General features: G+C 47.0%; 1 protein-coding gene and 1 pseudogene across 2 annotated transcripts; one reads left to right on the top strand and one right to left on the bottom strand.

The window, feature by feature from the left end:
• Positions 1 to 59,871: 59,871 nt before the first annotated feature.
• Positions 59,872 to 279,504, top strand: ROR2 (receptor tyrosine kinase like orphan receptor 2). 2 transcript variants are annotated; one of them, XM_050761247.1, is made up of 9 exons: positions 59,872 to 60,237; positions 232,702 to 232,779; positions 248,379 to 248,666; positions 249,787 to 249,817; positions 264,854 to 264,981; positions 268,861 to 269,175; positions 271,149 to 271,394; positions 275,514 to 275,716; positions 277,002 to 279,504. In XM_050761247.1, exons 1-9 carry the CDS (start codon positions 60,141 to 60,143, stop codon positions 278,442 to 278,444), a joined length of 2,829 nt encoding a protein of 942 aa, XP_050617204.1. In that variant the 5' UTR covers positions 59,872 to 60,140; the 3' UTR covers positions 278,445 to 279,504. The 2 variants fall into 2 exon arrangements, with proteins under 2 accessions (XP_050617204.1, XP_050617205.1); XM_050761248.1 differs by lacking the exon at positions 277,002 to 279,504 and having other exon boundaries at positions 271,149 to 271,360; positions 275,514 to 275,808.
• LOC126937675 (60S ribosomal protein L3-like) lies at positions 160,790 to 162,894 on the bottom strand (annotated as a pseudogene).
• Positions 279,505 to 288,358: the final 8,854 nt, after the last annotated feature.

Genomic DNA, 288,358 nt, shown 5'->3' with positions numbered 1-288,358 from the left:
CCTGTAATCCCAACACTTTCGGAGGCCGAGGCAGGTGAATCACAAGAGATCAAGACCATCCTGGACAACATGGTGAAACCCCGTCTCTACTAAAAATACAAAAATTAGCTGGGTGTGGTGGCGGGTGCCTGTAATCCCAGCTACTCGAGAGGCTGAGGCAGGAGAATCGCTTGAACCCGGGAGGTGGAGGTTACAGTGAGCCAAGATCACGCCACTGCACTCCAGCCTGGTGACAGAGCAAGACTCTGTCTCAAAAAAAAAGAAGGATATTTGCTATTCAATATCCAGTTATACTGAGCACAGTAAGTTAGGACTGGAAACCACCCCCTTAGCTGGAATCTTTCTTCAGAAAAGATGCCAGTATAACATATCAAAATGACAAAATTTTTTAGGTTTTACTTCTAATAGTGCTGGATCAACATGACAGAATGTAAGCATTTTTTAAAGACTTAAATGTCTAGATTTCTACTAAATTTCCTTCATCTCACATTCCTTTTTCCCTGTAAATATTATGATGATTCTCAGATGTGGCTTTTTAAATGAAAGCATCTTAATTATGCAATAAATAACTCGTACAGTAAGAGACCAACTGCATGGGGATGCGTTTCACATAGCATCACACCCGCTAGGTTTTGTTTCTTACATCTAAATTTTACTCCCCAACAGATACCCAACTTTTTGTATCAAGAGATGAAATGCATAAGGAATTCATTAAGAAATCGGGCTTTGGTGGGACAGCTTTGATTTGACACTTTTGAAATACGATCCAGGTCATGGCAGTGAATGATGCAGACCTCTTTTTTGGCAAGAGCATCTGGACTTTATTATTGTAAATCAGGTTGTGGGGTGCTGGTATCCACTCCTCTAAGAAGCTGCTACTGTAGCAGACCTTATATCCTGAGATTATTTGGGAAATTAATATGGGTTCTAAATATTTATAAATAAATTTTACATTTATTCTTGATTTTGTTGTTTTTACCTCACTTCATAAATCTTTAGAATTCCAAGGTAACAACCTTTTATGGTTTATTTATAACGGTGGCCTTCATGCCACAGATAAATCTGTGTCATTTGATTATTTAATTTCTTCCCTCAGAAGCATAAGTAACACTGAATAGATTATTTATGAATATTTGTTAAATGAATGGAAAATTACTCCAAAATAACCTATCATTAAAAACATGTTAGTGGGCCTGGCACAGTGGCTCATGTAATCCCAGCACTTTGGGAGGCCCAGGTGGGTGGATCATTTGAGGTCAGGAGTTTGAAACCAGCCTGGGCAACATGGTGAAACCCGGTCTCTACTAAAAATACAGAAATTAGCTGGGCATGGTGGTGGGCACCTGTGATCCCAGCTACTCGGGAAGCTGGCGGGGGGAGAATTGCTTGAGCTCAGGAAGTGGAGGTTGCAGTGAGCCAAGATCGCACCATTGCACTCCAGCCTGGACGACAGAGCGATATTCTGTCTCTCAAAAAAGCAAAACAAAACAAAAGAAACGTGAGTGTGCTTTGGGAGGTGAATTAGGTGGATTTTTGGCTACCTGCGCACTTCACTCCCTTTTATTTCCAGTGGTCAAGAGTTTAAAACAAAACTATCTCTTTCATTCCATCCCTAACCGAAGTTAAACAAGACAGGGTAAAATTGGGTTCAACCTCAGTTTTCAGCAGCTAATATGTACTGTTTTCTGATTTGGGGGATGTTTATTTTTCAGGATCAGAGTCTGGTTAAAAGAAAAAGAAGAAGAAAAGAAAAACCACTTTCACATCTAAAGAGTTTACCAGCTGTTTCTATTCTTTCTTTTATATTGTTTCTGAAATACTGTCACACAGTCACTTGTCAATTTCATAGAAACAAAATTCCAGGTTTCAAAGTTGAACAGGATATTTCCATGAGCTTTCATATTCGTAAAAGACTTTGTAAAAAAATATTTTGAGAAGAAATTCTGCATAGGAACTGTTCTGGGCCGGACGCAGTGGCTCACGCCTGTAATCCCAGCACTTTGGGAGGCCGAGGCAGGCGGATCACGAGGTCAGGAGATTGAGACCATCCTGGCTAACACAGTGAAACCCGTCTCTACTAAAAATACAAAAAATTAGCCAGGCGTGGTGTCGGGCGCCTGCAGTCCCAGCTACTCGGGAGGCTGAGGCAGGAGAATGGCGTGAACCCGGGAGGCCGAGCTTGTAGTGAGCCAAGATTGCGCCACTGCACTCCAGCCTGGGCGACAGAGCAAGACTCCGTTTCAAAAAAAAAAAAAAAAAGAAGAAGAAATCTGTGCCAGCTCTGTAGATCTAGGATGCAGATTCTCATTTATACACGGGTCAGGGGACCTAACTGGATCCTCCCCATTCTTCTCCCCAAGACTTATCGTAGTATTACTCAAGGTTGTAGAATATTTGTGTCTGCTGTATTATATCTCAAAGCTCTCTAACAAATTGTGTCTCATTTTAAACCCCACAAAATCCACTTATAGGTGAGAAAGCAGAGACAGAAAAACTAATTAACTTGCCTGTGATCTCACAGCCAGGACACAACCCAGACCCGCTCTTAACTCCTGTTCATTACCATACAGTACTTTTCTCTTTACCACACAGCAATCCAAAATGGGCTAAAAATAGCCCTGGAAGATAAAATCTTGGACAAACAATAAGTTCCAAAGGGCTCTTGGATCTCCACTGACTTCTCACAACCCCTTTGTTCCCCTAAGCTGTAAGATTCCACCTTCTACGTTTTTTTTTTTAAACGAACACACAGAAACAAACCACCACAAAAAATAAAAAAAAACACACACAACTCACACCAAAACAAACAACCAAGAAAAAACCAAAAAACAAAAACAACCAAAGCTTTCCAACCAAAAAAACAAAGAAAAAAAAACAAAACCCAAAAAACAAGACAACAAAAAAAAAATAAACCAAAAAACAAACCCCCAAAAAAAGACAAAAAAATACACCAGCTCCAACTCCCCAATCAAAAAAAACAAAACAAAAAAAAACACCACAATACCAACAACACCCCAACCACACAATCCCAACACTACCCCCACAAACCAACCACCCAAAAAACAGTCCAGAGGTCTTTTATTTTTTTAACACCTATTATGCCATGAATTCACAAGGAATAGGTACCAGCAGCTCAGGCTGCTTCCCATTGGTTCTCACAAAGTGTGCTTCTCTGGGTGGAAAAGGCTGGTGCTTCAGTTGAACCCAGGTACCTTTCTTCTTGGCTTCTTTCTTTTTCTGATCGTTTTCCTCACGCGTTTCAGGAAGCTATCTCGGCTCTTAGAGTGCTTAATGTACTTAATACACACGTTCTTAATGTACTTAATACACACGTTAATTCTCTTGGCAAGAATCTTGGCCTTGTTTACAACAGTGCCAACAGCATGCTGGGTAACATTGTAGACTTCCAGTTTTGCCATGGTAATACTTGTGGGCCATTCCTTTTTGAACAGTACCCATTCCCTTGATGTCTACAATATCACCTTTCTTATAGATTTGCATATATGTGACGAAAGGAACAACTCCATGTTTCCCAAAAGGCCTAGAGAATATATATCGGGTGCCTCTCCCTTTTCCCTTTGTGTTCGTCATTTTGGCCAAATACTGGAAGATGGTAGTTCCAGCCGAAAAGTCTACCTTCTACTTTTAAATGTAAAGTTTTTTCCCCTTCCAATTACAGTATCTGCTTTTTTCTCTTTTATGTCAAAAATGACTCTTAAAACAAGAAAGTGAGAGAAACTAATTTATTTCTTAGAGAGTAGATGTGTATTATAGTCTTGAGTACTTTGTTGATGAATATTCTTTTGTTGTTGTTGTTGTTTTTGAGATAGAGTCTTGTTCTGTCGCTAGGTTGGAGTGCGGTGGCAGGGTCTCGGCTCACTGCAGCCTCCACCTCCCAGGTTCAAGCGATTCTCCTGCCTCAGCCTCCCAGAGTAGCTGGGACTACAGGTGCATGCCACCATGCCCAGCTAAGTTTTGTATTTTTAGTAGAGACGGGGTTTCACCATGTTGACCAGAATGGTCTCGATCTCCTGACCTCGTGATCCGCCCGCCTCGACCTCCCAACTTTTGTTGTTTTTGAATTGCTCTTTATCTGATTTCTTTCCAGACAGAGCAGACTCTTCAATGTTAAGAACATAGGGCTTTCCGGCCCGGCGCGGTGGCTCAGGCCTGTAATCCCGGCACTTTGGGAGGCCGAGGTGGGTGGATCACCTGAGGTTAGGAGTTCGAGATCAGCCAATCAGCCTGGCCAACATGGCAAAACTCCGTCTCTACTAAAAATACTAAAAATTAGCCAGTGGGTGCCTGTAATCCCAGCTCCTAGGGAGGCTGAGGCAGGAGAACCCCTTGAACCCAGGAGGCGGAGGTTGCCGTGAGCCAAGATCGTGCCATTGCACCCCAGCCTGGGCAACAGAGCAAGACTCTGTCTCAAAAAGAAAAGAAAAGAAAAGGAAAAGATCATAGGGCTTTCCGCCGGGTGCAGTGACTCATGCCTGTAATCCTAGCACTTTGGGAGGCCAAGGTGGATCGCTTGAGGCCAGGAGTTCAAGACCAGCCATGGCCAACATGGCGAAACCCCCTCTCTACTAAAATACAAAAAAAAAAAAAAAAGGGCTGGGCGCGGTGGCCGCACCTGTAATCCCAGCAGCTTGGGAAGCTGACGCTTGGGAGGCTGGGGCGCCAAGAATCACTTGAACCCTGGAGGTGGAGGCTGTAGTGAGCTGAGACTGCGCCACTGCATTCCAGTCGGCGACAGAGCGAGATTCTGTCTCAAAACAAAAACAACAAAAACAAAAGCCTAGGGCTTCGGAGTCAGGAAGATGGAATTGGGAATTGGAATTTCAGTAATGGTCTCTCAGTTTCTTAGCCATGTGACCTCCGACAGCTCTCTGAGCCTGTTTCCTCCTCTGCGAAATAAGGTACTACAGTCGGCTCTACCACCTCACGCAGCAAGAGCAGGGGCGACATTTAGGGCAGTCATTAACGCCCTGGCAGGAGCGCGGATGGTTCGAGCCCAGGGCCCGGCAGAGAGGGTGTCTCGTAGCACACTGAGGTCTGACAGTGCGCGTCCCCCCATCTAATTGAATCTCTACTACGACGTGTGTGGGTTCCAGCTCCCTCAGAAGCAGACCCTGAGAGAAGGACTGAAGTGCAAGCAGCTATGTGGGAGCTGATCCCAGGAAGCGCCTGTAGGGGACAGGGGAAAGGAGCCGCCCAAGTCCCTGCAGGGACTTCACTGAGAAATAAATGACTGAGGCTTCCGCTGTGAACAACCGGGCTCAAGCCTGTAGGGACCTTCACATCGACTGGTCGGTAGGAAGGAAGCCTGGCTGGGGACCCACGGTTCCTGCCCTGGTTGAGGGAGGGCCGCGCCCCTCGCCAGGCTCCTGCAGCCCAAGGTAGAACTGCCTGCGCCCCCGGCGTGCTCCGCCCAGTAGTGAGTAGGGGCCCCGTTCCCTGCCGGGCCGTGCGGCCTCTCCCTGGTCTCTGTCTACACCGTGGCAGACCTACCCGGGCTGCTCCAGTAGACAGCAGGCTCGCCTCCATCAGGCACCCATGCGGGCGCCCAGAAAGGCTGTCCAGAGCTCCCTCCGAGGGAGGCGGGCCCGGCGGGAGCTGACAGCCGAGGGTGGCCTGCTGCCAGCTAGGACAACAGGGTCTGCCCGGGAGCCGTCTATGCACGGCGTCTGTGTCCAGCACATTTGCTCTCTTCCAGAACTCTGACAGGCAGAGTCTCACTGCCAGGTGCCACTCCTCTGAGAACCATTCCTGGAGAAAAGACCCGTAGGTGTGATCTGTGGAGCGGAGACTTAGCTTCCTGCCAAGCACGCTCTGGTGGGACCCCCCCGCCAAGCCTCAGGCTTCCTTCACACACACATGCAGCACAACCAGCGTCCTAGCGCCTTAGTCTTAAATAGGAGCAGATAGACAAGGATTACTAGGGCGGGAGGGGCAGACACAGCAGAACAAACAGAGACAATTCAGGTAGCAAAGTATTCACACATCATCCTGTGGTTAGATACCATCAGAACTGGAAGATAAAATCTGCACTCATGAATTGAGAATAATCAGGGACAGAGCTCTTGGAAATAGCCTATTATGTATTTATTTTTATTTTTTTTTGAGACGGAGTCTAGCTCTGTTGTCCAGGCTGGAGTGCAGTGGCGCAATCTTGGCTCACTGCAACCTCCACCTCCTGGGTTCAAGTGATTCTCCTGCATTAGTCTCCTGAGTAGTTGGGATTACAGGCATGCACCACCACACCCGGCTAATTTTTGTATTTTTAGTGGAGATGGGGTTTCACCATGTTGGCTTGGCTAGTCTCAAACTCCTGACCTCAGATGATCTGCCTGCCTCGGCCTCCCTGATTGCTGGAATTACAGGCATAAGCCAGTGTGCCCAGCTTTTTTTTTTTTAAACAAAGTTAAGTAGGTAGGTGGGAGACAAAATTAAAGAAATATCAGTGTAAGAGGGATAGAGAGATGGAAACTAGAAGAGAAAATATAAGAAATGTAGAGACTCATTCTCAGCAGTGCAATATCTAAAAAATTGGAGCTACTTGGGAGACTGAGAATCTCTTGAACCCAGGAGGCGGAGGTTGCAGTAAGCCAAGACTCCACCACTGCACTCCAGCTTGAGTGACAGAGTGAAACTCTGTCTCAAAAAAAAAAAAAGCTTTTTTTTTTTTTTTGACCAAATCTCGCGATTATCTATCAAGCAATTCTCCTGCCTCAGCCTCCTAAGTAGCTGGGACTACAGGTGCCTGCCACCATGCCTGGCTAATTTTTGTATTTTTTGTAGAGATGGGGTTTCACCATGTTGGCCAGAATGGTCTCGATCTATTGACCTGGTGATCTGCCCACCTCGGATTACAGGCGTGAGCCACCGTGCCCAGCCCTTTTATTTATTTACTTATTTATTTATTTATTTTTGAGACATTGTTTCGCTCTTGTTGCCCAGGCTGGAGTGCAATGGCGTGATCTCAACTCACTGCAAACTCCGTCTCCCAGATTCAAGCGATTCTCCTGCCTCAGCCTCCAGAGTAGCTGGGATTACAGGCATGCACCACCACGCCCAGCTATATATATATATATTTTTTTGTATTTTTAGTAGAGACAGAGTTTCTCCATGTTGGTCAGTCTGGTCTCAAACTCCCGATCTCAGGTGATTTGACCGCCTTGGCCTCCCAAAGTGCTGGGATTATAGGCATGAGCCACCGCACCTGGCTAAAAGTCAGTTTTTAATAAGAACAAACCCGGTCTATACTTGTCTATATCAAATAGTCTAAAAATTTGGACTATTTTGTGACAAACATAAGCAAGTCTCAAGGTTACAAGAAAACAGTTCTTGAAACTATTAACACAAGGCTAGCCCTTACACTTCTTAACAAAAAGATGTAGCCAGAAGCTTATTTTATGATGATAAGGTACAGAATAACTGTAGATTTAACAGATTTGTTACTAAACTGTTTCTTATCTATCTAAACAATATCTAATGTCTAGCTCAAGGTTGTTCTTTTAAAAGTATCTGTTTTAACAGATTCTTATTCTATCAAGGTTTTTCATCAAATGCTTCCACTTCAGCTAGATTTTCTAGCCAAGTCTGTCTGCAAGGAAATGAGGCTTAATTCCACCCAAAACACCAGAGAGAACTGATAATCCTAAACTTCCAGAGGGCGGGAAAAAACTTCCTCTACTGCAACAGACACTGCAGGTAGTCTGCCAAACAGCCATCTTCCCTTTCCTGCCTGTTAACAGAAGCCAGGTTTGGGGGCCTGTAGCGCGGCCCCCCGGAGGGAAGAATCATGATTGCACCAGGCACAGGGGGCCCCTTGGCCAGCTATTGAACTGTGCGGTATGGCACAGTCCTGACCAAGCAAATTCAGGGAGGTGTTTGCTGGGAATGGTGTACTTTTCTTGCTTCTCTCCTTGTGACTCAGGCTGTGACGTTTGGAGCTGGCACACTCATCTTATCTCTTTGACATGTGACATCATCAACATGCTGAGGATGGAGGAGCAGAGAGCGGAAAGGAGCCTGGGCCCTGGTGAGCACGGGGAGGTGCCAGTTCAGCCTTGGGATAGCTTACTTCCAGTCCTCCTACTAAGGAAGCAATCAATGTACCTATACTATTCTTAGACAGATATTATGTTCCGAAGGGAGTCACCCAAACTATGCCTCTTTAGCATAAGGATTATTTTGAGCTGAAGGCAATTGAAAAGCAGCAGACTCAAGAAAAACTCTCTAGGCCGGGCATGGTGGCTCAAGCCTGTAATCCCAGCACTTTGGGAGGCCGAGACGGGTGGATCACGAGGTCAGGAGATCGAGACCATCCTGGCTAACACGGTGAAACCCCGTCTCTACTAAAAAATACAAAAAAATAGCCGGGCGAGGTGGCAGGTGCCTGTAGTCCCAGCTACGCGGGAGGCTGAGGCAGGAGAATGGCCTAAACCCGGGAGGCGGAGCTTGCAGTGAGCTGAGATCCGGCCACTGCACTCCAGCCTGGGCGGCAGAGCGAGACTCCGTCTCAAAAAAAAAAAAAGAAAAAAAAAGAAAAGCTCTCTGCCTTTCTCTATCTGCTGACAAAACAAGGCATACGTTTCCCGCTGTGAAGGCATCCCCTGCTCTTATATCAGGAAGGGAAAGACAACCTTTATTACTGGAGTGGGGAAAGCGTGGAGATGAGTCTGCACAAACAGACCTATTAAATAACCCTTACCATCCATTGGTCTCCCCAGAAATTTACCTTCCTACAATTTACTGCTCCTAGAAGCACAAATCCTTTTCCTTTGTCCTGTCTCCACAATTCATCACTCTTTGTTAAAACGGCATACAGGCCTCTGGGTCTAGCTTCTCTTTGGGTCTTCACTTCTATTCTATGGAAGCTTCCATGTACATGTGAAAACATCAGATGACATTTGTATTCCTCTTCTACTGTTAATCTGTCTTTTGTCAGGTGGTTAATTAGCAGATCCCAGTGGCAGAACCTAAGACACTGGAGGAGAAGTTCTTCCTCTTCTACAGTTCCTTGCTGCCCAAGCCATCTTATTTGATAGACATACAAAGAATCAGAAATAAGAATACCATAAGAATTTCAACAGCAATATGGAGAGTTAGAAGATAGCAAAAGGATATCTTCAAAGCTCAAAGAGACTACCAATCACCAGCAGTGGGTAAGAGTCCCCATTTCCCTCTGTCTTCATCAGCACTTCTGGTAGCTATGCAGTGGTAGCTCATTCTTTTATTTGAATTTGCTTATACCCAGTGAGACTGAGCATTTTATCAGAGATACATGGACCTAGTAGATTTCTTCTAGAAACTGTCTATTCATTTGATTTGAATTTCTTGTCTCCTTTCTTAATATGCAAAGTTTCTCTTGTATTCTGATACTAATCCTTTGTTTTCTATGCTGCAAATAACTTCTCCCAGTGTGTGATTTCGACAGATGAGGGTTTAGATTCTGGACATATCATCTTTGAGAATGAACGCACCACTAATCTTAGGCAAGCTACTCAACCTTGTTCTCCACTGTGGACAATCAATTGATATAACCCAACTCACAGGATTGTTTGGGTCATTAAGTGAAATAAAGTGTGTCAACTCCCCATGAGTATCTGGGACATGGTAATTGATTAATGCATGGAGATAGGTTTAGTGTTATCAAGATGCATAGGCCAGGCTTTGTGGCTCATGCCTGTAATCCTAGCACTTTGGGAGGCCAAAGGAGCTGGATCACCTGAGGCCAGGAGTTCTAGACCAGCCTGGCCAACATGGTGAAGCCCCATCTCTGCTAAAAATACAAAAATTATCTGGGCATGGTGGCGGGCGCCTGTAATTCCAGCTACTCGGGAGGCTGAGGCAGGAGAATCACTTGAACATGGGAGGTGGAGGTTGCAGTGAGCTGAGATCACGCCACTGCACTCCAGCCTGGGTAACAAGAGCGAGACTCCATCTCAAAAAAAAAAAAAAAAAAAAGAAAAAGAAAAATTCACGGATTCTTAGAGCAAGAAGGAATCTAAGAAACCGTTGAATGTATTGATCATTGAATGATGATATTGAGACAGCACTTATCATGTTCTCAGAGCTGTTTTGGGAATTTTTAAATATATTATCCCGTTGTTATGAGCTCAGTACTCACAGCAATTCTATGTAATAGAAGAGGGAATTTACTATGGGAATTGGCTCATGTAATTATGGAAGCTGAGAAGTCCCACAGTCTGCTGTCTGTAAGCTGGAGAGCCAGGGAAATCAATAGTGTAATTCAGTCCAGGTCCACAGGCTTGAGGACCAGCAGACCTGAGGGTGTAACCCTCCATCTGAGGCTGGTATCCTGGGAAATCAGGGGGCTGCTGGTATAAGTCCTGGAGTCTAAAGGCAGGAGAACCTGGAGCTCTGATGTCCAAGGGCGGGAGAAGAAGGGTGTCCCAGCTTCAGAAGAGAGAGTGAGCTCACCTTTCTTCTGCCTTCTTCTACCTAGACCCTCAGCAGATTGGATAGGGTCCACCCACTTTGGGTGAGGGCATCTTCCTTACTCAGTTTGCGGATTCAAATGCCAATCTCTTCCAGAAACACCCTTAGAGACACACCCAGAAATAATGTTTTACCAGCTATCTGGACATCCCTTATCCCAGTCAAGTTGACACCTAAAATTAACCATCACATCTCCCAAAGATTGGCAAGAAAGTCTTTTGCAGACGATAAGGAGGAACCACCCACCCTACATCACACATCTGTGGACCTGCTTCTGGGAAGAGGGCCCATAGCTTCCCTCAGGCTCTCAAAGGCATCAAGCAAACTGCCAGTCTAAATCCTAGGCGCCCTTCAAAAACCTGACACATGCAACTTTTCTTTTTCCCTTTTGCAATGAGGAGAGCTCCCTGCACTGCAGGAGCGCCCTGCATGGGTCTTACTTGAGCGGATAAAGGAGAGGCAATAGATGGCAAGGGTCTCTGCATCTTTTCGCATCCCAACAGGGCACTCATTAAGCAAGTTAACAGCCTGGAGATTTTAACTGGAATGGGTATTCTCTGCAAACAATTGCTTTGAGGACTTAACTCTGCTGAGTCACCAGAATTTGTGTGAGGGTCTGGAATCTGGGCCCTTGTTAAGAACCTTCTTGGTGTTAGTCCTGCCCCTGCCCCTGGGCATGGACTTTATGTAAGCCATGGCTGATTTCTGAAGAACCTCGGGAAGAGACAGCCTGCAGCCACTCAGTTCACTTCATCTCAACTAGAATTAAGGCTGGATGGCCTTTTTTTTTTTTTTGAGACAAGAGTCTTGCTCTGTCACCCAGGCTGGAGTGCAGTGGTGTGATTTTGGCTCACTCCAACCTCCGCCTCCTGAGTTCAAGCGATTCTCCTGCCTCAGTAGCTGGGATTACAGACACGTGCCACCATGCCCGGGTAATTTTTTTTTTTTTTTTTTTTAAGTAGAAATGGGATTTCACCATGTTAGCCAGGCTGGTCTGGAACTCCCGACCTCAGGTGATCCACCCCGCTCAACCTCACAAAGTGCTGAGATTATAGGTGTGAGCCACTGTGCCTGGCCACTACCTTCTGTATTTTTAGTAGAGACGGGTTTTCACCATGTTGGTCAGGCTGGCCTCGAACTCCTGACCTCGTGATCTGCCCGCGCCTTGGCCTCCCAAAATGCTGGGATTACACACATGAGCTACCTTGCCCGGCCTTGAATAATGATGCTTTTAAGGTTTACTTCTGTAGAAAGACTTTTCTGAATTAAACCAATTTGGGTTAAAAGTCCATTCAAGGTTTTAACAAAGTATGGTGAACAAATGATGTTTTAATGCAGCACTAATACTCCTACACAGTTACGCTTAGGTAAGGAAATGCGACTTGTTTAATTTAATCTAGTACCTGGTCTACAGCACTGGAAGGTCTTAAGAGAGTTTGTTTAAGCAATCTTGTTTCTCAAAGCCAAAACATATGTAAATTAAAATTTTTTACTGTATTGGGAAAATTTTAACTGATCACATTTTCCTGGTATGTGTATTTTAAAATGCCAATAAAATAATCTACCTAACAGCATTTTAATGTATAAACAAGCAAGTATGTGTGCCCAAGAGGAAACAACTGTGCATTTAGATGCGAAGAATGGGAAAAAAGTATCATGTCTCCTCTACACAGTAAGATTTTCACTCCACTTTGAGCAGGGCTTAAGGGTTACATTATAAAATATGTAAGGAATACATGTTTATTACATAAAAACTTTAGAAACTCAGCAAAGTATTATATACAAAAAGTATCCTTAATTCTACCTCACAGAGATAATCAACAAATTGTTATTAAGACTTGAAAAAAAGTAGGCTAGTGCGGTGGCTCACACCTGTAATCCCAGCACTTTGGGGGGTCGAGGTGGGCGGATCACCTAAGGTCAGGAGTTTAAGATCAGCGTGGCCAAAATGGTGAAACCCCATCTCTACTAAAAATGCAAAACTTAGCTGGGCGTGGTGGTGTGCGCCTGTAGTCCCAGCTACTTGGGAGGCTGAGACACAAGAATTGCTTGAACACGGGAGGAGGAGGATGCAGTGAGCTGAGATGGTGCCACTGCACTTTAGCCTGGGTGACAGAGCAAGACTCCATCTCAAATTAAAAAAAAAAAAAAGTAGTATAATTAGTGACAAAGTTCATTCAGGAGGTAGGAGAGGAAGCGTTTAAGAACAAATGTTTGAAGAAGGTACACTTAACATTTCAAAAAATTATATATACATATGTTTTCACATATATTTCATTCTATAAAATAGATATTATTCCCACTCTTCAATGAGGAATTTCTTCTGAATGAATTTCTGCAGGCATCTTTATTAATTGTCCTATTTATAGCTATACTGCATGTGAGGGATAAGAACAATAGCAGACCAGGTGCAGTGGCTCACACCTATAATCCCAACATTTTGGGAGGCCGAGGCAGGCAGATCACTTGAGCCCAGGAGTTCGAGACCAGCCTGGCCCACATGACAAGACCCCGTCTCTACAAAAGACACAAAAAATATGTCAGGCATGGTGGTGCATGCCCATAGTCCCAGCTACTCAAGAGGCTGAGGTAGGAGAGTTGCTTGAACTCAGAAGGAGGAGGTTGCAGTGAACCAAGATTGCACCACTGCACTCCAGCCTGGGCAAGACCCTGTCTCAAAATAAATAAATAAATAATAAATAAATAAATAATAATGGTTAACATTTAATGAGCCCTGCAATTTGTCAGGTACTTATTTAACTCAAAAACGATTATTATTGTTATTCCTATTGTCATTGTTCTTATCACTCATATGCAGGATAGCTATAAATAGGACAATTCATAAAAATGCCTGTAGAAATTCCTGTATGAATATAAAACATTTTATGAATGATCAATAAATCCAGATAAAGTATTATTGTAGGCAAGACCCACCGATGGACGCTAATATTGGTGGGGAAAAGCTTGAGGAGAAACAGGATATTTACATTGTCTTGAAATACCTCCCTCATTAATAATCGCACTGTACCAGCGGAGAAACCCAGCGGGCAGCGCTTTACTGGGTGAAGGGAGTTCACATCACCAAGAAGAGGACGTATCGAATGACGAAGCCCCGTGGGGATGCATCGCACTGAGGGCACGGCGTTATTTATGCAGTATTCTTGCTAAAAGTATAGCCTCAATCAGATCATGAGAGAACATCAGACGGCCCCAGACCAACAGACATTCCACAGCAATAACTGACCAGGATTCTGCAGAGGTGTGTTCGGGTCACTGAGAGACAGTCCCAGATTGGAGGAGACTAAGAAGCTGCAACAACTTAATGCAAGGGGGCTCCTAGATGGGATCCTGGAAGAGACAAAGGGTATTAGTGGGGCAACTGACCAAATTCAATTTAGGTCTGTAGCTTATTTTGCATCATGTCACTGCTAATTTCCTGAGTTTGATCATTTTGCCCTGGCTATGAAAGATGTGAACGTTGGGAATGCTGGGTGAGGATATATAAGAACTCGCTGTCCTATCTGTCAAGTTTTCTCTAAGTCCAATATTATTTCAAAGTAAAAAAGTATAAAGGAAAGAAGCAATGGCTGCAAGCAGGATGGTTCTTTCCCACTTGAGCCCCAAATCAACCACATGCCCCCCAGACAGTCGTTCTCCAGTTACTGCCACCAATCTGCGACCTGGCTGCTTCTCACAGGGAAAACTGTCGCAGCCCCCAGAAGAACCGTGATAGGGACTGATTGATTGATTTGTAAATTAAGTTCTGGGCAAAATAGGAAAGTGCTGGTTATTAATGATAAAAGAACTGGCTGTTGCTTACCAACAACTGGCATATGATAAGCAGAAGCTTGAATTCAGGGATCTTCAAAGACATATAGGCAAACTGACCAAAATGTGCTCAGCACTGCAAATGCACGGCATCACAGGGCTCGCAGGCTCGTGGAGAGGCTGTGGGGGGCAGCAGGGAATAAACTGCACTCCTGTCTTCTCCTCCTTCGTTCTGAAGCAATTCACAGCACAGTCAGCCAGACAGCAAGATGGCAGTTTACCAGTGTTTAACCTCACTGGGGAAAAGGGTTTTTCCTCTGCTTTCCAATAGGCTTTTTCCTAATCTTACCCCAGTTTCACCCAATCATAGGCACGTGTGAGTAACCACAGCCCCTGAAATGACAGAAGAATACAATGACTATGTCTTAGATAGCCCGTTACTTCCCCAAATCATAAAAGAGCCAGAAACCCTCCGCTTCTCCTCTCCAGACACCCACCAAAAAGTTCCCGTCTTCCCTTCCACAGGCTGGAGTGAAGGGGAAGAGAGTAGAAATTCCTTATTCATAGGTGAAGGGATTCAGAATGTGCTGCTCCAAAATATACACTTTGACATCAGGATTAATTGGAATTGACAGCAACTGAGAAGATGCAGATGCAAGAAAAACTCTCTGCCCTCCAAACTGGCAAAGATATCCCCCTTCTCTCTGCTGGGAAGGACAGAAGCTAATCACCAGAGACATTTCTAGATGCTTATCCACAGGAGAAAACACTAGAGGATCCTACATAACAAACCTTACTAACCACCCTTATCTTCCACTCTACCCATAGATGACTTTCCTTCCCACAGTTTGCTGTAACTAGAAGCTCAAAGTCCTTGGCTTTTATCTCATCACTTCTCTACAAATGTATTGTTCTTTGATAAGGATAGAAGCCCACATGTTCACCCCCTCTTTGAGTTACTCATCTCTGAGTGCTCTCGTGTGTGCGTGTGTGTGTCTCTGTGTGTGTGTGTGCGCGCGCGCACGCGCGTGGTGCATGTGCTAATAAGCTTGTTTGTTTTTCTCTTGTTAATCTGTCTTCTGTCAGTCCAATTTACAGGGCCTCTGCCAATGAACCCAAGATAGGTGGAGAGAAGAGAAAATTTTCCTGTCCTACATGGGCTAAGCTCAGAATGCTGGGAAAAGAGGGAAAATGCATTTCCTGTAGCCCATACCTAAAAGTCTAGCAAAAGTACAGGAATTAAGATTTCCAGGGCCTGGGAGCTGGGTGTGGTAGTAAATGGGGTGTTAACGTTTGATGAGGACAGAGATTCCATTTTGCAAGATTGTAAGCGGTCTTGGAGCCAGGCATAGTGGCTCACGCCTGTAATTTCAGGAGTTCAAGACTAGCCTGGGCAACATGGTGAAACCCCATCTTTATAAAATACAAAAATCAGGTGGGGGGTATGGTGTTTTGGGGATGGATGGTGGTGATGGTAGCACAACAGTATGTTTATTTTGTCTTTTTGTTTGTTTGTTTGTTTTTAGAGATGAGGTCTTGTTCTGTCACCCAAGCTAGAGTGCAGTGGTGTAATCACAGCTCACTGTAACCTCAAACTCCTGGGCTCAAGAGATCCTCCTGCTTCAGCCTCTCCAAGCTGGGGACTACATGCGTGTGGCACCATGCCAGGCTAACTTTTTTTTTTTCACTCTTTCGTAGAGACAGGGCCTTGCCATCTTGCCCAAGCTAGTCTCGAACTCCTGGGCTCAAATAATCCTCCCGTCTTGGCCTCCCAAAGTGCTCGGATTAGAGGCGTGAGCCACTGTATGAATGTACTTAATGCCACTGAACTGTATGCTTGAAAATGGTCACGATGGTACATTTTATATAATGTATGGTTTATCATAATTTAAGTTTTAAAAAAAATTTTTTTTTTTTTTTTTTGAGACGGAGTCTTGCTCTGTCTCCCAGGCTGGAGTGCAGTGGCACGATCTTGGCTCACTGCCACCTCCGCCTCCCAGGTTCAAGTGATTCTCCTGCCTCGGCCTCCTGAGTAGCTGGGATTACAGGTGTCGGCCACCAGGCCTGGCTAATATTTGTGTTTTTAGTAGAGATGGGGTTTTACCATGTTGGCCAGGCTCATCTCGAACTCCTGACCTCAGGTGATCCACCCACCTCTGCTTCCCAAAGTGCTGAGATTACAGGCGTGAGCTACCGCACTTGGCACAATTTAAGTTTTTAATTAAGAAATGAAAGGAAATAGTACATGAATTATTAGCATGGCTGCAAATCCATTATGACTATACTGTATCAATACTATTTGGAAGCCAAATCAAATAGCATCACTAAGTCTAGATTTATATCCACTCTGGTGAAGAAGTAGAAAATGGTCTCAGAAACTTTCTTTTAGTTATTCTCTCTCCGAGGAGTACAGCATAGAGATGGTAAGAAAATATTCCTATAAACATTCCTACTTGCTTCAGGAGTAAATGAGAGGATGGTTTGTGTTTCTCAATCATGAACAAGGGAAGAAGCTCATTTGTGGATCTTATCAAAGAAGAAGTCGGTGGAGACAGAAGATGCAGGGAAACAATCTCTGACATTGTTTTGTTCTGAGTCAAAGGCAACATTGCTAGACTCAGATAAGTGAATGGGCATTGGCCAAGATGGTGGTGGTTAGGGTGAGAAGGCACCGTGTCTTCTCCCTGCAGGCGGTCATGTTTTCTGCCCCAGATCTCATCTTTATTTGTTGGATACGAAGTGTCTCTGAGATGGCTCCAGATGGAACCTGAACCCGTGACCTCCCCACATAAAGACATGCGTGACACCCATTACACCATCTGGGGCTCATAAAACCACATGCTCTGTCTTTTCCTGGCTCTCAAGCTGTTCGAAAGCTGAACGGCAATATTTGGGACCGCTCTGGTTTATTCGTGGACTTTAATTCAAAACACATTTCCACAAAGAGAGGCAGAACAAAGCACAATAGCACTAAAGTTCAATTTACATTCTCAGTCAGTGAAACAAAATGGAAATAGAAAACAGTTGTGGGAGAGTCGTTTATAACCAAACTAAGGCTCCAAAAGCGCCTTTCCTGTAATGTCATGGAGTAAAGGCATTTTAGAAACTGCCAGCAAACACTTAAGTGACCAAAAAAGGAGAGGTGAAGGCTTTCTATTAAAAAAAAAAATTATTAAAGAGCTGATGGTGTCGTCTGATCTCTCCCTCCCAAATTGGCAGATACAAGGTTACTTCCGTATTTCCTGATTTAAAACACTTTCCTTCTCTTGACGGTTGTTTGGATGCTGCCGGTCACTGGGAAGCCAGTGCTGTCACGGAAATCCCTGCACACGACACACAGGTCTCCTTCGGTTTGGCGAGACATTCCCAGATGACCGCAGAGCTTGTCTGCCATCACATCTCCGTGATTTCCAGGTACAAATTTGCCATAGTAAGTTATGTCTGGCTTGTTCTGCAAAAAAATATACCAAGTGCTAGCAGATGGACACAATTGCAGCCACTATGTCAGCGACATGGTTAAGAAACAGTGTGCAGAGCATGTGCCCTCCTTACGTGATTAGAAACGCTGCAGAGTCGCGGTGATAAAGCAAGGGGCTCCCTGACTTCAATTTCAAACTGGATCTCACACAGTTAATCAGCAGCAGAACTAGAAGAAGATGTGTGATTCCAAGTCTTAGGCATTTTCTACAAGGCTGAAAAATGGAAATTCCTCTGGTAACTAGTACAAACCCCTCATCCTGGCGGCCACAGGAAACGCTGGCAGCCCTGTGGAAGGGGCGGGTGGGGGGCAGGCTGGCCTCATCCCTGGGTCTGTGCTTGCGCTGTTTTCTTCTCTTCCAACTGATGAAATCAGAGCTTCTCTAAAACAGCTCTGAGTCCCCAGGCCAGGTTCTCTTTGCCCACTTAGCGTTCCTTTCTTTCTTTTTTCTTTTTCTTCTTTATTTTTTCTTTCTTTCTTTTTTTTGAGATGGAGTTTTGCTCTTGTTGCCCAGGCTGGAGTGCAATGGCGGATCTCTGCTCACTGCAGCCTCCGCCTCCCGGGTTCAAGTGATTCCCCTGCCTCAGCCTCCCGAGTCGTTGGGATTACAGGTGCCTGCCACCATGCCCAGCTAGTTTTGGTATTTTTATTTTTATTATTTTATTTTATTTTATTTTATTTTATTTTATTTTATTTTTTTTGAGACGGAGCCTTGCTCTGTGCCCCAGGCTGGAGTGCAGTAGCGCGATCTCGGCTCACTGCAAGCTCCGCCTCCCGGGTTCACGCCATTCTCCTGCCTCAGCCTCCCGAGTAGCTGGGACTACAGTCGCCCGCCACCTCGCCCGGCTAATTTTCTTGTATTTTTAGTAGAGACGGGGTTTCACCGTGTTAGCCAGGATGGTCTCGATCTCCTGACCTCGTGATCCGCCCGTCTCGGCCTCCCAAAGTGCTGGGATTACAGGCTTGAGCCACCGCGCCCGGCCTAGTTTTGGTATTTTTAATAGAGGCGGGGTTTCACCAGGTTGGCCAGGCTGGTCTTGAACTCCTGACCTCAGGTGATCTACCCACCTCGGCCTCCCAAAGTGCTGGGATTACAGGCATAAGCCATCGCGCCAGGCCACTTAGCATTTCTTTTGCTGGCTCTTTCTCATAACTACTTATCTGCAGGCATTCTTCTACTGCCCAGTTGTCAGCTTTCTAAGGATGTGGAGCAGTCCTTATTCATCTTTGCCTCCTGGATTTTTGCTCAATGCTTGGTGTATAGTCAGTGGCTTGTTAGGTGTTTTTTGGAATGAACTGATGCTCTATCCTTATTAAATTCAATGACTTTTCAAATCAAATTTTTTCAACTTTTTATTTTACTTTAATTTTTATAGAGATAATTGCCAAGGAAATCTACTTCGAATACATTTAGGTTTTCTAGGAAATGGTTGGAGGCAAAACTTGTTAGCTCCTCCAGAACCCAATTCATAACCCTCAAATCCCTTTCTCACACTTAGAAGACGTTAGGATATGAAATCCTGGCTTCCCAGGCTCCCTTGCAGCTCAGTTTGCCATGTGATTCAGGCGTGGCCAAAGATACATCAGTGAGAGTCCCTCGGGAGGCTTCTTGATAAGGAAAGGGCCCTGTGGCCCTTCTCTTCCACTGACGGTTGCTGCAGCCACCAGCAGCCACAAGGCAGCACATATGAATCTGAAATCCATCCCACCAAGGACAGAGGAGCAAGAAGATAGAAAAGATCAGGATTCCTGAAGGCATTATGGAGCAGCTGAACCTCTGGTAACAAATGCTGCCTCCAGACTTCTTGTTATTTAAGAAAAATATGCCCTTCATTATGTAAACCACTTTTAGGCAGGAGGAGGCCTAACGTCTTCGAATCCTTCCAGCTCAAAGAAATCATGGAGCAATTGCTCTAAGCAAGCACTGTGCTAGTTAGAAGGGAAATACACAGCTTAACTAAGACTAAGCAAGAATGAAGATGCCTTTTAGAATTTAGACGAAAACCTCCTTAAGAGTATTATCACGTTCCCAAGTCTTAGTATATACGTATATACATATATTTGTTTTTCTGTTATGATCTCCCAACATAAAACTATGTAAAGTGGACCCTTGAACAACATGGGTTTGAACTGCGTGGGTTCACTTATACAAGGATTTTCTTCCATCTCTGCCACCTCCGAGACAGCAAGACCAACCCCTCCTCTTCCTCCTCCTCCTCAGCCTATTCAATGTGAAGACAATGAGGAGGAAGAGCTTTATGATGGTCCACTTTCACTTGATGAGTAGTAAATATGTTTCCTCTTCCTCATGATTTTCTTAATAACATTTCTTTTCTCTGGCTTACTGTATTATGAGAACACAGCATATGGTACATATAACATACAGAATATGTGTTAATTGCTGCTTATGTTATCAGTAAGCCTTCCAGTCAAAAGTCTATTCATGGCTAAGTTTGGGTTAAGTCAAATGTTATTTTGGATTTTCAACTTTACAAAGGAATGGGTATCAGCACCCCTAACTCCCACATGGTTCCAGGGTCAACTGTATGTATTTTTCTGAACAATGATTTTAAAAAGATTACAGCTTTCCTGACACTTTATCCCTGAGTACTTCCTCCTACATTTCCAAAAAATGAGGAACTTCTACAACCAATATCATACTTCACAAAGTTAGTAATCCCCAAAGATCATCTAATGCTCAATCCATATTCAAATTTTCCTAATAATCCAACTGCAAATTTCTATTTGCTTTTTTAAAAACCAGGATCCAATCACTGCATTATGCTTTAATCTACACTAGGCCCCACACCCCCTGATTTCTTCATGATTTTGGCTTCTCAAAGAGACCAGGCTAGTTAGCATGAAGTGTGTGGCTTTAAGGATTTTGTCAAACTGTTTCTTTCTTATGTCCTTTTACCTGTTCCTCTGTTCCTGTATTGTCTGTCAACTGGAAGTTAGGTCTAAAGGTTTGGAGAGATTTAACTTAAAAATAGTTTTGGCCACCAGGCGCCATGACTCATGCCTGTACTCCCAGCACTTTGGGAGGCCAAGGCGGGTGGATCATGAGGTCAAGAAATCGAGACCATCCTGGCCAACATAATGAGACCCCGCCTCTACTAAAAAATACAAAAATTAGCTGGGTCTGGTGGTGCGCGCCTGTAATCCCAGCTACCTAGGGCTGAAGAATCTCTTGAACCCAGGAGGTGGAGGTTGCATTGAGCAGAGATCGCGCCACTGCACTCCAGCCTGGCGACAGAGAGACTCCGTCTTAAAAAAAAAAAAAAAAAGGCAATAACATGGCGGAGATCCATGTGTGTATTTCTTCCTTTTTTTTTTTTTTTTTTTTTTCTTGAGACGGAGTCTCGCTCTGTCGCCCAGGCTGGAGTGCAGTGGCCGGATCTCGGCTCACTGCAAGCTCCGCCTCCCGGGTTCACGCCATTCTCCTGCCTCAGCCTCCCGAGTAGCTGGGACTACAGGAGCCCGCCACCTCGCCCGACTAATTTTTTGTATTTTTTAGTAGAGACAGGGTTTCACCGTGTTAGCCAGGAAGGTGCTGATCTCCTGACCTTGTGATCCGCCCATCTCGGCCTCCCAAAGTGCTGGGATTACAGGCATGAGCCACCGTGCCAGGCCCCATGTGTGTATTTCTTACGGTGTCTGCTCATCACATGGAGTTGTGTGGAGCTTCACACATCCAAGCGGAGTTGAGCTTCTTGGTCACTGATGTTGTGCCTCTGCTCTCTGTCCACAAATGCTCATGACTCCCTAGCACACTGTCCTTGTGCCTGGTCTGATATGACTAGTCATGGTCCCACGCCTCCATGTCTGTTTGTGCTGTGCCCTGTACGGAAGTAATCTTCCTCCTGTAAGCATGGCCTACAGTCATAGAAACAATAGACAAGACTGTTGTGATAATAAAACGAGATGCCCTAAGGGATCTCCTGTATGCTGGACACTCGCTTCCTTACCTCCGTTGTGGAATAGTTGTCCAATTTCCGCTTGGTAATCAAGATCAATCACCCCAGCCAGCACTAGCTCTTTTTGCAGCGTATTGATTCAGAGGCATGAGGAACCCAAAGTGGCCAGGTTGCAGTCAACTACCAGTTCAATCGAACCATTGTTTTTGTCCTCCCACTGAAACTGAGACTTCTAGGCCAGTGGAGCATAAAGGCACAGAACCAGGAAGCAGAACTTTTGCTAGTGGGTCACTAGGGGTGATGGTGGGTGGTGCCTCTCCCATTTCCACCCCTTTATGTCTGGACCTATGAATTCTGGCTATGGGAGAAACAGCGCCATAGATTACATGCTGATTTGGAGAATATCCAACCTCCTGGGAAACCTTGCCGTAGCCCTGCAAGGTACGGCTACCTAACTGGCACTGTAACTGAGTCTTCAAAAGGCCGTTGCACTCTCCTAGCAAAATTGCTGCTTTAGGATGATAGAGAATATGGTAAAACCAGTGAATTCTACGAGCACGGACCTATTGCCATACTTCTTTCACTGTAAAGTGAGTTTCTTGATCAGAAGCAAGGCAGTGCGGCTGATGGTGGATAAGGCATGCGGTGACTCCACAAATGGTAGTTTTGGCAGAAGCACTGTGAGCAGGGAAGGCAAATTTGTATCTAGAGTAAGCGTCTATTCCAGTAAGGACAAAACTCTGTCCCTTCCATGATGGAAGTGGTCTGATGTAATCAATCTGCCATCAGATAGCTGGTTGAGCCCTTGGGTGATCATACTGGGGGCTCGGTGTTGCTGTCCGCTCCGGGTAGACTGGGCACTCAGTGGAGGCCGTACTCAGGACTTCCACTCTGTGCTGCTGAGCCCGTGCATAATCTCCATCCCTGCCACCATGGCCACTTCGTTCACAAGCCCACTGGGCCATGACACTGGGAGAAGAGACTGACTGATATCCACAGAATGGATGATCCTATTCACTCGATTTTAAAGTCCTTTTTGCTGAGGTCACCCTTTGGTAAGCATTCACATGAAGCACAAATATCTTTATGTTCTTTTCCCAGAGAGGTCTATACACATAGAGCTTCCCTAAATTTTCATGTCATCAATTTTCCAATCATGTGCCTTTCAAGTATCTGATCATCCAGCCAAACCACCGGCTACAGCCCATGAATCAGTTTATAATCGCACATCATGCCATTTCTTCTTCCAGGCAAAGTGGACAACCAGGGTAAACTGCTCAAGTTTGGCTCACTGGGAGGATTTCTCTTCACCACTGTCCTCTGGGGCTGTCCTGGAAAGGCGCTGCAGTGCTGCAGCTGTCCGCTTCAGAGTGGGGGCTGCATATCCCACAGAACCCTCTGTAGTCCAGGAATGAGTGGTTTCTTCCTCTGACAATGATTGTCAGGAACTTACTTGTGAGACCATCAGTGCAGGCTAGGAGAGAGGAGGCAGTGTAGCAAGGCCACTTCGTGTAACGTACTTGTGCCTTCAGGGCCTACTTGGGTCTGATCATGTATATACCACTTCCATCTGATGATGGAGTGCTGCTGTGCACACTCAACTTCATGGATTGGTGGGTGATATACCACCCGGTTTATGAAGGGCAGTGCAGGTGGCCTGGTAACTTGATGGTCCATGCTTGAGTGTTCAGCCTCTAAGACCCAGTAGCAGGCCAAGAGCTGTTTTTCAAAAGGAGGGTGGTTATCTGTTGAGGACGCAGGGCTTTGCTCTAAAATGTAAAGGCCTGTGCTGCCATTCACCCATACAGGCCTGCCGAGGGTTCTAACAGCATCCCTATCTGCCACTGGCATTTCAAACACCATTGGATCTGCTGAGTCATATGCTGAGCAGCAAAGCAACTTGAGCAGCAGCCTAGATCTGTTGCAGAGCCTTCTCCTGTCATGGGCTTTATGCAAAACTAGCAGCTTCTCTGGTCACTTGGTAAATGGACTGGAGTAACACATCCAAATGAGGAATATGTTGCCTCCAAAATTCAGAGGCCTATTAGGCACTGTGCCTCTTTCTTAGTTATAGGAGAGGCTAGATGCAACAGCTTACCCTTCATATGAATACCTTAACATGCGTCCACATCACTAGACCCCCTAGAAATTTCACTGACATAGAAAGCCACTGAGATTTAAAAAAAACTTATTTCCCATTCTCTGATATGCAAATGTCTTACCAATAAATCTAGCGTATTTACTACTTCTTGTTCTTAGGTCTGTCAGCGTAATGTCATCAATGTAACGGATGGATGTTTATGTCTTCTGGAAGGGGAAGGCAATCAAACTCTCTGTGAACTGATTGTGACATAAAACTGGAGAGCTGACACACTCCTATCAGTGCAGGTGTATTGCTTGCCTTGCCAGCTAAAGTAAACTACTTCTGGAAGTCTTCACTAACAGAGATGGAGAAAAAAGCATTTGCTGGACCAATAGCTGCACACCAGGTACCAGGGTTTGTGCTAATTTCCTCAAGCAATGAAACGACATCTGCTACAGTTGAAGTCGCCACGTGATTAAGTTCACAATAATCCATCCACTGTCATTCTCCAAGATCCTTCTGTCTTCTGCACAGTCCAAATAGGTGAGCTGAATAGGTTTATGGGGCATCCTTAAGTCCTTGATGGTGACACTAATCTCTGCAAGCTTTCCGGAAATGTGGTGTTGCTTTTGGTTTACTATTTTCCTAGTCAAAGTAGTTCTAGTGGCTTCTACTTGGCCATTCCCATCATAATAGCCCTTACTCCATTCTACTGGTCAGGGAACAAATGTGGGGATCCAACCAGCTGCTGAGTACATCCATTCCAATCGTGCGTCCTCAAACTAGGAAATCACAACGGGGTGAATTCAGGGACCCACGGCATGGGGAGTGAATGATTATCAGGAGATTTTCTTTTAAGGGACACAAATTTTGTTTTTGTTTTTGTTTTTTGAGACAGGGTCTCATTCTGTTGTCCAGCTGGAGTGCAGTGGCGTAATCTCAGCTCACTGCAACCTCTTTCTCCCAGGTGCAAGCGATTCTCCTGCCTCAGCCTCTCTAGTAGCTGGGATACAGGTACGTGACACCATGCCTGCCTAATTTTTGTATTTTTAGTAGAGACAGGGTTTCATCACGTTGCCAGGCTGGTCTTGAACTCCTGACCTCAAATGGTCCGGCTGCCTTGGCCTCCTAAAGTACTGGGATTACAGAGGCGAGCCACTGTAACCATTCACAAACGTTTAAAATTAGATTTCGATGATGGTATATTCATAACCTTGTGAATATATTGAAAAACATTAAATTGTATACTTTAAATGAGTTTTGCATATGTTAATTATATCATCAAGCTGGTTTTTTTTTGTTAAATTTCAGCGAGTTGTTTTCCTCCAATTCACACTTAACTCCATGTGTACATTTCCCTTCGAGACCTCTACGTTTTTTTCTCTGATTTTATTTTCCTTTTTACTCACCTAATCAAGAGGGGGCATTTAAAAGATTCTGCAAAGTCATGGGCTAGAAAGAAAGAGCTGTTAACTTTGCATAATGATGATGTTAAATGTGATTTTTATTTGGCGGTTATAAAAATTTTCTATAATTAGTTTTTTCTTTTGTAACTATAAACATACTGATTTTTTTTTTCTTTCTTTCTTTTTTTTGAGATGGAGTCTTGCTCTGTCGCCCAGCTGGAGTGCAGTGGCACGATCTCTGCTCACTGCAACCTCTGCCACCTGTGTTCAAGCAATTCTCCTGCCTCAGCCTCCCAAGTAGCTGAGATTACAGGTGTAATCTCTCACTACCACACCTGCCTAATTTTTTTTTTTTTTTTTTTTTTTTTTTTTGTATTTTTGGTAGAAATGGAGTTTCACCATGTTGGCCAGGCTGGTCTTAAACTCCTGACCTCTGGTGATCCACCCACCTCAGTCTATCATAAAATAGCCTTCCAGCATCACTTTCACTTTTTAGCTTTCTTACTATTTCTGCTTTGCCTACCCATATAGGGGAGGAAACACTTATTTCTACCCTCTCAGGTTTTGTGGCTGGCCTAAGAATTCAACTGACATAGATTAACAGGAGACAAGCATACACACTGGTTTAATATTTTAACATGTGCACAGGAGTCTTCAGAAGGAAAACAACGACTTGGAGAAACCATTAGGCTCAAAAGTATAGACACCATTTTACACAAAGAATGGTAAATTACGGTGTGACAAGACAAAGGGCTTGGGTTAGGGACAGTAAATTGTGGGATGGTGACTGGGAAATATGCGGGGAAAACCAGTAGGGGATTAACATTATTTTTGTAGGCTTGTTTGCGCAGGTCCATTCTGCATTGACTCCCAGTCTCTGGTGACATGAATGTTCTCTTCCTGGTACAGGAAGGGCACCTTTCTCATGGGGAATTCTATGACCTGGTTTTAGGTAGAAAGGGGCAGGGCAGAGAACCCCGTCTGCATCTGTTTCTGATGTGCTTTCAGTTCAACTAAATCAATATGCCGAAGCCACATATGTCGGGGTGGCCAGTTCTCCATCCCTTCACCCAGCATCCCCACATCCTCATGATGGCTGAGCTGCTCCTCATCGTGGGCTTGGTGGCACTTACCTATATGTAATTTTCTTGATTTTATGTATGACTGAGACATGAGTTTTCTAGGAATATCGGATAGATGATACCATATCCATTAGAATACTCTTGGCTCGTCTAAGCGACGAAGGTAACTGTAAGTGGAAGGCAGGTTAGGTTCCAGGTGTGACTGATGAGTGGCTCAGCTATGCCATCAGTGACTGGGGAACTTTCTCTCCTTGTGCTGTGGCAGTTTGGGTACTGGCTTTTCTCTGGCAAGCACAGCGGGGGCAGCAGGGCAAGGCCTCACATTCGGCCATAACAACATCTAGAAAGACATATTCCAGAATTCCTCACTTCCCAGCAGATTCTTCCTTCACCACTTAAGGGAATGGAGTTCCACTGAGGGGCGGGGCAGGGGGAGCATGGACATGGGGGTGGGTCACTTCTCCCTGGCTTCAGTCTGTAGGAAAGAAGACCTGAAAAGCAAACACAGAAACAAACCAAGGTACTGAAGAAAGACAGAAGGTCAGATGGATGCTGGGTGGACAACCAGTTATGCCCAGCAGAGCTGCCCTCGCATGGTTGCCAGGACTTGGGTCCAGCAGTCAGTGAGCTTTCCACCTTCTCTCTGCCTCCCGAGGCCCCCTCTTGTACACACACACATTCATGTAGTTCTATATTCCAGGGGGCACTTGTTGAAAGTGATTGACTGATGTAACCCCTCATGCTTCTGAGCTTTCAAGATAAAAGAGACATTTGCGGCTGGGTGCAGTAGCTCTTACCTGTAATCCCAACACTTTGGGAGGCTGAGGCAGGTGGATCAACTGAGGCCAAGAGTTCAAGACCAGCCTGGCCAACATGGTGAAACCCTGTCTTTACTAAAAATACAAAATTAGTTGGGTGTGGTGGCGCACACCTGTAATCCCAGGTACTTGGGAGGCTGAGGCAGGAGAATCACTTGAACCCAAGAGGCGGAGGTTGCAGTGAGCCAAGCTCACACCACTGCACTCCAACCTGGGCAACAAGAGTGAAACTCCATCTCAAAAAAAATAAATAAACAGAGACATTTGCACTGTGGCTAGACACAGAGTAAGCCCAGGTGAGTGCGTATCTTAAAGCAGTCTATGGTCTGTGACTATCAGGGCAACTGTCAGGCATGACGTGATAGGTTGCATACATCATTTTTTTTTTTTTTTTTTTTTTTTTTTTTTGAGACGGAGTCTCGCTCTGTCGCCCAGGCTGGAGTACAGTGGCCGGATCTCAGCTCACTGCAAGCTCCGCCTCCCGGGTTCACGCCATTCTCCTGCCTAAGCCTCCTGAGTAGCTGGGACTACAGGCGCCCGCCACCTCACCCGGCTAGTTTTTTGTGTTTTTTTAGTAGAGACGGGGTTTCACGGTGTTAGCCAGGATGGTCTCGATCTCCTGACATCGTGATCCGCCCGTCTCGGCCTCCCAAAGTGCTGGGATTACAGGCTTGAGCCACCGCGCCCGGCCTGCATAGATCATTTTTAAAATTTTTAAATTGTAGTAAAATATACCTAACATAAAACTTACCGTCTTGGCTGGGCACAGTGCCTCACACCTGTAATCCCAGCACTTTGGGAGGCTGAGGCGGGTGGATCACTTGAGGTCAGGAGTTTCAGACTAGCCTGGACAACATGGTGAAACCCCATCTCTACTAAAAATACAAAAATGAGCCTGGTGTGGTGGCGCATGCCTGTAATCCCAGCTACTTGGGAGTCTGAGGTAGGAGAATCACTTGAACCTGGGAGGGTGAGGCTGCAGTGAGCTGAGATCGCACCACTGCACTCCAGTCTGGGGGACAGAGTGAGACCATGTCTCAAAAAAAAAATAAAAAAATAAACAAACAATAAACAAACAAAACCTTACCATCTTAATCATGTTTTGTTTGTTTGTTTGTTTGTTTTTGCAGTTGCAAGATTTAATAGAGTGAAAACAGAGCTCCCATACAAAGGGAGGGGACCCAAAGAGGGTAGCCGTTGCCAGCTGGAATACCTGGGTTTATATCCTGATCATTGTCCCTCCTGCTGTGCTCTCAGGCAATAGATGATTGGCTATTTCTTTACCTCCTGTTTTTGCCTAATTAGCATTTTAGTGAGCTTTCTTTACTACCTGATTGGTCAGGTGTGAGCTAAGTTGCAAGCCCCATGTTTAAAGGTGGATGCAGTCACCTTCCCAGCTAGGCTTAGAGATTCTCAGTCGGCCTAGGAAATCCAGCTAGTCCTCTCTCAGTCCCCCCTCTCAACAGGAAAACCCAAGTGCTGTTGGGGAGGTTGGTTGATGACCACTCTAACTGCTTCCTGCTGAACTGGGGCATAGTAGGGGTTGTGCAGTTGAGATTTCCTCTGGAGGGGTGCCTTTGATGTCATCAACATTGGAGCATGGGCTAGCAGCCCGGTCCAGGGGTCCATGGTAGATCTTAGTCATGGACTGCACCTGGGGCTCCATTTGAAAAACAATTTGTAATTTTACAGCTTTGATTCTGGAAGAGACAAACTTAACAAGGAGGTTAAAGATACAGGGTCCAAAGAGGAGTGACAGTATTATAGCTGCTAGAGGTCCTAAGAAGGGGAGAATCCAGGGCACCCATTGGCTGAGAAGGCCCCAGGGTCTGGTGTTTTGAAGCTCCTCTGCTCTAAGTTGTATTCAATCTCAAATTTATTTAACTTTCTCGGTGACGATTCCGGATTGATTAACATAATAACAGCATTCTTCCCATAAAAAGAAACAGGTTCTTTCAGCGGTTAGCAAGTCTAAAGCTCTTCGATTTTGAAGGTCTACTGCTGCTAGGGAGTTAAGTTGACCTTGCAAGGTGACCAGGGAGTCAGCGACTTGTTCCATGTCACCATTTAGTTATTGAGGTAGTTTGCAGTAGAACTGAGTAGAGGTTGTAATACTGCTGATGCCAGTACTTAGTCCACCTAGTACTCCTGCTCCAATAACAAAAGGAAGAATGGGTACTCTTATGTTGTGGGGCTTAGGTACGACATAATTGTATAAATCTTGTTCAGTGTAGATGGTCATAGGGGGCACTAAGAATGAAAGGAAGCACATAGATTCTGAAGAGCCATTCAAACAATGATAGGCTGGATATGTTCCTCACTGAGGGCCCTGGTGCCTTTGGACAATTTTAGCCCTAAGTATTTAACCTGCTGTGAGCAGAGCTGAGCCTTCGGTTTGGAAACCTTGTAGCCACAGGTGGTGAGGAAATTTAAGAGGGCTTAGGTGGCTTGATGGCACAAGGTTTCTGAACAGGCGGCTAAAAGTAAATCATCCACATATCAAAGGACAAGAGTGTCCAGGTATGAGAACTGGCTCAAGTCTTGGGCTAATGCCTGGCGAAATAGATGGGGGCTATCCCTGAACCCTTGGGGTAAAACAGTCCAGGTGAGTTGAGACATTGGGTTCTAAGGATCTTCAAAGCATCTTAACCATTTTTAAAAGAACAACTCAGTAGTAGTAATAATATTCACGTTGTAGGCTGAGGCGGGCAGATCATGAGGTCAGGAGATGCAGTCCATCCTGGCTAACATGGTGAAACCCTGTATCAACTAAAAAAAATACAAAAAACTAGCCAGGCGTGGTGGTGGGCTCCTGTAGTCCCAGCTATTCGGAAGGCTGAGGCAGGAGAATGGCGTGAACCCAGGAGGCGGAGCTTGCAGTGAGCTGAGATCATGCCACTGCACTCCAGCCTGGGCGACAGAGTGAGACTCTGCCCCCCACAGCCAAAAAATAAAAAGGAAGAATATTCACATTGTTGTGTAACCATCACCACCATTGCTCTCCAGACTCTTTTCATCTTGTAAAATGGAAACTCCATTCCCATTAATCACCAACTCCCCAGTCCCCTTCCTCTAGCCCCTGGAACCCATCAGTCTACTTTCTGTCTCTATGATTTTGTCTGAGTACCTCATATGAGTAAAATCATACAGTATTTGTCCTTTCGTGACTGTCTTACTGCGCTCAGCATGATGTCTTCAAGGTTCATCTGTGTTGTAGCGTGTGTCAGAGTTCTCTTCTTTTAAGGCTGAACAATGTTGCATTGCATGGATAGATCACATGTTGCTTATCCCTTCATGCACTGATAGACACTTGGGTTGCTTCCAGTGTTTGGGTCTTTAACTAGCCGACTGGCCCTGCTAAGGATCCATGCTCCAAATTCTCTGTCAAGACTGATGGTTAGCTGTCTTACTTTTTTTTTTTTTTTTTTTTTGAGACGAAGTCTTGCTGTTGTCTCCCAGGCTGGAGTACAAAGGCATAATCTTGGCTCACTGCAACCTCCGTCCCTCGGGTTCAAGCAATTCTCCTGCCTCAGCTGCCCGAGAAGCTGGGATTACAGGTGCCTGCCACCACATCTGGCTAATTTTTGCATTTTTAGTAGAGATGGAGTTTCACCATGTTGGCCAGGCTGGTCTCAAACTCCCAACCTCTGGTGATCTGCCCGCCTCGGCCTCCCAAAGTGCTGGGATCACAGATGTGAGCCACTGTGCCTGGACTGCTGTGTTACATTTAAAGACTACCAGAAAGGTAGGTCTCAGACTTTCCAAAGGCAGTGTTTTGAATTTAACACTTGTTTTGAATTTAACACTAATTTCCAGATAAATTACCTTTTCTTTTTTTTTTTGGAATTTGTTCCATTTTTCCCCCTGGCTTGTCATTCTGGAAGTAAAGAAAAACACTTCTGCACACTTCCCACAACAAACCTTCGTGCTGCAAGAATGAGTCATCACATTTCTGGATGGAGCAAAGACAGTGAAAGTATGCATTTAATCCTCCAGTGAGTGATCCTGACCCTGTGACTCAGCAGCTAACTTCAAGTGAGCTTTGAGGGTCAGGACTCGGTCAAGGCAATGAAGCCTCATTTTTTGCTAGAGAGGGTGGGATCTGCTCTTGGTATCTGTGGAGACTGTCAGCCATGAGGAATCACATCTCCTTGTGTCTAGGCTCCTCTGACAAGTGGCAGCAAGCTCTCTGTTTTGAGGTTTGGAGTCTATTTCTCCATCCCATGAATCTGGGCTGGCCATGCAATTTGCTTTTACCAACAGAAGGTGGCAGAAGGGACAGAGTGCTGGCTCCAGGGCAAGAGGCTTTGCAGTTCTTGCTCTCTCCCTGGTGGAACCAAGAAACCACCATGTCTATAGCTTGTGTTGGATGGAGGAGGACTCAGATGTTCCCACCCCAGAGCTAGAAGCTGAGAGTGAGGCTGTCGGGGACGTACTCGCCCAGCTGACCCTCTATCTAAATATGACCTTGTGGGTGAGCCCAGGAAAAACCAGCAGAGGACCCACCCAGCCAACCCACAGAATCATGAAAAATAAATAATCATTGCTCTTATAGGCCACTCCATTTTGGGATGCTTTGTTTAATAGAAATAGATAACTGATCCAGTATTTGAGAACATAAAATGAGTTTCTGGCTCTGAGGGAAGATGGGGAGAACAGCAGTCCCAGTGCTGCCAGGCTTTGTGTCTGAGAGGTGGTGGACCTCCAGTTCCAGCATGGGTACCAGTCCTGGGAGGTGCAAGATTCTGCGTGGCAAGACGACGCTGCTGGCTGGCATCGCACAAGGGTCTAAGACTAGGGGACCAGCAGGTGCAGTAGCTTATGCCTGTAATCCCGGCACTTTGGGAGGCTGAGGCAGGCGGATCACCTGAGGTCAGGAGTTCGAGATGAACTTGGCCAACACAGTGAAACTCCGTCTCTGCTAAAAAATACAAAAAAAATTAGCCAGGTCTGGTGGTGGGCGCCTGTAGTCCCAGCTACTCGGGAGGCTGAGGGGGAGAATAGCTTGAACCCAGGAGGTGGAGGTTGCAGTGAGCCGAGATCGCGCCACTGCACTCCAGCCTGGGCAACAGAGCAAGACTTTGTCTCAAAAACAAAACAGGCCAGGCGCGGTGGCTCAAGCCTGTAATCCCAGCACTTTGGGAGGCTGAGGTGGAAGGATCACAAGGTGAGGAGATCGAGACCATCCTGGCTAACATGGTGGAACCCCATCTCTACTAAAAATACCAAAAAAAATTAGCCAGGCATGGTGGCGGGCCCCTATAGTCCCAGCTACTCAGGAGGATGAGGCAGGAGAATGGCGTGAACCTGGGAGGTGGAGCTTGCAGTGAGCCGAGACTGTGCCACTGCACTCCTGCCTGGGCGACAGAGCGAGACTCCATCTCAAAAACAAAACAAAACAAACAAACAAACAAAACAGACTAGGGGACCATCCCAGCACTGCAGCCCCTACACAGCCCCCACCTACTCATCCTTCTTTAATTGAGTTAGTTGGACTCAAGCAGTTGTACTATGGACATGCCACAAGGAACTTCCCATCAAGTCACTAAAATTTTAGCAAACCAGCAACATCCTTGGACATGGCAGGGAACAATGCTGGACTCACCCTGGAGGGTCCTAGGACCTCTAATGGGTGGGGGCACTAATCTTGATATTGTGCAGTCACCGGCCAGGAGCTGGGGAGCTCAGGGGCCACCTTTGCATGCATGGTCTGGAGCCCATTGGAGTCCTCAGGGTAGAGAACCAGTAGTGTCCTGGTCCATACCTCCTGTGATAACAAAATACCTGAGACTGACTAATTTACAAAGAACAGAAATTTATTTCTCACAATGCTGGAGCCTGTGAAGTCCAAGATCAGGGTGCCAGAAAGTTTGGTTTTTGTGAAGGCCAGGCCTCTCCTTTCCAGACGGCAGCTTAAACACTGTGTCCCCAGAGGGGAGGAGCACTGCGTTCTCACTTAGTGGGAGGGACAGAACGGCAAAAAGGGCCTACATAGTTCCCTACAGACTTTTGATAGGTGGCGAATCGCATTCACAAGAGCTCCACCCTCATGACTTAATCAATTCCTTATGTATGTATGTATGTATGTATGTATGTATGTATGTATGTATGTATTTTTGAGACAGAGTCTTGCTCTGTTGCCCTGGCTGGAGTGCACTGGTGCGATCTCGGCTCACTGCGACCTCTGCTTCCCGGTCTTCTGGCTCAGCCTTCTGAATAGCTGGGACTACAGGTGCATGCCACCACACCAGGCTAATTCTTGTATTTTTAGTGGAGCTGGGGTTTCATCATGTTGGCCAGGCTGATCTATAACTCCTGACCTCAAGTGATCCACCTGCCTTGGCCTCCCAAAGTGCTGGGATTACAGGTGTGAGCCACCGCGCCCAGCCATGACTTACTCACTTCCTAAAGACCCCACCTCTTCATACTTTCACACTGATGATTAATTTTCAACGTATGAATTTGAAGGTGACACATTTAGACCATGGTAAGGAGTAAACACCCCTCTTAAAACCTGACTTCATTCCAGTATAGATTGAACGCACATTTACAGTTTCTCCACTGCCTACCTTACCTACACTATGACCTAGAGCTCAGTTTAGCTGTCACTCCACCTACTTTATAGTAGTCCCCCATTATCCAGTTTTGCATCCCACAGTTTCAGTTACTCCTGGTCAACCACCATCTGAAAATATTGTTAAATAGAGAAATCCAGGACTAAAAATTCATACTTTTAAACTGCATGCCATTCTGAGTAGTGTGAAAGTTCATCACACGCTACTTTTTTTTTTTTTTCTTTTTTCTTTTTTTTTTCCAGACACAGTCTCACTCTGTTACCCAGGCCGGAGTGCAATGGCACGATCTCGGCTCACCACAACCTCTGCCTCCCAGGTTCAAGCGATTCTCCTGCCTCAGCCTCCCGAGTACCTGGGACTCCAGGCGCACACCACCATGCCCTGCTAATTTTTGTATTTTTAGTAGAGATGGGGTTTAACCTTGTTGGTCAGGCTGGTCTTGAACTCCTGACCTCAGGTGGTCCTCCCACCTCGGCCTCCTAAAGTGCTGGGATTACAGGTATGAGCCACTGCACCTGGCTGGGGACAATATTTTTGTTACTGTATTCTCAAGTATCTAGAAGATAATAAAGAATTATTAAATAAATGAGTGCCTGTGTGGAAGGTCTTAAGAAAGACTGAAATACCCTGAGAAGGAAGGAATTCTGTCTCCAGACTCCCTCTGGACTTGCTCTGCAACTCTGACTCTTCCCTGGGGCTCCTGCCTGCCAACCTCATCTACAGACTTTGAACCTACCAGGTCCCACAATCCTGTCCAATTTTTTAAAAAATGAATATTTATCTCTGTCTCTCTCTGTATACACACACACACACACACATCCTGTGGTGCTTCTCTGGAGAACCCTGACTGACACAGCTGCTCTAACAAACTGCCACACCCTGGGTGGTTTAAACAAGACAAGTTTGTTGTCTTGCAGTTGTGGAGGCCAGAAGTCCAAGATAAAGGTGTTGGCAGGGTAGGTTCCTTCTGAGGGCTGTGAAAGAGAATCTGTTACAGGCCACTCTCCCAGCTTCTGGTGGCTTGCTGGCAGTTTTATATCCTTGGCTTGTAGAATAGCCACCCGGATATCTGTCTTCATCTTTATATGAAGTGAATTTATGAACAGTTTATAATATATAATATATAAGCGATTATATATTATATATAAGTGATTATATATTATATATTATATATAAGTGATTATAGATTTTATATATAAGTGATTATAGATTTTTTATATTATATAATATATAAGTGATTATATATTATATATTATATATAAGTGATTATAATATATTATATATGTGATTATATATTATATGTTATATATAATATATAAGTGATTATAGATTTTATATTATATATTATATATAAGTGATTATATATTATATAATATATACATGATTATATATGATATATAAGTGATTATATAATATATAAGTGATTATTAGATATAAGTGATTATAAATATATAATATACAAGTGAATTTATGAACTGTTTATAATATATTATGAACTGAATGTTTTTGTGCCCCCAAAATTCATGTGTTGAAGCCCTAAGCCCCAATGTGATGGTATTTGGAGGTGTGGCCTCTGGGAGGTAATCAGATAGATGAGGTCACGGGCGGTGGGGGTGGGGGGGTACCCCATGATGGGATTCATGCCCTTTTCTTTTTTCCTTCAACTTTTATTTCAAGTTCAGGGGTACATGTACAGGATGTGCAGGTTTGTTACACAGGTAAACGTGTGCCATGGTGGTTTCCCATCACCTTGGTATTAAGCCTTGTATGCATGAGCTATTCTTCCTGATGCTGTCCCTTCTCTCTCCCCAGCCTCCAAAAGGCCCCAGTATGTGTTGTTCCCCTCCCTGCATCCTTGTGTTCTCATCATTCAGCTCCCACTTATAAGTGAGAATAGGCGGAGTTTTCTGTTCGTGTGTTAGTTTGCTGAGGATAATGGCTTCCAACCACACCCATGTCCCTGCAAAGGGACATGGTCCTTTTTATGGCTGCATAGTATTCCATGATGTATATATACCACATTTTCTTTATCCAGTCTATCACTGGTGGGTATTTAGGTTGATTCCATGTCTTTGCTATTGTGAATAGGGCTGCAATGAGCATACCTGTGCATGTATCTTTATAATAGAATTATTTATAGTCCTTTGGGTATATACCCAGTAATGGGATTGCTGGGTCAAATGGTAGTTCTGTTTTTAGGTCTTTGAGACATCACCACACTGTCTTCCCCAGTGGTTGTACTAATAATTTACACTCCACCAACAGTGTGAAAGCATTCCTTATTCTCCACAACCTCACCAGCATCTGTTGTTTTTTTACTTTTTAATAATTGCCATTCTGACTGGCGTGTGATGGTATCTCATTGTGATTTTGATTTGCATTTCTCTAATAATCAGTGATGTTGAGCTTTTTTACATATGTTTGTTGGACACATGCGTCTTCTTTTGAGAAGTGTCTGTTCATATTCTTTGCCCACTTTTTAATGTGGTTATTTGCTTTTTTCTTGTAAATTCGTTTAAGTCCTTGCAGTCTCTGGATATTAGACCTTTGTCAGATGGATACATTGCAAAATTTTTCTCCCATTCTGTAGGTTGTCTGTTCATTCTGATGATAGTTTCCTTTGCAGTGCAGAAACTCTTTAATTTAATTAGATCCCATTTGTCAATTTTTGCTTTTGTTGCAATTGCTTTTGGTGTTTTCATCATGAAATCTTTGCCTGTGCTTATGTCCTGAATGGTATTAACTAGATATTCTTCTAGGGTTGTTATACTTTGGGGATTTACATTTAAGTCCTGAATCCATCTTGAGTTAATTTTTGTACATGGAGTAAGGAAGGGGTCCAGTTTCAATTTTCTGCCTATGGCTAGCCAGTTCTCCCAGCACCATTTATTAAATAGAGAATCCATTCCCCATTGCTTGTTTTTGTCAGGTTTGTTGAAGATCAGATGGTTGTAGGTGCGTGGTCTTATTTCTGAGTTCTTTATTCTGTTCCACTAGTCTATATGTCTATTCCCCTGTAGCAGTACCATGCTGTTTTGGTTACTGTAGCCTTGTAGTATAGTTTGAAGTTGGGTGGTGTGATGCCTCCAGCTTTGTTCTTTATTCTTAGGATTGTCATGGTTACACGTGCTCTTTTTTGGTTCCATATGATTTTTTTTTTTTTTTTTTTTTTTTGAGACAGTTTTACTCTTGTTGCCCAGGCTGGAGTGCAATGGTGCAATCTTGGGTCACCACAACCTCCGCCTCCCGGGTTCAAGTGATTCTCCTGCCTCAGCCTCCTGAGTAGCTGGGATTACAGGCATGCACCACCACGCCTGGCTAATTTTGTATTTTTAGTAGAGATGAGACTTCTCCATGTTGATCAGGCTGGTCTTGAACTCCTGACCTCAGATGATCTGCCCTTCTTGGCCTCCCAAAGTGATGGGATGTGTGAGCCACTGCACCCAGCCCATATGAATTTTTAAATAGTTTTTTCTAATTCCGTGAAGAATGTCAGTGGTAGTTTAATGGGAATAGCATTGAATCTATAAATTACTTTGGGCGATGTGGCCATTTTCACAATATTGATTCTTCTGATCCATGAGCACGGAATGTTTTTACATTTGTTTGTGTACTTTCTGATTTCTTTGAGCAGTGGTTTCTAGTTCTTGAAAAGGTCCTTCACTTCCTTTTTAGTTGATTCCTAGGTATTATATTATTTTTGTAGCAATTGTGAATGGAGTTAATTCATGATTCAGTTCTCCTCTTGCCTATTGTTGATGTATAGGAATGCTAGCGATTTTTGCACATTGATATTGTATCCTGAGACTTTGTTGAAGTTGCTTATCAGCTTAAGAAGCTTTAGGGCTGAGATGATGGGGTTTTCTGGATATACAATTATGTCATCTGCAAACAAAGATAATTTCACTTTATCTCTTCCTATTTGAATGCCCTCTATTTCTTTCTCTTGCCTCATTGCCCTGGCCAGAACTTCCTATACTATGTTGAATAGGAGCAAGGAGAGAAGACATCCTTGTCTAGTGCCAGTTTTCAAGGGGAATGCTTCCAGCTTTTGCCCATTCAGCATGATACTGGCTGTGGGTTTGTCATAGATGGCTCTTATTATTTTGAGGAATGTTCCTTCAATACGTAGTTTATTTAGAGTTTTTAACATTTTGGATATTGAATTTTATTGAAATTCTTTTCTGCATCTATTGAGATAATCATGTGGTCACGTGGATTTTGTCTTTAGTTCTGTTTACCTGATGAATTATATTTATTGATTTGCATATGTTGAACCAGCCTTGCATCCTGGGGATGAAGACAACTTGATTGTGGTGGATAAGCTTTTTGATGTGCTGCTGGATTCGGTTTGCCAGTATTTTATTGAGGATTTTTGTATTAATGTTCATCAGGGGTATTTCTGCCAGGTTTTGGTATCAGGATGATGCTGGCCTCACAGAATGCGTTAGGGAGAAGTCCATTCTTTTCAATTTTTTGGAATAGTTTCAGTAGGAATGGTACCAACTCTTCTTTGTACCTACAGATTCATCTGTGAATCTTTCTGGTCCTGGGCTTTCTTTGGTTGGTAGGCTATTTATTACTGCCTCAATTTCAGAGCTCATTATTGGTCTATTCAGGGATCCAATTTCTTCCTGGTTCAATCTTGGGAGGGTGTATGTGTCCAGGAATTTATCAGTTTCTTCTAGATTTTCTAGTTTATGTGCATAGAAGTGTTCATAGTATTCTGTGATGGTTGCTTGTATTTCTATGAGGTGAGTGGTGATAACCCCCTTATCATTTCTGATTGTGTTTATTTGATACTTCTCTCTTTTCTTCTTTATTAATCCAGCTAGCAGTCTATCTATTTTATTAACTTTTTTTGGAACACCAGCTCCTGGATTCACTGATTTTTTGAAGGGTTTTTCTTGTCTCTATCTCCTTCAGTTCTGCTCTGATCTTGACTATTTCTTGTCTTCTGCTAGCTTTGGGGTTTGTTTGCTTTTGGTTCTCTAGTTCTTTTAGTTAAAATATTAGGTTGTTAACCTGAGATCTTTCTAGTTTTTTGATGTGGCACTTAGTGCTATAAATTTCCCTCTTAATACTGCTTTAGCTGCATCCCAGAGATTCTGGTACATTGTCTCTCTTTTCTCATTAGTTTCACATAACTTCTTGGTTTCTGCCTTAATTTCATTATTTACCCAAGAATCATTCAGGAGCAGGTTGTTCAATTTCCTTGTAGTTGTGTGGTTTTGAGTGAATTTCTTTTTTCTATTTTTTTTTTTTTTTTGAGATGAAATTTCCCTCTGTCGCTCAGGCTGAAGTGCAGTGGCGCTATCTTGGCTCACTGCAAGCTCCATCTCCCAGGTTCATGCCATTCTCCTGCCTCAGCCTCCTGAGTAGCTGGGACTATAGGCGCCTGCCACCACGCCCGGCTAGTTTTTTTGTATTTTTAGTAGAGACAGGGTTTCACTGTGTTAGCCAGGATGGTCTCAATCTCCTGACCTCGTGATCTGCCCACCTTGGCCTCCCAAAGTGCTGGGATTACAGGTGTGAGCCACTGCACCCGCCCTTGAGTGAATTTCTTAATCTTGAGTTCTAATTTGATTGTGCTGTGGTCTGAGAGACTGTTTGTTACGATTTCAGTTCTTTTGCATTTGCTGAGGAGTGGTTTATTTCTGATTATGTTATCAATTTTAGAGTAAGTGCCGTGTCGCAATGAGAAGAACGTATATTCTGTTGTTTTGGGGTGGAGTGTTCTGTAGATATCTATCAGGTCCAGTTGATCTAGAACTGAGTTCAGATCCTGAATATCTTTGTTAATTCTCTGTCTCCATTATCTGTCTAATATTGACAACGGGGTGTTGAAGTCTCCTACTATTATTGTGTGGGAGTCTGAGTCTCTTTGTAGGTCTCTAAGAACTTGCTTTATAAATCTGGGTGCTCCTGTATTAGGTGCACATATATTTAGGATAGTTAGCTCTTCTTATTGAATATAACTCTTTACTGTTATGTAATACCTACTTTGATCTTTGTTGGTTTAAAGTCTGTTTCATCAGAAAACCAGGATTGCAACACCTGCTTTTTTCTGTTTTCCATTTGGTTGGTAAATTTCCCCCCACTTTTTTATTTTGAGCCTCTGTAAGTCGTTGAACATGAGACAGGTCTCTTAAAGACAGTATACCAATGGGTCTTGGCTCTTGATCCAGCTTGCCATTCTGTGTTTTGAATTGGGATATTTAGCCCATTTACATTTAAGGTTAGTATTGTTATGTGTGAATTTGATCCTGTCATCATGATGCTAGCTGGTTATTTTCCAGACTTTTTTATGTGGTTGCTTCGTAGTGTCACTGATCTGTGTACATCAGTGTGTTTTTGTAGTGCTGGTACTGGTTTTTCCTTTCCATATTTAGTGCTTCCTTCAGGGGCTCTTGCAAGGCAGGCCTGGTGGTGACAAATTCCCTCAGCATTTGCCTCTCTGAAAAAGGATCTTATTTCTCCTTCACTTATGAAGTTTAGTTTGGCTGGATATGAAATTCTGGGTTGGAAAACTTTTCTTTGAGAATGTTGAATATTGGCCCCCAATCTCTGCTCACTTGTAGGGTTTCCTCTGAGAGGTCTGCTGTTAATCTTATGGGTTTCTCTTTGTAGGTGACCTGGCCTTTCTCTCTGTCTATCCTTAACATATTTTCTTTCATTTCAACCTTAGAGAATCTGATGATTATGTATCTTGGGGTTGATCTTCTTATGGAGTATCTTACTGGGGTTCTCTGCATTTCTTGAATTTGAATGCTGGCCTGCCTTGCTAGGTTAGGAAAGTTCTCCTGGATGATATGTTGAAGTATATTTTCTAACTTGCTTCTGTTCTCCCTGTCTCTTTCAGGTATCCCAATCAGTTGTGGGTTTGGTCTCTTTACATAATCCCATATTTCTCAGAGGTTTTGTTCATTCTTTTTTGTTCTTCTTTCTCTATTCTTGTCTGCCTGTCTTATTTCAAAAAGATAGTCTTTAAGCTCTGAGATTCTTTCCTCCCCTTGGTCTGTTCTGCTAGGGCTACTTATGATTGCATTGTGAAATTCCCATGTTGCATTTTTCAGCTCTATCAGGTCACTTATATTCCTCTCGAAACTGACTATTCTATCAGCTCCTGGCTTGTTTTATCATGATTCTTAGCCTCTTTGCATTGGACAGCAACATGCTCCTTTAGCTCAGTAAAGTGTGTTATTACCAACCTTCGGAGTCCTACTTCTGTCAATTCAGCCGTCTCAGCCTCAGCCCAGTTCAATGCCCTTGCTGGAGAGGTGATCATTTGGAGAGGAAGAGGCACTCTGGCTTTTTGAGTTTTTAGCATTTTTGTGTTGATTCTTTCTCATCTTTGTGGACTTATCTACCTTCGACCTTTGAGGTTGCTGAGCTTCAAATGAGGTTTTTGTGGGGTCTTCTTTGTTGTTGTTGTTGTTGTTTTGTGTTTGTTTGTCTTTCCTTCAACCATTGAGCCTCTCTTCCATAGAGCTACTGTGGTTTGCTGGGGGTCTGCTCCAGACCCTAGTTACTTCTGTTTTTCCTGTACCTGGAAGTATCACCAGTGAAGCCTGTGAAACAGCAAAGATGGCAGTCAGCTCCTTCCTCTGGAAGCTCCGTCCCAGGGAAATACTCACCTGTTGCTGGCCTGTACGCACCTAGGAGGTGTCTGGAGACTCCTGTTGGGAGGTCTCACCCAGGTAGGAGGAATGGGATCAGGGACCCACTTAAAGAAGCAGTCTGGCTGCTTTTTGGTCGAGCAGGTGTGCTCTTAGGGGGGACCCTTCCTAGTCCAGACCATTTGTATTCTTCAAAGCAGCCAGGCTGGTATGGCTGAGTCAACCAAACCACAGAGATGGCAGCTATCCCTCCTCCTAGGAGCTCTGTCCCAGGGAGAGATCAGAACTCTGCCGTAGAACCCAAGCTGGAGTCACTAAAGCCCCCACAGGGAGGTCTTGCCCAGTGAGGAGGAATGAATCGGTCCCACTTAAAGCTATCTGGCCACAATCTGGCAAGGCACCTGTGCTGCATTCCTGGGGGCCCTTCCTCATCTGGACCATTTGTATTCTCCAAAATCGACAGGCTGGAATTGCTCAGTCTACCCAACCACAGAGATGGCAGCCACCCCTTCTTCTGGGAACTGAGTCCTTTCTCAGACTGACTTCGCCTGTTGCTGTTGGCTGTAGCTGGAATTCCAAGCCATTGGGTCTTAACTTGTAAGGTGCCATGGAAGTGGGGTCTGCAGAATGACACTGCCCGGCTCCCTCCATTCAGCCCCCTTCCTAGGGATATGTATGGACAGATCTCCTGCCTTGCCGGGGATCCTGGGGCTGGAGTATCTCAAACTCCTGGGACTCTGTGAATGCCTGAGCTGCTGCTCTGCCAAGACTCCACACAACTTGTGTGTTGGACCTAAGGCCCTGGTGGCATGGGCTGCCAAGGGATCTTCTGATTCGTGAGTTGCAAAGATCTGTGGGAGAAGTGTTGCTTTTTCGGGTGGTGTCACACAATCACTCACCGCTTCCCCTGGCTGGAAGTGGAGGTTTCTTTGACTCCGTGCCACTCCTGGGTGGGCTGTCACCCCACCCTGCTTTTCTTCATTCTCCAAGGGTTGAGTTGTTTGCCTAGTCAGTCCCAACACGAGAACCTGGATATTTCAATTGAGGGTGCTGATTTCACTCGCTGCTTTCATTCATTTCTGTGAGTGCCACAGACTGCAGCTGCTTCTAACCAACCATCTTGGTCCCTCTCTCTCATGGCCTTTTCTATGACACTCTCTCCACACACACAAACAGAGGAAAAGCCACATGAGTGAGAAGTCTGTGGTCTCCAAGCCAAAAAACAAGCCATGATGAGGAACCAATTCTACCGTCACCTTGATCTTGAACTTCTCAGTTTCCAGAACTGTGAGAAATAATTGTCTGGTGCTTAAGCCACCCAGTCTATAGTATTCTGTTATAGAAGCCCAAACTAAGACACATGGCATTCTATTGTGTCTATGTCTGTCTGCAGATTTCACCTTTTCATAAACACACAACTGTAGTGAATTACAGCCCACTCTAATCACCTCATCTGAACTTGATTGCCTCTATGAAGATCTTGTCTCTAAACAAGGTCACATTCTGAGGCACTGGGAGTTAGGACTTCAGTATATGAACTTTTTTTTTTTTTTTTTTTTTTTTTGAGACACAGTCTTGCTCTGTCATCCAGGCTAGAGGGCAGTGGCATGATCTCGGCTCACTGCAAGCTCCACCTCCCGGGTTCACGCCATTCTCCTGCCTCAGCCTCCCGAGTACCTGGGACTACAGGTGCCTGCCACCACACCTGGCTAATTTTTTTTTTTAGTGGACAGGGTTTCTCCGTGTTAGCCAGGATGGTCTCGATCTCCTGACCTTGTGATCCGCCCGCCTTAGCTTCCCAAAGTGCTGGGATTACAGGTGTGAGCCACCACGCCCAGCCAATATATGAATTTTTTGAGAGGATGCAATTCAACCCATAACACTTGGCCATCATGTATGAATCATTTCAACTTTCCTCCCACAAATTTTAACTTTCTATAATTTTATTCATCCTTCCTACCTATAGTGGACATTTGGAATTTGCTTGCTCAATAAACTCTCCTCATCACTAACGGTTGCTAATATCCTTTTGGAGAATCCCTTCCCTATTGTGTGCTGGCGTAGGCTCATTCAAATACACCACTGGCTACTCTTGAAGTCATAGCAGATGATTCTCCCCATGGCCAACGCCAGCACAGCTGTGGGGAGAGAGACACCTGTGCACTAAGTTCATCCAAATGAGTGCTCTCTCCTGGAACTTGAAACTTGATGGCAGGAACAGGGATTGGAGGTTATTCATTGTAGCAGGCTCGTACTCGTCAGACTGACCCTATTCTAGAACTCATGCAGTGATTCCTATTGCAGGCCATACTGAAGTCCACTGGTTTCCAGTGATTTCCAATTCCTGTCCATTCCTTGGTATTCTCCCATACAAATTCCTTTGTACTTAAGGAAAACTGAGTTTCTGTTCCTTCCAAAAAATAAGCCCTAAATAAAGCATAAATTAGTGCCCTTAGAGGGGTAAACGTATGTGACAGGTTAAAGCTGGCCACAAATTCTTCATTGTTTCTCCCATGGATGAGGGAACTCTTTCCTTCCCCTTGGACCTGGGACAGCCTGTAACTGCTTTGACCACTGGAATGTGACATATGTGAAGCTCTGTTAGTTTCAGGCTTAGCCTTTAATACCAATGGCTATTAGCTTGCTTTTGGAGCCCTAAGCAGCCATGTAATGAGATTGACCACCCTGAGGTGATCATGCTGTGAGAAGCCCAAGCTATGTGAAAAACTCCCCAAAGAGTAAAACACTATGTGAAGAGAAAGAAAGGCCAGTGCGCCCCAAGACATGTGAGTAAAGAAGCCATCTGGAAAGGAAATGCACCAGCCCCAGCTATCCTTGCTGACCCTACGTGGCTCAGAGACAAACCACCCAGCTGAGCTGTTGCCAAATTCCTGACCTACAAACTCATAAGCAAAATCAAATGATTGTTTTAAATCCCCTGTTCTGAGGTAGGTAGTTACATAGCAATAGTTAACCAGAAGAAATAAACATATCCTCAGGAAAATACAAGTATGAGATGATACAGAAGACCATGACACTCTTGGCCGGGCACGGTGGCTCACACCTGTAATCCCAGCACTTTGGGAGGCCGAAGCAAGTGGATCACAAGGTCAGGAGGTTGAGACCATGGTGAAACCCCGTCTCTACTAAAATACAAAAAATTAGCCAGGCGTTGTGGCGCACACCTGTGGTCCCGGCTACTCGGGAGGCCGAGGCGGGAGAATTGTTTGAATCCAGGGGGCAGAGTTGCAGTGAGCCGAGATCACACCACTGCATTCCAGCCTGGTGAGAGAGTGAGACTCCATCTAAAAAAAAAAAAAGAAGAAGAAGACCATGACACTGTCACCCACACATGGGTATGGGAACAGAATAGCTGGTGGCATTCTGTGGCAAAACCCGCATTCCTAGGATAAACTTCACTTGGTCATAGTGTATTATCCTTTTTACATCTGTAGAATTTAGTCTGCTAAAATATTGCCTAGGGTATTTTGCATCTAGTTCATTGAGGATAGTGGTCTACAGTTTTTTGTTTTGTTTTTTTTTTTTTCTTTTCTTTTCTTTTTTTTTTTTTTTTTTTTTTTTTTTGAGACAGTGTAGCTCTGTCACCCAGGCTGGAGTGCAATGGCGTGATCTTGGCTCACTGCAACCTCTGCCTCCCGGGTTCAAGTGATTCTCCTGCCTCAACCTCCTGAGTAGCTGGGATTACAGGCGCACGCCACCATGCCCGGCTGATTTTTGTATTTTTGGTAGAGACGGGGTTTCACCATGTTGGTCAGGATGGTCTCGATCTCCTGACTTCATGATCCACCCGCCTTGGCCTCCCAAAGTGCTGGGATTACAGGCATGAGCCACTGCGCTGGCCGATTTTGTTTTCTTGTAATGTCTATCTTGTTTTGGTATCAGGATAATCCTGGCCTCATAAACTGAGCTAAGAAATATTTCCTCTTTGTCAATTTTATGGAAGACTATACATAGAATTGTTATTTCTTCCTTAAACATTTTGTAGAGTTCATCAAGGATGCCATCTGCTATTGTCTTTGGGAGGAAATTTTTAACAACATTTGCAATTTCTTTAATTTTATTTAATAGATACAGAATTATTCAAGTTAGCTATTTCTTCCAGAATGAGCTTTAGTTTGTGTCTTTGAAGGAGTTGAGCTGATACATGTAAGTTGTTCAAATTATTGGAATAAAATAATTTTAAATATCCCCTTCTTACCCTTTTAATGTTATATGGTCTATACGGACATCACTGATGTCATTCCTATAATGTGTCACTCTGGCTAGAGATTTATCAGTCTTATTGATGTGAAAGATTTGGTTTTATTGATTTTCTGGTTTCTGTTTCATTGAATTCCCCTCTGATCTTTACTGTTTCCCCCCTGCTTACCTTCCATTTAATTTGCTTTCTTATTCATAGTTTTATAAGGTAGAAACAGAGGTCATTGATTTCTATGCTATTAATTTCCCTTCAAATACTATTTCTGTAGCATCCCCATAAATTTTGATATGTGGTGTTTTCCTTTGCATTCAATTCAAAAGAGTTTGTACGTTCTCTTTTTACTTCTTTTGTATTCCTTTGATCATTTAGCTGTGTGTTATTTAGCTTTCAAATATTTGGGTGATTTTCCAGCGATCTTACTGTTGTTGATTTCTAATTTAATTACATTATGATCAGAGAATATCCTTTGTGTGACTTGAATCCTTTTAAATTCATTGAGATTTGTTTTATGGTACATAATATACACTATCGTCCTAATTTTCTTATGTACTTAAAAGAGCATTGCATGGAGTGTTTTAAAAATATCAGTCAGATCAAGTTGAAGGATAGCATTGTTAGGTCTTCTACATCCTTACTGATTTTCCATTTTCTATCAATTATTGAATGAGGAGTGCTGAAATCTCTCACTATAATTATAAGTTTGGTTTTTTTATCTTTTCAGTTTTGCATAATCTATTTCAGAACTCCTTTATTAGATGCATAAATGTTTACAATTCAGAAATGTTAAAATTGTGTCCTCTTGATGAACTGACACCTTTATTATTATGAAATGGTCTTCATCACTGATAACATGTTTAGCTATAAAGTCTACTTTATCTGATATTAATATAACTATTAAGCATTCTTTTGACTAGTGTTAGCATGGTACATCTTTCTTAATCTTTTTACTTTTTACCTATTTGCATCTTGCATTTATTGTAAGCAACATATACTTGGGTCTTGCTTTTGTGTTTAATCTGATAATTTCTGACTTTTAATTATAGTGCTTTGCCAATTATACTTAATGTGACTATTAATTCAAATACATTTAAGTCAGTCATCTTGCTTTTTGTTTTCAGTTTGTTCCATCTGTTCTTTTTTCTATTTTTCTGCTTTCCCCTAGATCAACTGAATGTTTTTTATGATTCTGTTTTATCAATTTCATTGGCTAATGAACTATAACTCTTTGGTTTGCTATTTTAGTGGTTGCTTTCTTTAGGATTTGTAGCTTATATCTTCAACTTTTTGCAGTCTAGTTTCAAGGGATATTACACCATTTTAAGTACAGTGAAAACCTTATAAGAATATACTCTCATTTTTCCTTTCCTGGTCTTTATGCTATAGTTGTTATATATTTTAGTTTTACATATGTCAGAAACCCCACAAACTGTTACAGGCCACATAGTCTCAGGGTCTGAATTGTCTGAGCCAAAATCCATCCTTTTAATATATGTGCTAAACTGCTTCAACGAAACAAACCAAGAAAACAAACAAAAACAAATGAATAAGCAAAAACCTTGCACTCAAATTTGGGCTTTGATGAGCCTCAGCTGTGAAAGGCATGCTGGCTAAACATAAGGCGGGATCCTGGCTAAAATGCAATGCAATCAGGAAATTCAACATCATGTCCATATGGATTCTTGATGGTTTCAACAATGTGTGTTATAAAATGCTACTAGGATGCAACTGATAGATTTCCAGAGTAATGTTACTATAATCTATTTTATCACATGGAAAGTATATATAATGTAATACATAGTTTCGTGTTGTGTGATTAATAACAGTTAATTACACATACAGTGCTTACAGTGTGCCAGGTACCATTCTAAATGCTGTACGTATATTAATTTATTTACTATTACTTCATTGTAGTCTGTTTACAACAAGCCAGTGAGAATTGCTATAGACAATTCAGAAAATGTTTAACTTGAGAGTATAATCAATTTTAAGGATGGTATGCATCCTGTTATGTTATTTTTGCTACATTGTTAGATCAGGAGTTATCAGGACCGATTTAGTTTCCATCCCATGTGAATACTAAATTTCTTTCTATCCTTAAGAAGAAAAATACTTTGTGTTTTATTATTTCAACAAGTTCTCAATCTTATTGTTTCAAATTGCCCCAATAAATTTTAGTTGTTACTGTTCATATCATTTTTATGATATGGCATCAGTTTCTCAGATAAATCCTGACAGGAGCAGGGTTGGAATTCATGGTATAATGTGTCATTTGTATAATCTATACCCCCTAAGAGATGCATAAATCATGCATTCTTATGTAGCAGGATAGAAGGAGTTCTCATGTGCTCCAGTGCAGAACTCTGAGCACATCTGTGGAATGTCAGTGCCCTGGTTCAGGTGGAAAAGACCATGTAAGGTGGTGGTCCCTTGGCTGGCAGCACAGACTCCCCAAAAGAGTAGTGGCACATCACTCCAAAAGGCCCGATAGAACCAGGGAGTGAACCGGTTCAGCCATCCTGCCAGTGAAGCTGACGGGCTGTCTGTGTGGATCTGATGACTCCTCTCTCTCCTTGCTATTAGGATGAGCGAGTCACACCAGGCTCCCAGACAACGTGTTAAAGAAGAGAAGCAGGAGGAAAGTGAAATCTAGAAAGACGCCACTTGGACCAGCACATGTGGAGAGTTAAATCTTGAATAAACCCTCCATAAAAATAAGTAAAGTTGTAGTTTTATAGATAGCAATATGTGCCAAGGAGAAAATACAGCAGCAAAGGGAGATGGGAACAGTTAAGTTTGGGACTAGGGAGGTCAGAAAAGGCTCCACGGAGAAGGTGACACTGCTGAAGGAGGTGGAGAAATCTTCCATGTAGGCTCTTAGGAAAGAGCGTTCGGCTGGGCACGGTGGCTCAAGCCTGTAATCCCAGCACTTTGGGAGGCCGAGGCAGGCGGATCACGAGGTCAGGAGATCGAGACCATCCTGGCTAACACGGTGAAACCCTGTCTCTACTAAAAATACAAAAAAATTAGCTGGGCGTGGTGACGGGTGCCTGTAGTTCCAGCTACTCGGGAGGCTGAGGCAGGAGAATGGCGTGAACCCGGGAGGCGGAGCTTGCAGTGAGCCGAGATCCCGCCACTGCACTCTAGCCTGGGCGACAGAGCAAGACTCCGTCTCAAAAAAAAAAAAAAAAAAAAAAAGGAAAGAGCATTCCAGGAAGCAGGGGAGCTGTCCCCAACCTGTTGAGGGAGACTAAGCAAACCAGTGCGGCAGGAATGAGTGAGTGATAGACAGGGAATGTCCTAGGACCAGAGGGCACAGGGGAACAGTTGGCCAGGTCACATGGAGTCTGCAGGCCACTGGAAGGATGTTTTCCTTTCCTTTTTTTCTTTTTTTTTTTTTTGAGTCAGCATCTCACCCTGTCGCCCAGGCTGGAGTGCAATGGCGCGATCTCAGCTCACTGCAAGCTCCAGCTCCCGGGTTCAAACCATTCTCCTGCCTTAGCCTCCCGAGTAGTTGGGATTACAGGCGCCCGCCACCATGCCCAGCTAATTTTTTAATTTTTAGTAGAGACAGGGGTTTCACCATGTTGGCCAGGCTGGTCTCAAACTCCTGACCTTGTGATCCACCCGCCTCGGCCTCCCAAAGTGCTGGGATTACAGGCGTGAGCCACTGCGCCCAGCTAGATGTTTGCCTTTTCTACAAATGGTGACAACTGTGGAAAAAGTGGGAGAGAAGGAAACAGTGTGAGTTGGATTTTAAATGCAGCATCCCGTCTGCCATGTTGAGACCAGGCTTAGCATACCAAGGATGGAAGCAGAGAGAGCAAGTTAGAAGCTGTTCCACTAATTCATCTAAAAGACAATGGAGGCCTGGACCATGGTCAAGCCCCCTAAAAATTGGTTGCTATAGGAATATTTTCTGAAGATAAAGGCAGCACATTTGCTAATGGATTTGATTTGGCATGTAAGAAAAAGGGAAGAGTCAAGGGTGACTTCAAAGTCTCTGGCCTAAGTGATGTTCACTGAGATGAGAAAGATTGCGGGAGGAGTATGCTATTTTTTGGACACTTCAAAATTTGGTATGCCTCTCAAAACTCGAGTGGAAATGTTGAGTATGTCGTTGGACATCTGTTCTTTGAGTTCAGGGATTCAGACTGGAGATGAGCATTTGGGAATATCAGCATGGAGCTGGCATTTAGACATGAGACTGGAAACCATCACCAAGGGAACAAGACATCCTAATATTTACAGGTTAGATTGGTGAGAGGAAGCAGAAAAGGAGATTATAGAAAATGACCAGTATTGTCAGAAGGAAACCAGAGGAGTAAAATGTTTAGGAAGTCAAACAAAGGAAGTGTTTCAAGGTGAAGGTCAAATGCTACTAATAAGTCAAATAAGATGAGGACTCATAATTGATTCCTTAGATTTAGAAACATGAAAGTCACCAAAACCTTGTCGGCCGGGCGTGGTGGCTCACAACTGTAATCTCAGCACTTTGGGAGGCTGAGGCGGGTGGATCACCTGAGGGTGGGAGTTCAAGACCAGCCTGACCAACATGGTGAAACCCCGTCTCTACTGAAAATACAAAAATTAGCCAGGCATAGTGGCGGGTGCCTATAATCCCAGCTACTCGGGAGGCTGAGGCAGGAGAATCACTTGAACCTGGGAAGCAGAGGTTGCAGTGAGCCGAGATCACACCATTGCACTCCAGCCTGGGCAATAGAGCGAGACTGTGTCTCAAAAACAAAAACCAAAAAAACCAACACCTTGTCAAGAGTAGTTTTTGTAAAGAGAGAGAGGTAAAATCCTGGTAGAAGTGGGTTCAAGGTCAGTGGAAATGGTGAAGTAAGAACCTGTAAAAATTTTCTGCTCCATAAAAGCAATGGGAAAACTGAGAAAATTGTCAGAATCAACTTTCTAAGAACTCTGGAAATTAACGTAAGGTTTGTAGCAATCCAGGGAGTATTTATGCAAAAAAAGAGGCTGGGTCTGAGTAAAAACAGTAAAATTATGGTGCTTTAACTTGCCCTATTCCCAATTTATTCTCCGGCTTCACAGAAGCCTTGATAACCAGCAGCCTGTTCGCTACCAGAAAAAGCAGAATGGAGGTGGAACTTCTTCAAAGCCTCCTTCCCAAAGAACTGTAATTCTTTGGTTTATCTGGTGGTTCCCTGGAAGGTTCCACTTGAAAGGCTGTCTCTATTTGACCAGAATCAGGGCTTGCCTAGTGAGAAAAACCTTTTCTCACAGGTGTTTGTTGAAAATATTTACAGGCAACTGTTTAACCTGACTGCTACATAGTTGGGGAAAACGACAGGCTAACGAGAAAGCTTAAAAGGAAAAGCTGAAAAATGAGATGTCCATGGGGCTTTGAAATGCTGCAACACATTCCAGAGAATTTGGAAGGCTCTGCTGTGTGTACACTCAGGAAAAACCTGAGAAGCCCCTAAGCTGCCACCTCTGATGGACCCTGAGCTTCTGTGTCAGCAGGAAGTGAAGGGAAAGGCAGAGTTGCCAGCTGCCTGGCTGAGTGTGGAAGGCATGTCCCAACACATACACACGGGCCCTTGGCAAAGATTGGGAGACTGGCTAATTCCAGGTGTTTAAGGAAATCTGCTTGATCAATAGCTGGCCAATAAGCTAATCAAGCAGAGACTGCAGTGACTGCACATGACAAAGAGTACTGTCTTAGTCCACTTGGGCTGCTGTAACAGAATACTATATCCTGAGTGGCTTATAAACAACAGAAATTTATTGCATACAGTTCTGGAGGCTGGGAAGTCCAAGATCAAGGCACGAGCAGATTCAGTATCTGGTGAGGGTCTCTTCCTGGTTCATAGTTGGCACCTTCCTGCTGTATCCTCACGTGGTGGAGGGGGCAAGGCAGCTCTCTGGGGCCTCTTTTTATAAGGGCACTAATCCCATTCATGAGGGCTCCACCCTCATGACCTAATCACCTTCCAAAGGCCCCACTTCCTAACACCATCACATTAGGTTTCAACCCATGAATTTTGGGAGGACATAAACCTTCAGTCTAAAGCAATTATAGACAGAATTAATTCAGAAGAGTTTTTAAACACACAAACAACAGCTAAAACAACAAGCAACAAGGAGAAGTTCTGGAAAGGGGAGGAGATTCTGATTTCCAGAACTGTCACATTATGTTATTTAAATGTCCATGTTTTTTGTTTTGTTTTTTAAGATGAGGTCTCACTCTGCTGTCCAGGCTGGAGTGCCGTGGTACGATCACAGCTCACTGCAGCCTCAACCTCCTGGGCTCAGCTGATCCTCTCACCTCAGCCTCCTGAGTAGCTGGGACTATAGGCATGTGTCACCACATACAGATAACTTTTGTACTTTTCGTAGAAAAGGAGTTTTGCCATGTTGCCCAGGCTGGTCTCAAACTCCTGGGCTTAAGCAATCTGTCCACCCTGGCCTCCCAAAGTGCTAGGATTATAGGCATGAGCTACTGCACCCAGCCAAATGTATAATTTTTAACAAAAAATTATGAAGCATGTAAAGAAACAAGAAAGTATGGCCTATACATGTAGGAAAAAAGCAGTCAGTAGAAAATGCCCCTGAAGAAGCCCAGACATGAGACCTACTAGACCAAAGACTTGCAATCGGCTGCTTTAGGTATGTCCAAAGAACTATAGGAAACCATGTCTAAAGAAATAAAGTATGACCGGGTGCAGTGGTTCACGCCTGTAATCCCAGCACTTTGGCAGCTCACTGCAGGTTCCAGTAGCAGATGGAGCCATCATTTTCTATATATTTTAGAGATTGTGTTATTCAAGAGAGTAGCTGTCTGTCTAAGCATTGCCCAACAAAACTGGTGATTGCCAGTTCATAGGAAATAGAGATTCTAACTGTGCTTTTGAGACTAGAAGTCAATTATTATTGTTGTTATTATTATTATTGTATTTTTGAGACAGAGTCTCACTCTGTCACCCAGACTGGAGTGCAGTGGTGTGATCATGACTCACTACAACCTTAAACTCTTGGACTCAAGTGATCCTCTGCCTCAGCATCCCAAATAGCTGGGACCACAAGTGTGTGCTACCACACCTGGCTAATAGTTTTTAATTTTAGTAGAGACAGGGTTCTGCTATGTTGCCCAGGCTGGTCTCAAACTCTTGGGCTCAAATGATCCTCATGCCTTGCTTACCAAAGCGCTGGTATTACAGGTGGCCACACCTGGCCTACACATTATTATTATTGAGACAGAGTCTCGCTTTGTTGCCCAGGCTGGAGTGCAGTGGCACGATCTCAGCTTACTGCAACCTCCACCTCCCAGGTTCAAGCGATCCTCCTGCCTGAGTCCCCTTAGTAGCTGGGATTATAGGCACACGCCACCATGCCCGGCTAATTTTTGTATTTTTAGTAGAGATGGGGTTTCGCCATGTTGGCCAGCCTGGTCTCGAACTCCTGACCTCAGGTGATCCATCTGCCTCAGCCTCCCAAAGTGCTGGGATTACAGGCATGAGCCACCGCGCCCGGCCTACACATTATTTTTAAAGGGGATTTTGGAAGATATTATTGGCATGAAACCTTGCTGAACAAAAATCTTAGCAGCATTAGTATTTTAATCTAATAATCCTATGGTAGTAACCATGATGATATAAACACATCTATTATTTCTAGCTGTTCCATCAGGAAAATCCTGACCACATATGTGGTACATGGGAAGTATATATTTGGTCTTGGTCCCCAGTTCATAGCACATAGCCCCAAAACTCTTGGAGTTTCCTGAATGATCATGCTTTTTGTCGTTGATAAGAGCCCATTTAGACCATACCTGGGTTTATCTTAATAAGGTGGTTTTGGGCTCTGGGCCTTAAATAACTTCGGGTTAGGGGCTGGTCACCAGAAACAGCAAACCTTAATTAGAGGGTTAGAACTTTCAGCACCCCTCCCCAACATCTGGGGAAGGGAGAGAAGCTGCAGACTGAGTCAATCACCAGTGGCCAATGATAAAATCAATCGTGCCTACGTAATGGAACCTTCATAACCACCCCTCACCTATGGGGTTTGGGGAGCTCCGGATTGGTGAGTGCACTGGGATACAGGGAGGGTGGTGTGCCTGGATATACACAGCAGCTCCATGCCTCCTAACCCCAGATCTCAGCCTGTGCACCTCTCCCATATGACTCTTCCTGACAATGTCCCTATAATACACAGGCAGTAGTAAGTAAGTGTGCTCCTGAGTTCTCTGAGCTGTTCTAGCAAATTATCCCACTGAGGAGGAGGTTGTGGGAAGCCACAAATTTGTAGTAAGTCAGACAGAAGTGTAGGTAACCTGGGAACTCAGTACTTGGGGTTGGCGTCTGAAGTGGGGGTCAGTCTTGTGGGACTGAGCCTTTAAACCTGTCGAGTCTGCTCCTAAATCTGGATAGCTAGTGTCATAATAAAATGAAATTGCTGGGCACCCAGCTGATTTTGGGAGAATCAGAGAATTGGTGTTGGCAAAGACACCACATACTTGGTTTCAGGAGAATTCTCAACACGATTAAGGAGATTAAGTCAGCCAGGCGTGGTGGCTCACACCTGTAATCCCAGCACTTTGGGAGGCCAAGGCAGGTGGATCTCCTGAGGTCAGGAGTTCAAGACCATCCTGGCCAACATGGTGAAACCCTGTCTCTACTAAAAATATAAAAACTAGCCAGGTGTGGTGGCAGGTGCCTGTAATCCCAGCTACTCAGGAGGCTGAGGCAGGAAAACAGCTTGAACCTGGGAGGCAGAGGTTGCAGTGAGCTGAGATGGTGCCACTGTACTCCAACCCGGGCAACAAAGAGCAAAACTCCGTCTAAAAAAAAAAAAAGATTGGAAATTTAAGATAAAGTTTCTTTTTTTTTTTTTTTTTTTTTTTTCCGAGACAGAGTCTTGCTCTGTCACCCAGTCTGAACTCCAGTGGTGCGATCTCAGCTCACTGCAATCTCTGCCTTCCGGTTCAAGCAATTCTCCTGCCTCAGTCTCCCAAGTAGTTGGGATTATAGGCGTGCGCCAGCATGTCCAGCTGATTTTTGTATTTTTAGTAGAGGCAGGGTTTCGCCATGTTGGGCAAGCTGGTTTTGAACTCCTGACCTCAGGTGATCTGCCCGCCTTGGCCCCCTAAAGTGCTGGGATCATAGGCGTGAGCCACCGCACCTGGCCAAAATTTCTTTATTATAATGACTACTGTACTCAAGCCCTGTGAACTTCCAAACTTTGTAGCTATTGGTGAAAACAAGAATCCTTATTTTATTATTCCTGAATCTGAATTTTTGGAAACAAGAAAGTCTGAATAGCTTAAACAGCTGTACACAGAAATAGATGGTTTGAGGTAAAATTTACTTTATAAAAGCCCCATGTTTCTGGATGATCAGTAATTTCAGGATGAGTCTACACTTCAGTCATGTAAGTGGGAAATGGAGAGACCGCCAGCATCATTAAGAAAGAATCTGCTGTACATTAGAGGGAAAGGCAGCAGACTGGGAAATAAAAAGAATTTATTCTATTTGCCCTAAATCAGAGCTCAACATGTCGGCATTTTTTCTGCCTTCCTCTCTTCCTTTTATCCACAGATTCACTGCTGGCACATCTCAGGCATTGCTGGGGACACACCAGTCTCTTCCTGGTGGAGTTTCAGGTCGGCAGAGAACACAGTCTTCAGTCCAGTGAGCATGCAGAGCACAGTGGTCTGTGCTCAGGGGGGTTTCCGTGGAGCCCACTGTGGGGTGGGGACAACAGAGAAGGCATTTCCACGTACGCGGCATCCACAGGGATGAGACAGAACCGTTTGAGTGAAGGCAGTGAGGGAGAGCATGCTGCAGGCAGAAAGAACTGCTTGCTAAAGGGGCCCCCTGGTGAAAAGGAGCTCAGTGCTTTCTATGTTTTTAGAAAATGACAGATTGGAATAGCCGGAAGGTAGGGAGCAAGAACATAGCACAGAATGGGCCTGGACAGGTAAGGAGGTGTCAGATCCCCAGGGCAGTGAAAGATTTCAGGCTTTCACTTAGGAACAGGAGCAGGGCAGTTGGCAGAAGCATCGTTAGCTTTAGTTTCTTCCCATATATGGGTGGAGAGGAGACTGGAGTGGGTGGAAGCTAGAGATGGAAAGACTAGTTAGGAGGCTTTTCTCCAGGCAAACGAGACAAGCATCTTGGGCTAGGGTGATGGGGATGGAGAGAGAGGACGGGAGGCAGAGGGCATCGGGTGGAGACTGAAGGCCGTGGTGCTAGGTGGACACAGGAGAGAGGGAGGTGGCAAGGAGGGGCTGGGTTTCTGTCTTGTAGAACTACACGGATGATGGTGCCATCAGGTGTAGGAGGGAACATGGGAAAAAGATGAGGTTTGAGGCAGGGTTTGGGGTAGGGCGATGTACACCTTGAGTCCATGATTTAAATAACTTGAGTTTGAGGTGCCATTGGGAGAGTCATGTGGAAATGCCGGAGAGACAGCTGCAAATCTAAATTCGGAGGTCAGAGGAGCACACCAGGCTGGAGTTACAGATTTAGGAGGTGCCAGGCACATAGGTGGCAGTGGAAGCCATGTGCCAGGCACATAGGTGGCAGTGGAAGCCATGAGCTTAGAAGAGATTTCTCACTGGGAGAGTGTGGAGCAAGACAAAAAGGATGGCAGAGGACCAAGACCAGCATATGCCAAGTGGAAGAGGTTAAGGTGCAAAGAAGATCAAGGAGAAATGTCTAAAGAAGTAGAAGTAAAACCAGGAGCGCTTGATGTCATACAAGCCGAAGGAAAACATGTTTTGAAGAGGGAATGGTCTAGGGTAAAATGCTGCAGAGTGACTGCATGAGAGAAGAACAAAAATGTCTGTTGGTTCAGTACGTGGATGCCCCCACCCAGCTGCTTGTGTGGATTCAGGGTGGCAGACTGGCAAGGAGTGTGGAGTGAGGAAATGAAGCCATTGTGTTTGACAAGTCTGGCAATTTATCTTGTTTGCAGTGGGATATTTGTAGAGCTCCCTGCTAGTGGAGCAGAAGGGTACAATTCAGCTGAGGATTTTCCTAACTGAAAAAGTAATGAGCAAGTGAGAAACTCCACCGCACTGGCCTGCAGGTATTCCTCACCAAAGCACGGTGGGCCCAATGCCTGGGACTGCAGTCACCTACTTTCCACGTCCACGCAGTGAAGTTTGGTATGCCCAGAAACTCCATATTCTGTTTTTTTTTTTTTTTGGTGGGGAGGGGTCTGATTTGGTATTTATTGAAATTCAAAAAGCACTACCCACAAATTAAAGAATGGATACTGGACTTCAGCAGAATGAAAAACTGCAACTTACGAAAAGACATCATTAAAAAAATGAAGACTAGCCAGAAACTGGAAGAAAATACATCCCTTTGAGTTTTCACCCAGAACATACAAAAAAGAACTCTAAAAACTTTTTGTTTGTTTGTTTTAGAGATAGGATCTCACTCTGCAGCCCAGGCTGGAGTGCAGTTGTGCAATCATAGCTCACTGCAGCCTCATACTCCTTGGGTCCAGGTGATCCTCCCATCTCAGCCTCCCGAGTAGCTGGGACTACAGACGCTCACCACCATTCCTGGCTAATTTTTAAATTATTATTTGTAGAGACAAGATCTCACTATGTTGCCCAGGCTGGTCTTCAACCCTTAGGCTCAAGTGATCCTCCCACCTCGGCCTACCAAAGTGTAGGGATTAGAGGCAAGAGTCACCATGCCTGGGCAACACTTTAAAAGAAGAAGACATCCGACCTTATTAAAAAATAAGAGAAAAAAAGAAATCCCATGATTTGAGGGAGACAAAGAATAAAAATTAAATCAGCAAAAATTTGAATAGACATCTGACAAAAGGAGGTAGGCTAATGGCCAATAAGCATAAGAAAAGATATAGAACATGACTCTTCATCAGGAAAATGTGAATTAGACCACATAATTTAACCACCCAGGCATCAGATATCCCAGGATACCCCTGGCCTTGAAACCTTCACACTGGCTCTTCACTCCAGCTGAAATACTCTTCCCAGATATCTGCATGGCTCCCTTCTTAAGGCCTGCAAGGGCTTGTTCCTGCCGCTCTTGCCAGTATAGACCCTGCTCGTTTTCTTTCCCTCTTGCTTGCTGTCCATCACAAGGATCAGCATGGCTGTCCCCATACAGCTGGTGTGGTGTCAGCCTCCAGTGATTCCCATCTCTTGGTATATATAACCCTGTTTACTTTCGTTCTATGACAAAGGGCCCACCCATGCAGCCAATAAGATGTTGCAGAAATTATGGCATGTGACTTCCAAGGCTAGGTTATAAAAGACACTGTGGCTTCTATCTGGTTCTTTTTTGGATTGCTCACTCTGGGAGAAGCTAGCAGCCATTTTGTGAGGATGCCCAAGAAGGATGCTAGAAACCGAGGCTTCCCATCCACACCCAGCACTAACTTGCTGAGCACGTGAGTAATCCACCTTGTGAGACTCCGCTAGCCCCAGCGAGCCTTCAGATAATGGCAGCCCTGGCTGACATCCGACTGCAACCTCCTGAGAGAGACCCTGAGCCAGCACCACCTAGCTAAGCCTCTCGTGCCTTCTCCACCCAGAGAAATGGTGTGAAATAACGAATGTTTACTGTTTTTAGCTGTTAAATCCTGGGGCAATTTGTTATGTGGCAATTGATGACGAATACAGATGGAAAGGAGTATGTTGCTCCAATGTGGCCTTGGACGTAAGCCACATCCTCTTAACCACCGAGAACGCTTGTATTTTCATCCTTCCAACTTTGCTTTTCATGTTTATCCTTCAGTTCTGAACCTACAGAAAGGGGAGGAAGCAGAAAGTGAGAGAGACATGCCAAGAAAGAAAGCTTTAAAAAGCTTTAAGAAATCATATGCAATATAACCCATATTTCTGACCCCACCCAAGAAACTGTCAGCAAAATAGATGTTGCTGTTTAAACCTTTGAGTTGGGTTTGTGGGGCCTCAGTCATGTGAAAATAACACACAGATGGGGGGCTGAGGCATGATGAGGTCGTTTTCCGGAAGGTCACACAAAAATAAATGGCAGGGCTGCTGATGAAATGGTTCTGGAGCCACATGCCCAAGCTGTGTGAAGTGGAAAGTGAAGGTGCTGGGACCACCTTCTCCGAGCTGCACAGCACCGCGGAAAGGACACAGCATTGCTGAGGGGGGGGTTTTCCAGGGCAGGTTCAGGACCCTTCTCTGCAGCCCCTGTCGGGTTTTCCCCCCACACTGGGGAGAGCATCCCCCCGTTCAGACCTGCAGCAGCCTGGGCAGAGGAATAGCCTAAGCCTGTCTAAGAAGTTTGGCAATAATTTTGCCACCCAGTTGAGGAGAGGTTGGGAGCCTCTCCCATTCTCCTACTGGATTTACAGCAGCTCCTAGGAATAAGAACTGCGTGAGATTATTTCCCCACACAAATCGGGTAGAGATGGCCGGGCGCCTAAATACTTTTAATAGAGGTAACGGGCTAGAGCTGGCTTAGTCATTTCGTCCGCAGACCATAGCAAGAGTTTTTATTTCTGGCCAGTTGTCTGAAGTCTCAGGTCTGGCACCCAAGGCCAGGGCTCTGCCTAATGCACTCCAATGAACAGGGCTTGGCACTCCAGCAAAAACACCAAACAAACTGCTGGATAATCAGTTGAAAGATCAATCTCATGGAACAAGCAACTGACATGCTGGAGAATCCAATTCCTTCCTCTAAGAGAGGAAAAACAAAGACATTTGCATGTGCTGAGCAAAACCAAGAATAAGCAAGAAAATATGCTATTTGAATTGTGTTCAAAATGTCTCTTATAAGTGAAGCAAATTACTTCTGCATGCTCTGGGGCTCTGCAAAGAACAAATAATGTTCTGCCTTTAATGGATAAAATTATACAATTTGCTTTTAACAGTAAACCAAAAGCCGCGGTGGCTTCAGATAGCACCGCGCTCCCGAGGGCTCCCTCCACGCAGCTCCACCCCTGGCAGTTTTGAGCATTTTGGGGGACGCACTTGTCCCCACCGACCTGGGAGGGCGCCGGTGCCAACGCGGCCTGTTTGTTTTCCTGAAGGTTTCCTTTTCCAGCTTTCGCTTCTCCTCTTTCTGCCTCACCGCTGGTGTCTGGGACTGGGTGGCTCTCAGATTTGTCCCGGTGCGTAGTGCAGCCCGGAGTTACTGATTCGTGACTTAGATCCCCGTGTGTCTCGCCCCGAAAGTCGGGGGCAACCGCTCTGGGCACCTCTCCTGCGTGGGCAGACCCGCCTAACCCCGGCTGACGCCCCCAAGGAGCCACCTTTGTGTTCAAGCGTTCCGAGGCGCAGGCCCGAGGGCGGGCGCGGGAGGCAGGTCGGGGCCCCAGCTGCGGCCCCCACTCCCTGGGTCCCGCCCGCCGCCCGCCGCCCGCGCGTTCCCCCGGCAGGGGGCGCTGGCGCAAGCCTCGCTCTGTCCATCGGGGCGGGCGAGCTGGGACCCTGCCTCCTGCGCGCCCGCCCGCGGTCCGCCCCCCGCGCTCGTCCTGGCGGCCGGCGGGACGCCCCAGCCCGCGCCCAGGAACCTCCCCAGCCAGCCCGCGCCGCGACTGGAGCAGAGCGGCGCATCCGGGCCCGAAGAAGACGACGACGACGACGAGGTCCTCGAAGTGGACCCATTTGCGAAGCGCCGGGGAGAAGGAGGGGAGGACGCACGGCAGAAAGGGGTGGTGGCGCCCGACCCCGCGCCCCGGCCCGAAGTTCGGAGGGCGGCCCGGCCCCCACTGCCCGCGGCATGGCCCGGGGCTCGGCGCTCCCGCGGCGGCCGCTGCTGTGCATCCCGGCCGTCTGGGCGGCCGCCGCGCTTCTGCTCTCGGTGTCCCGGACTTCAGGTAGGATCCGGCGCACCCCCTCGTGCGCAGGCGGTGGCTCGCGGCTTGCTGGGCCAGCCCTTCCTCCGCCACTCTGCTCCCGGCCGCCGCGCCGGCGCCCGTGCTCCCGAACGAGGGGCGCCAGGGAGGGCCATTCGCACCGCGCCCGGCGCCGCTCCCCGCCCGCACCCCGGACCCCCTCGGGCTGGTTACAATAAGCCGCGCTCTGGGGACGCCTGTTTCTAGAGGCTGCGGGCGGGCGGGGGCGGCGGGGAGCCTCTCGCTGGCGCTTCCCGAGGGTCGCGAGTGGGAGTGGGAGTGCGAGCCCCGGGCCCGGGACCCGAGTCCGCAGATGTGCCCCGAAGGTCCCACGACCCGGTCTTCCTCCCCGAGGTCTTCCTCCTTCAAGGGCACAGGGTCCCGAGTGTCCCCAGTCTGTCCCGGAGCGTCCCCCCACCCCCAGGGCGGCCTGATGCCGGGCGGAATCCTGGGTTGGACGTGGCCCCGGAGAAGCGGCTCTTGCGGCGGGGGTGGGGGCGCCGGTAGCTCTGGGTTCTGACTCTCCCAGCCCGCGGGCCGCTTGATGGAAACGGGCTCTTTGGCTTCCCTTTTGTTGGTCTCTGAAACCTTCTCTCCCCCACCGCTCTGGGGTCGAAGGTGGCCGAAGTGGCGTGTGATCTGGATTGAAATGGTTTGCGACCGGGATCGCGGTCCCTGAGCGGCGGAGGCCCGGCCGCCTTCTGGCCGCGCCCGGGGACCCCGGGACCTGTAGGAGGCACGCGGCGGGAGGGGCGGGGCCCGGCTCCGGCTCCTAGTGGGTTTCCTCCCTGCGCGGCCTCGGCTGCTTGGACCCGGGGCGCAGAGGAACGGCCGGGAGGTTCGGAAGAGCAGCTGGGGACCTGCCTAGGTTGCCTGGAGGAGGCAGTTCGCCCTCGCTGTGCGGACCCCGGGAGCACCTCCGGCCCGCGCGCCTCCGACCGGATTCCGGGCACCCTGCGGGGGTGGAGGAGGGCGGGTGGGGCCTTCAGGTCCAGGAGCGCCAGAGACCGATGGGGTTCGCCTTAAGCCCCCGAAATGTGTGAGACGCTCCTTACTAGTAAATGGGCTTCAGTAGCTTCCCTCCCCTGCATTCCTGCAGGCAGGTGGGAATCTGGGGACAGTCGCAGGCTGGGAGACGATCTGCTTTTCCTGCGCCCTGCTGGGAGCTGCGCACTCCAGGTATCGTGGCCTGCCGCCCTAGCCGGCCCAAGGTACGCGAGTCAGGAAGACTGCGCAGGCTTTCCTGGGGGGTGTTTTGGTTTCAGCAGATGTTAATTACGTCAGATATTCCTAGTTACTTGATTTGGGAAGGGAGCTTGCCTTTATCTCACTGTCCATTAAAGCCTAAATCGCTCAGAGTGCATTATATATAAAATAAGTAAGCCACATTCTAAGTTGGTATCCATCACTCAAGACCTCTGTCGATTTCTGCAACCCCTCCCCGAGAATCTCCCAGGAGATCCCTTTGCTGGGAGAGAAGGGTAGCAGGGAGGCGGCTTAATCACGTTGCTCGACGTGCTGTTGGGCGGCCTTTGCTGGTCACCCTGCGGTTAATTGTCCTGCAAAAACTCCGCCTTGCAGACCGTGAGGGTTGAGCGCAGCCTTTGAGGGGCGGTGCTGTGGTGGGGGTTTTGAGATGGGCGATGAGTAAAGCACAGTGGGTCCATTGCTTAAACCAAGGTGATTGTTAACAGGAAAGTTCCTTGAGTTTTGGGTGGAGGAATTTAAACACTGTCATAGTTTCCAGTGAATGTACAAATGTCTTATATGAACAAAGCAATCGGGGTCGTTGTCTTTAAGTTTTGAACCCTGTGTGGAGGTGATTTTCTTTTTCTAGTGAAATACTCATAACCTTTATAGGAGAGGGCATAGGATATAATTCTCTTCGTTCTGGACGGCTAGGTTAACAAAATCCAAAGAGTATGATAATCTTTATTTAAATATGAATAAATGGTTACAGGAGATTTGAGTGTTTGAGATCTTTTCTGCTGTGAAAAGAGGAGTCCCTGTTATTTGAGTGTGTTTTATCCACGAAATAATTTATTTTGTAAAGCTATTTAAGGGTTTTTCTAAAAGAATTTGTAAGTTCTTATTCCACATTTTAATAGCAAGACTGTTTCCTCTAATGACAAATACTGACTGGGACTATGTACCAATCCTAGGTAGGGTAGGTGAGAACGATGGAGCATTAGGGTCCCCCCAGCCCCCATTTTTGGCAGCGTAGTGTTTACTTTTGGCCCGGATCCCTGGAGTGACGGTGGTAATAAATAATGATAGTGATCCGTCTAGAAGAAATCCATCTAGAAGAAAATAAATGGAAACATCTTGAATAAGACGACTTTGTGGAAAAAGAAAAGTTTTTATGTATATAGTAAGGCAACATATTTTTCTTATTATGGCTGTGTACCAAGCAAAGAGCTACACATTTGAAATTTTTCAGTGTAATTGTGAGATCCAGCTTAACTCTCATGTCCTCTTCATAAACCGTGTCACCCTGAAACTCTGAACACCATGGACCCTATGTGACACTCAGTGTAACTGAGAGGGCGAGGGCTCTGGAAAGTGAAGCTGAACTTTTAATTAGTAAAGCAAATCGTGGAAAACTGACAAGTCTGCTTTATATTTTATATGTAAAAAAGCAACATGAGTTTAAACATGTCCTTTTTCTAGGGGTAGTTTTTGGTGACAGTGCTCTGCAGATTTTTAAGGCAATGTTAAACATTTTTATTTTTATTGTGAAACTTTTTAAAATTGTTTATTCAAAGTGCTGCTGTAATTGGTGTTTGTATGTCTGTCTATTATGCTGTGGTTTGCAGTGAATCACTTCTTGCCCCTCAAACGGTTAGCCTGGATTTAACCTCCAAGAGATTAAGTCTGGCAGAGTCTGAATTTTACACTGCTCTTTTCTTTGGAAGCTCTTCTGAAATCAGTGGAATAGAAATGCAGGGGTAGGAACAGCTCATCTGACAGGTAGGGAAGATTAATCCCCTTTAGAAAGGTTTCAGCTGGAGCACTGACACTCCTTTAAAATGCATTCCCTGCATTTTAAAGGCCAGGATGGGAAAAGTTATCATTATTGAAATGGGAACTGGATGTGAAGGACTTGAGCTCCTTAATCTGCAGGACCTGGCTAGTCTGTTGTAGTGCTGGAAATTTGTGTACTCCTTGTAATCCTTTCCCGTGGAGAGTTCTAATTATCTAATTCCACATTGTAGTCAGGGAAAGAAAGTATGCTACAAAGTGTGACTCCTACCCAGGATTTATAACCATCTTCTGAAACAGTTCCTTAATGACAGGCCTTTTCTTTTGGTGTTTATCTGGTCCATTCCCTCGGAATCTGGAGGGGACACTGTGAAGGACTCCCTCCTCCTCCTCCGCCCCCCATCAGCATCTTGTGGTTTCCACATGGTGAAGGGTCTTCCTTGCACCTGCCCATCGATTGTGACTTCTTACATTGTCATTAGGATGTTTCCTTTTTGGGAGCCCCGTGGTGACCACCAAGTGGACCCTGTGAATACCAAGCATGTAAGGTTTCAAAGTAAAGAAACCAGGGAGTTTTGCTTTGCAGAGGAAGCATTGCTAGTTAGGTCTGGATTTTTATTGGTTGCACCCCAGCTGCATGGCCACTAGCAATTTCACGAAGGGACTGTTGGGCTGAAAGGACTGGCTTTGAAAACATTGCTTCTTAGTGACCCTTTGGGCTCTCGGGGTCTGCATTGTCCCACGACACCACCATAACACTGTTAAGGATTTCAGTGGGTAGTGTGGACATCTTGAGTTTTGAAAGTAGAAATCCAAGCAACAAGAGGCGCTCTGGCCCATTAATTATAGCTGCAACTGGCCGGGGTTTTGTAGCAGCCGCCTTCTTCTAGCATGTATTTATTTGGCTTTGTTGAGGAGCTTGCCAAGTTGGAAACGAGGGCGGGACAGCTTTGCTTGCGTGTGCAGTTGTCATAAAGTATGTCTGGGGTGTAATCTGTTTAAAATCATATTCGTAGAGTGGCCAAAGAATTGTTGAACAAACAGTGTTGGGAGTTTTCACAAAGCTTTTACAAAATAGGGAATTTTATTGGTGTGGTTTGCACTGTTTTTGGGATTTCCGTGGGTGTTTTCTTTTAAGTCCTATCTCTGAAAGAAGCAAAAAACTCAAAAGCTAAAGGGAAGGAAATAATTACACAAAAATGTAGCTTAATTCGACTAAGTAGCTTGGTCCTCTAGAAATCCTTCAGTTCTAGTGGGAAGTGGTGTGTATGTCTTTAATTGTCGCTGGAATGAGCTTCAGTAAGCACTCTGTCACTTTCTAGATGTTATCAGAGGAGAATGTGGCTGCTGCTTCAAGTCCTCCCTGAGTGGGGGAGGGTTCCCCTAAATCCCAAATGCTCCCAGCCTAATGGTTTCCACACCCTCCTGGAGGGATAGTTAACACAATGGGCAGTTAAATTAAGGAAATGTTTAGGCCTGAACTCCTCATTGTAGGCTTGTGCTGTGGAATATAGTGGCCACCAGGCACACACAGCTATATAAGTTAAAATTAATTAAAGTCAAAAGAGATTAAAGATTCACTTCCTCCCCTTCACTGGCTTCATTTCAGGTGTCAGTAGCCACAAATTGCTATGCAAAAATAACGTTGGGATTTTAGTAGAGGTTCATTGATCGGTAGATGGATTTGAGTAGTATTAACTTTTTTTTTTTTTTTTTTTTTTGAGTTAAGGTCTTGCTCTGTCACCCAGGCTGGAGTGTAGAGGTGCAAACATGGCTCACTACCTCTGGCCTTAACCTCCTGGGCTCAGCCTCCACCTCCGGGGCTCAAGTTATCCTCCCATCTTAGCCTCTCGAATAGCTGGAACCACAGGCACGCACTACTGTGCCTGGCTAATTCTTTGATTTTTTTTTTGTAGAGATGGAGGTCCAGCTGTGTTGCCCAGGCTGGTCTTGAACTCCTGGGCTGAAGGGATTCCCCACCCCCACCCCAGCCCTGGGATTGTAGGCGTGAGCCACCTGGCTGGTCATCATCTTAACAGTATTGTCTTCCTGTTCATAAACACAGGATGTCTTCCCGTTTATTTAGAGGTTTCATTTCTTTCAGCAATGTTTTTTAGTTTTCAATGTATGAGTCTTTTGCCTCTGAAATTAAATCTATTCCTGAGTATTTTATTATTTTTGAACGGTTGTAATTGGAATTGTGTTCTTTAAATTTCCTTTTCACATTCCTTTTCACACAGCCCACTGTTAGTGCACAGAAATGTCACATTTTTGTGTGTTGATTTTCTAACCTGCAAGCCTGTGGAATTTGCTTATTAGCTCAAATAGCATTTTTGTAGCTCTTATTCTATGTGTAAGGTCATATCATCTACAAATAGGTATAATTTTACTTCTTCCTTTACAATTTGGATGCCTTTTATTATTTTTGGCCTTGCCTAATTGCTCAGCCTAGAACTTCCAATACAGTCATGGGCCAAATAATGATGTTTTCAGATGATGGACCACCTATATGACCACCTACAGTGGTCCCGTAAGATAACACTGCTGTATATGACTGTGCCTTTTATATGGTTAGATACACAAATGCTTCCCATCCTGTTACAGTTGCCTACAGTATTCAGTACAGCCACATGATGTACAGGTTTGTTGTAGCCTAGGAGAAGTAGGCTACACCGCATAGCCTAGGTGCGCAGTGTGTGTGAGGAACACTCTATGATGTTCCTATGATGATGAAATTGCCCAGGGGCACGTTTCCCAGAATGTATCATCATCGTTGAGCAACACATGACTGTACTGTGTTGAATAGAAGACGTAAAAGTGGGCATTCTTGTCTTGTTCCTGATCTTGGAGGAAAAGCTTTCAATCTTTTAACATTGAGTGTGATGTTTGCTAGGGGCTTGTCATATATGGCTTTTATTATGTTGAGGTAGTTTCCTTTCTATTAGTTTATTCTCATTTTTTGGTATATTTTTGACTTTTAGGACATGTTAACATTCTACGAGTTCAAAAAATAAATCACTAAGAATAGCAGGAAACTAGAATTGAATGCAAACAAGCACATAAATGCAAATGTGTTGCAAATGAGTAACATGGGGGGGGGGGGGGGGGTGGGGAAGAAACCGTAATGTTGGGCTTAGTGCTTTGACGGTGTATCCTCAGCCTACAGGAGAAACAACAACCCGAAAGCAAAACTGGCATCCTTCTTAGTAGATTTTCATAGTGGTCTGTGTATATCCATTCTGAAACGATTTTGTGTGAATTGTGAGATTAGACAAATGAGAAATGTGTTAATAGTGTTGTCGCCAGCGTGCTCACTGAGGAAGGAGGGAGATATAAGGATGGAATAGAGGAAGGCAAGGAAGAATCTGGAGGGATTGAATTGGAATTGGAGATATCAGTGTAACTCATGATTTCATTTATATATATTTGGCCTATATTATGTTAAATTATGAACCGTAATTTGTAAAACATATTTTATTCTATATCTAACAGTTATTTCTTAGTATCTCATTAGCAGTGAGCTTTCTTAGTGCCCAGATAATGATTTCTCAATACTATTTCATCTTAAAGGAGCTAGAGAGGCTTGGAAGGAATGACTATGAGACAGGGACAGGGAAATATATGCAATAAGCCTGAAATGTGTTCTTGTGTTAGAACGCAAATGAGTGGTAAAAAGTGGTGGGGTCATGGCAGATGTACTCAGGGGCCAACTTGAAGGAGTTCCAGCCAAGTCTGGGACCATTTAGGCGTCAGAATAAATAAAGACAAGCATGGCTTATACAAGGAACAAAATAGGCATCCAGGACTCACCATTCATAATAAGTACATAACTATATGTATGAGTTTCCTACGCCTGCTGTAACAAAATGCCATAAACAGGGTGACCTAAAAACCGGAAATGTATTCTCTCACAGTTTTAGAGGCTGGAAGTCCAAAATCAAGGTGGTGGCAGGGCCACGATCCCTCCCAGGGCTCTAGGGGAGAAAACTTTTTTGCCTCTTTTAGTTCCTGGTGGCTCATGGTGTTCTTGGTTTGGGGCTGTATCACTTTGACTTCCATCGCCATTTTCACATGACCTTTTCCTGTAAGGACACCAATGATTGGATTTAGGGACCACTGTAAATACAGGATGATTTTACCTCATGTTCCTTATTACTGCTGGAAAGACTATTTCCAAATAAGGTCACATTCTGAGCTTCTGGGTGGTTGGGGAAACACTAATTTACTACAAAACCTAAGTGGGAGGGATGGGGAAGATAGGGCCCTTCCTAAAGCAAAATGCCAACTGATAAATGGCAGGTGAGTTGGGAATATCACATTTTACAGCAATAACCATATAGATTGATTTGGGCAGGCATCATGAATGAGTGCTAAGCTCATTAAAGAAGACGTGTTTGATGAGGAGCAGGAAATTTTCGTGGTCTCAAAGGGTTTCCCCACAGATTCCTTGTTGGCAAGGGGACAGTTACTAACTGTAGACTGGCGAGATTTGCATCCCAGTACCTGGGTGGTCCAGGTTAACACCACAGGTTCGGGCAGATGGATGCCGTCCTTCCCAAGAGCATAGATCATTTAGGTTGCTTTCCATCTGGGGAAGAGAGTCTGATTATGAACAAAAATCAGCAAACCAAATGGAGGGACGTTCTATGGAACAATGGTCTGTAGCACAAATTGTCGATGCCATGAGAGATAAAACAGGGCAGGCCAGCTCCAGCTTGAAGTAAACCACAGGGGCTGAGCGTGGTGGCTCACGCCTGTAATCCTAGCACTTTGGGAGACTGAGGCCAGTGGATCTCAAGGTCAGGAGTTCAAGACCAGCCTGGCCAACATGGTGAGACCCCGTCCTCACTGAAAATACAAAAGTTAGCTGGGTGTGGTGACGTGTGCCTGTAATCCCAGCTACTAGGGAGGCTGAGGCAGGAGAATCACTTGAACCCGGGAGGTGGAGGCTGCAGTGAGCCGAGATGGTGCACTACACTCTAGCCTGGGCAATAGAGCAAGACCCTGTCTCAAAAATAAAATAAAATAAATAAAATAAAATAAAATAAAATAAAATAAACCACAGGGACAAGGCAGTCCAGTGCATGTGCTGGCCCTGACCATGTGCTGGAGGAAAAAACGTGCTGTCGTGGTTACTAGTGGAACCACTGAGGAAATCGGAAGGTGGGCATAAGTTATTGAAACATGTTGTCAGACTTATGTTTCCTGAGTTTGTTAATTGTGCAGAGGTGGTGTAAGAGGATGTCCGTGCTCATAGGATGTACACGCTGCCATGTTAAAGGATAAAGGGGCTTGATGTCTGCAGTCTACTATTGTCATCTCAGACCATGATAAAGCCTGTGGGGCAAGAGTGACACATTAGTGAACCTGGGCAAAGAGGAGAGGGGAGTTTCATGCCCCATTCTTGCAACTTCTCTGTAAAGGTGAAATGGTTTCAAAGTAAAGAATTAAAAATGTTAAATTCTAACAATGGGTGGCTGAAGCCAGTGCAATGAACAATGGAGTTTAGCACATGCTGTTAAAAGAAAGACTCAAGGCCCAGCACGGTGGCTCATGCCTGTGATCCCAGCACTTTGGGAAGCCGAGGAGGGCGGATCACCTGAGGTGTGAGGGGTTCAAGACCAGCCTGGCCAACATGGTGAAACCCCGTCTCTACTAAAAACACAAAAATTAGCCGGGCGTGGGGGCTGGGTGCCTGTAATCCGAAATACTCGGGAGGCTGAGGCAGGAGGATCACTTGGACCCAGGAGGTGGAGGTCACAGCTGAGATCGAGCCACTGCACTCCAGCCTGGGTGACAGACCAAGACTCTCAAGGAAAAAAAAGAAAAAAGAAAGAAAGAAGGAAGGAAGGAGAAAAGAAAGAAAGAAGAAAGAGAAAGAAAGAGAGAAAGAAAAAGAAAAAGACTCGCACAGTTACGATTTTATTGGAAATGGTGTCACAGGGACTGAGGATGGATGCGATCCAGGTGCTTTTGAGGCCAGACAGCATTTCACTGAAGGGACTGAAAATCTTCTTCTTTGTCTAGCTTCTGGATTGCCCCAAGTTTTCTGATTTTTCTTTCTTAATTAAGATTTTTATTATAGAAAACTTCCAACATACATAAAATTAGACAAGTGCATTGAACCCCTGTATATTTTTCACTCAGCTTCAACAGTTACCACATTCATTTCCCCTGGCCTACTTAACAGGCCCCAGACAGCCTTAATTGTTTACCTGAAAATACTTCAGCATGAATGGTAAGAACTGTTTTTTTCACACCATCTCAATACTGTTATCTACGAGGAGCCCTGGTGTTATCTGATACCCAGCCCTGCTGGAAATGGCCTTTCACACTTGATTTGCGATTTGCCCACAGGGGGCTGAGTTGCTATGAATGCAGCTGTGCTCTGGGGTTCCCGAGGGCTTGGAAGCTCCGAATTCTGGAAGGTGTTGCCTGCCTGCATCACACAGGCTGTGGCCCCCTGTGTGCACAGCCCAGGAAGCTGGGCTTGGAGCCTCACTGAGTCTCTCTTGGACATCTTTGTGCAGGTGAGTATGGGGTGTGGCCCGGAGATTCAGCCCACGAGGCGTCTGCTGAGCCTTGTTTAATACAGCCCTTCCCAGTCCCATTCATTCTGTAACCCTCTTTTGGTGGGTGCTCTTGTTACCACCTCCTTCAGCACAGCCCGTGGCACGGACTATTCTCCACTGTACTCAGAACGCTGGCTTTATGAAAACAAATATAGTATTAATGCGTAGAAAGAAGGGAGGAGGCACTTTGACTTCCAGGTGTTTACTGCCCCCCTTCTTTTTTTTAAGTAACAAACACAAAATACTCAATTTTCTGCTTCTCGGTGTGGAGGCTTTGACATCCCACTGTGGGATGGGCCTTTACCACAGAGAGAACAGATGAGGGATCAACATCCAGAGTACGTAAAATAATTCACAAGATCAGTGAGAAAAAGATGAATGCCCCACTTAAACGAGGGGCAAAAGGTACAGTCAGGCAGTTTGCAGAAGAACAAATACAAAAGGCCACAAACTTGTGAAAAAAAAGTGTGGCCTTATTAGGATTCAAGAAAATGCAGATTATAAAACAGTTATCCCAAGCTCTTTTGCCTCATTGGATTGCTGAAATCAGAAGTGGGTACTGAGCATGAAAATCGTGATGCGAGAGCATGCGTTAATGGTGCAGGACTGACCACAGGTAGGGCCATTTGGCATTACTTGTTAACATTTAATTTAATTTTTTTTTTTTGAGATGGAGTCTCGCTCTTTCACCAGGCTGGAGTGCAGTGGCACAATCTTGGCTCACTGTAACCTCTGCATCCCGGGTTCAGGCGATTCTCCTGCCTCAGCCTCTCGAGTAGCTGGGACTACAGGTGCTCACCACCACTCTCGGTTAATTTTTTTATTTTTAGTAGACAAGGGGTTTCACCATGTTAGCCAGGATGGTCTCTATCTCTTGACCTTGTGATCCACCCGCCTTGGCCTCCCAAAGTGCTGGAATTACAGGCATGAGCCACTGCGCCCGGCCACTTGTTAACATTTAAAATGCACATACTCCGTGGCCCACTCTAAGGAGATAGTCATGCTCTTCCTTGCGGCACCATTTGCAGGAGTGAAACGTAGAAACATCTATGTGTCTTTTAATGGGAGCCAAATACATGGTGCTAATTCTCAACTGTGGGTTATTCTACAAATGCAAGTCCATATGGGGATCTATGGATGCGAATAGAGGGAAATTTCAAAGAGGAAGATTCTGAGTGGGGAGAATGGTACAGAAGGAGAGATGGGTACTTACCTATTTAAAAACTCTCGCCTTCCTCCTCTCATTTCTGTGGAGATACCAATCTCTAGAATAAGATCTTCTTTTTTTTTGAGATGAAGTCTCGCTGTGTTGCCCAGGCTGGAGTGCAGTGGTGCAATCATAGCTCACTGTAGCCTCCACCTCCTGGGTTCAGGTGATCCTCCTGCCTCACTCTCCTACATAGCTAAGATTACAGGTGTTTGCATCACATGTGGCTCACATTTGCTTTCTTTTTGGGATGGAGTGTCGCTCTGTCACCCAGGCTGGAGTGCAGTGGTGCAGCCTCCGGGCTTACTGAAACCTCCGCCTCCTAGGTTCAAGCTGATTCTTCTGCCTCAGCCTCCTGAATAGTTGGGATTAGCTACCAACATCTGGCCAATAAAAAATTTTTTTTGGTAAGAGACAGAGTCTCACTACGTTGTTCAGACTGGTTTCCAACTCCTGGACACAAGAGATCCCTCCACTTTGGCCTCCCAAAGTGTTGGGATTAGAGGTGTGCCACGATGATTGGCCTGGAATAAGATCTTAAAATACCCAGATATCAGACTAACTCAGGGGGTCAGCCTGGAGGAGATGAGGGGGTTGGTCAAAGGTGTTGTATTTTAGCTGGAGTTGTTATTCTAACAAAGAAGCTGCTCTCGTGTCATTAACAGAATTCAGGCTGGGCACGATGGCCCTTGCCTATAATCCCAGCACTTCGGGAGACTGAGGTGGGGGGATCACTTGCAGCCAGGAGTTGGAGACCAGCCTGGGCAACAGAGCAAGACCCTGTTTCTACAAAAATAAAATTGAAAAATTAGCCGGGCATGGTGGTGCAAGCCTGTAGTCCCAACTACTCGGGAGGTTAAGACAGGAGGATCACTGGAGCCCAGGAGTTCAAGGCTGTCGTGAGCGCTATGATCACTGCACTCCAGCCTGGGTGACAGAGCAAAACTGTGTCTCCAAAGAAGATAAAAAGACTCAGGGTCTCTTTTGCATTGTCCCTCCTGTGCTAGTGATCACTTTGTTGAATCCTTTCTTGAAGCTCCTGGGGAAACATTCATCTCTACAAATTGGGACCGGTGAGTCAGGGGCTGCTGCAGTGAGGGCCTCTTTCCCTGCATCTCCCTCCTTGCTTCGTAAGAATTCTTTGGCTTTGACCAGAGGAGAAGGGGATGAAGAAGGGGGAAGTCAGCTTATTGAGTAGGCTGTGGCAGTTCACACGTGAGTCGGAGTGCATCTGGACCCCTGGGGCATCTGGAACTCTATCTGTGGGGTGTCCTGTGAGCTGTTACAGAGATGGGAGTTTGGAGTTGTCAGAAACTCGCCTCGTCCTCTGGGTTTGTAGACTCCCCACCAGGGAGTCCTCTGGGCTTTACAAATATTTGATCCACATTCCATTTTGAGCATATTTAACATTTTTAAAATGATCATGAAAGCCTCCACTCAAGTTTGCTTCCTGCCAGACCAACAGTGCGTCCACAGGCATCTCTGGATCAGCTTGTTTTAGTGCAGACTGAAGCAGCCATCTCTGTTTAATTCTATAATCCCGAGTTTGCACCATGAGCGCTTGAAAAAATACTTTAGCTTGTGTTACTGGCTGCAAACAAATCATAATTTTCTTGATTTTCTGAAACTAAAGCAGAAGATGGGAAATCTAAAAGGATGCTGAGGTGGAAATAAGATTAGAGCTGCTTCCTAAACTTGCCGTTTCAAGTTTTTATGGCAATTATAATGGAGGCTCAGGGTTCCCACTTAACTGACTTTTTAACAGAGAATATCACACTGTTATTGATTGAATTGCTCAAAAGAAGATATGTTGAAGTCCCAACTCCCAGTACCTCAGAATGTAACCTTATTTGGAGAAAGAGTCTTTACAGAGGTGATAATATAGAATGAGGTCTTTACAGTGGGCTGTAATCCAATGTGACTGGTGTCCTTAAGGGTCAGTTTGGCCACAGGCCAGCTCACACGGGGGCAGGTGATATGCAAGTTGGCTGAAGATAAGAGACCATGGGCAGAAGACGCTTGGCTTATGGACAGCTGAGGACCCCCAGAAGGAATGAACCCTGCCAGCTCCTGGCCTCCAGAGCTGTGAGACAAGAAATTCTTGTTGTTTAAGCTGCCCAGTTTGTGGTGCTTAGTTACGGCAGCCCTAGGAGGCTAACATACGCATCTGCCCGTAAGTGCCTGTGGATCAAGCGCGGCTCACTGTTGATTTTATTTTTTGGGTTTCCGCCTAAGAATTAACTTGGAAAAAAGGTTCTACTGCTAAACTATTGCTGAGCCTCAGGAAGTGGGGTGGTGGTGGTGGTGGTGGTGGGCTGCCTGGCACCGGCCCTCAGCGCTGGTCAGTGCTGTGATCAGGAGCTGGGGGCACAGACTCATGAGGCCAATTCTGGCTGGAGGCGGTGGGTGCTTCATGGAGTAGCTGGGGCTGCAGTCTGTGTACCCACCACTTGTCATCCCTGCACTTGGCCAGCCCCTTGGGCATATGGGGCACCTCTGTGCATCCCTGTCCTGTGTCCAAGGCCTTCTCTCTGGGGGTCATTGGTAGGCTGTCCATCTGTCTCTATTACCTCCCTCCAGCTGTTGGGTCCTGAGCCGTGTCACTTGTGGACTGCGACTGGGGTGCATGATTTCTGCAGCGGGACATCCCAGATGTCAGAGCAGACGAGGCAGCTCTCCAGGGGTGGGTGCTGGTAGAAAGACAGCCTGCCCCCGGGGCCAAGCCCCCTGATGCCAGGCGCCTAGTGCTGCCCGTCCTAGGGCCTTTGTTTCTCTTACAGGGACCTGGGCAAAAACAAAAAAGCCAACAAAAGCAAACATCCTCATGGCGGCTGGGATTGTGGGGCTGTCAGCAAGTGTGATTTATGCGGGTCCTGGAAGCCCTTTGAAGTAGGAGGCAAAGTGGATGGCCCTGGTCTCCTGGGGAGGCTGTGGCAGCACCAAATGGAGGAAGGAGCTGCTGTGCCCGCCCTGGGAGGGTGTGTCAGGGAGTTCTCTCACTCTTGTCCCATGTTCCAAAGCACAGGGGTAGGCCCTGAAGCAGAAAAAGAGGTGAGCTGCGTTTGCTCCCCCAGCTTTTGCGGAGCCCCCAGGGCAGGGGCAGGGGTGCTTGGCCAGCCGGCTGCTCCTCTGAGGTCTCCTGGTGTTCAGCAGCCAAGTCGCCCCGAGTGCCGGAGGTGGGGTATCCATGGAGCGGTGTGAGGAGGAGATTTGCAATGAGCATATTTGGGGGTGTCAGTGTGGACCCAGGTGGCCGCTGGGGACTTGGGACTGGAAGGTGACTGTTCACAGATGGATCCTAGTGGATGCTTTAGGTCGAAATGAGATGCAGAATTCTGTCTTCTGATTGTATTAACAGTGCTGTCAAGAACATAATTATGTAAGATTCAACCAGCTTTCTTGACAGGGCAGTTTTCCTTGACCACTTGCAAAATTTAGTGTGTCATTATTTTAGTTTGGAAATTTTTTTTTTGGAAATAAAATGTTATTATCATTTTCTTTTGAAAGAAGGAAACTCCACTGTTTTGCAAGGCAGAGCTCCGACACAATTTCATCTAATTAGTGAAGTGTTGTATGTTTTCAGAGTTCAAATAAGGTTCACATACTCTTTTTTTTTTGTTATTGTTGTTGTTTTCTAAACTCTGAGCTCATTTCTTTTCTTTCTTTTTAAGAAAACAATAATTTTAAAAAGAACTAAGTCAAGCTTCTTATAGTTGATCAACCACACATTTCTATGGGCTCTAAAAACTCAGCCATTTAAAAATAAAGCAAAACGAAAAAGAACAAAAGCCAAGTGAGGGTATACATTGAACTACTCAGGATTACGTTTAAAAAATGCTTTTCATAATTGCTTTCTTCCCCAGCCAGAAACTGAGGCCTGCTGTGTGCTTTGGGTGTATGGGTGGGTGGGTTGCTGGGGGAAGGGTCCTTGTAATATTCAGGGAGTTTTGGCTGGGGCCAATTATTCCTAATTCTAAGTATTTATTTGAAAAAAATCACTATGTGAAAACCCTCACAAAACAATACTACTTATTTTCTGTCTTTTATGGAGGCAGCTACGTCTAAGCGACCCCTCCTGGTCCTGGGCTATGATCAAAAGGGACTTCTTTAAGTTTTCACTGGGCTGCTTTAATTTGCTATCAGAACAGTGTATTTAGTACTTGATTAAGTAAAAAACAAGAAAAAACCAAAATCAAAAATCTGGTAACACATGTTGATGATTTAAAAAAGAAACCAAAACTGAGGAGGGTGTGAAATGAAGAGCACCTCCCGCTTCTCCCTTTTCGCTTGCCCCCGCATCCATAAACACACCAAACAGACTTTGTGTTTCATTCCCGACGTTTTCTGCGCACATGTGCTTGTCTGTGCCTCTCCTTTATTTATTTTTAAAAATTCTGGTAAAATGTGCATAACATAAATTTAATCATGTTAAAGTGAACAATTCAATGTCTTTTAATTTGCTTTTATTGTTAGTCGACCATCACTACCACCCAGTTCATTTTCATCACCCCCAAAGGAAATCCTCTATCCATTAACCATCACTCCCCATTTCCCCGTCCCCGCCTTTTTCCTAGCCTCTGGCAACCCCTAATCTACTTTCTCTCCCTGTGGATTTGTCTATTCTGGAAATTTTATGTAAAGGGAGTTATGCAGTATGTGGCCTTTTGTGTCTGGCTTCTTTCACTTAGCATAATGTTTTCAAGGTTCACCCACATTGCTCCATCCTTCCTTTGTTTTTATACACAGCGAGATCATACCATGCGTACTGAAGTTTGCTGTTTTCGCCTAACGATAGTTCTCGTAAGTCTTTCTATATTAGTACATGCCAGGCTACCTCATTTGTAAACACCATTGCGAATATCTGTCATTTGTATATACATTGCTAATATCTGTCATTAAAACAATTTGCTGATAGCTCTCATTTTGAATTTATTTCCCTGGTCTCCTGTGGATGTGTACTTCTGATTTTTAGCTATTACTTCAAACAGGTCTGTAGTGAACATCTGTAAACATTTGTTTTTCACTATGTGAGTATCTGAAGAGCCAATTTCCAGTCCAATACTTTGTGCAAGGTATTATATTTTTTGAGACAGGCTGGCTCTGTCACCAGGCTGGAGTGCTGTGGTGCAATCTCGGCTCACTGCAACCTCTGCCTCCCGGGTTCAAGCGATTCTTCTGCCTCAGCCTCCCGAGTAGCTGGGACCACAGGCGCCCGCCACTATGCCCGGCTAACTTTTTATTTGTACTTTTAGTAGAGACGGGGTTTTACCGTGTTAGCCAGGATAGTCTCGATGTTCTGACCTCATGATCCGCCCGCCTCGGCCTTCCAAAATGCTGGGATTACAGACATGAGCCACTGTGCTTGGCCTACATTTAAATTTTTGATAGTGTTTACAAAGTTGTTTTCCCAGAAGGTGACAGCAGTTTATTCTCCCAGTAATGATGCATGAACTTTTCAGGTTTTTCTAGACCCAGCAACATTGAATGAAATCATCTGGCATTTTCATCTTAAGAAGTATGAAAAATAGAAATGGCATCTTAATTCTGTATGTTGACATTTTAACAATTGTCCACCAGGCCAACTGTCCTTAAAAGTAATTTGTATTTCCTTTTTCTGGCAAATAAGTGGTGTTCACTTTCTCTACTAATTTTCTAGTAGTTGTTCTCAATTGCCTCACTGGTTTCTAAGACTATTTCTTTTTTTTTTTTGAGACAGCCTCGCTCAGTCGGCCAGGCTGGAGTGCAATGGCACAATCTTGGCTCACTGCAACCTCCGCCTTCCTGGTTCAAGTGATTCTCCTGCCTCAGCCTCCTGAGTAGCTGGGATTACCGGCATGCGCCACCACACCCAGCTAATTTTTTTTTGTATTTTTAGTAGAGACCGGGTTTCGCCATGTTGGCCAGCCTGGTCACGAATCTAAGACTATTTCTAAGAATATTTAGCTATGTACCAGATGCTATGAACATGTTTTTTTTCTCAGGTTCTCTTTTGACTTTTAAAATGATACTTGTTTTCATGCGGTAAGACTTAATTTTTATGGAGTCAAATTAAGTCAACTTTTGTTTTATGTATTTTGAGTTTTGACTCATATATTAGAATCCCTTTGCCATTCTAAGCTTGTTTTTAAAAAATTATGCTGTTTTTGGGTAAATTCTTAATGATTTTCTGTCAGTGTGTGGTTAAATCTTTGGTTCACATGCAATTTAGATCCAGCTTTATTTTCCTCAGAAAAATGAATTGTCCTGAAATTCTTCATTGCATAATCAATTCCTTATCAAAAATTTGAAAAGCAGCTCCTTCTTTTTTGGGGTATTAAAATCCCATGATAGATTGGTGTTACTTCTGGGAAATTCAGTTTTTATCTCAGTTTTCATTACCATAGCTTTCTAAATTTTGGTATTTGGTAGGACTAACTCTTTACTCATTGTTCCCAGAACTTTATTGGCTAGTTTCATTTATTTTTCTAGATAAACTTTAAAATGATTTTATTATAAGTAAGGCAAGTTCTTAAGGCTATCAGTTGTCCCACAAGTGTAGCTTTAGCTACAGCTTCTATGTTGTGTTCATGTTGCATGATGTTTTTGGTGTTGTTCTTTTCCAATAGCCTGTCATTTCAATTTTATTTCTTCTGCAAGACGAAGAAAATTTAATACTTATAGGGAGTTATTTTGTGGTTTTATTGCATTTTGTGTAGAGAGTGTGATCTGCTATGTTCTGGTTTTAGGGAATTTGATTTTTTTTAAATGGCTTAAAATTTAGTTATTAAGTGGGACCTTAGATATAATCTCAGTTAAGAGCAACCTCATTGGTTATATAGTTTAGTTTTTCTGTATGTTCACTTATACTTTTGTCTTTATCTGCCCTAAGTAGAGAGATAAGTTGAAGGTATCCTAAGCCATTATTTTGGTCTGTTTCTCTGATTTTGCTTCAGATTTTGTGTTGTGTTTTTGGACACTGGGATGTCTCTCACATATATTCTTAACAGAGCCTTACTGAGAATTCTACCTTTAATCATTTTAAAGTGGCCCTTTTGCTTCTAATTAAGGAGTGTATGACATTAATATTACGGTTCTTCCTTATTTGTGACTTGCCTGGTACATTGTTGCCATTTAAAATTTTTCTATCTTCTAGTTGTTTGGATTCAGACAGATTTTTAAATATAACAAATAATTTTATTTGGGTTTTAATCCTGTTGTTTTTTTCTTCTTGATATTTATTTTCCCTCAGTTATACTTATTGAGATAACATATTTGACCTTGTTTCTGTCACATTTGGGGGGACCATAGTTTCTATTTTTAGTGCCTCCTTTTTTCTCCCTTTTGTTTGTTTTCTTTGACTTTTATGTAAAATATCTATCTAAATCCAAGTGATTGGAAGGTAAAAAAGTAAAAAGAAAGGCAATGATGTATCAGGCAAATACTATGAATTTTTGAGATTCAACAACTTCACCAGTTCATGCTCTGATAGTGACCAGCCCATATCCATTCTTCTCGGGAATTAGGTCTTCAGTCTGCAAATTAAGTCTTGCTTTATTTTGGCTTCTTTTTCATCTATTAAACGTTTGAATCCATGTGTTTCTGTTTGCTGTATTCTCTTTTTCAGGAACATCGCTTATAGGTGTGTTGTATCTCAGCTGTCTATAACCAGCAGTTCTGTCCTTTCTCTTTGACTTCCCCTGACACAGTGATTGTCAATCTTGCCCCAACAATGAACTCACTTTTGCAGCTTTACATTCCTCTGGCATGTATTAGAAACAAGTGCTCAGTGCCGCAAAGAAAAACCAGCACTTAAATAGGAAGTTTCTCAGCAAGGCACATTTACTTCTGCAGAAGGGTGCTGCTTGTGTTTGTCACGCTCGCAAGAGCACACCAAACAAAGGAGAGAAGGGGTTTTTATCCCTAACGCAGCTTCTGTTTCTGTGTCCTTCTCCTATTGCCTGTGGTCTGACCACACAATCTAAGCTGATCCCGAATGGCTAAGATTTAAACTTTTCCAAACAGAGTAAATGCGAGAATGGCGTAACCTGGGAGGCGGAGCTTGCAGTGAGCTGAGATCCGGCCACTGCACTCCAGCCTGGGTGACAGAGCCAGACTCCGTCTCAAAAAAAAAAAAAAAAAAAAAAAAAAAAAGAAGGGGGAAGTAGGAGTAGTTTACAATTTGTGACTAAAAAGTTGAGTCTTTGTTTCTAGCAGTTTGGTCAGCAAAGGCAGGAAGCCTTGTTAACAGAACAAGAAAGAACAAGAACGTTTGAAAAGGAACTTATTGTTTCTAGCACGTGGGACCTAGGTCTGTATAAAAGCTTCCAGGTGACTCTGATGTGTGGCTAGAGTCGTGAATCTCTGCTTTTCAGGGGAGCTTTAAAAAATATGGTGGTTGGGTTGGTTTCCTCCTGCTTATGATTTCAATTAAACTCTCTGGGGTGTGGCCGGGCCCGGTGGCTCAGGCCTGTAATCCCAGCATTTTGGGAGGCCGAGGTGGGCGAATCATGAGGTCAGGATATCAAGACCATCCTGGCTAACACGGTGAAACCCCATCTCTACTAAAAATACAAAAAATTAGCCGGGCACGGTGGCGGGCGCCTGTAGTCCCAGCTACTCGGGAGGCTGAGGCAGGAGAACGGCGTGAACCCAGGAGGCGGAGCTTGCAGTGAGCCGAGATCGCCCCACTGCACTCCAGCGTGGGCGACAGATGGAGACTCCGTCTCAAACCAAAAAAAAAAAAAAAAAAAAAAAAAAAAAACTGTCTGGGGTGCAGCTTGGGTGCCCAGATTTTTTTTTAAAGCTTGCAGTTAGAACTAGTGTGCCGTAGGGGTTGAGCAGCCACTGCAGTAGGACACAGATCTGGGGATGAAAACAAAGGCAGCACATTTTCTTGGCCTTTCCTTCATGTTTGCTCTCTGTGTTCAATGATGCGGGAGTCAGGTCCTGGGGAAAACGCCGTGGTACTCAGGATCTCGCACGCCCCTGGCCTTAGCACCCAGGAAGCCGCTTGAGGTAGTGGCCGTCCTCTTCCTGAGGTTGTGGAGGTGTGTTTTGGCTTTTGGTGCCCACTCTTGATTTGTTTGACCTTTCTGGGTGGTTTAGAGTTGAGGCTTCTTTGGGTTTTCTTGGACTTGGAGCAGTGTGAAGTGACTTTGCTCTGTCCTCTGTCATTGGGAGCCACCTGCATGGATGCTGGAATGTCTTTGGGTCATAAGTTGAATTGAATGTCCGTGGGGACCTGAGGCAGATTCTGGTGCTGATTCTTTTGTGTCTGTAAACATGACTCGTTCTGGAGGTGTTACGTCAGTCCCTTGATGGGATAGAACATTGGCTGTGTGGGATAGAACCCCCTCTCCACGAGTTACACCTTGATGCACCTGCCTTATCCTCTGAGAAGCTGCGAGGACGTCCGTGCTGACCACTGGCCTCATCTCGAAGATGCCATGCCTTTGCGGTGCTTTTGAATTTTAAACGTTACTGGCTGCAGTAACGTGTGCAAAGTGGATTTCACTGTGCCCCCTCCCTTGAGTTCCTTCACAGAATGAAAAAGCCTCCAAGGTGGGCACATTTGGAAACTGGTGCAGGCTGTTCTATAAAATCCTGCTCTGTATTTTCTAATGTAATGTTTCTCAAACATACTTACTTGATCATGGCGCTCTTTTTATTTTGGGAACTGTGTTGGGGAAATACGGGTGTGGAGGTTTACTGTTTCTGAATCTGTGGAACCACAAAAAGCCAAATCGTGTTCCCATGCAGGCACAAAGCTGCAGCGCCCACACTTCCTTGCTGGACAGTATGAACCCAGCCTTCTGCAGAGAAGAGCAGTGATACTGTGCAGCCTTGGCTGCTTTTCTTGCCACTCTTTTTATTCAACACCTGTAGCAGAATAAGTAGGATAATTGACGTGACGACTTTTCAACATTAAGTCCTAATATTTATTGAACTAGTCATGAAGATGAGGAAAGTCCAGGGTGCACATTTTCTCCTGTGCAGCTTGCGTGATTGACACCACTGAACGGGGGTCCTCCATGTACTATCATGGGGTTCTTCAGAAGCACTCCTCAGCATGTGATTCGTGCCAGGATCTGCCCTGCTTTTTAGACGAATTATGTCATTTAGTCTTTGAAACTGTGAGGGGAGGTGCTGTTTGTCCCTTTTACAGATGAGGAAACTGAGGCAGAGCGAGGCAGCATGCCTTGCCCAGTATTATGTCCCCAGAATGGCAAATCTGGATTCTGCTGGAGCGATTTGGCTTTCCAAGGCTGTGCTCTCCCATGAGAAGCCCACAGTCTGCCGCTTTCCTTGCCCAGGGTCAATGGTGAGCCCACATCAGAGTGGTGTACCTTTCTTTCTTTCTGTGGCCCCCAGGGCACAGTCCCACACTGTGGTGGGTGGCGTCCCAGTGATGGGGCCAGTGGGGTTTTCCATGGAAAGATTTTGTTACTTACATTTCCCAAGAGATGGGTACCCGCCACACCACGCGGGGCCTCAAGGGCAGCAGCACGTTGGGTTGGGAGGCAGAGCGGCAGTGAGGGGACTGGGGAAGACAAGGTGGGGGGAACGGTTCCGGACGGGCTGGTGTGACTCTTGCTGGCAGACTTTGGGGCCTGGGGTGGAGCTTTTCCTGGGTGTCAGGTGTCAGGTGCCTGGTGCCTGCCCTGGGGTCACATAGGGCCAGGAGGTTGGCTTGATGTGTGAATGTAAAGCAGGAGGTGGTGGCAGGTGCATGTTTTGCAGGAGGTGGTGGGAAGTGGGGTTCTGGGGTAGTTGGTTTGCATAAGAAAGGTGAGCTCCCAGTGGGCCCTTTGCTGTCTCTAGGATTTGCCAGGCCTTTGGAGGGGCAGTCTCTTTCTAGCTAGTGGGGCCACAAATGCAGGAGCATCAAGGATACAGAAAATAAAATATAGTTGATACAACTGACCCTGTGATGCATGGATGCCAAATAGACAATTATAGAATCTAGAGGCTGGGCACGGTGACTCACGCCTGTAATCCTAGCAATTTGGGAGGCTGAGGAGGGTGGATTGCCTGAGCTCAGGAGTTCGAGACCAGCCTGGGCAATATGGTGAAACTCCGTCTCTACTAAAATACAAAATATTAGCCAAGTGTGGTGGCATGCACCTGTAATCCCAGCTACTTGGGAGGCTGAGGCAGGAGAACTGCTTGAACCCGGGAGGCGGAGGTTGCAGTGAGCTGGCATGGTGCCACTGCACTCCAACCTAGGTAACAGAGAGAGACTCCGTCTCAAAAAAAAAGAATCTGGAAAACACAGAGCCAGCCACAGAGGGCACAGAGATAGGGTACGGAGGTAGCGAATGGAGGTGGTGAGTGGAGGTGGCCCTCGGACTTTTTACTCCCCTGGTCCCCCTTCAGGGTCCTCTGGCTTTGGAGTTTGTGTAGGGGGTTTAGTTTTTCCTGCAGTGAGTGGGTCGGCAAGGACTTTTCTTGCAGGCAGGCTGTGAAGTCACACTTACCTGTGTAATGGTTTGGAGATTCAGATGAGCTTCCAAAAGCCATCAGGGCGGTGACCACCAAGTGACCTTAAGATCCTGGTTTTGGGGGGAGCTGTGGGTCTCTGCCCTGGAGAGTGTGACTTCTAACCCAGCTGTGTCCAGGACGCAGTTTGGGTCTTGAAAGATTTATGGTCTGAAAAAGATCACTTCGCTATGGTGGGCTGAGTCTGGCCCATGAAATGGGGCAAAAGAGCACCGTTCTACCAAATTTAATGGCATAACACTTCTTATAAAAACACATGTTATATTTTTCTTTTTAAAATTTTGGTATTCAAATACACAAAACATAAAATGTGCCATCTTAGCTGGTTTTGAGCACACAGTTCAGTGGCATCAAGAACATTCACATTGGTGTGCAGCCATCACCACCTCACTACCGTCCGTCTCCAGAACTGCTTCATCTTCCCAAACAGAAGCTCTGTCCCCGTGAAACACACCACCTCTTTATTCCCCGCTCCCGAGTCCCTGGCAACCCTGATTCTCCTTTCTGTCTCTATATATTTGACTACGCTGGGGACTTCGTATGAGTGGAATCATATAGTGTTTGTCCTTTGTGCCTGGCCTGTTTCACTGAGCGTGATTTCCTCAGGGTTCACCCAGATATAACACTCTTGATCTTTTACGGAAGGTAGATGGATTTCTACATCTGGCTACAGTGATTGGAATTTAAAAAAATGTATCCCATGTTTATATGTTTTAAATCCTGTTGCAAGGATAAATATAGGATGTCTTCCTTTGTTTTTGTTTTGAGATGGAGTCACTCTGTTGCCCAGGCTGGAGTGCAGTGGCGTGATCTTGGCTCACTGCAACCTCCACCTACTGGGTTCACGCAATTCTCCAGCCTCAGCCTCCTGAGTAGCTGGGATTACAGGCATGTGCCACCATGCCCAGCTAATTTTTTTTTGTTTTTGTTTTTTGAGACGGAGTCTCGCTCTGTTGCCCAGGCTGCAGTGCAGTGGCATGATCTCGGCTCGCTGCAAGCTCTGCCTCCCAGGTTCACGCCATTCTCCTGCCTCAGCCTCCCGAGTAGCTGGGACTACATGCGGCTGCCACCACGCCTGGCTAATTTTTTTTGTATTTAATTTTTTTAGTAGAGATGGGGTTTCACCATGTTAGCCAGGACGGTCTCAATCTCCTGACCTTGTGATCCGCCCGCCTCGGCCTCCCAAAGTGCTGGGATTACAGTCGTGAGCCACCACGCCCGGCCTAATTTTTATATTTTTTTAGTAGAGACGGGGTTTCACCATGTTGGCCAGGCTGGCCTGGAACTCCTGACCTCAGGTGATCCGCCCGCCTTGGCCTCCCAGAGTGTTGGGATTACAGGCCTGAGCCACCGCACCCGGCCTAGGATGTCTTCTTAAGTGTGCATGCAAGTCATGCGGGAGAAATTCGGCAGAGTGCATGGAAGCCAAGTGGCTTGTTTCTCACCAGGAGGAAACCCCGTCTCTGGGGTCAGTTGGTGGCTTCTCTACCCAGGTGTCTGTTGAACCCAGAGTGGTGTCACACCTCAGGATCGGTCCCCCAAATTCTGTGCAATGAAAGGGTAGAGTGAGCGAGTTTTTGTCTGTCTGGCTCTCTGGTAAGCACTCTTGACACAGGATTGCTGTTACTCTGTATTTGAGTTCCTATGGCTTATCCATTTGTAGGTTTTCTGCCATCCAAGAAACTTAGGTGTGTGCACGTATTTGGGGTTGGAGAATAAGGATGGTGAGGGCATTGGGAATTGGGGCTTGTGTGGAGGTAAGTTGTAAGTTTGAGAAGAAATGGGTGCATGTGCCAGGCACCAAAACAAGTGTACATGCGTGCCGCGCACACACACACACACAGGCAACTGACAGCATTGTCAGGAGTGTGGACCTGTGAGCTCGCGTGTGCTGAGCAAGGACAGAGCTTGCCGGGCTGGGGGCTGGGTCTCATGGGCTTGGGCTGAGCTATTGAGATGGCTGAAGGCTGTATCTTGGGGGAAGTGAGTTCTTGAGAGCTGTGTAAGTTTATGAGACGAGCAGATGGTTGGTGTCATGAGGGTGTCCTCTTCTAGAAGACCCAGGGCCCTAGATGGTTCTCTCAGTGGGGTCTCTGGACCACTGGCATCAGCATCTCCTGGGAGCTTGTTAAAAATGCAAACATGGTCAGGTGCAGTGTTTCACACCTGTAATCTCAGCACTTTGGGGGAGGCCAAGATGGGAGGATTACTGAGCCCAGGAGTTTGAACCTGGCCTGGGCAACATAGTGGGATCCTATCTCTACAAATAATAATAATAATAATAAACAGCCAGGTGTGGTGGCTGGTGCCTGTGATTCCGGCTACTTGGGAGGCTGAAGTGAGAGGATCGCTTGAGCCTGGAAGGTTGAGGCTGCAGTGAGGTATGGTTGTACCACTGCACTGCAGCAGGGATGACAGAGCTATACCCTGTCTCAAACAAACACACAAAGAAAACAAAAAAAGCAAACTCTTGGGCCTGCCCCATGTCTGTTGAGTCAGAAATTTTGAGCTGGACTCAGCAATATGTGCCTATCTAATGCACGTAAAAGTTGAGATCCACTGGCTGTGATTCCTGTAGGCGGCCTGGGACAGGAGGAGGCAGGCAGAAGCCACTGGCCTTGAAGCTGCCTGTCAGTCCACCACAAGGGACTGAGACGTGATGGACACCTTCCTTCAGTCCTCCCCTTGCCTCTCTCCACCACAGGGACTAGGAGAGATGGCTGGGCAGTCCCCAGCGTTGACCATAGGATGCCTGATTTTGGGGGTGGGGACAAAGGATAGGAAAAGGGCTGGGCAGCAGGAAGGATCACCTACCATGGAGGACAAAGACCTTGCCCCCAAGTGTCCCTCCCATCCATGGAGTACCAGCTCAGTTCTCCTCAGTACAGACAGGCAGCAGAGCAGCAGTGTGGGGAGAGCAGGAAGGACTCAGCTGCCAATGTTGTAGTGGAGACGGATTTCAGGGCCAGGTCTAAGTATGGACTGCAAGTGGGATGCATGAGAACATCCTCAAAACCCTGGAATAGGAAGGCATCCATGTGCCCTGATTCCTCCTTGGCTCTCATTCCAGGAGCCACACAGGAGAGTTGACCCAACACTTCTGCCATCTGAAGAACGACACCTGCATCCCTCCATCCGTGGGACCACCAAGGAACTCAGGGAGCTCAGATTCTCTTAGATCAAAAAGATACCGAGTCATCGGATAGCCATGCCATCCTGAAAACGGCCTTCTTTGTGTGTACATTCTTTGCAACAAGCAACAAGTTTATAAGCACTTTGATAAAATTGCATGTGAGGGTTAAAATATTAAAGTCAGTGTGTCAACTTGAAATAAATGATGAGGTATTGATGACTACTAAAGGAAAAATATAGTATATGTGTGCCTGTCATGGTTTAGGTATGAATTTTAAAAAGAAAGCCTTTGTTCAGATTTTTGCACATTTCCTCAGCTCTTGGTCTCCAGAGCTTTGTTTTGCTTGTCAAGTCTTAAATTAGCCACTTGCAAATTTCCTTAGCTTGGATATTTCCGGATATAGGAGGATGCCCAGGGTGTGCGTTGTTCTGTAGCTGTACCGTCCAATAGATAGCCACTCATCACATGTGGTTATTTAATTGAAGTTAACTCAACTGAATAAGATTACAAACAGCCCCTTGGCTGCACTAGCCAAACTTAGGTGCTCAGTTGCCACATACCACATGTGGCTGGAGGCCACACTGGACAGTGGAGATAGAGACCCTCTCCCTCTTCACAGCAAGTTGGGCAGTGCTGCTTTATACTGCCTCATCCCCAGCATATTGGCCAGTCATAAGTCCTTTCTGAGCACCTGCTCTGTGCCTAGGGGCTGCTAACCTATTAGCTTATTGAATAAAATACTTTGGGCATCTTCTCTGTCCAGGTGATCACTGAATTCCTTGGCATAGCTATTTAGAAGAGTAATAGACATCCATTCTTTGGCATGAGGGAGAGGCTTTATGTATGTGAAGACGGAATGGAGCTGTATTGGGCAGGATATTACTTAGTGGGCAGTGGGGAGGTCATGCCCAGCAGAAGTGAGGCAGGGTGAATCTGTTGGAGGACGGTGCTTGGAGAGGCAGGCTGCCCCACTGTGCACCCAGGAAGGAGGGCAAAAGGCTGAGCAGCTGGACTGGGGTTGGATGCAGCAGCTATGCAGCTCATTTGGAGAGCTTGACATGAGAGGACACTGAGGAATTGACAGGTGTTTGGAGAAGATTCCCATCTAATAGTTTTAAAAAATAGTATTGGCAGGGCGCGGTGTCTCATGCCTATAATCCTAGCACTTCGAGAGGCCAACGTGGGCGGATCACGAGGTCAGGAGGTCGATACCATCCATCCTGACTAATGTGATGAAATCCCATCTCTACTAAAAATACAAAAAATTAGGTGGGCGCCTGTAGTCCCAGCTACTTCGGAGACTGAGACTGAGGCTGAGGCAGGAAAATCGCTTGAACCCGGGAGACGGAGTTTACAGTGAGCTGAGATCATGCCACTGCACTCCAACCTGGGCAACAGAGCGAGACTCCATCTCAAAAAATGAAGAAATTAAAAAATTAAAAAAAAATTAAGTAGAACAACATTCAGTATGGACATCAAACTGTTGATATTTCACCTGTTTCGTGAAATTGCAAGGAAGATGCGACTCAAAGAATTCGATGTTGATTTCTAAGTAACATTTCATTCACAAGTCTTCAGTTTCTTTGGGGGACTTATGTAGCAGTAGAATTTTGGATCACATGGTCATTCCATGTTTATTTTTTTTGAGGAACTGCCAAACTTTTCCACAGTGGCTGCACCATTTTGTATTCTCACCAGCAATATTCCAGGGTTTTAATTTCTCTACATTCTCAACAGTACTTGTTTTCTGTTTTTTTTGTTGTTGTTGTTGTTTGGTTTTTTGATAACAGTCGTCCTAATGGGTGTGGGGTGGTATCTCATTGTGATTTTGATTTGCGTTTTCCCAGTTAACTAATGATGAGCATCTTTTCATGCTCTTTTTGGCCAGTTGTGTATTTTTTTTTGGAGAAATGTCTATTCAGATCCTTTGCCCAGTCTGACCTTGGGTTATTTGTCTTTTTATTATTGTTGTTAGAGTTTCATTTACTTGTTTTGAGACGGAGTCTCTGTTGTTCATGCTGGAGTGCAGTTGCACGATCTCGGCTCACTGCAACCTGTCTCCTGGGTTCAAGTGATTCTCCTGCCTCAGTCTCCTGAGTAGCTGGGATTACAGGCGCGCACCACCACGCCCGGCTACTTTTGTATTTTTAGTAGAGACAGGCTTTCACCATGTTGGCCAGGCTGGTCTCTTACTCCTGACCTCAAGTGATCCTCCCGCCTTGGCCTCCCAAAGTGCTGGGATTTCAGGCTTGAGCAACCACACCTGGGTTCATTTACTTTTAAAAGACTAAACATTACCATCCCCTTGAAGTTAGAAGGGAAGAACTTGGTGACACAAAGAGGCCTGTGGCGTGGTCTGCAATGAAGCACACTCTTGAAAAGTGTCCTCTTTTGCCAGTGTAGTTTGGGATTTCCAAGCCTCTGCACGCTATTCCTGATTCTGTTTACTTTTGCCATATATGTAAGTGTGTGTATACATGTATATATTTAAGAACAGAGGAAAAATGTAATTACTTTTAATTTGGAATTCATGTTTTAACTTTCCCCTATATTAAAGAAGGACTGATTTTGCATGTGCTTAGCCTGAAGTAACCACTTCTTTGTTGATGTGGGATTGAGATCTTGATTCATTTTTTTTCCTGCAGGTCGGAGAGCACTAGGACATACCCAGGGCCAGTTTGTGGGACCCTATGTGGGGAAGGGACGGTGCTTCTCCTGTCCCCTGCTTCTTGTGGCTGACCACCTGCCATTTGGCCCTTGTTTGAGGATGGGACACAAGTGTCCACTCCACAGTGCTGTGTTCACCCCCTCGGGTGGAGGTCCAGTTTGTTGGCAGTGATACTGCACACAAGCTGTCTGAGGCCTGGCTCTCCTGAACAGTCTCTGGCTGGTTTCAATACGAGTTATTTTCATATTTTAGTGTATAAAACCTCCAACTTATATTTTGATTATGATCAATGAAGCACACCCTTGGTCCATGCCTGAGTGTCTGGGGCCACATTAATTAAATTATGTTCACTTCAGATCTTCCTTTGTGCCCCATAGTGGGGTCTCCGCCTCTTGTGCCTGCAGCTCTGTCACCTCTGAACATACTGTCTGCTTGACCTATCATGTATATATTTGCCTTTATTTGCTTTCCACCCCAGAGCAGACATCTTCATTTCCTTTGTCGATATGCTCCCAAGTGCCTGGAAGCACCTGAGACAGAGCAGGTGTTTAGGAAGTACCTGCTGAAGGAGTAAAATGCTAGGCTTCCTCACCTGATCTCTGTTTCCTCACCTCTTTCTGAATGTCTCCTGTGGGCAGGGTAAAGCACTGTGTACTTGTTCTTTTTCTTTTCCAGGCAGGGTCTGGTTCTGTTACCCAGGCTGGAGTGCAGTGGCGCAATCATAGCTTACTACAGCCTCGAACTCCTGGGCACAAGTGATCTTCTCACCTCAGCCTCCTGAGTAGCTGAGACTATAGGCACGTGCCATCATGCCCAGCTAATTTTGAAATATTTTGTAGAGATAGTGTCTCCCTATGTGGCCAGGGCTGATCTTGAACTCCTGGGCTCTAGTGATCTCCCACCTCGACCTCTCAAAGTGCTGGGATTACAGGCATGAGCCACTACGCCCGGCCATCGTGTTTATTCTTAAGCACAAGTAAGGGCTTAAAGTTAATGTAAAAATGCTTTTTTAATTTTTTCCCTTTAATGAATATGGAATTCATTGAGGTTTTGATTCTTTTCTAATTTTTTATGTTACTCGAAAGAGAAGGAATAATAACTCTCTAAGCTTTGTATCACAAATGGCCTGTTGATACTGGGAGTTGAGTGGGATTTATGTGCTGGCTTCCGAGGGGGTCAAGGGAACCTGGTGGGGCAGGTGTGGGATGGCGGTGGGGGCTGCTCCAAATATCCCTTCTAAACTGTTCCAAATGTTTCTGAAAGCTCAGGTTCAGTAAATGTTGGTACTGGTTGTTGGTTCTACTCCCCGCCCCGAGTCCACCCCAGTGGTTGACAACTCCATGAAGGTGGGCTGGGACACCTTCCCAGGGAGGGCACAGGAGGAAGAGTGTGAGATTGGCCAGGCTGGGTGCAACCCTCCGCACTCCGGCTGCCACCCTGCAGGATGAAGGAGCAGCGCGGGCTAGAGGGGAAGCAGCTGCCGGTAGACTTCACATCGCCAGCTGCCAGAAGGGCAGGTGTTCCAGGAGACTTAGAGCTGAATGGGTGTCGTAGGAACCTTGGTACACATTTGGTAAGAAGAAGAAGAAGAAAAAAAACTAAACGAGGCTGAATGAGCCTCTGAGAGTTTTGAAGAATGTGAGTACTGAAAGTGAGGTTGAGGTACAGGATTCATGGTGGGCAGGTTGTAAACCTGGTGTTTCCCTTGGATTCAGATGGTCCAGTGCTCAGAGACGGCGAGGAATTTGTGGGTTCTCCTGAACTGTTGTTTTTACATGAGTTGGCCTTTGCTTTGATGTGAATTTATCCTGAGTGAATTTGGTATTTAAAGAAAGAACAGTCAAGAAAGCAGAGTCTTATACAAATCCAAGGCATACCATATTTTACATTTGAGCTCAGGAATTCTGGTTACCTGAGCACCAACTGTTTAAAAGCAAGGGGATTTTGCCTAAAAACCCTAATTATTGTCAGTAGCAATTACGAATGTTTATTAACTGCCCATTTAGAAGCCAATATTATTATCCTGGCAATATGAGGAAATAGTGTATTCATCATGTTGTATTTTTCCTTAAAGATAGTTCTAATCTACCTGGGAAGCTGGACTATATGTGTTAAAACATGATGCAGGCTGGGCGCGGTGGCTCACACCTGTAATCCCAGCACTTTGGGAGGCCGAGGCGGGCGGATCATGAGGCCAGGAGATCAAGACCATCCTTCCTAACATGGTGAAACCCCGTCTCTACTAAAAATACAAAAAATTAGCCGGGCATGGTGGCAGGCGCCTGTAATCCCAGCTACTCGGGAGGCTGAGGCAGGAGAATGGCGTGAACCCGGGAGGTGGAGCTTGCAGTGAGCTGAGATCGCGCCACTGCAGTCCAGCCTGAGCGACAGAGCGAGACTCCGTCTAAAAAAAAAAAAAACAACAACAACAAAACATGATGCAAATAAAATCCTAGGCAGTCTGGCTGTGTTGAGCGGAGTGGTCTGGAAATGAGGTCACAGGGGTGCGGACTGCGGAGAGGGGCGGGGAAGACCTCAGAGAGGGACACTCAGTCTGTGGGTGTGACAAGGACAGGGGTGGGAGGGCTGTGTGTGTGTGGGATTATTGCTGAATTTTGCCTTATTTTGCTTTTTCAACTTCAGTCATCTGTAATGAAAGGTTTTGCTACATCTAAGCCAGCCTTTTAGAGTTGACCACCCGATGTGCATAGGACATTTGCAGGCTCTTCCTGTCCCTTTTATGTTAACAACAGAATTCTTAAAATTAAGCGATAGAGGCCGGGCACGGTGGCTCAAGCCTGTAATCCCAGCACTTTGGGAGGCCGAGACGGGCGGATCACTAGGTCAGGAGATCGAGACCATCCTGGCTAACACGGTGAAACCCCGTCTCTACTAAAAAATACAAAAAACTAGCCGGGCGAGGCGGCGGGCGCCTGTAGTCCCAGCTACTCGGGAGGCTGAGACAGGAGAATGGCGTGAACCCGGGAGGCGGAGCTTGCAGTGAGCTGAGATCCGGCCACTGCACTCCAGCCTGGGCGACAGAGCGAGACTCCGTCTAAAAAAAAAAAAAAAAAAAAAAAAAAAAAAAAAAAAAAAAAAAAAAAAATTAAGCGATAGAATCCACAAGCCAATACAATTCAGCCTTTCGGAGTGTACAATTCACCAGTTTTTAGGACATTCACAGAATCATGTAACCATCACTGCTATGGAATCGCAGAAAATGTTTATCACTGGCTGTTATTTTGACAACATATTACATTGTGTCATAGGAGACTGCCTCTCTTTAAGCCCTTTGGAACCTACAAAAATGGCAGTTTCTTATGTTCAAACCTAATTTACCTACTATCGAACACTTGTCTTAAAAGGCCTTCTCTGAAAGCTAGCACGAGATTTTCCCGCCACCTTCTTTTAAACTGTCAGAAGGTATTTAGGGTTAGGGAACCACATGTGCTGAGAACAGTTCAGGGAGTTTATGGGGAGCCTAGGGTTGGGGTGGCTTCAGATCTTTGCAAGCCTGTTAAGTGGGAGAACTTGACCTCTGGCCCTGTGCCTTTCAGCTTTTTTTTTTTTTTTTTTTTGAGACGGAGTCTCGCTCAGTTGTCCAGGCTGGAGTGCAGTGGCACAATCTCGGCTCACTGCAAGCTACGCCTCCTGGGTTCATGCCATTCTCCTGCCTCAGCCTCCTGAGTAGCTGGGACTACAGGTGCCCACCACCACACCTGGCTGATTTTTTTGTATTTTAGAGATGGGGTTTCACCGTGTTAGCCAGGATGGTCTTGATCTCCTGACCTCGTGATCGGCCCGTCTCGGCCTCCCAAAGTGCTGGGATTACAGGAGTGAGCCACCGCGCCCAGCCTGTGCCCTTCAGCTTCTAATGGGAACAGTTAGGATCACTGGGTGGAGGTTACTGGGACACAAATTTCAGTTTGATACAAGGATGAGCTTTCTACTTATAAAGAAAGCTGCCTCACCGTCTAGCTCTATGCAGTGTCTGGGTGTCATTGGGTGAGCTTGGATGGAGGCAGAAGGATGCCCTGCACTGTGGCCTTCAGCAGAAGTGCCCTGCTGGCCTTTCTGGCTTTGCTCACTTGTTCAGATGCTCTCCTGAGCACCCCAACCCCAGTGTGCACCCCTGCATCTCACTCCCTTATGCAGCTCTACACCAGGTACGCTTTTTTTGCCCAATGTGGGGAGCACCGTTGCTGTGCTTAGCCTGTAGAAGTGGGATCTGTGCCCGCTGTGGGGAGGGTTGGTCAACGTTGGGTGCCCAGGTCTTCCTGAGCAGGCTTTCCAGGGGTTTTAGCTAATCTTCTCCCTTTCAGCACAGATGACGCTCTTAAAGATTCGGGGTGTGGCCCAGTGGTGCCCTCTCAGGACACACGAGCCTCCCTGCCCTCTACATAATGTGTCAGTATCCACACCTCCGGTCTTGGTCCTTTTTTGTGACATGGATTGTACTTCCCCATGAACTCCAGTCTCTTTCTTGGCGTTGTTTCTCTGCACATACCTTCTTCCTGCACGTGTCTGGGTTTGAGATTATTTTTCCTATGTTGATTTTTAGATGGTGTAGGCCAAAGTGTTTAGAACTAAGAAACCTACAGATCCAGTGTGAGGGGGGAAATGACAGCCCAAAAAATAGAACAGAGTCTGTTTGAAGAGGGAATTGGAAATCCATGCAAGACCAAAAATGGCTGCGCTGAAGCATTGCCCTTACATTGTTGAAGGGAGTGGGAAGAGTGCAGTGGGGTCAGGAGGAAATTAATGACCTTCAACAAATGGTTGGTGATGGAAAACAGATAAGCAACACGTGAATAAACACGGGGAATTCATTTGGAGCTGCTGGGGAGGAGTAAAACTAAAGAATAAGCACGGCAAAGCAGAGCGTCTATGGGGCAGGGAACATTTTCCTCTCAGCATGGGACAACCTCGACCATCTAGGGAAGCCTCTTTGAAAGCCCTTGAGAGAATCTTTCTACCATGTGGGTGGCCGACTTCACCTTTCTTCCTCCTTTACCTGTTGATTGGGAGAAAATGGTAGTGAAGCATTTTTAAATGATCCTAAGAGCGATTCCAAGATTTTTTTCTTAAATTACCAGAAAAAAAGTCCATATATGAAATCCCGTGTGGGACCCTGGAAAAGGGTCCCAAACACATTGCCATCCCTTTAGATGCTTTGCTAGCAATCTGAATTACCATACGGAAGAAAACCGTACATAATGGAACCAGTTGGGAGTGGCAGGCTAATATTTCGAATTCTTTCCACTTGAGAATTAGCTTAATTTGCAGAGGATCTTTGAAGTCCAGGGGAAGTTGCCAGGTGGGAAAGGAGGAGTTCTGAGGGTAAAGGCGGGAGGCAGGATGGCAGCCCAGGGTTTCCCTCAGGACTCCCTGCAGGGGGTACATCAGGGCTGGCCTGGCTGTGACAGGCAGGGCGTTGCATAGGCAAAATGCTCGGTGAGATTAAAGAATGAACCAATATAAAAGTCAGGGGAGCGTCATCCGAACAAAATAAGCTAACAGGATTTGGAATCCACGTAAGATTATTCATGATTTAGAATTTCTAATTCCATTCCAGGGATTTTGGCTCCTAGCAAGAACACAAAGGGCGCCAAAAAGATTAGTGCGGGGGGGGGGGGGGGGGGGGGGGGGGGGGGAAGGGGCGGGGAAACAAATTTCCATGATTAGATCAAGACAGCTTTGGCTGCTAGGAGCAGAATCACCCTTCCTTCTCTTCTTCCTTGTTGCTTTCTTGCATGGAATCAGTTGCAGCCAAGATGTGTCTTCACATACATCCCAGGGTCTCTGCTGACAGATGCTGTAACACAGGATAGAGGTGTTAGAATTGTGCAACATTCAATTCTAGATCCTGCCAGAGCCTAAGCCAGGAGCCTGGTCTTTGCCTCGTCCGCCCCTCCTTTTGAGAGGTGAAGCCAGCTGGACTTTTGGGTGGGGTGGGGACTTGGAGAACTTTTCTGTCTTACAAGAGGATTGTAAAATGCACCAATCAGCACTCTGTAACTAGGATAGTAAAAAGCACCAATCAGCGCTCTGTGGCTAGCTAGAGGTTTGTAAAATGCACCAATCAGTGCTCTGTAAAAATGCACCAGTTGGTGCTCTGTGGCTAGCTAGAGGTTTGTAAAATGGACCAATCAGCACTCTGTAAAATAGACCAATCAGCAGGACATGGGCGGGGACAAATAAGGGAATAAAAGCTGGCCACCCGCTGACCCAAGACAGCAGCAGCAACCAGCTCAGGTCCTCTTCCAGAGCTGTGGAGTCTTTGTTCTTTCACTCTTCACAATAAATCTTGCTGCTGCTCACTCTTGGGTCCAGTGCCACCTTTGAAAGCTGTAACATTCACTGCGAAGGTCCGCAGCTTCATTCTTGAAGTCAGCAAGACCACCAACCCACCAAAGGAGCAAACTCCGGACACACTTTCCCCAGTGGGAAATGGAAATGCACCAACCTCCTCCGCAGGGGTGCCAGAGAAGGAGATGATTCCAGTTAAAAGGGGGCTGCTGGTGGTGTCTATGGGGTCTGCGTGTGGTAGTCACAGTCCTCAGTTCCCTTCACGGTCCTGTGCCAGGTAGAGGCCACTGCACCTAAGAGTCCTCGTGTGGGGGATGACAGCCCTGACCACTGCTGAGCTTGGATTGAGACTTCAGCAGCCATCAATGCCAGGTAGCAGGGTGAGGCGCGGAGCCGCCCCTGCTGTTCTCAGGATGATCATCCCTTTGTTCAAATGGCCAGTTCCTAATCCTAGAAGCAGTGTTTCCCTCCAGATACTACATCAGAAGGATGGAAATATTCTGACACAGGTGATGGACCCACTTACCGATACGAAAGGTGACAAAGTACTCTTCAGCGGTGATGCTGAGTGGACAGGTGACGTTTAATCCACCATTTAGGAAAGCAGCTGGAAGGCAGGCCAGGCCCTGTGTAAGTTTGCCCTGCCAACCTCTTTTGTGCTCCTGTTCAGGTTCTCAGGAGCAGGAAGGGGCCAGGTGACTCCTAGTCATGACAAATCTACACCTGTGGTGGCAATCACGGTCGCCTTTGCCAGTGATTGGTTGTCTGTGACTGCAAGTCCTGGTTCTGACCAATGAGATGTCAGGGGGGCGGGGCTGCCTTTCCAGGCAGAGGAATTTTAAGGAACAGCCTCTCCCGTGCTCCGCGTGCTGCTTGGACAGTAGCTGGTGTGATCCCTGGAGCAGCCACTGTGCCCACAAGGTGACCTGCAGGAGGGTGGAAAGCTCATTCACAAGCCCAATGGGAGGGAAAGGGAACCTGGACCTCGGTGACGTTGTGAACCACCTCCCCACAGCTGTCTTGTTAAGGGAAGACCTTTATGGTTAAGAGTTTTCTTTCACAGTGCAGCCCAAAATATCCTCACTGCTAGAAATGAAAGAAATTGTATTACAGGGTAGCTCTTGGGAATTTAGTCTCATTCTACTGTTTGATTTGCTGAACTAAATTGAGGCCTCGTGGAGGCTTAAACTCTGCACATTTGAAACATGGCCACGTTATGCTTGGCTGGGAATACACTATCAACCAAGTGACAGGATGGCCCCGTGGCTCGAAGGGAGGCGCCTTTGTACATGAGTTCTTAGCTTACACACAGTGTAAGGTGGCCAGACAGTGGAGTGTGGCCCAGCAAGCGCACGGGGGTGTTGGCACTTCGCAGCGGTGGTCAGACTTGGGGAATAACAGCATGAGATTTTTTTTTTTGGTTGGTAAGAGTTTCTGGCTGGAAACTCTCCAGAGAGACTTTGCCATCTTACTTTGTAAAAGCTTTTTTCTTTTTAACACTAAAAAAAATGGTTAATATTCATACAATTGACCAAGGGGCCATTTTTCAGTGTACACCTGGGTGGCATTAAATACAGTGGTGGACAGCCATCACCACCATCCATCTCCCGAACTTTTCATCTTGCAAAACTGAGACTCCGTCCCCATTTAACACAACTCCCCACTTCTCCCTTCCCCCAGACCCTGGAAACCACCCCTCTACTTTCTGAATGAATTTGATTGCTGTAGGTGCCTCATATGTGAAAGCTTTTTGAAAATCAGATTTTTTAAACTGTCAAGATTGGTGAAAGTATAGACTGGCTGGAACAGAGGAGGATTTGCGGGGTAGTTTAGAGAGTAAATCCATTAGAGGTTGAAGTAGTCCCTTCCCATGCCAACTATGGGTGCCTGGGTTTGTCCCAGTTGATGTCAAAGTTTTTATTAACGGTGGACCCAGGGGCAGCTATTGGTAACTGTGTCTTCTGCTGGGGCAGTTTTGGGTTCTGAGTCTCCAGAGAAATTGGCAAGTTCTTATCTCAGCTGATACAACATAGAATTCTTTGTTTTCATTGATTAGCAAAGCAAGAGTCTTTTTGTCTCTTCTCTGGACCAAAGAGAGAAAAAAATGAAATTTTGGAAAGACTGAAAGTGTGATTCATTCAAATAATAAAAATCTGCTCAACCGTTGTCTGCTGTGAGTCACTGTTGGTGGTGCATTTGAAGACTTTGTATCAGATACTGCTGTCTGATCTGTTTTTGTATTTTCAATTGTAGTATATATTTTGGGAGCACACATGGTATTTTGATACCTGTATACACAATGCGTGATGATCCAGTGAAGGTAATTGCAACAGCCATTTCCTCAAACACTTTTCTTTTTGTGGGAAACATTGCAATTCTAGCTGTTTTGGAATTTATAATAAATTATTGTTAACTATAATTTTGCTACTGTATTATCAAATTGGAAATTTTAGGTGTGCAGAAAGGTTGCAAAAACTGTTCCATATTCCCTTTAACTTGGCTTTCCTTAATATTAATATATTAAGTCAAGTGATATATTTTATCAAAACTAGAAAGTTAACATTGGTATGAAACTAGTGATAATATTAAGCAAGCCACAAACCTTGTTTGAATCTTACCAGTTTTCTCACTAATGTCTGTTTTATGTGATCCAGGATCCCACATTGCATTTAGTTCACCTGTTCTTCTAATTTGTTTCTAGTTTGTGACAGTTGCTCAGTATTGCCTTGTTTTCCTGACCTTGACATTTTGGAAGAGTACTGCTGATGAATTTTGTTGAATGTTCTTTAATTTGGGTTCATGTTTTTTTTTTTTTTTTTTTTTTTTTTTTTTTTTTTTTTTTTTTTTTGCTTAGACTCAGGTAATGGATACTAGGCAGGAAGACAGCAGGTACAATGTTGTGTTGTAGCAGGAAGCGCATGAAGTTCTCTCTCCCTTTTCTGGGGATGTTTACTTTGATCACTGGGTTAAGGAGCTATCTGCCAGCTTTCTCCAGGGTAAAGCTGCTATTTTTCCTGTGTTAATTAGTATGTATCTTGCGGGAAGATACTTTGGGACTGTGTGAGTATAGTGTTTCTCATCGTGTTCTCTTCCACTAATTCAAGCCTCCATCTGTAGTTTCTGCTCGCAATAATAATGATTTCAGCTTTTGTCTGATGTGGCTTTGTATTTCACCATCTTTTCTGCATTTACTAATTGGAATTACTCTCTCTCTACTTCCCTATTTATTTGTTGAATTATTTATTGAAGCTTATTTTAAAAGTACGGTAATGCGCTACATAATGATGTTTTGGTCAACAATAGACCACCTATACAATTGTGGTCTTATAAGATTATATCGTATTTTTACTGCACTTTTCTGTGTTAGATGTTTAGATACATAGATACTTACACAGTATTGCAGTGCCTACAATATTCAGTACAGTCACATGCTGTACAGGGTTAGTGCAGGTGTGTACTAAGCTGTACCATGCAGGTTTGTGTGCGTACTGTATACTCTGATGCTCGCATAGCAATAGAATGGCCTGAAGATGTATTTCTCAGAATGTATCCCTGTCCTTAGGTGACACATGACTTACAGTTTGCTCTGGTGCATTGTTTTCAAGAAGAGCCTGTATGTAAAACACTGCATTTTGTATAGTTTCGAAGGAACAGGTGGTGGGGTAGTGTGCAGATGTGGAAATGGGCTTGGCAACGGCCAGATCCCTTCCTTTGTCCTAGGTATTTGTTTGGAAGCATCATTTGTAGTGAATGAGTAATAGTGTTCTTAAGCATTTTCTATTCTAAGTTGTTTCCATCATTCTGTATTATTAAAAGTATTACATATTTGGCTGGGTGCGGTGGCTCACGCCTGTAATCCCAGTACTTTGGGCGGCTGAGGCAGGCAGATCACATGAGGTCAAGAGTTAAGAGACCAGCCTGGCCAACAAGGTAAAACCCCGTCTCCAAAAATTAGCTGGGCATGGTGGTGCATGCCTGTAATCCCAGCTACTCAGGAGGCTGAGACAGGAGAATCTCTTGAACCTGGAAGGTGGAGGTTGCAGTGAGCTGAAATCAGGCCACTGTACTCTAGCCTGGGCAACAGAGTGAGACTTTGTCTCCACAGACACACACACAAAAAGTATTACTTATTTTATGTATTTAATGAAAACCAATTTTCTTTGAATATGATGCTTCTCTTTATGTAGTTTGGATATTCACCCATTATTAGATGTATGACTTGCAAATATTTTCTCTCATTGCCTTGGTTGTCTTTTCACTCTGTTGGTTGTTTCCTTTGATGGACAGACGTTTTTAAGTTTGATGTAGTCCAGTTTGTCTATTTTTGCTTATGTTGCCTGTGTTTTGATGTCATATCTCAATGTCATTACATTTACATATCTCAAAGTCATTACATTACATAGATTCCCATATGTAAAATTAATAGGTCCCAGAGATACTTGGGGGTGGAGATACTAGTAATAGTAGTAATAAGCCCAAATATTTTGGAGTTATTTGATAAGTCTGGCCGGATTGCCTTCAGCACACAATCATCAATTCACTCTCCAGTGTGAAATGTCTGGAATTGCCTATTTCACATCACCAGTGCCAGCACTGGGCACTGACACTGAAGTTTCTTTTCTGCTAAATTAAAGGTTAAAAGTAAAGATTGGCTGGGCACAGTGGCTCACGCCTGTAACCCCAGCACTTTGGGAGGCTGAGGTGGGCGGATCACAAGGTCAGGAGTTCGAGGCCAGCCTGGCCAATATGGCAAAACCCCGTCTCTACTAAAAATACAAAAATTAGCCCAGTGTGGTGGTGGGCACCTGTAGTCCCAGCTACTTGGGAGGCTGAGGCAGGAGAATCACTTGAACTTGGGAGGCAGAGGTTATAGTGAACCGAGATCATACCATTGCACTCCAGCCTGGGCCACAGAGCGAGACTCTGACTGAAAAAAACTAAAAAAAAAAAAAAAAAAAAAAAAAGTAAAGATGATCAGAATGCTTATAAAATAGCAAATGACTTGAAGAAAAAGCACAGTGTGTCTTTATTTTAGAAAGACATAAAGTTTTCTAAGATATTAAAACCCATAGATGGAACAGGAGGAAAAACCAGATCCTTCATACAGTTAAACATAGGAGCCTGGGGCAGGTGCGGTGGCTCATGCCTGTAATTCCAGCACGGTGGGAAGCTGAGGCGGGAGGATTACTTGAGGCCAGGAGTTTGAGAGCAGCCTGGGCAACATGGTGAGATCCCATCTCTACACAAAATAAAAAAATTAGTTGGATGTGGTGATGCATGCCTGTGGTGCCAGCTACGCAGGAGACTGAGTCAGGAGGATTGCTTGAGCCCAGGAGGTCGAGGCTGCAAGCCACTACACTGCAGCCTTGGCAACACAGTGAGACCCTGACTCCAAAATCAGACCAAACCACGGGCGCCTGAAAGGAGAGGCAGGTTTGGTCTTCATTCCTGGTTTCCCAATCAGTGATGATAGATAAAAAAGCTCCTCTTTCCAATAAGAAGAGGATGCAGAGGAGGTGTGCATCATGCATCCCACTCCTGAGATGCACAGATTTGACTTTTGTTACCCTGGCTGAGGAAATGCACCCATGCTATGAGATCCAAGACAGATCAATGGAAAAGGAAAAGTAATTAGCAAACAGTTTTAATTTTCTCATCAGAAAGAAATTATATAGGTTGTTTTTGGCAAAGTAGCATGTTGCGTTAGGCCCTGTGGACTCCGGTGCTTTGTAAATTAAAGAGGTTTGGGTCATTGTGGTTTCTTCTTAAATTCCTCTGTTGGCTTGATGCTGACAACAGCTGGATCTTCCAGGATGTACTAATTTGGGGTGATGGAAGGAAAACTTTCCCTCATGGTCAGTGGAGTTTTTAACTGTCCAAGGTGTCAGTTTTATGGGTTTTCATAATGAAAATATAAGGTGTTTACATTTTAAGGAATTTGAGTCACTTTTCTTAATTGGCACCCTCCGCTTGAAATCTTAGTGCTGTTTCCTTTGGCTCTACTGACTGTTTAAAATCTCAGTGGAGCTCATTTTGGGTAATCTTTTAAGTATGACATTAATTTTATTTGTTATTAATAGCAATTTTGAATTACCAGTAGAGGGATGCTCAATTTATTTTAAACGTCTTTCTTTGGGACTGATATTATTTCCCACTGGTAATGGCGTGTTCCTTGATTTTATGTAAATATCCCCTCCCATAGTCTAAGTACCTGGTACTTATCTACCTCCTGGGGTTGTTGTTTTGGGGATTAAATGAGTTAATGGTTATAAGGTCCTTAGAGCCAGCACTTGACTTGCTGAAAGTGCTAGATTGGTGTTAAGATAACTGATACTAAGCCTGCTTGTTAAAAAGTCATTAAAACGTTATGTTTTTACCATTACCTTTTAAAAGGCCTTCTGAGTTTGCATGGTCAGGTGATGTTCTTTTTTTTTTGTTTTTTTTTCTTGAGACGGAGTCTTGCTCTGTCGCCCAGGCTGGAGTGCAGTGGTGCGATCTTGGCTCACTGCAAGCTCCGCCTCCCGGGTTCACGCCATTCTCCTGCCTCAGCCTCCCGAGTAGCTGGGACTACAGGCTCCCGCCACCACGCCTGGCTAATATTTTTGTATTTTTAGTAGAGACGGGGTTTCACCGTGTTAGCCAGGATGGTCTCCATCTCCTGACCTCATGATCCGCCCCCCTCGGCCTCCCAAAGTGCTGGGATTACAGGCATGAGCCACCGCGCCCGGCCAAGATGTTCTGATTGATGTTTTCTGTCTATCAGTTGCTACTAAAACATCTCAAGCTGGATGTGCTGCTGGTGTCCCAGGCACACCTTTAAATGCAAACTTGTCCCATTGTCTCCCTTGGAGCACTTCCTGGCATAGATAGCGTCCCTACCACTCACCAGGTGACCAAGTTGGAAACCAGGGAGTTGCTTTCAACTCCTCCCTCCCCCCATTGATAATACAGCTGTGTCACCCATGCCTAAAATCTCAGTTTGGATTCCACTCTCTATCTTATACAACTTTTTGTCATAGGGTTTTGTGGCATTTACAGGTCCCAAAGGAAGTTCTTTCCCACAACAATTAGTGTCATCACAAGTCTTGGATGTTTCCCTGAAGACCAGATAGTCACCTTCTTTCCCTTTATTCTGGCCCCTTGCCCTGTGCCCACCTGGAGGCAGTGCATGTAGGGTGGCCCTGGGTGTGGGGTGGCCAAGCTGACCTGGGGTGGGCGGCACCTGATCCACGCTGCAGCTGGGTGACCTGAAGACCTTGTGAGGCAGGAAGCTCATGACTCAGTTCACTGCGTTCTTGGGTTCATGGGGAAGGGAAATGCTTTTGTTAAGTATGAGGTATCCTGAGAAGATGCCTTCTGTGTAAGGAGTGGATTTTGGAGGATAGATCTCAGGAATCTGGGAAGCCAGCCCTCTTTGTAGACATTGCCGTGAGTGGGAAGCGCCAGGTTTCCTGGCAGAGGAGGCCCTTCCTCTAGCTGCTCAGGATGTGGCTTTCTCAGAAAGATGACTTGATTGACTCAATTTTGATCCCTTTTTTTTTTCATCACCTTTTTTCACTGTGTAGAATCCCACTTCAATGATAACGAAAGAAACGTAGGGGTTAACGTGCTGATATCCTAAAAGAAATTGGGCGAGGCAGTCACCCAGATCCCCTTGCCCCAGGAACTCAGGAGAGGCAGCGCCTCATTTCCTTTTGCTGGTGGATTTTGGACACATCTGTGTCCATTTGTGTTTGGGAAGGACATTCCCATGTGTGACCTGTCCTGCCTGTTAAAGTGAGGAGGAGTCTGGGGGCTGCATGCCGTTGTACCAGAGGAAAAAGTATGTGCAGAGCCACTGAGAATGTAAAGGAGAAGGGGTTTTTTACCTGGAATAAATGGTTTCCTGTTTATCATTTAAGACAATCATGCAGATTTATTATTTTCATGAATTTCATTCGCTGCTGTGAGACAGCCCCCTGCCAATTTATCTCCCTCAATTAAAAAACAAGTAGATGAAATCCAATGGGGAGTTGGTGCTTAATGGGGATGGAATTTCAGTTTTGCAGGATGTAAAGTGAGCTGGGGATGGAGGGTGGTGCTCCTGCACAACGCAGTCAATGTTCCCACCGCCACCGAACTGTCCACTTAAAAGTGGCAAAGATGGCAACTTTTATGGTATACCGTTTACCACAATTAGAAAACTAGAAAAGCCTGAAAACGTGAATCCACTGAGTTGGAGGCGGTCTAAAGCTGGAGCCTGGACCTTGGCAGTCCTTGGCGCTTCTCAGGCTGTCCGTGGTGCAGAACTATGTGGCAGGTTTTCCCTCCAGCTACTGCAAACCAAAACGTTTCTAAAATACGATGAAAAAGATTAATAGAAAATAAAGACCAGAAAGGATAGATGAAATCCCTGTAATAATGCAAAGATCATTGACCGTGACTTAAGAAAATAACAACAACGCAAGAACAAAACCGAGGGGATTTTCTTGAACTCCATGAATGAAGGGGAAATGAATGGTGGAGGCGGCTCTTGGAAGGTCAGAGAACGGAGGGGCGTCCTCTGCCTGCAGAAGACCCGTGGCGGGAACTGAGAGTCTAGCTGCAGTGGAGTTGTGGTGGCAGCCTGTGACCATGTACCACTAAGAATGGTGCTCTGGGTTTCCTGGGAGATGAGACGGCAGAGCCACCCTTTAAGGTTTCATTTCCCTCAAATGCACAGACTTTCCCCAGAGGCTGCCATGCAGAGATCTTGTTCTGTTGGTCAGGGTAGAATTTTCCTTATGAACGGGCAGTTTGTCATTCCAGACATCCCACCGGGCACAGAATTGTCCAGTCCTGCTCTGTCACGCAGCCCCTCAGGGTGACCTGCATGGCTGCTGCAGTGCATGCTGCTGTCCCCCTCAGCCCTGCCACCTCCTCCTGCAGGCGGAGTTATGGTCACAGCTTGGGCTGCAGGAGCTTCAGGGATGCTGACGCCTCTCAGGGTTTTGGTGTGGTTTAAAAACCCTCTGAGTTTAACTTTATTATGCCTGCTCAGCAGTTATTACTCTGTGTGTGTGTGTGTTTTTTTTTTTTTCAAAGAATTCTCTTTAAGGGGTATTTTGCCTCTTCATTAATAATGGTTTCTTAAAACCACCAATTCAGGGTTGCACATAAATGTAGTCTGTAATTTTCTGCATTTTCTTTAATATGTAATTTTCCACTGGGATCAAGAATTTCCCAGGAGAGGCTCTGCTCTTAGCTCTTAAAAAATAACAAAAAGTTGATTGGCTCCCTCTCTTAGTTCTTGAGCTTTCAAATTTGCTTTAATTTCTGTTTTCTCTCCTGAAGAGTGTGATGGCCCCTTCCCCCGCCCCCGTTTATCTACCACCTAGTGAAAGGGTTTGTTGGCTTTTAAAAAGAAAAACAGATTTTGTAGTGTGTGTGTGGTGTGCGTGTGTTATGTGTGTTTATGTGTGTTGTGTGGCATCTATATGTGTTGTGTGTGGCATGTGTGATGTTTGTGTATGTGTTGTGTTTGTGGTGTGATGTTTGTGTTGTGTGTATGTGTGATGTTTGTGTATGTGTTGTGTTTGTGGTGTGATGTTTGTGTTGTGTGTGGTATGTGTTGTGTTGTGTTTGTGTTGGGTTGTGTGTAGTGTGTGATGTTTGCATATGTTGTGAATGTGGTATGTGTTGTGTCTTTGTTGTGCGTAGTATGTGTTGTGTGTTGGGTTGTGTGTGTTGTCTGTTGTCTTTGTGTGGTGTGACACTTGTATAGTTTGTGTTGTTGTCTGTGTGTGTATGGTACGTGTTGTGTGTCTTGTATGTATGGTGTGTGATGGTTGTGTATGTGTTGTGTGTGGTGTGATTGTATATGTGTTTTGTGTGTTATGTGTGGCGTGTCTGGTGTGTGGTATTGTGTGTGCTGAATTTGTGTCGTGTGTGGTGTTTGTGTTGAGCAGTGTTTGTGTATATGTGGCATGTGGTATTTGTGTATGTGTTACGTGTGTGATATGTGTTGTGTGTGGTGTTTCCGGCATGTGTGATATCTGTGTGGGTGGTGTGTGTGATATATGTTGTGTGCGGTTTGTGTGGTGTATGAGATTTGTGTATGTGCTGTGTGTGGTGTGTGTTGTATGTCTTTGTGTGTGGTGTGATGCTTGGTATATGTTACGTTTTTGTGTGTGTGGTATGGTGTGGTATGTGTTGTGTGTATTGTGTGTTTTGTGGCATGTGACATTTGTGTATGTCTTGTGTGGTGTATGTGCTGTGTGTGTGGTATATGTGCTGTGTGTGTGGTGTGTGTGCCCACACGTGTGTTCTGCAGCTGTGCACCTAGGAGCCGTCCAGGTAGTAAGTCAGGATGGAGGTGATAATGAGTGATGAGCAGTTTGGTTTTTCCCTTTTTGGAGGCTTTGCCTCATTAACTTGGAACCAGAGGTCCCTGAGACCACGGGTGGCAGAATCGAGGAGCCCTCCAAGGCCAGCGGTGGAGCATAGGAGCCAGGGCGCTGGGGTGGAGATGGGATCTCTACAGCCTGGAAGGGACATCCTGTGCGTCTTGCTGCCCCCCACTGGGTGCCCTCCTATGGCGTTGGTGGCTGCTCCCAGCGCCAAGGCACCCCCACTGTAGGCCTTAAGCCTGATTCCACTTCCTTGCTCCACAAGGCTGGGCCACCCTCTGCCTGGTCTCTCCAGGCTGTGACCGGATGGCTTTTCTCCAGGGTGATGGCCTGTTGGTCGTGGCCCAGGTCCTACCACTCCCTACCCCAGCCCTTGGGCCTTCCAGTCCTTTATGGACCGAGCCCGCCTGACCGGAACATTCTTGGGCTTTTGGTGCTAGGAGGGCAGTGGGCTCCACCTGCTGGACTTGTGGCATCTGCAGGTCAGGTGAACAAGGCACAATGGAGGCAGGGAGCTCTGAGGTTCTGATCTGAGGAACCACCTCACCCCGGGATCCTTCCGTGATCCCCGGTGCCAAATCTGACTTCGTGGTTAAAAAAGGATGACCTGGGCCTGGGCGTGGTGGCTCACGGCTGTAATTCCAGCACTTTTGGAGGCCGGGGCAGGCAGATCACAAGGTCAGGAGTTTGAGACCAGTCTGGCTGGCAGGAGCAAACCTGTGTCTACTAAAAACACAAAAAAATTAGCTGGTCGTGGTGGTGCACGCCTGTAATCCCAGCTACTTGGGAGGCTGAGAGGGGAGAATTGCTTGAACCCGGGAGGCAGAGCTTGCAGTGAGCCGAGATCACGCCACTGCACTCCAGCCTGGGCAACAGAGCCAGACTCCGTCTCAAAAACAAACCAAACAAAAAACAAACAAAAAAACACCAAAAACCAAAAAAAGGATGACCTGTCAGGGCAGCGATTCCTACTTTGTGGGATGATTCACATGTTTCTTTGAATATCTAAAACCACTCTCCTTTAAAAATATTTCAGCTGTGCACTGACTGTAGTTTTGGAAATTAAATGGATTTTGTTTTGAGAATGCAGCAATATCCCTTTAAATACATAAAATAAGTATAGGCATTTTATTGCCGTGGACTCTCTCCACGACCCCAGTCTGAGGTATTTTTATGAGCTCCTAGTAAACCCGGTCTCAAGCCGATTGCATTTGTTTTTGTTCCTCTTTGTCTACAGAGTTGTCGAATGCTCACTGGGAAGGGGTGGGCAGTTGTCCCTTTGGGGACATTGAGAATGTGGGGAAACCACTTCCCATTTGCTGACTTAGGGGCTGGTTTAGGAGAAAATCTTTGTTCTTTCCTTTACAGAAAATATTTAGGTTGGGGTTGTTTGTTCCAGAAGTGTCTGCCTTGGAAATACCCCACGGAAGAATTTGGAGATGTAGGAAGGGCTTAAGTTTTGACTTGAGAAGAATAAAATAATAACAATGAAATCGACCTCTTGGGGCCACAGGCCACTCCAACAGCCTCATTTCCATTTATTTTGGGGGCTTGTATTGTAGAAGTGAGTTGATGCCTGATGGGAAGAACTGGAGCAGATCACCCTTCCCAGGCTTTCTTGGGCAGGGGAAGCCAGCGGGTTGGGGTGCGGGCATCTGAGACTCCCCCATGCAGCATCTATCTGGGTTCCTCCTGGGTCGACTGCAGTCAGGGGCACAGAAAAAAAATCCCATTGCTTTCTTGATGTGGCAGTTTTAATTTTCCATGCATTCATACTTTAGGGGAGAATGTATTTTTTTATTTGCTTTTGGTTAAGTATCTGTATTTTGTCTTTATGTTTTTATCATGGTAAAATATGCATATCATGGAATTTACCATCATAACTATTGTTGAGTGGCATTAAACACATTCACTTTGTTTTGCAACCATCACCACCATCCACAGAACTCATTTCATCATGCTGGACAGAAACTCTGCACCCATTAAGTAACGCCTCCCCCATCTCCTCGCCCAGACCCTGGCAGCCACCGATTCTACCTTCCGTTGCTGTGCATTTGACCACCTTTAGGGACCTTGTAGAAGTGGAACATGCAATCTATGTCGTTCTGTGGCTGGCCCGGTGCCCTTAGCGTGCCTTCGATGTTATCCGTGTTGCAGCATGTGTCAGAGTTCCATTCCTGAGGATATGGTTTTTAAATGGTCATTTGTTTTGCCAGTGCAGATAAAATGTTTACATATTAACTCCATGCTGATGAAGCGGTTTCCTCTTACAGTGAGCTCAACAGTGTCCCTTTCTTGTTGCCTCAGTTGAGACTGAGCTCTCCAACTGATGCTGGATGTCTCAGGGAGGGCCCCATGGGTTCTGGTGGGGGTGGGGGCAGGGAAGCCCAAGGGGGGCCCTTGGTGTTACGGAGATCCCTCGGCAGTTCAGGAGGCCTCACTGCATAAACAGCAGTGACCACCCAGCTCCCCATCGGGAACTGCTTTTGAGATCTGTTTTCAGCAGGGCCCTGAGGCGTGGGAAGGCCCTGGCTGTGAGAGGTGCAAGCAGGGTGGGCTTGGTGGAGAGGTGACGGAGGGCCTGGGATTTGGGTTTCCTGGAGGGAAAGAAGGGAAAAGACCGTGACAGGAAAGGGGAAGTTTACTTCGTTTTGTGATACCTAAGGATAGAAATTGAGCTTTGGTTTAGAAATGAGATATTTCTACTCTGAAGAAAGAATTAAAATTGAGAAAACCTTTAAAAATAATTGTTTCTTACTCGTTTCTCTTCTTTGTTGTGTGAGTATGTATCTCTTACTTGTTGACTACTTAGATGAATCAGGCCATCATCTGCAATGGGGGAGCCCTTGTGAGTTATTAAATATTTCATCTCCATGAGCCCCAGTTTCTGCATCTGAAAAATGGGAATGTTACCCATTGTGTGGATTAAATGTTGGGACTGGTTGAATGAATTGAGAGAGGTATTCTGTGCCAATGACTCTTTCAAGTGCCTCTGACTCTGTTGGCCTGCTGCTCTAGAATTGAGGGTAGGCACCCCCACCTATGCCTGGCAAAGGTACAGCTGACTTTGCTCACACAGTAGCTATGGAAAAATAAACAAAGCTCTTTTTTATTTTGTTTATTTATTTATTTTTTTCAGAGCACTTTTTTTTGAGACAGAGTCTTGCCCTGTCGCCCAGGCTGGAGTGCATTCGTGAGATCATGGCTCACTGCAACCTCTGCCTACTGGGTTCAAGCAATGCTCCTGCCTCAGCTTCTTGAGTATTACAGGCGCGTGCCACCATGCCTGGCTAATTTTTGTATTTTTAGTAGACATGGGGTTTCATCATGTTGGTCAGGCTGGTCTCAAACTCCTCACCTCAGATGATCTGCCCGTCTTAGCCTCCCAAAGTGCTGGGATTACAGGCATGAGCCACCACACCCAGCCCACAGCACTTTTATTTTTAACCCCCTGTAGAAGGCAGATAAGTACTGAGCCCACATTTGAAATGACATGGAGCCTTTTCTTCTGTTGGAAAACAAAGATTTTAGTTCTAAGTGGGTGGGAAGATAAGCCAATGAGGACACTGTTGGTTTGGTTATACTTGAGGTGACTAGTAAACTGTCACTACCTCCTAGTTACTGGTGTTTCAGGATACCCCACAGGTATCTGAAACATTCACAAACCACTGACATGCAGATTTGCATTTCTCATGGGTACAGTTGGAGATAGTCTAACTTATAGTAAATATGCTGTATAATTTATGTGTTATACATACCATGTAATATACTACACGTATTTACAGTATAGTTTGCATTTCAGAAGAGTGTATTTGGGCTGTCAAATAACACAATTTTACAAGACAGTTCTCTAGTTGAAGGGTGGAGTGGAGTGGGGCTCTGCCTGACCTTCCTGGCTCTGGATTCAGTCTGGCTGTGCTGAGGGGGTCTCTTGTGCAGCTTCCTCATAGTACATATGAAAAACCCTTCAACTTAAAAAAAAATCTGCCCAGAAAAGGGATTTACAGTCTAGTACCTGATGAAACAATGTGTGTTTTAATTCCCAGAACTTTGCTGCCTAGTTGCTCTTTTTAATTAATAATGGATTTCCTTCTTAAAAACAGATGTGCATTCTTGGCTTATTTTTTTCCCTTCAAGGGGGGACATATACCTCTGTTCGCACAGAATTGAGGTGCGAAGTGGGTCTAATGGTCCTGACAATTTGAAGGACTTTTAAGACTGTAGTTTTGTGACAAGTGCTGACTCCGGGTGGGAGGGGCCTTGGTGGCCTAGCTGCCCCCAGTCCAGGAACCCGCGTGCCCCGCGAGGAGTCCTCTCCTGGGGCCTGTCCTGGTTCACTCTCAGCACTGTCTTCGAGACGCTTGTTTTCCTGCCTCCTTGGCGGCTTTTGAACGTTTTGGATGACACGCAGTGCCTTCCTCATTTCTTATTTTCTGCGGGTCCCACGTGCGGCCCAGCGCCCTCGCGTCCCTGCCCAGCCCCTCCTGCTCCGGGCAGCCGGAGGATCGCCCCGCGTCGTCACCGCCCCTTGCACGGAGCAAGGGCACGGGTGCTGCACTAGAGTCGGCCGCCTGCTGTGCCTCTCAGCCACTGCCATTGACCATCTTCTGCGGGAGACGGCTGGGGGACCCATGTCTGCCGTTGCTACGTCTCCTTGCGGGGTCCCGTTTGCTCCTGCCTCTGTGCCTGGGCTGCTGGATGGGAGGCTTCTGGGGCCGTGCTCCCCACCCCCTGGCGGCACGGACCCGCCGCGTCCTGAGCTTATCTGGGGGCCCACCCAGCACTGGAGGGAGGCTTATCTGGAGCCCCGCTGACTTGCTGTCTGTCACTTTGCAGGCTTTAAAACTTATCTTCCTGGTGAGTGCATCTAGTGGGTTCCAGGCTGGGATTCTTTTGGTCTCTAGGTACTTATCGATTAATGTTTTACTAAATTATCAAGCCTGCATTCACAGGTCAAATGTAGATTTTATACTTTAATAAGCTTGAGTCTCGTATTCCTAGTTTCTTGGATGTATGTGTTCGTGTGTGCATATGTGTTGCGTGTGTAATGTGTATGTGTGCACAGTGCACCTGTGTGTGTTCGCGACCAATTTCCTGGTGTATGTGTACGGGTATGTGTGAGTGCATGTGGGGACTGTGGCGCATGTATTGTGTGCATATGTTTATGTGTGAGTGTATATGCGTGTGTTTGTGCATAGCTTCCTGGTGTGTGCGTCTAAGGGTTGAGGTGTCAGGCAGAGCGTGGGGAACTCTGAGGAACTTGGTCCCAGCTGCCCCTTCCCCCCTGTCTTTCTCCTTGGGGACGGAGGAGGCTCTGTCCCCTCCTGCCCACCTGGTCAGTGCCAGTTCCCAGCTCTCCCGCTGCTCAGCTCCTAAGCGGACCTTTTTTCCCGGGTGCATCTGATATACCTCTACTCGACGTGTGCACCTGAAGGCACCAGGACTGGTAGGGTGGCATTTGCATGCAGTGCACAGGAGGGACACAGGGGTCCGTAGTCTCCTTTGGCAGAAGAGGAAAGAGGCCAAGCAGGGGATATTGGCCTGGTGTCCCACACGTGGTAAGTGCCGGGCCCTGCTCTGTCTGCAGCTCCCCAAATATTTGCACAACTGCGCAGCCTCAGCTCCCTCTGTGGCCTGGGGTCTGCAGTCGCCCTTTGCAGAGGCTCTCAGCACATGAGACCACCTATTTGCCTCGTTAGTTCCTGTGCATTTTCTCCAAGATGCACTCCTGCTCTGCCATCCCCCGCACCCCACGGGGGCCTTTTCCGGTGCCTGTGTTTCTGGAGGACAGAGGTCAGGCCGGAGTCAGCGGAACAGGAAGAGGCCACCTGGTGGGCTCCGGCAGCTCCTGGCGGCTGTTTGTCCTAACACATGTGCTGAAGTGGGTTCCCGCTCCCGCTGCCCTCTCTGTTCAGAAAGCAGTCTCTGCTGTTGCTTCATCAGCAGAACAGTAACAGTCAAGACCAAGAAGAGGGTGCTCAGGCCACGTGGCATCAGCTGTCTGAGGCTTCTCCCAGCTTCTTGGAGGGACTGTGGCCTTGCTCGTCCGTGTGCCAAGCGTGGAAAGCAACTGGTCACGCCGCCTGTTTGGAGGCAGCTGGGCCTGCCTGCCATCCTGTGCTGCTCTGTGCTGCATCTCCTTGTGCACTGGGGCTGGAGCCGGCCTTGTGACGCTGATAGCCAGGAGAAGGGTAATCTAAATTCAGCTCTGCAAACGAGATTGTCCTTTTAAAGTCCTGTGAGAGTTGGTGATTTACGGGCATCTCTGGGCAGATGCCCTCATTGCTGGCATTTCCTCATTGTCCTCATTCGCTGGGGAAGTGGGGCTCTGCGTTGTGCTGGCCACCTGGCTGTATGTTTGTCTTGTCCTTGAAATGGGAACACTTTGTCATGTATAAATCCCACCTCCATAAGGTTGACATGAGTAAAGGGGTGGGTTCTGCAGGGCCTCTTGGGGTTGTAATCCTGGCTCTCCAGTGTGTTTTTTGGGCTGGTCATTTAGGATCATGGGTCGCAGATGTTCATTTCTGAAACGGGGACACCATTTCTTTCACCACTGGGTTTTGTGAGGTTTGGGGCAGGGGATATGCACCCAGCACTGAGTACAGTGCCAGCCACATAGTGTTATCCAGATGACAGCTGTTATCACTCTGGGCTCTGAGTTGGCCACAGGTCACCTTTCCTCTGAGGGAAGTCTGGGATGGAAGTGGTTCGAAAGGCTTTGGACACAAGACTCATTTGCAGAGAAGGAACCAGATATGGATGCTTCACTAAATTGGCAAAACCACTTGGGACTTTTTTTCCAGAACCGGTGACCATGGCGGGGGCATCAGTGATTGTGGACAGGCTTGTGGAGTCAGAGACGCCTAGAGGTATGGCCCAAGGGGTTCTCAGGGTGTGTGGACCCCGCCGTGGCAAGGTCAGGATGGAGTCTGTGTGTGGGCCATCTGCTGCTCCTTCTCCCTTCCTCTTCAGTCTCACTCTCTGAGGCTCCAGGCAGGGGGGCTGCGCCCTCTGTCCACGTGTCTACCTTCCTCACCACGCATCCTCAGGTGGATGCGATGACACACACAGGGACTCCCTCAGAAACAGACCCGTCCTCAGGGAGGGAAGTCTGGGTGACCGGGCCCGAGCTGCCTTTGGAACTTGGGTGTAGACACCCCACTTATTTCTCTTGAGTGTTTTTATTTAGAAAGAAGGGTGAGGCTCGGAGTGAGGCAGCGTCTCCAAGACCCCTTCCTGGGATGCCTCTGAACCTGGAAGCCTGTCCTCAGCCCACCTGTCTTCTGTTCCACAAGCTCACCCCACATCCCAGGCTCGCCTTCACACCTTTGGCCAGGCGGTTCCCCCACCTGGAATACCCCCCCGCTTCCAAATCCTGTTTTTTGGTCAGAGCATCACCCGATATCACTTTGTTTTTATGACAAAATTTTCCTCACGCCATGGAAGGTTGTACTAACTATTAACATTACCACCCCCATGAGACTATTACTATAACGTTTGTTAACCACATAACTTTTGGCAATGCCTTCCAGGAGAACGTGCCAGAAGCCCTGGATCACCTTCTTTCCTCTGTGCAAGTGGGATAGGAATGTCTGCCCTGCTTCCCCTGTGGGATTGTTTTGGCCTAAAACAAGAGACCATATTTGATTTCAGTTTGAAAATTAAATTCTATAAGGTTAATTGCTAATTTTAATAAGTAGCTTGACTATCAAGTTTAATGGGACTTGAAAACTCCCAGCCTCTCCCTTACTTTGGGAGCAGTTATTCTGATCACGGTGCTGTGTGGGGAAGGGCGGGGGTCCGCCACCCACCCATGCCTCCCGTGGACTTACGGGGTCTACGTGTGCCTACGTGTGCATCCAGCTGCCGGTGCCGTGTTGCATCGAACACGGAAGAGGAGCTTTCACGAGGCGCGAGGGTCTTCCCCTTCCTCCCCTTCGCTCCCACTCGCTCTTTAAATGAGCTGTGGTACCGGGCAGAGAGGACTCGGGGAGAGCAGCCGAGGGCGGTGGAGCCCAACGGTGTTTGCTGGGGCCAGGCCAAGCGGAAAGCAGAGGCCTGTCAGGAATGATTAAAGAGCCCAGTGTTGGAAAAGAACAGGCCTTTATGTTGGTGGTAAAATGATTAGAAAGTAATAAGAAAAATGCAGGTTTGGACAGAACATTGTTTTGTTTAATCAGTTCTAAGCCCAAATAAAAAAAAAAGTGCCCTTAGAAGTAATTTTAAAAGGGATTACAATATACATGTGAACGTTTCTCCCATCTAGTTTATGAGTTTAAACTTTAAGGGGAAGGGGGCAGATAAGTCTCTATTTCTTGGTGTCCAGTGAGGCAGTTTCTCTAATGGGAACCAGAAGCAGAGAGAGTAGGTAAGAAACATGCTGATGTGAGCAGGCACCTTTGAGGTATGAGAAACCGTCAAGTGATTTTTCACACTTCTGTTGGCCGCGCAAAATCCGGATACGGTGAGATCTTTCCAGAAGCTGAAGGAGAAACCTGGAATCTGATCACCTTGCAGGGAGAAACAGGGATCTGAGGAGAATTAATTCTGTTGTTTTAAAGTGGTGTTTCTGAAGATAAACTGGAGGGGGACAGCATTGTGGGGAAGCAGGGGAACCAAGGCTGCGTCTTTGATCTTCAGCCAAGAGAGAGTCAGGGCTACGAATATACCCAGTGGAGCGGCACTGGCAAGGCAGGACACGCAGTCTAAGGAGAGATGGTCTGGGGGATGCTACTTTTCCATCTTCACAATATCATATGCACTGCGTGAATTTCTCTTCTAGAGGAAGGAAGACAGATTTTGGAAAACTTTTCCAGTAATGTGTTCTATGGATTTTGTCCTTTTCTGCAACATTAACCTTGGGCATTTGTCAAAGATGGAGGCTGTTTGAATATTTTTTGGAAGATTGTGACATGGGCTCATGTTTTCTTGATATACAAGCCGTCTCAGCTGCCACAGGTGTCTGGTGGGAGGTGCTGGCATACGGGTGACATGGAGGGGACCTTGGCTTCCCTGTATCACCAAATGCCTGAATTGCCAACTAAGAGTAGAGTTTTTTCTTAAATGGATTTATTTATTTGTTTATTATTATTATTTTTTTGGAGACAGAGTCTTGCTCAGCCGCCCAGGCTGGAGTGCAGTGGCACGATCTCGGCTCACGGTAACCGCCGTCTTTCGTGTTCAAGTGATTCTCCCATCTCAGCCTCCCGAGTAGCTGGGATTACAGGCACCCGCCATTATGCCTGCCTAAATTTTGCATTTGAGTAGAGATGGGGTTTCACTATGTTGACCAGGCTGCTCTTGAACTCCTGACCTCAGGTGATCTGCCCACCTCAGCCTCCCAAAGTGTTAGGATTACAGGCGTCAGCCACCATGTCCGGCCGAAATAGATTTAGTTTTTAGAGCAGTTTTAGGTTCACAACAAAATTGAGATAAAGGAACAGAGACTTCCCATATTCCCTGTGACCTGCCCAACATCCCCTACCAGAGTGGTGTGCTTTCTATAATTGATGAACCTATATTGACATATCATTATCACCTAGAGTCCATAGCTTACCTTAGGGTTCACTTTTGGTGCTGTATGTTCTGTGGGTTTGAACAAATGTGAAATGATACGTATCTACCACGATAGTATCATACAGATAATTTTCAATGCCGTAAAAATTTTCTGTACGCCACCTATTCATCCCTCCCTCCCCTAATCCCTGGCAATCACTGATGTGTTTAGTCTCTATAGTTTTACCTTTTCCAGATGTTTTCCAGTTGGAATATAGTATGTAGTCCTTTAAGATTGGATTTTTTCATTTAGCAATAGGCATTTAAGTTTCCTCCATCTCTTTGGATGGTATGATAGCTTATTTCTTTTTAGTGCTGAATATTTTATCCACTGGATGTACCACAATTTGTGTACCCTCTTACCTGCTGAAGGACATCTGCTTCCAAATTTTGGCAATTATGAATAAAGCTGCTGGGAATATCGTTGTGCAGGTGTTTGTGCGGACATAAGTTTTCATCTCCTTATACCAAGGAGTGTGATTGCTAGAACATAGGGTAAGAGTGTGTTTAGCTTTGTAAGAAACCATCAAACTGTCTTCCTCAGTGGCCGTACCATTTTGCATTCTCACGAGCAGTGGATGAGAGCTCCTGTTGCTCCACATCCTCCCAGCAATGGTGTCATCAGTGTTTTGGATAGGAGGAATTTTCAGGTGAGAAATAATTAAGCATCCTGGAGGAACTGGAAAGGACAGAACTCCCCTCCACTCTCAAGAATCACAGTGGAAATGCCCAGGGCATCCGATGTTGAAAACTGGAGTCCTGGGCACATTTTGGGCACCCACAAGTTCTCTGTGAGAATGTTCAGTTTAAACTCATTGTGTTTTTGCACAGCCAACAGAAGTGAAGACAGTTTGTTAACCTCAAAGGTGCCTGCTCACATCAGCATGTTTCTTACTGTCTCTGTTTCTGGTTCCCATTAGAGAAGCTGCCTCACTGGACACCAAGAAATAGGGACTTATCTGCCCACTTCCCCTTAAAGTTTAAACGCATTGTGTTTTTCTCCTCAACGGTAATCTAAAAGCCGTGTCAATCAGTTAGCAGGTACATGTGTTATGGTGTCAGGGGAGATCAGATGAGGCTGAGGCTCCTTGCGCAAACGAAGGTGGGAAACAAGGGGACCCAAGCATTGGCATGTCTGGGAGAAGAGCCTTCTTGGTAGAGGGAGTGACCAGTGCCAAGGTCCTGTGGCTGGCGCAAGCTTGGTGTGTGCAAGGAAGAGCAGGGGCCAGTGAACCTAGAGGTGGGTGCTGGGAGAGTGACGGGGCTGGAGTTGGGGAGCAGGGACCAGTCACGAGGGCTGTGCAGGCCACAGTGAGAACTTGGATTTCATCCTGTGTGCATTGGGAAGCTTTTGGAAGGCTTTCCGCAAAGGAATGTTGTGACTTCGTTTTGTGCTAAAAAAACACCCTCTGATGGGTACAGAGTTTCAGTTGTGCAAGGTGAAAAGCATTCTGGAGATAGATGGTGATGGTGGTTGCCACAGTGTGAATGTACTTAAATCCCCAGAACTGTCCATTTAGAAATGGTTAAGATGGTAAATGTTATGCTGTTTTTGGGAAAAAGGCTCTCCGAAGTGGCAGGAGAGTGTGGCAGGGGAGAGGATGGCGGCTTGGATTGGACGGGTGGTATGGAGTATTGCGCAGTGGTGGGGATACAGTTTGAAGGGAGAGGGAGAGGCACTGGCTGTTGAAGGAGTCTTGGATGTGAATATCTTCTGTTATGTATGTGGTGTATTAGTCTGGGCCCTCTGAGATGGAAACTCCCAAGGGGGATTAGGGGTGCAAAATATTAGGGAAATGGCTAAAATGAGTAAAATGGGAAGAACAGGCAGGGATAGTCTGGAGAGCCTGCTGTGAGGTGTGTCCTCCAGTGGAGGGATGTGGGGAAGGAGGGTTGGTGCAAGGACCTCAGCCTGCAATTTTTTGTTTTTGTTTTTGAGACTACTCTGTTGCCCGGGCTGGAGTGCAGTGGCATGATCTTGGCTCACTGCAACTGCCGCCTCCCTGGTTCAAGCAATTCTCCTGCCTCGACCTCCTGAGTAGCTGGGATTACAGGCGTGCACCACCACACCCAGCTAAATTTTGTATTTTTAGATTCTCCCGTCTTGGCCTTCCAAAGTGCTAGGATTACAGACATTAGCCACCATGCCCAGCTTCAGCCTGGACTTCTGCCTGGCCAAGTCAGCAGGGGCGTCTCCTAGCCAAAGCTAGCCGTCAGAGGTGTCCTGTGTCTTCCAGGGCCAGGCATGCCGGAGTGTCCTTGTCTGTGGGAAGAGTGGCCTTGGGGTCCTGACTCAGTGAGAGGTCTGAGAAGCTTGTTCCCTTGGTTACCACAGGTGGACTTTTCACTTCGCCCTCGGTTTCGTTTGTTGAGCAGAAGTTTAAAAATGATTGTAAATTCATCAATCTACTTTATAGTGTAGACCCCAGACCCTCACAAGGATAGTACAAAAGAAAAGTGTCTGCGGCCGGGTGCGGTGGCTCACGCCTGTAATCCCAGCACTTTGGGAGGCCAAGGTGGGCGGATCACGAGGTCAAGAGATCGAGACCATCCTGACCAACATGGTGAAACCTGGTGTCTACTAAAAAAAAAAATACAAAAATTAGCTGGGCGTGGTAGCGCATGCCTGTAGTCCCAGCTACTCCGGAGGCTGAGGCAGGAGAATCTCTTGAACCTGGGAGGTGGAGGTTACAAATGAGCCGAGATCGCGCCTGGCGACAGAGCAAGACTCCATCTCAAAAAAGAAACAAAAAGAAAAAGAATCTGCCATTCTGAGATAAAATCAAAACATCCAACACTTAGGTCAGGTGCTGGTGCAAGCTCTTTATATAGTTTAATCCATTTTATCTCCTTGAGCACCCATTGAGGTAGGTATTGATACCCCACTTAACAAATGAGAAAACTGAGGCATAGGCAGGGGAAAGGACTTGCCCAAGGTGGGAGCCAGGGTGCCAGGAACTGGGGGTTCATCCCAGGCTGCTCTGCCCTTCTGCAGGCGATGGCAGAATTCGAAGATGCCTCAAGTTTCCCACCCACTGGTGCACTTACCTAGGTCCTACCCAAGGATGTGATGATGGCCGGTTTCCCTTTCATCAGTAGGTTGTGTGTGTGGCACGGTGAGGTTAAGAGAGGGAGATTATCTGGCCAGTTTGGCTTCATCACAGGAGCCCTTAAAATCTGGGCCTAGAGGTTGGGATAGGAGGTCAAAGATTGAAACTGTGAGAAAGATTTGATGTGCCTGTGCTGGCTTTCCCCCCCCCCCCTTTTTTTTCTTTTTAGATAGAGTTTGCTCTGTTGCCCAGGCTAGAGTGCAGTGGCACGATCTCGGCTCACTGCAACCTCCACCTCCCGGGTTTAAGCAGTTCTCCTGCCTCAGGCTCCTAAGTAGCTGGGACTACAGGCGCCCACCATCACGCCTGGCTAATTTTTGTGTTTTTAGTAGAGATGGGTTTTCACCATATTGACCAGGCTGGTCTCGAACTCCTGACCTCAAGTGATTCTCCCATCTTGGCCTCCTAAAGTGCTGGGATTACAGGTGTGAGCTGCTGTGCCCAGCCCCTGTGCTGGCTTTAAAGGTGAGGGGCCCGGGGCCAGGAATGTGGGCAGCCTCCAGGAGCTGAGAGGGGCTGCAGCCCATACCCAGCAAGGAAACAGGGATGCAGTCCTGCAGCAAAAAGGAACTGAATATGGACAACAGCCTAAATGAGCCTGCAAAAGATTTTTTCCCTGAGCCTCTAGGAAGGAACACAGTTAGGGCCGGGTGCGGTGGCTCACGCCTGTAATCCCAGCACTTTGGGAGGCTGAGGCGGGCGGATCACCAGAGGTCAGGAGTGCGAGACCAGCCTGGCCAACATGGCAAAACCTCATCTCTACTGAAAACACAAATATTAGCTGGATGTGGTGGCTAGCGCCTGTAATCCCAGCTACTCAGGAGGCTGAGGCAGGAGAATTGCTTGAACCTGGGAGGTGAAGGTTGCAGTGAGCGGAGGTTGCAGTGAGATTGCACCACTGCACTCCAGCCTGGGCGATAAGTGAGACTCCATCTCAAAAAAAAAAAAAAAAAAAAAAAAAAAGAAACAGGAACACAGTTCTGCTCACACCTTGATTTTTAGCTTTGTTAGAGCTGGGAACCCAGCCATGCTCTTCTTACACTTCTGATCTACAGAATCGTTACCTAATACATAGTTGGTGTTTAGAAAAGCTGCTAAGTTTGAGGCAATTTGTTATGGAACAGTAGAAAACTAAAATATCAAACTACAGATGCCCTGTGAACACTTGAAAATACAGATGGAAAAGTCCTACATAGAATTTAGCAAATAAGCCCTGGTACTATGTTAAAAGAACAACAGCAATTCTGGGATGGTTCAGCATTAAAAAAAGCCACATGAGGGCATTTTAATGTTAGAGGGAAAAATTATCTCTGTGGATTCTATAAATGCTTGTGCTAAATGTCAGCATTCTTTGCTGACATTAGCAAAATAGGCCTAGTTAACTCCATAAAAGGACTCTTTAAAAGACTTTCAGTGAATATTCCATTTCAAGGTAAAACACAGGACATGATACAGATTTCTGCTGTCATCGTTACTGTCCAGTGCTGCTCTGGACCTCCCAGCCAATATGATAATTAGAAAAGATCAGAGCAAGCTGTCATTATTTGTAGGTAATAAACTGGAAAATTCAAGGGAATCAACTAACAACTATTGAAACTTAAGGAGAGCTAGATGGCCACATGTTAATTAACATAGAAAACCCATTAGCTTCCGGATGCATTGGTAGGGGCCTGTTGGAACCAAAAACTATAAAACACTTGGGAAAAAGTTTAATAAGTGCAGCGTCTACAAGAAGAAAACCATAACATTTACTTATGTTTGTTGTTAATCAAAATCCCAAAAGGTATGAGACGTCTTCTTAGTGAATATCAAAGAAAAAAAAATGAAGAAACAGCTTTTCAGGAGAAGATTCCTGCCTCCTTACGTGGAACTTGTTCATTCCACAGTTAGCGTTTCCCTGCTTGAGGCTGGGGGTTTCCCTGTTTGAGGCTGACAGTGGCTCCCTGGCTCCTGTGCCTGGGTCCTTGCCGGTCCTGCTGGTGTCTCCATCTGGTTCTGGATTTTCTCTTCAGACTTTCTTCCAGAAAGTGAGGGAAAGAGGTTTCCATTTTCTAAGAAACGAGCAGTCCAGCCCAAGAACACCTGTGACCCTCACTGGGCTCTTACGACTCACTCATCTGAAGCCATTAACTCCCCGGCCCTGGGGCCCAGTCTGTGTGGGAGAAAAAGCCCTGGAGCCTTTTTGCCTGTTCTGGTTGGCTCAGCCAAGGAGCTTTGGCTGCAGGAATTATAACCCCCTCCCCCCTAATATTACGCCCACTGTTCTTATGGGCCCAAGCCAGGATTATTCTGGAGCTTTTGCTGTGCAGAGTGTCTCCTGTGTGGGTCAGCCATAAAACAGTATCATTTCTCCCTCCGAAGGCTCCTCAAGGAGGCGGAGTGCACAAATGTAGATTGTAAAGCTTAGCACTAAGTTTTTGGACTTCAAGAAATTTCCTGAGTCAGCCTTTCCAAAGCCAGGTCCTTGACCCAGTTTTAGGGAGTTAGTGTGTGGTGTGCGGAGTTTTGGTGTCTGATATTGGCTTCGGTATTTTTCCTGAGCCATTGACTGCTTCAGATGGAAGGGACTGCGGTGGTCTTGCAGCCCGCCCTGTAGGTGTGGGCAGCTATGCAGCCCGTACAGAGCTGGGGAGTCTGTCCGGCTCCTCACAGAGAGGGTCAGCAGCTCTAGGTCTGGAGTCGCCTGGCAACAGAAGCAGAGACGCCGAGGAAGCCCCCAACCACGTCTAGCGTGCAGTATGTCTAGTGTGTGTGGACATTCTTTCTCAGTGTCCTGTTGGGGCGCCTTCATGGTATAGATTTGAGACAGGCACCTTGACAGTGCGTCCACCTGAGGGTGTGATCTGCGCAGCAGCCCAGTGTTGTGTGCCTGGGACCCCGGGACTCCTGGCTCCTCTGTCCTTGCCCCTCTCCTCCCCCAGGGCTTGGGAGTGGGACACTCGATGGCTTCAGCTCTGCAGGCAGCGGCTTCTCCTTCCTTGGTGTTCCCACTCTCAGGATGTGTCCTGGGACTGGCGTCTGTGGCGTCCTCTTACCAGTCTCACTGAACGTAAGATTTAGTATTTTATTAGCTAGGCATGGGGGAGTGAAGCTCCAGCTCTCTATTTTATTACATGGTCTGTCGTCCGAGGTTGTTCTGTGATCGTTTGTTTTTCCAAGAAGTTGTTCAGAGTCAGTTAGAAAGCAAAGGAAAAATGGGCAGAGCCGTAAACATGAAAAAAATGGAAGAAGAAGCCCCAGCAACCTGTTTCGTAGACAGCCTGTCACAGCAGAGTGGGCTTTGGCAGCAGAGAGGAGTGAGTGACGAAAGGATGTTGCTTCCTGTGCAGGACACGGCCAGCCAGAGGTCTCTGAGCATCGCCAGCCCCCCTTTCCAGTCCTGTCAGTGATTTCCTCCTACTCGTTTCGTCCAGTTGCCCCTTGTCTCTTGGTAACGCACACGGACACGTTTTATTCTGCCATTTCTGAGCAAATGGCACGGCCTCAGTCAGCTCTGAGAGCAGAGTGGAAGAGGACGCATGGCGGGGAGGCAGAAGCATTGATTACAGCTTCCATCCCATCCCAGCCTGGCTTCACTTGCTCCTGGGGAGGACAGAGACATTAAGCCAGGAAGGAGTTTTAGGAGTGTCTTCCAGTAGTGCCTAGAGATCTAGGATGAAACGTGTCTTCATTGAGTCTTGCAGGAGGATATCAGCATCTAGCGGAAGAGGAGGTTGTGATTCTTACCCAGGTGTGTTCCTGCATCTGTGTCCTCTCATCTGGCACTGTTTGCTTCCCATCGAGCAGAGGTGTTTGTAGTCCATTGTTTGTACCTTTAAGTCTCTAAACCCACGTTCAGCTATGCCCTAAATAAATGGGTCTCAAAACTATAAACAGGCAGTTCACTAGGAAAATCTTCCAAACACTCATGAACTGGGGAAATACAGTTAAAATCATAAGGAAGTACCATCAAATTCACAAAAGTGTGGAAAAAGCGTTGCTCCCATCAAATTCACAAAAGTGTAGAAGTCTGACTATACCAAGTGTTGGCAAAAATGTGTTATGGAGGCCGGGCGCGGTGACTCACGCTTGTAATCCCAGCACTTTGGGAGGCCGAGGCGGGCAGATCATGAGGTCAGGAGTTCCAGACCAGCCTGACCAACATGGCGAAACCCTGTCTCTACTAAAACTACAAAAATTAGCCAGGCATGGTGGTGTGCGCCTGTAATCCCAGCTACTTAGGAGAACGAGGCAGGAGAATTGCTTGAACCTGGGAGGCGAAGGTTGCAGTGAGCTGAGATGGCACCACTGCATTCCAGCCTGGGTGACAGAGCGAGACTCTGTCGGAAAAAAAAAGAAAAAAAAAGTGTTATGGAGAGAAGAAACTGCTGGAGGGCGCTGAATTGGTACGCCCCGTTATACCTACATTATTGGGCAATTTAGCAATTACTGGAAAAGCTGAATCATGCTTCTCCTACTCAGTGCAATTCCGTTCCCAGGCATAGGTCAGAACCCCTCAGATAAAGGCGCAAGGAAACCATAAGGGGAATGTTCATAACAGCTTTGGAATTTGCAAAAACTGCAAGTAACCCAAATGTTCACCCACAGAACAGTGGGGAAAAAATTGTGATATATTTATTGACTGGAGCCACATGTTCAAACATAGATGGATCTCACAGCGTTGAGCAGGAAATACAAGTTGTAGGAGGCTTGATATTTATGTAAAGGTTAAACCTATGCAAGGAAATCCTGCGTACGGCTCTGGGATACATACTGTAGGGAAGTACTGTATTAGTATAAACTTGGGATTGTGGGTGCCATTGGAGGGGGGATTGAGAAAAGAATAAGCCTTTCATTTGGCCTGTTGTATTCATTCACTTTTTTGGAATGCATCTGAAATATTACATACCAGATTAAAATGCTATAAAAGTGATGGCAGCTTTCAAACCCTTGAATGTTAGAAATGGAACTCTAAAAGATTTCCTCCTCCCCACGAATGTACCCTTTGCATAGTATGGGAGGCTGTCACCTGGAGGAGCAACCCAAGGCCCTTGACCGCAGGGGTCCTGGCGATCCTTGCCTTTGTGCATCTGCTCTGGGAGCCAGAGAAGTTGAAAGCGGCCTCACTCGGGATTTTTGAAGAGGTTGAATTTCCCCACAGTCCTGGATAAAAGAAACGGCAGGCAGTCTGACTGTCAGGGGAGCCCCTTCTGGGTCTGTATTTGTATATCCCTAGGAATCCTCTCCTGCGGGCTCTTAAATGGTAAGTAGTGGGTTCGTGACCCGTGGTGAGAAGAAAGATGCCCCAGCAGGTAACATTATCTTTTCCTTTCATCTGTGAATCTCCCTGCTGCAGGCAAAGCACCCCTGAGTCCTGCAATTACAGCCTTCCCACCCCCAAGCTGAAAAAACCTGATTTTCTTCAGGAGAAGAGAAACCTCATCCCGGGAGCGGAATTTGGTTTGTATTTCTAGAGTAGAGGCAGAGTGCTCAGGGATCGCTTAACCCTCCCTTGCAGCCCCGAGCTGGGGGTTGTCGGAAAGGGCTGAAGGATCCCGTCGTGAGGGCAGGAAGAGGTTGTGAGTCGGCCGGAGGGGCTGCTGCGGGGTATGTGGGTGCACAGTCCGTGGTGTAAGCAGAGACCCTGGTGTCAACAGATCGTAGTGTGGGGAGGAAGCAAGTGGGTGTGCAGAGGCCACGGTGTAGAGACGCCAACATCTACCGGCCCACGCTGTGGGTCCAGCCCTGTCTAGCTCTACACCCTGGAAATGGCCAGGGGAGGGAGAGAATGGCGGCCCCCCACTGGCTCCAACAATCTGGGCTGTTCACATGGCCTCCTCTCCTGCTCCTCTAAATGTGAAGCCCTTTTAAGACGGCAACTTTATGTCTCAAGAAGATAAATGCACTTTTAAAAAGTAACCATGGCCGGGCGCGGTGACTCATACCTGTAATCCCAGCACTTTGAGGGGCTGAGGCGGGTGGATCAGTTGAGGTCAGGAGTTCGAGACCAGCCTGATCAACATGGTGAAATCCTGTCTCTACTAAAAAATACAAAATTAGCCGGACGTAGTGGTGCACGCCTGTAATCCCAGCTACTCGGGAGAGGTTGAGGCAGGAAAATCGCTTGAACCCCAGAAGCAGAGGTTGCAGTGAGCTGAGATCGCGCCATCGCACTCCAGCCTGGGCAAGAAGAGTGAAATTCTGTCTCAAAAAAAAAAAAAGGTAACCATACTGCCATTATCACACTTAAAAAGGCATTTCCTAATATAAAATATTCATAGTTCACATTTTCCTGTTTATTTTATGAGTTTTGTTTTATTTTCTGTGTTATTCAACAGGATTTAGGTAAAACCTAGGTATTTTGATTAGTTGATCTGATTTAAATGCATCACAGTGGTCATATGGGAGAAAAGTCAGAACCTTGGGACAGAGCTTTTGTAGATGACTTTAGGGTTTCCTGTTGTTTCTATTTGGAATTACATTTTGGTGGGGACCAGCATCTTTTCAGATCTTGGTCTCACCCAGGCATTTGGCCTCCCCTTCCCTTAGGTCCCATGTGGTAGCCACCCTGGTGCAGGCCCAGGCAGGTGTCACATGCTGCTCAGTCCTGGGGAATCCCAAGCCCCTCCACCCTATGCAAGGAATGGAGATAATGGGCTGAGAATTAGGTTTTATTAAAAGCTAAGTCCTTGAAGGATGGTTATTCCTGCCTCGAGGTCCCACAGTAGGATAGGGTCTTTGGAGTGATAGACCCCCCCTTCCCCATCTCCCTCCCCCATCTCCCTCCCCACCCTGTCCCACTTCCACCCCCACCCCCACCCACAAAGCTTCAATAAAAGCTTTTTTTTTTTTTTTTTTTAAAGTTTTCCGGTGCCCTTTGCTCTTTGTTTGCCTTCCTGCTTTGTTCTCTGGCCAGCTGCAGGCCACGCTGCCATTTGGAAAGAAGTTTCCTTGGGTTTGATTGACAAATGGGAGAGAATTGGGATGCAGAGGCTCATGCCTTCTAGAGAATATTTTGGAGAAAGGTGGGAACTAGAGAGAGCTGCTGGCTTTACGATGTTGGGTTCTGAGAACTACCAGGTGTGGGGTTCGTGAGCACATACAAGCTTGTTAGCTCTTTAAGTTCGTGAGTCTTTAAGTTCATAAGACTTTGTGAGCTTGCAGTGATAACACAGAAAATACCAAGTTAAGGCAATAAAATGGTCTCCCCAACCAACTGATCACTTCCCAGCACAGGAAACTGATGACTTAATTTAGAAAATATGATTTTAAAAATTGGCCTCAAAGCGTTTTTGGACTCAGTTCTGTGCATGTTATTATCTATCCAGATTATATCCTGACATTCATTTAGAAAAAAAAAAAAAAGACTAAAAAATTTTGCCAAACTGGAAATGGAAACGTATTACGGTTTGTGGATGGGAAGAGTCTTGAATGTGTATGACAACTCGCAGGATGTGTTAGCTCCGGTTCCAGCCAAAAATCCAAGAGAGTAATGAGTTTGTCAGATACCATCAAATCAGGGAGAAGATTTAGATAAAACCCTTCAGCATGAATATTCTGGCAATATTTAAAACTATCTTAGAAAACCAGGCCTGGGATTGGAGAATGGAGAATACAGAATTTCTGTACCTGGAAGGCCCCCAAGTCCCCTTTTTTTTTTTTTTTTTTTTGTTAAGGTAATCAAAGATAAGTGAAGAGTAAGTAATCCTTTTTGTAGGCCAATTAGACAAGTCATGCCTGAAGCTCCCCGCTCCCCCGTGACTCCTGGAGGAGACTGGACTCCCGGACACAGGGGCACCCACCAACACACATTCCTGCTGGTTGAGATCTGAAATGCTTATTTGAACGGGCTTGGCTGGTGTGTTGCTGCCTGTGTTTATTTGGAGGTATTTCAGCAAAAGCCATCACACGGACAGTAGAGGCGCGCTTTATGAAATGGTGTTGAATGAAGGAAAGGTCAAACTGAAACCTGATTGACAGATGATCAGATTGGTGAAACCAGACCAAAAAGAAAGGGATTAGCATTCAAGTACCTTGGCTTCAGAAGTACGGAGCTTCCCTTTGGTGACTCCTCCAGCTCCATCTTTGTTGAGTGAGCTTTGGTTCTAGCTCCATGGTAGGATGGTGAGTGTGCTTTCTCTCCGTTTCCTTTGTGTACTTGTCTCAGTGGCCATAACGTGCTACTGCATTGCTGTGAAATCCCCTGAGATTTTACCTCCAGATGTAACTCATGCTAGATGGGGGCCCTGGGTAGGGGACTGAGAAGGGGGCTCCGAGGCCACCAGGACCTTGGAAGGGGAAGGGATTTTGGTGGTGATTTAAGCGCTGGCAAGGGCTCTGTTGGAAAAGGTTCACTAACTTCCTGCAAGGACACTTCAGAGGTGCGATGGGCAGTAGGACAGTGGGTGGGGTTTGTTTCCTGTTTGGAGTGAGAGAGGATTCTGGTGCATAGGTGTCTCATTCCAAGGCCTCTTGTCCATCAGACTGTGTTGGGCAGCACTGTCCAATAGAATTTTCTACAGTGATAGAAATGTTCTATACTTGTCATGTCCAAATCAGTAGCCTGCAGCCACGTGTCCCTGTTGAGCACTGGAAATGTGATTAGTGTGAATGAGGAACTGCATTTCTGATCTTACTACTTGATTTTACTCAATTTAAATATAAAGAGCCCCATGTGACTAGTGGCTACCATATTGGACAGTGCTGTTACAGAGCTCCAGCTATCACCTTAATAATTTTATATCATCCATACAAAACAGTGAAGAAAATGTAAATGGGAAACATGAAGATTGATGAACAAGTTCAGTGACTTTCCCACCCTGTTGGAGAAATTGACCTCATCCCCAGTTCCTGTGCAGCTTTCTGGATCTCGTCTTCCAAGGTAGTGACTGTCCTCTGTTTTGTGTTAATAATACCCTTACTTTGTAGTTTTGCCGTATAGGACAGGCCAGCTATCCTCTAGTCTGAAATGCTTGGAACAGAAGTGTTTCAGATTTGGGTTTTGTACTGTGCTTACAGGTTAAGCATCTCTAACCCCAAAATCTGAAATCTGAAGTACTCCAGTGAGCATTTCCTTGGCGCGTCATGCCAGCACTCACAGTGTTTCAGATTTTGGAACACGTCAGAGTTCCTGTTTTCAGATTAGGAATGCTCAACTATTAGTTTTCTGGGACTGCCATAACGAAGTCCCACAGGCTGGGCTGCTGAAACAACAGACATTTACTTTCTCCCGGTTCTGGAGGCCGGAAGTCCCAGATCAGGTGTCAGCAGGGGTGACTTCTCCTGAGGCCTCTCTCCTTGGCTGGCGGATGACGCCTTCTCCCTCTGTTTTCACATGGGCACCTCTCTGTGTCTGAGTCCTCATCTCCTCTTCTTATGACACCTGTCTTTAGGGTCCACCCTAATGACCTCATTTTAACTTAATTACTCCTTTAAAAACCTTATCCCCCAATACAGTCATATTTGGAGGTCCTGGGGTTAGGACTTTAAGGTAGAATTTTGGAGAGACACAATTCGGTTCATAATAATCCCTAAACAGCAGATTGCTTAGTTTTGCCTGTTTTTGACCTTTTGATAAGTGGAGGCATGTTGTATATATATTTTTGTTGAGCATTTTCATTGCCTCTTCATGGTCAGTTGGAGACCACCTGCCAGCTCTCATGGGGAGTGGATTGTCTTGGTCGCGGGCTAGTTCTTTTTTTTGTTTTTGAGACAGAGTCTCACATTGTCACCCAGGCTAGAGTGCAATGGCGCAATCTTGGTGTACTGCAACCTCCACCTCCTGGGTTCAAGTGATTCTCCTGCCTCGGCCTCCCTAGTAGCTGGGATCACAGGCACCTGCCACCATGCCCGGCTAAGTTTTTGTATTTTTAGTAGAGATGGGGTTTCACTATGTTGGCCAGGTTTGTCTCAAACTCCTGACCTCGTGATCCACCCGCCTCAGTCTCCCAAAGTGTTAGAATTACAGGCATGAGCCACTGTGCCCGGCTGGTCATGGGCTAGCTCTATAGACTGAACTGTCAGCTCTGGGTTCTCATTCAAGGTCGAAAGGGTGGGAACCAAACTGTCCTAATTGCAGGCTGCTCAGTCTTCTCCCTGTATATGACAAGGAGAGGTGGCTTCAGTGTGGAACCCTACACTCCATTTGCCCAGCTAGATGGATGCCCGACACATACTGCCGCCCGCCCTGAGAGCCTCGCCTGCCCTCCTGCTCCTTCAGTAGAACTTCCTTTCAAGTCCTCAAAATTCAGATGCCTTAATGCCTTTCCTCGAATTTCTCCCCTCATCCTTCTTCATCTCAGGAGTTCTTTGCCCCTGTCAGGCTTTTCTCTACGAACCCTCTCTCCATGTGATAATTTCCCTGGTCTTGTTTTCTCTTTGCTAATCACCTTTGCTGAAGAGGCTTGATAGCTCAGTAGTGCTCATCCTCCCTAATGTTTTCACCGCATGATAAAATTAATACACAGATGTCAGTATTTAGAAGAAAAATAGTATAAATAAGAAAACAAAAATTATTTGCGAGTGTACTGCTGGAGATAACTCACCATCGAAAAAGGAGTACTAACAGGAAGTCTTCACTTAAAAGCACTGCTAGGCTCTTGGAAACTGTGACTTCAAGTGAAATGACATACCGTAGAACAAAACTGATTCTACCGTACGCTAACTGATAGAAACAAGAGTTAAGTTCTTACGGCACACAGCATGTCATCTCATTTAAAGTGGGAGTTTCTAAGAACCTGATCGATGAGGTCAAGTGAGGACATCGGACTCATTGTACTTGCATTTTAACACATTTGTGATCATACTGACGTGGTTTTATTTCGTAAACATGTTTTTCTTGTTACCTACTTGGTCTTTTTATAATAATCAATTTTAATGGTGGCGTATTATCTGGTCAAGTGCCATTTCCTGTAACAGATCAAACACTCCACTCGTTTCCAGTATTTAGGATTTTTTCAGTTTTTCCAAGTTATATGTGTGAAGTTCAGAACTTACTGGAAAGTTGCAAGTAGAGTATATGGAAGTTCCTCGTCCCCCCTCTAACCATCTGAAAGTAAGCAGCTGGCAAGATGTCCCCTTACCCCCAAAATGCTTTAGTGTGTATTTTCTACAAACAAGGACTTTTTTGTGCATAATCCTAATACAACCATCATGAAAATCACAACATCAGTACAGAGGCGTGACCACCATCAGACCCCAACCTGGACGGTTGCAACAGCGGTCCCAGTGATGTCCCTTTGAGCAACAGGATTCACTGCAGGGTCATTTGGCTCTGTGCTTCTGGAATGTTCTCTAGTCTGGAACATTCCCCAGCCTGCCCTTGACCTTCATGACCTTGACATTTGTGAAAAGCGCAGGCAGGTTATTTTGTAGGAAATCCCACCACTTCTGTTTATCAGGCTTTGTCTACGGGCAGGCCCACTGCAGACACGATGTTGTATAAAACCTTTCCATTGCTCTCATTGGAGGGCGCACAGGGTCACTGTGTCCCCTAACTGATGAGATTGACTGGCAGAGGTGGCATCTGTTAGGCCTTCCCTTTCAAATTAATCAGCATTTGGTATTTGATGGGGAGGTTCTTGGAAACCGTCAACTTCATCAGGCTTGTATTCCTGTGTTTACTTGTATTAGTATGCTCACAGCACTCCTGGTTTATCCAGTGGGTTATAATTCTGCCATTACCCCCTGGCAAATACCTATTGCTAATGCACCGACAAATGCTTTAAATATATTTTATTATGGCATTAGTTTGCTAGGACTGCTGTAACAGTGCACCACAGACTAAAGGGCTTATACAATGGAAATTTATTTCATCATAGTTCTGGAGGCCGGAAGTCTGAGGTCCAGGTTTCAGCAGGGGTGGTTTCTCCTGTGGCCTCTCCTTGGCTTGCAGATGGCGTCTTCACCTTATGTCTTCGCGTGGTCATCCCACTTTGTGTGTGTCCTTTTTTTTCCTTCTTATAAGGACACCAGTCATACTGCATTAGGGCCCACCCTAATGACTTTATTTTAGCTTAATTACTTCTTCAAAGGTTCTGTCTCCAAAGGCAGTCGCATTCTGAGCTACAGGACGTTAGAGTTTCAACATACAGATTTTGGAGGACACAGTTCAGCCCATAATAATTCGGAACTGTGCTTTGTATTGCATTAACATTCTGCTGACTTCTACTGTGATGAAAGACTTAGTATTGACGACCTTAACATTTCTGAGAATCTTCTCAGAAAAAGTGAGTGCAAGCAGAGGCAAGAAGTTCTGATTTTAAGCAAAGATGGGCACATGGAAGGGGTTGGAACTAGACTTTCTGCAGTTCTTGTCCAAGTTAATAGGACCGTCTGGATACATGATGAGGTGTTCACTTAGTCTGCTGCACCCGGACTTTGGTTAGACCCTGGGCTTTTCCCGAGATTTGTTTCTTGGTGGGCATGCATTGATGTTGCATGAGTTAAGATATGGAAGGAATAGAGTGGGATCTTCCAAGGCCCAGCTGACCTCCTGCTCACATACCTGCATAAGTGCATGAGTGTGTATCAGAAGTGTTCAAAGGTTTATAAATTATTTAAGAAAGCTGAAGTTATTGCCTCTGCAGTGGGGGACATGGGTGGCTGGGGAAAAAGAGTGGAAGAAAGTCTTACTTTTCACTCTTGTGACTTTTGAATTTTGTTTTGTGTGTATACACACACACACACACACACACACACTCAGAAAATAAATAAAAGTTAACTTTGGAAAAAGGAAATAGAGAAGAAAAAGGGATCAGCATTCTCTCTTACTGCCTGTCCTCTGTCTTTAACATTATAAGGACATCATCACTTTCCCTGAACCTCCAAGGCCCTACCAAGGTGGAGGTCCTCCTGGGCCAGGCCCGTGGTGTGAGCAGTGGCCCCGTCTGTTCCTAGTCCTCGTCTCCTCTCCTGGAAATGGAGCCCTGGGTCCGTTTGGTGATGCACCCTTTAAGAGACCCTTTTCCTGTGCTTGACCAATTTCTGTGACTTTTGGGAACAATGGTTTTTGGATTTGTCTTTGTTTCTTAAAGTGCAGCTCTTCTGTAATGAGTGTCTTGTTGGGGGATTCTGGAATTGTGGTTGGGTTTTAATTTTGGTCTGTAGGGAGTAAGGGCTGTTTCCACTGAATGTGCTTCTCAGAGAATGATGGGCTATGGTTTGGCTTCAGCCTCCAAGTGGCTTTCCAAAGAGGTGAACTGGACCTATTTGAAGCCAGCCAGGTGCTGGGTGTGCAAGGTGGGAGCTTCTGTGATTATTGACAATGAATAAACCCAGACTCTGTCCTTAGGAAACTACATTTTATAGAAAAGAGTCCAAGAAATGAATAACTTGGGAGATGCTGTCAGGTGGGTTTGCATGAAACACCATGAGGACCTAGAGAAAAAGCCTACTTCTGCCAGGCGAGGCCAGGAGTGCTTTGCAGAAGAAGAGTCTGGGCTCAGGAGCTGACCATGAGGGGGTGAATCATCTTCATCAGGTGGAGAAGAAGGACCATGGAGGTGTGAAGGAGCCCAGGACCCTGAAGCCCAGGAAGGGGAGGGTGCAATTGTGATCTGTTGGGGCAAAATTCATTCATTCTGACCTGCCTCCTGCCATTTCCCTTGCCCCACATCAGTGTGCAGATTAAATGAATTTAATGAATGTATCCCATTTAAGGGCCACTCTAGGGTGTTTTTTTCGCTAGCAATGAAAGGATTTCTCAGCTGCTGTAAATATTCCATTTGCTGGAGGAAGCTGGAGCCAGTACTGGGTTCCTGTGAAGTTCTAAACACTCTGGAAATCTTGTTAAAGCTGGAGGCTTACGTAAATTATGGGGTCCTCATCCTTAAAGCCTTTCTTTGTTAGCCTCCTTTTGATGAGAAAATAATTGATTATCTTTGGGGAAAAGAACACCTTGAGTTATTTATAACCCTTCTCCCTGGGGAGCGCTGGAACTGTTTGCAAATGTAATCTAATTATAAGCCTGACACTCTCCCACCCAAGTTGGGGCAGGTATTATTACCCCGTGGTACTTCCTTCTCCTGTTTTAGCATAAATGTAAACCTGGGAGATGAAGTGGCTTGCCTAAGTGTAATTTAGTCTGTCAGCAGACATAGCAGGAATAGCTGCTGTGTAATGAACTCCAGTTATAAAATGGTTCGATAATGTCATTGGTGATGGTTCTTCAGAATTGTTAGAGGCTGAGTGAGAACTGACCCTCAGGAGTGATTGTAATTGTTGTCTGGCAACACTTAATATGTCTCCTAAATATTCAGTATTTTGGGTACGTTTAGATCACTAATTTTCCTTGTGTAGGTATCCGTCGTCTTTTCCTGAACACCATGGTCGTTAATCTGATCTTCTTGATCCTCTTCTGGTCACAAGACCCGTTACTGGGGAGGTCATTCTGTGTCTTTCTGCCCCTGTCCACTTAGATTGGGCTACATGACTTACAGATAGCCATGGGCCCCTCACAGGCTGATCTGAAGCCTTCCTGGAACTTCTTGATCACCTTCTTTCAGGAGGTATGGATGAAACCTTGAGTGTATGGTGGTGAGTGAGGCTGGAAAGAGAATAGAGAGGGATGGGAAGAGGAGACGCAAATGTTATAGGAATCTGCATTTAAAGGGTAAGTGTTTTGAGTCCTTGTAATTTCCACCTGCACATGCTTGATAGTTTGGGTATCATTCTCAGTTGCGTGTCGTGTTCTTTGGAATGTCACCCCACGGTCTTCCCAGCACCCTGTGCCTTCTGAGAGGTTCACTGCCACTTGAAGCCTCATTCCTTTTCTGGTGACTTGTTTTTGCTTGGAGAGGTTTTGGGATCTTCTATGTACCCTGGGGTTCATTACGATGTATTAAATGTGCATGTCTTTTGCTCGTTCTCAGTTGTGGCTTGGCCCTTTTCGTACGGACACTTGAGTCTTTCAGTTTGGTGATGCTCTTCGTGTCTTTTTAAAAAATATTCCTCTCTCCCACTTTTTTTCTGTTCTGTCTTTCTGAAGTTCCTCTTCTTTCTTCTCCTTGCTGTAGAATTTCACCTTTATCTTTCAATCCTACAGTTGAATTTTCCTTTTAATGCTGGGATCCTATTTTGATTTCAGTACCTTCTTTTCTATTTTTTATTGCATTCTGATGATATTTCAAGAAGGTGATACCTTCTCTAATGTCTGAAAACTTCATTTTCTTTCTTTTGGCTCTTGAATCATCTTTGTTTCCTCTGGAGTGATTTGTTTTCTTATCTTGGCACCTCTTTTTCATATTGGGAGCTTTGTGCAGATGTCTGGTTATTCTTGGTTAATTCTTGGTTCAAGCAGTAGCTCACAGTTGGAGAGTTTGCATGTGTGGATGGTGAACTTCACTTCAGATTTGGTGTCGGGGACTGGCTATTTTACCAGGGACCCTGGGTACCAAGATATACAAGTCTATTCCTGAGGCCTTCACTTTCATTTCACTTTTTTTTTTTTTTTTCTTTTTTTTTGAGACAGTCTGGCTTTGTCGTCCATGCTGGAGTGCAGCGGTGCTATCTTGGTTCGCTGCAACCTCCGCCTGCCGGGTTCAAGTGATTCTCCTACCTCAGCCTCCCAAGTAGCTGGGATTACAGGTGCCTGCCACCATGCCTGGCTAATTTTTGTATTTTGAGTAGAGATGGGGTTTCACCATGTTGGCCAGGCTGGCCTTGAATTCCAGACCTCAAGTGATCTACCTGCCTTGGCCTCCCAAAGTGCTGGGATTCCAGGTGGGAGCCACTGTGCCTGGCCTCATTTGAATTTTAATGACAAGTACACTTTTCTGTTTTTTTTTTTTTTTTCCCCTGCAGGGTAACGGGAAAGGTAGAAATGCCTGAGTGCCAGGTCTGCTCTGAGCTCAGTTGAGATAGGAGTTGGCCATTTGGGTTTCTACGTGTCCATCTATACTTTCACACTCAGTCTCACTGTTGGTTACCCCACCTTGCTTTCTGATGAACCTGGTGTTCCCAGGTTCTGAGTCTTCCTGTGGCTGAGGGAGCCACTTGGACTCTGCTTATAAAGCTGCTTTATCCTTGAGTGGCACTCCCCATACATAGATGGTCAGTGTGCTGACTTCTCCGGCTTGCTGTGCGGTGTGTCTGTTGACTTGCTTTCTTCTATACATTGCTGGAGCTCTCTCACCTCCAGAGAATGTCTCTGAGAACTTCCTTTTCTTTCTTTTGGCTCTTGAATCACCTTTGTTTCCTCTGGAGTGATTTGTTTTCTTATCTTGGCACTTCTTGTGACCTTTCTCATGTTCTCTGTGTGGCTATGGGTTTCTTACTTTGTTTCATTCTTATCATTTTGTGGGACTTTTAGAAAGGAAAATAAAGCAAGCATGGTCAATCCAGCGTTGTTCAGTGGTGGGTATAATAATTTGAGAAGCACTGCAGTAGACCTTTTCCTATTTTCTGCTGGCTCTTAAAATGAGAAAATTAAACAATTAGTTCCTTTAGGGCCGTTGGACATTCTTTTTAAAGCATCTACATTTCTACAACTTTGTCGAGTGGAATCAGAGAAATACTGGCGTTTCTACATATACTCCCCATTGCCAGATGTTTGTTACTTTTGATTTAGTCAAATTCTTGTTCATTTAAACAATTGTTCTCCACAAAAATGTGAAAGCACTTGCAGGATATCTCTAGGCATTTCATTCACAGAATTGCATGTTGAAGTTAGAGTAGAATCTGCTCCCTCTCTGCTATTGTGACCATTAATTGGTTGGCATAACTCAGAATGTCTTCTGAAGTTGGAGAAAATGTAATAAAATGATCCACCCATATATTAAATATTCGGTTCCATTTGAATCATATAAGTGTCCATTAATTTACCAATTTTTTGAGGTAGGCCAAGGCTTTTTGCTGAGCATCAGCTGATAGAGGAGTTCTCAGTTGTCTTTCTTTTTTTTTTTTTGAGATGGAGTTTTGCTCTTGTTGCCCGGCTGGAGTGCAATGGCGTGATCTCAGCTCACTGCAACCTCTGCCTCTGGGGTTCAAGTGATTCTCCTGCCTCAGCCTCCCGAGTAGCTGGGATTACAGGTGTGTACCACCATGCCCGGCTAATTTTGTATTTTTGGTAGAGACGGGGTTTATCCGTGTTGGTCAGGCTTATTGCAAACTCAGGACCTCTGTGATCCACCCACCTCGGCCTCCCTGTGCTGGGATTACAGGCGGGAGCCACCCGGCCCGGCCCAGTTGTCTTTCTTGCTTACACTACACAGAGTTTTCAGTTTTGGTTTCTTCAGAAGTCATATGACAACAGGAAGAAATCTGTGAAGCAGGCTGAGGTCAGATGTTTACAGTATTTTCCTAGTCATTTTCTGTTTTATCACCTAGCCTTCTAACACGGATTATTTTTTTCATTGTATGGAGGCTTTTCAAAGCCAACTTAGTTTTCCTAGATAAAACTTTTTGTTAATGTTTATAGTTCCTCATCAATTAAATATTTAATTACATAATTTAATGACTAGAATAAGGCAGCTGGCCTAAGCAGGTTTGTGAGCAGCTGTGGTTGAGTCCTGGGACACGTGCGCCACTTTGATGAGGCAGAATTGAGGAGCGAGTGCGCGTGTGCAGAGCCTCCTGAACTGGTGCAGGTGGCCAAGTGGCCGCCACAGAGCACCTTGTGCTGGAGTAATCCTGCTCTGAAGCAGATTAGGTTTCCTGTCAGTGGAGTGGAAATGAAGGGTCTTTTCTCTTCCCCCAAGCGGGGTGATTCCTTGAGGCCCTGTCTGGGAGGGAGGCTTCGTCAGTCCCCTTCCAGGTGGATGCTATCACTTTCCCATGCCCTGACTTGATTTTCTGTGGGCAGAGACAAAATTACAGGCTGTAAGTGTTCGTCAGAGCAAAAGACCAACTCCCCCAACCAATTCAATAGGACCCCAGACAGAAAGCCTTTCATGTGCTCTCTTAGTGCCCTCCTTTTAAAATTTATCTCTGAGGAGAAGTGAAAGTTAATTTGTCAACGGTAATTTACAGCCTGAATATTCAGGGGAGGAAAAGGTTCCCCTCAAGGCATCTCTTGATGGAAGAATCTGGATGTAGAACACGGCTTTGGACTCTGGGATTCAGCTGCTCGGCGCTGGATAAATTACAGTGCTGTCAACACAGCTGTATATATTGCCGGGCTGGGTACAGTGTGTTCCTGTGGAGGCGGTGTGTACATCTGCCATGGCTCAAATGCACTTCAGATGTCTGTGGGATTGTCACAAAGAAGGCCCTGTGACACTTTGTGTTCCCACTGGTGGCTTTTTTTTTTTCTTTTTTGAGACGGAGTCTTGCTCTGTCACCCAGGCTGGAGAGTGCAGTGGCACGATCTCGGCTCACTGCAACCTCCGCCTCCCGGTTCAAGCAGTTCTCCTGTCTCAGCCTCCCGAGTAGCTGGGACTGTAGACGCCTGCCACACGCCTGGCTAATTTTTGTCGTTTTAGTAGAGATGGGGTTTTACCATGTTGGCCAGGCTGGTGCCGAACTCCTGACCTCAGGTGATCCACCCGCCTCAGCCTCCCAAAGTGCTGGTGTTGGGATTACAGGTGTGAGCCACCACGCCCAGTCCCACTGGTGGCTTTTTAATGCTCTTGCTAGAGAGAGCTTCCAGTGGTAGTCTAGGGGGACATGGGCCAGATGCACATAGGCAGTGGGAGATGAGTTGACGTACAGTTTTATATAAGTGCAAAAATGATAGGAGAAGGTGAAAACCAACTTTGACACTGTTTCATCCAGGAAAGCAAGCCAGACCCACAGGGCCAGAGACTGTTGATGGAGCAAGCCTTAGCGCATATCTGTTGGAATTGAAAGTATGATGACGATGAAAGTGATGACATAAAATAGTGGTGTCTCCAAGAACTTTAAGAGTTTCAGATAAACTGTACTTAGGTTCTTTTACAGAGTTAAAAATGTGAGTCATGCCATGGTTGAGGGGACACTTGGCCTGTGGACCTGCCATGGGCCTGGTTCCTGGTTCCATAGATTTATGCAAAACATACCAGGTGCCTATACTTTTCCTCAGTGTGTAAGGGACCACAGCATCCAGGTCCCTCTCCATCCCTCAGAGGATGTTGGTACTTTGGCCATGAGCCATGCCTTCCTTATTTCTACTGAAGAGCTGCTAAGGGAGTTCTTACTCTGCATATTTCTATATTTCCAGCCCAGCCTCTATAATAAGGTAAAACGCATGACCTGTGTTTCAGCAGTCGACAGTGCTGCTTCATACGCAATGTGTAGTATAAGGAACACTTAATACAATGGCCTATAAACACACCAGCCCCAAGGTAGGACTTGGAAAGTACTGGGGAGAAAGAAGAGGTAACTTATTAGTAGCCTCACAAAAATCCGTACAGGAAAAAATAGAACAAATTCTGGCTGTGTGGTGTAAACACTGCCTGATTCCTTGTCAAGGTTTGGCAGTAAAGTGAGGAATAGTCATTGGATGGATTGGAAATCTTTGAGTTCATGGACATTTGTCAGGCTTCCCTTGGGTGATGGTGCAGTCACTCATAGTTAAAATGATGAGATGCACCCCAGGACGAACGGTGCCAGCCTGAGAGTGTAACTCTGAGTGCGTTTACATGAGTGGCTGCAATCTGAAAACTTTCCTTTCACCATAAACTCAGGTTATATCACACCAAGAGTGAGGAGTCTCTTTAATGCTGTTTTCCAGGAAAAGGGAGAAAAAACAAATGAGAGTGAATAAATAAATTTCCTTAGTAGAGTTATTTGTGGAGAAAATGAAATTCCTCCACAGATCTGTTTTTTTAATCTGTTGCTGTGTAACAAAACCGCACCATTTAGAGGCTTAAATGGATAATGTGTTGCTACAGCACACAGTTCTGTGGGCTGACGGGGTCTCTCCTGGGGTCTCTTGTGTGGCTGTGGTCACATACTGGCTGCGGTAAGATGCTGGTGGGGGCTGCAGTCATCCTCAGGCTCAACTGGGCTGGACATTAAGATAGGGCACTGACATGGCTGGTTGGTGGTGCTGTTGGGGGTCGGGGAGTCTCTCGACCTGGGAACCCATGCACGGCCTCTCCGTATGGCTTGGCCTTCTCACAGCATCGTGGCTGGGTTCCAGAAAGGACTCTCTCAAGAGTGAGTGTGTTAAGGGCAGAAAGTGGAATTTGGCCAGTTACAGGCTTCATCCAGAACCAGCACTCGAGGCCACTTTCTTTGCATTCTAGAGGTCACAGCAATCACAGGGCCCACTCTGATTCAGGAGAGTGGGGAAACAGACTCCGGCTCTTGTCGCGGGAGTGTCGGGGACACCATATGGAAGCGCGTGTGAGATGGAAGATACTGTTGTAGCCTTCTTTGGAAAATACAACCTGTCACAAGATTTTGCGATGGAAATTGAATATACAATCCCTTTGTCACAGACATATATATGCTTGTATCATTATAGGACATGAACACATTTTTCCACTTCCAGAGTGATTAATATTAATTAATTCAGCCAACTTTTGTCTAGCACATGCTATGCGATATATTATGCCAATCCATGGCAAGATGAGGGAGAACGATAGAAGGAGATAGTAAGAAACGCAGATAGTGGTTTAGATAGAGGAAGACGAGCACACAGAGTGGTGATACATGTGGCAGACAGCTGCTGTACACATGGAAGGAGACCAACATGTAAACAGAGAAAGTGGGACTCTTCAGAGGAGAGGCAGCAGGGGAAGCTGCATGTTAGAGTTTTAAGGAACAGGGTGGGACAGACCATCCCAAGCTGTCCTCAGCTCTAGAGAAGACCATGTTAAAATAACCAAGGGTTTCTTTGGTCAGGAGAGTCCCTAAACCTGGACATTTCTGCCTTTCTCTGGAAGGCGTTGCTTTAAAGAGTAATTGGATCTGTAGAACAATACTGTTTTTAATGCTGGTATTAGCAGTTCTTTGCGTTTATGTTTTTACTTAATGTGAACTCTGTTAATAGCATTCCAGAAATTAAAGGAAGATCATGTGTTGAGTTTTCTTGACTCTGTGAGTGTCACTAGAAAATAACTTATTCTGGCTGGGTGCGGTGGCTCACACCTGTAATCCCAGCACTTTGGGAGGCCGAGGAGGGCAGATCACGAGGTCAGGAAATCGAGACCATCCTGGCTAACATGGTGAAACTCCATCTCTACTAAAATACAAAAAATTAGCCAGGCGTGGTGGCGGGCGCCTGTAGTCCCAGCTACTTGGGAGGCTGAGGCAGGAGAGTGGCGTGAACCCGGGAAGCAGAGCTTGCAGTGAGCCAAGATCACGCCACTGCGCTCCAGCCTGGGCGACAGAGCGAGACTCCGTCTCAGAAAAAAAAAAAAAAGAAAATACTTTAGTCTAAAGTATTTTCCCCAGGTATATAAAAATATTCTACACACTAACTCAAGCTGTACTGCAAAAATCAGTGCCATAGCTGTGGCTTGGGGCCATTTGCAGGCTATGTGAAATAATGCAGTCCAGATTTGTTGAAATATGACTTTTTTTTTTTTGGACACCTGTACTTTCAACATTTAGTACTTTATTTGATATTAAAAATCTCCTTTTGATCTTGCGTTGCTTTCAGCATCCTAGAAATGTTTCCTTCTTTTGTAAAAGTTATATGGGACACGTGCTAGGGAATTGAAAGGATAGCAGTGTTTGTAAATAAATAGAGCCCTGAAAATAAGTGAATGGTGAATTAGACATTCATTTTTCTTTGTTAAGTGATGGATGTTGGGAGCCCTGGCTTTTTGGGCAGTTCCAGGGAAAGTTACCATCAAGACCCGGTCTGGCTATCCTTACCCAGCCAAGTGGTTCCCTGACCCCATATGTACCCTGCTGTTTCAACTCTGTGAAAAAGGAGTTTCCTTGGTTCTAAAATATAGGCTGTAGGCAGATGATGGTGTTCTAGTCTTTGGACAGTTGGGATCAGTCAAGAAAAACACAACATTTCATATTTAATGACTAAATGATCCAGGTATTGACTTAGATTGGGGGTCAGCAAGCCTTTTCCAATAGATAATCAGATAGTAAAGCAGGCAGAGATCACGTGTTAACAATACGTCTTATTAAAACTTTGTTGTGGACATATAATTTTAGCATGCCTCAAAATCTTCTTTGTTTGATGTTTTCGACAATTTTAAAGCGTAGAAACGATTCTTGGCTCTTGGAACAGGTGGTGGGCTGCCTTTGGCCCGTGGATTGTAGGTTGCTGACTGCTTCCCAATATCTTGCAGGAGTAGACAGACACACATGTTAATAGGGTACTTGACTTAGGTAACTTTTATGAATGCTTATTTTTTTCTTCTTCAAAAAGTTCCTGAGGAAGATTTTTAAAATTTTTAATTGTTAAGTTAATACACCGAAATAGATTTTTGTGGTATGTAGTTCTGTGATTTTAACACAAGTATGGGTAGCTTTGTATAACCACTGCTAAAATCAGGATATGGAGCAGTTGCAACTTCCTTGTGGTACCCCTTTAGAGTTGCCTTTACCTCCACCCACGAGCCTTGGCAACCACTGATCTTTTTTTCTGTCCCTATAGTAGTTTTGTCTTTTCAAGAATGTCAAGTAGTGGAATCATACATTATTTAACTTTCTGAGCTAGACTTACTTGTTTATTCACTCAGCATAATACCTTTGCCATTCACCCAAGTTGTTGCAGTTATCCGTATTTCATTCCTTTCTATTGCCAAGCAGTATTTCATTGTATAGATGTCCTACAGTTTGCTTATCCATTCACCTGGTCAAGGACATTCGGGTCATTTCTAGTTTTTGCCAGTTATAAATAGAGCTGCTTTAATATACCTGTACACAACCAGGCATGGTGGCTCACGCCTGTAATCCTGGTGACTTGAGAGGCTGAGGTGGGAGGATTGCTTGAGGCCAAGAGTTGAGACCAGCCTGGAATTTAGTGAGACTCTGTTTCCAAAACAATGTATAATAAATTCACTGGGTGTGGTGGCACGTGCCTGCAGTCCCAGCTACTCAGGAGTTTGAGGCCGAAGGATCACTTGAGTTCAGTAGTTCCAGGCTGCAGTGAGCTATGGCTGTGGTGATAGGGTGAGACTCTGTCTCTAAGAAGGAAAAAACAAAAAACAAAAAACATATTCACATATAGGTTTTTGTGAGAGCATATGTTTTCGTCTCTCTATGGTGAATACCTAGGAGTAGGATTACTGGTGACATAAGTGTATGATTAACTTTATAAGAAACAGCCAAACTGTTTTCCAGAATGCATTCCCAACAGCGATGTGTGAGACTGCCAGTTCATCATTTTTGTTCTTCTTTCATTCCTGGTGGTCCAAGTTCTCTTTCTGGTATTAATTCCCTTCTGCATGAAGCACTTCCTTCAGCGCTTGCTCTACTTCAAGTCTGCTGACAGTGAGTTCTGTTAGCTTTTCCTTCATTTGAAAGTGTCACCTTCCTTCCCTAGTGATGTGTTCACTGGGTATAGAATTCTGGGTTGATAGTCTGTTTCTTTGAGCACTTTAAACAGTCTGTGCCACATCCTTCTGGCCATTGTTTTTAGCGAGAAATCTGCAGACTTTAAAATGGTTTTACCTCTGTAAATAACGTGTTTTTCTCTGATTGCTTTTAAGATTTTTTCCGTTTGTCTTTAATTTTCATCAGTTTTATTATTCTGTGTTTGGATATAGATTTATTTGGGCTTATCTTTTTGGGAATTCACCAAATCTATTTTGTGGGTTTACGTTTTTTTTTTTTTTTTTTTTTTGCCACATTTATGAAGTTCTTAGTCATTTCTTAACATTTTTTTTGTTCTTCTGGGAATCTGGGGATATAAACGTTGGACCATTTCATTTTGTCCCACAGTTCTGTGATGATCTGTTCATTTCATTTCAATCTTTTTTCTCTTTTGTTCACCTTCTGCAATTTTTATTGACACTTCTCTGTCCTTATTGCCATTGATCCCTTTCATTGAGGTTTTTCTTCTAGTTATTGTATGTTTTCTTTCTAAAATTTTCAGTTTTCTCTTTTTTTAAAAAATTTTTCTGGTTTTTTTTTGTTGAGACATTTTATCTGTTTGTTTCCAGAGTGCTTTACTTGTTGGCAATTTTTATAATAGTTGTATTGAAGTCTTTGTCAGATAATTCCAACATCTGTGACATCTTGTTGCTAATGTTCTTTGTATGTTGAGTAATGTTGGATTGCATCATGGAGATTTTGAATATTAGGTTTTGGTGGTGAGACTCGGGGTGTTCAGCCACTGCAGGGAATGTTGATACTGTTTTATGGGCAGTCAGTCTGTTTGGGTTCAGGCTGCAAGTTCTGAACAGCCTTCTGTGTTTGCAGTCCCAATGCCAGCTCTACTTTCAAAGCCTCTGTAGTGCTACTTGGATCCGTCCCACATGTGTGCCACACTGTGGCCAGACTGGGACCTGGGTGGCGTTCTGCTTTGCAGTTCTGTTCTCAACATCTGCTTAGGGTCAGATCTACACACACACATAGCTCATGGGTGGTCTCAGGAACTTGTAAACAACCTCAAAGGGTCACTTTTCTGAGTTTTCCCCTCTCCATCATCTCCCTGGTATTTTCAAGTTCCTTAAAACACCCATTTCAGTCCTCTAGCCCAAAACCTTGGGTTTTAGTTACCTTATTCTGCTGCATACTCACCTTGACTATGTCCATGTCTCAGAAAAACATTGAGGACACAGAGAGAAAAACAGCAATGGAGTCTGACCACCTCTTGGGACCGCAGCTTCTCCAATTGCAGAATTAAGTTATCTCTCAGGGTTTTAAGCTACTGCAGTTACTTGTTGCCACCTCCACCATCACTTCAATAACGTGGGGACTGGAGTGCAAGAGAATGAAGAAAAGAAAGAAAATGAAAAAAGAACCATATACTTTCTATGCTCTTTCAGTGGAGAAAGATATTCTTATCTTTAACCCTGCTCAAGCAGAGCTAGAAGCCTGCTCTGGAAGCTCTCTTCTGTGTTCATGCCCTTGTATGAGTTTGGGACTGTGTTAAGTTCAAACCTGGAGATGTTAAGGAGTCCCCAAAGAAGTGCTTCCTTATTCATTCCAGGTTTTATAGCTCCATTCATGGGAAATGTGGGCAGAATATGCCGACCGTATGTATCTTGTCCAGAACCAGAACCCTCAAGATATTTTGATCGGAGTAACTTAAAAATTTTATTTTCGGCCGGGCGCGGTGGCTCAAGCCTGTAATCCCAGCACTTTGTGGGCGGATCACAAGGTCAGGAGATCGAGACCACAGTGAAACCCCATCTCTACTAAAAATACAAAAAATTGGCCGGGCGCGGTGGCGGGCGCCTGTAGTGCTACTCAGGAGGCCGAGGCAGGAGAATGGCGGGAACCCGGGAGGCGGAGCTTGCAGTGAGCCGAGATCGCGCCACTGCACTCCAGCCTGGGCAACAGCGTGAGACTCCGTCTCAAAAAAAAAAAAAAAAAAAAAAATTTTTATTTTCTATTTTGTTTTCCAGCACAATTAGCACCAACCCTATTTTGAGGAGGATGTGCAGATTTCAGATTGTTTCAAGATCCTTTCCATTTTCTCCCCAAAATTAGGTAATTAAATTACTAGATTCTGTTGTCAGTTCTGTTGCATAGAACTTTTGGGGAAAATGGAAATAGTCTGTGTCTGCGTATGGTAGCTGTTGGCCTTATGTGGCAATATTAAGCTCTTGAAATGTGGCTAGTGGGGCGGGCTAATAGAATTATAAATCTTCTGTAATTTTAATTAATTTAAATTTTAGTAGCCCCATAGGTCTGGTGGCTCCCTTACTGTACAATGCAGCAAGTTTATTTTGCTGTGGAAAGCACTCTTTAAAACATGCAGCTGGTACAAAAATATCTAAGTGTGGTGGCATACCTGTAATCCCAGCTACACAGGAGGCTGAGGCTGAGGCAGGAGAATCACTGAAACCTGGGAAGCGGAGGTTGCAGTGAGCTGAGATCATGCCACTGCACTCCAGTGTGGGCGATAGACTCAGTCTCAAAAAAAAAAAAAAAAAAAAAAAAAACGCTGGACGCGGTGGCTCACGCCTGTAATCCCAGCTCTTTGGGAGGCCGAGGCGGGTAGATCATGAGGTCAGGAGTTTGAGACCAGCCTGACCAACATGGTGAAACCCTGTCTCTACTAAAAATACAAAAATTAGCCGGGTGTGGTGGTGCACACCTGTAATCCCAGCTACTCAGGAGGCTGAGGCAGGAGAATCACTTGAACCCAGGAGGCGAAGGTTACAGTGAGCTGAGATTGTGCCACTGCACTCCAGCCTGGGCAACAGAGCAAGACTCCATCTAAAAACAAAAAACAAAAAAATGAAAAACCATCCAGCTGGCAGGCTTGGATTTGGGCAGAGGGAAGAATATCACTATTCTTTGACTATTTCGTGTGTAAAGCATTTTCACTGTGATGCCACTATTGTACCACACACCTGCCTGGAGTATTTTGATTTAGGTAATTCAGAAAGTGTCATTTATTCAGTATGTGTAGCTAAATTTGGATAACGTCCCATGTTAGAGTCATATATCCTCTGGAGCAGTTTAAAGAGAATCTCTTTTGTATTCTATTTTTTGAAGGCGGGGCCCCGTTGAACATCACTGGCAGTGCTGACTGAGCTCTTCCCTTCTTTCAGAAGTCACCTTAGCCAGGTTGATGTGGCCCCCAAAGAAGCCGTCTTGTTTTCACTTCACTTCTTCACTCCCGTGCCTTCAACCAAAAATGAAAGTAGGACTTAGTCCATAGTCTTGTAGTATTTCATGTGAAATAAATAGCCTCGGGCCCATATTTTGAAAATGAAATATTGTCACGACCCTTTTTAAAGGAATGACAATGGACTGATCTGCAAAATGGTATCTCTTCCTTGCTCAGAATAAGATATTTACCTAATTGCTTTATTACTTGCTGTGCTTTTAAAAATGAAATGACGTGTCTCCCTGCCCTGTGTTGACTCCTACAAAGCCAATGTTTTGGTATTCTAATTTCTGTAGAGGAGGAACACTAATGACACTAAAGTCATGTTATTTTTCAGATACATTAAAGAAAACCAAAACGTGGTTTCACAGGTGGGTCATTTGATTCCTTGAGTGTCTCTAATCTGGAGACTGTTTTCTTTTTTTTTTTTTTTTTTTTTTTTTTTGAGACGGAGTCTCGCTTTGTCGCCCAGGCTGGAGTGCAGTGGCCGGATCTCAGCTCACTGCAAGCTTCCGCCTCCCGGGTTCCCGCCATTCTCCTGCCTCAGCCTCCCGAGTAGCTGGGACTACAGGCGCCCGCCACCTCGCCCGGCTAGTTTTTTGTATTTTTTAGTAGAGACGGGGTTTCACCGTGTTCGCCAGGATGGTCTCGATCTCCTGACCTCGTGATCCGCCCGTCTCGGCCTCCCAAAGTGCTGGGATTACAGGCTTGAGCCATCACGCCCGGCCTCTTTTCTTAAGCAGAGTCCTGGAGTGGGAGTGACGTCAGTGTAACCGAGTGAAGAGCGCTGGTTGGACGTGTGTAACCTGCCAGCTGATGGGCTTCAGAGCAGCAAGTGCCTTCATGTGGTTTCTTTCTTTGTTGTCCTGTGGAAGAACTCGGGGAGATCTCTTAAGCTCTTTATTACTGTGTAGAATTACTATATTTGACAAGTATACTGGAAAAAAAAAAAACCTTTTAGCCTTAGCTTTCACACTGAGGATTTTGTAGATTACAGAGAACTCTATTGAAGACTTTGCTGTTGAGGTGAGCATTTTGCAAAGTATAAAACTTCCTGGCTAAGGGGAGTACTGTGACCGTTTAAACTTCCCACGTGAAGGAGCCTGTCTGCTAAATGATGTGACAGCACTGTATCTTCTGATCATCCCCCTTTCCCTTCAGAGCAGAGAGAAGGAAGATGTAAAGGGCTGTGCGACATCTGCTTAAATAAAACATATGCTAAAGTTGGACCGACCAAGATGTAATTTATCTGTTACTTTTTTCTGTACTCAGTTATGGTGAAAGTTATCTATCTTTTAATAAGGTACTGTCTAAAATGAGCACATCCTGAAACTAGCCTGGCCCCCTGGTCCCTTCTGACGTGCCAGCATGGACGGAGGAAGCAGTCGATTCTTGAGGCTCATGTGTGGAAGGAGAGAGTAGCGAGAGTGACCGCTCTGGCAGGGTTACTGATTATCTTGATTTGTGTCGTGGTCCTGGCCGGAAGCCTTCCACGTGTTTTGATCTATGGTGGCGTCTCTGCAAATTTTGGCAAGAAAATCCTAATATGTCTAAGTCATAATTAAGATTGTGTAGCAGGGCTGGATTGTTTCCTTCTCCCTGTGTGTTGACAGTGCTCCTTATCCCCACCCGTCTCTGTCCTTGGCTCGTGTTCCCGGTCTCCAGAGGCACAGGTGGACTTGGGGCCCAGAGTGGGCTCGTGGACTTGTGGCGGGACTTAGGATTCTCTTCGTTGCAAGAACCGAGCCTTGTTCTGGCCAGAATCACTGATGGGTGGATGGAAACAGGAGGATCTCTTTCCCTGGGCGCAGTGTCCAGTAATTCACATAATCTAACGGGAATCCTGGGGCGTTTCCTGTGGAATTTGAATTCAGGGAACGCAGAAGTGTGCAGTGGAAAAGGAAATTAGTTTGCACATGAGGTTAAGGATGGGACCCTTGCACATTTAAGGGGGTCCAGGAGTTTTTATCTCCCAAACTGAGCCTGCCTGCATCTTTTCCTGAACCTACCTTATTTTCCACTTTGTTTCTGCTTCTGCTTCTGCTTCCTTGTGTGTGTTTCTAGTTTTTATGTTGCCGGAACCTGCTCCCCTTCCCTTCCCATTTCCAGCATCTCCAAATCAGTCATTTTTATATTTACACTTTGAGATACAACTCACGTACCATGCAGTTCACCATTTAAAGTCTACAACTCAGTGGTTTTTAGTATATTCACAAAGTTTTGCAACCATTACCACAATCAATTTTAACACATTATTATCACCTGAAAAGAAACCCATCAGTCATAACCCCTTTCTCCCATCCCCCCGCCAGGCCCAGCCACCTGCGAATCTCCTTTCCATCTCTATGGATTTGCCTGTTCTAGACATTTCATGTAAATGGAGTCATGCATTATTTCATGTAAGTGGAGTCTTTTGTCTCTAGCGTCTTTCACTGAGCATAAGGTTTCCAAGCTTCATCCATGTTGTAGCCTGTTGTAATGGCTAAATCATCTTTCACTGTATAGATACACCACATTTCTTTTTCTTTTCTTTTTTTTTTTTTTTGAGACGGAGTCTCGCTCTGTCGCCCAGGCTGGAGTGCAGTGGCCGGATCTCAGCTCACTGCAAGCTCCGCCTCCCGAGTTTACACCATTCTCCTGCCTCAGCCTCCCGAGTAGCTGGGACTACAGGCGCCCGCCACCTAGCCTGGCTAATTTTTTGTATTTTTTAGTAGAGACGGGGTTTCACCGTGTTAGCTAGGATGGTCTCGATCTCCTGACCTTGTGATCCGCCCGTCTCGGCCTCCCAAAGTGCTGGGATTACAGGCTTGCGCCACTGCACCCGGACTCTTTTTCTTTCCTTTAAGTTCTGGGACACATTACCACATTTCCTTATCCTTTTTAAACAGTTAAATTGTGTTCCACTGTATGGATACACCACATATTAATTAATTAATTAATCTATCAGTATATAGACAGTTGGGATGTTTTTACTTTTTTTGTTATTACGAATAATGCTCCTGTGAATGTTCCTATATACATTTTAATGTTTTCATTTCTCTTGGTTGTATACCTGCGAGGGGAATATGCAGGGTCCTCTGGTCACTCTGTGTTTAACCTTCATGCCTGCAATCCTAGCACTTCGGGGGACCAAGGCGGGAGAATCACTTGAGGCCAGGAGTTGAGAACCAGCCTTGTGAACATACTGAGACCCCATCTCTACAGAAGAAGAATGTAAACATTAGCTGGGCATTGTGGCCAAAGAACTGCCAGATGGTTTGCTGCAGCGCTGTACCATTTTACCTTCCCCCAGCAGCGTGTAAGGTCGCCCTTCCTGCACATCCTCACTAACGCTTGTGCTTGTGTATCTTTTTTATTATAAGCAAACTAGTAGGTGTGAAGTGCAGTATGTCATTGTGGTTCTGATTGGCATTTCATGGATGGCTAATGAGGTTGAACATTTCTTCACGTCCTTATTTGCCATTTATGTATTTTCTTTGGATAAATGACTATTCAGGTTCGTCTTTTGACTGAGTTGCCTTTTTTACTATTTAGTTGTGTTTGGATTCGTCAGCTTGGGCTGCCATAACAAAATGCCATAGACTGGGTGGCTTAAACAACAGGAACATATTTCTTACAGTTCTGGACGCTGGGAATCCAAGATCAAGGTGCTGGCAGATTTGAGGGCTGCTTTCTTGCTGTGTCCTCACATGGTGGAGGGTAAGCAAGCTCTGGTTTCTTTTTCTCTGTTGCCCAGGCTGGAGTGCAGTGCTGTGATCATGGCTCACTGCATCCTTGAACTCCTGGGCTCAAGCAATTCTCCTGCCTCAACCTCCTAAGTAGCTGGGACTACTGGCATATGCCACCGTGCTGAGATAATTTTTACATTTTTCTTCTGCAGAGACAGGGCCTTAGTATGTTGACAAGGCTGGTTCTGAACTCCTGGCCTCAAGTGATCCTCCTTCCTTGGTCCCCCAAAGTGCTAGGATTGCAGGCATGAGCCACCACTCCTGGCCTCTTCTTCGTGTTGTCCAGGCTGGTCTCGAACTACTGACTTCTGGTGAGCCGCCTGCCTCTGCCTCCCAAAGTACTGGGATTATAGGTGTGAGCCACCGTGTCTGGCCTGAAACATGTTTTTATCCAAAAGAGACTGTCATTCCCAGGACCACAGTCTGGAACACTCCAAAAAATACCCTTGCTGCCTTCAGATCTTTCTCAGGCTATAAGAGAAATACTTCTGAGACCATCCTGGCCAACATGGTGAAACCCCATCTCTACTAAAAGGACAACAAAATTATCCAGTCTTGTTGGTGCACACCTGTAATCCCAGCTACTTGGGAGGCGGAGGCAGGAGAATTGCTTGAACCCAGGAGGCGGAGCTTCCTGTGAGCTGAGATCTCGCCACTGCACTCTAGCCAGGGCGACAGTGAGACTCTGTCTCAAAAAAAACCACAAAAAACAAAAGCTAAACCATGTGTTTCAGCCACAGTAAGTACATGCAGCTCCACCTGGTGGGACCATCACAAAGAAAAGCACACCTAGAAGACCCAGCCCCGTTCAGCCCACTCTGGGCAAGCGAGGGTGTGCTCACTCCTGCAGGCCTGGACGCTGCTCCGGATGAGTAGAGGAGCTCGTCCTGAAAACAAGCACAGACAGGGCCTTTCTCAGGGAGGCGAGTGGAGACTCCAGTTGGCATGGTCTGAGGAAGGCACAGGGAGAAACAGGAGCCCTCTCAGGAAAGGCTCGGTTCCAGGCCCTTCCCGTCAGGCGCTGACCAGGTTAGACCTTTGCCATCTGGGAGAGGGAAGGGTGAGAGGGAGGCTGTGGGGTTCCCTTGGGAGCAGGCCGGGAGACAACGGGCATCCTTAGCAGAGGAGCCCTCAGCAGCGCTTGGTGACTCCCTGACGGTGAAAGAAACAAGCACCCCAAGGCTCCCTGGGTGAATGGGGGATCTCATGAGAAACGGTGGCTTGAGAGGGAAGATAGTCCATCTTTGAGCAAGCACATACCAACGGACGAAATGTATTAGAGTTCGCCAGAGAGAGAGAACCAATAGGATGTACATATGGAAATGCATGAGAGGGGATTCATTTGGGGAACTGGCTCACAGCGATCATGGAGGCTGAGAAAGTCCACAGTACACAGTCGGCCGTCTGCAAGCTGGTGACCCTGGGATGCCAGGGCACGGCTCAATTCAAGGTCAAAGGCCTGAGAACCCAGGGAGCCACGTGTGAGTCCTGGAGTCCAAAGGCTGGAAGACCTGGAGTGCTAACGTGTGAAGGCAAGAGGAGGGTGTCTCAGTTGCAGTAGAGAGACACCTTTTTTGTTCTCTCCAGGCCCATTGGATGGTGCCACTTACATTGAGGGCAGATCTTCCCTACTCAGTCTACCAACTCTCACACCAGTCTCCTCTGGAAACACCCTCACAGACACACCGGAAGGTAATGCTCTACCATCCTCTAGGTACTCCTTAGTCTAGTGGACACCTAAAATTAAACATCACGTGTGTATACAAAATGAATATACAAAAATCAGTTGTATTTCTATATGCTAGCAATAAACGATGTGAAAATGAAACCAAGACAACTCCATTTACAATAGCATTAAAAAAATAATATATTACTTAGGAAGAAATTTAATCCTCCCAAAAAAGTACAAGGCTTACACTCTGAAAACTACAAACATTGTTTAAAGAAATTTTTTAAAGATCTAAATAAATGGAAGACATCCTGTGTTTATGGATCAGAATACTTAATACTGTTAAAGATGGAAATACATTTTTCTGTAGATTCAACACAATCCCTACCAAAATCCTCACCTAGTTTTTGAGGTTTTGTTTTGTTTTTCAGAGATTGACCTACTGCTTCTAATTCATATGGAAATGTAAGGAATACAGAATAGCCAAAACAATGTTGAAACAAATAAAAGGAACTAAGTTGGAGGACTCAAAGACTTCTCAGTAACTGAAGTAGTGTGGTACTAGTATAAAATTAGCATACAGATCTTCAGATGAATGGAATAGAGGTCCAGAAATAAACCCTCACATTAAGGCCAGCTGATTTTTGACAATGTTGCCAAAACAATGCAAGAGAAAGAATAGTCTCTTCCACAACTGGTACTGGAATAAATGAACATCTGCACATGAAGGAATGAAGTTGGAACACTTCCTCACTAAGTACGCAAAAATTTACTCAAAATGCATCACAGACTATGTAAGTGCTGAAACTATAAAACTATTAAGAGAATACAGCATAACTTTTCATAACCTTGAGTTAGACAACAGTTTCTAAGAAATAATACCAAAAGACAAAGCAATAACAAAATACATAAATTAGTTTTCAACAATATTAAAAACTTTGGTGCTTCAACAGATAACATCAAAAAGGTAAAAAGACACTCACAAAATGGGAGAAAATACTTTTAAATTATATGTTTGTTAAGGGACTTGTTATCTATTATATAAAGAACACTGTTATGGACAGAATGTATCCCCTTCCCCGTCAAATTCTTATCCCTAACGCCCAATGTGATGGCATTTGGAGATGGGGTTTTGTGAAAGTCATTAGGTTTTAGATGAGGTCGTAAGGGTGGGGTCCCCATGATGGGATTAGTGCCCTCATAAGAAGAAGAGGCCAGGAGTGGTGGCTCATGCCTGCAATCCTAGCACTTTGGAGGACCAAGGCAGGAGGATCACTTGAGGCCACGAGTTCAGAACCAGCCTTGTCAACATACTGAGGCCCCGTCTCTGCAGAAGAAAAATGTAAAAATTATCTTGCATGGTGGCACATGCCAGTAGTCCCAGCTACTCAGGAGGTTGAGGCAGGAGAATTGCTTGAGCCCAGGAGTTCAAGGATGCAGTGAGCCATGATCACAGCACTGCACTCCAGCCTGGGCAACAGAGTGAGGCCCTGTCTCCAAAAAAAAAAAAAGAGAAAAACCAGAGCTTGCTTACCCTCCACCATGTGAGGACACAGCAAGAAAGCAGCCCTCAAATCTGCCAGCACCTTGATCTTGGATTCCTAGCGTCCAGAACGGTAAGAAATATGTTCCTGTTGTTTAAGCCACCCAGTCTATGGTATTTTGTTATGGCAGCCCAAGCCGACAAATCCAAACACAACTAAATAGTAAAAAAGGCAACTCAGTCAGAATACAAACCTGAATAGTCATTTATCCAAAGAAAATACATAAATGGCAAATAAGGACGTGAAGAAATATTCAACATTAGCCAAGCTTGGTGGCTCGCCTGTAGGCCCAGCTACCCAGGAGGCTGAGGCAGGAGAATTGCTTGAACCTGGGAGGCCGTGGTTGCAGTGAGCCAAGATCGCACCACTGCACTCCAACAGAGTGAGACTACGTCTCCAAAAAAAAAAAAAAAAGAAGGAATACTTTCAGATGCTCCTTCTTGGCAGGACTGAGTTCCACCCCTGCCTAGGGCCTTTACCTTGCCCTGAATCTCTTTGTAGGTCACCAAACTTACGGACTGACCAGGCTGGGCCTTGTGCTTCGCTGGACCCATGCTGCCCGGCTCCTGAGCCCCTTGCACTGGGGCCTTCCCAGCATTTGTTCTTCATCCCTCCTTGGCGGCGACCCTGTTCGCCTGGTGTCCCGGGTGACACCTGGCACTGTGTGTGTTCAGGAGGTGGGTAGTAGAGCCTGATGCCTGGCTCGGATTCCTCTTCTGCCCCCCGATAACTGCATGATCTTGGGCGAGCTGCTTAACCTTTCTGTAAACCTCATCAGTAAGTTGGAGTTGCTGGCACTGGATTACATGACTTGGTTCTTGTCAGGATTTAGGATTCCCTGTGGCATGCAGAGGCCCTGAGGGATGGCTGAGTGCTATTGTTATTATTACTGCCTGCGAGCTGTAGTGCGCACACAAAATGTCTCCTTAAGCGAACTGATAATATTGTGATCTTGTTTTTCAACTCAACACTTTGCCTCCTAGCAGTTCTCAAATTGTAGCCCAGAAGGCTTGTTAAGTACACATTGCCTGGCCCCACCCACAGATCTGGCTGGGTCTGAGATTTCTGCCTTTCTAAGGACTTTTCTTGGGGCTGCAGCTGCTGCTTCTCATGGGGCACTTTGAGAACCACTGCTCTGTGGGGTGTGTGCCCAGTGTGCGCCTGTGTGAATGTGTGCCCGTGTGAGTGTGTGTGCGAGTGTGTGTGCATTCGTGTGTGTGCATATGTGCACGCAGGTGCCTGCATGTGTGCGCCTGGGCTCAGATGCCTATGCCCATGTGGATGCACGTGTGTGTGCATGTGTGCCTGTGCCTTCTCATGGCCCAGGTGAGCTGCCAGCAGTAACCTGCTCCCCTGCCCCCGCTGCACCGGCCCTTAGTCAGCCGTTGGTGTGAGGCATAGGAGCCCAGGTTGGAGGCTGTAGGAACTCGGGGTCCTGTCTTTGGGCACAGCCTGGTGATCTGTGGTCTTTGTTCCCCAGGTGCTTCAGTGGAGCAGGCCATGGCCAACCTTCATTTCTTCTTCCAGCAGGAGGATTAGGACCGGATTCTGGGTGGGAAGCAGCCTTGGTTTTTATTTGCTGGGCTTGGCGGCCTAAATCCGGAGGACCTGTGGTCGTCCTTTCCACCCTCTCCCCTCCTCCTCCAAGTTAACCCCTTTATTTTCTCCTGTTCATTTCAACAGGATTTATGCTTGATTAAGTTACTCTCTTTTATCATAATTAAAGAAGAATGTGGTGGGAGAGCACTAAAAACTCCATTCAATGAAAACCAGATTGTTGAACCTGCAGGGAAACAAGGGCTGCCCTGTGGCTCTAGGCCCCTCCCAGGGAGATTGATCGCTGGGAGCTGCGGGGAGGGGATTTAAGCTCCTTAGGGAGGAAGTTGGCTGCCCCTGCCGGCCCAGAAGACAGGGGCCTGCCTCCGGGCTTGCCACCCCCTCGTCCTGGGTCCTGCCCAGCAGCCTGTGTGTAACATCTGACTCCTGACGCAGTCAGGCACGGCTCTGCACACAGGCCCTGGATTTACAAAGGCCTTTTTCTAATGGTGCCTGCGAGTCTCCTGCTGCAGAACATGACCTGCTGGAATGTTTTTAAAAAGTGTGTTTTTAGTTGACTCAGTTCCTCATGCTGGTCGCAGTTGCTCATAAAGGCAAGGCTGTGTAAAAATCCCGCCGAAGCCCTGGCAGTCACAAAGCCCTTGCTCCAAGCTGGGACCTGGAGTGGCGGGGCGTGCTAGGCCCCACCGCCTGCCCAGTGAGGTCAGGCCTGGCTGCAAGTGGTTCCTGTGCAAAAGGAAAGGCTGCCTTCATACTGCTTGGGGAATTGTTTCTGTAATACGTGTGGGATTCTAAAAATGGTTAGACCTGCGTAGCTGGATGGGAGGGGAGGAGGCAGTGACTGACTGCAGGAGGGGCAGCCTCCCTGATGGTCACCTGTGAAACGAGGTGGCAGGTTCAGGAGCCAGGGTCCAGTCCCCTCTCTGCCACACTGCACGTGAGTGTGCTCAGGCGCCTGGTGAAGGGTTGTTTTAGGGGATGGGAGTGAACATAGGTTCTGGGAGTGAACACGGGTTCTGGAGCCTCAAGGCAGGGACCCTGCCACTTACCAGTAGGGTGACCTCAGTGAGTACCTTAGTAGAGAATGGTGGAATTTGTTCCTCGTCCACTGAGGATGGTTAAAATAATACCCCCAGCATGGGACTGTTGTGGGGACTCTATGAGCTTGAACAGCGAACACCCGGCACAGCAAGCATCCAGCGCGTGTTGGGAGTTGCCGTTGTGATGGGCCATCTGTTTCAGAGGTAGAGCCTCAGACAAGGACATCGTGTTAGTCTGCTCAGTCTGCCGTAAGTACCCACCCCAGACTGGGCCGCTTAAATAACGTTCATTCTCTCACAGCCCTGGAGGTGGAAGTGTGACGTCAATACCCACCCCAGACTGGGCCGCTTAAATAACGTTCATTCTCTCACAGCCCTGGAGGTGGAAGTGCGACGTTAATACCCACCCCAGACTGGGCCGCTTAAATAACGTTCATTCTCTCACAGCCCTGGAAGGGGAAGTGTGACGTCAAGGTGTCAGCAGGGTTGGTGTCTCCTGAGGCCTTGCTCCTTGCCTTGCAGTTGGCTGTCCTCTCCCTGACTCCTCACGAGGTCGTCCCTCTGTGTGTGTCTGTGTCTTCATCTGTTCTCCTTATAGGACACCAGTCACGTTGGGGTAGGGCCCACCCATATGACCTTGTTTTACCTTCATCTCCTCTTTAAAAGTCTATCTTCAAATGCATTCTGAGGTACTAGGAGTCAGGGCTTCAACCTGTGAATTTTGGGGGAATGCAATTTAGCGCAGACATGCAGTTTAACTTACAGCATTTTAAGCTTAGTAAGGTCTCGCTTTGTTGCCCAGGCTGGAGTGCAGTGCTGCAACCATAGCTTACTGCAGCCTCCACCTGCTGGGCTAAGTGATCCTTCCGCCTCGGCCGCGCAAGTAGCTGGGACTCAGGCACATACCACCATGCTTGGCTAATTTTATTTTGATCGTAGAGACAGGATCTTGCCATGTTGCCCAGGCTGGTCTCAAACTCCTGGCCTCGAGCCCACCTCAGCCTCCTGAGTTGCCGGGATTATAGGCTTGAGCCGCTGCACCCAGCTTATTTATGGGCTACAAGGACAATTTGTTTTTCTTTTAAATTTACTTTTTGGTGGGCAGTCCCAACAAACGCTAGAAAGACTTAGCATTCCAAGATTTTACGGGTAACCTCCGGAACCTGTTTATTTCTGCCTCTCGGGCTCACTGGGGGTTCCCGGAACCCAGAGCCCCAGGATCTTCCTGATGGTGCGGCCCCAGCGCCTAACCCGGCCGGCAGGTGTATCAGACTCCTATGCAGCAGTCTCTCTGGGGGGTGCTGACCCCAAGGCCGCCCTGGTCCCTCCTCTCTGAGGTCGCATCCCAGAGTTGTGTAGTTACGCTGGTCCTCTGCTTCCAGATGCTTCTCCCCCATACTATCCCCACTTCCCTCATCCATGCCACATGTCATGATATCTGTAAACCAGCAGCCAGAGGAGGAAGCCTGTTCACGCTGCTGCCCTGCTGGAGAGAATCATCCTCCAGCGAAGGCAGGCTGATTGCCCCTGGGTGTCCCTTCCTTCTCTAAGATGCTTACCCTGCCACTGGGGGCAGGAAACTGGGGGTGGACGTCACTGTTCAGTGGAAAGGACTGTTCCAGTGCTGTGGGAGATGAACCTTCACCCCTCCCTTCTCAGCCTGGGATCAGGACTTTCAGCCTGCATGACCTCCTGACCTTGCCTAGGGCCAGGCTGCCATGGCCGGAGGGCTGAATGGTCTGCCCTGATCTCTCTGGACTGAGTCCTGTCTCAGGAGCGCTTGTCGTGCACCCTCAGACACACCTGTGGGAGGAAAGTTGCAGGGCCCAGGCTCTCTGGGCACGTGCTGCTCTCTTGCCAGGAGTGAGGACGCATGGACTCTTGGACCAACTATTAGCAATCCAGCAGGAGCTTCCTCCAGCCTGTGAGCATTGAGTCTAATGTGAACGTGGGGCCCTGCGGGATAAGGGGAGGCACTTGTTGGGATGGGGCATGGGGTGATAATTTGATTTAAAGTTAAGATTTTTTAAGAGTAATTAAGTTAAATTTTATGTTCACAAGGCCTACAGGACAATTCCATTCTCCTGAAGATGTTGTTTGAAGCATTTTATCATCAGTTGTAATATAACCTATTGATGTGTGTTTTCATTTGCCTTTACTAAAATATTGGAGGCATATCTTCTAGTTACAAATTATTCTAATTGATGGATTAAAGTAGTTTTTAAAATAAAAGCCTTTGCTAATTCCCTGCTGGCTCATCCAAGCCAAATGGCCGGTGGCAATGCTACTTAAACAGCACTTTACAATTCAAACCTTACCTCTAACGAGAGGCAAAGCAGTGAGACTAAAAGTGCATGTGTAAGTGGTTTTGCTTGATGCAGCATTTAGGTCTGAGACCTCCAGCTTACCAACCACCTTCCACTTTGCAGCCCTCTCAGAGGCAGCGGAGACTCCAGGGCCCTGCGATTCTCGTCCTGCACTCCTCCTATCACATGACCTTGGCTCCTTAAAAGAGGACACTTGCTCTTCATTTTTTTCATCTGCAAAACTGGGGCAGCAATAGGAAGGCCAGTCTCCTTCACTGAGGGATTCAGGGTAAAATGAAATTACTGCTTCATTACTTTGCAGTGACAACTCTGCAAATGGAGTGCTGCCTTTGCACAGAAGGTCAGCAGCAGCAGGGTGTGTCTGTGACAAGAAAAGACCGTGCCAGTCAAGCCTTGGTCATTATGTAGTGGACAGTGTTGCCACTGGCCCCATCCTGTGCCTCACCACCTCCTGCAGGCTGCCGACTCCAAGCCCTTGGGACTTGGTCACAGGCCTTTTCTGGCCAGGGTACTTGGTCTACAGTCTAGGTACACTGGGGTGCTGGGAGCCATTGCATCCCCTGCTATCGGCAGTCCTCCAACAATTAGCCCTCATTGGGTAGTGAATGCTCCAGCTGCCTTGCCTGTGGGGTGGGCAGCTCTGAGATGTAGGGTCTATGTGGCCTCCCACAGGGGCCCAGTGTCTTGCGTGGTGTTGCCCATAGCAGGAGCCTGCTCATGCACTACCTCTGGGCCTCTTCCCCTTCTCCTCTCCTTCTGACTCCACTTCCAGGGCCCCCTGACTTCACCTCCCAAATGCACTCTGGATTGACTTCTTGGGGAGCCCAATCTATGATGGAAATATTACAGATATTGGCCAAGGAACACTGTTCCTCAGTGTCTTATGCACCCTCACTCTGCTCACAGCTTGCTGCATCCTCTTAGATGTTATGTCTCTGCCATTTCCCAGTCAGTGCTGCCCGCAGCCCCATCAGGCTGAGTCGAATATTCATGCATGAAATTTGATCAACTCGGCTCTTCATGCGTTACTGTCACAGCATCTTCCTGGGCACTGTAGTTGTCTCAGAGCGGGATGTCGAGTGGGACGTGTCCTGTCGTCTTCAATTAGCAGCCAGTACCCAGAGCTGAGGACCAAGGGGGTGAGCTAGCCCTTGGTCTAAGGAGTGCTGCCTGTTGTTATAGGGGTGGGTACCACTCCTCGGGGTTCCAGAGTGGGTCCTGCACCCTCCTGAGTCTCTTGTGTTGATCAGGGTGTAGGGGAGGGCTGGAGGCTGGGTAGCACCTGCCCTCCCACCCTGACTTGTCGCAGTACTGTGTCTGCAAAGGCCATCTGTGTGGAGCCACACCTCCCGGGACCTTCTGCTTCACTCTGCCCCAGTGCCACCTTTCTGACCCCAGGCTGGTCCTCTGCTGCCACCTCCCCTTCTTTCACCTCACGTCAACTCTTGGGCACACCTTACCCGTTCACAGCATGGTTACCTTTCCCAGGAACTCTGGTCGGGTCTTTAAACCCCCTCTGGCCGTTGAGTCCTGGTGCCCTCTGATCAGGCCCACCCCGGAGGAGCCCTGCTGTGTTGGTCTCTGGACTCAGGCCTGGCAGTCCCACGGGCAAAGGCCCAACCCCAGGCATAGACCAGACCCGGCACGCCTCAGCCCCGGTCCTCGGCCAGTCTCCCACAGCCTGGCCACCTCATCGCCTTGCTCTGGGGCTGGTCCTCCCTGCTCCATGATTGTTATTTTCACCCTCACCACCCCCCAGTCCCCACCCCCAGCCTTTCTGGAGTGTGCTCATGGAGCATGCGCTGAAGAGGGAGCAAGAAAGGTGGCGAGCCCGGGAGGGGCAGCCGTGTCCAGTGCTGCACCAAGTCCGGTGGCAGAGGCCTGTGCCAGTGGGAAGGTCAGAAATCTCCCTTCTCTACACTCTCTTCAGAGGAGGAAGAAGTCTTCAGGAGGGAAATCCCCCAAGTTCTTGGTCCATTTTCCTATAGGCATCCTTGTCCTCTTCTTTCCTATTAGGATAGGAATGATTTCTTTAACTTTTTGAAGGACAGTTCCTTGGCCTGTTACATGGACCCTATTTTTTACTGACTTCTTAGGGACTTAACATCGTGCGTGTGTGTGTGTGTGTGTGTGTGTGTGTGTGTGTGTGTGTGTGTGTGGTTCCCCCCCCCCCCATTTATTTGTGACTCTGCCCTTTCAACTGAATCCAGATGAGCTCAAGTTTCCTGGTGTGAAGAAAATATAAAATGCTGCCCCCTGTACCTCTTTCAGGAAATCCTCCTGTGTTATGTTTTGAATGCAGCTCCCTCCACCATCTGGGATGGAGTCATTGCTGTACAGCAAGCATAGCCACTGTCATGAAAGATGAAGCTGGTCTCAAAGACACTAGGACGTTGCAAAGAGCCACATGAGTTTATTGGATATGGCAGAATTTCTCCAAGTGGGGGAGATAAATGAAGCAAACGTTAGGTATACGTTTTGTAAAATGATAAAACTCTCATTAGTTGTGGTTGGTTCAGTTGTCTCTATTTAGAATGCAAGGGACGCAACGGAAAATGTTAGCACCAATACAGAGAGGTAGTGGGTTGGCTGGAGGATTCAGGACCAACTTAGAAACATCAGTGGCATTTGTATATACCTGTAACCATAAAAACAAGTAATAGAAAAAAAAATACAGTAGCAGCGAAGCCATTCAGATACCCAGGAGTAACCTTAGTGAGAAATGCTCCACACTCCTGAGACTTCACAGAAAAATTTGAAAGAAGATTAGACTAACTGGAGAAGAAAACCCTGTTGTGTTATGTTATGTTATGTTACGTTATGTTGTTATTTTTTTACGGAGTCTTGCACTGTCACCCACGCTGGAGCGTAATGGTGTGATTTTGGCTCACTGCAGCCTCTGCCTCCCAGGTTCACGCAATTCTCCTGTCTCAGCCTCCCAAGTAGCTGTGATTTCAGGCACACACTACCAAACCTGGATAATTTTTTGTACTTTTAGTAGAGACGGGGTTTCACTATGTTGCCCACACTGGTCTGGAACTACTGACCTCGTGATCCACCCGCTTCCAGCTCCCAAAGTGCTGGGATTACAGGCATGAACCGCCACACCCGGCCAGAAAACCCTGTTGTTACTGGGAAAGTAATATTGTAACGATATCTGTTCTCTCGAAATTAAAATACAAATTTAATACAGTTCCAACTAGCACCCCAGTAGTATTTTATAGAATTTGGCTTGCTGTTTCTGAAGTCCATGTAGAACTGAAAGTGAGCAAGAAGAACCAAGACAGTTTTGAAAAAGTGAAATTATTGTGAGAACCTTGCTTTACCCAGTGTCAAAATGTGTTGTCGTAATTAAATAGACAAATAGATCAAAAGAAGAGAATAGATAATCCACACACAGACCTATGGAATATATGGAATTGATTTTTCTTTTCTTTTTTTTTTTTTTTGAGACGGAGTCTCGCTCTGTCGCCCAGGCTGGAGTGCAGTGGTGCAGTCCCTGCTCACTGCAAGCTCCGCCTTCCTGGGTCCACGCCATTCTCCTGCCTCAGCCTCCTGAGTAGCTGGGACTACAGGTGCCTGCCACCATGCCTGGCTAATTTTTTGTATTTTTAGTAGAGACAGGGTTTCACTGTGTTAGCCAGGATGGTCTAGATCTCCTGACCTCGTGATCCACCCGCCTTGGCCTCCCAAAGTGCTGGGATTACAGGCGTGAGCCACTGTGTCCGGCCCATCTCAGGATTCTTAATGTAATCATGCCCACAAAGTCCCCTTAGCCATGTAAGGCGACGTGGTCACAGGTTCTGGGGATTAGGATGTGGCCATCTTGGGTGGATCCTTATTCCATCTTCCACACTATATTAGGAAACAGAAAATAACATAAGTTATGATTTCAAGCTATCATATCAGCAGGGTTTAAGGTGAGGGTATGGGGAACTGGGCATTTTAATAAACGGTAAAGTGTAGATTACCACATCCGCTTTGGAGGACAGTCAGCTGTCTTTCTTAAAATCAGTAACAGGTACACCCATGAACCCAGTAATTCTATGTCTTGGGATTTGCCTTCCAGACACACTGAGCTCAGGGCACAGAGAAGTCAGTATGAGGATATTTATGGCAATGCTGTTTGTGGGAGAAAAAGAAACATTATAACTGTTTACTGTTTTGGAAATGACCAGAAAACCAACCCATACCTATGGAATATTAGTGCTAGGGAATATTACACAGCAATGGAAAAAAAAAACACGAGGTGGTTCAAACCTCAAAGATCTCCACGTTATAGCTCAACGAAAAGTCATTTGCAAGATAGCACATAGATAGTTTGGCGATTTAGGCCAAACAGCATGTTCAAAACACCATGTTCCTACAGGCAGAGGAAGACCTGAGAGTGTAAATGACACAGTACTAACTGCTTACATCTGGGGAGGTTCAAGTTATGTCCAGGGGACTTCAGCTTTATGTACAAGTGTGACTCAGAGAGGAGTGTATTCACGTAATACTTGCAGAGTATAAAAGAAAGTTCGAAATGTAAGGGTATGATGAAGCACAATAAAGGGCGTAATGAAACAGAAGGTCAGATACTCTGTAGTAATTTCCAGAAGTCCACATTCTTTAGGAAGTCATACTTGATTCTAGGGCTACGGATTACACATGAACAGGGCCATGTGGCCTGGGGTGGGAGTCAGGCTCGGAGCCCAGGGTTCTTTCTAGCCGGCTTCCTTGGAAGTGTTAGTTTTTTGGTTTTTTTTTTTGTTTTTGTTTTTTCCCAGTGAAAAATAACTTTTATTGAGACCCCATGAGCTGCAAAATCTGTTCCTGGCATTAAGCTCCTTCTTCCTTTGCCATTCGGTCTTCCTTGGGTGGTCCCATGAATGCTTTCTTCTCCTCCATGGTCTGGAAGCAGCCATGGCCAAACTTGGAGGTGGTGTCAGTGAACTTAAGGTCCATCTTCTCCAGAGCCCGCCGCTTCGTCTCCACCAGCAAGGACTTGCGGAGGGCGAGCACCTGCTTCTTGGTTCCCACCACACAGCCTTTCAGCAGGACAAAGTCATTGGTCACTTCACCGTAGTGGACAAAGCCACCCAGAGGGTTGAGGCTCTCGTCAGACAGGTCATAGTCGGTGGAGGCATTGTTCTCGATCAGCTTGCCGTCCGTGATAAGGTAGCCCTGGCCAATCTTACAGATCTTCTTGTTGACCTCAGTGCAGTGATGGTCGCCTTTCTGCCCAGCGTGTGCCACAGAGAAGGCCACACGAGCAGGATGCCATGCCCCAATCCAGGCCACCTTGCACAGGCCTCCGTGGGTCTTGTGGGGCAGCTTTTTGGTGTGCCAACGACTGGTGACCCCTTTGTAGCCTTTGCCCTTGGTCACCCCGATGACATCTATCATCTCATCCTGCCCAAACACTTGGTTCACAGGTACCTGCTGCTCAAGCCTCTTCGCGGGCCCCATCCGGCTTCTCGGCCACAGTGCCTCCGTTCATTTGGGTGTCCATCAGGTGGGCCTTCTTCTGGCACAGAGGAAGCAGGTGCATATGGTGTGGGCAATGATGCAGATGACGTGGCAGTACTTCTTCATGCTGCTAAAGTCCTTCTCCAGCTGCTTCTTGCCATCCTCATCCTGCCATTTCTTGCAGTACTTGGTAAAGGCCTTTGTCTTAGATTTATGCCAGTTCTTATAGAAACGCCTCTTGCATTCATCACTAATGTGCTCAGTGAATACATCAGTATCTGGAGACTGACGAAGACGTCAGTGAAGGTCTGGAGGCCTTGAGGGGTTTCCATGTAGCCCACAATGCCCACAACCACCATGGGTGGCATCTCCACAATGGTCACAGCCTCCACCACCTCCTTCTTGTTCACCTTGAATCCTGACCTGTCGACTTCCCGCATGGTGTGGGTCATGCCAGCCTTGTATCCCAGGAGGGCTGTGAGGTGGACCGGATTGGACGGGTCATCCTTAGGGAAGCTCTTCACCTTCCCACAATGCGTGCTGCTGTGCTTCCAAGGCAGGAAGCCGAGGGACCCATGTCTGGGAGGGGTGAACTTTCTGTGAGACATCACGCTGTCAAATCCCGCTGTTAAACATCGGTCGGCCTTCGGTTTCCGCTAGATAAAGCCAAATCTGGAAGTGTTAGTTTTAACAGGAAAGTTGAAGAGAAGAGGGGAGCTTCGAAGCACATCTTCGAAAGTGAAGAGATTGCATTTTCGGCAGTCAAGATGTTTTCCATGTGGCAGTTTATTTCTACCTCCAGGGCCCCTTTATTTGAGCTCTTGTTCTCTTTCCTCACCCCTGGATTGATTCTCCTTGTTGAAATCAAGAAAAGCCTGGAAATCTCATCTGACTATCATTGGGAGGTAAAGAAGAGTTGGTGGGAACATTTCCTGTGATTCTCCTAAAATTATAGAACCACACAAGAAAGGGTTTGGTCCCATAGTAAGGCTGAGCAAAGTGATCCCAAGCAAGCAAAGCCCTAGAGTCACTTCTGAAATGTGGGCACCTGCTAGACGTGCCTGCTCGACATCTGTTCGGATGGGCTGATGGAGGGTGGTCACTGTGGAACTGCACTTAGCACTGGGGAATGTTTCCCTGGAGACTCACTGCAATCCATTGTTAAGAGTCCTGATGCTCCTAGACAATAATGATACTTTTTAAGAATTGCAATTGCTTTAAAAATCTCCAAACACTAAAGGAGAGTGTGTATCTCCCGTTTGTGTGCTACCTGGATAATAGTATAAACATGTCCCCGGCTCTCAGCCAGCATGAGTCTAGCACAATATTTCAACTACAGCCTTAGGTCCAACTGTTTTTTTTTTTTTTCCTGAGATAGAGTCTCACTCTGTCACCCAGGCTGGAGTGCAGTGGAGCGATCTCAGCTCACTGCAACCTCTGCCTCCCAGGTTCAAGCGATTCTTCTGTCTCAGTCCCCCGAGTAGCTGGGATTACAGGCACACGCCACCACACCTGGCTAATTTTCTATTTTTAGTAGGGTTTCACCATGTTGGCTGGACTGGTCTCGAACTTCCGACCTCAGGTGATCCTCAGCCTCCCAAAGTTCTGGGATTACAGGCATGAGCCACCTCGCCTGGCCCCAAATGTTATTTTTAAAAAATTAAGCGTTAGCCAGATTGATTAAAACACAGATGACACTGAGCAGAACCCCCATATATCCACGTCCATCATCTGATGCCCTGCCTCCAGATGGGTGGACAGACAGAGGTCCAGTCCTTTTCTGAAAAGCCAGCAAAATTTACATACAGCTCCACCCCCCTGGTTTAATTTAATTTCTATGCTTCACTCTTAATCCTGACCTTCAAGGTAGGCAATTCGCAGGAAAAGAGTTTTTTGTCAGCTTATTGAATGCCATTCTTTCTTGATTAGGACTGGCATGCATACGTTATCAGAAGCAGAAATCAAGAAATAGCCTCAAACCAACGCATTTCCTTGTTATGTTTCGGTAAAAATCACATCCATTTCTCTGGTGAGAGAAGACTCGAGTATCCTTGGTTTCGTGCCCCAGGTGATAAGGCTCTTCAAGTTTCTGCTTGCTCTGAAAGATTCCGCAATATAAATAGCTTTCTTTAAAACAGGCTCATCTGTTTTACATTTTGAGGCAGTTTCTACACTGCGAGGCAGAGCTGCTAGCCAGGAGTTCTGCTGAAGCTGGCTCCTGCATCCTTCCCGTCCTGGAGAGTGACTCTGCGTGGGCGTTTCCTGCAAGATCAAAGCCTGACTCGAGCTTGGTCGAGTGGAACTTGAGTTCTGGGGAGTGTGATTCCTGGTGGCAGAGAAGATGTGAAGGATGTCTTCCTGCGACCAGCATCTCCTGGCCGGGAAGGGCCGGATCCACTGTGTGCTGGGGGGTGGGGGTCGTTCTCAGGCCTGCTCTCCACCCCCAGGCCTTGCAGGCTGCACACGGAAATGAGAAAAGCAGCTCTGGAGGAGAGCTGGGGTGCCCTTGGGTCCCGCCTGTCTAGGCTTACGTTGAAAGACTGGAGCTGTTGCTGTATGAGCTGGCCCCTGCAGGGAGCCTCCTCTGGCGCCCTCAAGTCTCTATGTGGGAAGTGGGGGGACTGCATTAGGGAGCCCTTTCTGGGGGAGTATATGTGTGGTTTGCAAATACAGCTTGCTTCCCATGTTTTGGTGCATTGTACGAAGGAGCAAGGGGACGTTGAGGGACCTGGCAGTAGATCTTGTCTGCAAAGCACTATCTCTGGAAGTTGGGGAGATGGTAGCGAGGCCTAATGAGGGGTCCAGGAGGGAGGGAAAGTGGCCTTGCAGGGGAGTCAGGCATTCTGTCCAGTAGGACAGGCACTCCTGCTGTCTTTCTGGTTCCAAGCCTGTCTGTGCTGTCTGCGGACCTGCGCATACTGACGCCTTGAAGCTCTCATTTCCTTTCTCTGTTGAATCCTGCTTTAAGAAGGATGGGGCCACACCCACCTTGAGCCCACATTCCCTCCTTGCACTTATCCTCCACCTTCCACATTTCCCCCCCGCCCAATCCGTGCCACTTGTGTCTCTGAGCCTTTGCATGTGCTGTTCCCTCAGCTTGTGCTGTCCGCAGCTCTGCCCCGTGTTGTCTCCACACGGTGCCCTGTGGTTATCTGGGTACCAGAAGGGCACCTCTTCTTCAGCATGTCTATAGCTGCGTTGACAGATAATTTCTGGAGGCACAGTTCTGTTCCTGAAGTCAGTGATACTTGAGCCCCATCTGCCCTAGAAGGCAAGGGAGTGGTACCTGAAAAGTCAGACTCCAGCCCAGTGGCTTTCCAAGGGTCTTCTCCAGAGCTCTGGAGGTCAAAGGAGGTTCAGGGACCACTGCAGAGGGTGCCTATCGGGGGGAATGCTGAGGGGACAGGCAAGACTCAAAACTTGAAATCCGAAACCCCTGGCCTGCTTGAATGGAGCAGTTCCATTGCGTTGTGGTTACTGAGGTTTCTCCTGAGATTTCCTTGAGAACCTTCAATTCTCTGCAGAAAGTCTGTCTCGGTAGCTCCAGATGCCCTAACAAAGCACCGAGACTGGGCGGCTTAAACAGCAGACATTGATTTCCTACAGTGTGGAGGCTGGAGGTCCATAGTGAAGGTGTTAGCAGGTTTGGTTTCTGGTGAGGGCTCTCTTCTTGGCTTGTAGATGGCCGCCTTCTCACTGCATCCTCATGGGGTGGAGAGAGTGAGTGCCAGTGTCTCTTCCTCCTCTTGTAGGATGCCAGCTGTGTTGAATTGGAAGCGCCCTTTTGACCCTTTTAACCTTGACTGCCTCCCCACAGGCCCCGACTACAAACACCGTCATACTGAGGTTCAGGCTTCAATGTATTTTGTGGGGACACACTTCAGTCCATGGCAAAGCCTGTAATCCATGCTACAGTATTCCAAGCTTTAAGATGAAGAGACTGAGGCTTAACTTCTCAAGGTCGTCCAGATAGAGAATAGCAGGCCTTGCCTGGGCTCCATTGTTGTAGAAGCCCAGCCGGGAGGCATCCTGGGGTTGGTGTCACCCAGCGGCTCCCTGCGTGAGTGTTAGTCACCTCTGGCTGCAACTGCCATGGTATTGCTTCTTCTGCCAGGTGCTTCTCAGTGGGGACTGTAGTGGTGGTTGCATCTGTGTTGACATTTGTCAGAGCTCTTCATAAGGTACACCTATTTTTTTTTTTTTTTTTGAGGTGGATTCTCGCTCTGTTGCCCAGGCTGGTGTGCAGTGGCATTATCTCAGCTCATTGCAACCTCCACCTCCCAGGTTCAAGTGATTCTCATGCCTCAGCCTTCAGAGTAGCTGGGATTACAGGCGCCCGCCACCACACCTGGCTAATTTTTGTATTTTTAGTAGAGATGGGGTTTCGCCATGTTGGCCAGGCTCTTCTTGAACTCCTGACCTCAGGGGATCCGCCGCCTCAGCCTCCCACAGTGCTGGGATTACAGATGTGAGCCACCGCCCCCAGCCTGGGTGTGTGTTATTACATGTAGATTATACCCCAGCAAAGCTGATAAAAAGCATGCTTTGGTGTGAGCAAGCTTTGGGTGTGCGTGAGGGTGGGGGTTGGCTTCTGAAAGGTGCTGACTGGGAACTCCCCTAGTGCATATGCTTGACCCGTGGTGAGTTTTGGGTAAGAATTAGATGGGATGGTGCCCTGGGATGGATGTCTCTATGAACATCTTCTTGCCCGGGATCCACACAGTGAGATCACCTGAAAGTCTTGGATTTGGGGGCAGGCATGGCCTGTGGCTCTGGCTGGTTGCAGCATTCCTAGAAGAGACTCACCAGGTGGTCAGGGCCTGACTTCCCCAGGACAGGCTCTCACCCTGGACCGCCCAGGCCCGACACTGGGAGTGAGGGTGCTGGGTGATGGGGAGGGGCGCGCGCAGAGGTTCTCACTGTGCTCTGGTGTCGCTGGACAGAGGGCCCTTTTCTGAGAAAGTTTCCTCATTCCACCTTGGGCATAGGGTGGGGAGGGCAGAAAATACAAACCTGCCCCTCCGCTTGCAGGCCCCTGTAACTGTCTATGCTGGATTGGATTCGTAATTTTGAATTGTGTCATGAATGCATTTTGCTTTTTCTGGCAATCTTTTGCACACCATGAAATGGTTACTTTACATTAGGATGCATGTGTAGAAAATGCAGGAATGACATCTCCCCTTCCCGCTCCCGCTTCCCCCCCACCGCCCCGCCTTCTCTGTCCCACGGGAGCATGCAAGGACCTGGGGCGAGGCTTGCTATTCTGTATACGGAGGCGGAGTATAGAAAATCATTGCTAACCACGGCCGTTTTGCCCCGTGAACTCATTCAGCTTCTGGTTTTCTTTTCAACTGTCCCAACGGTGTAGGTTCTGGTAGCCACGAACCTATTACACCTAATAGGACAACATCTCGCCAGCGTGGGGGGCTGGACATGGGGCCAGTCCGGGGCTGCAGTTCTTTAGGGCGACTTTGAGCAAGTTCAGCCCCAGCTGCCGCCTCCTAAAACTAAGAATGTTGCACAGTGGATTTTAGATTCGCTGTGGACTGAATTGTGTCCTTCCCAAAATTCATATGTTCTCTTCAGACACAGAGAGAGCCTGATACTTGGAGGACGGCCCGAAGAAGTAAAACCGCAGCCTGCATGACAGCGAGTGGCACGAAGGAGGCGGTGTCTTTGGGGCTGGCAGCTCCCTAGGCGAGGAACAAGCGCTGGTCTGTGGAAGGTGCGGGAGCGTGGAGGCCGAGAGTCCATCTCATGCAGCAGCCCAGAGGAGGCCCCCAGGAACCTGCAAACAGTGTTTCTTTGTGCTCTGGGCTCCCAGGACAGACGACCTGAAACTGGTAGCTAGAAGTCTAGCCACCAGGCAGCAGTTTAAATCAAAATAATCACTTTAAGAAACGGTAGGGAACTTTGCTGGAGAACCATTTCCTCCACCCTGAAACAGGAAAACACGTTCTGATTTATGCTGCTGGCTCAGGGCAGCCTGCTGAAACGTGTGCAGCTCCGTGTTTGATGGCCCCCTCCCTTCCTCCGCCCCGCTGCAGGGATGAAAAAGCATTTGGAAGGAGAGTGTGTGGATGGCCGTTAGTGCCAGAGTGGCTGTTGAAAGGCCCTGCTCTGTAGGAAAGTGGCCTTCAGAGGCCAGAAGGTGCAGACAGCAGGGCCGGCAGCCCAGGGCTGGGAGTGGCTGGAACCAGCGTGGGGGTTGGTTGTGTTTCAAATTGAGATTTTTAGAAAAACTCTGCGGAGCCCTTCTTACTAAACGAGGTCACTCATTCCTCAATGAGAAGCAGATACAGTCCAGCCAGGCGGGGCATGTGCAGAGCCTGGAGCCGGGGTGGTGCCACGGGGCTTGTCTCTCCTGGGGCTCCTCCTGCTGCCCCGGTGTTCCCTGTGATTTATCACCTGTAGACGTCGACACGCGCGCGGAAGAACTGTAGTTGTGTGGCGTCTCTAGACATACAGTAATTTCTAAGTGTGAGCAGGCTAGTGGGATTGGGCGTCACGGCCCTTTAGAAGTCCATTTTCTCCTTAGAAAGAGAATGGAAGTCAGCAGTCCCTACTCCCCACCCATGCCTCTCATCTAGATCACCACTTCTTAAAGGCACCGAGGGCTGTCAGGAAGGATGCGTATGTCAGAAATGAGAACGTTTCTTTAAAAAATAAGTCTAGGATACAACAGACTGTCTTGATGGGGCCATCTGAGCCTTTAACCTGGTCATGCACCTGACCTGCCCCGGGGTGGGCATGGAGGACCACCTGGCTCAGACCCCACTGACTTTAGGGCTCCTGCACAGTACCTGCTTGTGTTCTGAGGCCCTCATTCCAGGAGCCACGAGAGGTTGAGGACATCCGCTAGTTCCTGTATGTCTTCAGGGTCTTTGCAGCAGCCAGCCCAGCCCTTTGCAGGGCCGCGGGCCACCTTCTGTGTCTTCTGTATTTCCTGGGTAACTGTGGCTGCTCCGTCCAGCTCCGACACGCTCTCTCCCTCCTGCACATGTAAATACATGCTGTGTGGGTTTTCTTTTCTCTGATTTTTGCTTCTAGTTGTTCTCTTTTAAATTCATATCCATTTAGCAAATATTTTGTAAGTGTAAAGAGGAGAAGAAACCCCCGAATGCCCCGTCTGAAGGGCTCGCGTGCAAGGGCGTTCAGGCAGCTGTCGAGTGGGAGCATCTTGTGTTTTCACCTCTGGTCAAGAGAGGGGGAAGATACCTCTCGAGGGGATGCCCCCCTCACCATTGCTGCAGGAGAGCAAAGAGCTGCAGAGAATTAGGTGGCACCTGCGTGCCAGCTGGATACGGAGCAGCACATCAGTGACATGTGGCTGGAGGAGGCCTCTGGGCTCTTGGGGGAGGAGGAGGGGAGTGGCAGAAGCCCTGGCACCTCCTGCCCGCTGCCCTCTCTTGAGTCAGTGGAGTTCTCTCTGTCTCCTTGACACGATGGACCACTGAGGGCATTGGCTCCCTCTCCGCCCAGCTTTTAATTCCAGAGGTGGAATTAAGATACCGGAATATTCAAAGTACCTGTCTGGGCAAACCCAGCCCATTTCTCCTTGTTGCCTCAGAGGCAGAGAAGCTGTGGACAATTGGAAGTGGGCTGGCTGCGCTGTCCTTTAGGTCACAGTCTGTGGAGAGTGCCCATGCATGTGGCATCCTATTGGCCTCTGGCATGAGACACTGACGCCTAGGGTGAGGACACGGCACCCAAGGGCCAGCGTTTGGGTTCTGGTGCCTGTGCTATTGACTTGCATTCTTGGTGCCTCAGTTTCCTCAGCTGTTAATCGGGATACCGATGGGGTCATTGTGAGGATTAAAGGAGATAATACAGGCATGGCACCTGGCACACATGTGTTGGCTGTTCCTAATCTCGACAGCAGTAATAGTAATCAGGACAGTAGATCTTCGTGACACTTGGGGATCAGGAGTATGTTCGAGCAGTTAGGGGATGAGGAAAAGAAGAACTCCTTCCCTCACCTGCTGTCCATTTCTTGAGAATACTCGCTTTTGACCATCTCTCCTCTTTATGCTTTTTCTCTCCTTTCTTTCCTTACTTCTCTTTCTCTCTCCTTTATTTTGCACTTACTTTGCAGGCATGCGTCTGCACGGGGACAGTATGGATCCGAGTCCTGTTACCAGAAGCCTGGCCTGGTGAGGCCGGTGGGGCAGGTGGGGTTGGCAGGGTGGGTCCATCAGAGGTCCCCATCCTTCCCCGCCCTGACTGCATTGCTTGGCCTGGGTAAGGCATTTTGTCTTTTCTTTGGAAAATGCAGACAGACGTGCCTCTCATGGTGGCTGCCAGGGCCATACACAGAATGTGGAGGAAATGCATAGGCTGCTGGCAGTTGAGGTGCCATTAATATAAGAAACGGTCCAAGAAGAGGAAACCCAGTGGGGATGGCAGAGAGGGCTGGTGCAAACCCCACCAGGCTGGCATCCGAGGGCATTGAAGATTGAAGGAGTTGCCTGCCAAAGTTTGCTCCTGGGAAAGCTCATGCAGACGTGTGGAGAGCAGAGGGGTGAGGGCAGGTGTTCCGGAGCCCGCTGGGCTGTGATGCTGAGCACCAGCTTTTGCATGGAAATACACATTTACAGACTTTTTCACAGACCACACCCATTTGCAAACCACCTGATGGTTAGATTTAAAATATCACCTTAAAAAGAATCTTTTAAAATTATTACCTTGAAGAGCTTCAGGCCTTTGCCAGTCTGTATCAGAGACTACAGCTTTGCCTGTGACTTTAGGAGCAGTCACAAGGGCCTTCAGGCAGAAGCCACATTCCGAGACCTAGAGAGTTTGTGAATTGGTAGAAGAGCATTTAAAGTGTTGGTGTGGCAGCTTAGAAGAGGGACTGCTGTGGGTTTTAAAAGCTCCTGGTCAAACTCTAGAAAACGTTGAGTTTTCCATGGACTCGTGTATTTATTAATGTGTTAATCACTTCCATCACCCTGGGAGTGAACACCCACAAAGTTCCAGGCCATCCGTGCAGATCCCTCTGTATTCTGTGTTTTGTTTTGCTTTGTAAAACGAGGATAAAAGGAGCATCTGTGAGCTCAAGGGTTGTCAACTGATGGGCCAGCGACCGGGGAATGGGTGAGACTGGACCCACATGATGCCTGTTTCAGTCTATGATTTGGCTGTGGGCGCACAAGCTCTGCTGTATTACATATAAGGAGCTATTTCAGCTTGTCTTTGGTAGTTGGACACAGCCTTGCAAATCATGCCATTAATCCATACAGCCCACGGCCACACATCTATAATGGTCTCACACGTATAGGATACAATAAATGCATGCAACGAAATGGCTAGAGAATGAAGCAGAGCTGGAGCGTGGGGTGTGGATCTCAGGTCCTTGCATAGGAATGGGGCAGGGTGGGGGGTTCCCGGTATCTCATCTGGACACGCAGAGGAGCTTTGGGTGCTCCAGGCCTGCTTGGGAGACAGTTGAGAGAGTTACCCAGGCTGGCATTTGGTTCTGGCCATCACTGCCTCACCAGTCTTGGTGTGTTTGCCTGTCTCTCCTCATTCCCTGTGCGCTGGGCAGATACTGACTGAGCGTATGGGCGATGCTGTTGTAGGGCCAGGAAGCACAGCCAGCCCGGGAGGAAGGCCCCCAGCTGGGGATCCAGCCTCGCTGCCCGCAGCCCCAGGCCTGAAGGAGGGGAGCTGGCATCCAAACTGGAAAGAAAACGTCAGACATCTCTCCTGTCTCAGTGATGAGAGTTTATTTTAATGAACAGAGGCCTCCTTGAAGCAATTGGGTATGGTGGGCCCTGGGGTCTGTCACTGGAAGACCCCGGATTTTCAGTGCGCTGCAGAACTACAGGTTTCCTCGTTCATAAGAAGAGAAAGTTAGAAAGAGAAAGAGGAACGGGTAACGTCATCCCGGGCCGTGGTGGCTTTTTAATGAGGTCGCATGTGTGTTCCTGTGCAGCTGCCGGTCTTTGCTCTCCCAGGTCCCTCCCCTCTGATTCCTCTACTACCCGCTACCAATGCACCTTCCAGGACAGTGGGGCCTCAGGAGTGCCCTTTAAGCAGCCAGCTACTCTCTGCTCTGCCAGATGAAGCGGGCGTTTCCTGGGCAGGGTGGGGCTCTCCTTGAGAAATGCTGGCCAGCCCAGCGGATGGGGGCCAGTACAGTGCGGGGTGATACGGCGCCGTGGGCAACACAGGTGGGGATGTTTAATCACCAGAGCCTTTTTGTGAGCGATGGAAAGAACACATTGATGAAGAGAAAGGGGTGGGGTGTCCCCAAATCAAAGGTGGTTGAGAAGGGGAATTGTGTTATGCAGATCTCCATCTTCAGGAGTGTCGGCGGAGAAAACCGACTTCCGAGGCTCCCCCGGGGACACATCACCCAGTGGAGAGGCAGACACACATGTATGCACGCCACACTGACGTACCACACACCACACATACAGCACACACACCACACATAGCACACACATACCACACATACAGCACACACACCACACATAACACACACATACCACATATAACACACACACCACACATACAGCACACACACACCACACATAACACACACACACCACACATACAGCACACACACACCACATATAACACACACACACCACACATACAGCGCACACACACACCACATATAACACACACACACCACACAGCACACACACCACACATACACACCACACATACAGCACACACACACCACATATAACACACACACCACACATAGAGCACACACACACCACACATACAGCACACACACACCACATATAACACACGCACCACATATAGCACACACACCACATATAACACACACCACATATAACACACACCACATATAACACACACCACACGTACAGCACACACACCACACATAACACACACATACCACATACAGCACACACACACCACACATACAGCACACACACCACACATAACACACACACACCACATAAAACACACACACACCACATATAACACACACACACCACACATACAGGACACACACACAGCACATATAACACACACATACCACACATACAGCACACACAGCACATATAACATACACACCACACATACAGCACACACACCACATATAACACACACACCCCACACATACAGCACACACACACCACATATAATACACACACACCACATATAACACACATACAGCACACACACACCCCACATATAACACACACACCACACAGAGCACATACACACCACATATACACACAGCACACACACACCACATATAACACACACACACCACATATAACACACAGCACACACACACACCACATATAACACACACACACCACATATACACACACACACAGCACACACACCCCACATATAACACACACACCACATATAACACACATATACCACATATAACACACATACAGCACACACACACACCCCACACATACAGCGCACACACACACCACATACAGCACACACACACCACACATACGGCACACACACACACCACACATATGGCACACATACACCACACATACAGCACACACACCACACACACAGCACACACACACACACCACACACACAGCACACACACCACACATACAGCACACACACCACACATACAGCACACACACACACCACACACACAGCACACACACACACCACACACACACTCTACACATACAGCACACACACTACACATACAGCACACACACACAACACACACAACACACACACCACACATACAGCACATACACCACACATACAGCACACACACCACATACAGCACACACACCACACATACAACACACACCACATATAACACACACACACCACACATACAGCACACACACACACACCACACATACAGCACACACATCACACATACAGCACACACACACACGTAACACACACACACCCCACACATAACACACATACACACACCACACATACAGCACACACACACCACACATACAGCGCACACACACACCATACATACAGCGCACACACACCACACATACCCACGCCGTATGCACAAACATGTATCCCCACACATACACTTCTCATACCACACACACAATATACGCCACATACTTCCATAGACACACACACTCACAACAAACACAGACACACTCCCTCACATTCCTATACCACAGACACACCACACTCATATACCTCCCCACAGCATACATGCACCACACATACCCACAGCATATGCACACATATCCTCACACGTATACCCCCCACACCACACATATACACACAAACACCACAGACCCACACTCACAACACACACCACACACATACACACATACACCATATACGCACAGACACACCCCTCCCACATTCATACACCACACACACACCACACATATACACACAGGCACACATGCCTGTACTTACATACAGACACATACACACACACACACACACACACCCCCATCTGACAGCACCACGAATCAGGCCAGGATATTGGAGGAGGTGTTTTGGTAAACACAAAATACACCCAGCCCCCTGCCGTCCCCCCTCCCGAACCCCTTCATCTTGTTAATTGGTGAATTCATTCCTAAGCTGCTGTCATCCCACGCTTGTGTTGCTGTGTGCCTGCGCATAGCCGGTGCGGAGGGCCTTGGGTGTTGTGTAGTGTGTGCTTTTTGTATCTTTATTTTAATGTCATTTTTGACTTGTTGCCCAGGATTCTGTTATTAGATTTGCCTCTCTCCCAAACTGAAATTTATCTCATTTTCCTTGGAGTCCACAGGGAACTTCTCTCTAGTTTCTGCTGAGGTAGACTTCTACTGTGTGCTGAAAAACGATTTTCTTGTTCTTTGTGCCCTTTTATTTCAAGCTCCAGAATGGAGCACTGCTTTTATGAATGCCAGGTTTCGCGAAAACTCATAACATCTGTCATGGTTAATGCTTAGACACACAATGCCTTTACTCTTTTACAAAGGGTCTCACCGGAGCGATCGCGTTTTCCGACTGCAGTGGGGTCTCCTGCGCCGGCTGTGGTGCTTGGGGTCTCTATTCCCAAGGGGCAGACAGCCATGCTGGAGTGGCCACCTGCAAGCCCGGTGAGGGACCCATTCCCCAGCGGTAACATCAGAAGTGGAGGGTTTTGAAGATGAGATCTTAACTCGGAATGAAACCCCGGGGTCCGATCTCAGGGTGTTTTCTTGTCTGTTCTATACAAAAGGTAGTTTATGCCGAGGAGAAAAAAGATAGCGGCTGCAACCAGGCGTGGCATGACTGGTGAGTCAGGAATGTTTCAGGTGCGAGGAGGGGAGAGGCAGAAGGGCACCCCAGCCCCTCACCCAACACTGTGTGTGCGCTTGGCCCTGGTCCCGGCTCTCGGGGCCTTCAGGTTAATCCACGGTCTGAGTGGCTCACTTGGTCCTGAAATGGCCTGGTGGTGCCTGGTTTAATTTGCCTTTATAAACTAATAGGCTAAGTTGAGCATTTCAAAGGGGCAATTTTTCCTTCTTTAAGTTGCAGTGAACACATCTTTCAGAATCCAGAGGGAGAATTACACACATGAGGTATGCCCAGGTTAAGGAACACGGTAAAGATTTTAACTGCCTAATAAACTATAAATCCCTAAATAAACTCCTGGACGAGGCAGTAAAAGCTTAGACGTCAACATGCAAAAATGAAACCAGTTTTGTGAGGGTAGGGGGAGTATGGGTAATTTCTGTTTTTCCTAAAATACATATTTAAAGTGGCAGTTTGACGATGAAAAAAAAGTATGGTTCGGTAATTTTTTTTTCTTTTATGTGTTCCACTTATAGTGTGTGAACACGTGGCACCGAAGCCTGCATCCCTTATTCTTTTACTTCTACCTTGTAGCTTAGAAGTAAGAAACCTACAACAGCGATGAAAAGTATATATTTTTTTCTACCTGCCAAATGTGTATAGATTAAGAACACTGGATGTTAAGAAATTTTCTTATGCACAAGTGGAATTTGTCTTCTTTTAAAACACGTAAAACATCTTGAAAATGAGACAACTGGGACATGAAAAATGTATGAGATGGCTTCGAGAACCACTGCTGCTCCTTTAATTGCTTGGCCTTCTTCCCCAAGCCCCTTCAGATCGCTTACCTTTGGGTAATGCTCATAAAGTGCAGAGAGCAGGGGGGTTCTTTTAATACGGCAAGGCTTCTCCCCGCCCCCCTCTTAAACGGCCAAAGTTTCAGCCTGTCATATTTGGTGATTTTTTTTATTGTTACAAGTTTTGTTTTTTTATAGTGGATGTGATGTCATCTCATGACATGGCTGTTTAAGACCAGTAAGCAGGCCGGGCGCGGTGTCTCACGCCTGTAATCCCAGCACTTTGGGAGGTCGAGGTGGGCAGATCACGAGGCCAGGAGATCAAGACCATCCTGGCTAACACGGTGAAACCCCGTCTCTACTAAAAATACGAAAAACTAGCCGGACATGGTGGTGGGCGCCTGTAGTCCGAGCTACTCAGGAGGCTGAGGCAGGAGAATGGCATGAACCTGGGAGGCGGAGGTTGCAGTGAGCTGAGATCGCGCCACTGCACTCCAGCCTGGGTAACAGAGTGAGACTCTGTCTCAAAAACAAAACAAAACAAAAAACCAGTAAGCAATGCGGAACAGAAATTCCTAAGGAATGATTGAATACCGTGTACACACACACACACACACACACATTTATCTCAAGTGAAACTTTTAAAGTTGTTTTCCTTGAATACGTTTTTTTTAAAGAAAAAATTTTTTTTTAAATTTTCTTGTGATTTTCCAATCTAATAAATTACCATAATTTCTTTCCTCTAGAAAGACACTGGCATTGACTGAAGTTGCAAACAAAAATCACCAATATATTAAACACTGCAGCTAGTAAGTGCAATGCAGCAGACTGAAAGGGCAGGGCTCGTGTGATTTGAGGGGTTCCTGCCTGGCACCTGGCTGAGGCCACTGCCCAGGTGGCAGAGGTGGAGGAGCGAGCTGTCATTCGTACCTGGGCAGCCTGGTAAAACCAAAGCTTGGAGAAGTTCCAGAACTCGCCCCAGTGCAGGATCCTGTGAGCAGCAGCTCCTCCAGCCGCCCTCAGACCAGACATCAACTGGCGCAGCCCCCGACCTGGGTTGGGGCAGAGGCAGGCAGTTAGCTGCGTTGCCCCACCAGAGGACAGAGGAGACCTGGGCTTCCTTAGCATTGCTGCTCGTGAACGTCTGTCAGCTGCAGACTGGATTTTTTTTTTTTGTTTTTGAAATGGAGTCTCACTGTGTCTGCCAGGCTGGAACTGTGGCGCGATCTTGGCTTACTGCAGTTTCTGCCTCCTGGGTTCAAGCGATTCTCCTGTCTCAGCCTCCCAAGTAGCTGGGACTACAGGCACACACCACCACGACTAGCTAATTCTTGTATTTTTAGTAGAAACGGGGTTTCATCATGTTGGCCAGGCTGGCTTCGAACTCCTGACCTCAAGTGATCTGCCCGCCTCGGCCTCCCAAAGTGCTGGGATTACAGGCGTGAGCCACTGTGCCCGGTCCAGACTGGATTCATAATTGGTACCTCTTCATAGGACAAAGTGCCATACGACAATGAAAACAAGTGAACTTCACCCACAAGCTATACTGTGGGTGAATCGCACCACCAGATGGCAAAGGAAAGAAGGAGGCCACAGACAAGCATGGTGGGATTCCATGTGCAAAGTTGTGTGTGTTTTTAAAACAGGTGAAACTAAATTCTGTTGTTTAGCGGGGGAATGCAGGAAGTAAAACCTCATTGCTTGCATATACCTTGGATTTTACCAAACACTGGGCTGGGGAAAGCTGTTTTCAAGTTGTACAGAAAGGCAGGGAATTGAGGATCACAAAAGCATTGTCCTCGCGCCCAGAAATGAAGCAGTTACTGTAGAAGTGAAAGGCGGACGTGTGGAGGAGACATCTCGTGAGAGTGTTTTTATGGTGTCTTCTTGAGAAAGGTTTCGTGGGAGACCTTCCCAGGCTGGCAGGTGGCTTGGCCTCCACCTGTCAACCCCTGAGCTCCACAGGTGTGCCCTTCCGCCTCCTGCAGCTGCAGGTAGATACCACCTGTAGCTTTCCCCTCCTGCCTCTGCTGGTCTTCCTGGAGAGATTTAGTTCATTTTAATGATTTTACAGGTCTTATGGAAAGATGCTCACCGCTGTTGCTGCAGACTCCTGAGTTCACTGTGATGAGTTGGGAGCCTTACTGGGAACATTTTCCCTCGTAGGGGATGGGGATCAGGGATGGGGCAGCGGGGCCATGGAGGGAGTTCCAATCTACATTTCACTCTGAGCATGTCAAGGCAGCCCCCGGTGGCTCTGACAGGCTGTTTTTGCTCCTTCTGCTTTTCCAGTATATGGAATGAGGGCTGGGGGCAGTGTGTGTGCAGAGAGGAGAACAATGGAGCCCATAAATCAGTGCAACCGTCATGATGAAATTGTACATGTCTCTTGAAAGAAGCCACGGAAATTGGAGTGTTTGAAGACAGAGGAGCCAAGGCTGTTTTGGGGTGGCCTAGCTTGTTTGTTTCACGAGGCACATCTTTGCTTCCATTAGCAAACGGCACTGCTATGAACCGGCTGGGTTGGTGCAGGACCCTTGGAGGTGAGGGGGCAATTGGTCGTGGAGAGAGGCTTCCAACAAGGGGCAGCATGTGAAGACTGCAGGGTCTGTGTCTGCGGGGTCTGTGTCTGCAGGGGTCTCTTTAGGCATCTTCAGCTCCATCACCATGTGTTGTAAGACCTGCCCTGGCCTCAGGCTCCTCATCCCTGGCCCACCCACCCACAGTGACGTTTGTGCCCAGAGACATAAGGCAGGGCGCATTCCTGTGCTGGGCTGGAAAAGCAATCATTTCCTGGCAGAGTGCTTGGTCAAGCTGTAAAGTGGTCTCACTTGAACAGAGCCCATGCTATCGAGTTTTATTGGAGCTGTGTTTATCTTGAGCTCTGCGGGAGTCAAAAGCTCACTGGAACTTTTAGGTAAAACCTGTGCGTGTGCAGATGGGCCACACTTTCCTTGGTTTCAGGACAACGGTTTTGCTCGACTTTAAAATCACAAGAGCGCTCGTTTGGGATCCGTGCCTTTGGAGAACGTCTTGACGATTTGACTCCACTTAGGTTTTTCAGGTTGGAATCTTAAGTGTTTGGATAGATGGGTCCCTTTCTCAGTGCTGTGTGTCCACGTGAATCTCGCTGACCTTTGCTTCTCATGGCTGTCACAGAGCAGCCCTGCCGACGACGGGACTGGTGGGGCATTTTGTCCCAGTTACTCCATGCATGAGGGAGAGAGAGTATGTCTTCTGTGCAGCTAGAGTTAAATACAGGAAAATTCATGCCGGGCTGAGTTCGGGATTGATGTTTGCTCTGTGGCTGCATTAAAAAACAAACCACAAACACGGTTGTCCTTCCAGCAGGGCTGGCGTTGAGTTAGCAGCTGCCAAATGACTTGTGGGTGGTGGGTTTGCATGTGGTGACATGGTGCTGGGCATCTGTGGTGCAGGGAAGGGAGGCGATGAAGCCCAGCTGGGGCTCCAGGCAAGTCCACCCAGCGATGCTGAGGACAGCCAGGCCCCGAGTGGGCTCCCACAGCCCACAGTTTCTGGTCTCGTTTCCTGAGCCAGGTTGTGCCTTTCTCTCTGGGTAACAAGATAGATTTACTGACCTTTGCTGTGGAGATCAGGTACTTTGGAACCCGAGACCCATTTTTACTTTCCACTTGTCAGCTGAAACAAAAGCCGGAATGAACTTTACAGCCTGCAGGCCCAGGGGGACGGCCTACCCACTCTGCACGCTGTGTCTTCCCTGGAACCATCCCTGACCTCAGCCCGTGGGTGCTCGAGGCTGGGGGAAAGAACATGGAGAGAAATCCCATGGCTCGTATATGCCTTGGATTTCCCCGAACACTGGGCTTGGGGAAAGCGGTTTTCAGGCACAGTGAGGGGACGTCCCTGCCTCCATATCCCTTCAAGCTGAGTCTTGCAGCAGGACTCGGGTCTGCCCTTGGCTGCGTGGGGCAGAGGGGATGCTCCAGCAGGTGCCCAGGACAGCTCCTCCTGCGTGTTGAGTCCCCAGGGAGCTCTCGGGGACTGAGCAGAGCTGATCAGTTGGAGGCTGGCAGGAGTGCAGGCAACTCGAGGCGGGCATGCAGGTCAGCAGGATGTGCTGGCCATGGGCCGCTGCTTTTCGATAGGGGGTCATTGAGGGATGTGCATGGAAAGGAGTGCTCAGCTACCCCAGGGGCCTGGGGTGGGGGGCATGGCTCTGGTGTGGCGGTGCTGGTGGTGGGACTGGGAGTTCTTTGTCTTGGAATCAGCTGAGGGTGACCTCAAGAGATGTGACTTGAGCGCCTGAAAGGACGTGGCCACCATTTGCTGGGAAAGGGACAGTGGTGGGTGGGGCAAAGCTGGGAGTTGCGATACGGGCCCAGTGCACTTGGCGTGCCAGCTGGGGGTGGCAGGAGGAGGACCTGCCGCAGAAGTGCAGAGCAGGGTGCTGGAGCCCAGTGTGGATGCTTTGGCCGTGTCCAGCAGGCTGGGTGGCCAAACGGCTGAGCGGCCAAACGGCTGAGCGGCCTGGGGTGTCCTCCCACCCTCCCAAGCATTTATGTCTGTGGGTTGGTGTCGTGGTGACCCATCTGCAATCACCTTGATGCCATGCCTCTTGCCCACGCGGCAGAGAGCACCTGGGTGTTTTGTCCCTCAGCCCGCCTTCCCTGTCGGGTGTTGCAGGGCTTAGGGGAGCCCACTCTGAGCCCCTCACCTGCTTTTGTGCTCTACATCTAAACTTGTGGTGGGCTCCTACCCAGGAGGGCTGTGACCTGGGCAGGGCTCAGGACTGGCACTGTGGTGTCTTCTCTTGGCATCTCTCCTCCTCCTTCCCCTCCACTGCGTTTGGGGCTACAGGAGGCCCCGATTTCCCTCAAGATGGACATTGCATTTCTAGTTGCTGTTTCTCTGCATTGTTTTGGGTGATGTGAGGAGTGTACCTGTCAGGGTCCAACTAGAGAAACAAAACTCGTAGGAGATATATAGGAAAAGATTTGTCCCAGGGAATTGACTTACTCGGTTGTAAGGTCTGACCAGGCGCATTTGAAATCCATGGGGCCGACCACAGGGAAGGGTGGCTGGAACTGTGGGCACCGCCGAGGCTGCTGTCCCTGGGCGGACTTTTTTCTTTCTCAGGGAAGCCGCTGCTCTGCTTTTGAGGCCTTCGACTCACTGATCCAGGCCCTCCTGGGTCATGAAGGATTATCTCCCTTACTTAAAGTCATACCTGGAGAGCAGCACCTAGAGTTGCGTTTCACTGGTGTGTTTGACTGATGACTGGACCGTGGACCCTGACCATCATGGGTAGGGGACACAGCCAGTTTTCTTTTGTCATTGTGTCCCCAGAAGTTGACAAAGACTCATCCAAACTTGTCATTTAACATCTCATGGATGTTTGAAAACATAATCTGTGACTTTTTTCTGTCGCTAGTCACTGTGTTTAAATTTTAAAGTAGTGAAATCTACCTATATTAATCCAAAGAAGAATTAAGAATTAATTTTCCCTCACACCTGGAATGGCAGTGAAGATGGCTGGAGTTGACTGGCTGTGAGTGTCTTGGGCTCTGTGAGAGATTCATTAGGGAATCTCCATTCCTCATCCTGCTCTACAGGGTCAACCTTGTGGTGACTTTATGGTCAAGGTCACCAGTGGTCAGCGTGCAAGTCCAAACAGGACAGAACATCTGTGGCCCAGCCTGACGGAGGCACTGTTGGTCTGGGGCTTTCTGACTTGGACTTCTTTCTTAGGTCTGGGACATTATTGGCTTGCATTTGACCTCGCACATGGCATCTTTTTACAGGGAAGAAGATGGCACCATCTCCTCTGGCAGGGCGAGCTGAAGTCTGCAGTCCTTCACTTGCCTTTTTTGTTTTTGGAGACAGAGTTTTGCTCTTGTTGCCCAGGCTAGAGTGCAATGGCGCGATCTCAGCTCACTGTAACCTCTGCCTCCTGGGTTCAAAAGACTCCCCTGCTTCAGCCTCCCAAGTAGCTGAGATTACAGGCACGCGCCACCACGCCCGGCTAAGTTTGTATTTTTAGTAGAGATGGAGTTTCACCATGTTGGTCAGATTGGTCTCAAACTCCTGACCTTATGTGATCCTCCCACCTCAGCCTCCCAGAATGCTGGGATTACAGGTGAGAGCCACTGCACCCGGCCCTTCACTTGATTTTTTGCAGGGGAATGGATGTTATCCCCCCAGATGCCTCTAAGGAAAAGCGGCACCAAATCCTCACTTCATTTCCACCAAACGCTGCCGGTCGCTTCCAAGAAGACATTTGATTCCTCTCAGCCCAAAACATGACTTCATGCTTGTGTTCTTTTTCTTAAAAATAATAACAAACTTACGTTACAAAAGTATTAATACAATTTGTTTTTTTTTGAGGTGGAGTTTCGCTCTTGTTGCCTAGGCTGGAGTGCCGTGGCTTGATCTCAGCTCACCGCAACCTCTGCCTCCCTGGTTTAAGCAATTCTCCTGCCTCAGCCTCCCGAGTAGCTGGGATTACGGGCGTGCACCACCACGCCAGGCTAATTTTGTATTTTTAGTAGAGACAGGGTTTCTCCATGTTGGTCAGGCTGGTCTTGAACTCCTGACCTTAGGTGATCCGCCTGCCTCAGCCTTCCAGAGTGCTGGGGTTATAGGCGTGAGCCACCATGCCCAGCCACAGATTTTTTAAGAAATTGAAATCATAGAAAGTGTGTACTGTCAATCCCTTCCCAGGTCTCAAAGGCAAATGCAGCTCCTGGTAATAGTTTGATGTCTACCTTTTCAAACTTGAGTTTCTCTATACACACACACACACACACACACACACACGCCACACATGCACAGTTATTTAGTTTTGGTAAAATGTATTCATATTAACTTTGTTTTTCAAATGTTTTCTCTCAATATAATAACATAAACTTCCATCAATGACTGGATGCATAATTCTTTATTACTCTTTTTAATGGCTGCAAAATAAACTCAAAGCTCCATTTCCTCTGTAAATAAACAAGACCGTTGCCCACTCTACCCAGCTGGGGGAGGCTGGTGGGCTGCAGTCTACTTTCCTGCTTCTGCAGTTGGGTTTTGTGTTGTTAGTGCTGTGTGCTCTCAAACCTGCTTATGGGAGTTGTGTTTGTTATTGTACAGACGTAGCTTTCTTTTCTTGCTTTAGAGACAGTCTCACTCTGTTGCCCAGACCGGAGTGCAGTGGTATGGTCATACCTCACTGCAGCATTGAACTCCTGGACTCAAGTGATCCTCCCACCTCAGCCTCTAGAGTAGCTTGGACTAACAGGTTCATACCACCATATCGGGCTAATTTTTAAATTTTTATGTTTTGTAGAGACAGGGTGTCACTATGTTGCCCAGGCTGGTCTGGAACTCCTGGGCTCAAGCGATCCACCCACCTTGGACAGCCAAATTGCTGGAATTACAGGCATGAGCCACCACACCCAATCAGAAATAGCATAAATGACATACTCTATAAATTTAGTGAGTATAAAGAAAGGAAAAACTCAAGTTGACTGATTCGAAAATACAAATGTGAGGATAACTTTTAAAGATAATTTCTGTTGAATTAGATATGAATCATAATGAAAGTTGATCAGGATTTTGTATTCAGATGCATAGGTGCATTTATACACTTCACTTTAAGAAAACCAGACCAGGAAACAGATGATATATGTGATTTGTGAAGAAATGAATGTGAACAGCAACGAGTAGATTTTTTACTCAAAAGAAAGGGCTGGGCTGTACATCTGTTGATTGATTAATGATGGTTCATTTATGTGTATTACGTTAAAAATATTTATTGTAGGTGTGGATCATTATTTATAGTGCCTAACTTTATCATTTTTAATGTTTCCATTAATGAACATTCATATGAATGAAGATTCATATGGATCTTGGTTATATCCGTAGGAAGGCATCAGCTGGTCCAGTTCCAGAATACAGCTGTGCCTTCATTTCACTGCTCCCTGCTGTAGTTATTTGCGACTTTCTTTCCCTTGGTTTCAGGTAACCTGGAAATATTCACAGAATACACCTGAGCTCACAGCCTTCTTTGAGATGCCTGCTTTTTTTTTTTTTTTTGAGATGGAGTCTCGCTCTGTCACCCATGCTGGAGTGCAATGGTGTGATCTTGGCTCACTGCAACCTCTGCCTTCCGGGTTCAAGTGATTCTCCTGCTTCAGCCTCCTGAGCAGCTGGGATTACAGTTGCATGCTGCCATGCCCAGCTAATTTTTTTTTTTTTTTTTTTTTTTTTTTTTTTTTTTGTATTTTAGTAGAGATGGGGTTTCACCGTGTTGCCCAGGCTGGTCTTGAACTCCTGAGCTCAGGCAATTCACCTGCCTCACTCTCTCAAAGTGCTAGGATTATAGGCGTGAGCCACCACGCCCAGCCGAGATGTCTGTATTTTATTATAAATGTGCCCATACACTTCTGAGAAGGGTAGAGTATGTTAATCTGTTTGTCTCACCCTGGCTGCACTCCCCAGAAACTGCCTGTGAAGTTTAATTGGCTTGGAGGTGGGACAGTGCCATGATGTCTAGTTAACATATATTTAAGTTATACCTTGAGGTCATTTGAAAGTGGAATTCTCCCTAGTACCCAGCTTGTGTTTATCCTCTTATGTTTCTAATCATTTAACCATTTAAAACAGGGAGATGATGAGACACTTGCAAGACTTTTAAGAAATTAATCTCCCACTTAGCTTTTTATAATGTTAATTAATGTCTATACCAAACTCAAAGCAAACATTAATGGTGTAATAATCTAAGCAGTCTATTTAATATCAAGGCTAATTCAGAAAGCCTTGTATGAGGTTGCTCAGCATGTCTTGTCAGTGTACTGAGACAGGAAACAGAAACAAGGGGCAAGCTAATGGATTGTAGAAGATGCAGTTACTATTTTTAAGAGAATATGTACTTTATTTATTTATTTATTTATTTATTTATTTGAGACAGAGTCTTGCTCTGTCACTCAGGCTGGCATGCAGTGGCACAGTCTTGGCTTACTGCAGCCTCGTCCTCCCGGGTTCAAGTGATTCTCCCACCTCAGCCTCCTGAGTAGCTGGGATTACAGGCGTGCACCACCACGCCCAGCTAATTTTTGTTTTTTTAGTAGAGATGGGGTTTTGCCGTGTTGGCCAGGCTGGTCTCAAACTCCTGACCTTGAGTGATCCACCCACTTCGACATCACAAAGTGCTGGGATTACAGGTGTGAGCCACCGCGCCTGGCTGAGAATATGTACCTTAAAGCCCAAGTAAATAGACTAAAAACTTTTAGAATTAATTTGTGAACTTACTAATGAATTTACATACAATATATTGGAAAAGATTTCCCATGTATCATCAATAATCAGAAGATGTACAGGGGAAACATTCCATTGCAAAAAGCAAAATAGATAAACCACACCACTGTGCCATCAAAAATATGCAGGTGCTGTTGAAATAACCTAAAAACTTGACCAAACAATAGGAAAGTGTGTAAGAACAATGACATTTTCAAAAGTACAATAATTTATTTATGCTCTGGAAGACTGAATGTTTTCAAGATGTCAGTTCTTCCGAAGGTAGCAAACATTTAAAATAACCCCAAGCCACATCCCAGTGGGACTTTTCAGGGATGCTGGACAAAAGGATCCTATGACTCATTTGGAGGAATAAAGAAATGACAAATGCCAAAAACGATTTTGAGTATGGTAAGTGGTGAAAGGAGATCTTTACTGTGCTTTCAAATACATTGAACAGCTGCAAAAACTACGGTATGGTACTGCCTGAAATGATGAATACTGATAGGAGAACAGGCAAAGGAGACAAATACATTTTTTTCAGAAGGAAACTACTATGGTTGGTATAAAAATTTTTAGAAGTCCTGAGAATCACTGAAATTACAGAACTAGAGATTAAGCCTACCATGGAACACTTTTTGGTTATCAAATTGAACAAAATTATATTGACACTGCTGATCGATCTATATGTTGGACTGATCTGTACATTGGACCAGTCTCTTGAGAGAACATTTTGGGCCATGCATCCTGAACCCACCCCCTGCTCCTTGGACCCAGTACTCTTACTTCTAGGAATCTGTCCTGAGAAATAAAGATTTACAGATGGGAAGTGTATCATAGCTTTATTTGGTGCAGTTGACAATTAGAAATGAACCTAGTGTTCAGAAGCAGAAAAATACTTAAGTACATTTGGTAAGCTACATAGAGAAATATTTATTTATTCATTTATTTAATTAACTTATTTATTTGATGGGGTTTTGCTCTTGTTGCCCAGGCTGGAGTGCAGTGGCGCGATCTCTGCTCACTGCAACCTCCACTTTTTAAAAGTCACATTTTCAAAAAAAAAAAAAAAAAAAAAAAAAGATATAGCAAAACCTTCAAAATATAATATTCATGTATAATGATATGGGAAAGTTTTTATAATATAATGTTGATTTAGTCAACTAAGACACACTGAGTGCTTATTAGGACCCAGGCAGTGTGCCAAGCTCACAGGAGACACTTGACTACGTAGAAGAATTGCCTGCCTTATGGAGCATATAGTAGGGGGCAGTATAACAAAATATTATTAATATTATTTTAAAAAGTAATATAAGAAGTTCAATTTATGAAATGACTAATCTTGTAAGAAAAAGTGAACTGTAGAGTTTGTATATAGTTAGGGAAGTCAGAAGGCCGTGCATCAAAACTTTAATAGTGGTCTTGTCTGGTAAATATGTGGCAGATGATTTTTGTTCATTATTCTTTCTAGCACTTTCCCAATTTTCTGTAAAAGCTGATTTGCCTTTTAATAATCAGAGCAAAGTTATAAAAGAAACTTCAGAGTCTCCCCTTCCCAAAATGTTACTGGACACAGTACATACTTGTTGATGATTGACATTTACAAAAAATCACATTTATTTAACCCAATAATTAACCACTGATTCCTGCATAGTTATGCTGGTACAATGGCACGATCATGTAATTAACCAGTGTATTTCTTTTTGTTGTTGTTTGTTTGTTTGTTTGTTTGTTTGTTTTTGAGATGGAGTCTCGCTCTGTCACCCAGGCTGGAGTACAGTGGCGTGATCTCGGCTCACTGCAAGCTCCGCTTCCCAGGTTCACGCCATTCTCCTGCCTCAGCCTCCCGAGTAGCTGGGACTACAGGCACCCGCCACCACGCCTGGCTGATTTTTTTGTGTTTTTAGTAGAGACGGGGTTTCACCATGTTAGCCAGGATGGTCTTGATCTCCTGACCTCGTGATCTGCCCATCTCGACCTCCCAAAGTGCTGGGATTACAGGCGTGAGCCACCGCACCCGGCCTGTTGTTGTTGTTTTTTAAGGAACACAAATAAAAATGTAAGGTTTACGTCAAGGTTAAAAACACGAAATAAGACGGGGGTCCGGAGGTGTGTGGAGACATAGCTGGGTATAAAAATGAAATGGCGTGATTGCTGGTAGAATGTTCGCTGTGCTGCACCATGTTCTATCCTCCATACATTCAGTCCTATGAATGGGAAGGGCTCATCCCTCCCATTCTGTAGATGAGAATACTGAAGCCTCGCAGTCAAGCTTCTTGGGAGCGTCCTGGGTAGCCGTGGCCAAAGTGGGCTTTGAACCCAGGGAGCCTGGGCTGTTAACTACAAAACCACAGGACACGTACAACATGAGACATCGACATTCCCTGTCCAAATCGCCAGCAGGCAGGAGGGTGAAGCCACCCAGTGAGAGTTCCTAAGAGACCGAAGGGAGGAGACCCACACTTCTGCTGGATCAAAGCTGATGTAAGTCAGCAGTAAAGCTTTTCATTGGTTTATTTGCCAATGGAAGGACCTTCTTGTTTCAGAATCAGTGTTTGCCCAAGACAGCAATTTGTGGAAATGGAGAAAATCTGAGAATTCTTCTGTGGCTTTGCTAACTTGAGGCTCGTCCTCCGCAGTCCATCCTACCCTCCCCCACTTTTTTTCAGCAAAATAAGTGATAGTTTACTCACCTTCTAGGCATAAGAGTCATCCTTTCACTATGGTGAAACCAGTTCAGAGCTGACTCAAAAGTCCTGTGACTTGTTGAAATACAACATTGGATGGGTGCCTCCTGTTCTCTCCCGGCATTCCGGATACTGGTGTTGGGATGTTTCCTGACACCCACCTTCTCCCACTGCCTGGGTCTGTTCCTCTCCAAGTCTTTCTGCATCGTCTGGGCAATGGCAGCTGTCCAGATCTTCCAAGTGCAAGATCTCAGGATGGTTTCACAAGTACTTTGCACTCTGTTTTATCTTCTCACCACAGGGGAATTAGAGGTGAATTACAGGTAAGTGGAGCCCACCGGGTGCCCCACAAGTTTGGTGACTTTGCCCCAGGTGTCCAGGTAGGTGAATAGCCCATCACGTGCCCCGCACTTCCAGGGAGCGTCTCTCCTAGCACCTGGGAGCATCTGCTGCCGAGTGGGGTGTGGCTGGAGCAAGCTTGAACTTCACTGCGTGTCCCCAGCCTTCCCTGATTACCAGAGGCTTTCTTCCGCATCCTGGGAGGGGCGCCCGCTTTAAGGGCTTCTGTGTGGTACAGACACACTGCCAGCGGTGGAAACAGATGTATGTGTTTTTCGTGTTGGCCCCCATGTCTGAAAGACACATGTTATTTGTCACTGGCTTACTTAAGGCCACAAAGAAACATTGACAGCCCAGCCCCATGGCCTGTCTGACTTGGGAACAGGACCCAAGCCCCGAGCTCCCTCTTCCTTTTCATTTCCTTGAGGCCAGCGGGCTGGGGGTGCCCTGTGGGCAGCGCTGTTCACCAGGTTAAGGGGGCCCCTGTTTTGTCAGAGAAGAAAATACAGCTGGCAAGAGGCCTTGCCCGGCACCCCCTCCTGCCAGGGCAGGCTGCTTCCTAATTGCAAACACACGGGCTGCTCCCAGAGTGTGGGGAGGGATTCCATGTCCCGCCTGGGAGAGCTGTGTGTGTCCCACCCCCGATGCCCTGTTTCTCATCAAGGAAATGGGGGTGTTGCATACCAGGGCCGGAGGACAGCTGCCTTGGGTGGGGGAGTCCCTGGGCACTCCCAGATGTGCCTGCTGGGAACATTTTTGGTGTGCGTTGAAACATTGGGATTTGTTGCATTTCATCGTCCTCTGTTTCCTACTGCATTTTTGGTGAGTGCTTTTGAAATCTTTCTCCCTTTCCCTTCTCTTCCTGTGAGAGTTAGCCACTATGCAGTAGACCTGTTGAATGCACTGTGTCCTGCAGAGGGGGTGCCCTGCACCGGGCACGTGCATGTTCCTATCTGTTAGTGAAGTTTCGTGCCCACTTCACTGGGAACATGAAGTGCCAGGGGATGCTGATGCTGTAGTCCCAAAAGGCCACACCCTGAGTGGGAGAGGCCCCTCTAGCAGGAAGCACAGTGAGTTTGGCTGGGGGAACCCCACAGGCATGTAATCTAAGGGACTTGGACGGAATGCCCAGCTTCGTCACTTCCTTGTGGCTCTTGAGCCTTTGTTTACCTGCCCGAGGCTCATCCTTTACCTGTAAGATGCCCGCAATGGTGTCTCTCTGGGAGGGTGGCCTGGTCATGATGATTACCTGGGAACTGTGAAGTAGAGAAAGTCTGGCAGATTCTGTTGTCAGCACATGAAATTCTTATTTTCTCTGCCTGTCGACTTAGACGCACTGCTGTGAAGCACCAGCTCATTGCGAAACGCCTGTTTTACCTGGGCTCTGTTAGTGGAGGTCTGTTAGCAGGCTGAACCTGAGTACAGGTGTGGAAGAACAGTAACACACTGCGAGGGTCTTAGAGGAACAGCCGGTGAATCCAGCAGAGATTGTGTATTTCAGAGAAATTTAGGAGATTGAGAAGTCTCATGCCTTTGGAGCTCCTCATGCCTTGGGGGCACCTTTCCTGATGCCCCAGCCTAACTAAATGTAATCCTGTTTATTCATCGTCACCTTGGGAATGAGGGCCTCCGTATTCCTTTTCATTATGAGAGTTTTCAAATATGTACTTGAAAGATAATACTGCAAACACACACATAAACTCTCCACCCAGATTCAGCGGTTGTTAATAGTATGCTGTTTCTTGCCCCCACTTCCTCTCTGCCCCTTAAGTCCATATTTTATAAACATTTGTTGCTGAGGCTGGGCACGGTGGCTCATGCCTGTAATCCCAGCACTTTGGGAGGCCGAGGTGGGTGGATCACGAAGTCAGGAGTTCAAAACCAGCCTGGCCAACGTGGTGAAACCCCGTCTCTACTAAAAATACAAAAAAAAAAAAAAATTTAGCTGGCATGGTGGCATGTGCCTGTAATCCCAGCTACTTGGGAGGCTGAGGCAGGAGAATTGCTTGAACCTGGGAGGCAGCGTTTGCAGTGGGCTGAGATCATGTCACTGCATTCCAGCCTGGGCGAGAGAGCAAAATACTCTGTCTTGGGAAAAAAAAAAATTGTTACTGAACAGTTTGAAAATAAGTTGTTGACATCATGACATTCCCCCACCCCAAATATATGAGAATTCATCTCCTCTAAGAAAAACAGTGTTGTTCTCCATAATGGCAGCACCATTCTTACGTGGAACAAAATTAACAGCAGTCTCATGATACCATCTGATGGTTACTTGATGTTCACCTTTCTCCAGTTCTCTTCAGAATGTGTTAAATATCTTCTCTGTCTGCAAACCTGGATCCGCTTGTTATAACTACTCAGACTCTAATCGAAAACAGCCCTTCCTTTTTGTTCTTATCTTTGTGACATTAACTGTTAGAAGAGGAAAAGCTAGTTATCTTCTAGAACGTGGTACCTTTGAATTAGTGTGACTGTTCCCTCCGGTGATGTTTCTTGCTGTCTCCCTTACTGTCTTCCTCTGCCCTTGTGTTTGCTGTCATACTGGATGTCTGCCCGTCTGTGGCCAGAGCACTTACTGGAGAAGCTGTGCACTTCTGGCTGCATCACACGTGGGGGCCACTGGTCCCACTGTCAGAGACGCTAAATCCGACCACCTGGTTAAAATGGCGGCTGCCCCTTCTCCCGCTCCTCTGAAAAACCATATTGTTTTTCCGCCTGTCCCGAGTATAAAATCCGTAGGACGACACTTGAACATTCTGTATCTATCTTGTTCCCCAACCAACCTTCTGCTTAGTGGTTTTTGCATCCAGTGAGTCTTGCCTGAATCAAGAATTTTATGGCAGGTTGCAAAATGACGATTTTCTGACTTTGCCATTTCTCCCGAAAAGAAAAGCCTCCTATGCCAGTTTTTGAGCATCGTTGATGGCTGATGATATTTTTAAAAACTCACTGTACTACAGAGTCATTTTTGTTCTTCCTGATGCTCCAATTCAGTCTATGGGAGCCCAGGAAGCAGGTGCCTTTGTTCTTTTAGTTTTTGACTCTTTCTTGCCACCTGGCATGGTGAGGTACCCCGGCTCACCTTGTATTATACATCCCCATTGTCCAGAGTGAAGATGAACTGTTTTCCCAGGGTGCTCTGGTCCTTGGTGATGGTGTGTAAACACCAATGCATGGATGCTGGTGTGCTCAGGGACCCTGGGCGGCTGCTGCCTCCAGGCCTTTTAAATAGCCAGCTCCAGGAGAAAGCATGTTTAAAAATCCTGACTTTGTATAGCTGGTTCCAGTTCAAATTTCATATTCAAATGTTGGCCTCTTTACATTTCCATCACTTCATGGGTTTCTTTCATCCTGATTTGGGTCGACTGCCCTGTTTACAATTTGTTTTGAAGCATCTTTTGTTTCTAGACTTTTCCTGGTTTTTGTTTAGCTGTGAGGCTTTTTTGTTTATATATATATTTTTAGCTGTCTTCTTAACATCTTTCCTTTGCTTGTGTCCATCTTTCACTAAATATACATTCAGCATCAGTTTTTTTTTTTTTTTTTTTTTTTTTTTTTTGAGACGGAGTCTCACGCTGTTGCCCAGGCTGGAGTGCAGTGGCGCGATCTCGGCTCACTGCAAGCTCCGCCTCCCGGGTTCCCGCCATTCTCCTGCCTCAGCCTCCTGAGTAGCTGGGACTACAGGCGCCCGCCACCGCGCCCAGCTAATTTTTTGTATTTTTAGTAGAGACGGGGTTTCACTGTGGTCTCGATCTCCTGACCTGGTGATCCGCCCGCCTCGGCCTCCCAAAGTGCTGGGATTACAGGCTTGAGCCACCGCGCCCGGACTTCAGCATCAGTTTTATCCAAGAAACAGGAAACCTTGAAGGACAAGGACCCTGGGTCCCAGTGCCTGGAAACTGCTGAGTAGATAGTACAGTGGGTGTGATGAGTGCTGCGTAATGACACCAGGGCTGGAGTCCTTGCCTAAGGTAGAGATGCGAGGATCTTCCCCAAGGCAGTAATATTTGTGTCCTGGAGTGAACGTCTGAGCCAAGATGATGTTTGAGGATAGTGGAAAGACTAACGCTTGGCACTGACAGATGGTTGACTCACATTTGGAAGGGCTGGAGAACGAGGATGGGGGAGTAAGTGACTCACAGGTGAGCATGTGGGTCTTTCGGGGGTGCAGGGCTGTGGAGGGGAGCTGTGGGGTAGGGGGTGCTACTGTAGGGGGCAGTCTGATCTGCAGGTGTTGCTGAGGGAGCAGGCTGCCGGGAAGACCAGTCAGCCAGTGTGGAAGGGAGACCACCAGGAACGGTACAGACAGTAGAACGGTGGCTCCACGGTGGAGGGGAGGTGCTTTTTAACTAAAGAAGTTGGGCAATAATAACGAAGCCATGCATGCCTGTCATATACCGTATTTATTTGCAAAGGCTGCTGTAATAAAGTGCCACAGACTGGACGGCTTAAACAGCAGAAATTTGCTTTCTCCTAATTCTGGGGACCAGAAGTCCAAGATCAAGGTATGGGCAGGAATGGTTCTCCTGAGGCCTCTCCTTGGATTGCAGACGCTGTCTTCTCCCTGTGTCCTCACATGGCTGTCCCTTCTGTGCGTGTCTCTGTCCTCACTTCCCCTTCTTTTTTTTTTTAATCCTTTTTTTTTTTTTTTTTTGAGACAGAGTCTCATTCTGTTGCTCAGGATGGAGTGCAGTGGCATGATCTCAACTCACTGCAACCTCCGCCTCCTGGGTTCAAGCGATTCTCCTGCTTCAGCTTCCTGAGTAGCTGGGACTACAGGCGCGTGCCACCACGATCCATGGTCCGCCTGCCTTGGCCTCCCAAAGCACTGGGATTACAGGAGTGAGCCACTGCGCCTGGCCTCACCTGCCCTTCTTATAAGGCCATGGGTCATAGTGGATTAGGGCCCATGTATAGGACTTCAGTTTAACTTTGCAAAGACCCTAAGGAATAAGGTCACATTCTGAGGGACTGGAGGTTTTAACTTCAATATATGATTTTGGGGGACACAACTCAACCCATAACACACCCATCGATGGGAAGCTCTTGGCTACGTAATAACCACTGGACTACAAAACAGCATCGTGCACATGGGTGTGGAGGGGAGGGGAGGGAGGGAGCCAGCGTGGTGATGGACCCCGTGGGTAGATTGCCTGCCGCGGCTCCTGACTGTTGATCCGGGGACCACACTGAAGCCACTGTGCATTTTCTCTGTTCAGGGCTGGGGAGGCGACTGCCTGGCTCTTTGTGAGGTCCCCAGGACACCCCAGATGAATGTGTTCAGGGCATTGAACTCTGCTTCCATTGGTCTCTGCTGGGGCCTTGGTGTCCATCTTGCTCAGATTCCTGGCTGACTGTAGAGGGCATCCTGCCCTGGGAGCGTGGCTTTGCTCGGGTCTTGAGGATTAGACTTGGAGCCTCAGGAGAAGCACGTCCGTCTTCCCGACATTGTTTTGCTTACTGAATTAAAATTTGAGGTGGGGGCAGTGCACTTTAAAAACCAAAACAAACATGGATATGTAAGGAAGGATGCAAAATGTATGTTAATTTTTAAGTAGAAAGAAAAAAGATTACAAAGATAGCTCTAGTGTTGAAGGCGGCATTGTGAGAGACTCATCACCATCCCGACCTTCTTGCCGCCTCTTCTTCATATGACAGAAGTGCACACGCAGACACACACGGGTACAGACACTGTCAAAGACAAACACATACACACTCAGAGGCACACACACAGACACATACTCAAAGACAGACACACATACAGAACACTAAACAGACACACAGAAATACAGACATGCACAGGGAACACACTTAGAGACACACCGACAGACACTCAAAGACAAACATAGACACACACAGACCACTCAGACACACATGCAGAATATTGAATGACACACACACACACAGATACATACTCAAAGACACAGAACACAAAAACACACAAAGACAGATACACAGACACACTGAAAGACACAGACACACAGAGAACACAGAAACACACCAACACACACTCAGACACTCAAAGACACACAGAACAAGACACACAGAATACTCAGATACACACAAAGATACGCACTCAAAGACACACACAAAGACAGACACAGAACACACACCAAGACAGATACACAAAGAGACACACAGACACATACATAGACACACAGAACACACACACTCAGACACACACAGAACACACACACCGACACACTCAAAGACACGCGCATCGTCACAGACATAGACACACACACAGATGAGCAGCCTTGCCTGTAGCCCTGAAGGTTGGTGTCTGGGAAGCAGGACCTTCACTGTGCAGCGACAGCTCTGCCAGGAGCCTGGGGGTGGGGGTCAGCTGCTCAGTGACAAGGTTGGCGCTTCTGTGGGGTTCCCATGCTGTGTCAGTGCTGGCCCTGGGCTGACACCTCATTGCCCCAACAGCTCCCTTTGGTTTCAGGGTTCACCAGGGCTCATCCTTGGGCCGCAGTCTGTTCACCCCACTGTGGCCATTTCCCTCCTCTAGACCCACCAGGCTCCTGGCTGGGAAGAGAGGAAGAGGTGGACCACCTCTCTGGGGACTGACTGGACGGAGCTGGGGGGCGGGGGGTGTGGGTTCTTCTTGAGATGGAAGAAGGGGGCTATCCTTCAAGAACAGAGACAGAACAGCATGCCCCGCAGTGGAGGGAAGGGCCGGATCCTGCGGGCTGGGGAGGCCCTGGTCCCCCAGGCTGCTCTGGGAAGGGCTCAGGGTGGGAGGGAGTTGAGTTGGTGGCTTCCTGTGCAACTAACAGAGGCCAGAGGTGAGGCTGCCCGAGGCTCTGAGTGGGCTGTTCTCTGCGCCATTGGTATTTCCGTCTCCGGGACTGCGGGGGCAGTCGCGAAGACCCCCTGAGCCCACTCTGTTCTTTCTGTTTTCTCATGGGTACAGCGTTAGGCTTACTGTGCCAGTGTGGCCATATGGTCTCTTTTCTTCTAGAGGGTCCCGGGGGCTTTCTTTGTGGCATATGCTTCCTCTCTCCCACCTCAGAAGGCTCTGTTAGGAATGGTTCAGTCATTGCAGACATTGCCATGTCACCTGAGGGGTCTCCACCTCCCCTGGGGTCCAGGTGGCATGAGGGGCCCCCTGGGAAAGGGCTGGCTACTGGGGGCCGGAGCAGGGCCGGCGTGGTGGGCGGGAGTCGGTGGTTGTGGAGTACAGGGAGACAGCCTGTGGGGGGGTGTGGCATTTTGTACCAGTTAAAGATACTGCAGGAGATACATGATTGTGCTGTTGCAAAAAAAGTTTAGTATTTCTTCCTTCCCTGAATGAAAGACATTTAGCCTTGCATATCAAAGAATAGGAATCTGTCATCGGAGAAGTTACTAATTTGCAGTTCTGTGACACAGATTTGCGTAATTAGAGGATTTGATCGCCAGGCTTGTGAAACCTATACAAATGTTGGTCCACGTTCTTGGAAAGAAGTCAAACTTTGAGGCTGTTTGAGCGAGTCATGATTCTTTAAAGTTGCCACAAGCTGGATTGATTTAGTTTGGCAGAAACTACAAAAACAAACACGGAGTTTAGAAAAGCAAAGGCTCATGTGATCACTGCTCTGGCCCCAGAGAAAAGGAAATGCTTCATAAATTGCATCGCGGACCAGAGCGTGTTGAGGCTCCCTCTCCCCCACCTGATAATTTTCAGATCGTCTGGAACAGCTATAAACAAAAGCTGGAGACGCTAAAACAGCCCATGGCCCGTTCCCCTCCCTCTCCTCCCTCTTTCCCCTCCTCCCACCTCCCCTTAACAACTAGCTGGGCCTTTGTTTTCTCTTTGCTTTTACTCCTTAAGTAAATCTTAATCAGGGTCGTTAAACCCAGCCTTGACTTTCTTTCCGTTCCCATGGATACCAGATGGGGCCTCATGTTGGCAAGGTGGCCATAGGACCGCAGGACCCAGGAGGCCTCGATGGGTGCCTGGCAAGTGGAGGGGGTGCTGCTCCTGGCGCTGGTGGCCGGGCAGGATGGTCCTGGGCATCAGTGCCTGGCCCATGCAGCTCAAGATAGAACCTCTTCCCTCCCCGGAGGAGACGTGCACAGGTGGCCAAGCTGGAGGCGCCTGCAAGTTGCAGGGGTCAGAGGTAGCAGGTGGCAGCCATCAGGATCTGTCCAAGCCGAACCGTTTCCCCAGTGCCTTGTGGTAGAGACCATCTCTATCTTGCCGGTCACTGTCTCTATCTTGCACAACCACCTGCAGTGGTCCTATAGCTGCATTGGTCTGGGATTTGCCAGGAACCCTGGACCCCACGGAAGGTCTCCTGCCCTCCTCGGCGGAGGCACGCTGGGGTCCTGGCACGAACTCAGGTTGGGGACGGTCCAGTTCTGCCCCTCCCCGCTGGGTCCCAGCCTTCTTTCCCGATCTTACTTCAGTAAAGTCAGGTTGGCTGAGAGAAATGCAAGCCAACCGCCTCACCAGCACTGAGCCACTGGAGTTGTGTTTGAAACGGCAGATGTCAGCTCTGCCCTCCGCCTGCTCAAAGGCCCCGAGTGGGAGGGAGGGAAGCTTCTGGAAGGCAGGCAGAACCACAGCCCACGGGTCTCCCCGCAGGCAGTCTGTATTTCTCCTTCTGAGATGTTCGAAATGATTTAAAAGTACAGATTGTCAGTTTAAGACACCTCTTCAAATGCTTTGTCACATTTTTAGGAGATTTAAGATCATGTCAACTTAAGGTAGTGCAGCTTTGCTGTGGGATGGTTATCACTTTCTCTCCAAGAGTCTTGTCTCTGAAGTGGGGCTGAAAACCAATGGTGAGTGGTAAACGCTGGTCTCTTCCCCCTTCTCCCACACCCTTGCTCCTTTGTCTCATGTTTAAATCCTCCATGGACTGACATGTCATCTCCCTGGAAATATGCAGAACCAGGCAATTCTAGTGTGTATGTGTGTGGGGCTGGGGGGCGGTAAACAAAGACCCACTGAAGGAGGAGATCGCGGATGCCAGGCAGGGCCCTGCATACCACAGCGGAGGAGCTGTGGGGTGGGGGGGGAGCCTTGGCAGGTGGGCAGGAAGCCTGGCGGGGGGAGGTGGCTTCCGCAGGGAGATCAGGTCCAGGCTGGAGGACAGAGCTGGCATTCGGGGCAAGGCCGAGGAAGCAGGAGTGTCCACATCTCAAGACAGGAAGGAGCGTGGGTGATCTGAGACCAGCCAGAGGGGCAAGGGGGCTATTCTTGTGGGAGATGAGACTGCCCAAAGAGCCTGGGCAGGTCCTCGGCTGGGGCTGGTGAAGATTTGGAGCTTAGTTGAGGTAGGCGGAGATGCCTTGGAGGGTTTCGGCAAAGAGGAGTGTGATCTCATTGATCTCACGAAGGGTTTGCTGTGGCTGTGAACATTCGGGTAAGGTGGTAGAGCGTGGAGGTGGGGCTGGGCCACAGTGGTGAGCCCGAGCAAGGTTGCTGGTGGCTGCCGTGAGGGGAGGCCCAGGAGAAAGACAGGGGACTCCGACACCTGTCTTGGGGTAGAACTGACGACCAAGCTTGAGGACCGGCTTGAGGAATCCAGGAAAGAGGGAGCCAGATGGCATCAGGTGTTTGCCTTGACCCACTGGGTAGAAGGTGAGGCTGCTTGCTGTTTATGGGGAAGGGTTTTCTGAGAGAGGAGATGCACAGGCTTTGGGGGTGACCGTGAGCAGGTGGAGAGTGGCCCGGAGGGTCCCATGGGGCAGGCTGAGTTTGTGCTGTGGGAGCCAGTCTCAGGGCAACCCCTTCCGTGGGCACTGATGGTTTTGTGTCGCTGTTGGGTTTTTGAGACACGCTCATCTCCATATATCTGTGTTTGCTAGGGATGTGATGGTATCCTTCCGATCAACTGAGAAGGGCCTTGGGAGCTACTCTGCATTGCGGGATGGTTTGGCATCCTGTGAAATAGTTTTCCTTTGCAGGGAGTTTATCCAAAGACCATGAGTTTCAGGGAAGCTGACAGTCACAGAGCCGCCACAGTGCCATCACATTTTTCGTCAAGAATACCTCTCGATAGCAGGTAGTTTCTGAGTTAAGAACAGTATTTACATTGTTTATTTGAGGATTAGTGAAAATCCTGCAACTCACTATATGCCTGTCAAAGGCAAGAGGAGCTTGATTTAATGCCTCAGTCTGGTTGTACTCATTTTACCTGTGAACATTTAAGCACCTTTTTTTTTTTTGGACCCATGTATTGTAATTGCCTTTAAAGTTCATTTTTCAAACCATGTGACAACTTTTATTATGAATGAAAATGCCTGTGGTTTCTTTGCTCCTTGGAGGAAGCTATACCGCTCTGTAATAACTGATCATAAGAGAAAAATCATTTTATACACACCGTGAATCTGTAACATGGCATGTTGGGAAGCCATAGATCATTTTAAAATGTAATGCATATCATTTATTATGGAAAAAGGTAGTTTTTGGACGTTATTGGATTTCCTTCTTGAAACATAAGCTATATAACCACCATCTTTTTCTTAAACCCATTCGGTAAGTAGGCCTCCTCAATTCCCTACAAGAATTAAATTACTTGTATTCCCTGGTTCTGCCTTAGAGCTGTTACTGTTTTTCCATGTCCTGTTTTCCAAGCAGGCACATCTCTGAGTCATTGCTTGGGACAATCACTTGCAGGTGCTTCGAGGCATTGTCACCGACCGTGTCAGCCCCTGCGGGGTGAGGAGGGGCCCAGAGTGCTTCTGTAAGCCCTCGGAAACCAGCCAGGCCTGGGTTTCAGCTGGCTTGTCTTTGTTTTGTGTTTTACATTCCCCGGCCCTTAGGCCCATCGTCCAGCCGTCCTGGAGATGTGTGTTACTTCATGGCCACACTGGCTCCCCGTCTGGGAGTCTCCTGTCTTCACACCATCACCCTGATCCTTGAAAGGCAGAACCCTGTCATTTTTATCTTACAGAGAAGAAATTAGGAGCACATGGTGGTAATGTCCTACCGTTTGACTTAATGAGGGATCCTGTAAATGTGGGAGATCTGAAATTAACTTTTTGTCTTTCATTTGTGGATTTCTTCCAAAATGTGGTACGTAACAGCTGGTCCGCTTTAGTGGTATCGCTTATGGTGATGTTATTTTTATGTTCAGAAGTCATGGCTTGTCGGCGGCTGGCAGTCGTGGAGGTGACCAGATTCTAGGATGGCGCTGTCATGCCAGGGTCCCCCGGAGCCTGTCTCACCTGCATGGTGGGTGGCTGCTCTTTTCCCTGGAGTGTGCAGGGGGTAAGGGGAGGCCAGAGTGCATGGCCTCTGGCAAATGGACAGGAGTGGTTTCTATTCTCTGGGAAAGTGACAGAGCCAGGCTGTTGCCTTCTAGAGGCGGAGGATGCCTTCTACCATCAAAAGTAGGTCAGAGTTTCTTTCACTTTGATTTTTTTTCCCCTCAAACATTCTCCTTTCTTCTGTCTTCTTCCTTCTTTTATTCTTCTGTTTAGAGGCAGGGTCTCCCTCTGTCACTCAGGCTGGAGTGCAGTGGTATGATCTCTGCTCACTGCAGCCTCGACCTCCCAGCCTCAAACGATCCTCCTGCCTTAGCCTCCCAAGTAACTGGGACTACAGGTATGTGCCACCATACCTGACTGGAACATTTTTTCTTCTTGACAGAACATCTTATTTTGCAGTATCTTCTCCTTTAGGAGGGAAAATGCAGTACAGCTCAGGATTATCCTTCAGTGCCGCCATGCCCCATAGGCCCTCAGCTCTCATTCTTGCTGCCCCCTTTAAGTTTTCTGAGTGAGTTTTGCTCATTTCCAGTGTCCAGGGACCTTCTGAACTCTGGCATGGGGAAGCCTCATTTTTCTCAGGCCATAAACACACTCTCTGAGGTTACGATGGAGTGTTTTGGCGAAAGGAGTCAGAAAGGGCTCTCTCGGAGAGGTTTCTAGAGGGGGCCCTGAATTCATGTGGAGGGGCCAAGCGCAGCTGAGAAAATGGGGCATGCTGGAATCTTCCAGAGGCTGCTCTGGGTTCAGAGGTGGGGCCAATTGGGTTTCTGGGGTTGGGCGTTCTCTGACATTGCGTTGCAGTTTGGGTCTTCGAGGATCCACAATGTAGGCCTAGTTTCAGTTCACAAAGCCCCTTTCTTGAATCCCACACCCCCCTCGCCAGTTTCTGTGGCTCCTTCCATCCGTGGGCCCTGAGTGCTGTTCCACAGACGGCAAACCCAACCTGACCCAGACGCGCCAGCCCCAAACAATCTGGTTACTGTTTAAACAACCGGTGTAAATAATGAGCCCTCCATTACCAAGAGTATAAATACATTTAGACAAGTCAGAGTTCTGTAGAGCGAAAGTTTAGGTTATGGGAAAACATCAGCAGCTGTAATTTGTAGGCCTTTGTAGAGCGAGGGGTGTGAGTGATGTAAACTGTAGAAAGCCGACGTTTCGTTTATGTATTTTTTTGTCATTATGCCAGGAGGAGAACTTTGTTATATTTCCTTTGCTGAGAATTAATCTTGAGGGGGCAGCACCTGCCAGAATTTTTTTTTTCCCCTCTAAAAGTAAATGTCACCTAGGTGGCCAGTGTTGATGGGCGCCCTGGCAGGGATATTGTGGGCGATGATGATGAATTTTGTATGGAAGATTGCATTTGGTTAGCCACTCTTCTCCTAGTATTGAAAAAATAATTAAGGGCAAACCACAAAGGCATATGATGAAGGTGAATTCTACAGTAAGGAGACAGATGTACATGTGAAAAGAACCACAAACATTGGCTACAGGCGTGCAGGCTGATGCTCATGGCTTTCAGAGCGTAGGAAACTGAGCTCCGTAAGTCAACACAGTCTTTGGCTGGGTCTCTCTTTGGTGAAAGGGTAAAGTGAAGCCTCCCTCTTTTTATTTTCTGGCCAAAGTGGGAATTACCTGAAGACCTGTAAAATTAAGTATTTTTCTTTACAAGGAGAAAGGGGCAAGGCAGAAAGTCCCACGGGTGTGAGGGATTACTGGGTTTCTCTCCCCCCATAGCACAGTTCACACACACCCGGCTCCAATCCAAGGCCTATTTCAGTGGGCCCCAGTGTGTGTGACAGGCCACACACGTGTGGGTGGGGGGGAGCGGGGGGACAGGCCACACACACGTGTGTGCCTGACCCTCAGAGGTGCTGATCCTGTCTTATGTTGGAAATAATATTCAGCGTTGGTTTTCACAGTCACCGCCAATCTGTGGATTAGCTTCTGAGGCCTCCCCTGACATCCCCTCCTCCCCACATGCCCGGCCCCCATGCAGAAGCCTGAGGATGTATTTTTTTTAAGATTACCTACTTGGGAAAAATAGAAGGATCGGGTGATCTCAGTGAGCTGTTTGCTAAATCTGCCCATTTTCTTCTGCATCTCTACTTCCAAGAGGTGTGATGTAGGGATTTCACATGCACACGCACACGCGCACACACACACATGCACATACACACACACACACACAGAACCGAAGGGATTGTATAGATTTCAGCAGAGGTGAGGAGTCAAGTGAACGGAACACTGCGACCTGGGATTTCTCACACACACACACACACACACACACACACACACACACACAGCCGAAGGGACTGTATAGATTTCAGCAGAGATGAGGAGTCAAGTGAACGGAACACTGAGACCTGGGATTTCACACTCTCTCTCTCTCACACACACACACACACACACACACACAGCCGAAGGGACTGTATAGATTTCAGCAGAGGTGAGGAGTCAAGTGAATGGAACACTGAGACCTAGCTTGTCCAGTCCGTGGGCCGCTCGTGGCTGAGGATGGCTTTGAATGTGGCCCAACACAAATTCTTACGCTTGTTAAAACATTATGAGATTTTTTTTTTTTTTGCATTTTTTAAAGCTCATCAGCTATCTTCAGTGTTAGTGTATTTTATGTGGCCCAAGACTGTTCTTCCAGTGTGGCTCAGGGAAGCCAAAAGATTGGATATCCCTAAGATCAAACCAGATAAGGAGGAGGCAGGCACATGGAGTGTGTGGGGAGCCCCCCTGGGAGCAAGGCCCCATTTTAAAGTGTGCTCGGATCTGTTTTAACCAGAAATAGAAAGACACACAGATACAGAAATGGCTGGTGTCACAGACCCTAGCAGGAGGAGGCTCGCTGCGAGGGGCCACTCTGAGGTCAGCAGGAGGCTGAGGGAGTGCAGGGAAACAGGGCAGGCATGCCAGTGGGTTCCAGGTGTGGGGCTGCCCCTGGCTGTCGGATCCCCAGCCCTGGGTGTCTGTGGCCAGGGAATGGAGCCTGGGGTGAGAGCTGTTTAAGGAGGTAGTTGGGGGGCTTCTGTGTGGTTGGTTTGCGTATGAAGGTCCACTAGCAGGTGATGGGTGCTTCCCTCTAGGAACTGGCCAGCACTTCTAGCAGTTGAGAGGGGCCATGTCTCTAGGATCAGCGAGGCCCCATGTCAGAACACCCAGAAATACAGAAAATGTAAAGGCATGATGAACACAGCCCCTTCCTCGGAGACACTGGAGAAGTGCTGGGGCGGACCTGGGGCAGAGGCCAGCTTTCCACATGGGCTGAATGAGTACCCCCGGCCACACAGAGAAGGATGGCCCCATGTGGTTCCTGTGCAGTCTGGGCCCATGTGCCCCTGGAGGGACATCTGAGGGGCAGCGTTTCCCACCTTTGCCTGTCACTACTGCACGGGGGAGAGCTGGCAGAGGCCCTGACAGCTTGTCCCCCACCAGCGCTGCAGTGCTGGCCTAGGGGAGGTGTGGGAAGGGAAGATTCGTGTGGGCATTTGCTTCCTGTCCCCCAGCTTCCAGGGCCAGTGTCCCTTTTCCTCCTAGCCAGCCTCCTCAGGCCGGAGAGCGGGGGAATTCCCATGAGTTTGTCACTTGCTCTGTTGATGAGAAACTGCATCTTATAGTTCTGCTGAGAAAAGAGCCACGTGACATGTGACGTCAGAATCAATACCACTTGTCCTTGTACCTTCCCATGCCAGGTGGGGCGTAGGTCCCAGCCTCTGCAGCATGAGAGAGCCAGTGTCTCCCCTCTGGGTCTGTCTTCCTCACAGCGAAGTGGGGTCCTAATTAGGGTCGCATCCCCTGTGTGTGACCCGCAGACATGGGCTCTGTGGGAGAGCAGAGGCCACTGTCGTCCCTTCTGTTCAGGCCATACCGGGTGACACAGACCGCAGGGCTCCCGTGCTGCCTGCAGTTGTCCTCGTGGCAGCCTTCATTGCTGAGCAGCCTCTGCGGGGAGTAACGGGACAGGCGTCCTGTGTGAATGCGCTGTCTGAGGTGGAATTTACTGAGGTGTTGCTGCCGCTAACAGTAACGAACACAAGGGCCTGGGCCGAGCCCTGCTTGCAGCTGAAGTGCAGAGCAGAGGGTCCCAGCTGGGTTGGCATGTTTAGGCACTGCCTGGGAAAGCAGATGATCGTGTCTTACAAGGAGATAAAGCCCCAGTAAACATCTGCTTGAGCAGAAGGCAAAACCGCACCCGTCAATCCCGCAGGTGCTTCGGGCTTGAAACTCACCTCTAGGAAGGCATTTGCTGACGGTTTCTCCTATTTGCCACGTGAACCGTCTCACCTGAGTGCTTGAGAACATGTCTGACTTGCTCCATACACCATACACTAGATAGTGTAGCTGTTCAGACTCTTCCCAAAGAGGCCAGCCCTGTACCGATGCCAAGCCCTGGTGAACTTCAGGAAACTATAGACCCCATTCTGATTCTGTCGCCACCATAGCCTCTTTGGGAAATGTCTCAGCCCAGAGTTGCAGGTGCTGGCTCCACCGATGTGGGGGCTGGAGGCCTTGTGCCTGCTGTCTTGTGCTGGGGCATCTGAAGGGCGGGACTGGGGGTCATGTGCGGCATGGCTGATTTAGTCGCTGAGCAGCCTGTGTGGGGTCTCACTTGCTCCCCGGTGCATCGCAAAATCACCTTTACCAAGTTGCTGCAAATGACATGTGAGGGAGGCACTTGTTTCAGTTCCAGCTGCCCTCGGACACTGGACACTTTTGCTGAGTCGAGATGTGTGGAGGGCAGTTTGTGGTGATGCTGTTCCCATTCCCAGCAAGGTTAGCAGTGACCCTTGAATGTGGCAGTGGAGCCAGGAGCCCCACCGGCGTGGTCTGTGGGCACGTGTGCTCTGAACATGCGGTGGTGAGGACGCCCACTGCCCCTGCCCGCGCCGGCTGGATCCCAGACGCCCCAAGAGAAGATGTTGCTGCATGTCTGTGAATTGCAAAAATGGATCATGCTGGCGAGTGCCGCGGGCCACTGAGCAGGATTTGGCTTTGGCTCTGGACCTGCCCAGTTGGTGCAGACTGCGCGGGCTGCACCGCTCCACCCCCAGCTCTCTGTGGGGCCGAGGGGTTCGTGGCTTATTAAGAGCTGTGCGGAGAACCGTGAGGCAGAATTGTTGCTTTTGCCTTTACAGTGACTGTGAAAATGAATGTGGCCATTTGTAAAGAAGCTGAAATAACAGAAGGCAGGGAAAAGCTGTGCGCCTGGTGCCCACTGTTCCTGGGGGGTCACGGTGGCAGAAGGCTGGGGTCCGCTGAAAAGGAGTCTCCACTGTGTGCCGACTCAGGAGCCAAATGATGGACTTCATACTGACACTCCCACTGAGCAGATTATCTGCAGGTATCCTCTCGCTTTTTCCAGGGAATGCTGGCGTGAAAGAACACCTGGTGAGGAGAGATGGAAGGGAGGAGTGACATTGTAGACAATTCGGGGAACCCTGAAGGAAGCCAGCTATACGGACGTGCAACATGGAGGCAGGAGGATTTGATTTAATATTCTTAGGGGAGAGGAAACCTTTCATCCCCTAGGGCATGTCCATTTCCAAATGACAGCCCAGAACAGTTTAATACTTCACACATTTTACCTTATTTACAATGCGTGATAATTTATGAATTTTTTTTTTTTTTTAAGATGGAGTCTTGCTCTGTCACCAGGCTGGAGTGCAGTGGCGTGATCTCGGCTCACTGCAAGCTCCGCCTTCCAGGTTCAAGCGATTCTCCTGCCTCAGCCTCCCCAGTAGCTGGACTACAGGCGCCCGCCACCTCGCCCAGCTAATTTTGTATTTTTAGTAGACATGGAGTTTCACCATGTTGGCCAGGATGGTCTTGATCTCCTTACCTCATCCGCCTGCCTCAGCCTCCCATAGTGCTGGGATTACAGGTGTCAGCCACCGCACCCCGCCAATTTATGAAGATTTTAATTGAGGAGAGGCTTACTGATTGGAATGCCACCTCATGTTTCTCACATCAGCCACACTCAAAGTGCATATTTAGTGATTCTCAGGTTTCAGTTCCTTTAAAATGGGCAAAAACTCTTAAGACACTTGGAAAATGCAGGATCCTAGTAGATTTTCACCCCCTCACTTCAGTGTTTCACTGTTGTCATGTGCACAAGTAGCTGTTTTAAGCAACCCACTTTTTTTTTTCCTAAAGCATTCCGCTTAGTTTTTATAGAAATAACTTTCTTCTTGTTAGCTGTCAGATGATGTCACATTTTGCAATAAGTACCTAAACAACATAATTATAGTAACAAATACAACTGGCATATTCAGGCGACCAAGCTAGCCCTGGGTGAGTGCAAGTCTTAGCTGGTGCAAGAGGCATTCATCCATCAGCACCTTTCACAGAAGAAATGGACAGTGTCATCTGGCAGATCAGCTTGGAGAGGGTTGCCATGTCATAGTGCACAGTGATCTCACTGACTTCCCCAACAAGCCTGTTCTGGAAAACTCTCAAGTATTTTTCCTCTGCGCTCACACCACAGCAACAATCACCAACATAGACGAAGGCTTCTGTGACCAAATGTGGAGAACTTTCTGCACATACAAGCAGCGGACGCCGGCTGGGTGTCCTCCAGTCCAATTTAGACACTGTCTACCTGGAGGTAGCCTCTGATCCCCCCCATTGAGGGCTCAGTTCTACAAGATCACCCCTCCTTCCCACCAGTTACAAGTCTCCAGAACTTCCGACTGACCTACTGGCTTCAAGTTGGGATTTTCACAACTGTCTCTTTGAGTTTGTTAATTTGCCGGAGTGGCTCACAGAACTCAGGGAAAACACACTTACTGGTTTATTATGGAGGGTATTACAAAGGATCCAGAAGGACAGCCAGATGAAGGGATATGCAGGGCGAGGTCTGGAAGGGTCCCTAGTGTAGGAGCTTCTGTTCCGGTGGAGTTGGGGTGCCCCACCCTCCCAGCACGTGGATGGGTTCTTGTTGGCCTCCATGTGTTCATCTCTCAAGAAGTTCCCCAAACCCTGTCCTTTGGGCCTTTCATGGAGGCTTCATTGGTTGTCCAGGATGCAGCGTGGACAACCATGTCGAAATGTGATTGGATAGAAAGGGTATGATCTAAATCCAGCAAGGACGGTCTGTTCAAATTCTTCCTGGCCTCTCTATGTAGCCTTCCTTCTCTACATAGCCTTCCAGGATAGGAGGCAGGACCCCCTCTGGAATGAGAGTTTTATGACCCCGCAGTCTGATTAAGTCCTGCTTTGGGCAGGTGAAAGGAGGGCAGGAGAAGGTCAGATATTCTGTTTCCGGAGCCTGCTTCTGAACCCTAAAGCGCCGCAACATTATAACAAAAAATTACAAGTAAGGAACTGTGGACAAAACCCAATATGATTGGCCAGGCGCGGTGTCTCACGCCTGTAATCCCAGCACTTTGGGAGGCCGAGGCGGACGGATCACAAGGTCAGGAGATCGAGACCGTCCTGGCTAACACGGTGAAACCCCGTCTCTAGTAAAAATACAAAAAATTAGCCGGGCGTGGTGGCGGGCGCCTGTAGTCCCAGCTACTCGGGAAGCTGAGGCAGGAGAATGGCGTGAACCTGGGAGACGGAGCTTGTAGTGAGCCAAGATCGCGCCACTGCACTCCAGCCCGGGCGACAGAGCGAGACTGTGTCACAAACAAACAAACCCCAATATGATCATAATATCACAAGGTCCAAAATAGAACTTGCTGTTTTCCTCTCTCCAAACCACAGTTGCCCCCTGCTGTGGTCGGAATGTTTGTGTCTCTCTCAAATGCCTATATTGAAATCCTCACCCCCAAGGTGATGGTATTAGGAGGTGTAGGGCCCTTGGGAGGTGATGAGTTCAGGAGGGTGGAACCCTCATACATGAGATTAGCACCCCTAACACAGAGGCCTCAGAGAGACCTTCTGCTATGTGAGGACACAGCCAGGAGGTACTGTCTATGAATCAAGAAGTGGACCCTCAGCAGACAGTGAATTCACCAGTGCCTTGATGTTGGGCTTTCCAGCCTCCAGCACTGAAAACAAATCTCCGTTTCTTATAAGCTGCCTGGCCTATGGTATGCTGTTAGGAGTGGCCCAGGTGCAGTGAGAGAACCCCTTTTCCCTATTTCTGCTAATAAGCCATGCTGGGTCCTTTCTTCAGCCCTCCACACCCAAACAGTCACACAAACCAGCACTACTTTGAAAAAGCACGTTGTATGCAGTTGTACTTTTTCATCATCAGATTAAAATCAGGCTTACTGAATTGCACCGAATCCTCAAATGCCCCTCAACTGCCCGAATAGACTTCCTGAGGCTTTGGACTTCTCTGGAGTGGTGAGAGTCTGTGAGTTCCCATCCGTCTTGTCCCTGCGAGGATGTCATCTGGGCATAGTCTGTAACTTCACCCTCACGGGGAGGGCAGTGTTGGTGAAGGAATGCAATGTCGCTGGACATTTTTGAGTGGAATTCCATCTTCCCATCTCTCTTCTTTCTGTATTCACCCCTTGGTGTTAGGTTGAAAGGTGTGCATATGTGTGTGTGTGTGAGTGTGTGCGCGTATGTTTATAGTCATGTTGTAAGCATGTGCATGGGTGTGTACATGTACTTCTGCTGCCATCCTATGAAGACATGCCCAGGCCATGCAGGCGTTTCTTCCTCTGCCACTCCTTAGGTTTGCGACTGTGATTGAGATTTCCAGCTTTCATGCTGAGAGTGTGTGCCTCTCTGGCTAGGGGGAGCAGCCTGTTTAGGCTTCCTGCTCTGGCAGAGAAGTAGAAACTGTCATTCAGCGACAGGAGAAGAGAAGGAGGGAAGCTGTAACTAATGGGAGGAGAGGGGCCAATAGGAGAACTTGGAATCCCAGAAGCAGCTGCTGACTGCCATGTGGCTGTGTCTTGGGGTCCTCACGTGTGTACCTGGGCCCCAGGCTGGGAGGAGGAATGCTGGATGATGGTCTCTCAAATCTGTTATCCCCTACCCTAACTCTGTGTCTTGGAGTGGATGGATAGAACTGCATGGCCATGTGACTGTCCCAGGCCGAGCAAAGGTGTCCAGAGGCCTGCGGTTGGTGCTGGCACCAGTGGCTCCTGCATGACCTTACGCGCATTGGTCACTGAGGCAGACGGGACTTCTGAGGGGCCTCAGCCACAGGGAACTCGAGGACAGTCATGTGGCTTTGGAAGGCCAGAAGCCATTTAATTTGGGTGTCATCATTAAATACTATTTTCATACTACCATGTGAAGTACTTTGAATAAATGCTTTTTCTGTGAGAAAGGAGGGCTAAGGGCACATACGTTATTCCTATGAAGCATTTTGGTTCTAGCCTTTAAATCACAAAGGAAAGAAAAAGGAATTTCCTAGGGGGTGGGCGTGCAGTCATAGAGAGGGCTGGACAGTAGAATGAAGCGTTTGAATGATCCAGCTCATTTGAGTAAAGATAACTCAGTCAACTGACAGAGGAGCCTGACAGCCCATTTTCATTCACACTTCTCATCTCACAGTGCAGTTCTGTGGCCCCCGCTCTGAATCCGCTGCTATAGTTTCATCTCTAAAGATTGGCCCTAGTTGGTGAATTGGGAATATAGGAATTGGCCCTGGGCAAGAGCCAGCAGGAGCCCAAGGCAGCTGTACAGTGAAGGCATGCCCGGAACTGAAGTACAGGCCGTGTGACGCTCTGCCGCCCTGGCCAAAGCCTGACCCACATGAGCCACCTTCTCCCTCCTCAGGAGATGAGCGTGCAGTCTCCAAGGATGGCCGCGGGGGTGCTAAGCCCTTGGCACTTGGAGGCTCCCTGGCCTGGCAGTTCCATGAGGCTGGAGTTTAATAAGAGGCTGCCGAGCAAAGGCCCCCTCAAGGGTGGCTTTGTGGCCCTGGCAGCTGTGGGGCAGGCACACGCACTGCTACAATAGCTTCTGGGAATTAGGGCTGTGTTAATTGGCTCAACACTGCAAATCAGAGGGTTGCTGGAACACAGGAGGGGGAGAGGCAAAGGCGGTGTTAAACTCTTCCCTCCTGCCAGTCCTTGAGCCTGCCCTTCCTGCTGCTAGCCTTGATAGTGGCCGTGCTTGCAATGGGACCCTGACGGAGCCGCATGGCAGGCCTGGCTCTGAGCTGAGCAGCTTCGAAGGGTGGATGATATCATGATGGTTCCTATTTTCAGATGAGTAGACTTAGCCGCAAGCCACTTTCCTAATGTCAGAAGGTCAGAGATGAGTGTGTTTCTGGTGATTTTAGGGTCATAGCAAATGAATAATGAAATCTCAAATGTTTTCATCCAGAGAAGAGCTCATCCCAGAAAATATGTGATGTGTCCTCACAGTCAACTGCCTAATAAGGTGTTTTATGCCGTGGAGTTGCACATTCAGCAGTTTGTAAGGTCTACCATGAAGCAGGACTTGCACAGTCAAAGCAATTCTTGAACATGACTGAAGCTCCCTGGAAAGTATAAGCTGTCGGTTTTATGCACAAGGCCACATGCAGTCATGAGGGAGGCACATCTGTGTGTACGCCCACATCTGTGGGCCTCCCAGGGACCCATGTGCAAGGCCACATGCAGTCATGAAGGGAAACACATCCGCGTGTGTCCATGCATGGCTGTGGTTCCACCGAGGGCGTGCTTCTCTGCTTGGAATGTTCTATATGGGTTTTTTTTATTGTTGTTTCCTTCTGTGGAATTCTCCTAGTTTGCATGGTTTTAAAAAAATTGTGTTAAAAAATACATAACAGAAAATTGAGCATCTTAACCATTTCCGAGCGTACAGTTCTGATACATTCACGTTGTTGTGTGACCAGTCTCCAAAACTGTTTTCATCCCGCATAACAGAAACATTAAACAGCTCCCTTCCCCCCTTCCAGCCTCTGGCAGCCTCCATTCTGTTTCCTGTTTCTGTGGATTTGATTGCTCCAGATATTTCACAGAAGTGGGTTCACATAGCCTTTGTTGTTTTGTGGCTGGCATATTTAGCATAATGTCCCTAAGGTTCATCCCTGATGTAGCAAATGACAGAATTTTCTCTCTTTTCAAGGCTGAATCATATTCTGTGGGGGAATATGCCACATTTGTTTGTCTGTTCATCTGACCTGAGGGCACTTGGGTTGCCTCCCCGTCTTCATAATTTTTTTCAGTACTGTTTTCTGCAGGAGGCTGCACCATTTTGCACCCCCACCAGCAATGCACAGGGTTCCAGTTTCTCCACCTCCTCACCAAAACTTGTTATTTTCTGTTTTTACGACCGCCTTAGTGCGTGTGAGCTGATCACCTGTTGTTGTGGTTGTGATTTGCGTTTCCTTAGCGACTAATGATGTTGAGCATCTTTGTGTATACTCATGGCCATATAGACGTCTTCTTGGAGAAATGTCTGCTCAAGTTCGTTGCCCATTTTGTGGTCGGTTTGTTCTTGTGTGGCCCCTGAATGCCTTTCGCCTTCCTCTTGGAGTCACAGTGTGGTGGTTCCTCCACTTCCACAGTGTTTGGGAGACCAGGAAAACCTCTCATGTTCTTTCCACCTTGGCTTCTGCACACCTGGCGCCACTCCAGGCTGGATTCAGTTCATTTCCCTTGGGCAGAAGGGGAGGCATTGCTGGCGCTGTTGAAACTGGTGTTTGATAAGCCTTGTCGTCTCTCCCCCCAGCTCTCTGTGTTTCCTTCTCTTTGCCGAGCCATGTAGTTGAAGTTGCCTCTGTTTCAATGGCCTTTGCGGAAACTGCTGCCCAGAGAAAATGCTGCCCTTACGTCTTTTGGGTGTAGACAGTGATGCCTCCGGAAGTAGCTCCTTTTCCCTGCAGTTGAGACTGGGCAGGGGTCTCAAACCCAAATGCCTCCAGGCTCTGCTGGGTGATACAAAAGGGCAGATTGGGCCAGGTGAGCCAAGTGCGTGCTCCGTAAAAAATCTTCCAAATGAAGAAAAGGTTTGTTTATGAAGGGCTTCATCAACCAAATGGCTTGGGCTCGGCTGTCGGTCCTAAGCCCAGTCAGGCCAGGCCCCATTTGCCCAGATGCTCAGACCCTGCTGTGCACAGTGGTCCCCAAACATTTCAGGCCATGTCCTTTACCCGGCCTTGCCAGGCTCACCTCTGCCTGCCACATGATCAGCGCATCCAGTCAAGGAACGTTTCCGGAGGTCAAAGCTGCTGGAAAATCCTTTTGACCCCTTAGCATCCTCCTGTGGGGTCTGTGTTCAGTGAACTTGTGGAATATAGCAGTTTCCAGTGTGGGGGGGGTAGAATTCCACTTCTCCCCTCCTGGGGCTTCCGGCATGAGACAGATGGACAAGGAGAAAAGCATGCAGGCCGGGCATGGTGGCTCATGCCGGTAATCCCAGCACTTAGAGGCCAAGGTGGGCGATCACGAGGTCAAGAGATCAAGACCATCCTGGCCAACATGGTGAAATCCCATCTCTACAAAAAACACAAAAATTAGCTGGGCGTGGTGGCATGCGCCTGTAGTCCCAGCTATTCAGGAGGCTGAGGCAGGAGAATTGCTTGAACCTGTGAGGCGGAGGTTGCAGGGAGCCGAGATGGCACCACTGCACTCCAGTCTGGTGATGGAGTGAGACTCCATCTGAAAAATAAAAATAAAAAAAAAAGCATGCAAATTTCATTTAGTAAGCTTTTCACGGACATGGGACCTTCACATGAAGAACAAAGAATCAAAGCAGCATTTGGAGCTGAACGCTTATATCCCAGGTTGAACAAAGAGCAGTAAACTATGGAAACATGACAAGACAGAGGGGTTTGGGCTAGGGTGGTTAATTATGGAGAAGTGTCCAATTAAACTCCTCCATGCTTTGAATTCTTTACATATAAAAATGATGGTGGGAGCAAAAATGTAAGTGGGGGCGGGAGGGGGTGAGATTCTGTTCCCTCTGTAGGTTTCATGCGTGCCCATAGGTAGCAGAGTTCCTGGGGGCCCTTCCTGGCTGCATTCGTCTCATATCCTCATTTCTGCAAAACTTTCTCCTCCAAGAGCAGAGTGTTCCAGGCCTTTTCTCCTCATCCGCTTTTTACATGGTGTCAGACTTGGCATCTATTTTGGTAAATATTTTAAATAGGGCTGAAGCCCATGAAGGGCTCCTTGCTGTCTGCGAGCCGATGTGTGTAGAGGAGCCGTGTGTTTGCACAAATAACGTGTCTCTTTGGAAGCGTGACTGTGAACTTTACTGTGGCCTCGTAACTACATGTGAAGCCCACTGGGAATGGTTTGGAGGACAGCAGCAGTGCATGGATGTGATGCCCGCGTGCTATGCCCTGGTCCTTCCCCCCTTCCCGTCTTCCATCCTGATCAGGAAGCTAATCTGCCTCAATGGCCTCTGTTTTGTGTTAGCATTTTTAATACAGTGAGCTCAGCAACTCTCAAATTAGAGACCACAGAGAAGGAGGGGCCACAAAGAAATCGCTCCCTTCCTTGTGACAGGACACGTGTGTCCTCAAGGAGTTGACATTTCTGGGTATCTCAGGTCTCTCTCCAGCCAGCAACTGTGGTGTTCCCATCATTGGCCAAGAGAGGTGCTGGCCAACAGTGCTTTGCAGTACACTGCAGATGACAGTGATATCTGCACTGGTATTCTCTGGTCTTCTTCTTCTTTCTTCTTCCTTCCTTCCTTCCTTCTTCTTCCTTCTTCTTCTTCTACCTTCTTCCTCTTCCTCTTCTTCCTTCTTCCTCTTCTTCCTTCTTCCTCTTCCTCTTCTTCCTCCTTCTTCCTTCTTCTTCTTCCTTCTTCTTCCTCCTCCTTCTTCTTCCTCCTTCTTCTTCTTCCTTCTTCCTTCTTCTTTTTTTCTCCTTCTTATTCTTCCTTCTTCTTCCTCCTTCTTGTTCTTCCTCCTTCTTCTTCCTTCTTCTTCTTCCTCCTTTTTCCTCCTCCTTCTTCTTCCTCCTCCTTCTTCTTCCTCCTCCTTCTTCTTCTTCTTCTTCCTTCTTCCTTCTTCTTCTTCCTCTTCTTCCTCCTCTTCTTCCTCTTCTTTCTCCTCTTCTTCCTCTTCTTCTTCCTTTTCTTCATCCTCTTCTTCCTCCTCTTCCTCCTCTTCTTCCTCCTCTTCCTCCTCTTCTTCCTCCTCTTCCTCCTCTTCTTCCTCCTCTTCCTCCTCTTCTTCCTCCTCTTCCTCCTCTTCTTCCTCCTCTTCCTCCTCTTCCTCCTCCTCTTCTTCCTCTTCCTCTTCTTCTTCCTCTTCTTCTTCCTCCTCTTCTTCTTCCTCCTCCTCTTCTTCCTCCTCCTCTTCTTCCTCTTCTTCCTCCTCCTCTTCTTCCTCTTCCTCTTCTTCCTCTTCCTCTTCTTCTTCTCCTTCTCCTTCTTCTCCTCCTTCTTCTCCTTCTTCTCCTTCTTCTTCTCCTTCTTCTCCTTCTTCTCCTTCTTCTCCTTCTTCTCCTTCTTCTCCTTCTCCTCCTTCTCCTTCTCCTTCTCCTTCTCCTTCTTCTTCTTCTTTTCTTCTTCTTTTCTTCTTCTTCTTCCAGAAGAAACTCAGGACACGTCTGAACATCAGAAGGAACAAACTCTGGACACACCATCTTTTAAGAACTATAATGCTCACCAGTAGGGTCCGTGGCTTCATTCTTAAAGTCAGTGAGGCCAAGAACCCACCAATTCCGGACACAATAATCCCTGCTGGGCTGTCCTGTGTGTTGGGGGGAGTGAGCAGCGTCCCTGGATTCCACTCATGAGAGGCCAAGGGCCTCCTCAGTCTGACCATCAAAACTGTCTTGGGCTTTGGCAGTGTCCCCTGAGGCAGTGTCATTGAGAACCACTGGAGTAGAGGAAAGATACCTTCCAGAAGGTGGGGAAATAATTGCAACCGAAAAGGAAACCACTCCATCACAACTTGCTCCACCTCACACAGGGGGATTTGGAACAAGAAAAGGAACAATGCCACATCAGAGTGACAGGGCGCGAGGGGCATGTGTGAGACAGTGGGTGAGGAATGGGTCTCTCTGTAGCTTGGTGTTTCTGTTTGGAAAATTCTCAATCGCAAGTCTCCAAGAGGGTGCTGTGTCTTTGTGAAGGTACCTGCAGATGCACAGGGTCAGAGCGTCTCCGCTGGGTGGTGTATCTCTCTTGCCTGCTTCTCCCATCCCAAGGGTCACCCACCTCACAAATATAGAACTGAGACACGACGGAAAGAACAGAATTTCCTCCACACTTTGTTCTGGCAAGGAGGGTTTGATGAAAGTAGAGCACAGAGCTGGAGGATGAGAGGGGGTATCTCACACTGAAAAAATTCATGAACAAGATAGCAGGGCCCAGAGTGTCAGCCCCGCCCACTAGCCCAGGGCGTCAGCCCCGCCCACTAGCCCAGGGCGTCGGCCCCGCCCACTAGTCCAGAGCGTCGGCCCCGCCCACTAGTCCAGAACGTCGGCCCCGCCCACTAGCCCAGAGCGTCAGCCCCGCCCACTAGTCCAAGGTGTCAGCCCTTTCCACAGAGACAAGGGTGTCATTCCCCACCCACATACCCTAGGGTGTCAGCCCCACCCACAGAGCCAAGGGTGTCATTCCCCACCACTAGTCCTAGTGTGTCAGCCCCATCTACTAACCTAGGCTGTCAGGCTCACCTACTGAATCCAGGATGTCAACCCCACCCACTGAGCCCAGGGTGTCAGCTTCCCACCCAGCTCCCCAGCCATAGCTTAGTCACACTGGAACCTCAGATAGACATTATCACAACAACTGCAGAAGATAGATCTGGGAAGACACCAAAGCTGTAGAGTGGAATGTGCTGTGAGAATTTGGAAAGAAATGGTAAAACACGTGAAAGTGGTTTTTTTTCTTGAGACAAGGTCTCACTCTGTTGCCCAGGCTGCAGTGCAGTATCGCCATCTCAGCTCACTGCAGCCTTCACCTCCCAGACTGGAGCAGTCTTCCCACGTCAGCCTCCAGAGTAGCTGAGATTACTGGCATGTGTCACCATGCCCAGCTCAGTTTTGTAATTTTTGTAGAGATGAGGTTTTGCCGTGTTGCCCAAGCTGGTCTCAAACTCCTGGGCTCAAGCAGTCCACCCGCCTCAGCCTCTCAAAGTGCTGGAATTACAGGCGCGATTCACTGCGCCCGGCCAAAAGTGTTCTTTAGAGGCATACAGATCTTCCGTTGGGAACGTGTTCAGTCTCAGGTGAGCCCTGCACCGATGTCCAGGTTCTCTGACCCTTGAAGTTTTGCTCTGGTTTTCTTCAGGTGCCGACTCCTCTGGCTTGGGGATCTTTGCCTGGGCGTGGCACTAGCACTTGTTCTTTTCATGAGGTCTCATCTTCCTCCAAGTCACCTAACACTGTGAGGATGACATCACCGGGAGCCTCTGAGTCAGGGGTCATGGGTGTGAGTGTGCACGTGTTTCGTAGGCGGTCCCACCTGTATGTACATTCATGCATATTTTTCCCATAACAGAGGTTCCTGTGTGCCATTTGGTTGTTGAGGCAAAAGTACTTTCAAATACCAAGCTGAGAGTCTCCCTTCAGCCTGGAGAAACAGGAGGCACTTCACCCAGTGGTAATTACCCGTGACATGATGCCATGATTGATTAGTTTAGGGCTTCTGGCTGTGAAAATAAAAAGGCTTCAAGGAAAAGCTTGGAAACAACCATGATTTATGAGTTTATGAGTCTCAATTAGGGAAAACAATGTATTGAAAAATGTTCTGTTTTATAGGGGCGTGGGAAGTAAGCAGTGTCTGGTGATATGATTGCTAACTTAATTCATTCAATAAATTCTTCTAAAAGAAGAAAGCTTAGAAGTAACTAATCCATTAGTTTAAAGAAAAAATTCATAGTTGGCAATTACATGTATTTTTATGATAATCACAAACAGTAGTTTAAATTGCTTAAGTATATTCAACCTCAATGCCACAATACAGTCACCATAAAATACACATTTATGTCATCATTCCAAAATTCTCATTTTTCTTATTGTAGAAATCAGACATCATCTAATGGTACCGAATATGGAAAGATGGTGGATGGAAGATGATCAGAAAATAGAACGTAAAGACTCTGTCTCATATTAGAAATGCATGGGGCGATTAGAGGCAGAGAAATCTAAATGCAGCTACATATAGCTTCATGCAGTTGGTATTTTGTTATATAATGCATTACTTTTTTTGTTTTTTTCTTTTGAGATGGAATCTTGCCATGTTGCCCAGGCTGGAGTGTAGTGGCACGATCTCGGCTCACTGCAATCTCCACCTCCTGGGTTTAAGCAAGTCTCCTGCCTCAGCCTCCGGAGTAGCTGGGATTACAGGCGCCCGCCACCACACCCAGCTAAGTTTTGTATTTTTAGTAGAGACTGGGTTTCACCATGTTGCCCAGGCTGGTCTCGAAGTCCTGACCTCAAGTCATCTGCCTGCCTCGGCCTCCCAAAGTGCTGGGATTACAGGTATGAGCCACCGTGCCTGGCCTATAATACATTAATATTTAAAAATTTTAAGAGAACTAGAGAATCTCATTAAAATCAGAATTTCCAAGGTGAATTACATTATTTTACTTTTTTTATTAGAAAAATTAAACTAGTTTTTTTTTTTTTTTTTTTTTTTTTTTTTTAATTGAAAAAGAAATGCCTAAGGAGAATCACTTGAACCTGGGAGGCGGAGGTTGCAGTGAGCCAAGATCGCTCCACTGCACTCCAGCCTGGGCCTGGGCGACAGAGACTTTGCCTCAGGAAAAGAGAAAAAGAAAAGAAAAAAAGAAATGCCTAAATGTGCGAAAATACTTCAGACAGCAGCTCACCGGGTTTCCCTCCCTAAAGCCTCTGTGTGGATTTGTTTCTTCTGGGATGTCTGGTGACTGTAACAGGTCAAGCTACATGTGTTCAGGAATGGCATGAAAGGGACACACCGTGGTTCTCACCTTGCTTTACTTACTGGTGAGTCTGCTGACTTTCTGCATCTCATGCACAGATTTACTTCCAGCTGCAAGCCCAGTGAAGTTTGGCAATTAATTCAGTGGTGATGGGGTGACAATAGAAACTTAGCATTGTTTTGAGAGTTAAACAAACTAAGGAGAAGTGGTTTAGCCAGTGCCCAGCACTCAAAACTTGTGAATATTGCTGTCCTTATTGTATTTTTATTATATCCATGTTATCTATTGCATTTAACAATTGTGTGTCTGTACTATAATTTGTTAACGAATTTGGGCTTGATTGGTATTTGGATAGTCTCCCATCTTTTGCTGTGACAATCAGAGCTGGAACAAGCATCCTTATAGTTGCACCTCCAGATAACCTGGAAGATAAAGTCCTGGCTATGGAACTGTGCATAGGCACATGGCTGGTTTTGGTAGAAGTCCTGATGGTGCAGCAGAGATTTTGAGGCATCGTTCACACCATGGGCCAGGCCGTAGGTGTCTGCCTCCCAGCCCTTGCATTGGCACGCATGAACTCTCTCTCTCATTCCAGTTTACCTCTGTTTAATTTGCACTGTAGTTTTGAACCTTTTCATATTTATTAGCTATTGCAATTTATTTTTATGTAAACTTTGTGTCCTTTTTTTTTTTTTTTTTTTTTTTTTTTGAAATGGAGTCTCTCACTGTTGCCCAGGCTGGAGTGCACCATCTGCATAGGGCACTTACCACGAATGGAGCTCGTAGGACTGGAAGTTGCTCTGGGTGAGTCAGTGAGTGAGTGGTGAGTGAATGTGAAGGCTTAGGGCATTACTGTACACTGCTGTTGATTTTATAAACACTGGACACTTAGGCTACACTGTTTATAACAAAAATTTATTTCTTCAATAATAAATTAACCTTAGCTTGAGGTAACCTTATTACTGTATAAACTTCTTAGTTTTTTAATCTTTCTTTCTGTTGTAATAACGCTTAAAACACTAACACATGCACAGCTGTACAAAGATATTTTTTATGTTTTTATTCTAGAAGCTTTCTTATTTTTATTTTTTTTTAAAACTAAAAACAAAGGCACAGACAGACACATTAGCCTAGGCCAACACAAGGTCCAGACCATCCATATCACTGTCTTCCACCTCCACATCTTGTGCCACTGCAGGTTCTCAAGGACAGTAGCACGCATGGAGCTGTCATCTCCTATGATAACAATGCCTTCTCCTGGATACCTCCTAAGGGACCTGCGGGGGGGCTGTTTAACAGTTAAAAGTAAGAGTACACTGTAAAATGATGATAGAAAGTATAGTATAATAAGTACATAAACCAACAACCTAGTCCTTTATTGTCTTTATCAAGTATTATGTACTGGACATAATTTTATGTGCTGTACTTTTTTTTTTTTTTTTTTTTTTTTGAGATGGAGTCTCACTCTTGTCGCCAGGCTGGAGTGCAGTGGCATGATCTTGGCTCACTGCCGTCTCCTTCTCCTGGATTCAAGCGATTCTCCTGCCTCAGCCTCCCGATTACAGGCTCGCGTGACCACACCCAGCTAATTTTTGTGTTTTTTTTTTTTTTTTTTTTTAGTAGAGACGGGCATTTCATCATGTTGGCCAGGATGGTCTCGATCTCCTGACCTCGTGATCTGCCCTCCTCGGCCTCCCAAAGTGCTGGGATGACAGACATGAGCCACTGCACCTGGCCTGTGCTGTTATTTTCATACGACTGGTAGAGCAGTGGGTTTGCTTAGACAGTATCACTGTAAGCCTGTGAGTAATGCATCACACTGCAGTGTAACTAGGCGATAAGAATTTTCCAGCTCCATTGTAATCTTACGGGACCACGGTTTATATATGGTTCGCAGTTATGGAGCACATGACTATAGTTTTATTTTGTCTGATACTAGTGTTGTAGCCACTCCAAACTTCTCATGGTGGTTGTTTTATGATACATCTTTTAAACCTATTTGTGTTTCTGAATTCGAAGTGTGTTGCTTGTAGGCAGCCTATGTTTGGGTAATTTTTTTTTAAAATTCATTCTGCCAGTCTTGGTGTTCTGATTTGCCTTTTTTACCCACTTACGTTTAAGTTACTTACCAATATGGTACGCTTTACTTCTACCATTTTGCTGCTTGTTTTCTGTATGTCATAATTATGTCTTTTTTATTTCTCTATTCCTGCCCTTGTTTGCATTAGATAGTTCTTAATATACTTTTAAAATTCCCTTATTATTTGTTTTCATATATATTTGATGGGGTTATTTTCTTAGTGGCTTCATCTTAAATTTTTAAAAATCTAGTTTGGATTAATACTAACTTAATTTTGGTAGCATACAAAAACTTTTCCGCAAAATATCTCGCTTCCTTTCCCTCTCTTTTGAACTATTAGTGTCATAGACTTTATATCTTATGTGCTATTAGTCCATCAACATGGTCTTACAATTGGGGCTTACTGCAGTAGTCTTTTAAAACAAGTAAGTGAATAAAAGAATTACCAAAAAAAAAAAGTTTATATTGTCTTTCGTAGTACTTACTTAGTTACCTTTACTGGAACTCTTTTATTTATCTCTTCATGTGAATACAATTCCTATCCAGTGTTCTTTTATTTCATCTTGAATGACTCTTGACTGTTTCTTACAGGGTAGTCTGCTAATGATAGATTTTTCTCATTTTTTAAATATAATTTTTATGTAAAACTGATGCAACAATTCTGTATTTTTATGAGGCACAGTCTAACATTTTAGTGCATGTATGCATTGTATAATAATTAAAATGAGGTAAGTACCATGTCCATCACTTTAAATGTTTATTTCATTGTGATGACAACATTCGAAAACTTCTCTTTTAGCTATTGTGAAATATACATTACATTGTTACTCACCAGAGCTCACTCTTTGTAACTGTAACTTTGAACCCATTGACCAACCTCCCCCATCCTCTCTTCTCCTTCCCGTACCCAACCTTTAGTAGCCACTATTCTACTTTCTACTTCTATGATCAACCATTTTAGATTGTCCTTCATTTCTGAAGAAGAGTTTGGAATTCTCTTTTTTTTGAGATGGAGTCTCGCTCTGTCACCCAGGGTGGAGTGCAGTGGCATGATCTCAGCTGGCAACCTCTGCCTCCCAGGTTCAAGCAATTCTCTACGTCAGCCTCCTGAGTAGCTGGGATTACAGGCTCCCGCCACCACACCTGGCTAATTTTTGTATTTTTAGTAGAGATGGGGTTTCACCATGTTGGCCAGGCTGGTCTTGAACTCCTGACCTCAAGTGATCTGCCCACCCTGGCCTCCCAAAGTGCTGGGATTATAGCAGTGAGCCACCGCGCCCGGTCTAGATATTGAATTCTTGATGGAAAATCTTTTTTTTTTTTTTTCCAACACTATGGTTGTGTTGTCTCCCTGGGTTCTGATGAGAAGCCAACTATTAACATTATTGAAGATCCCTTTTACGAGATAAACTGCTTCTCTTGCTGCTTTCAAGATTCTGTCTTTCAACAGTCTATGATGTGCCTGGTTGTGGATATCTTAGACTTTATCCAACTTGGAGTTCTTTGAGTTTCTCAAATATGTAAATTAATACTTTTATCAAACTTGGTGAGTTTTCGTTTATGTTTTCTTCAAGTATTTTTTTCTCCTTCTTTCTCTTCTCCTACTGGACTCCTGTTATGTATGTGTTGGTATTGATAGTACCCCACAGGTCTCGTAGGCTCTGTTCATTTTTCTTCATTCTGTTTTCTTTGCAGACTAGACTATCTCTGTTGACCTGCCTTCCAGTTCACTGATTCTTTCTTCTGCCAGCTCAAGTCTGTTGCTGAGTCTGTCTAGTGAATTTCACTTACGGCACTTTCAACTCCAGAATTTCTGTTTGATGCTTTTAATCACCTTATTACTATTCTCTGTTTAGGAAGATAAAGTTATTGTAATCTAAAATTCTTCAGATATCCTTTCCTTTATTTTTTTGAATGTATTTATAACATTTTATTTAAAGTCTTTGTTGTGTGGCTGGTTAGCTCAGTTGATAGCATGGGGTGTTGATAAAGTGTTGTCTGTTAAGTTCAAAATCTTGGCCACTTTCTTCCCCCGTTCTGTGCATGTGACATACTTTTCTTGTTTCTTGGCATGTCTTGTAATTCTCTGTTAAAAACTGGACAATTCAGGTAGCAAATCCCCATACCCTTCAAAGTTTATTGTTGATACTGTGTTTCTTCTTTTTCATTGGATGGTTGGTGGTGTTTGCCTTGTTACTGTTAGTTTAGCAGCTTTCCTTTACTAGTTCTTTGGTTTATGTATTTCCTGTAATGTGTGACCACTAAGTTATCTGCTAATTTTTAAAGTTCTTTTTATATTTATTTATTTATTTGTTTGAGACAGAGTCCTGTTCTGTTGCCCAGGCTGGAGTGCAGTGGCCCGATCTCTGCTCACTGCAGCCTCCTGGGTTCAAGTGATTCTCCTGCCTCACTCAACCTCTTGAGTAGCTGGGATTACAGGCACCCATGACCACACATGGCTAATTTTTGTATTTTTGGTAGAGATGGGGTTTCACCATGTTGTGCAGGCTTGTCTTGAACTCCTGACCTCGTGATCCGCCCACCTTGGCCTCCCAAAGTGCTGGGATTACAGGCGTGAGCCACCACACCCAGCCTCTTTTTATTTTTAAATCCTGGATTCTGTGGGGTCATAGCCGAGCCAGTATAATTGTATATAATTAGCCAGTCACTGATCAGATTTCCTTTCCATACATGCCTTGCCTGTGTTTCTGACACCTTTCATCAAGGATCCGTATGAGACAGACTCGGCATGCTGTCCAGCTTCAGGGAGTTCATAAGACGGCTTTAGCTTTCATTTCCTGATTGCGCAGGGTCACAGGGTCTCATGGTCACCCAGAGAGGAGTGACTGTGGTGTCCTCTCCTTTCCCAGGTTTTTTTGGGCATGCATACAGCCTCTTCCCTTCCCCGGGAATGTGTCAGAGCTTTTGAAGTTCCGTAGGTCCTCTGATTCTTTAGGACTTCCTTTTAAATTCGGGGTCAGGCTCATGTTGACTCATGTTGTCAGCTCTAGGCAGCTGAGGTTGCCAGCAGTTTGTTGTTATTTTCATAATGCCCCAGGGGTATCTGCCATCTGCCACCTTCCCTACCCCTCCGCCCCCAGCTGAGTTCTGAGGCGAAGCTAGAGATCTCCCAGAGTGCTGCAGGTCCGGACAAAATGTTGACTCTGTTATGGGGCCAGTACTTTTCACAGAGCTCCAAGAGCGGACAGTCTCTCACTGTCTGTGAGGCTGGTGGCCTTGGCTACTTCACCACTGAGCTGGGGAGGGAGGGGCAGTGGGAGTAGCCCAGGTTAACTGGTCACAGACCCACCTTCTTATCAAGGTTCAGCAGGTTCCCTTCAATAGACAATTTTCACTTCATATTTTTGTTGGTGTCAGCAGAGAGCAAGTTCATCCTAGATATACCACTCTGGGAGTGGATTCTCTAGTATATTGCTTATTTATTTATTTATTTATTTATTTATTTATTTGGAGACAGAGTCTTGCTCTGTGCCTAGGCTGGAGTGCAATGGCATGATCATGGCTTACTGCAGCCTCGACCTCCTGGACTCAAGCGATCTTCTCATCTCAGCCTCTGGAGTGTCAGGGATCACAAATGGCACACCACCATACCTGACTTTTTTTTTTTTTTTTTTTTTGTAGAAACAGGGTTTCCGTATGTTACTCAGGCTAGTCTTGAACTCCTAGGCTCAAAGTGATCCCCCCAAGTGCTGGGGTTATAGGCATGAGCCACTGGTGCCAGCTATATTGTCTTTTGAGTCTGGCTTCTCTCAGTGAAATGTCCTGGAGATGCTTCTGTCGTGTGGATGTTGTATCCGTTGGCTCTTTCAATGGTTGAGTAGCATATGGTAGAGTTTTAAAGTCATGGGAGTTTCTTTGGAGTTGTAAAGATATATATGCTCATGTAAAAGGGGATGTTATCAGAGAGACTGTGGAACCTTGGGCCTGCCAGAGCTCCTGGAGAATTTTGGGGCATTTCAGGTTCCAAGGCAGTGGAGCAGGTCAGTGCTCTCCAGCATTGTGGAGGAACCGGAGCCCATGCCCTGCAGCAGATCTCAAGGGCCACAGAGCTGTGTCGCAGGGGCTCTGAACTGTGACACTGTCATCTGCCTCTGGTGTAGCAGGCACGACCCCGCATCTGGAGCAGATATGAGTCCTGGGCCCAGCCTTTGGACTGTGAGCCGAAACTCAAGAGACTCCTCGTGCAAAATGAACATGATGGTGGTCACCAAAGTATTTGTTTACTCATCAGGTGTTTTTTGAGTGCCTGGTGCATCTTGGGCTCTGTTCCAGGGGTGGGACAGGTGACCATCACGTAGACTCTGGAATTTGCATTCTGATGCAAAGACAGACAGTGAACCAGAGGCTTGAGTGCACACACACAGTGCTCTGGAAAGAAATACAGCAAGGAAGACAGCAGTCTGAGAGTAGGGCTAAGCAGTCTTCAGGTTGTTCAGGGGAGGCCTTGGGTAGGAACTAACACTGAAACAGGGGCCTGAAACCAAGCGAGGGGTGAACCATATGCACAGGGACTCTGAAACCAAGCGAGGGGTGAACCATATGCACAGGGACTCTGAAACCAAGCGAGGGGTGAACCATATGCACATATGGGGAAGCATTTTCCAGGCAGAGGGAAGAATAAATGCAAACTGCAGGAGAGTGGCTGGAATTGGAGCTGAGGGAGGGAGAGATGAGGAGTGGAGGCCACCCCAGGACCAAACTCGTGTGTGTGTGTGTGTGTGTGTGTATACCTGTGTCCATGTGTGTAGGGCTAGTGAAGGGAACTAGCTTCTTCTCTGAGCAAGTGGGAAGATGCTGGAAAGTACTGAGTACAGGAGCATTTATTCACTCATTCATTCGTCCACCTAATGAGCAACTTGCATGCTGCTCTTTAGGCGCTGGGGGTAGCAGTGAACACACAGATAGAATCTCCTGGCCCCATGAAGGCGAGACAGAAAAATAAACAGCCAGTCATCTCATGGAAGGCCTTAAGGGAAAAGTTCAGCCGAAAAGTTGGGAGTGGTTAGGTTAGGACCATGTGTGTACATGTGGAGGGACGTATTTGACATTCTGAGTAGGGTCAGGGAGGGCCTTGCTCAAGGATGTAGTGTTGTATGAGAAAGATTTTTTAAAATGTGGTAAACTTTGTAAATGTAATTGACGTCTGCAAAAGGACATAAATCGCCAGTGTATATAGTTTGATGAATGTTGACGTGGTATATACACCCACCTAACAGCAGCCACGCCAGCAGCTCCCAGCAAACTGCTCCCCCAGGCATTGAAGCCAGCTGTGTTCTGACTGCCATCCCCACGGATGACATCTGCCTGCCTTTGAACTTAGTGTGAGTGGAACTGCACAGCACGCATCTTTGTGTCTGGCCTCCTCCACCCGACCTGTTGTGTCTGAGCTTCACCCGTGTTTTGTAGGTAACAGTGTTTGAAGCCCCTTTGAGAGGCTTCCTGTGGCTGCTACATGGAGAGCAGGTGGGGGCCGGGGGCTGCTGCAGTCGCCCACAGCATGTTAGCAGGGCAGGTCCTGATACATTCTGCAGATAGAGCAAACAGCATTTTGCGACGGATTGGGCTTGGGATTTGAGAGGAAAGGAGCCAAGGCTAACTCCAGCCTTGTGGCCTTAGCTGGGAGCAGGGTGGAGTCAGCACTGATGCAGCTGGGCGGCCCCGCCAGGGCGCAGGTGTGTAACGGGAGGCCGGACTGCGGCATGGACAGGTCAAGCATGGTGCCTCCTGGACACGCAAGTGGAGGTGTGGGCAGGTGGCGGGATTTCTGAGTCAACTTTCAGGGGAGCGGTCTGGCCTGGACAGGTGGTTTGGGAGTTGTGGGTATTCTGGTGTTATTTAAAACAAGCCTTTAAGGAGTCAGGATGGAAAGAGAGGAAAAGCTTTTCCATTCAGAGGACTGGAGAGGAGGAGAGACTCGCAAGCGGGCGGAGGCAAGAAAAGATCCAGACGTGGGCAGCGGAGTGGGGAGGTTGTGAGCGGTGTGCGTGGAATGGGGGCTGTGTGAATGCTGACCAGGGTCGTTACCCACAGTGGTCAGGCTGCAGAAGGCCGGCGCCGCCTCCATCCCTGGTGTGCCCTCCAGGCCTGACACGCTGCTCGCAGAGCCGCAGAGTGGCACTGGTGTAAATATTATGAGAAAAAGAAATGTCAGCCAAAGAGGGAAGAGCTGAAAAACTCATTTGGGCACAAGACTAGGCCTAGGGAGGGGCCGCAGCTGTGGCTGAAACCCCGGAGGGGTGAAGTGGGAGGACCGCTGGTCTCAGTGGATGGCTGTGAGGGTTGGAGGCGGCTTCCATATAAGTGAGAGTTGGGCTCAGAAGGGAGGCGTCTGGGGCACTAGAGTCACTAACTTGGCAGCTCCTCTGGCATATGGGCAGTCCCAGCACGCCTGAACTTAGCCCAGAGAAGAGAGTCTATCCATCCCTTCTCAGGGCGGCACTCACTGTCAGGCTGAGCCTTGCCGTTGTGAGTCACTCTCAAGTCAGCACTAAGTTTTGAAGACAAATGATGCTTCCCCTTATAGGCTGAATTGTGTCCCCCGAAAATAGAAACACAGGAGTCTTAGTCCTCTGTGTCTCAGAATGTGCCCTTATTTGGAGATCAGGTTTTTACACAGGTAGTTAAGGTAAAAGGAGGTCATCAGGGCCCTCACCCTGTGGGACTGGTGACCTGTAAGAAGAGAGATTTGGACAGAAAGACAGTGTGCATGGAGAGACAGTGAAGAGATGGAGGGAGAAGCCACCATCTGCAAGCAAGGAGTGACCTGCAGCAGATCCTCTCTCCTGGCCCCAGAAGGAACCTGCCCTACTGACACCTTGATCCTGGCCTTCCAGCCTCGTGAACTGTGAGACAAGGCATTTCCATTGTTTAGGCTGCCCCATCTGTGGGGCTTTGTTGTGGCTGCCCTGGGAAACTAACACAGAAGCCACCTTAAAAAGAATCACTGCTGTTTCCTGTGATCATATCAGACATTTACCCCTGTTTAATTCCAAGACTCTGAAGCAAATTCTGGCTGCCAGAGAATCTTCTGCTTTTGAACCCTCTCTGGGTTAGCCTCTGACTACATAGCCTGGGTCCTGGTTGATTATTATTCTTCCAATGTGGCGCAGGGAACCTAAAAGATTGGACACCCCTGAAAAGCCTTAAGCAAATGAAGACATCTGCTTTCATTGCCAAAGGATAGCGCAGTTTCTTTCCTAATTAGGGTGGGGTTTTTTTTTTTTTTTTACATCCCTCCCTTTAATTAAAAACTTTCCAGAGATTCAAGGTGAAAAAGTAACCTTTTATATGCGTGGGAATAACGAATATTCCAGAGCTACTTCCTTGAAACTAGATGAAAAGATACAATAAACCTGGAGCCTTTACTTAGCATTTCTGTTTGCTCTTTTTCTGCTGGTCTCGGTGCACAAACAAGCAGCCACTTTGGAGAAGGCCTCAGCTCCCTGTCACAGTGATGAGGGGATCTCACCTTCTCACTGTATCTGGTGGGGGTGGAGGTGCAGCATTTGGCCTCCCAGCCCCGCCAGGCTCACGGCTGCCAGGGCTGTGGACGCTGGGACGAGAGGAGGTCTGTGAAAGGCCTCAATTCAGCCGCCTGAACGGCCTCTCTCCCCCTTCAGCTAAATATTCCTTTGGCCCCTGACAGTGGGCTTTTGTTGGGGGCTCTGGGGGCTGTCAGAGACAGAAAGTAGAAAGAGCTTTATGAAGGCAATATTGAAGGGAGTTCGGCTGGTACATTGACTCACTTCGGGGTTTAATACGTTTGCTGTGGAAGTGGGATCGAAGCAAAGTTTAAATTGGTGAAACGGTTACTCCATTTTCAAGTGGTTGAGTTTTAACTCCCTATTTCTAAGTAGAGTTAAGCCTGCCCCTGAAGGAATATAAGACCAGAGGCGAGTATTTACTCAACTCAAAGTTAGAAATAATGAAAATAAAAAATTACAGACTGTTAAGACCACTACCAATCAGGTACTGGCAGCCCACCTTGCGTGCTGTTTGGTTTTCTAGCTGCAGTTAACACACAGGGTGCAGTGTCTTAGTCACGCATTGCCCGAAACAGTCTCAAGGCTCTTTGCTATTGACATACTTCTCCTGACCCAGGTCCCAGACGAATAATGGCCTTACCCTTTCACGACTTTATACTCTGCTCCTTCCCAATTTTTCACTTTCCTACCTTAACTATTGCCTTTCTAGCATCATGGGTGTTTTTGATCTGACCTGTTGCTGAGCTGAGTAGTTGTTCTGGAACACGAGTGACATTTGCACTTGTACGTGGGCCAGTGGGTACACGGAGCGTGCTCGCAACGTAGCTCATTGTGAAATCTATCCTTGCCATTCATTCAGGGGGTGTCTGGTGTGCAGCACCGCCACCTTCTCAGGCTGTGCTTTTTCCCTGCCATGGCTTCTGTTCTTCCACACATCCTGCAAATTATACCTTCACATGAGGACAACCAAATCCAAGAATGCCAAGCTCTGGTGAATAAAATAACCTTACTAATTAAAAAGAGACTGCTTTGAAGTTGTCTGAACATTCTGAAGACTGCATCTAATTACATCACAGTAAGCATACCGATTCAGATCAACAGGTGAAGAGATGAATGGATGAAAAGTCTGAATAGCAAAGCACGTTTAAAAGAAACGCAAATCAAAACTAGAATAGCACCATGGGCTCAAATCCAAGGGCATAGGTGAAACTTCATTAATAAATGCTTGCTTAATTGTGTGTCTGCTGTTAATGAGAGAATGATTGTGATACTGAAGGTAGTGCCTGGGAATCAGAACAGACGTGCTTGCTACTTCACAGATATAAATTTATCTTTTTTTTTTTTTTAGATGGAGTTTCGCTCTGTCACCCAGGCTGGAGTGCAGTGGCGTGATCTCGTCTCACTGCAATCTCCACCTCCTAGATTCAAGCGATTCTCCTGCCTCAGCCTCCCAAGTAGCTGGGATTATAGGCACCTGCCACCATGCCTGGCTAATTTTTTGTATTTTTAATAGAGATGGGGTTTCACCATGTTGGCCAGGCTGGTCTCAAATTCCTGAGCTCAGGTGATCTACCCGCCTCGACCTCCCAAAGTGCTGGGATTATAGGCATGAGCCACCGCGCCCCGCCAGTTATCTTGTTAATGCCGTAAATCAAGATGTCACATCAGACGTCCATGTTGAAAGAAGGTTTTCAGAAGAGTTTTGTTTGATGGTTATATAATTTCTTTCTTTCTTTCTTTTTTTTTTTTTTTTTTTTTTTTGAGACGGAGTCTTGCTCTGTCGCCCAGGCTGGAGTGCAGTGGCATGATCTTGGATCACTGCAAGCTCCGCCTCCCGGATTCACGCCATTCTCCTGCCTCAGCCTCCTGAGTATCTGGGACTACAGGCGCCTGCCACCACGCCCGGCTAATTTTTTGTATTTTTAGTAGAGACGGGGTTTAGCCAAGATGGTCTCGATCTCCTGACCTCATGATCCACCCGCCTCAGCCTCCCAAAGTGCTGGGATTATAGGCGTGAGCCACTTCACCTGGCCTGGTTATATAATTTCCAATTATTCAGAATCTGCACCTCCAGCTATTGCAGGCCTGATGTGACTCTCTTAACAGCAACCTGGCATCATCACTATCAACAGTGAACCCTTTCACTTTGGCCATTCTGTAGACACCAATTGGTTCAGCCTGGAATATACAACACATTCATAAAGTGCTTCCAAGAATATGCTACAAATTCCTGCTTAAGAGCTGATGTCACCATGCCAATGGCAATTCCTATAGGACTCAGCTAAAAAATCCAACATTCTCCAAAATGTTTTAATTTCTAAATATTTGCCAGCATGCTGTCTAAATCATTGAATAACATATTAAATCCAGTGAATTTGTGTCTGATTCTGTTCATAGGGTTAGGGTACATACTTGGCTTTGAGGCCATTTACCAGGGATTGCACCATTAAGAATGTAAAGTATTGGCCGGGCATGGTGACTCATGCCTGTAAACTCCTAGCACTTTGGGAGGCTGAGGTGGGTGGATTTGAGGTCAGGAGTTCGAGACCAGCCTGGCCAACATGGTGAAACCCCGCCTCTACTAAAAATAAAAAAAATTAGCCGGGCGTGGTGGTGGGCACCTGCAGTCCCAGCTACTCGGGAGGCGGAGGCAGGAGAATCACTTGGACCCGGGAGGCAGAGGTTGCAGTAAGCTGAGATCGCACCACTGCACTCCAGCCTGGGCAATAAGAGCGAAACTCTGTCTCAAAAAAGTAAAGTATTTGGAGGTAGATGTTTTATGCAGTTCTCTACCTGTGAGACTTGGTTTTAAGGGATTGAACAAGGTGATAGAAATGTGTAATTGTTCTTCAGTAAACTTTCTACTTTAGTTTTAGATTTATAGACAAGTCGTGGGTAGTACATAGAGCCGCCACGGACCCCACACCCAGTTTCCCCTGTTGTTAATACCTTACCTTGGCGCGGTACATTTGCCCCATAATACGGGTACATTATTCTTGACTAACGTTCACACTATTCATTTCCCCTGAGTTTTTACCTAATATCCTTCTTCTGTTCCAGGGTCCTGACCAGGATACTACGTTATATTTAGTCTTTGCTTCTAGACTGTCCTGTGTATTTTTGACATGGATAAAACTAGATATTGAATGTGCCATTTCATTATACCAGCCACACTTAAATTTTTGTTTCATATTAAATGTTTTCCTCTCTTTAAAAAGTATCAAAAAGCTAAAAGGAGCTTATAAATCACCACTCCCCTACTGACCTACCCAAGGGTTGAGTTTCCTTCTGGCTTCACCTCACCACTCTGTGATGTTTTTACAGTGAAAATGACCCAGGTCCAACAGAGAAAAGTCAGGGCACTGTGTCTGTCGTACGGATGACATTCTTGATGGTCACGTAGGGCACACTTACGAGCATTTTACCCAAACGAAGGTCGTGTGGTTTGGCTAGAGTGGGGTCCTCATTTTCAGAGAAAAATATATTGAAGCCCTGAGGAGTCAGGACAGATGAATCTCCTCTCAATCTCTTTTCTGGTGGCCCAGAAGGCCGTGTGGCCTCTCTCTTGCTCCACCAGCTAAATCCAGGCAACTAACCAGGACAGGGACCTTGCTTGGTGAACCCGTCATCTAGCTGGGGTGCAAGGGTGCCTGCACCAGGTGAAAACCAAACAGGCCTTTATGTAAAGAACAACTCAGCACAGGCACCTAGGAGATGTTGCGCACCACCGTGATGAGTCACCAGCCATATTGGGTTGGCAGTCACCACCGAGGCAGGTTGTGGTGTTGTGAGGCTGTCACAGAGTCGTTGGGTCAGGAACGGTGATAGCCCTTTAGGTGCAGAAGCACATGCTCAGTACGTGTGCCCAGTGCAACATCCATTGTGGTGGCCCCTAAACTGGCCAAGTTGAAATCGTTCCCCGATCTTCCGAGTAGCCAGCCATTCCTCCCGGCTTGTGTGCAGCAGGAGTGGGGGCGTGTGCAGGTGTCCCCACCAGGCGAGCCTGGCTGCTCCTAAATTGCCCCACCTTGGCAGCAGCAATCCTAGTAGCTCCGGCATTTTGGGGTAGTTCCTCCCTTTCATACTTCAGTCATCTCTGAGGCCTCACGTACGTTCCCCACATCCCCTTCTCCTTGAGGAGCCAGCGCCCCAGTCTGGGAAGTGGTCTGAGCGAGCCTTATTAATGGCCTTGTTTCTTAATCCCGTGGCACAGTATGCTTTCTTCTTTTTTTTTTTTTTCTTTTTGCTACTACAGGGCATGCATTTTAAAAAGTATAATTATAAAATTGAAGCTTGTTCAAAATACTGCATATTGTATGATTTCATTTATAGAAAATGTCCAGAATAGGTAAATCCATAGAGACAGCAGATTCGTGGTTACCAGGGGCTGAGGGAGACACGACGGGCTTGGCGGGGGGATGACCGCTAATGGGAATGAGGTTTTCTGGGGGAGATGATGAAATGTTCTGGAATTTCATAGGGGTGATCATTGCACAACCTTGAGAATGGACTGAAAACCACTCAATTGCACACTTTAAAATGGTGAATTTTATAGTGTGTGAATTATATCTCACACACATTAAAAAACTGATACTTGTTCACAGTAGAGCCATTTAAATTGAAATAAAAGAAATTTAAATTACCTGTAATTCCAGATGACTAATAGTAACATTTTGATGATGATGATGATGATGTGTGTATGTGTGTGTGTGTGTGTGTGTATGTGTGCGTGTGGCAGTTTTGTTATTATTGTTTCCATGTTTTGTTTATTTTGGAGGAAAGGTGGTATTCTTAGCTCTTTTACGGGTTAGGAGAAACCCTATTGGGTTCTGCTGAAAACACTGAGCCCTGTTTTCACTTGTACCCATCCTACAAGTTCACATACTTCCTGTCACACTTTGCATATCAACTTTAGAAGGCTGCAGTATCTGGAGTGAGCCCAAACTATGTAGTATAGGGAGACGACACTTTAAAATTTCAAGATATAAATGGTGTCTTAGTTTCTCAGATTAGCAATAACAACCTAGTTTTGTTGAAACTTAAAGTGTCAGTTCTAAGGGTCTCGTGATTGGACATGCTGAGTTTATTAACCGCGTTTGACTGGCAGAGGAAGTGAAATTTCCACGCGTGAAAATGCCTCCATTTCTGAATTAGAAACTGACATGGGAAGAGCCAGGACTCTTTTCCACAGGGAAATTGGGCTAGTGAAGCTTATTTTTCTTTGGGGTATGTATTTATTTGAGTGTTTCACACCATTTGTCAATTTCTAAGCAGTTAATAATTTTTATGTCTCTTTTCGATGTGTGTATATAGCGTAAGTATGTTTGATTTCATGTGGTCTCTCTACATTTAAACAGTGCTGAGTGATGGTGTGTGTAATGTGCTGATTTAAAATTTCAAATCCAAACTGAAGTCTTTAATACTTCAGCAGAAATCCATGGACCGCCTTGCATAGCTGACGCCAGCCTCTGTTCTGTAGCAGAAGGTGCTTCTGTCTAGGTTTCCATGATGGAACCACTCGTCCTCCCCCAGGGATGCAGCACCGGCTGGCCCCATGTGGTTTACCTACTGTTAAGGAAGAGTAAAATACACACAACTGTTAACCTGGGGAAGAATGGTAGGATTGCTGTGGGAGAGGTGTGTGGTTTGCAGGGAGACTTAAGAGAATAGAAACGTTTCTTCTGAATGGTTGCTCATGGACATTTTATGAAAGATGGCTCAGGGCTTGGCTTTTGGGGGTGGGTAAATTTGAACTAGAAATGATAAGAAGAATGGAAGTGAAAAGCCACAGCACCCATTTATGTCCTTTACATTGTGGGGTGGGTACTTGGCTGCTGCCATTGGGTCTGGGGATGGGGAGGGTAATGAGTTGCTTAAGAAATCCTCCAACTCTGAATTTATTACCCAATTACCAGGACCTCCATCTGGAGGGCAGCCTGCGGCATCTGGCTACAGAAATGTTTGATTTTGCCAGCCAGTGCTTTGGTTTCTTTCTCTCCCTCTCCCTCCCGCTCTCTGTCCCTCTCTGAATGAAGCCCAGGCTCCACTGACTTACTTCCATACCTGGTTTGCAAAGCCCCCACATTTGCTATTCTTGGGATAAGCTTCAAAGTCACTTGTACTGTTATGTCATATCTTTATATCACTATAAAATCCCTCTAGAGGTTACCGTAATGTCTTATCCCTCTGTGTTTTTTACAAATACCGTGTAGTTTTGCTAGAATGTCATTGTCTGCATAAAATTAAAGGCTCCTGAAAGGAAAACTTGTTTAATACCTATCCTGGTTTCTTTTTCCCAGGTGAAGTGGAGGTTCCAGATCCGAACGACCCTTTAGGACCCCTTGATGGGCAGGACGGCCCGATTCCAACTCTGAAAGGTGAGCTGGGACATGCAGGTGCTCTCTCTGTTCTTGGAACGCCCTGTGCTGAGGCTCATCTTGCCCTGCCATTGCCTGAAGGAAGGCGCTGGGGGTCCTCTGGCCCCTTGCTGCCCCCTGGTGGTGGGCATGGTGGACTGCCACCTTGATTCCTGTGTTTCTTGACTTGGAGGGCATTGAGGGCCTGTTGGGGCCACAGGTGGGAGGTGACATGCAGGGAGGCGTGGGCGGACAGTTGGTGGCGGCCTGGCAGATGGGGAAGGGGCCTGAGCAGAGCCTTAGGAGCTGGATTCCTGTTGCCTGTGACTCCAGAGGTGTGTGTAAGTCTCAGTGGGCAGGCGGCCCTCCTCCTCTCAGCCACCTGGATTTCTGCCTTGTGGCTTCAGCTCTTCCCCTGGGTCTGTGGTCAGAGCCATGCTCACTTAGCACACCTCGCTGGAACGCACCACAGATTTGTCGGGTGGATAGAACAAGTTTCCCCCGGATGCAGACCTGTGGCTTGAGGAAGTGATGCATTTGCTGATGCATGTAGTGTCACCTCAGCCGCAGATAGCCTGTCTCAGTCAGCTCGGGCTGCCTTAGCAAGCACCACAGACCGGGCAGCTGAAACAACACACACTTCCTAGTTCTGGAGGCTGGAGGTCCAAGATGAAGGTGCCAGCATGGTTGGGTTCTGGAGAGGACCCTCCTCCTGGCTTGCAGACAGCCGCCGCCTTGCTGTGTCCTCATACGGCGGAGAGAGAGAGAGGTCTGTTTGATTCTCTTCTCATAAGGACACTAATCCCGTCATGGAGGCCCCGCTGAAACCAGCCCAGTAGTCCTATAGGCAGTTCTTTGGGATAAACAGAGAACTTGACCCTGGTCTTAAAGTTTGAAACTTACATTTGTTTTATCTTGAGTTCCTTCTAAAGGAAAAGGATGCCCAGACCTCTCAAAAAAGTATTGAATCATGCTTCTGCAGGCCCTCCTTCATCATGTCTGCTTCTGTACCCCTCCCTAGTTCCTGTTTTCTCACACACAGTTACTTTTCTTCTCTGGTGTATAAACCCCAAGTTTGAGTCCATCGGGGAGATGGATTTGAGACTGAGTTCTCATCTCCTTGACTGCAGCACGTGATTAAAGCCGATTAAAGCCCCTTTCCTTGGCACTGCTTGTTGTTTCAGTGATTGGCTTTCTGTGTGGGGAGCAGGAGGACCTAGACCGAATCCCAGTGTTTTCGTAACACCCGCCTCATGACCTCATCTAATCCTAATTACCTTCCAAAGGCCTCACCTGCAAATATCATCACATTGAGGGTTAGAGCTTCAACTTACAGGTTTGGGGGACACAAATGCTCAGTCCATAACAATAAACTGCTGGAACAGCCACTTTATTTCTGTGCAGTCTACAGAGTGGCTCTGCACAGCATCTGCATGGAGGTCAGTTGTTTAAAACCAAGAGCAGGTGGAGCTCTGCCCAGCATGCAGGGTGGTGGTGAGGCTGGTGCCTGGTGCTTGGAGGCTTCCTTAAGAGGATTCCATCCTCTGTAGGATGTTAAATGTAGAAAACACATGCTCTGAAAGCTTGTTTAGCACACTGGCCTTGGGGACCACATTTCCTTAGGAGTAAAAATAGTTTTTGATGGTTAGATTCTCAACTTGTTTCTCAAAAGCCTGACAACCCACAGTGCAGAAAGACCACAGATACTTACTGATTGCCCCCATAGCTGGCTCTGCATGAGATCCTAGGACATGGTGTTGGCTGAACCGTGCTCTTTGCTGTGTGGAGTTTACAGGTCTGGGGAGAGTCAAGCTGTCAGGTGATTATGAAATTCTGAATTGTGGCAAGTGACCTGAAGCAAGAGATCAGGTTTTGGGAGGGTAGAAGAGAAACGGGTCTCTTGATTTGGGGACAGATGGTTGTGCTGAGATCTGAAGAGTGGACGCTGGCCAAGTGAAAATGGGAGGGAAGTGTGTGCCAAGCCCACTGGGGGCCCTGGGTCAAGCGGGACTTGGTGTCGTGGTGGTGCCACAGGGCAGATGCCTGGCTTACGGGCTGGGGCAAGGTGGAGGTCAGAGTCAGCTGGGGCTGAATCCCTGAATCTCAGTAGGGCAGCCGGGAGGCTCTTGAAATTCAAGTCAGTTAGAATAAATAAAATTACGAATTCAGTTCCTTGGTTGTACTAGCTACACTTCAATTTGGCAAGAGCCTCCCACAATGGGTAGCACAGATCTAAAATGTACCAGTATCGCAGAAAGTTCATGGGGCAGCGCTGGGCTATGCCCTGCACAGCACTTTAGGTCCCGGAATTTGTGTTTCATTGTCAGTTGTTGAGGGCGTCTGGTCTGGGGGGTGGTGCAGTCTGATTCACTCTGTGAAAAAATCACACGGCAGCTGTCAGGCACGGTTCGAGGAGAAGCAGAGGATGCAATTGAGGGGGTGGGGGCGAGTGACGAGAAGCAGACAGGCCACAGTAACGGCCGAGAATCCAACTGGAGTCATTCCATAGACTCTGATATTTCCTTGGGAAAATGTATTGCAGTCCTTTGTTTCAGATGCGCTGCAAACCTCTCGCCCAGATGGGGAGCGTGGGGGCTTCCTGGTGGGCCTGGGGCGGGGCTGTGCTGAGGCTCCTGGAGCGGGGGCTGCAGGGGGCCTGAGACTGCTTGTGGGATGGGAGCTGTTCTTTAAGTGGAGTGATCATAAGTAACCCTGTGAGGCAGAAACAGCTGCATATTCATGATGCACTTAGGAAGATACATTTGCTTATCAAGGTGAAAAAATGACCATCAGATGAAATTTAACAGAAAATTTTATTCCCTGGATGCTGCAAGCTCCCAGCATTTATACGTCAAATTCAGTGCCCTAAGGTGGGATTCTCTCACTTCCCTTTCTGGAAGTGGAGCAACTTCTCAAGCTTAGAATAGAATACTTTCTACTGTGCTTTTTGTTTGTTGGGATTTGATAGCCTCTTGACTTCTTTTGTTGTTGTTGTTAACCCACAAGCGATTGGGTTAAAAACCATGTGTGTTCACTGCGTTCCCATGACTGAAAGGAGTTGATTGATGACAGAGTTTGGAAGTTTGCCTTGGACTTCTGAGAGCACAGAAACGCTGACGCTGAAGGTGGCCCGTCAAGTGGGCACATCTGTACATACATGCATGTTTATGAAAGGGTAGTACAAAAAGAGAGCAAAGAACCACAGACGGCCGGGCTGTGTTTCTTTGCAGTAGCAGGAAGGGCCTGGTTAGATGGTGGCTTCACCCTTCCCCTGGGGCCAGGGCCTTGGGCATGGCAGTTTCAAGATGGGAGTACCCCCTGGCGTAGGCGGGATGAAAGGACTTGCTCAGCTCGCTCCAGGCACCCAGAAGCAGTAGCTGATGCTGGCGCCATTTGTTAGCATCACAATCATGATGATTTGTGGATCCATCAGCACCCTTAGTGGGACAGGATCCACAGTGAACTGCCCGCCCCCGCCAAAGTCTCAGGGTAGGGGCCCCAATCTTTCCCCTGCTCGTTAATTATCTGGTTCTGTAACGTGATTTTACTTCCTTTTGAGTTCTTGCTCTTGCACAAATGGAGACTGACTCCACCCGTCCTTCTACTCCTGGCCCGTTCCTTATATCATTTAGTGATAGGAGGAGTCGGCCTTGCAAAGCCAGACTCATTCGTCCTGCACATTTTTGCTCATAGAGCTTCTGGGAATGTCACGCTTGGCCACATTTGGCCTAATCACATGTATAATCATAGCTGAATGTACTATATTAGCTATTTATTTAACCCAATCATCAGTCATGATGTATGAACATCTGCAATATCACTAGCAGGTGACGTTGGCCTGTGGACCAGTTCATCAGTGATAAGACAGCTTTACCTTTGGCCAAGCAAAAGCGAATCCAAGAATTAACTGGAAAAAGTGTTTTTGTTCAGATGTCCTAGGTCAGTATTTGGGATGAAGCTTATATTTGATAGATGGTATCGAGAGAGAGAGAGAGAGAGAAGTTCCCAGAGCAAAAAGCCTATATAGAGAAAGTGAACACCGAGGATGTTGTGATTTACAGATGAAAAGTTTGCCTTCTGTTTTCATATGCCAAAGTACTGTCATTGTTTAAGACTGCAGGCGACTGTAGGACTCGGTTCTAACCAGGTTAACATGTGAGTGGATATTTAACAGAGCTTTGTCTTCCCTTGTTACCTTAGACGTCCAGTAGACATACATACATACATGTTTTAGAATTATCATTCTATTACTTACGGAGGCTTCTATCTGACCTAGAAACCACATGCTTTTTTGTTCCAAGGCTGTGTTTTAAGTGCACATGGAATACAGCTTGTGTTTTGTAGGATCAGTACTTTGGAATGTTTGTGGGAAGTGGATAATTTCTGAAGTTCGGGGCGGGGTGGTGTGGGCTCGCCTGTCTGCTGGCCTCCTGGTCTGGCTCCGCCAAAATAGACCCGGCGAGCTGTGTCTGTGTCTTTGGAGAAGAGCTGCTCCTCGTCCACACTGCAGCCAGCAGGGGAATTCCTGACTTTGCCCATGTGAGGATGTGTTGCAATTATAGGTGATCTCAAGTGGATTCTAAATAACAGGGTAGTGAAACCAGTGCCTTGGTTACTAGGCTGTTCCCCGCTATTTGTGACATGTCAGGCTGTGGTGCTGAACTAAAATTTCCTTGGAAAGAGAAAACAAAGCAGTCAGCAGAGCTCCCTGAGCTGACACGGAGACCGTGCCTATTGGTCTCTGTTTACCAAGCATCAGTTTCCTAGTTCATATAGGTCTTACCGGCTGAATTATTGTGTGTGTTTCTGGTTTATTCTGGAACTCCTGGCGTGCGTGCCTGTGTGTATGCATGATGGTTTGATAGGTTTAACATAGAGTGAGGGTCTCTGAGGCTAAGCGGGTGGAAAATGAAAATAGGATCATCACTGCAAACAGTCAGCATTCAGTCTGTGAGGTCTGTGATTCGCAGCTCGGGCTCAGCATCAGGGTGCGCCATGCGACTCTCCCAGCTGTGTCTCCTCTGGCCAGGCACCCCATGGAAAGTTACTTTTGAGGCTCCAGCTTCTGAATGTACAGAATGGGCACGATGAACGTGAGTTGTTCTGAGCGTGTGCAGAGACAGCAGTTGTGCGTCAGCTGCTGGGTGCACGCCTGGCTCCAGGAGGCAATAACGTTGTTGTGCCTGGGCTTGTTGTTCCCTTAGAATAGGGAAGACACTCCCTGGGGTGGGTGTGCTCCAAGCGCCCGGACCGGAATGTGAGAGGCACCCTCCCCACCTATACCAGGTGAGCCTGGGGTGGGCCCCGTGCTGACCGCCAGCAGGCAAGCCAGGGTAAAGAGTACGAGGACTGTCCTCCTGCCTGGTGATTGGAGCCTGTCCTCAGAACTCTGCTCATCCTGAGAACATCCAGATCGAACACAGAGCTGACGCTGAGGTCTACCAGATACCCACAAGGGGCACTCAAGCACAGATAAGGATGCACAGGGCAGCGTGGTGCAGTCCCCAGGGCCACCATGCGGGCATCCCTCTGCAGCAGACTGCTCTGTTATTCCTCAATAATTTCCCTGCAGAGGGAGAAAGGACAGGGTCTAGACACATAGAACAATAAAGAGAAAATAATGTGAACAGTACAGTGCAGCAGAAATGCACAGGGAACTGATGGTGGTCTGGATGTCCAAGGCGTTACTCAGATGGGCACGGGGGGTTTCTGGGAGGATGTGGCCCCTGAACTGAGGCTTCTTGCCTTCAGCATGTATTTACCGAAGCCCACCGCATGCTGGGCGCTCAAGAGTCTCTCAAAATGTCTCAGTATGAGGCGGCGTGGTCTCCACTTCCCCTGGGCTCACTGAGTATCCTCCTAAGCGGGAGAGGCAAGCCTGGGAACCACAGAAGGACCTCAGATCATGAAGGTGCTGGAGGAAGGCAGGGCCGGGACGAGAGTGAGCGGTGCTGGCTGTCGCCGATAGGGTGGTCAGGAGGCTGAGCCCCACAGAGTAGGGGCAATGGCTGGCAAAGGCCCCACAGCTCAGGATGCTCCAGGCAGGAGGCGGGCGTGGGAGAGAAAGGGAACGTGGGGTCCCACTCAGAGCAGCAAGGCTATGACACCCAGTCTCACAGTGGGCGCCCAGGGTCAGACTCGGGTTTCATTCTGGCCACTTTGGTTGTTATGTAGCCAAGGGCAGGAGTGGGGGATGGAGTCCCACATGGCTCCGTGCTCAGGGAACCCCAGGGCAGCTCTGAAGGTGCTGATATACTTAAGGGGCACAGGCAGGGACAGGACCAGGCCACCACCAAGGAGGCCAGAGTGGGCTCCATGTTCTCATCCTGGGGCATCTCAGCCCTGTGGGTGTTGGCTGGAGCTAGAAACTCATTTTACAAGGGCACAGGAGGCTTGCACTGAGCCCAGTGTCCACATCCATGTCCACCCTGGTCTGGGGATTGCTGGGGGTACATTTTGTATGGTACAAAGAGAAGCTCCAAGCTCCAGGGTGACATGGGGAGGGAGCAGCTGCCGAGCACTAGGACTTGGTGGAGGGAAACCTCCAGGCAGGTCATTCTTAGGTTCCAGGTCAGAAGCCAGTTCAGCCCCTGCCAGTCTTCTCTGCCCCCGCCCAGCCCACAGCCACACAATCCCAAGCAAACCTTTCCCTAAGACGTTTTCTAACATCCATTGGACAAAACAAACAAGATTTCCAGGTTGTGAGCCTTGCACCACTCTGGAGGCTGAAGGCCATGTTCAAGGCGCCTTCGATCCAAGTAGGGGAGCCTTTGTCCTCCTATTGGCTGTGAGTCTGCAATGCCCATTGTGTTGTCTGGATCTGGAGCCACTGAATGGTCTTGGAAGAAAACTCAACCCCACAAATAGGAGATTTCAAAGTGCACCGTTGGTTGTTCGGGGCAGAGTTTGGGCCGGGCATCTGAGACTGTCTGGACTGTCTGTAGACCCACAGCAGCTTCTTGCCATCGGTGAGGCTGATTCCTGCCTCCGAGCCTTCCCTGCAGTCCTCCATCAGCCCCTCTCTTTTCCCAGGGGTAGAGTTCTGATAGCCCGCGCCCAGCGGGGTGGCGTCCCTATGGTGGGCGGCCGTTTCCCTCGTCTGACTGGTATTGTCAGTGGCTGTTGTTCTTCCTTCTGTGGGTGACACACACGGACAGCAGTGATTATTCCTGAGCTCGCTGGGTTTGAGACCGCACTGCAAAGGACTGTGCCACCATCTGTCTGTCTCTGTCTGTCCCCGGGGTGTGCACACACAGGTGTCTCTGTCTCTTTGGGTGGGTGTGGATGTCACCTGTGTGTAGGTCTTAGTTTTAGTTTCTTGGACTGTCTCCTTCCGTCTGCAGCCGTTCTTCTTTCTTCTTCAATTCCTCTACCCTTGCAAAGGATAGGTCCTTTGTCATAGCAAAGGATCTCAAGACAAGATGCCTTAAGACATCAGAATGTTTTCTCTCAGCTCTGGAGGTCAGAAGTCTGAAATCAAGGTTTGTTGGCAGAGTAGGTTCCTTCTGAGGGCTCTGGGAACAGTCTGTGCCATGCTTCTGTCTGAGCTCCAGGCATCGCTGGCAACCCTTGATGCCCATGGTGCTCTGTGGCTGTGGCAGCGTCCCCCCATCTCTGCTCTTTCTTCCCTCTAGGTCTGTGTCTGAAATTCCCTGTTCCTATAAGGAAACTCGTTGGATTAGGGCCCTCACTAATCAAGTAGGACTCCTCTGAACTTCATTACATCTACAGTGACCCTATTTCCCAGTAAAGTGGCACTCACGGGTTGCGGGGCTGAGGACTTCAGCGTGACTGGCTGGGGGACACAGGTCAGCCCACCATAGTCTCGGTTTGTCCAAAGGTACAAACATTAGGTGCTTTTCTTCATCTCGCAAGTCCCCATGCTGCTTGTTTTCCTCGTTTTCTCTGACTCCCATCCTTCCTGACGCTGCCCCTGGTTTTCTGCAGCTGGCTGCATGCACCGCTCAGCAGCTCAGTGGGAAAGCCTGAGGAGAGTGGCCGCTGTTCCACGCCCGCAACGGATTTATTAACCTGAAAATATTTTCCCTCGGGAGGAACAGCTTTACGTCCTTCCTGCAGCTCTCAGGATTTCCATTCCACGTGCCCTTCCAGGAAATTTGTTTTATTTCCCACTAATCCAAGCTCCACAACCTCATGATCTCTAATACACAAAGTTTTCTTGATCTTCCCGGACTGATCCGTGTGACCCGGTAAAAGCAGATCCTCAAACGCCTGAGTAATTTGACCAAGTTGGTGAATACTTGGATGATCAGCTGGGATTTAAAAATCATAAGTCAGCCGGGCACGGTGGCTCACGCCTGTAATCCCAGCACTTTGGGAGGCTGAGGTGAGTGGATCACGAGGTCAAGAGATCAAGACCATCCTGGCCAACATGATGAAACCCTGTCTCTATTAAAAACACAAAACTCAGCCAGGCATGGTGGCGCGTGCCTGTAATCCCAGCTACTCGGGAGGCTGAGGCAGGAGAATCATTTGAACTAGGGAGTCGGAGGTTGTAGTGAGCCGAGATCATGCCACTGTACTCCAGCCTGGTGACAGAGCGAGACTCCGCCTCAAAAAAAAAAAAAAAAAAAAAAAAAAAAAAACAGCCGGGCGCGGTGGCTGAAGCCTGTAATCCCAGCACTTTGGGAGGCCGAGACGGGCAGATCACGAGGTCAGGAGATCGAGACCATCCTGGCTAACATGGTGAAACCCCGTCTCTACTAAAAAAAAAAAACAAAAAATGAGCTGGGCGAGGTGGCGGGCGCCTGTAGTCCCAGCTACTCGGGAGGCTGAGGCAGGAGAATGGCGTGAACCTGGGAGGCGGAGCTTGCAGTGAGCTGAGATCCGGCCACTGTACTCCAGCCTGGCGACAGAGCGAGACTCTGCCTCAAAAAAAAAAAAAAAAAATCGTAAGTCTTTGATCTGACTGTGACTGCAGCAGAGCCGTGTTCCCTGGTGATGAGATTCCTTTGTTACTTTGCCTTTGGGTTGTTCTAATGCTTGGACTCAGCTCCCTGTCCAGAGATGTGCAGTGCACAGAGAGCTGGCCTGGGCACAGGGAAGACGAGCCTGTACCATCAGTTGCTAAAGTCGTGCCACTGTTGAGTTAGAAAGGGGAGTCAGTTAAAAGGGAAGACTTCTGTTCTGTGTAACGCTATGCAGTGTGAGTGCTGCCCAAATCCAAGTGAGCCAAAACCTCCGTCGGCCATGCCTGGCTCCTTTTGGCCTGGCAGATTGTTTCTGGAGAGGTTTGGGGCAGCTACAAAGGCATGTTTTTGTGAGTTGGAGGAGAGCTTAGAAAATGGTTAGTACAAACCCCGTATTTTGCACATAAGGGAAAAATGAAGCCAAGAGAGGCTAAATGACTGGCTATAAATTAAACACCAAGGGAGAAAGGAATATTGTGCTTACTCTCTAGAGAGCTTTCTCTCCCGCTTTCATGTGTGGCCCCTAGAGAATCGATGACGTTGAAAATGGTGGACCAGACTCATTTGGCAGCCCTCCCACGTAAATTACATATGAGTGCTCAATAAAATGCTAGTAAAAGATGCAAATGCTTATATGAACGTGCAAGGGAGATGGAGAAACGCCCAGGAGCCAGCAATGGAAGGGAAGCAGGATTATAAGTGACAGCCCTGGGCTGCCACAGAAGAAACCACTTGAGGTAGCCCCCACTACATTTGCAGCCTTGGAGAACAGCCCGCTTCTCCTAGGTCCTCAAGAAGAGTTTATCTGACACCAAGGGCCGAATTTTGAAGGCATCATGGAGTTGTGACATGAGCTCACCAACAGTGAAAAGTGGTGTCACCGCATGGCCATGGCACACATGTGGACATGTCTGTGAGCCACAGAGCAGAGAGAACACCAAAACGTGGACACACCAAATCCACCAGGGCTGTAATGTCAGAGCAGGCCCGGGAACATAAATGCTACACTCGAGAATACGCAGGGAGAGGGAAATCCTGATGGAGAGTAAATGAAAGAAGTCACCTAAAGTTACTGACGTCACTTGGAATTGGATGTATTAAGTTTCCTCTAATCAGGAGAAATGAGGGGTTAGGAGAAAAATCTAGCTTGGTTTAGGAAAATAAAGGAATGTACATTTCTTGCACCATAATGTAAGGCCTATGAAATATCATCCCTGTTGTAGAAACGATTCTGCTAGGTCTGGTTTCATCAAGAGCCTTGAGTTTCCACACCAAGCCAGGAGGGAACCCATGGGCTCCACAGAACTGAAGCTTTGTTGACAAGCTTCCCTGTGAAGCTCAGAGACCTGCGCGCTGGAGTCCTGGAGAAAAGAGGGATGAGCACCTTGCCTCGGGGTCAGCCCCCGGAGGTGACATGAGAGATCGCCTCCACCCTGGCTCCAGATGGGAAACACAGAAGGCTCTCCCATGAGAAATCAGCTGGGACAGGCACCTCTGGAAGCCAGATTTACATTACCAGAATGCTGTAGGACATTCCAAGCCAAAAAGTGAAGATAAAACTTGGCACTGGCTGTCAAGCGAACCCAGTCCTCAAGGGATTCCCTCAGAAAAACCAGCCTTACAATAAAAGAATTACACAGCACACTTGGCGAAGCCCAGGATGAGTGGCAAGCTAGTAAACAATGAAGCTAGTAGGATTAAAGATAAAGGAGGAAACAGAAACCACATAGAAGAAAAGCAGTGGTGGATTTGAAAAGGAACCAAACAGACCTTCTAGAAAAGAAAAATATAGTCCATGAACTGAGAAACTTGATGGATATGTTACAGGGTAGATGCACATAGCTAAAGACAAAAAGGTTAAGGAGTATTAAAAATAGGTACAGAGAGAGCACAGTGGAATTATCATATGAGGAAAACCAGCATATATCTAGAAGGATATTTAATATTTTATGAAATACTGATAGAGGTTTTATAGACTTGACAGAAAGCACAAATCTTCAGATTTGAGGAAGGGCACTGAGACCTGAGGAGGATGGAATAAAAATAAATTTACTATTAATGATAGACAATCTGGAATGGCAAAGACAAAGGAAAAATATTGAAAATAGCCTAAGAAAGGGAAAGTTCAGAATACTTACAAAGGAACAAGAACTGCAGGACTTTCACCAATCACTATAAAAGCCAGAGGACAGCAGTGCCTCAAATTCTATACCCAGCTAAACTATCATCCAAGTGTGAGAGTCATGGATGTTTTTAGACCAAGACTAAGAGTGTTTACAGGCTTAGTTCTTTACCCAAAGAATGAACGTTATTCAGGATGAGCTCAACTGAACCTAAGAGGAAGGAGTGAGGTGCAAGAAGTGTTGGTGAGGAAAGAAGTTGGTGAGCAAGTTGGTAGATCTCAAAATACTCGTGACAGTAAAGATAACAATAATTGGAGACTTAAAATCAGAGTGTATCTAAGCACTAGGAAGCAGTTCCAACATCTCTCTCTCTCTCTCTCTCTCTCTCTCTCTCTCTGTGTGTGTGTGTGTGTGTGTGTGTGTGTGTGTGTGTGTAGCTCATAGCATTTAAAGCCTTTTGTAATTGGGGGACTTTGCTAAATGAGGTATGCCTATAAAAAGTAGTTAAGCTAGCCACTTATATAAAACTTTCAAATAAGAAGAGGGGGAAAATGGAGAATTTAAAAATCCAATAGAAGATAGGAAAGAAAAAACAAAAGGCAATGGAAACATTAAAAATAAAACTTACCAGTTAAAAACATAGACTCAAAATGTAAAATTATATGCCACTTATAAGAGTTATGTCTAATACAGAATCATAAAAATGATGAAGATATTAAAAAGAGAAAAGTAGGGCTATGTTAACCAAAGGTTCCCTGAGGATGGCTATAATAATATCAGATAAAACAATCTTTTGGACAGAATTGTTGCTTAGTGATATATGGACCAAATGATGTAATAAAACTGAAGTTGGGAGTGCATTCAGCCCCATCATTTCCCATATTATCAACTCAACTTGACAGAATTACTAAAAGCTATTTGACAAATGCAAAGTCTTTGAGTCTAGTAGATAAACATACTAAAAATATAAACAACAAAATCAACAAACTTGATCAAATGGGCACTTAAAAATAAAACTCTGCCATGAACGTAGACTAAGCACGTTCTTACTAAGCATCTGTGGACCATCTCCAGGAAGCTGACTCTGCGGCGCATATCTCAGTGGCTTCAAAGAATTGTCACCACACAGACCATGTTCTGTGACAACAGTGCAATTAAAGCACACTTTAAATAACTCATAGCTAAAAATGTCATAAGATACATTACACGATATTTGGGTCTGACTAATGATGTGAAGATTAATTTATTGGATGGCTAAAGAAGAGTGGAAGGAAAATTTTACACTTAATGCGTACATAGAAAAGGAAAAAGATATAAAATGAATTAACTACAGAAGTTGGAAAAAGCATCAGGATAGATGAACAGACAATTACAGAAGGGGCACCCCAATGACGAGCAATATTCTAAAGAATGTGGAAGCTCACGAGGAAGTCATAAGATGCGAACTAAAACAATAGTGCAGAACTATTTTATGTCCATCAGATTGGTAAATATGTTAAAGCCCTCAAACACCAAATTCCAGCACAGCTGTAGGGAAGCACTTTAATTTAGATACTGCTAGTGAAATACAAATTGTTTCAAGCACTTTTGAGGCTCAGATCAATGAAAGATTTCAAGACTATGACACCACATCTGGTTAAATATTTTTTCCCCCCTTCCAACTTTTATTTTAGGTTCAGGGGTACATGTACAGGTTTGTGACTTGGGTAAATTGTGTGTCATGGGGGTTTGGTGTACAGATTATTTTGTCACCCTGGTAATGAGCATAGTACTCAATAGGTAGTTTTTTAGTCCTCACCCTCCTCCTACCTTCAGTCCTCCAGGAGACCCTGATGTCTGTTGTTCCCTTCTTTATGTCCATGTGTACTCAATGTTTTACTCCCACTTATAAGTAAGAATATGAGGTATTTGGGGTTTTGTTCCTGTGTTATTGTGCTTAGGGTAATGGCCTCCAGCTGCATCTATGTTGCTGCAAAGGATATAATTTTTCTTAATGGCTGCATTGTATTCCATGGTGTATAGGTACCACATTTTCTTTATCCAGTCATGTGTGTACTTTTGAGAGACTCTTGTATATGCACAGGACAAGATATCTATATAGGTGGTCTTTAAATATTATAATAGCAATAATGTAGAAATAGCTTACTATCCTTCAACTGGGAAATGGATAAGGAAATTGTGGTTTGTTTGTATAATGTACCATTCTATTACACAGTAATTAAAAATAAATGTTGCACATCAACCAACATAGATGGATGAAATGAAGCAACTAAAAAATAGGACCTTTCAGGAAAAATTTCTAAAAACGTAAAATAATACAAATATGCATTGGAATAATGCATACAAGTTCTCTGGAGCAGAAGAAACAAGAGTAGGTTTTGGTTGCATTCTAGAATTTTTTTTAAGTGTTCAAAGTAAAATATGGGAAAATTAATGTCAAATCTCGATACGTTTTGTTCATGGTTACCGTTTGATAGCTGTATTTTTCTGTATGTTTGCAGCATTTTAGCATTTAACCTTTTTAAATCAAAAAATACTGAAAAAACAGGCAAAAAGATATGGGAGATATGAATTTTGAAAGCAAAAAGGTTATGTTATTGTTATTTGAAGAAGATGTTATCTATGTAGAAAATCCAAGGCAATCAACTCAGAAACCGTTATAACTAAGATAGCTGAGTAAAGTGGCAAGATCTTTAAAAACTTGCAGGTGGGATTAATTTAATGATTTTGAGATGAGAGGATCATTCTGGCTTATCTGGGTAGGCCCAGTGTAACCACAGAGGTCCTTAGGAAACCGGGGCTGGAAGACTGGATTCAGCAGTAGATGTGGCAATGGAAGCAGAGGTTGGAGTGATGCAGTGGGGAGCCACTGGCCAAGGAAAGAGGGGGCCCCTAATGTTACTGAAACACCAGGGTTTGGTCTAGGTCCTGCTGCTCACCACACGGAAAGCCAATCACTGAGACAAAAATTATTGCCAAGAAAGAAGGCTTTAATCCAGTGATGCAGCTGAGGAGATGAGGTCTGCCTCAAATTCATCTCCCTAACTGACTAAAATGAGGGCTTTATATAGCAGGGAAGAAATGTAGCTATGTATGGGAAAACAGGAACATGGAAGGGGTAAAGAAGCCATCATGATGATTGAGGGCCTGGTGTCTTATTGACTCGATGTGATATGATGATCTTGTGAGTTTCAATTCTTTGATACTTTTTTAAGAGGTCCTTTTCTGAGGAAGGGTCAATTTCTATATTTATCCAAAAGAAATGTCTATGGCAGGGGTCCTCAACCTCCTGGCTATGGACTGGTTACTGGCGCGTGGCCTGTTAGGAACTGGGCTACACAGCAGGAGGTGAGCAGAGGGTGAGCAAGTGAGGCTTCATCTGTATTTGCAGCCACTCCCCATCAATTACATGACCACCTGAGCTCCACCTCCTGTCAGATCAGCAGCAGCATTAGAGTCTCATAGGAGCACAAACCCTATTGTGAACTGCACATCTGCGGGGTCTAGGGTGTGCGTTTGTGAGAGTCCATCTTAGGAGCAGCCCACTCACTCCCCATTCTGGGTGCTTTAAGACCCCGTGTGCCCCCTAGTGTGTGAGCACGGGACTGCTTCTGTCTGCTCTGGACAAAGCCTTCAGCTGCCCTCAGCACCGTAACTTCTGTTCTGTTTACAGGACAGTGATTAGCTTGGTTTGGGGATGTCCATGTTTTGTCACACATCTTCTTTTTATATTTTACTTCTGTGGCTCTGTGCTTAATGATGTGGCAGGCGGGGAGGAGGGACTTCCTGAGCGTGAATTTACATCATTTCGACCAGCCCAGGTTAGATGTAGTGTTGGAAAGAGAAGCACAGTTGATCCTCATCATTTGCAGATTCCGTATTTGTGAGTTCACCTAATACCTAAAGTCTATTTGTAACCCCCAGATCAATACTCGTGGTGCTTTTGTGGCTTTTCACAGACACACGCCCAAGGCAGTGAAAAATCTGTGTCCCAGCTGGTGTTGAACAAGGCGATGGTCGGCTTCCTGGCTTCTGCTCTCATACTGTGAACATGTGGCCTTTTCTTGGTCTATTTAGTACCACGTTTCTTGCATAGTTGGGCTTTTTGTTGGTGATTTTACTGTTTATGATGGCCCCCAGGCACAGCGCTGAAGTGGTCTGGTGTTCCTAAGTGCAAAAAGGCTGTGACGTGCCTTATGGAGAAAATAATGTGTGTGAGAGAAGCTTCGTTCAGGCATGAGTTATGAGGCTGTTGGCCATGGGTTCAATGTGAAGAAATCAACAGTACACATTGAATATGGTGTCTTTAAACAGAAACACACATAAACCAAGGTTACGTATTGGTTAGTTGATGAAAATATGACGAGAGGCTCGCAGGAATTTGACTCTGTGTTTCCCGTCGGAGCAGTGGTTCAGTATTCACTAATTCAGTGTTCCCTGTAGCATTCTGGGAGATAATTACCACAGATAACAAGAACCTATTTTAGTAGGTGACAGAAAATGGAAAACTTCCCTTGGAGGAAGCCCTCACTGAAGCTTGTTCTTTTGTGACCCCTCTTCTTGGCAGGTTACTTTCTGAATTTTCTGGAGCCAGTAAACAATATCACCATTGTCCAAGGCCAGACGGCAATTCTGCACTGCAAGGTGGCGGGAAACCCACCCCCCAACGTGCGGTGGCTGAAGAACGACGCCCCGGTGGTGCAGGAGCCGCGGCGGATCATCATCCGGAAGACAGAATACGGCTCGCGACTGCGAATCCAGGACCTGGACACGACAGACACTGGCTACTACCAGTGCGTGGCCACCAACGGGATGAAGACCATTACTGCCACCGGCGTCCTGTTTGTGCGGCTGGGTGAGTCGGGCAGTGAAGTTGAAGTCGTGTGGGTTGGCAGATACGAAGGTTCCCAGCCACCGAGCAAGAGGTCCGGTTGCTATTTGAACACACGAGTCAGCAGGCGGGGAGAGCAGTGAAACCATTCCCTAGGGCCTTCCCCGTGTGCCCCAGGGCACAGCTTGACCTGTTACCCATTTACTAGTAATAAAAGAAAATACGGCCAGGTGGTGGCTCACGCCCGTAATCCCAGCAGTTCGGCAGGCTGAGGCGGGCGGATCACGTGAGGTCTGGATTTTGAGACCAGCCTGGCCAACATGGCAAAACCCCCATCTCTACTAAAAATACAGAAATTAGCTGGGCGTGGTGGTGGGTACCTGTAATCCCAGCTACTCGGGAGGCTGAGGCAGGAGAATCGCTTGAACCTGGGAGGTGGAGGTTGCAGTGAGCCGAGATCGCGCCAGTGCACTCCAGCCTGGGTGACAAGAGTGAAACTCTGTCCCAAAGAAAAGAAAATAGGTGCAGATGGAGTGGTTTATAGACCGGGAGCCCAGAAGACAATCCCAGGTGCACACGGGGAGCCGAGGTGTTTATCAGGAAGGCCATGTGTTAGGAAGTCAGGCGTCCGTGGGAGGGTGGCCACACTGCAGGATAACTGGGCAGGGTCCGAGGCTGGCCTGGCTGGGGTGGGGAGAGAGCTGAGCGCGATGACCAGAGATTCTGAATCTCTGTGCTCGTCACACCTGGTGAAGGAATTAAGTGGCAGGAAGGAATGTGTCCCCTTCATCCCAGCCGTGAAAAGCCCCCAGGCAGTGAACGTCCCGGTCATGCCACCCAGGCCCACGCCATCCGATCACAAGTGGTAAAACAGATTCTGTGTGTAAAGACTAGATGAGAAGAGAGAGAGTAAGGACGGCAAAAACTCCAAAAACAAAGATACCCTCAGTGTCAAAGCGCCCCTTCCCTTGTTTGTGGTTTCCAGCCTTGCTGACGTAACCACGAGCGGAGCCTGAGGCCCGAGGACAGCTGCCCCCCAGTGAGCCCGCTGGCTTCGGCCTGTTTGCCACTGGCCTGATTTGAAGAAGGTCGTATTCCAAATCATGGAGTATTAATAACTCGTCTTTTTGTTTCCTCTTTTTAGGTCCAACGCACAGCCCAAATCATAACTTTCAGTAAGTATCTATATCCCCCAAACCATGTTCTGCTGCTCTGAGGGTTTTTGTTATGTAAGAATCTGGGTTTTAAATCCTGCCAGCTCATGTCTTTGCCGAATTTGCTAGAAGTTGGCTGGGTTTCATACAGGGATGGCCACGTGCTTGCTTAGGGTTGGGAAACGTTTACATTTTCCATGTTTCTTGTACAGAAAAAATGTCAGACAACCAAAAATGGTTAATTTCTTTCTGTGATCATGACTTTACACAGGGCTACTGAGAGGAGTATAAATATACAGGCCAGGGTGCCCGGGCACCAGGAAGGATCTCGGCTCATAAGTACGTTTGGAAACAGGGACATAATTCACTCTGAAATCCCAGCACCACCAGCTGCAGTTAATGAATGTGTGCCCCTGAGCCTTGGGCCACCCTGTGACAGTGGGCGGGGGTCTCAACCCCACCTTGCAGATGAGGAGACCGAGGCTCACAGCCAGGCTTACACTCCTTCGAGAGCTGCTGGCAGCAGTGGCTTTGAACTCAGGCCTCTGGTTTCCCAGCACGAGGTTGTCCACTGTGGCCAGGCTGTCTTGGGAGTGTCCCCTCTGAACGGCCCACGTTCTCCCATCGTGTACACAGAGGAGTGCTCATTCGTTGCCTGTGTTTGAGCTGAGCAGTGACTGTCCAGGTCTCCTGCGTTTCCTCCTCAGGCCTATTGGAGAGCAGTGCTTGGTGAAGTGGTGGGTAAAGTGTGCAGTGTTGGCTGATTTCTGTTTCCCTGGGCCTCGTATCCATTATCCACCCATGGTGTGCTGCTGCAGGCTCGGCAGGGCTGCGACCTATCTCAGCAGACATCAGCAGCTTGCTTACAGAGGGCAGATTTTCTTTTTAGCCAGGCCCGGCTCTTTTACCCAGACTGGAGTGCAGTGGCACAATCATAGCTTACTGCAGTCTTGCACTCCTGGGCTCAAGCCATCCTCCCCCGTTCAGCCTCCCAAGTAGCTGGGACTATAGGCACGTGCCACCACACACCCAGATAATTTTTTCTTATATTTGTAGAGATGGGGTCTCACTATGCTGTCCAGACTGGTCACAAAGTCTTGCCTCGAGCAATCCTCCCGCCTCACCCTCCCAAATCACTGGGATTGTAGGTGTGTGCCACCACACCTGACCTAGAGGGAAGATACTTGGGAAGATTCTGTGCTAAGCAATAGTGATAGAGCATTTTTCCTTAACAATCCTTTAGACACAGAGTAAGGAAAGAAGAAATTGCATCATGAGCACAATTATGGGGCTTTGAAAAGGGCATATAAGTCATTTCAAAAGTTGAACTATTGTTTCCTCTTATTTTATATTTATGTATTTTATTTCAGTTATTTTATTTTTCGAGACAGAGTCTCACCCTGTCACCCAGGCTGGAGTGCAGTGGTGCAATCTCCACTCACTGCAACCTCTGCCTGCCAAGTTCAGGCAGTTCTCGTGTCTGAGCCTCCCAAGTAGCTGGAATTACAGGTGCGCACCACCACGCCCAGCTAATGTTTGTATTTTTAGTAGAGACGGGGTTTCACGATGTTGGCCAGACTGGTCTCGAACTCCTGACCTCAAGTGATCCGTCCACCTTGGCCTCCCAAAGTGCTGAGATTACAGGCATGAGCTGTTGCACCTGGCCTATATTTGTGTATTTCATAAATAAAACTTTTATAGTTCATTTATATATATTTACATAAATATCTTATGTAACTAGATAATATATTGTAAATATAGAACATACAGAGCTATAATTATATTAATATTAAATATATTCATGTGTTTATATACAAATTGTAAATTTATATATATATTTATATAAATTATTTCACAATATTTTTACATTGACTTCTCATTTTAAATTATGGATTTAATCCACACATTGATGTAAATAACTGGGGCAGTTTCGGAAAGTCCCGCCTGACCTCCCATCCTTCCAGGCCTCCCACCTCCCTTGTCACGAAGGTAAATCATCCAGGGAGTTTCTAGGCACTCAGTACATGCATACATCTACCCAAGGAAATACATGTTAAGAAAACAATCAACTTGAAAAAAGGTCTAAAAGAACAGAAATTACTCAGTATTACTGAGGCAATGAAGAAATGCGCTTACCTATACACGATCGGTGAGAAATTTCTGGAGTGCTATTTGACAATAAACATAAAACTATTTTTAAAAAGAAATACCTCTTAACAGTTTTATGTACTTTTTTACTACTTGACATGTTTAGTTAACCATTCATAGAAATCTTTCCATCTCAGTGTGTTTGAAGTTTCCAGATGCTCTCTTTCCCTCTTTCTGGACTCATGTGCAGAGCATGTGACTGTTCCATCACGATGGGCATTCCTATGAGGGAAGCCTCATCCCAGCCACTCGTGCCACCGCGTCTCCCTGCCCTGGCCCTGAGACCTGTGGCTGGGTTTCTCTAGGAGAGATTCTGAAGAGGAAAAGCTGCAGGGGCACAGGCACCCCCTTTTTATAACTGATACTGCAAATTGGCCATTCATAGGTAACCTTCCCGACACAACGGCAAAGGACCCATTTCTCCTTATCTTCCAAAAGATGACTTCCAAACTTGTTAACTTCCACCACTGGAAGGATGGAAAATGAATAAGTGACCCGCTTTGTTCTCCATTTCCCTGGTTACTAGTGAGGCTGAGCGTGTGGACACACGTTGCTTGGCACTCATGTCTCCTCTTTGTCAATTGCCACTTCATATTCTTTTTTCATTTTTCCTTTACATTGTTTCTTAATGAATTTTGATAATTCTTTATGTCTTATTTCTTGATCATATAGACATTAAAACTTTTACAAATGATTAATTTGTTTTTCATGGTGTGTCATGTTAAAGAATGTCCTAATTTCCTTGAAAAATTCTGACGATAGTTTGATTGGAATGACAATGAATTTTTAGGTCAGTTTGATGAGAATTAATATCTAAATTGAATTTTCTCATTAAGGACTACTTTGCTTTGTGTTCCAAGGTGTTTTCTTTTTCTTAACATTTTATAATGAAAAATTTCAAACATACAGTTGAAATAATTTAATAGTGGGTTCCTATAGACTCACCAACTAGATGCTAGCATTTACATTTTACTGTGCTAACTTTATCACTTATCGTTCCAACCAGCCTCCATCTATCCATCAATCAAATTTTTCGTTCATTTCACTGAGTTGCAGATACTTGTACATTTACCCTGAAATACTTCAGCATGTGTATCATTAATGAGATTGCAGTATCTGTGTATGATTTTTGCTGCTTCTTCTTCTTCAGTTAAAATTTGCATACCAATGAAATGCACACGTCTTAAGTATAGCACTAATAAGGTCTGACAAATGCATACATCTCTGCGATCCAAACACCCTGTCCAGGTACAGAATCTCTGTCACGCCTGCAGGTTCTGTCGTGCAACTTCCTAGCCAACTCCCTTCTACCCCAGGCATCCACTATTCTGATTTTTTAAGTAATGGATTAGTTTTCCTGTTATTAAACATCACAGAAATGAAATCCTTCAGCATGTAGCCACTTAAGCCTGGTATCCTTTTAGCACAGTGCTTTTGAGATTCATCTGTGTTGTACACATATCCGTAGGTTACAGCTGTTTATTGCTGAATAGTATTTCACTGTATGAACACACTAGTTGGTTGGTGGACACCTAAGCAGATTCCAGGCTTGACTAGTATGAATAAAGTTCCTTGTGTAGGAATACTCTATACAAGTTTTTTGTGGACATGTATTTTCATTTCTGTGAGTGTTACCTAGGCACAGAACTGCTGGATTATAGGGCATGTGTGTGCTTAATTTTGTAAGACATTCCTGGACCTTCTCCTAAACTCTTTTTACCTCCACCCACAGTGTGGGAGACACGTGATCACTCCACATATTTCCCAACATCGGTGCGGTTAGCCTTTTTCAGTGCAGCTATTCCAGTGTATGCAGTGATTCAAGTGACTTTTATATCATTCCAGCCTTTTGAAAGAGTAATTTTTACTAGTGATTTATACATTTTCAAGTAAATATATTTAAAGCTGTAAAGTTTCCTCTGAATACCATCTCCCTGCTTCCACCACGCATTTAGGCTTTTGTTGTTTGATACTGTTTTCTGACTTCTGTTGCATTATTATTAGGGAATATGGGCTGTTTATGTTTTACTCTTGATTATTTGTTGAGATGTTTCTTTGTAACCAGTTAGACATGGTCAATTTTTGTGAATCTTGCCTATTGTTTCAAAAATAAGTATGCTTTGATGTGGCTGCACATTTCTTGACTCATCTATGAGATTGAGTATAAGTATGTTACTAAAAGTATCTTTTTTTTTTTTTTTGAGACGGAGTCTTGCTCTGCCGCCCAGGCTGGAGTGCACTGGTGCCATCTCTGCTCACTGCAAGCTCCGCCTCCCGGGTTCACGCCATTCTCCTGCCTCAGCCTCCGAGTAGCTGGGACTACAGGCGCCCGCCACCATGGCTGGCTAATTTTTTTGTATTTTTAGTAGAGACGGGGTTTCACTGCATTAGCCAGGATGGTCTCAATCTCCTGACCTCGTGATCCACCTGCCTCGGCCTCCCAAAATGCTGGAATTACAGGCATGAACCACCGCGCCTGGCCAAAAGTATCTGTATTTTTTTTGTCCACATGGGTACCAGATACCTGAGGATTTGTGAAAGTCACCCGCACTCATTCTGGATTTGCTAGTTTCTATTAGCTATCTATTGTTAAGGTTATACAGGTTTTTGTGGGGTTTTTCGGTTTCTTTTTACAGTCCCTTTTAATGCTTTTTGCCTTGAATTCAGTTTTGCCTAACAATAATAGAGTTCATGTGCAGAGCATGTGACTGTTCCATCGTGATGGGCATTCCTATGCTTTTTAAATTTGCATTTGCCGGGAACCTTTTTAATGATTCCTGTCCCACTCCTTAGTTTTTCACCTTTCTGTGTTCTGTTTTATGTAGGTGTCTCGTAAATGATGTATAGCTAGACTTTTTTGGGAGGTTGATGTGGAAGACTTTCCAGTCTGAAAGTCCATGTTAATACATGTAGGTTAAATTCATTTTAACTAATACACAGTATTCCATTCTGTGAGTCAGTTTCCACTTTAATCTTGCATTGGCTGCTGAGTGAAGGTTAGTTCTTTTCGCTGATAGGGACCCTCTTATAGTGGCTGTCCATCCCATGTCTCTTTGTCCCCGTGGGCGAAAGTCCTCCAGGGACAGAGATCAGGAAGCAGGTGTACAGGTGTGCATCACCCACCTCTCCCAGGAATGGCCAGATTGCCCTCTGTGATGGCCAAGTCATTCATAGCCTCACGTGAGTTGTTATTTCCTCGTGTTTTCCAGCACATGGTATTATCAGAACTTAAATGTTGCCAGCATCTTAGGTGTCAAATAGTAATTTTACATTACATTTCACTAGTAAATAGTGAGGTCGAGCACCATTTTGTCGTTTTAAAAGCCGTTGCATTGCCTGTGTGTATCCAGCCTATCCTCATTATTTGCAGATTCCATATTTGCAGATTTGCTTATTCACTAAACTTCGTGTCCCCCAAATCAACACGCGTGTGATGTTTTCATGGTCATTCTTGGACACGCACAGAGTGGAGAAAACCTGAGCTCCCTGACACATGTTTCCAGCTGAGACCGAAGGAAACAACGCCACCTTCTTGTTCTAGTCCTCATGCTGCGAACACGCATCCTTTCTGTCTACTTAGTGTCACTATTTGTGTCACTATTTTTCCTATTTGTGTGCTTTCTGTTGGTGATTCTGCTGTGGTGAATGGCTCCTAGGCGTGGCGCTGAAGTGCTATCTGGTGTCCCAAGTGCAGGGAGCTGTGATGTGCCTTACGGAGAAGACGTGTGTTAGAGGCTGTGCCTTTTCCACGAATCAGTAATATAGATGTCTTTAACCAAAAATGTACATAAAACAAGGTGTGTATTGATTGGTTGAAGCAAATGTTGTAACCAGGGGCTCTCAGAAAGCGAACTCTGTGAACAGTGGCTTAATATTCACTAACTCAGTGTTTGTCTTGACATTATAGAAAATAACTATGGCAGATAACTAAAATAGACTGCACTTTGTCCATGTTTCTGTTAGAATATGTGTTTTTCGGTCAGGTGTGGTGGCTCACGCCTGTAATCACAGCACTTTGGGAGACCAAGGCGACTGGATCACCTGAGGTCAGGAATTTGAGACCAGCCTGGCCAACATCGTGAAACCCAGTCTCTACTAAAAATATAAAAATTAGCCGGGCATGGTGGTGCATGTCTGTAATTCCAGCTACTCAGGAGGCGGAGACAGGAGAATTGCTTGAACCCAGGAGGCAGAGGTTGCAGTGAGCCAAGATCACGCCACTGCACGTCACTGGGCAACAGAGCAATACTTAGTCTCAAAAAAGGAATATTTGTTTTTCTTGCTTTATAAGCGTTTCAAAATCATTTATAGATACATGCCTTTCCATAGTTATTGCTCCATCTAGAATTTATTTTTATGCTGGTATAAACTAGTATTCTACTATGATGTTTTTCTCTACAGATGGCCTGGAGTCTTGGCATCATCTAATGAATGACCTAATCTGTAATCATTAAATTTAATATCAGCCCTGCCCTATGTGAAATTTCGATAGATGTGGGTCTGCTTATAGGCTGTTTTGTCCCTGTAGCTTCTGTTCCTGGACTAATTCCACAGTATTCTAACAGTGCAGCTTTGTAACGTATCTGTCCATATGTGGGGAACGATGCCCTCCTCTACTGCTGTGGACCGAAGTGTTTCCCCCCAAATTCATGTGGTGACAGAGCCTGTACTGGAGACAGGACCTTTGCCAGGTGATTAAGGTGAAATAAGGTCATAAGGGTGGAGCCCTGACCTAAGAGGACTGTACCAGAGGAAGAGACATAGAGATCTCAGGTGCCATCTGGAAGGCAGGAGGAGAACCCCCACCAGGAGCCAAATTGGCTGGCACCTTGATGTTGGACTTCCAGCCTCCAGAGTGTGAGAAAATACATTTCTGTTGCTTAAGCCACCCAGTCTATGGTATTAGTTATGGCAGCCTGAGCTGATGATTGACCCACCTTATTACCATACCATTTTTCTAAATTGTCTTTCCTGTTATTTGCCTTGTACTTTTCCTTGTGAATTTTATGTCTTTGTATTGGAATTGAATAGAAGTTTGATTGATTAGGAGAGAACTGATGCTGCTGTTTCTAGTTTGTAGTTTGATATTTCTTTAAGTTGTCTGTGTGCTTTTCTTATTTTTTTTTCTTTTCTTTCTTTGGAGATGGAGTTTCGCTCTTGTCGCCCAGGCTGGAGTGCAATGGCACCATCTTGGCTCACTGCAACCTCCGCCTCCCAGGTTCAAGAGATTCTCTGCCTCAGCCTCCTGAGTAGCTGGGATTACAGACGCCTGCCACCACGCCTGGCTGATTTTTGTATTTTTAGTAGAGGCCGGGTTCCACCATGCTGGTCAGTCTGGTCTCCTGACCTCAGGTGATCCACGTGCCTCGGCCTCCCAAAGTGCTGGGATTGCAGGTGTGAGCCACCACGCCTGGCCTCTGTGCCCTTTGCAATATGGTTTTAGAATTTTTTCCATGACGACCCGGCACGCCTTTCTTAAGTATGTTTCCAGGTGGTTCATTGATTCTGCTAATGATACTGATATCTGTCTCTCCAAAATTTTATTTTTAAATTGTGTGCTAGTGGTAGTTGAGAAAGGCATTAAATTTTAGATACAAATCTTATACCTACAACTTTGTTGAACTTTTTCATTTCATTATTTTTTCCTGAAGTATCTTTTGGATTTTTTTCTATGGGGGAATTAAAGTTTTCTACAAATACATTTTTCTATTCCCACCTTTATATATTAATAAAAATTATCTATATATACAATACAATGTTTTGATATATGTATACATTGTGGGACGGCTAAATCAAGTTAATGGACACATGCCTCACTTGACATACTCCTCATTTTCTTGTAGTGAAAACACTTAAAGTCTGTTTTCTTCAGCAATTTTTTTTTTAGATGGTATCTTGCTCTGTCGCCCAGACTGGAGTGCAGTGGTGGCACAATCTCGGCTCACTGAAACCTCTGCCTCCCAGGTTCAAGCAATCCTTCTGCCTCAGTCTCCCGAGTAGCTGGGATTACAGGCGTGCACCACCACGCCTAGCTAATTTATATATATATAGTATGTATGTGTATATGTGTGTGTGTGTGTGTATATATATATATATGTTTTTTGTTTTGTTTTGTTTTTTTTTTAAGTAGAGACAGGGTTTCATCATGTTGGCCAGGCTGGTCTTGAACTCCTGACCCCAGGTGATCTCCAATACATTGTTATTCACTATAGTCATGTTGTAAAACCCATCTCTTCACTTAGTCCTCCTTCTAACTGAAATTTTGTATCCTTTAACCAACATCTCCCCAGTTCCACAGTCCCAGCCTCTGGTAACCACCACTGTGCTTTCTGGCAGAGGGCTTTTCCACGCGAGGACATTCTTTGACTTTGTAGTGCATAGTAGCAGCCCACTGGCCGTCATCTTTCTGCCGCCATGAGTCTCTTTTCCCCAGTGACCCCAACTGTGCTTCAGTAGACTGACTCTTCCCCCGCCCCGCCATAATGATGTGCTTATGATATCTCCGGACCATAACCAAACGAAGACAGAAGGAGAGAATCAGTGAGCTTAAAATAACAATCCATAGGTTCTCTGATTCTTTTTCTTGACCAGTTTATCCTATCAGTGGCACCTCTTTTGGGCCACTTCCATAGAAAATGCACAACAGTTAGCATTCTTCCGTTGTTGGTCAAGAGGTGTGTCCTCTCTGTATAAAGGGAGAGTTGAACAGCAAACAGTAGTATCGCCTTGGCTTAGCCCTGTGTGCAGTGTGACAGCAAGACATGGTACCGTGGATTCTCAGCCATGAACTCTGATGGTTGCTGACACAGGGCTTCCACTCACGGCTCTTCCTTGGGTGCTGTCCTGGCCCATCCACACGCGTGGGCGCTGTGGTGTGTGGGACTAAAGCTTGTGCATGTTGAGGGAGGTGGATATCCTTGAAGGTTAAAGGATTTACCACCGTAAGACATTGCTTTCCCTTCTATCCCTGTTAAATTGGGGGCGAGGAGGGTGTGTATATGGAGAACAAAGCTTGAAGAAAAGGTGGTGCCTCCACAGATGGAGTTTCCGAGGCCAGGGTTATCCAAGCTGACTCAGCAGCAGTGCTGGTTGTGCTTGGGGGTTAATGCTAAGCTGCCTGTCTCATATTTCATATTTCCTGCTCTGCTGAGAAGTGGCGCATTCAGATGAGTGTAGGCCCATACACAGGTCCTGCTTCTCGCGGGAGGGAGGTGGTGGGGTGGGGAGTGCTGCCTTCGTGAAGTCAGAGCACCAGAGCCCTTGGCTGGCCTGTGTTGCTGCCCTGGACCCACCCCGTGGCCCACAGGTGTGTGCATGCATATTGTGCTTCTCACACACACACACACCTGCTCAAGGAAAGTGTGGTGTTCTTTTGAATAATGAAAAGTTGTGTTAATTATTGGCCTGTGGGAAATCACCTTCCTGGGGCCATGGCCCTGTTATTTTCTTATGGAAACAAGCATCAGTTAATTCCAAGACGTCAACCGTTCTCCATCCAGATGCTTGTGACCTGGGACTCCTTGTTTCCAAGTCTGACTTCTCCAGCCCCACATGTTCACCCACATAATGAGCCTCTCCATTGGGATGATTTGAAGGCACCTCTCGCCGAGTGTGTCTACATGGAATTCGGCCAGCTGCCAGCCCAGACTCCTTCCATTGCTATTTTGGGGGAGTTTTCATAAGTCTAGTTCAGCGTTTATCCTAATTACAGGAAAACAGCACTATAAAATTGAAAGTGCCAAGTAAGAAGCCGGTAATTAGAAATGACGTCAGCAGAAACCAAGCCAGGCCAGGCATGGTGGCTCAGGCCTGTAATCTCAGCACTTTGGGAGGCCAAGGCAGGCCAATCACTTGAAGTCAGGAGATGGAGACCAGCCCGGCCAACTTGGTGAAACTCTCTCTCTACTAAAAATACAAACATTAGCTGGGTGTGGTGGCGTGCGCCTGTAATCCCAGGTGCTGGGAGGCTGATGCCCGAGCATTGCTTGAACCTGGAGGTAGAAGTTGCAGTGAGCCGAGATCACACCACTGCACTCCAGCCTGGGCAACAGAGTGAGACTCCATGTTTTAAAAAAATAACAAAAAGAAAAAAAAACCAAGCCGCCTTATTGCTGACAAACTTGGGCAAAAGGCTGACATTTGGCATTTGATAATAAAGCCCTCAGACCACCAACCTAATCAAGTTCAACTTAATTCAGACAGAGCTTGAAGGAGGGAAGCCAGTCTAATTTTTTTCTCAGTAACATCTTTTTATGATAAGTTCTATTTTCTAGAAAATACAACTTTCCTTAAGTCCCATAGTACAGAAACAGAATAAAAGCGAGAAACTGAATTTGCTTTAAGGTTATGTGATACGAGCAGTAGGTGACTAAGTAGGCAATCATCAATAAGGTAATTTGAGGATAGATACACACATCTAAATGCAGACTATAGGCCGGGCGCGGTGGGTTACTACTTTGTAACAAAACAATAGGGGAAAAATGTTAACTTCGTACACAATGTGTAGCTACATTTGAATTTTGACATGGATTCCTTTTCAACCTTAAAAAAGCCTTAGTTTCCTTTAAAGCTCCGTCATTATTAATACCTATGAAGGTTTATTCTCAGCATGTGTCATCTAGGGGAAGGCTGTGGATCCACCCCACCATCTTGCCAGTCTCGGTGGAGGAGCACCTTCCATCACAGTCTGCTGGCCCCTGCTTCTGTTTCTCCCCGATCTCCTACCCCTCTCCTGTTGCTTATCTTACCCAGGGTTGTCATTATTTTACATTATTATTATTATTATTGTTGTTGTTGTTGTTATTATTATTTGAGTCAGAGTCTTGCTCTGTCACCAGGCTGGAGTGCAATGGCACAATCTCTGCTCACTGCAGCCTCCGCCTGGGTTGAGCGATTCCCCTGCCTCAGCCTCCCGAGTAGCTGGGACTACAGGCGTGCACCACCACACCCAGCTAATTGTTTGTATTTCAGTAGAGATGGGGTTTCATCATGTTGACCAGGATGGTCTCGATCGCCTGACCTCGTGATCCACCCACCTCGGCCTCCCAAAGTGCTGGGATTACAGGCGTGAGCCACCGCTTCCGGCCGGGTTGTCATTATTTAGCGCCCTCTCTCCTCCTTGACAGTCACTTCTTGGTGTAGAAGTTTCTTCTTCATCCATGTCCTCTCAGGCTTTGGATCAGTGCCTGGCAGCGTGAGGGCAGGGGATTTCCACACTGCGTTTCTGAAACGTGATGCTCCGCCAGCTGGGGAGCATGTCTACTGCACTTACGTTGCTGAAGGAATTTTATAGCTGCCAAATTCCGTCTCAGCCCTTTCCTTGCTTTCCCAGGGATTCACTTAACAGACTCTCTCCAGCTCTGTTCCTTGTCCAAGGCTCCAAATGTGCCAGATAAAGATAAAATATAATTGTTTGAAAATAGAAAGCAACTCCCACTTGTTTTCTCAGACAATTCAAAAGCAAAGATGCCATTTTCCAAGCACTTCTGTCTGGCTTTTTGGAGAGAGATATATATATCTTTTTTTTTTTTTTTTTTTGAGACAGAGTCTAGCTCTGCCACCCAGGCTGGAGTGCAGTGGCATATTCTCGGCTCACTGCAAGCTCCACCTCCCAGGTTCACGCCATTCTCCTACCTCAGCCTCCCCAGTAGTTGGGACTACAGGCACCTGCCACCACACCCGGCTAATTTTGGTTTTGTATTTTTAGTAGAGACGGTGTTTCACCATGTTAGCCAGGATGATCGATCTCCTGGCCTCGTGATCCGCCTGCTTCAGCTTCCCAAAGTGCTGGGATTATAGGCGTGAGCCACCACACCCAGCCTAGATATTGTCTATTCAGATTGAAAGCCCACGTCAGTGAGAGATGTGTAAGCGGGGTGTGATGGCGGGAGACTCCCCACCCCCTTGTCATCTTCCTTACACCCCCTTGCTCTCTCGGTCCTGTGGGCACCTGACCAGCGGCCGGGGAGAAGCCTGCAACAGGGGGAACAACCTTCTCTTCCTTGACTCTTGCAAGGTAGGAAAGAAATTGCTCACATTGGTGGCGTCATCCCAGGAGACTGAGCTGAATCTCATAGCTTAGGCATAGCTGACATTAATCCGATCAGGCAGGTCTTAATGATTTTTCCAGCAAGAGTGGACAAGCACCTGGAGCCCGCCTCCAGACAGGGGCATGTCCAGCACATACCCGGGCAGAGGGGACTTCCATTTATGTTGGTAGTGTGGCCAGCGTCTAATCAGCAGTTAACGTCAGCTCAAAATGAGTGAAAGCGAGACAGGCAGGCGCTCATTGTTAACATATGTGCTGCCCATTTAAACTACCTTTAAGGAACCCGTAACCCAAGGAAGCAATTGCTGGTGAGCTGGAGTTAACACCAAAATCTCCTTCTTTGAATTATTATTATTTTGAGACAGAGTCTCACTATGTCACCTAGGCTGGACTACAGTGGCGCGATCTTGGCTCACTGCAAGCTCTGCCTCCCGGGTTCACGCTATTATCCTGCCTCAGCCTCCCAAGTGGCTGGGACTACAGGCGCCCACCGCCACGCCTGGCTAATTTTTTGTATTTTCAGTAGAGATGGGGTTTCACCGTGTTAGCCAGGATGGTCTTGATCTCCTGACCTCGTGATCCACACGCCTCGGCCTCCGAAAGTGCTGGAATTACAGGCGTGAGCCACCGCGCCCAGCCCCTTCTTTGATTTATTTATGGCTCCAGGTTCTGTTCTTTGAGAAAAGGGTTTTCTGCAGAAGCTTGAGAAGGTCTCCGCTATTGCAAGTGTTCAGCCTCTGCCTTAGCAAGAGAGTTCAGATAGGGATTTTAAGTCCATTTGGTTAAATTGAACACGTTCTTTTTTTTTTTTAATTTAAAGACAGGGTCTTGCTCTGTCACCCAGGCTGGAGTCCAGTAGTTCGATCTCAGCTCACTGCTGCCTCTGTCTCCCAACTCAAGTGCTCCTCCCACTTCAGCCTCCTGAGTAGCTGAGACTATAGGCACGTGCCACCATGCCCAGCTAATTTTGGTATATTTTGTAGAAACGGGGTTTCACCATGTTGCCCAGGCTGGTCTTGATCTCCTGGGCTCAAGTGATTCACCAGCCTTGGCCTCCAAAATTGCTGGGATTACAGACATGAACCACTGTGCCTGGCCTTAAATGGAACAGAATTCAGATTTCATTTGGGGATGGTCTACTCTAAATGGATGTAGGGTGGAAAGCCGAGTGCTCTCAGGCTTGTGGGGTAGGTTCCAGATTTGCTGGAAAAGAAGCTACTGAACTACAGGCCTGACGTGCTCATGCAAGGCTTGTCCTAGCATCTTCAGTCCCCTCTTCCGCCAGCAGTCGCAGCCCCCTGATGTGTCTGCTGTGGCTCACTGGCGTCACTGGACCTCTGGAGGGTGCTGAGCACCACTTTAAAATCCTCCAGGATACTTACCACGATGGCTTTCATTGGCTGAAGCCAGACCAACAGTTTCTGCAGAAAATAATTTACCACAAACTCCAACCTGGGGACCTGGAAAAGGACTGCGCCCTCCTCCCATCCATGCAGGCTGTCCCCGTGGGGACCGGGAGGAGCAGGAGGGAGAACAGCCTGCCCGTGCCTTTCTCTCTTCTGACCTCCTGTGCCTGTGACACGTGGTCTGTGCTGTCCATGCAGCAGGGCCAGGTCACACTTGTGTGTAGAGTGGGGCATGCATGTATGTCATTCTGTGAGTTCTTTGAGGCTTGGACTTCTTGGAGTCCCTCCCATCACCTTGGAACATAGTAGAGAATACATTTGTGTATTGCTTTTCTCCTTTCAAATGTTTCTGCTGTTCACCTTCTGGATTGTCATCGTTATCATAAAAGCCTTACTTGCAAACAAGGGAAGTTTGCAGGAGCATTGCCATAATGTCTCTGATGTATTAAATAGTTCAAGGGTAAGGTGAAACATGTACTGATGTTCTGGGTGTGTGCACGTATACACAAACACGTACCCATCCCTGTGTACTCTTCACCTCAAGAACCATCTTCACGCTTAATCAGTCCTCCTCTTTTTGTTCCATACTCCCTTAAAGATGTGGAATTTTTTGAAATTAATAGTCATTTTTTAGAACAGTTTTAGGTTTACAGAAAAATTGAACAGAAAATCCAGTCTTCCCATCGTCCTTCTCATAGTTTCCCTTATTTTAATGTCTTGCATTCATGTGATACGTTTATTGCCGCTGAGCTGATATTGATACATTATTATTAACTAAACTCAGTAGTTTACATTAGGGCTTGTTCTTTGTGTTTTACCTTCTATGGGTTTTGCCCAGTGTATAGTGACGTGCGCTCACCATTACATTATCATACAGAATAGTTTCACTGCCCTAAAACCCCAGTGTGCCTCCTGGAATCCCTCCCTCCCTCATAACCCCTGGCATCCACTGGCCTTTCTCCATAATCAGTCTCTGTAGTTTTGCTGTCCATGGTTTTGCACTTCTAGAATGTCATATGGTTGGAATCATACAGTATGTAGCCTTCAGATTGGCTCATTTCACCCAGTAATATGCATTTAAGTTTCCTCTCTGTCTTTTTATGGCTTGATAGCTCATTTTTTTTTTTAGCACTAAATAATACTCCAATGTCTGGATGTACCACAGTTTGTTTATCCATTTACCTACGGAAGGACATCTTGCTGCTTCCAAGTTTTGACAATTATGAATAAAGCTGCCGTAAACATCTATGTACAGGTTTTTGTGTGGACTTAACGTTTTTTACTTATTTGGATAAATACCAAGTAACAAAATTGCTGGATCTTTTTACTTCTTTGGATAAATACCAATACCAAGTAACAAAATTGCTGGATTACAAGATGCTGGATCATAAAAGAAGTCATTGGCAGGAGCTGGCACCTCCCAGAGCTCTAACAGACTTTGTGTGTTTTTACCAGGGACGATTACCACGAGGATGGGTTCTGCCAGCCTTACCGGGGAATTGCCTGCGCGCGCTTCATTGGCAACCGGACCATTTATGTGGACTCGCTCCAGATGCAGGGGGAAATTGAAAACCGAATCACAGGTGGGAGCTGCAGACCTTTCTCACAGGATGACAAGCGCACGCACAGCCACCTGTCGCACAGACGGCGGCCACTGTGTTTCATCAGTTAATGGCATGGACATTGGGTCCCTCTTCCATCTCATCTGTAGTAGAAAACCAGAGATCTTTTTTAGACGTAGTTGCAATTGCTAACATGATTTGCCCTAAAAATGTTCCTGGCCTGTATGTTTAAATTAGCAAGTGTGGGTTGCTTGGAATATACTTCTGCACTTTTAACTCAGCCAGACTGTGTGGGTGCAAAGCACTGTCCTCACTGCATCGCCAGGGCCTCCCGCCCCGGGCCCGCCACACTGGCGCAGGCAGCCTCAGCGCCCCACACTAACTCTGCCTGACTTCTCATTCTGCACTTGCTGACTCTTCTATCCTCTCTGAGCCACATTTGGTCTAAAGGCACCCAGGCCTGATTGCAGCTGTCTGGGGAAAGAGTCGCGGGTCATCAGTGGTAGGGATGCTGCAGTGAACACATATTTTTGTCAGTCCTGGGTTTCCAGAGAACAAAGCCAAGGCTTTGGGTACCTGGTTCAGGGTCTGAGAAAGTGGCGGGTCATTTAGGAACTGCAGCTGCTCATCCTTGGTCTCTTTAGGGCTTAACTTCTCTGATAGGCTGTCCCAGTTCCAAGCATACAACTCATTGGTGGGGTCCGGGGTCCTTCTTAGGGGAAAGGCCTTGGAAAGCAAGAAAATGAATTAGACAGAAGTCCTACAGAGCCCTCCTCCTGCTGTCCCTGCTCTCCCCACAAACACATACACGTTTTCTCTCCAGACCCCATAAGGAGCAAGAAATATCCTGTGCAGACGGCAGGTGCCCCAGCACCTCAGTTTAGTTGGATCCTCCCCATGGGAGCGGGAGGCTCTGCTGCAGGTTAGAATCAGTGGGTGATCTCTGATGCCCGTGCTCCCAGGAGAGGGTGATGGGGCAAAGGGGATACAGGGCACTGACCTGGTAAGGGGTGACAATGAGGATCCAAGGCAAAAAGTCACCTCATGTCACTGACAAGCCCTTCTAAGTTCAGGTCACCCTCAGACTAGAGAGCCGAAGGTCACATTCACGGTCACAGAAGAGACTGCCTGGCCCATGCTGGTACAGAGACCTCTGAGGACAGGGCCGGGGGTCCTGTGCAAAGTGAAAGTGCCATCATGAGACAGAGAGGAACCTGGAGGTGCCATCCTGTTCCAGCGGGACGTGGTTTTGAGAAGACAGCTACCTCTCACTGCAAAAGCTTTCTTTGCCATTAAAGTAGGACTTCTCAAAGGATTTTACCGAAACACACAGTGGGAAATAGAGAGTGTACTTTATACCATGACTTAGTATACACATACGTGTATTTCACTCAACTGCCATAGGTTATAGGGAATAACTTTCACCCTTCCTAAAAGCGGTGCACTTGGATTTTTCTCTTCGGTTTTATTTCATTAAAGAAAAAAGTGGCTGGGCGTGGTGGCTCATGCCTGTAATCCTAGCACTTCGGGAGGATTGAGTGCTAGGGAGGCTGAGGGGGGCAAATCACGAGGTCAAGAGTTCAAGACCAGCCTGACCAATATGGTGCAACCCCCGTCTCTACTAAAAGTACAAAAAATTAGCTCGGCATGGTGGCGGGTGCCTGTAATCCCAGCTACTCGCGAGGCTGAGGCAGAAAAATCACTTGAACCCAGGAGGTGGAAGTTGCAGTGAGCCCAGATTGCGCCACTGCACTCCAGCCCCAGCAACAGAGCAAGACTATCTCAAAAAAAAAAAAAAAGCCCTTAGTAGGAACCGTGTGCACTCTGACATCCTCTAGTCTGTTCTTATCGTCTTTTAAAATGCTAGCCACACACTCCAGAATTAATTAGACACCCCACTAATTGGCAAGCACTGATCCAGGGCACACGATTGTCCCTCAGTTATCTCTTCAGGAGTTGTTTAAGGAATCAACTTACATCCAAGCAGCCTGGTTTTATAGCAGCTTTTAGAGAAGAGTGTAGAATGAGGATTTTCTAGGTCGGTGGCTTTTCGAAAACAATAAATTTGAAGTTGCCCTCAACAGACTTGTGGTTTTGAAATAAACATAGTAATGACTGTTGTGTGCAGTGTTCTGTTAGAAAGCGTTGTGTGACATTCAGGGTGTGGACAGATAACAGGATGTGAGTTGTTGGATCTCTTTGGTGCCTAGAATTGCACTTTCAGAAAGAAGCAGTACATTCTCAGGGTGAGGAGAAGGAGAAAGGAGGAATGCTATAAAGATGAGTGGAGACATCGCATCAGTGGATTAGCCCAAGACAAGTGACAGCTTTGGCGTTCTTAGGCAGTCTTTCCCTGTCCGGGGGTCAAGGCCTACCTACATTTTTGACAGCCTTCCATATAATCCCAAATCTGTAATGATGGGATTGAACCGGACTGAAGCCCCAGTTCTTCCTCCAAATCCAAGACATCCTGTATTGTAACCGCTTACCCTCTCTGTTCCTCCATTTAAATATCGGCCACAGGAACCCGGAGGAGGGGAGGTGATGTGACGAGCACAGCAGTGCCCGCATGCAGTCAGGACAGTGCGGCTGCTCCCGCCCACTGACACCACCTGTTACCCGACCCCTGGGCCCGTTCATGCCGAGGGCCACGTTATAGGCTGTGTGTGCACTCTCATGTCCCAGTGTGGGGTCTCAAATCACCCTTCAGGTACAGAAACAGGCCCGGAAAGGCGTGAGTGATACCACAAAGTGATCACGCACGAGGCTGTTCCCCCACACAGCTGCCCCTCCTGTTCCTGGTTGGGTTCCCAGAGAATGACTGACAGCGGCACTGCCACCTGCTGGCCAAACCTGGCACAGCACGTACACGCTTTCCTTGCCTGGAGGTCAATTGAGGCCAGCATTCTGGACAGCCCTCTGTATAATCACCAAATAATCGCCAAATCTGTAATGATGGGATTGAACTGCATTCATGGGTGGAGCTATGGCTCCTCAGGGACTAAATGCCAGCTTCTCAGCTGGGTGTGCAGGCAAAGGGGCCTGTCTGCCTCCAGTGTCCCCAAGCTCAATTGTAAACCAGCCTTTCACAGGTGAAAGTGGGGTAGTGAGCCCAGGGCAGGCCGTTGCAGTCCTTAGAGTCCTGCCTTGGCCAGCTTCTTCGTCCCTACCAGTGTCCAGCCATGCCCCCAGGTGCAGCAGATCTCCCCCCAATGCCCCCACTTTGTTCCCGAACTCACCTCATAGTCTCACTGCCACGCTGCATCCTCTGACATCTTGCCCTTAAAAAATAAACTTCCCTACCAAAGGGGGCTCTGGATCTTGGGGTTTCTCTGCTCCCCCTTATCATAGAACCTTCCAGAGTTTTAAGGCGGCCCTCCTTCCACTTTGTTGCTGTCACCGTCTTGACTTTCCACATTTTACCAGCTGCCTGCCTCCTCCAGCTGCAGTTCACAGCGCTGAGCTGACTCCCTCTTCTGGGACATTGGGAAGCCCCGGGCTGGGTACTGCACCTCTTGGCTTCTCCACACATAGCGGGTCCTTAGGATCTGCTTTTGCATCTGAACTCTGAACCATCCTGTCCTGGAAGAAGCACCTAGCGGAGTGAGCCAGAGGGCCGAGTTTTCCTTCTTTCTCGTTCTGCTTCTGATGTTTCTAAGTGAGGCCTGGGACCAGGGGCTTTTCTGTGTCTGCTGCAAATCAGAGCAGGTGATGGCAGGCTGGCCTGCTGGTGGGGAGCCTCTCCAGGGTGGTGTGCGGGGCTCAGGGTTGGGGAGTCTGGGGCGGGGTATCAGGGGGCCGAGTGGGCAATCTGGGATGCGGGGCTGGGGGTGGGGACTGGATGAATGTCAGGGGCGCGAGGTGGGTCTACCGCTAACGCGAGTCTCGCGGACTCTGCAGCGGCCTTCACCATGATCGGCACCTCTACGCACCTGTCGGACCAGTGCTCGCAGTTCGCCATCCCATCCTTCTGCCACTTCGTGTTCCCTCTGTGCGACGCGCGCTCCCGGGCACCCAAGCCGCGTGAGCTGTGCCGCGACGAGTGCGAGGTGCTGGAGAGCGACCTGTGCCGCCAGGAATACACCATCGCCCGCTCCAACCCGCTCATCCTCATGCGTCTGCAGCTGCCCAAGTGTGAGGCGCTGCCCATGCCCGAGAGCCCCGACGCTGCCAACTGCATGCGCATCGGCATCCCGGCCGAGAGGCTGGGCCGCTGTGAGTGCCCGAGGGCCCCGGGCGGGACCGGTGGGCGCAGGGATTGTAGGGCCCTTGAAATGTGTATAGGGCGGCGGGTAAAGCCCAGGGAGCTCCATCTGTCCGGGCCCCGCGGAACCCCGTTAGCAGCTGAGAGCCCCACAGCCCAGACCTCCATTCCAGCAGGGCAGCAGGTGGGGCCTTGGAGCAGGGGCTTTGGAGCCTTTCAGCCCAGGGCTCGCATCTGGGCTTGCACTGTGTCCAGCTGTGGGACTCAGGAGAAGTCCCTCCACCTGCTTGAGCCTGGGATTTCCCTTCCCTGAAATGGGAGTGATCTCATTTCCTGTGGAAATGGCTGTTGGGGGCATGAGAGGAGACAGGGCCAGCTTCCTGATTTTCCCGATGGTCAGCACACACTCGGGCGCCCGGGGAAATGCAGACTCTCAACTCCTGCCCCAACCTCCTGAAACCTGGAGGATCGGTCCCCAGAAACCTGCAGGATCTTTAGCTTTGGACAGTGTGAGGCCCGCGGAGATGCTGCAGGACCGGCCTGGGGGGCACCAGAGAAGAACCTGTGATGATCAGGCATGGCTAGGGAAGGAAATACTGCAAGCACCCTGCACCTTTCTCCAGCTCCCTGCATCGTGGGCCTAGGGGATAAGCGTGGGGGATGGGGACAGTTCTGAGCCCGGGGCCTGGGTGTGGCCTTTTTGGGGTCTGCACAGGACGGAGGAGCATGCTCCCTACTGCCCCTCTTGCTGGCAGCAGAGCAGCCCCTGCCCTCTGGAGGCTTAGTAAACCGCAAGTTGTTGAGCCCCAGAAGGGTGACCATGGCCAGTCAGGGTGACAGACACAGGACAGGGAGCCGTGCTGATGTCCCTGAGGAAAACCGTTGGCTCACATCACTGCATCCATCAGGGTTGTTGCTTCCCTGAGGACTGAGACCCAGGGAACGGGCCACCTCCGCCAACGCTCCAGGACTGTATTTACCATGGTTGGCTAATCTGGGGGTCCAGGAATGGGGAGGACTTCTTACCAGGACAGTGAGGGCCTGGTCCCCGGGCCCATTGCCTGCATTTCAACCCTCACTGTGACTCTGGGCAAGTTGCTAAGCTCTCATATCCTTATATTCCGTGGGGATGACACCAATACTAACCCGTGGGGCTGGAATGCAGGTCAAATGAGGCAATATTTAGGAAGGGGTTGTTTTGTTTGTTTGGTTTTTTTGAGACAGATTCTCACTCTGTCACCTAGGCTTTAGTGCAGTAGCACAGTCTCAACTCACTGCAACCTCCACTTCTCAAGTTCAAGCCATTCCCCTGCCTCAGCCTCCTGAGTAGCTGGGACTACAGACGTGCACTACCGCACCTAGCTAATTTTTGTATTTTTAGTAGAGACGGGGTTTCACCATGTTGGCCAGGCTGGTCTCGAACTCCTGACCTCAAGTGATCCACTCACCTTTTGAGCCATGGTGTCCAGCCAGAAGGGTTTAGAGCAGCCTCACACATGGTAAACACTACAGAAATGTTCACCAAATGCACACCCCAACCCCAGGATTCCTTCATGGAGGTGTCGTGGCCTGTACTGTTCTCACCCATGGCTGAGCAGGGTACCCTGAGGTGGAGGGGCCGGGCCTGGGAGTTCGCCCCTCTTGCCCGCACAGTTGGCTTTCTTCCTAGAGCAAGTGATCCTGAGGCTGGGGGTAACACCGTCATTCTGGTGGGGGGGGTGGTGTGCAAGTGCCTCATGGGTCCTAGAGATGGTCTGGGGGCTGTGGAATAACTTCCGACAGTTTCCTTCCCCATATATATCCCTGATGTGCCCTGCATTTAATTTGTGGGCTTGGGACTTCAATAAGCCATTACTTTTAATGCCTCTTTTCTGGTAAGTTATGTGAAATCTTTGGATCTTTTGGAAATTCTAGTTTGGGCATGTGTAGGCAGAATGGTTTTTTTGTACCCCGGAGGTTTTCCTAACATGTTTTCCTTGTTCAGACCATCAGTGCTATAACGGCTCAGGCACGGATTACAGAGGAACGGCAAGCACCACCAAGTCAGGTCACCAGTGCCAGCCGTGGGCCCTGCAGCACCCCCACAGCCACCACCTGTCCAGCGCAGACTTCCCTGAGCTTGGAGGGGGGCACGCCTACTGCCGGAACCCCGGAGGCCAGATGGAGGGCCCCTGGTGCTTTACGCAGAATAAAAACGTACGCATGGAACTGTGTGACGTACCCTCGTGTAGTATGTATTCTCTCTCTTTTTTTACTGTGTTGATTGTTGAGTGAACCTTGTGATGAGGGCGTTCTGTCCTGACCTGAGTCGGGGTGTGCCTCTGTACAGTGGCGACCTCTGATCTTACCACGGTGACCATTTTAAATAAAGCTTTTGGGCCAAGCGCAGTGGCCGATGCCTGTAATCCCAGCACTTCGGGAGGCCGGGGCGGGCAGATCGCTTGAGGTCAGGAGTTCAAGACCAGCCTGATCAACATGATGAAACCTCATCTCTACTAAAAATACAAAAATTAGCTGGGTGTGGCGGCACACACCGGTAATCCCAGCTACTCAAGAGGCTGAGGCAGGAGAATGACTTGAGCCCGGGAAGCGGAGGTTGCAGTGAGCAAAGATGACCGCACTGCACTCCAGCCTGGGCAACAGAGTGAGACCCTGTCCCGAAAATAAATAAATAAATAAATAAATAACACAAGTTGTCACTGGTTATGAAAGTAACATCTGACCATTATGAGACATTTTAAAATACAGAGAAGTCTGAAGAGTCATGTGCAGATCACCCCTAATGTTACCACCCAGCAGTGACTTGTTTGCATTTCGGCCCACCGCCTTCCACCAGCCCTTTTCCCGCGTATGGATGGTCCTGGGATATTCACTTTGACGTTTTGTTTCTCCATTAACATTATCGCCCAGTGCGGTGGCTCACAGCCTGTAATCCCAGTACTTTGGGAGGCCAAGATGGGTGGATCTCTTGAGCCTAGGAGTTTGAAACCAGCCTGAGCAACATGGCAAAGACCTGTCTCTACAAAAAATACAGAAATTGCCCAGGTGTGGTGGCGCGCCTGCTTGGGTGGTGGAGGTGGGAGGACTGCTTGAGCCAGTAGTTCAAGGCTGCAGTGAGCCGTGATGGTGCCGCTACACTCCAGCCTGGGCAACGAAATAAGACCTTTTCTCAAAACCAAAAAATGCTATTCTTGCTCAGTATTTCCTAATATCAGTAAAAATAGTTCCCTTCCACCCACCAGCTTTTGAGCTTTTCACTGCTTCTCAGGTTTGGTGGAGTGAGGAGAAAATAGAATGCATTGCTTGTCCCCATTGCTTGCAAGCGTGTCTGTGATGTCATGAATATGGAAGCGCGTGTAGTTAATGGTTGACAGCTTTAACAGTTCTCACCTCTGTCTTCGTCATGCCCGGTTCGCCAGTTCCAGGCAGCAGGGTAACCAAGGCCGGGCTGGGAGCTGGAAGCAGCGATTGGTGAATGAGTGGGCACCCGCTATAAAGAGAGAGCAATGGGTGAAGCAAGGCTGGGTTCACCGTGCACCTGGAGACCTCCTGGGGCGCAGGCCCGCATGTCTCTACTCCGAAGTGCAGGAAGTAAACACTGGCACTGATGACCTTCCTGACATGTGATTCAGCAGCTCCAGATTTGGCATTGCCTCTGGCTCAGCAGATCAGACACAAATCTTCAAGAATGTGTTCATTATGGGAGAACAAATTTTAAGAATGAAATTATCAGTCATTCAAATTGCGGTCTAGGCACTCTGGAGCACGCTAGACCTTAACGGTTTCCTGCAATGAAGGATGGCCCTGTGCCCTGTAAGGAACAAAAGCAGGTTATAGGACAGAGCTGTGGTAGAGGTGCTTTTTTGCTCATTGTTTTGTTTCTGGCAAAAAAAAAAAAAAAAAAAAATGAGTGGGAGTGTGTGTGTGAGCACACACAGGCTCCTGACTTTTATGAGGTTTTGGAAAGATGGATATCAAACTTTTAGCAGTGATTTCCCCAGACCTACAAAAGTGTTCAAATATAAGACTTTTTTTTTTTTTTTTTTTTTACAGTGAGTAGGAATTACTTTTGTAATTAAAAATAAATCAAAACATGAAAAAAATATATGATTTTGGGCCAGTCAGTTATTAGAATCTTGTATTGCAGGTTTGTACTTACAGGGCATAAATGGAAGGATATTTATTGCAGAATCACTTGTGAGAGCTAAACACAAAACACACTGTTTATCAGTAGGGCTGGATGGGGCAGTTGGAGACGCCCGTTCCGTGGAGTGGCATGCGGCTGTGGAGAACACGCACGTCTATCCGCTGCAACATGAGCTGCTGTCCAAGAGATTTTATTCTGCCAAAAAACCAGGAGCAGGAAAATACGGATGATATGACTCTACTTAAAATGAAGTTCGTGTAGGCCGGGTGTGATGGCTCACGCCTGTAATCCCAGCACTTCGGGAGGCCGAGGCAGGCGGATTACGTGAGGGCAGGAGTTCAAGATCAGCCTGGCCAACGGGGCGAAACCCCGTCTCTACTAAACATACAAAAATTAGCCAGGCATGGTGGCGGGCGCCTATAATCCCAGCTACTCGGGTGGCTGAGGCAGGAGAATCACTTGAACCTGCGGGGGCAGAGGTTGCAGTGAGCTGAGATCCCACAACTGCACGCCAGCCTGGAAACAGAGCGAGACTCTGTCTCAAAAATAAATAAAGTTCATTCAACATTCGAATTAAGAAAACCATATAAAACTACTGTGTCTATATGTCAGAATAGTTGAATATCGGTTGTTCCGTGTGGTTCAACCTAAAATATATGCAAAGTTCAGAGAACACGAAACTTAACCATTTATAGTCTTCGCGAAAGAGAGCTGTTAGAAATATGATCTTTTGAAAGGCCACATTTCTATAATACCACAATTTTTCCCAGTAAGCATGAGTCGTGCTGGTAACGTTAAGTAGAGAATAAAAGCAGGTGATGGTGTCGGTGTGAGCTCACACCTCTGGTCTTGGCCTGAGAGAGGCCTGGACTGTCCTGCCAACCTTAATAATGAAAAATGAACCAAACCCTAGTAAGAAAGAAAGAATCGGCATCCCCGGTGCCCGTAAGATTTCTGGGACACCTGCCTTGGAACCCATTCAGAGGGGAAGCTGCTAGGTGGGGCCAGAAGAAAGTTTTGTTTGTTTTACTTGATTTCATCTTATTTTGGGGAGCAGGGGTGGGGCAAGGCTGGGTTTGGGACAAGGTGCTTTTTTCCTAAGGTGGCAATAGCATGTTCACTTTTAGGATTGAGTTAGCTCTTTTAGGCATCACATTGACCAGAAATCACTTGTTTGCTTCCAGATGAGGAGCGCTTTGCCCCCGGCAATGGGGCCCTCTAAGTGATACAGTTATTGGCAGGGTTAAGGAGAAAACAGAACACCGTGGTTTTCCAGGGATGTGGGAAAGTGGCTCCCTAGAGAACTCACCTTCCACCAGGCTTAGGGTCAGCCTCCTGAAATGGCGCCACTTTGCCTTACATTCAACTGCTTTGATGTGCGGGGTGTTTGGGGGCCACACAGCCTGGGAGGAGCCAGTCCTGCCGGGAGGCCTGTTCAAAACCTGAGGTCAACCTCTGCCTGCCTGGTGTGCCCCCTGTACTTTTCTGTAAATCCTGTAGAGGGAGACAAAGAGTTACTTTTCCCTGTGACAAAAAAATGCAGGGACGGTAGCTGGTAGCCTTGACTGTTGGTACCCCGTGCCTTCTAAGAATACTTATGTCCCTGTTGGATATTGTACTGGGTCAAGTGCATGGACTACTGGTGCTCTATTAAATCTAGTGCATGTTTAATTATTATCCCAAAAGAATCTGTCATCATTAATTAAAAATGTGAAGAAAACATTACAATGTTGAATGAGGAAAAGGATCATGTCTAATCCCAGTACCAAATTTCACTCACCTTGGACAAGGATCTCCAGTGAATTTCATCAACTCGTCAGTAGCTGGGGAGGCCTTGATAAAAGTGAAATTGGGCAGAGCACCTATCTCCGATGGTTTTCAAACCTCAGGAACAGAAAGCGGATGTGGTCATTATTAATATTGAGATCATTAGAATTCGTGTACTTCTTACGCTGCGTATTCCCGCTTGTTTCCAGGTTGGGCACTTTTGGGTTTTGTTTCCCCAGGATGCAGCCGGGTGTGCGTTTTTTGGTGCATCACGTTTTTTAAGGTGTGCTGTGCCCTTTCACCCTGTTGTGTAACTTAGGTGATGACCCACGTGCGTGTGAAGGTTTTGGCTGGAGGTGGAGGGTGGGTTGGTAGAGAACTTACAGTTGAAAAGGGATGTTTTCTGAAAAATCACGAAAGCCTTATTATTCACAGGTCCTCGAGACAGCAGCAAGATGGGGATTCTGTACATCTTGGTCCCCAGCATCGCAATTCCACTGGTCATCGCTTGCCTTTTCTTCTTGGTCTGCATGTGCCGGAATAAGCAGAAGGCATCTGCGTCCACACCGCAGCGGCGACAGCTGATGGCCTCGCCCAGCCAAGACATGGAAATGCCCCTCATTAACCAGCACAAACAGGTCTCCGTGCTTACGTATTCTACCTGGGTGGCTCTGCCAGGCTTAATCCTCAGGGGTTGTTCCCCCGACGTTAACTGTCTTAATTTACTTGATGCATAACACATAATTATTTTAAACTCCGCTTCATTTTGCCATTTTTTTTCTGTAAACTAAATCAGGACATGTGTGTTTTAGAAAATAAATGGCAGGCGTGTTGGTAATTCACTGCCCCAGAGTTCATGGGCTTCCCTTTGCCTGGACCATGCTGCCCCTGTGGGCCCCAACGAGCATCCTCACTGTCCGGGTGCCTCAGCTCTGCCCAGAAGACACACAAGAAAAAGAGGGCTCCAGTGCCCCCCCATAATTTTTCTTGTCACTTTTGGGTTGGGTTGGTTTTGCTTTGTTTTGTTACAGGGAAGGATAGAAGAAGAGCTCTTAAATGGGAGTAGGCAGACAGGTTACCACTAAAAGGCCACCCCTCATCCCAGAGCAGCCTTAGATGGGAGTGGGGCACTGAAACACAACAGAAGAGAACGTGTGCTGCAGCCTCTCCAGCTTGTGTTGTACAAGGGTGTTTACACTCATTGCAAAGCCGCAGGGAACATCATTCTCAGCCAGCTTTGCAGCGGCTCTTCAGGGTGGCCAGGAGGGAGCTGATGCCCTTGGCTCTTCAGCCCCAGAGTCGGTGAGGGTTTGCTGTGGGCAGGGGCTGGCCAGCGAGGCGAGCACAGAGCCCTGGGGCTTGCATGGTGGCCCAGGAACCTCTGGGGAGGATGAGGGCTGGCCACACAGGAGGAGCTGGCGTCACAGAGACTGAGAGAGATGAGGGTTCTCAGGGCTCCTATCACTTGTGGGGTACTCCTTCCAAGAACGTGTTTAACTCAGACCTCTGTAGAACAACTGGGCATTGGAGGGGACCTGGTGGGGTATGTCCGGGGCTGCCCCAGGACAGCTGGTGCCTGGGCCTGGCTGTAGGGGGGGTGTGTGGGTGTGTCCACACATGCACAAGTGGGAAGGAAGTCTGCAGTGTGTCCCAGCTGGATTTTGGAGGGACCTTATGTGTAGCCTGGTTGGGATCTGTTGAACATTGCAGACGGGAAGCAACCTTGGCATCAGAGCCGTATTTAAGGTGAAGCAGAGAGCTGTGGGTGGGCAGGCCAAGGCTGGGTGGGTGAAACCAGAGGCTCTTCTGCAAGGCCCCCCCAGTCGAGGCCGCACGGGGACTCCACTCCTCCCGGCTGCTCTGCACCTCCCTTCAGGGCTGCAGTGACAGTGATGTTTCACGTGGGGCTTTTCTTCTTGACAGGCCAAACTCAAAGAGATCAGCCTGTCTGCAGTGAGGTTCATGGAGGAGCTGGGAGAGGACCGGTTCGGGAAAGTCTACAAGGGCCACCTGTTTGGCCCCGCCCCGGGGGAGCAGACCCAGGCCGTGGCCATCAAAACACTGAAGGACAAAGCAGAGGGGCCCCTGCGGGAGGAGTTCCGGCACGAGGCCATGCTGCGAGCACGGCTGCAACACCCCAACATCGTCTGCCTGCTGGGCGTGGTGACCAAGGACCAGCCCCTGAGCATGATCTTCAGCTACTGTTCGCACAGCGACCTCCACGAATTCCTGGTCATGCGCTCGCCGCACTCGGACGTGGGCAGCACGGACGACGACCGCACGGTGAAGTCCGCCCTGGAGCCCCCGGACTTCGTGCACCTGGTGGCACAGATCGCAGCAGGGATGGAGTACCTATCCAGCCACCACGTGGTTCACAAGGACCTGGCCACCCGCAACGTGCTGGTGTATGACAAGCTGAACGTGAAGATCTCAGACTTGGGCCTCTTCCGAGAGGTGTATGCCGCCGATTACTATAAGCTGCTGGGGAACTCGCTGCTGCCCATCCGCTGGATGGCCCCGGAGGCCATCATGTACGGCAAGTTCTCCATCGACTCGGACATCTGGTCCTATGGCGTGGTCCTGTGGGAGGTCTTCAGCTACGGCCTGCAGCCTTACTGCGGGTACTCCAACCAGGACGTGGTGGAGATGATCCGGAACCGGCAGGTGCTGCCCTGCCCGGACGACTGTCCCGCCTGGGTGTACGCCCTCATGATCGAGTGCTGGAATGAGTTCCCCAGCCGGCGGCCCCGCTTCAAGGACATCCACAGCCGGCTCCGAGCCTGGGGCAACCTTTCCAACTACAACAGCTCGGCGCAGACCTCGGGGGCCAGCAACACCACGCAGACCAGCTCCCTGAGCACCAGCCCAGTGAGCAATGTGAGCAACGCCCGCTACATGGGGCCCAAGCAGAAGGCCCCGCCCTTCCCACAGCCCCAGTTCATCCCCATGAAGGGTCAGATCAGACCCATGGTGCCCCCGCCGCAGCTCTACATCCCTGTCAATGGCTACCAGCCGGTGCCGGCCTATGGGGCCTACCTGCCCAATTTCTACCCAGTGCAGATCCCAATGCAGATGGCCCCGCAGCAGGTACCTCCTCAGATGGTCCCCAAGCCCAGCTCACACCACAGCGGCAGCGGCTCCACCAGCACAGGCTACGTCACCACGGCCCCCTCCAACACGTCCGTGGCGGACAGGGCAGCCCTGCTCTCAGAGGGCACCGAGGACGCACAGAACGCCCCAGAAGACGGGGCACAGAGCCCCGTGCAGGAAGCAGAGGAGGAGGAAGGCTCTGTCCCAGAGACTGAGCTGCTGGGGGACAGTGACACTCTGCAGGTGGACGAAGCCCAAGTCCAGCTGGAAGCTTGAGTGGCACCAGGGCCCAGGGTTCGGGGACAGAAACCCCGCTGAGACCCCACGGGGACCTCAGTCGCCTTTGAGAAGACACTATACCCAGCAATCACGAGAGCCCGCCGGCCAGCGGGCTTGTTTACAGACAGGGTGAGGTGGAGCCTTGCTCCTCTCTGTCCTCTGACACAGACAGCTGTCCTGCCTAGGAGCATCCAAGCCAGGCAGGGGGCCTGGTAGCACGGCATCCTGAGGAGCAGGACACATGGTCACCCCCAGGGCTGCCTACATTGATTCTGGTGGTAGACTGGTAGTGAGCAGCAAATGCCTTTCAAGAAAATAGGTGGCAACTTCACTCCGTGTCGTATATGGAGCGAATATTTCGAAACGTTGGGAATAAGGGCCTGCAAAAGGCAGCGAGGAGGCACCTCGGTCTTGAGGTTCCCGACAAGCCATCTGGTCTGTTGCTTTGAGGATGAAGGGGCTCCATTTCTGCTGCCTCCCTGCCCAGAATATTCTCCCTTTAGCAGCCAAAGATTCGTTGGAACCGAGGCTGCCCTCTGCTGCCTGTTGGGGTCGGAAGACAAGGGGCTTCTGAAATGGGAGTTCCTGAGATATAACAAAACGTGTGCCTTTGAAGAAATGGACAGCTTTGTGTTTGGTGAAATGGTTTTAATTATACTGCATGTGTATTTTGCCCACTTTTTGGGAATTCAAGGGAAAGTGTTTCTTGGGTTTGGAATGTTCAGAAGAAGCAATATTGTACAGAACACAGTATTGTTATTTTTTTTTAAGAATCATGTACAGACCTTAAATGTAATTTATATGTTTTTAATATGCCATTTTCATTGAAGTATTTTGATCCTAAGATAATGATTTTAGTAATTTAACTGTTTACGTTACCCGTGTTGGGATCCAGCTGGTCTTGGTTTGCTTGTCTTTGTACCACGTGCACAGGAGGTCCATTCATTTTAGAGCCCCTGTTACACAGACTCACAGGCAGCCGTCTGTGCCCCGCACACATCGTTGGTCCCATTTGTAAATCCCACACCTGGTGTATCCAATAAAGTGAAACAAAGCATTTGGTTGACTCTCTTGCAGGCTGTCAGGACGCGAGGCAGCGGGAGGCAGTGCTGGACGATGGAGATGCCGAATGGTGATGATTTGGGCTGAGCCCTTTCTTGGGTTTGGGAGGTTTGCCCCGAGCCAGGAGCCCCAAGCTAATGGGGGTATCCCTTGGCAGATAAATGATGGAACTAGTCCGTGGCTTCTCTCTGTTAAGGTCTCAAATGCGGATTAGTTAATTGCAGATGGTGTGAAGATGGTCTTTGGTTTTAAACTTGTCCCCTCCTGAGGTCCCAGAGCCCCTGAGAGTTTTAAACCTGGAGCCTGGCACTTCTGGGGGCCCTGGAGCAGGGCTGAGTTCAAGGGAGGGGGTGAAAGAGAATGGGCCTCCTTCACAGGCTGCCTGCATCCCCTGCTCCATCTCCAGTGCAGTTGGCTGGTCCAAGGTACACCTGGGTCAGAGCACAGCTGTTACAGGGTCACCTGGGGAGAAGTGGCTTCAGAGCTTCCAGTATAACTGGTGTGGAGAGAGGACGCAGAGACTCGGGTGTAACAAGTCCCCTCACTTGGAGTAGATCCCACATAGTAGGTCATCAAACTGACCATGTCGACCTGAAATCTTGTCATAGGGGAGAAATCTTTCTCTTTTCTTTTTTTTTTAGACAGAGTCTCGCTCTCTTGCCAAGCTGGAGTGCAGTGGCACGATCTTAGCTCACTGTAACCTCCACCTCCCGGGTTCAAGCGATTCTCCTGCCTCAGCCTCCCGAGTAGCTGGGACTACGGGCATGCACTACCATGCCCGGCTAATTTTTGTATTTTTAGTAGAGATGGGTTTCACTACATTGGCCAGGATGGTCTCGCTCTCTTGACCTCGTGATCCACCTGCCTTGGCCTCCCAAAGTGCTGGGATTACAGGCATGAGCCACCGCACCCGTGGTAACATCTTTTTCTCACCCACTGCAAGGCTCATGGCTGAGGCCCCCATAACAAAAGACAGCTTAATAAGAGAAAAGCCTCAAGCGACCCAAAGAAGCAGGGAAGCCTGGGTATTTCCATACCAAGTTTGGTGGAGTGGACAGGCACACAGAAGTGTGATTGGACAAAGGGATGTGACCCATGGCCATAGACCCGGGCAGGGGCTTGTTTGCCGGCTTGTTTGTTCAGATTCTTTTCTTTGTCCCTGTATCTTCAGAGATAAGGAGCTTCCCTTCCTCCTGGCAGAGGGAGGGCACCTCTGGAATGAGGGTTTTATGGCCTGTCTGGGAGGAGAAGGGTGGGAGAAGTTCAGAGAGACCTTCCTGATTCTGTGGCTTCCTCAAATGCCAGGTGCCACTTTTTGGGGGATCATGTCCTGACCCCATCACTGTCCTCCCCTGGCTTGCGCATAGCGCTGCTCACAGATAGATTCACCCACACACAAATAAACAAGTACAGAGTTCTAATGTGCATCCTAAAAAGTCAGGATGGACCTCCCTTCCCAGCAGGAGCAAGAAATGTGATGAGAGTAAGGATTTGGAGCACCTCTCCCGGCCAGTGGGGTCTGGATTGAAAAGTAAAGAAGCTCACGGTGAAATGGAGTTACTTCTCATTTCCACTGAGCTGAAAGAGGAACTTACTTTTATCTCGAATTTAGTACACCTGATGGCTTAACTGTTGCATCAAGACCTGAGAGTGAAAAATGGGAAATAGCCCCCCTGTGGCTGCTTTCTCCACAAGCAGTCAGTTGAACATCACCCTGCCCTGCCAGAATTAGCCCCCCGGCAACTGACAGTGCTGCAGACACTCTGCAGAAAAACGTTGGGAGGTTTATTTTTGCAGAGTGGGGGAAGATTTTGGCTTGGGGGATTTTGAACATCTCTGTGTGTTACCATTATTAAGTAAAACCTTGATGCATCGTAAGATTACTGAGTGTTTCAAGTTCCTGCAATTGATCAATAGTGACTTAGTTGGGATGTTCCGGAACAATTGACTCTAGAGCTGAGACGCACGATTCAGATAAATCACTAGTAACGTGCCTGTCCTTGTTCATACCCACACAACAGGCAAGTTTTTACAGCTATTAAGTCACTTAAACGTGATTTTTGATCCAGCCAATATGAACTCACAAATGCCTTTGCACTCCGTATATTTTTTGATCATCATTGTTGCAACAGTCTGTCAGAGCACTGGACACATTTTTCTCTGTTGATTTAGGGTGCATGACTACTGCAGTATACAAGAGCTTCCAACTGACTCAGGAAAATCCCTTGGTTCTCCCAACATGTTTAAACACTCAATTCAGGTTTAGTTTGACCTCACAGTTCCACACCGATATCTATTTTTGGACAGTTTGTGATCTGATGTTTGAAACAAATCTTGCACAGGCATTGGTTTTATGTGTTTCCCAGGGGAACATCTAACATCCTTTCTGAGATGAACTTTGAAAAGGGGGTTGTGTCAAAGTCAGCGTGCTTCAAAGTAGATCTCTGACCCTCTCCTCGCCACGGCCAGTCCACGTGAACTTCCTAAGACCATTTGTCCTCCCCCCCAACACACTCTCCTCCCTCATCATTCCCCAGAGTAGTAGAGATTGCAAGTATTTCTTGGCCTGGCTCTTAGTGGGCGTCCAATGATTGGCTCTTGAAATAAAAGAGCAATGCTCCATTTAGGGAGAGAAGGTCTGGGTGTAGGTTTACCCGATACCAGCTGCAAAGAAGGACATAGCGTCGTCGTCCTTGCAGTGCCGTGTTCCTTTTCATTTAACCTATTAATTGCTGAGTAGCTGACGTAGTCCTATAAAGATGCCAAGGGAAGTTGCACCCCTCATTTGCCCAGATTTCGCTCCACCCTCCCCCTACAAGTAACTGCTGTTACCTGTTTCTGAGGGATCTTCCCAGAGTTCCTTTATACATATGTAAGTCAATATACACGTGTGTTCTTCTAGTTCTTCCTTGACTTTTTTTCACAAATGGGAACCTTCTCTACAACTTGTTTTCTGCCTTGCTCTTTTCACTGGACCGTGTGTTGTGGTGACCTCAGCTTGTTAGTGGTAGGGAGCTCTGGTTCATTAGTATTCTGTGGTAGGGGTGGAGGGAACTTGGTTAAACCCGTTGTTCACTGCCGCTGTGGAGTCTGCGAGTGTCTGCTGGAGACATCCCCAGAGTGGCTTTGCTGGGGAATGAGCTGCCAGTCATCAGCGCCACAGTGCTGTCCGTGGGGCTCGGCCAGTGCACACAGCCACCAAGACACCAGAGAGTGCTGGCTCACCCAACCCTGGACTGCTGTTCACATCTCTGCCCAAGGCAGCTGCCCACGGAGGGCCTGGAGACACATGGCTCAGCTCTCATGCATGCTTTTAAAAAGACAGGGCAAGTTGGCATCTTAAGCTCATTGTTTTTTACACGAATTTGTCCTGTTCATGCTCCTTTTGAGTCAGGTGTTTAGTGAAAATGTTGCCCAGAAGCAGAGAGGTGTATCAAACCATCCACTGGGCATTGGAAGGCCCTTGGGCATCTGCAAGTACCCAGGGGAGGCACCAGAAGGAAGTGACTGTGTCTCTGGAACTTCAGAAGCCAACTGTTACACCCCTCTAGGATGGCAGCTACAAGCCCCGTCCCACACCCAGGATGGCAGCTACAGCCCGCCCCCCCCCCGCCACAGGATGGCAACTTTAACCCCTCCCAAGCAGCTACAACCTCCCCAGGATGGCAGCTACAACCTCCCCAGGATGGCAGCTACAACCTCCCCAGGATGGCAGCTACAACCTCCCCAGGATGGCAGCTACAACCTCCCCAGGATGGCAGCTACAACCTCCCCAGGATGGCAGCTACAACCTCCCCAGGATGGCAGCTACAACCTCCCCAGGATGGCAGCTACAACCTCCCCAGGATGGCAGCTACAACCTCCCCAGGATGGCAGCTACAACCTCCCCAGGATGGCAGCTACAACCTCTCCCAGGATGGCAGCTAAAACCCCCCAGGACAGCAGCTACAATCTCCCCAGGAAGGCAGCTACCACTGCCCCCAGGATGGCAGTTACAACCTCCTCCCCTAGGGTGGCAGCTACAACCCCCTCGAGGATGGCAGCTACAGGTCCCCCAGGAGGGCAGCTACAACTCCGATAGGATGACAGCTATAACCCCCCCACACAGGATGGCAGCTACAACCCCCTCAGGATGGCAGCTGTAACCCCCCAGGATGGTAGTTACAACCCCTGCCCCCCCCAGGATGGCAGCTATAACCCCCCAGGATGGTAGCTACAACACTGCTCCTCCCCCCAGGATGGCAGCTACAACCTCCTCCCTCAGGGTGGCAGCTACAACCCCCTCAAGCATGGCAGCTACAGGTCCCCCAGGAGGGCAACTACAACTCCCACAGGACAGCAGCTGCAACCCCCCCACCACAGGATGGCAGCTATAACCCCCCAGGATGGTAGCTACAACACTGCCCCCCCCCCAGGGTGGCAGCTACAACTCCCCCAGGATGGCAGCTACAACCCCCGCCCCCCCCAGGATGGCAGCTACAACTTTCCCCCCAGGGTGGCAGCCATGCGCCCCCCGGTCGGCAACTACAACCCCCCAAGATGGCAGCTACAAGCCCCCCAGGATGGCAGCTACAACCACTGCAGGACAGTAGCAACAACCTCCGCCCACAGGGCAACTATCACTCCCCCCAAGATGTCCCAACCCTGCCCTTTCACTGCTGCAGTCCACCAGGGGCCAACTCCAGACGGACTGGGGTGCCTACGTGAATGATACTTGATGACTCAAAGTGGAGGCGGTGTCTGGGAAGGGAGAGGGGTCCAGACAGGTGGAGGGAGTCCAGGAGGCAGGGAGGCAGTGGCTTCTCCAGCTCCTCCTGTGCATTGGTGCCAGCTCTGTGTTCTCCCCACGGCACTGCCTGCTCCTGTCTGGTATCTGACAAGGCTGTCTTTCCAGCCCTATTGCCTTAGCTGCACAAGCGTTTTTCTACATTTCACTAGCTGTCTAACACGGCTTTTCTTTTCCTGGTTTTGAAAAATCATCTTTTTGTCTTTCCTTTCTTTTTAACTGCATTTTGATTGTCTCCTCACCATGGTGGGGTCCTCACAGGAAAACTGCACTAACGCCACCTCTTTTGGGGGAAAGCCAGTGTAAACTGATAAGAATGTGGAACCACAGCATTTTGTTCAGAAAATTCACCATTACTTTCAGATACACAAAATAATTCAAATTAGGCTACAGGAGCCAAAGACTAACATGCGGATTGCCTGGAATATTATTAGTGTTCCCAAAGCATCCTCCTGTTTCTATTATTTCTATTTTCAACTTGCTTGGCAAAGCTTTTCCCATAAATAATGCAAAGGGATACTGCAGTCACAGCACGGAACTAACACGGGCCAGTGTCAGATGGACTGACAGGGTGGGAACAGATGGGTACACGGACCTGCAGTGCTCTTGAAGTCTGGGTGTTGCCTCCTTTGACTTTTCTTTTTTTTTTCTTTTTTCCTTCCCTTTCCCTTTCCCTTTCCTTTATTGCGGCACTATTCACAATAGCAAAGACTTGGAACCAACCCAAATGTCCATCAATGACATACTGGATTAAGAAAATGTGGCACATATACACCATGGAATACTATGCAGCCATAAAAAAGGATGGGTTCATGTCCTTTGTAGGGACATGAATGCAGCTGGAAACCATCATTCTGAGCAAACTATCGCAAAGACAAAAAACCAAACACCGCATGTGCTCACTCATAGGTGGGAATTGAACAATGAGAACACTTGGACACAGGAAGGGGAACATCACACACGGGGCCTATTGTGGGGAGGAGGTAGGGGGGAGGGATAGCATTAGGAGATATACCTAATTAAATGGTGAGTTAATGGGTGCAGCACACCAACATGTCACATGTATACATATGTAACAAACCTGGACGTATGCACATGTACCCTAGAACTTAAAGTATTAAAAAAAAAAAAAAAGACGGAGTCTCACTCCCTCGCCCAGGCTGGGGTGCAGTGGCGCGATCTCGGCTCACTGCAAGCTCCGCCTCCCGGGTTCCCGCCATTCTCCTGCCTCAGCCTCCCGAGTAGCTGGGACTACAGGCGCCCACCATTGCATCTGGCTAATTTTTGTATTTTTAGTAGAGACGGGGTTTCACCGTGTTAGCCAGGATGGTCTCGATATCCTGACCTCATGATCCGCCTGCCTCGGCCTCCCATCATTTAACTTTTCTTATGTGCTGCGACCTCACACCTCTTACTCTGGGATACCCACAGCGTCTTTTAACAATGAGTTCCAGGCCCCACGCAGGCTCTTCTGGTCCCGGCAGGTAGAAATCTGGGGCTCAGTTAGTGTCCACTGGTTGTGTTACAGAAGACTGAGTCCCACTTCATATTTTAACAGCTTTGTTGTGGCATAATGTGTCCCGAGTTGGTTCCTGCTGGTGCCTTCCTGGTCTTGCTGACTTCAAGGATGAAGCCACCGACTTTGGAGGTGAGTGTTCAGCTCTTAAAGATGGTAGGGACCCAAAGAGTGGGCAGCGGCAAGGTTTATTGTGAAAAACGAAAGAACAAAGCTTCCACAGCGTGGAAGGGGCCCTGTGCGGGTTGCCACGCCTGGCTGGGGGGTGACCAGCTTTTACTTCCTTATTTGTCCTCGCTCATGTTCCGTTTCTGTCCTATCAGATTGCCCTTTTTTCAGTCCTCCCCACGATTGGCTACTTTTAGAATCTTGCTGATTGGTGCCTTTTACAGAGTACTGATTGGTGCATTTTACAGAGCACTGATTGGTGTGTTTTACAGAGCACTGATTGGTGCATTTTACAATCTTCTTGCTAGCTACAGAGCACTGATTGGTGCGTTTTTACAGAGTGCTGATTGATGCATCATTTTACAATCCCCCTTGCTAGGTACAGAGTGCTGATTGGTGCGTTTTTACAGAGCGTTGATTGGTGCATCTTACAATCCTCTTGTAAGACAGAAGGGTTCTCCAAGTCCCTGCTCAACTCAGGAAGTCCAGCTGGCTTCACCTCTCAATAATTTATTTGCATAAAATTCATTCATTCTAGGTGTCAATTCAGTGATTTTTAGTTTATTTGCAGAGTGTGCAGCCTTCTCCCCAGTCTAATTTCAGAGCATTTCCATTATCCTACAAGGATCCCTTATGCTTGTCAACCCCAGGCAACCTGTTCTGCTTCCTGTCTCTATGGATTTGCCTTTTCTGGACATTTCATGTTAATGGCACCATAGAATATGTGGTATTTGCTTCTGGCTTCTTTCACTGAGCAGAAAGTTTTCAAGTTTCATCCATGGTGTACAGAGCGAGACTCCATCTCAAAAAAAAAAAAGTCCTTTTTTCTTTTTTGCTGCATAGTATTCAATTGTATAGATATACCACGCTGTTCATTCATTCATCCATCCATGGACATTTGAATTTGTCTAGTTTGGGGCTATTGTGAATAATGTTCCTGTGAACATTTGCATACATTCATGTGTGGACATACGTTTTCACTTCTCTTGGGTAGAGTCCTGGGAGTGAAATCGCTGAGTCATATAGTAAATTGTTGATTTTTGTTTTTGAAAAAGGGTCTCACTCTCTCACCCAGGCTGGAGTGCAGTGCTGCAAACACAGCTGTCTGCACCCTCGACCTCCTGTGCTCAAGGGATCCTCCTGCTTCAGTCTCCTGAGAAGCTGACACTACAGGCCCATGCCACCATGCCCGGCTAATTTTTTTTTCTTTTTCTTTTTCTTTTTTTTTTGTAGAGACGGGATTTCACCATGTTGCCCAGGCTGGTCTCAAATTGCTAAGCTCAAGCAATTCTCCCACCTTTGCCTCCCAAAGTGCTGGGATTACAGGCATGGGCCACCACACCCGGCATTTGTTATCTTTTAAAGAAACTTCCAAACTATTTTCCATAGTGGCTGCACCATTTCACCTTCCCACCAGCAATGAATGATGCCTCCAGTTTCTTCACATCCTCACCAGCACTGGTTATTATCTGCCTTATGTACTGCATATATAGCTATCTCAGTGGGTGCGACATGAGAGCCATGTACTTTTAAGAATATCTGAAGAAAACATTACTTACATGAAAGGATTGCTGTCACAGAGAAAGTTCTATGAATAGTTTATGGATTCTTACCAAATCCTTTCATTTATTTATTTGTCCATACGGCCATTCAACAAATGCTTCTTGGGCACAGGCTGGGTTCAGCGGTGAACAAGCTGGGGAACACCATCCCTAGTCTCTGGAGGCAGGTTATTCAACAGGAAACACTGTAAACAAACAAACAATCAAAAAAAGAACAAACAAAAAAACAAAGAAACCAGAATAGATCTTCCTGAGGCAGGAGTATTTGCTGCGTGATGCCTCAGCCAGAGCGCAGCTGCGGCAGCTGATGAGGCCGGTGCTCACAGCATTAGATAAAGGGCAAAAGCCTGCCGCCTCCATCGCGGGCACACCAGGACATCTGGTACCTGTGTTCCTCTGCAGCTTGTGATTTCCAGCGGCTGCAGTCTTTCTTTGGAGGCAGAGCTCTTCCTTCACTTGAAGGAAGTTGCAGAGTCCTCAGTTGCAGAGCCCAAGACCCCCACGGTTCTGCCTGGGAACTTCGGTTGGGACAAAAAAAAAAAAAAATTACTAACCTACATTTCATTTAGAATTGAGATGTAGCATTTCCTCTTATTATGCACGCAGGAAAAAACCCAGAGACGTATCGCTATTATGGGTGGCTGGTCGCCACTAAACACTGGTTATTTTCATGTCACTTTGGAGCTGTGGCCGATACTAGAAATTCTATTTCGCTCATCACTGCTTGACAATAACACACATTATCGGGCCCGCTGCAAAATCTTGTTATTGAGTTAATACAGAAGCACACGTATGATAACACATCGCAATGTTATTT

The sequence above is a fragment of the Macaca thibetana genome, chromosome 15 (genome assembly GCF_024542745.1).
Source record: "Macaca thibetana thibetana isolate TM-01 chromosome 15, ASM2454274v1, whole genome shotgun sequence".
Taxonomy (NCBI): domain Eukaryota; kingdom Metazoa; phylum Chordata; class Mammalia; order Primates; family Cercopithecidae; genus Macaca; species Macaca thibetana.
The sequence above is the reverse complement of the archived record's forward strand: the minus strand, read 5'-3'. Positions and strand labels throughout refer to the sequence as shown.

Bases quoted from the DNA above. Each gene is read 5' to 3' on its own strand.
- ROR2 (XM_050761247.1), top strand. From the start codon at position 60,141: ATGGCCCGGGGCTCGGCGCTCCCGCGGCGGCCGCTGCTGTGCATCCCG. The intron at 264,982-268,860 runs GTGGGAGCTGCA...CGGACTCTGCAG, and splicing joins AATTGAAAACCGAATCACAG to CGGCCTTCACCATGATCGGC. The intron at 269,176-271,148 runs GTGAGTGCCCGA...TTCCTTGTTCAG, and splicing joins GGCCGAGAGGCTGGGCCGCT to ACCATCAGTGCTATAACGGC.